General features: G+C 42.7%; 1 protein-coding gene and 3 long non-coding RNA genes across 10 annotated transcripts; 3 read left to right on the top strand and 1 right to left on the bottom strand.

Moving 5' to 3' along the window:
* Positions 1–10,762: 10,762 nt before the first annotated feature.
* Positions 10,763–12,843, top strand: LOC308581719. The gene is made up of 3 exons (XR_014005211.1): positions 10,763–11,070; positions 11,796–12,037; positions 12,527–12,843. It is a non-coding gene; the product is annotated as an uncharacterized lncRNA (long non-coding RNA).
* Positions 12,844–26,127: 13,284 nt separating this feature from the next.
* On the top strand, positions 26,128–31,912 carry LOC308581764. Its single transcript, XR_014005262.1, has 3 exons — positions 26,128–26,617; positions 28,115–28,240; positions 31,546–31,912. It is a non-coding gene; the product is annotated as an uncharacterized lncRNA (long non-coding RNA).
* A 19,999-nt stretch (positions 31,913–51,911) lies between these two features.
* Positions 51,912–205,113, top strand: CFAP20DC (CFAP20 domain containing). 6 transcript variants are annotated; one of them, XM_081184097.1, is made up of 16 exons: positions 51,920–52,373; positions 66,250–66,342; positions 67,883–67,972; positions 68,868–68,961; positions 78,300–78,372; positions 106,220–106,334; positions 112,114–112,270; positions 120,824–120,964; positions 130,031–130,167; positions 131,838–132,015; positions 139,073–139,392; positions 143,367–143,756; positions 152,955–153,158; positions 158,186–158,247; positions 198,623–198,714; positions 204,541–205,113. In XM_081184097.1, the coding sequence occupies exons 2-16, from the start codon at positions 66,322–66,324 to the stop codon at positions 204,651–204,653; spliced, it is 2,187 nt and encodes a 728-aa protein (XP_081040223.1). In that variant the 5' UTR covers positions 51,920–52,373; positions 66,250–66,321; the 3' UTR covers positions 204,654–205,113. The 6 variants fall into 6 exon arrangements, with proteins under 6 accessions (XP_081040227.1, XP_081040226.1, XP_081040223.1 ...); XM_081184098.1 differs by having other exon boundaries at positions 130,028–130,167; positions 204,547–205,113; XM_081184096.1 differs by having other exon boundaries at positions 51,921–52,373; positions 130,028–130,167.
* Positions 205,114–205,146: 33 nt separating this feature from the next.
* LOC308581753 lies at positions 205,147–243,570 on the bottom strand. Of its 2 annotated transcripts, XR_014005249.1 has the most exons (3): positions 243,328–243,570; positions 206,802–206,985; positions 205,147–205,834 (listed from the first exon to the last, which is right to left on the bottom strand). It is a non-coding gene; the product is annotated as an uncharacterized lncRNA (long non-coding RNA). The 2 variants fall into 2 exon arrangements; XR_014005250.1 differs by lacking the exon at positions 243,328–243,570 and having other exon boundaries at positions 206,802–209,212.
* Positions 243,571–261,688: the final 18,118 nt, after the last annotated feature.

Genomic DNA, 261,688 nt, shown 5'->3' with positions numbered 1-261,688 from the left:
GTCCTATTTATAAAAAGAGATGGGGAAGCAAAGAAAGCAATAAAATACCCTAGCTTTCCACTCTCATATCCAAGGGTTTTGTGCAGTCACCTATTGCAGCAATATCTGAACACCTTAAAGGCAAAACAGATTGGAAGTAATGAGGTCTCTATTAGAGCTCCTTGTGTTGGGATATAGAAAATCCTGCTCAGAGCAAAATCCTCACCTGAAACCGAGGTGGCTGCTTTATAAATCAGCCGTTCAAAACGTCGGCAGTGGCGATACAATTAACTAACAGTTAACATTTTAGTGCCGTCACCCTGGAAAATTGTAATTACTTTAAGCTTTAAAGAGAGCCACACGTGCCCTCCACATTCAGAAGAAGAAGAAGAAGAAGAAGAAAAGAAGAAGAAGAAAATGAGGTTAGGGAGACAGGGATGAAGCAAGAAGAGGCAGGTCTGTAGGCAGGCAAATATTCTCCATTCCACGCCGAGTGGAGGAAGCCAGGAAAAATCCTTCCGCACGTTTCACAGCGAGTGGCCAGAGTTAGTCAAAGGATTTGTAAAGAGGAGGTCACACTCCGAGAAATCTTTTGTGAGGCCAACAATAGAGAACTCTCTCAGGAGTGAAGCCTGGAAATTCAATGCAGTTGAACTTCAAGAAGGCTTTTTGTTGAGACGGGGATAGAAGGTGAACTGGGATGGTATTGATAGTACAATCCCTAATTGGACTCAGCGCTGCATCCAAGGGCAGCAGTTAGAGGGAGATGGATGCAATTTAGGAGACTGGAGAGCAGAGATAAGCGGAACAAAGCACGGAGCCCAGCGCTGGGCCTGCTGCTCATGCTAGGTATGCCTTAGGCCATGTTCCCACCACACACTTAAAGCACTATGATGCTACTTTAAACCACCATGGCTTCACTGAAAAGGATTGTGGGAGCTGTAGTTTGTTAAGCTGCAGTTCGGGGTGTATGGAGCGCTAGGGGAGAGCAAGTACCTTTGGTGGTGAATGTGTTGTGCTTCTTCTAGGGTAGTTTGTCCACTTTTGGTCCCCACCCTGCACTCAGCTCTCACCTGTTGGCTCCTAGAAGCTGTCAGCGTGTGCAGTGGCCACACACCCTGAGGAATAGCTTCAACTGGCCAGCTAAACCAGGTGAGGGTAGCCAGTGGGTCTCAAAAACCCTCAGTGAGTTGGGGACTTCCCCCTGCATGTGAAGACAGCCTCCAGTGGATTGAGCGGATGAGACCAGGAGTGGGTCCAATGGTCAAGAAGGTGGTTTCTTCATGTGCAGTAAGAAGTGAGGGCAGATGTTGCTCATCAGCCTTGGAAGGTAGCGCCTCTAAAAGAAGGAAAACTCTGGTCCTAAACCTCTGCTGCCTTGTGGGATGTCTTTGAGAGAATAAATGGCTAAGGAGTAAACACAATCTGGAGGGGAGTCCCTAAGACAGTTTGATGGCGCCTTGTACACCTCCTTCCAGCAATTCCTGCAGCCAAGCTGGTGCCAAACGTATTGCTCTGCAGCCCAGGACCTCCATACATACTTCCCAGACTTGCGCCCTGGAGAGATCACTCCAGTGTTGCTAACACAGCGGTTTGACTTCACCCCCATAGGCGCAATCCATTGTCTCTTGAGAAAGATGGATGCCAAGAACCATCACAAGAAGTTTGTTAGGAGAGCCAAGAGTTGTAAGGAGGGCCCCATTCCCCTCACAGGGAGTCAATTCCCAACGTTCCCTGGGAGGAGAGAGAGATTGTTAAACCAATAGCAGCAACATCTGAAGGACACTATTTTGGCTAACACTGTTTTACACCAGTGGCCAGTGCAATAGGTTTTATCCAGATTGGGGCCCTAGCTTGAGGGGTTGGGGCCTTTAACCCTTAATGCACTCTGAATCAGGCCCTCCACACACACACACACACACACACACACACACACACACACACACACACAGGCAATTTGCGCTGGAGCTGGGGAGGGGAGGAAGAATGTCCCAACCTATTTGCTTTTCCCTCAACAGGTTAAAAATGCATGGTTCTAGTTCTAATAGCACAAGGATGGAAGACTGAAGAAACCCCAACTAAAGAATCTGTGTGACGGACTGGAAGAGAGGCCGAGAGGCAAGAATAATTGATGGACTATGCAGAACTGGCAAAATTGACATATAAGCTACGGGCCAAGGATAACCGTGACTTTAAAGATGAATGGGAACCCTTTACAAAGTATTTGAAGACGCAACAAAGCGAACTGGACTCCTTGGCTGGCTTTGAATAAGCATTCGCAAACTTTTTTGTTGATGATGTGATAGGAATTTTATGGTTTTAGATATATAGTAATGTTCATAACTGCACATACATAGATCAGTACAGGAAGGCCAACGTGGAACCATTTTGATTCCTAAACTGACCAAATCCTTTCTCTGCAAGGTTAAAAATGGAAAAGCCTCCCCCATTGTCTCTTTCTTTAATCTGTGTTTGAATAAGGTGTGAGCCTGTGACCTGGCCCAGGAAATAAGTATTTTAGCATTACAAAAGAATGGCCAGGCTCCCCAGAAAATCCAATCGAGGAACCTGCTAGACAGGAGATAAACAAGGAGAAGAGAAAAACAACATTTAAATTTCTGTGATGTAGGTGGGATGTATCTGAGGGGTGGTCTTAGGTTACACCCCTTCTGTGATGTATGCATAATGTTTCTGGGGGTGGTCCTGATCTAGAGAAGGGGAATTTCAAAAGTCTTTATAAGGCCTTGCAGGCCATTGTTCTGGGTCCTCTTCCTCTCCTGCGTGTGAGGGGGGTACCCTGTTGCAACAGATCAATAAAGATCAAGCTTACTAGCTGCTTTGCTTCTCAATATTCTCTGGTTGGCCTCTGTTATTTTCTCCTACCAATAGGGAACCTATGTAAGGACTCTATATGGGCTCTTGGATACCCCATAAGGGAAAAGGGCATATTTTTATTTACAACAGATGGCGACCACGAAGGGACTTTTGGTTACCCGGATTCTGGAAGCGAGGAAGGACTGGTTATCCAGCGCGCACCAGGCAGTTTGCCAGGAGGAATAACCAGTCTTCCATCGGTCCCAGGGTCTGGCAATAACTGGAGTTTCAGCGAGGCTAACCAGGGGAAGCAAAGCTTGATCAGGCCGGCCTTAAACAACCAGTCAAGAGATCCCAGAATCACCAGGACAGCGCTTGCGAAGTGAGTATGAGTAGGAAAAATGGGTAGTGGGGTGGGATTCTGCAAACCACAGCAAACCTATACTTCTCAAATCCTTACTTCTTTCCTCACTTTAACTCTTGAAAAAATTGCCTTCTACTCCTTTCTGTCCCCTCAATCTCAACACCAGCCCTAGCCCTTCGGAGTATGCCCAGGCAAAGGTTGTGTGTGATTTCTTCCACTTAACTCTGTATGCCAACCTATTCCTTCGGAGTTTTGCCCAGAAAGGTTGTGCAATTTCTTCTGCACTGAAAACTATAATTCCCAAAACTATAACTCCCAGGTGTAGCCGCACCTCTGCCATGGCGATCTTTGTTAGAGATGACCTGTGAGCGGAGAAAGCAAGGGCACCTGATTCCTTTCCTTCTTTGTCATTTCTGAGTCTCAATCTGGCATTGCAAGTGTGCAAGCGTTCAGTAGGGACTCTGAGTTAGATTGTAAAAGGCAGGGAGGTTGCTGTGAGTTGTAGAATAGAGATTAAGTGAGGTATCCCCAGGTTTTTCCCCTCGGAGATTTGTCCAGGTATCCCCAAGTTTTTTCCCTTGGATCCCCAAGTTTTCCCCTCGGAGATTTGTCCAGGTATCCCCAAGTTTTCCCCTTGGATCCCCAGGTTTTTCCCCTCGGAGATTTGTCCAGGTATCCCCAGGTTTTTTTCCCTTGGATCCCCAAGTTTTCCCCTCGGAGATTTGTCCAGGTTTCCCCAAGTTTTCCCCTCTGATCCCCAGGTTTTTCCCATCGGAGATTTGTCCAGGTATCCCCAAGTTTTTTTGTCCAGGTTTCCCCTTTTCCGGACCCTTCGGAGTTTTGCCCAGGTCCAAAACCCTTTTAATTGAAAATGGGTGCACCTCAATCAAAAGAAATGAACCCACAGACTCCTGATGGGAAAGAAGCCCAGTTGGTGCTTACTTCCTGCCTGGACTCTGACAGTCCCCTTCAATTTGTGTTTAAGAAACGTTTTTCCTGTGTTTAAATTGTACTTAGGTAACATCCAGCAGCTGCTTATCTTAAATGTGCCATCTAAAATAAAAATGCAAGCTTGCTCCAAATTCTAAATCTAAGGAAGCCATGTTGAGCCTTATCAATCTTAAAGCAAGACAAAATGGAGAATGGAGTGTGCAAATGTTTGTTATTTGAGAGAGGCTCTAAAAGAGTTTTCCTCCCAAGTGGTAAAATCCTGTATACGTGCTACTTGTGTTCTGAAAGGGGAATTACCCCACCTCCTTCCTCTAGTTTAAGTGAGGAGGGCGATTTAAGTCTAATGGTAAATGTTTTGTTGTAACTTTTGAGTTTGCAAGTACACCTGTGTTCCAGTCTAAGTTAACCAAATGTTTCTGCTGCAAAAGCCTAGTTGAGCCAACTGCTCTCTCAAGCTAAAATGCAGTGTATGTATTTCATTAAGCATATGCCTATGAAAGTATGGTGTTCCTTCTAAGAAAAATATCTGAGTCCAGTTTTAACTTTGATCTGGTTGGACAGAAGAGTTATTGTAAGGCTCCTGGTATCAGTCTCTATAAGACGTCCTGGCCTCTTTTCTTAGAAAATGCCCCCCTTGTTTCATTCTGTCTCTTTCAGGGTTTTTTCCCCTTCTCCTTCTTATTCTGTGCCAGGTAAATTTACTCCCGAGTAAGCTTCCTTTAAAGGAAACTGCAAAGGGGGGGGGCATAGATTAGGCTTACTATTCCTCTGCAAGTTCAGGAAAAATTGTTCACTCTTGTATTCCTTTTAAATCAAATCTATGGCTGTTTAAACTTTGCTTTATAAAAGATCCTCTCCCTATCTTAGGAAAAATGTTAACTTCAATCTTCTTTTAAAGATAATTTCTATAGGAATTTGCACTCTTTAGTCTAAGGAAGTAAACTCTCACTCAAACTAGCTTCAAGATCTGCTAAAAGGGTTGGGTACTTTTATTTTCTTTTTCCTTAGTACATGATAGGCGCATGGTTTGTGATAGGCGCATGGCTTGTGATCTCTTCCCCAGTTGTGTCTGTGTACATAAGTATGTGTGTGTTTCTGGTAGTACAAATCTTGCTATGAACCCTGTATTTTAGGGTTGGACTAGATGACCCCAGGTCCCTTTCAACTTTCCCAATTTGTGGCTGATGAGTTGAAATCCAGCCCAGATTGCTCTTTGTTTTTAAAGGTGAGAGGTGAATGTGTGTGTTTCTGGTAGTACAAATCTTGCTGCGAAATCTTGCTGTGAACCCTATATTTTGGAGGGTTGGACTAGATGACCCCAGGGTCCCTTTCAACTCTCCCAATTTGTGGCTGTGTGGAAGACCATGTGTCTGCAAGCATTGGAGGGTAATTCTTAAATTCTGGTGTGGTAATGGAGTTGAAATTCAGCCTAGCTTTGCTTTTTAGTTTTAAAAGGTGAGAGGTAAAAGCCATGATGTTTTGAAGCACAACTGGTAATATCAAGCATTTGAGTGATTACAGTATTTATCATTTTGTCTACTATTTTTTTTTTTTTAATCAAACTTAAAAGTCAATTCAAAGTTTAAGCACATACAAATGAATAATCAAGTACAATTAGCCTTGGCCATTCCTGTAAATTAAGGCGCAGAAAATAATAATATTAATAATAATAATAATAATTTTTTGTCTGCAAATGGTAAGGCTGAAATGACTGAGAATGTTAAAAAATCCTATGAATTCTAACGCTCTGGCCATTTTTACTCATAAATAAGAGAGCGGTTGATTGTTCCGCGAATGGCCAGAGGGATATTAGCCCTTTCCTGTACATAAAGGAAGCTTGGGCTGAATGGTGAATACTTGAATTGCTGAGTTTCTCTTTTTGTTTTAAAATCTAACCCTATTTTAAAAAAAACCACTCCTTACCTGGCCATTTTTACTCATAAATAAGAGAGCGGTTGATTGTTCCGCGAATGACCAGATAAAATGACCAATAATGATAGCCCTTTCCTGTACATAAAGGAAGCTTGGGCTGAAATTGCTAGCTTTGGTGAATACTTAAATTGCTGAGTTTCTCTTTTTTGTTGTTTTAAAATCTAACCCTATTTTTAAAATCTACTCCTTACCTTTCCCTTCCTTATTCTAATTGAGCCAAAAGATGCAACATTTTCAATGGTATAAAAGGTTTGCTGAGACATGAACTCTGCACATGCACAGAGGCTAGATCAGCTTACAAAAGAGAGAGAGAGAGAGAGAAAGGAGGGGGGGAGAGAGAAGGTTTGGAGAGCCTGAAACCTATACAAATTTCTTTATGTAAAACTTTGAACCATTGAGGGAAATCACCCTTAATGTCTTGCCCCAGGGGCTAACAAAAGGTTCGCCTCCCAATGGAATTTAAATTTTATAAGTTTTTGTTTTTGTTTTTGTTTTTTTTTGGTGTGTGTGTGTGTATATGCCTATGCATTTTAGGAACAGCACTTCCTGACAGACCTCTCACATGAAATAATTTTCCCTTTTAACAGAGTGTCCTTTCTTTTCTCCCACAGCACAAATGATAATGAGGGGATGCAAACAGTGATTTAAATACTCTATAAAAAGTAATTGCATTTGTTTCTCTTTTGTCTTTCTTCCCTAAAAGCCAAACAGCAACTTTCTTTCTGTTCTGTGAAACAAGTCTGAATCCCTGCTGTATTAGTGACCTCTATCTCTTTGTGCCTTTGACATTTTTCTGTTCTGTGAAACAAGTCTGAATCCCTGCTGTATTAGTGACCTCTATCTTTTTGTGCCTTTGACATTTTTTTTTAAGTTACAAACAATCTGTTTTCATTTATTTAATCAGTTTCTCCATGATGTCTATGAAGTTAATCGAAGCACAACCAAACATTGTTTGTGGAATGGTACTTGTTTACCTTTGGCCTGAGCATTTCTTATTAATTCTGTCATTTTGGCTAGTGCAAGTTACTTGCACAACTTTAAAATTACCATTCATTTTTTATTGGTATTAACTCATTTCCCAGTATTAACATTACAGCTGATGTTGTCACATCAAGAAACACTCTTTTATTTTCATTTGGGATGTTAGAATGCCAAAACAGATTACTTCAGGTTACTTATTAATTGTGTGTCTTAGCATTTATTTATTTTTGGTTCCTCATAGGTCATTTGTGTGTGTGTGTTTTACTTTGGGGACATGTTCATCACATGTTGAAAGTCAGTTTCATGAAGTTCTTTTATTGGATAGCACATGGTGAATTTTAAGTTTTCCCCATTGTTTTCCTTTTTTTTTCAGTCTAGTAGTAATCTGCGTGGTTTTGATAATATATTTAATAATAGTTCTTTTCTGAATCTGATGTTTTTGTGTCAAGTTTGTTTTCATCTAACTGGTAATCTAATTTTTTGCTTTCCTTTTATTTTTTAACCTTTCTTGTATTTTTAACAGTTCTCTTTCTCTACATGTGGAGTAATTTTTTATTAAGTGAAAGAAAGCAAACAAACTTAGCAGATAATAACAGTAATTATATGGAAATGTGATAATAAATAATAATAAATAATAAATTTTATTTATATCCTGCCCTCCCCAGCCGAAGCTGGGTTCAAGGCGGCTAACAACAATCAAAATAGTCCAATAATGATAATAAATAAAATGTTTAATCCACTACGATTGTTATTATCTGCAGCTTCCCACGGAAAACTCAAGGACATCCCTTTTGCCTTTTCCCCCTTCCTTGTCTAACTGTGTTTAGGTCTCCCCAAAACCCTGCCCCCTTACAGGATATCACTTCTACAGATGTGCAATGATGAAAAGCAGCAACAACCCCTCAACTCACAAGACCTGCAACACCAGAGTTTTCAAAGTGCCCACAGTTATCTCTTTCAAAGGCTATAGACTGACGGGGGGGGGGGACCTGACAAAGGGGGGAGGAGTTGAATTACAAGGACATTTTTTCACTTGAACCTCAAGCCTCTGCTCCAGGATTCAAAAGATACATACGTAAAAGATCACAATTGTGTCAAGATATGCAACAGATATTTAATTATTTTGTTTTCTATTATGTGTTATTATGTAAGAATGTTGAAATGTGTCTGACAGTGTGATTTCCACAAAGGGGGGCAATTTATTGTGTGTAACTGTTTTTATATTTAATGTCTTATTGCTTACACACCAATGGAGAATTCTCATGCATTTTATACTTTCTAATAGCTCACACTATTGTGTAGTCCAATGTTTAGATCAATTTATAACCACATTGTTCCACCTGGCACTCTGCCAACTTTCCCTATCCATTTTAAAATGTGCTAAAACTTGCTGTACCAAGGAGAAGCTTCTAAGAAACATGAAGGTGGATATGCTTTGGTTTAGCAGGAATGATTCCTTATAGACTTAAATTGACTTATTTGGACAACTGCCCTTGTTAAGAATGGTTTTCTTTTAACAGATTGGTTTGAAGAGTTGAGAACCATGGGGCAAGATAAATTCAAATTGAACTCAGTTCGAATTGGGCAAGTGTATCCAGGCTGCAATTAGCTTTTGGTCCTTTAAGTGCAAGTGAGCAACTTCCCATTGTGCGAGTGCAAGACCACAGCCTATAATAAAATCCCATAGCTAAAGGCCAAGGCGAAGACCTCTCCCTCACGAGATGCCCAAAACCTGTGCCAGCTATGGTGAATGCCAGGCGACATGGTTAAATGAAAGCCCTGAGGGGATTCAACAGACAAGATGTGTTGCTGTAGCACTATGTCAGTGTGAGACCACAGAAGAGCTACCTTGACACCTGAGAACACTAAAATGGCGGGGGGGAAGCAAACTGCACTTTTCAGTCATTAGTGGACCTTACCTTCCTGCTAGGTGTAAAGCATAGAACACTATTGAGTAAATGGTCTCTCCCAAAGTGTTAGAATGCCACAAGCAATTTAGTAGCAAAACGCAACATGTGTTATTTTTATATGATATATTCATACAAAGACATCCATTTACAACATACGATGTTATTATTTGTGGGGCAAAAATTTTTAAGAAAAATTCTAGCCCCAGAGGGGGGAAATTGTGATAGGAATTTTATGGTTTTAGATATATAGTAATGTTCATAACTGCACATACATAGATCAGTACAGGAAGGCCAACGTGGAACCATTTTGATTCCTAAACTGACCAAATCCTTTCTCTGCAAGGTTAAAAATGGAAAAGCCTCCCCCATTGTCTCTTTCTTTAATCTGTGTTTGAATAAGGTGTGAGCCTGTGACCTGGCCCAGGAAATAAGTATTTTAGCATTACAAAAGAATGGCCAGGCTCCCCAGAAAATCCAATCGAGGAACCTGCTAGACAGGAGATAAACAAGGAGAAGAGAAAAACAACATTTAAATTTCTGTGATGTAGGTGGGATGTATCTGAGGGGTGGTCTTAGGTTACACCCCTTCTGTGATGTATGCATAATGTTTCTGGGGGTGGTCCTGATCTAGAGAAGGGGAATTTCAAAAGTCTTTATAAGGCCTTGCAGGCCATTGTTCTGGGTCCTCTTCCTCTCCTGCGTGTGAGGGGGGTACCCTGTTGCAACAGATCAATAAAGATCAAGCTTACTAGCTGCTTTGCTTCTCAATATTCTCTGGTTGGCCTCTGTTATTTTCTCCTACCAATAGGGAACCTATGTAAGGACTCTATATGGGCTCTTGGATACCCCATAAGGGAAAAGGGCATATTTTTATTTACAACAATGATAATCAGCTAAATAGTTTGAGGATCTATACAACTGTGTAACATGCAGAAAACAGCATTCTTAGAGAAATCAAAGACTGGAACTGAGGGAAGCGGGGGGGGGTTGTGTGGGAGGGTGTAGGGAGGGAGGGAGGAAAAATGGGGGGATAAGGATTATATGTTTCTGGATAATGGGTTTTGTTTTAATTTTGAATAAAAAAAGTTTTTTTAAAAAAAGTGCAGGGTTCTGTTTCTTTCCAGGTAAAGAACTCATTTCCACCACAAACAAACCTGCCTCTCTGCTGTGAAAATGCAGTGTGCCCTCTCCACCCCACCCCCCACCCCAGGGCAAAGTCATGCAAACAGCTGGCCTATTGCCCCGAGGGTGGAATTTGCCGCTCTAAATTATAAAGAGCCAGGTTGGTTGGCAGAAATGGGGAATATTTCTCCCTCAGCCACTTTGTGAGTAGTTTCAAGGTACTGCTTGGCAGAGGCGAATCCTTGTAAAGTGGAAATCAGCAAGCTGTGTGCTTAACACAGGCGTGGGAGGCCCAAGCCAGCAAGAAAGAGATTTCATTAAGGCAGCAAAGTCCTTTAATCAACTGGCCCAGGTTTTTTTTGAAAAGCCTAAGAACAAACAGTGAAAAGTTACTGGGGATGTTGATGCCAAGTGTTGGGATCAGATGACCATGTGGATGATGCTTTCAGGTCAAGGCCAGAAGAATAACATGAGCACTTAGGCATATTGTCTGTTTATGACAAGCCACTCACAAGGTTTGGTTTCTTTACAAGCACATTCTGTGCTTGGACCAAAAACAGGCCCTCATTGCTAAAACTCCACAGCTCTTGCAAATTTCACCTGAATCTAGTTGGATTCGGCTTCTTACAGCAGTGCCCACAAAGTTATTGTACTACCAACCTTACTGTACACCTGTGAAACATGGACCACTTATGAACACCATCTACCCCATTGGTCTACAGCTGGCAGGATGGGACCCGATCTAAGATGTGTCACAAAAGCAGCACTACCACCATACAAATATAAGGCATAGCGCAAATTTGGCCACAGTCTGCCTTAAGTTCTGAACCTTGAGTAGTACTGCAGTGCTTCCTGGGAAAATCCCTGGTTCAATTCACACATTGCTATGACCTGATTATTCTGAAGCAGCTTTCCACATTCCTTACTGAGATATGAGAAGTGGTTTGAGTGCTCTCATGTGAACAACCACAGCACTGCTTTAATTTCTGAAGCTTCTTATCGCCTCAGTGACCTGAGGTTTGTTTTGTCTTAAAGCGAACAGAGAGGGGTGTTTGTGATTTTGATGATGACAATGATTTGGAGACGGGAGGCCTTGTGTTATTTCCTGTCCCGCTACGGTGCTTTATTGGCACCGATGGGTGCTAACGCAACCCTACCGAGTTTCCAATGCTGAAAGGCGAAGATTTATATACACTAATGAAAAGTCAAAGTCGCTTTTATGACAAGTCACCGGCATGATGCGTTGCCAGGGGATGGCGTTTGCTGATTAGCGGCGGCGGCAGTGGCGGCACCGTACTGCATTGCTGGCAAAGGGCTGAGCACTAGTAATTTCATCCTTTAATAGGAGATCAGGGCTGCATTTCTGTGTATCAGCCAGGGTGAGATTAATGCTTTCTGATGCCAGGCTAGCGCACACAGGAGGGGGCCTTCCATTGATGGAAGCATTAACTAATGTTTGCAACATGATGGGCTCACAATCAGAAATTCTCCCGTCTCTTTCACTAAAGGGGCCTTGGAATACAGTAGATAATAAAATGACATTCTGTTTAATCCATTCACCAACAATTTGAAGCCACGACCTTGTTGTTTACAGCTGTGGGTGGGTGTGCGAGATAGGCTGCGGAGATCTGCAAGTATAAGTAGCTGTGTGTGGGAGGTTGCATGGACCGAAATAGGTTCCATTTGGGTTTGCTTGTTTTTAGCAAGGCGGTTTTAAAACCATAAGCTTTGTCTTCTCACAGGTGCCAAAATTCCAGCAGCAGCTGGTGCTCATTCAGATTGGTAGAGCAGAAGGCAAAGGGGCCAGTGGCAGTTGGAGGCAGAGCCAATGATGGGAACATGTATTAAGGAAAACCAAAGAGACTCCATTTTGTCTCAGACACCAGGCATTAGCATCAAACAGCAGACTTTAGCAAGGCCCTCTCAATGCCCCAGCTCCAGAAAACTAGGGATTCTCTTGCAAGATCTCATGGGAACTCAGGTGGTCCCGTGAAATCTCTCTCTCTTTTTTAATTTCTTTTTATTAAATTTCGCTTAAATGACAAAAACAAAAAACAAAACGACAATTACAGAAAAAGGAAAAGAAAAAAAAGAAAAAAATATTCATATACAGCATATAAATAACATCCATTTCTGTTACGGTTTCTTGTCTTATTCCTTGAGTCTCTATATCCTTACCCATTTAGATCTTTTCTCTACACATCAATTGACCTCCTTCCCACCTGATTTCGGGCTTCTTGATCAAAAATTCTTTCTTTTTTCTGCAGCCAAAAGTTATTATAGTTTACGCATCATAAGATTTATGTCAGACCGGCAGTATTTCTAAGTTTCTATAGTTTCCTTTAATATATGCCATAAATTTATTCCAATCACAAATAAACTTTGTATTTTTTTGGTTTCTAATTTTTTGGGTCATTTTGGCCAATTCAACATATTAAAATAGTTTTGTTTGCCAATCTCTGACCATTGGAAGGTCCTGTGAAATCTCATGAACCATCCCAGAACCTGCACACTGAGAGGCCCTTGTCCCCCAAACAAGACAGAGGGCTTAAAAGTTCTTTGGGTGCTGGTTCCACTGGGACAAGCCAGCCTGTCTATTGCAGGCATTAGAAGGGACTTGGCATACAGCCTACACCTCCCCAAACTCATAACAATTTGTATGTATGTAGTCCTACATGCTGCAAGTACTGTAGTCCAAAATCCTTCCACTCTCTCGTACATTTTCCAAGAAACTTTTTTCCCCTAGAACAAAACCACTTGCTCAGTAGTTTTACTGTAAAAAATAAATAAAAAGAGGGGAAATTCTGGCTAAACAGCAGCAAGCAGATTGTTCAGATTATTGTCATGCAGCCATTTTTAGCTGTGTTATATATCAAAGTTATAGCAATTTATTTGGCAGCGGCTATGGGTAGGGATGGAGGAAATATTCCTTTGGTATGCTGCCTGAAGCAGTCTGATCCAATTTAATGGTCCTGAACATGCTTGCAGATCAGAATTCAACTCCTGACTGGGTTGTGCACTTTTCAGGATTTTGCAGCACAGTTTTGGTGTGCAGAATGTGCATGCAAAAACACGTGTTTTATACTTAAAATGCATATGATATACATTTGTTTCATGGGAAAGTGCAGGCGTACCTCGGAAGTCGAACAGAATCTGTTCCCGAAGTCCATTCAACTTCCAAAATGTTCCAAAACCAAAGCGTGGCTTCCGATTGGCTGCAGGAAGCTCCTGCAGCCAATCAGAAGCCACGGAGCCCCGCCAGATGTTCGAGTTCCAAAAATAGTTCTCAAACCAGAGGTTTGCGGCATTCGGGAGCCAAAACGTTCAGGAACTAAGCTGTTCGGAAACCAAGGTATGACTGTACATTGAAAATCTTTTAAATTTGCAGAAATATGAACAGAAATTTGCAGAAATATGTGCAAAAAAGGCATGAAATTATGCATATCAGGATGTATGTATTCCATGCATTCTCTCAAAAAGATCCACACGATACAGAACAGACAAGTGCCAATGAAAATGCAATTGGACAGACTTACTGTAGGCCAGTCTATCTATTCCCTTGTTACAGAACGCTAGAAGAGTGTGTTTGTGAGACAGAGACAGGCAGCACACAGGTGTGTATTTGATTTGGGTTCCTTCTGATCTATTTCTGATCTGCCTGTTCCTCCTTTTCTGCTACTTTCATGTTTCACTGCAAGGCAGTGGCAAAAGTCAAACAAGTTTCTGTCGGATTTCTCCCTTAACCACAGTTCACAAGGGGCATCGCAGAGAATAATGCATTTGGCCTGGGGGTAGGGTCTTGGGTGGGAAGATGGGCAGCTGCTCCTTTGCTCTCTCTCTCCCGGGAGCTTCTGAGGTGGTGGCCTCAGGACTAACTCAAAGGCACACATGAAAAGCGGCCTTTCAAGCAGCCCTTGAAATCGGCTGATCTGGCTCTGCCTTCTGAATCCTTTCTGCTCTACCTTTTCACACCCAGAGCTCCTGCCACAGAAGCAAATATCCACCGGGAGAATTGAGGCGGGAGGCGGGGGGAGGCAGCAAGAGGAGGGAAAGGCTAAAGAAAAAAGTCTCTAAAAAGAGACTTAGTGTGCACACCAGAAGAAATTCTCTCCCGTCGCTTTCACCGTGCTTGGTTTCCTGGATTCCGTTTTGTAGATCTGTCCCTTTGGGACTTGTGCTAGCAGAAAGGAAAGAAGATGGGTTAAGCCATCACTTGCAGCAGGGCAGTGGGGAGCCTGTGGTGGTGCAGATGTTGTTCAACTCCAGTTCCCACCAGAGATGATGGAGGCCATCAGATCTGGAGAGCCAGAGGCTCCCCATTCTTGATTGACAGTGGGGTTTCCCAAGCTTGGGTCCCCAGCTGGTTTTGGACTACAGTTCCCAGCATCCCTGACCACTGGTCCTGCTAGCCAGGCATGATGGGAGTTGTAGTCCAACAACAGCTGCAGGCCAAAGGACTTAGTGGTCCAGCATTTGCTTTGCATGCAAAAGGTCTAAGGTTCAGTCTCCAGTTAAGGCTGAGAAAGACTCCTGTCTGAAACCCTGGAGAGCCAGTGTTAAGAAGGGTGCAGGACTGAAAACAACGTGGCACCAGCAATTTAGTTGAAAGAAAAATGAGAATAAGTGAGATTTGAGAAATAAGATAAACTTTGGAATAACGTTATGTCTAAATTAAGTATTTGAGTATTTGATAAAAATGTTTAAAGTCGGGGACATAATATTTGAACACTACAAAATAAGAGATGAAATAAGGCGATAAATTGCTGTTTAGAATTCTATAACTGGGAACGCAGGATTGGGAGATGTGAGGAAGTCCAAAAGCTTAAGGAAAGATGGGTGTTGGATATCTGATTTTGTTGTATGTTCTTTATTATATGTTAATCTTTTTGCTTTTTTCTGTTTTTCTTTGTTTGTTGTATATGTGTTTGGTGAATTTAATGTTTAAAATTCTTAATAAATATCTTTTTAAAAAAAATGAAACCCTGGAGAGCCACCTAAGAGGAGCTTTGCTGGATCAGCTTGGTGCTCCATCTATCTCGGCATGCTGTTCTCACAGTGGCCACCCAGATGCCTGCAGGAAAACTGCAAGCAGGACCCAAGTGCAAGAGAATGCTCCCCTCCTCTGATTCCCAGGAACCGGCATATTCTGGTTATTCCCATCAAGAGTGTATCCAACAGTGGAGATAGAACTTAGCCTTAACCTCCGTGAATTTGTCTACTCTTTTAAAGCCATTCAAGGTGTTGGCCATCGCTAGCTCTTGTGGGAGTGAACTCCACAATTTAATTATGCCCGGTGTGAAGAACTACTTTCCTTTCTCAGTCCTGAATCTTTCAACATTCATCTTTATTGGATGTCCACAAGTTTTATGAGAGGAGGAGAAAAGCTTTCCTCTCTCTCCATTTCCTTCGCAGCATGCATAATTTTATACACTTCTGTCAAGTCTCCTCTTACTTGCCTATTCTCTAAACTCAAGAAGCCCAGTTGCTACAACTTTTCTTCATCGTCCATTTCCTGGAGCATTTTGCTTGCCCTTTCCTGTACCTTTTCAGAAATGCTTAATGGAATGAATACAATTCAGAGGAAGCTGTGTTATATCACATCAGACCAATCGCCCAATCTAGCACAGTGTGGTCTACACCAGCCTTCCCCAATCTGTGCCTTCTACATAGATCATTAAGACTACAATGCCCATCAGGCCTAGCTAGCATGTTCTGATGGAAGCTGACATGAGACTCTAACTGTATGCACTCAACCAAATCATGGTGGGGCCTAGACTCAGGTACATAACCACAGGACAATAATAGGAACATGGCTGTCTTATGCTACGTCTTACCATCAGTTCATGTAGCTCAGGGTGGTCCAACACATGGCCCAATAGTTGCATTCAGCCTTCAAGGCATTTTTTACGGCCCTCAGCAACATTTGACACCTCCTCCGGCCTTCACGCTGCCTTCCCAAAACCGTTAAGTGAGGCGATGGGCTTTGGGATTGAGGTGGGAGGACTCTAGGACCCTCCTGCTTGGACTACTGCAATGTACTCTACATGGGGCTACCTTTGAAGGTGACCCGGAAACTACAACTAATCCAGAATGCGGCACCTAGACTGGGAGCAGCCTCCGAGACCACATAACACCGGTCTTGAAAGACCTACATTGGCTCCCAGTACGTTTCCGAGCACAATTCAAAGTGTTGGTGCTGACCTTTAAAGCCCTAAATGGCCTCGGTCCAGTATACCTGAAGGAGCGTTTCCACCCCCATGGTTCAGCCCGGACGCTGAGGTCCAGTGCTGAGGGCCTTCTGGTGATTCCCTCACTGCGAGAAACCAAGTTACAGGGAACCAGGCAGAGGGCCTTCTCAGTAGTGGCACCCGCCCTGTGGAATGCCCTCCCACCAGATGTCAAAGAGAACAACAACTACCAGATTTTTAGAAGACATCTGAAGGCAGCCCTGTTTAGGGAAGCTTTTAATGTTTAACAGACTACTGTATTTTAATACTTTTTTGGAAGCCGCCCAGAGTGCCTGGGGAAGCCCAGCCAGATGAGCGGGGTATAAATAATAAATTCTATTCTATTCTTCCGGACCACCATGCCTCTCTTTGCCGGCTTTGGGAAGGCAGCGTGAAGCCTGGTGGGAGTGTCAAATTTTGGCCTTGCTCCCCTCTCTGCATGACAAGGCAACATGCAGCCTGCGGGTTGTGTGTTGAAGTCCTCTTGTGGCCCCCTTGCTACGAAAAGCCGGGCTGCTCTGATCTAGCTCATTGTTATCCAGGGTTTCAGGCAGAATATTTTCACGGCCCTGTTGGAGATGTCAGAGATTAAACCTGGGGCCTTTTGCACACTCAACAGCCTCGCTTCCCCAAACTCAATACCAACTCAATCCCCCATGAATGCATTTGGTAGCCTCACCTCAGTCTCTCAGTCCTGGGCCTAAATGGAGCCTAATTTCCGCCCTCTCTTCCCCGCAGGTGGGCGGGGTTTGCGGCACCAAGCAGAGGCTCACCTGGGCAGGTGCCTCCCACTTGCTTGGACCGGCCTTTGACCCACCCTCAGCCAGGCAGGACAATGGACAGCCGGCTAGGGGTGGGGCTAAGGCCACAGAAAAGAGGCTGACCCCTTTGTCCAAGCCTCTTTTGGTTTTATTCATGGTTTCTGTATTCAGAACCAGGAAGGAATTTTCCCTGCATTGGCAGGTTTCGCCTTCCCCCTAGCATTTCGTCACAACCTTGGCGGTTTTAGGCCTTGGCAAGGTATCCTTTAGTCTAACATCAAGTCGGGGGGGCATTCATGCTCTCTTCCCATGTGGCGGCGCTTGCAGGGCCCGTTAAAGGGCAAAAACCGGGAGTCCCTGGCCCTAGAGCGGTGGCATGCAGGTCAAACTCCCGGGACGAGGTTAGTGGAAGGGCATGCTGTGTAAGTTTGCGCTTTGCAGTCCCCTCTCACTGGACCTCATCTGCCTGCATATCCTCAGCCAGGCAGGCTGAGAGGGTTACCTGCCAAGGCCTGTGCCAAGTTTCCCACTTCTGAAGCTCAATAAAGTTGTGGTCAATAAAGTTGTGGCTCAAATAACTGATAAAAAAGGGGGGAAATTGGAGGCATAATAGTTGAAATATATAATATAAAATAAGATTTGAAAGAAGGTGAAGTATTGCTGAATAAGATTTTCTAAATGGGAACACAGAAAAGGGAGATGTGAGGGAGTCAAGAAAGAGGGTTATGGAAATAGCATCTGAGAAACTGAACTTTTTTGCATGTCTATTTTATGCTTTGTTTTTTCTTTGTTTTTGCTTTTTTGTACGCTTTGTATGTTTTTCTTGTCCTTTCTTGGTTTTTTCTTTTTCATTGATTGTAAGTTGGTTGTATTGTTTAAAACCTTTAATAAATATTTTATAAAAAAAAAAAGTTGTGGCCAATTTGAACCCATACTCTGGTCTCTTGTCTCATTCTCTGGGGAAAAGGGGTAGGCACCACAGACAGGGTTTAGCGCGGCAAGCTCTTTTTAAGCTTGTATGTGAGCGTTGCCTTATCTCTGTAGCTGTTTAGGGCTAATGATTCTTTGAAGGGAAAACAAGCAAAGGCGCTCTGTAGTTGTGTTCTTCATTCTTCTCCCATTCCCTTCCGTTGCTAATTGGAGGTACTCGCCCAGCCTGATTTGCAACTGGTGGCACTGTCCCTTCCTCATGCCAGTCTTGTTTGATTAATTGCCTGCGTTTGGTAGGACCTCTGGCCTTAGGACACGTCGCTTCTCGCTACAATTAATGCCAATCAAAATGCAATGCAGTCATCAAGCGCGGACACTTGGACGGGCCCGCGAAGGGTGTGGTAGCAACATATCTTTGCATCCATGTCATTTGATTAATTGCCTCGTTGCAAAGCCTCTGGGTGGGAGAGCGTGAAGAACTATCACAACCAAGTGACCTAGAGAGTCGTATTTCACAGATCCGCCGAGTCCATTTATTGAATTTACCAGCCTCCCATTTGCTGTCATAAGCTGCTATAATTGCTGCCACTCACGACAGGTTTCCTGAGTCCCTTTGGCGAGGCCTCCTCCCTGCAAACTTACCTGCAAACATTCTCCAAGGTTTGCACAAACCCAGATGCAAGGCGAGGGAACGGTTTTACTCGCTAGTTGCTTGATCCATGCAAATTTAATGCCGTCCTTTAAAGATACCAAGCTTTAATCAGTCAAACTGGAAAATTAAGCAGCTGAAACTTTGTGGATTAATTGGCAGGGGGCACTTTTGATCAATCAGCAAGGATGCAGGTTAAGGGCGTTTTTGTTTATTTTGTGACTAGTTTGATCCTGGCGTGTTCTTGTAATAGAAAAGAAATTAAAGATGGTCTTTCCTTTTAAACAGGACTGTGAAATCATCTCACACTTCCCTCAATACCTCAAAAATGACACCTGCATTGAGGCCTGTGTGGTATGCAAATTTATTTAAATTTGACCAATTAATAATTTAAATGCTGCTTATTAGTCAGCGGAAGATCCTTTAATCAGACAACAGTCCTATTTCCCCCCTGTAAAGCCATGCATGGCAAATATAAATGATGTTGCTTCAATGTCAAAAAGATGAAAAAATGTTAACATTTGGTACTCTTGGCTTTGTCTCGCCTTATTGATGCTACAGAAATGTTGAATTCCAGCACTTGCATCCACAGTTATTTTTCAACATTATTATTACTATCATCATTATATGAAATTTGTATACCACCCATCATCCAAAGATCACAATGCAATTCACACCACGAAAATGCTTTTCGGACAACGGAAATGTTGTTATCAATTGAATATTAGCCAACACATTTTGGGGGCTGGGGAGTCACAGTTCTCTCAGACTTGCTTTAAGCAGGACGCAGGTAAAAGAACTTAAGCATGCAATCACTGCAGGCAGCCTCACCTTGTTTTAAAGTGTTTGCCATGCACACTGGCCTGTTAGCTGGATCACAGATCACTGCTGAGCTTAGCTTAATTACTTAGAAGGCAACTCTGTGGCGAGATCCACCGGGGTGAGTGGCTTCGGCTGCAGAGGATCTCCAACTCAGCCAGTTTTAAGCCCCCAATGCCCAGCTCAGCCATGAGGCCTTCCCGCTGCAGTAGCGGGCTCTGTTGGAGCCCATCGCAGCAGCAGGAGGGCCTGACAGAGCCCATCACAGCCACAGCAGACCCTACCAAGCCTTTTGGAGGGCACACAGGGGCTCCTTCCACCATGCATGCTCAGCACCCACAATGTTGGGGAGAACCCAGTGCGCCTTCAATGGATGACTATTTCAATACTATTTTAAAGGCTTGGTTTCCTTCTGCCAGGCTTAGGCTGAGGAGGAGCAGCCCTGCTGCTGGACAGGGTTTGGGTCTGGTGCGACTTTATGCCAGGTTAATTTATACCACCTTGCTTTGTGCCAACTTCTTAGTTTAGTTGTATGTTGCTTTCCCACAGTTGACTGTTCCCCAAGCAGCTCACAATAAACATCATTTATCAAAATGCAGCATCATATACAGTGGTACCTCGGGTTACAGACACTTAGGGTTACATACGCTTCAGGTTACAGACTCTGCTAACCCAGAAATAGTACCTCGGGTTAAGAACTTTGCTTCAGGATGAGAACAGAAATTGTGCGGTGGTGGCGCAGCAGCAGCAGGAAGCCCCATTAGCTAAAGTGGTGCTTCAGGTTAAGAACAATTTCAGGTTAAGAATGGACCTCAGGAACGAATTAAGTACGTAACCAGAGGTACCATTGTATATATCTTTTTCTTCTTCTTTGGCGATCACTCGTAGCCGAGTAAGATTGTCTTCCATAAACACAGTTTTAACAGTGAGTCCATAAGTGACTGTGGAGGCCAATTCTGGATCCACATGTCCTTCCACAGTGGGGACATTGGTTTCCAGGTGGGAGTTGATCACGGTGTGGATTTGCCAAGCGTGCCTTCCTCTTAGCATGTTTCTCCCTTCTGTCCTGAGTTCAGGTGTCTTCAAAGTCCATGACGCCTTTGTTAAAGGCTGTTCTCCAATTGGAGCACTCGCAGGCAAGTGTTTCCCAGTTGTTGGTGTTTATACTACGTTTGTTTAGATTTGCCTTGAGACAGTCTTTAAACCTCTTTTGTTGACCACCAGCATTATGCTTTCCATATATATATTGTGGGGTGTATGGGATAATTTGCTGCCAAACATGACAAAATTCAAACAAGCCCAAATCAGCAATTCAATGAGCAGAGAATAAATCCTGGACATGTTTAGACTGCAATGAAATGTGTGTTGGCAACATGTTACTGCTTTAACCATGTTTTTAGGGTTGGGCTTTTTTTGTATTTTCTTTATTTTCTTTCTGGGAACTGTGTTACAGGCTCTGGTTATTTTAAAAGAAGCTTTTAAATAGATAAATAATAAATACAACTTGATAAATTGAAGAAAGCTTGCATGCACCGTAGATTTTTGCAGTTATGCTGGCGGCCGGTAAAGCGACATGGACTTGCTCTCCTTTAACGAGCAGAGGCTGTGATTACAGTGGAGCATTTTCCTCACATAGCAGTGTGCATATTTACCAGTTCGATTTGCTAAAGCCTGGCTCCTCAGTGTGTATCTGAGGCTGGTTTCTTCTTCTTTTTTTCAAAAAAGCAATATATTTTTCTGAGTCTTCTGTTTTCACAGAAGGGAGGCAGAGAATCCAGGCAGCAATCTGGAGGACTCTGTGGCATTCCTGACTTCTGTCCTGACATTGACGGAGGAGGTTCCGCCCACAGTTCATCTCCTCATGGCCGCTGTCTGCTGGGACTTCATCTCCTCACGCTGATCTAGCTAAGCAGGCCGTGAGATGACATGGGATCAAAGGGGCGACCGCCTGACTGGCCGTTGCCTTCGCATGGCCGCTCAAGCTCACCCTTGTTACTGCTGACAGGGAGGGAGACGAAAAGAGACAATAATAATTAGGAAAAAAGTTATCCTGCAAAAAAAGCACAAACAAAAGCCAGAACAGCTTTCAGGCGGCATCAGGCCTCTTCGCTCCTGTTTGTTGCAGTTATGGAAATCCTGCCAAGCAAAATCCAGGCAGGCACCAGTGCTGTTTATTTTCTATTTTTAAAAAGTTTTCATTTATACTTTTCAGGTTTATACATTTCATTAGTTTTACAACCAATCTGACGTTTCGAAGTTTGACTTCCTTCCCCCTCTTTCTGCAGTTCCTTAAATTTATTTTTAAAATAACTTCTGCATATCCAAATTCATTTAATTTGCTCATTTAATTATCTACTTTAAATATATACTCTTATATAGCTACAGGTTATTACAACAATGCTGCCAATGTTTTTATCTGTTTGCAAATTATCTGTAAGTATTCGATAAGCCATTTCCATTTTTTTTTTCATTCTTCCTTTGCTGTGACTTCTGCTTCTTTCCAGTTTGGGGTGAGTAGAATTCTTGCTGCTGTAGTAACATACATAAATAAATTTCTATACAGTTTAGGTAGTTCTGTCCCTATAATTCCCAAAAGAAAAGCTTCTGCTGTAGAGATAGATAGATAGATAGATAGATAGATAGATAGATGATAGATAGATAGATAGATAGATAGATAGATAGATAGATAGATAGATAGATGATAGACAGACAGACAGACAGACAGACAGATAGATAGATAGATAGATAGATAGATAGATAGATAGATAGATAGATGGATGGATAGATATAGATGATAGTTATTTCTGAACATCCTTTTCAATGGCACCAGTGCTGTTTGAACACTTAGAGCCACTTTGCCTATATATAGCAGCTTGGGGCTCTCAGATATGTGTCTGAAATATACTCGGAGTCAAGAGTGGATTTCATGCCCTTTATTCAGCTCATAGTGATGAGGAGGAATGGAAGTTCCCCCACAATATCTGCTTTATATACATTATTTACACAATGGGCTGCACATGATTGGCTAATTCCAGGATTCTCCTGTAGGCCAATCAGGTTGTGGATTCACTTCCACCTGGAGCTGGATTGGGTGGCTCCTGCGGACCAATCATACTGCTGCATTGTTCTAGGACCAATCAGACTTCTGCATTCTGAATCCTGTTGTTCTAGAACCAATCAGACTGCTGCATTTTTGATCTTATTCAACTCAGTACATAACAGTGTCAAACATATTTTGGGAGCACGTGACTAAGCTGTTTTGCAATAAACTGGGCTGCTTTCTCTGGTTCAGTTCTGACACAAAGTGCTGGCTGTTCTCTGGCAAAACTGTGGTGCCCTCAGATGTTCTTGGGCTCCCATCATTCCTACTCTTGACCATGCTGACTGGAGCTGACAGAGTCCAACAACATCTGGTCTCCCAGTGCTTGCTCTGAAGTGCCAAGGGGCTTATCTAAAAGACTGTCTTCAATTCATATCGGCCCATCCAGATCTGCAGGAGAGGCATCCTTTCACAGCCTGCCAAAGCCTGAATTCTCTTTGGCTGGGGCTTGGGAAGGAGCCTTCTCAATAGCCACACCTGCACTGCAGAACTCCCTGTCAAAGGGCACCAGGCTTGCATCCCTCCTGCTGGCATTCTGCTGGCTCAAAATATGTTTCCATTAATGCCCTTTTGTAGGTTTCATTTGCGGCCTGCTAATCTATCTTTTCATTTTGTTTTTTAATGAATGAATGGAACTTTATTTGCGTCAGCCATCGGCCATAGCAGCAAAACAACATTGGGGCGTACACAGAACAAAATAAAAAGTTGATTATATAAAACACAGTTTAGGATCCTGAATCAGCAATCGAATAGTGGAACTTATTCTGATTGCCCCAGCTAGAAACCTTGCAACTTTTGCGGTCATCTGCTCCTCTTGATCTGCCAGGAGAAAAGACACTGTGGCAGTGGTTGGGTGACCTGGAATGGACAGTAATAGAGGGGTGACAATCTCGTTCCTCAGGTCTTTGTAAAGAGTGCACACCAGGAGGTGGTGAAATGGAGGTGGTGGCTTAAAACCTTGCCAACAAAGGTCCCTATAGTTAAAGCTACGGTTTTCCCAATAGTGATGTATGGAAGTGAGAGCTGGACCATAAAGAAGGCTGATTGCCGAAGAATTGATGCTTTTGACTTATGGTGCTGGAGGAGACTCTTGAGAGTCCCATGGACTGCAAGAAGATCAAACCTATCCATTCTTAAGGAAATCAGCCCTGAGTGCTCACTGGAAGGACAGATTGTGAAGCTGAGGCTCCAATACTTTGGTCACGTCATGAGAAGAGAAGACTCCCTGGAAAAGACCCTGATGCTGGGAAAGATGGAGGGCACAAGGAGAAGGGGACGACAGAGGACGAGATGGCTGGACAGTGTTCTCGAAGCTACCAGCATGAGTTTGACCAAACTGCGGGAGGCAGTGGAAGACAGGAGTGCCTGGCGTGCTCTGGTCCATGGGGTCACGAAGAGTCGGACACGACTAAACAATAACAAAAAACCCTGTGGAACTCCAACTCCCATCAACGAATATTGACCATGCTGGAAGGTTAGCTACCCCTGCCTTAAAACTGCACACACCTGTTAAATAAGCAAATGTAGAAGGCCACTGGAAAAGTAGGAAATGGGTGTCATATCCTGATCGCTTGGAGCCCACACACTTCCAGGGTCCTGAGAGTTAGGCCTGAGTGCTGAGGTTGCCATGGACCCTTGGATCCATGGACCCATGGATCAGGATGGGAAACCAACCATTTCCCAAAATGGATTCCATGATGCTGGTCTTTTCCTCCCATGGCCAGACAGATCCAGCGAGGTTCTAGCTCAGATTGACATTGACAAATGCTTCTTTAATAGCAAAATGTGCAAAAAATAAATAAATTGGAAATATCAAATTTTGGCTTAATTAATGTTGAGCAAAAGGGGAGGGGCTGCCTAACATAGAAGAAAATGTTGGGACATTCAGAGCCAAGGCAGGAAACATTGGTGATGTTATCTCTGCTAAACACAGACTGATAAGAGCCCTGACTTCCCCATTCAGAGGCATCACATCCTGACTTACAGTGTGTGAGTCATTTCACAGTGCTGTGGCACTGCTGCCATCCAGAGCCAGACAGAGTGGTTGTTTGAGAAGCCTTCCCCTTTCCAAACGCACAGCTAGACTCTTTTTTAAAAAACGCTATAGCCTTCCCGAGATTCCTTCCTTCCTTTCTTCTCAAAGGTGAGTGCCACATTTGCAATGCCTTTCTTCAGGAACATCTTTGCTGGAAATGGTCCGGTGAGCGATAAGACTTTTTGTGTGCTATGCTCACGGACGAGATATTTGCCGCTGCTCACTGAACAGAGTCAATGGCTTTTTTGCTTTCTTGTCTAATGAGCTGCCCGGCTTGGTTTACATGCCTGTCGACGTTCTGCTCCCCCTGACCCCTCCCCTTAGCGATGCGGAGAAGCCGGGATCAAAGAGTTCAAGCTGAAAATATCAGGGAGGCAAAGATGAATTTCTGGTTGTTGTTTAGCATTCTCTCGCTCTCGGCACTGAAGGAGCACATCTGGGGCTAAAGAGATGGAGCCCATAATAACCTGCCATTGAAGTCCTAGTTAAACCTTTCCATTTCTAAGGGCAGAGAATTCATGCCAATGCGTTTTCAAATGGGGTTGTGTGAAAGTTGTGGGCACCCACACTGTGGTTATGGATCCTGAGAATCCACATGACAACCACCAAGTTATATATCCTGGTTTTAGGTTAATGGAAAGTGGCTCATAATTAAAACTATGAAAATACATCAGAAGCAAAAAGAAAGAAAGAAAGAAAGAAAGAAAGAAAGAAAGAAAGAAAGAAAGAAAGAAAGAAAGAAAGAAAGAAAGAAATCCTGAGCATACCCACATGTGTGGGAGAGGGAGAAGTGGTCAGGGGAGGTAGAGGAAGGGAGGTATGGGTATATGGTCTGTGAGAAAGAGGGAGAGGTCTACTTGAGCAGAGAGAGGCAGATGTATCTGTGAAGTGTGTATGGACTCAGCTATACAGCTGCAAATAAAAAGTTTTAAATGTGTTGCAGAGTGCAATATGCAAATGTGACACTAGATGGCGATGCTGAGCTATGCCAAATGAAAAATATTTTCCAAAACTTTTTTTTAAAAAAGGAAACATTTTCATAGCATTTTTTAATATGTGTGTAGATTCCACCTATGTGTGTGAGAGAGATGCATGTGTGTCTGTGGTCTGTATGTGTGCAGTGAGCATTCACAAGAGAGTGAGGAAGCCACCTTGTATATTTTTCCTGTTATTAGACAACAGCAGCATCGTTTTGTGTGGTGTGGGTGTGAACAGAGGGAGGGAAGGAGAGGGAGAGGGGGAGAGAGGGGGGTGGTCTCTACAATCAGGACCATAGAGACATGGCTGATATCCTGAGGCTGTCTGGAGGGCTTTTTAGGGGGGTTGGGGAAAGCACAGCTGGCTGTGCTCAGATACTTTAAGGCCTTTCTCAGTGGCCACACCCAAATTGTAGAATATCTTGCCCTATGAAATTTAGATGGTTAACGGCCACCTTCCACTTGGTGGCTTGAGAAAGTGGTTTTTTTTTAATTATGTTATTGTAATTTTAATTGTTGCAAGCCACTCTGAGTGATGCGTATCCATTAGAAGGGTGGGGGCAGAAAATCTCATAGAAATCGATATTCCAACCCAGAAGGACTCTTCTTACGTTCTCAACAGTAGTCTGCTATTCTGCGTCCGAAAGCAGCAAATTAGAAACAGGGCCGTGGGCCGTTAGAAGTCAGCTTGCTCTGTGGTCCATCAACCCAGATGGAAACTGCCGCGATGTTGCAATCCCTGGATAGCTTCCTAATAACACAGACGGGCCCCACTATTGCATCACAGCACCGCCTTCTTAACCAGCGTCCCCTTTCAACGGCAAAATTCCTCGGCTCTTAAGACAACTCATAAGTTGCCCTCCAGCAAAATGTCACTAGAGTAGGTGTCTCGGTGATTTCGAAGCCATTCCCTGAGTTTCCAGTGATTGATGTAGGACAGAGATGATTATTTTCCTTTGTGCATTCCTTGCAGAAAGCAATCAATATATGCAATCTGAGAACTGTATGCGAACAAAGGGGAGCAGGCAGGCACCTTTGTGTACAACATGTGCAGCTCAATATCAAGGTGGTTTGCTTTATGTGTTAGAAACATGGGCCATTCCGGAGGCTGTGTTTTCTCAGCTGCTTTTCTTTTCTTTCCAAAATAACCTTTGCTTAATTATTGTGCTGGCTGAATTAATTTTAAATGGTTATAATCTGCACAGATTTCCCACCCCCTTTAAGAAAAAATATAAATGGTTGGCATCTGTCTGTCTTGGGAGACAGCCTTCAGGGCTGATGTCACACCGTTGGAGAGTTGAAGCAGCTGCTGTGGCTGTAGAGACTAAGACAGGAGAGACATGTTTTGTTGCAGCTGGGACAGATGAAGACATCCAGTTGTGCTGATGCAGCAGGTCCTACACACGAGTAGGAATCCAGCAAAGACACATGCCCGACTGGCATGTTCTCTAACCTCCTGGTCGGTCATTCGGGAGCTTCAAAAGCTTTATTCAGCCCGAACATCACAGCGACTGATACCAAGAGGCATGAGCACACTTCAGGATCAGCAGAGTATAGGCAGTCAGTGTTCAGACTCAGTAGCACAGCTTTTTGGCTAAACTACGTTTATTTACATATATACACTCAGAGCATCGCAACTCAGCTCCTTCCTCTTCAACATCAAACAGCAAAGAGAAATACAAATCCTACATCAAAAATCCTACATCATGGAAACACAGTAATATAAACATCCTGTCTCTGTCACTTCCCACAATGTGGAGTGAAAACATACACCATCATGTGATAGAAACAATCCCATGACTGCAACACGGGGAAAGAATCCTAACAGATGCACCATGGTGTTTTCTCTCTCCAAACTTCTACCAGCAGTCATCCCTTCTCTGGTCACTGCTGTGGACACGTGATCTGAATGATTATCTTCAGACTCTGCAATTGTCGGCAAGGGATTCCCACACAGTGGGGTTGATGCTGCCAGCCTTCATGTCATGTTGGCAGACAACTTTGTAACACAGAGTTGGACTGCCAATGGGCCTGGTGTGTGAACATGCTGGGAATGTGGGCTTGGGAGAGCACATCTTTGTTTGGGACGCTGTCCTGCCATGTGCTGCCCAGAATCTTCACGTCGCTCCTGGTGGGTGTAAGTTGTCCATGACTCACTTCCATAAAGCAGCATGCTCAAAACATTAGCCTGGTAGACCCTCATCTTGGTTTTGGGTGTTAGCATCACATTCTTCCATACCCTTTCAGAGAGGCAAGCCATGGCGGCAGCTGCTTCACCAATACGCTTCTCCGGCTCAGTGTTGATGGAGAGGTTGCTGGTTATGGTGGGACCTAGGTAGACAAAATTGTCTACCACCTCAAATGTGCGGTCACCAATGCTGATGCATGGAGTGCTGGTGATGTCCTGACCTGGGGTGTTGGACGTCGTCAGGCTCATGGTAAGGCTTGGGCAAAACAGTTGATGGGGCTCTGTAGAGCTTCCTCAGAGTGCACTGTCAAGGCTGCATCATCTGCAAGGAGAATTTCTCGGATAAGGATCCACCACACTTTTGTCTTGGTGTAGAGACATGCCAGGTTCAACAGACCTCAATCGTTTCATGAATGAATGAATGAATGAAGACACAGTGTCTTCAGTCAAGGAGAGCAACAGAAAGAAGAATATGCCAAATAGAGTTGGGACGAGAAAAATGTAAGGTAACAAAATTTAAATCAATATGCTAGTGTCTGCTTGTGTTTTGGGAAACCTTCTCCCCCGCCCCCGATATTTCTGAACTGCAACTCCCATTAGCCTCAATAAGCATGTCCAATGGCCAGCATTTGTGGGAGTCATAGTTATGGAACACATGGAAGGACATGGTTCCCCACACCTATTAAATTAATAACTTATTTTTTAAAAAAATCCTAAATTCAACATAAGGATGGCTAATAATCACCCTTCTAATAGCTAACTAGTACAGGACATTAGGGGTTAACTGGTTATTTTCAGCCTACCAGATAACAAACTGGAAGGTGTAGATTCATCGCAGGTAGCAGATAGGCTGTCCTAGTTGTGAAGGGAAGGGAAATATTCCTTGAATTTGCTGTTTTTGTTGACTGCTAGTCATGTACCCAGGCACTATCTCTGGGAGTAACTGGCTTTGAGAAGTAGATCAAGGCATGATCTCGGGAGAGAACAAAGGATTGTATGCCAGGTTGGAAGGGGTATTAATTGGGCAAGTTGTACATAAGTCTCTAGACTTAGTAACAGCGACAGCCAGATGGCGTCTAAATCTACATTTATTTTGTTCTAAAAGGTGGGAGGGGGGAGCCGTGCGTGCTTGTAACTGATCCTTGTTAATCCTTTTTCCGAAGAACTGTTTTCTTTTCTTTTAGGAAACTTTTAATCCTGTTGCATTCTCTTTGAATATCCACCACTAGCCTAAGCCAAACCAAGAAGTGTTTTTTGAGGGGGATACAAAGGAAATTATGTTTTGGTGGAAGGCAGCGGGGGAGGGGTGGATAAGGATTTTTCACCTAACAGCAGAAATAAGTTAATGGGAAGGGCTGGGCAAGCAGAGAGCTACAACCTGACTTGGCCAGGCACTGCCTTTGTCACACAGCACAGAATCCAGGGTGCAGCTGGGGTGCTGTAACACCACCAATAGAAGCATTCCCATACCTTCTCCTATCTCCCCCATAATATCCATTATCTGTTGTGGTAAGAAACTGAACTTTTAGTGTGGAATCACCTGCACTCTGAAACTGCCTGCCTATTAACATCAAGCAGGAATCTGCTTAAAACATTTTTGTTTAGGCAAGTCTAACCTGAACCATACGGGAGGCGGGTGGCGCTGTGGGTCAAACCACAGAGCCTAGGGCTTGCCGATCAGAAGATCAGCGGTTTGAATCCCCGTGATGGGGTGAGCTCCCGTTTCTCTGTCCCTGCTCCTGCCAACCTAGCAGTTCAAAAGCATGTCAAAGTGCAAGTAGATAAATAGGTACCGTTTCGATGGGAAGGTAAACACCGTTTCCATGCACTGCTCTGGTTTCACCAAAAGCGGCTTAGTCATGCTGGCCACATGACCTGGAAAAACTGTCTGCGGACAAACGCTGGCTCCCTCGGCCTGTAAAGCGAGAGGAGCACTACAACCCCAGAATCGTTTGTGACTGGACTTAACTGTCAGGAGTCCTTTACTTCTTCTTTTTTAACTTGAGCCATACATGTTGACATCTTTTAATCTTTTTCTTTTCTTTTTACTGTTAATTTTTAAACTATCTTCAAGTGTTTTTCATTTTTTTTAAATCTGGGTTTTATCAACAATTTTACTATTTCTTGTAAACTGCTTTGAGGTTTTACTACAATCAAGTGGTCTACAGTGGTACCTCGGGTTACAGATGCTTCAGGTTACAGACGCTTCAGGTTACAGACTCCGCTAACCCAGAAATAGTACCTTGGGTTAAGAACTTTACCTCAGGATGAGAACAGAAATTGTGTGGCAGTGGTGTGGTGGCAGTGGGAGGCCCCATTAGCTAAAGTGGTACCTCAGGTTAAGAACAGTTTCAGGTTAAGAACGTACCTCCGGAAGGAATTAAGTTCTTAATCTGAGGTACCACTGTATACATTTTGTTATATGAATGGGAAACAAATCTCTTTCTTGGCCACCACTTGCGTAGGGGTGGGGAACTCTGTAGTGTGATGCCGTCATGCCCTGCATTTTGTAGCACCACACTTTATTTGGGACATGAGGTGAAGATGGTGCCCAACATTTGCTGTTGGCAGCAGAGCCATTACACTTTTTCTCCCATCCTAAAGTAGAGGGTATGTGTTGTTATCCATTCATCACTCTCCTTTCTCCTTTCCGTCCAAATGTTTCCATTGCGATGCTGTCAAAATCCTTAAGAAAAGCAAACAAATGCCAGCATCGTGATGGGGGTTGTATTTTTTCCCCCTTCTCAAAAAAGTGCTTAATGAATAAATGGTTGCGGCAAAGAGGTCATAAAAATATCTTTGCTGGAATGAACAAAGCTAACTACGGAGCAGCTGGTGTTCACTTCACAAATGCCGCAACAATTGCATATATAAAAGCCTCCACTTTCCGGCTTTGCTAATGTGACCCTCTAACACATCACTGCTGCTTTTAGAATTGCTGCATGATTCATGCGTGTTGCAGGGTGGCCATTGTGTTTGCGGTTTCAGTGCAGTTCTTGAATGCTTTGATCTGCCTCTTAAAAGCTGAAAGTAACAGGAGCGTGCCAAGGTCTTGACTCAGGCTCTGTAGAATCCTTCATGCTGAATGTCTCCATGGGTTTGGCAGCATGCAGAAAGCCATACTTGATTCAGAGTGGCTCTTTTTGTGCCCCAATACTGCTCATGGAAATCGCTGTTGGGAACTGTCTGCAAGTCAGCCAGTGTGGTTAGATGACCACAGGAATGTTCACCATTCATTCATTCATTCATACCATTTATATCCCACTCGTCTTCCACAGAGCTGATTCTTCTTCTACCAGCCCTCAGTAACCTAGTACACATTCTGAAGTCTTGGTGGACTTATTTGCAAGCTGCCCATTGGCTCCCCCTGACCCTGGAGGACTGGACCAGACTGGGATCTGTGCCTAGGCAACGACAATTTTTGATCAATTCTGCCTCCTTATACCAAGATGAGGAATATATTGAAAGACAGATAAATTGTTTTAGTTATAGGAAATGAATCACTGTGTGGTCGATGGAAGTCAAAAAACCAAAAGTATAATAAAAAGAAATCTACCCCAGAAGGGTCAGCATCTCAGTAAAGAAATGACATTCGGGGATGTCTATTATAGTTACCTTGTATTATACATACGTTCTTACTTTTTGCGTTTGCTCTGTTTTCTTTTTTGTGTATTTTTTTCATTCAGTTGAAATGTTTGTATACTTTGTTTCGTTTGTATCTGCATAACGATTCAATAAAAAATTAATTTTTAAAAAAATTATGAACCTTAACTTTATGGCTACTGACACCTGGCTTGCACCTCCAGTTCTTCACTTAACAGCCCAGTTCTACAGAATTCTTAGTAATCTGGACCAATTGGCCATGGCTTCAGAGCTGGATATTCCACATTTGGAGGATTAAAGCACAAACTCCAAGGAAACAAAACAGGGGAAGGGATTCCAATCAGTACAAAACCTGGAAGAACCTCATTTCCCCAGAAGCTCCACACATGAGGAGCATCGGGTACCTGCACTACCACCACCTCCCAGAGCTAAGTCGGGCTGTCATTACCCTCTGAGTCCTAGAACTTCAGTCCAGAAACAGCAACAGAGCCACAATGGCGCTTCCTGACGCTGTTGGAGCCGGTGCTTGCTAATTCAATCAAGTCCCCTTTAACTATGAAGGCTTCCTAAGCACAGACAAAAATAGCATCCAGACATCTAGGGTGCTCGGCCATTGAAGGAACTTATTATTATTATTATTATTATTATTATTATTATTATTATTATTATTATTATTATTATTCTTAGTTTACAAAAGTATGTGCAGTGTCTCTTTTTTCAAGTTACATTTTCTACAGGTCAGTTTCATTTATTGAGACTTTAGTGTTACATTAGGAAGAAAAAGGGGGGAAGAGGTGGAGGGGGCCGTGGTGAGTGGGGGTGGGGTCTGATGGCAATGTTTCTATTTTACTTAATGAATGTGTGGGGTTTTATGTCAGCTTCGTTTGTGTAGGTTCTCTTTGCTATTCGCTTGTGTTCCTTTGGTGGTGAGAGAGGTTGAATCATAGAATCATAGAATCATAGAATCATAGAATCATAGAATCATAGAGTTGGAAGAGACCACAAGGGCCATCGAGTCCAACCCCCTGCCAAGCAGGAAACACCATCAGAGCACTCCTGACATATGGTTGTCAAGCCTCTGCTTAAAGACCTCCAAAGTAGGAGACTCCACCACACTCCTTGGCAGCAAATTCCACTGTCGAACAGCTCTTACTGTCAGGAAGTTCTTCCTAATGTTTAGGTGGAATCTTCTTTCTTGTAGTTTGGCTCCATTGCTCCGTGTCCGCTTCTCTGGAGCAGCAGAAAACAACCTTTTTCCCTCCTCTATGTGACATCCTTTTATATATTTGAACATGGCTATCATATCACCCCTTAACCTCCTCTTCTGCAGGCTAAACATGCCCAGCTCCCTTAGCCGTTCCTCATAAGGCAACGTTTCCAGGCCTTTGACCATTTTGGTTGCCCTCCTCTGGACACGTTCCAGTTTGTCAGTGTCCTTCTTGAATTGTGGTGCCCAGAACTGGACACAGTACTCCAGGTGAGGTCTGACCAGAGCAGAATACAGTGGCACTATTACTTCCCTTGATCTAGATGCTATACTCCTATTGATGAGGCCCAGAATTGCATTGGCTTTTTTAGCTGCCGCGTCACACTGTTGGCTCATGTCAAGTTTGTGGTCAACCAAGACTCCTAGATCCTTTTCACATGTACTGCTCTCAAGCCAGGTGTCACCCATCTTGTATTTGTGCCTCTCATTTTTTTGCCCAAGTGCAATACTTTACATTTCTCCCTGTTAAAATTCATCTTGTTTGTTTTGGCCCAGTTTTCTAATCTGTCAAGGTTGTTTTGAAGTGTGATCGTTTTGAAGGTTGGGGTTGGCCTAGGGCAAATGGAAGAAGTGTTAGTTAAATTCAGCTCCGGTCCTCCGAGCTGATACAGCTCATCTTGGCTTGAGCTCAGCAAAGTATAATCCCGAGTCCGCAACGAAAGGATGAGGCAGGTATGGCTACATTGCTAAGCTTTATTACTAAGCTATGCTGAGAGCATACAAATACACATCTTGTCTCTGTGAGAAGCAGAGAGCAACTCCACAAAGAAACGACAGTACAAAGGAAACGGGAAACCAGTAAACGTCACATCCCATCTCCCTTTCCCGTGGGAATCCAACAGTATCTGGACTGTGGAATGAAAACATAGTCCTGTGACTACCAGCAGCTGCTCAGTGAGGGAAACAGAAACCAACAAGAAGATGCCTTCACTCCAGTATGGCTCCCCTTTATCACATACACAGCCCAACAAGATAATGACAAGAATCCACCAAAAGCACACAAGTCAATATGGCTAACCTGGTTCAAAACATCCACCCACCCCACTCACTCATGAAAACAAAACTGAAGGAACATTTGAACATGCGAAGTTTGTGTGAGAATACCCAGCCGACTCCACTGGGAGCTGTCCAGGGTCCTGCATGTCGCTGAGCTCTTGCCTGGACCTGGACGTCTGCTGAAACTCTCCACTTGAGTTCCCTTTAGTTATTTTTGCTGCAGAGAGCCTGACGGTGACGACCAGCAGGTGCACTGTAATATTACTAGAACATAATAATTCCACTACAATACCACTATGTGTCATCTTTTTCTTCAAATGTATTGGAGGATTCCTAATAACATAGACTGGAATCAGACATGGCTAAGCTAAGCATGAGCCTCATTGAGGGGAAATAAACCTAGGACTACCAAGCAGATGTGGTGGAAGTCACTGAGGGCTGGTTGCAGGTGCTTTCAGAAAAGCAGAGGCAACAGACCCTTGGTGTGGCTTACTGGAAAAGAATACCCCTGCCATCTGTGAAGAAACAACCCAGCTGTTACCTGCTGCCCCTGAGGCAGCCATGACTTTGGGCTCTCAGGTCATGATGATAACCAAAAGAAACTACTCATCTGTGCTCCCTCTTCCACAAGACAGGGGACTATTGTGCATCAATCTTTTCATTTCTCTCTATTTTCTTTATTTCACTAATCTCACACACCTCTAGCATTCAGGAGAGCGGGGGCTTGTCTATTTCCATGTGTTCCTTTCTCTTTCCTGGTTGATTTAGTCTCAGCACAGATCTGCTAGGTTTATAAACACCAACCCTATACCTTTGTGTTAGGAACAGTGGGTTGGGTAGCCTGACTAATTTGTCACAATGAACCATTTTACTATTTTATATTCCCGTCCAAGGCACAAGAAGCCATTTTATTCTGTTAGCAATCTTGTGTAAACAAAAATGCTAAGCCTACTAAGTTGTATGATTCTGGTTAGTTTCCCTAAGCAACCTGGCATCTATTGATGTTTGCTAACTTTTCCCCAAACTGAGCAAAGCAGTTTTACCATTAACAGAGTAGCTGCAAAGGAATAGTTGTGGAGCAGTTGTATCCACTCCAATAACTTCTGTGGCTTGCAGTCATCTTCAGTAAGGATATTCACATGTTTAGAGACATGTGCAGATCTGGAAACAAACATTGCCATCCACGTTGGGCAGCAAATTGAAGAGGCCATGAATTGTGTGTCAATGACTTTCAATGTGAGGAATGAGCAGAGGGGGGCAAATTAAAGAGGCCATAAATGCTTAAGCCATGGTTAGGCAAACTATGGCCCGGGGGTCGGATCCGGCCCAATTGCCTTCTAAATCTGGCCCACGAACGGTCCGGGAATCAGTGTGTTTTTACATGAGTAGAATGTGTGCTTTTATTTAAAATGCATTTCTGGGTTATTTGTGGGGCCTGCCTGGTGTTTTTTAAATGAGTAGAATATGTGCTTTTATTTAAAATGCATCTCTGGGTTATTTGTGGGGCATAGGAATTCATTCATTATTATTTTTCAAAATATAGTCCAGCCCCCCACAAGGTCTGAGGGACAGTGGACCGGCTCCCTGCTGGAAAGGTTTGCTGACCCCTGGCTTAAGCCTTAGGCCAGATATAGTAAGTCGCATGCAACAGTTCAATCACAGCCTATGAGACTGTTTGGGCAACGTGTACTCCACCTTATGCCATGTGACCTGAATGAGGTCCAGATCAGATACCTCACATCTGAATATGCATTGCGATAACGATGTACATGGGGATGCACATGCACACACAGAATGATGCATACAGAGTTCCAAGCTCAACTGGGGAATCTAGAGAGCCAGTCTTGGTGTAGTGGTTAGAGTGCTGGACTAGGACCTGGGAGACCAGGGTTCAAATCTCCACTCAGCCATGACTGTTCAATGGGTGACCTTGGGAGTCAGTTACTGCCTGTCAGCCCAACCCACCTCATGGGGTTGTTGTGAGGATAAATGGGGAGGAAGAAAGCTATGGATGCCACCTTGAGCTCCTTTGAGGACAGCTGGGATATAAGTGCAACAGATAAAATAATAGTAATCATAAATAGAGATGGCAGCTGCTTCTGAGTTTCCTCCAGCTGGGTTGAGATGTTGGTACCTGGGCACCAACCCATTCCAAAATAAGTCAGGGCAGTCCACTGCAGATGGAATGGGATGTATGGTCCCTTTAATGGGAAGCTGGGGGATTTGAGAGGTTTTTGCCACTTGTTCCCTCTCGATCCCTTGCAAATGGTGTGCAGGATTTCTTGCATCCCAGGGGTGACAGTGCTACCAGAGCAAAATGGGTGATAGGTGGGAGGCTTCGAGATTTAATGCATTTGCAGAATCTTGCTCCACAAACCGCTCATATTCATCTCAATAGGGATGGAATCAGCAGGTCATGCCATGCCAACAGGATAATTACAGGCAAAATGTATGAGATTCTCCCTTCCCCCGCCCTGCTCTCTGCAGCATTGGTTTATATCAAGCATGAATGACAGGGAAGGTACACGAGGTCAGAGCAGATTCATACAGTACAATAAAGAATTTGCAGTCTATTGTTGTGTATTAAGGATTTGAGCCAGCTTGCTTTAAACAACAGCAATAACAACAATCCATCATTTTTTTTCTTCCAGGAGATCTTTTCTTTTTTGAAAAAGAAAACAATCTTTTTCAGGATCAGACCCACCTCTCCACAGTTTGAAGCAAAACTCAAGGAACACAACACACATTTAAGCAATTTATTAAAAGCAATTGCAGCTGCCGTCCCCAATTTCCACACTTCTGCTGGGACTGCATTTCTCCACATTTTGTTATTTATTTGGCAATTTCTTTCTCATCCAAGTATGCCCCGCTCAGACACAGTGTGTGGCTTTTGCAAAGGTCTGGCTTTTTACCCAATTTCGAAGCTTGGGTCGCTGGAGCATGCAAAGGTCAGGGCAGCGTGTCACTCAAGGCCCCTAATATTTTTGTTCTCGTTATTACTTTCCACGGCTGAATCTATTATTCATGGAAGAGAGACTAATAATTAGAGGAATAATGAGAGCCATGCAGAGAGGTCTTCTCAATTTCCTAATCGGAGCAGAATGGGAGGAGAAGACCTCTCCATCAACCTTCACATTTAAGAACGTAAGCAGGAGAGCCTGCTGGAGGGGGACAATCGCCCATCTAGTCCAGCACCTTGTTCTCATAGCGGCCAAAAAGGCAACAAGCAGCAGCCTGCCTGCCTGTGACTCCCAGCATCTTGTATTCAGAGGCATGCTGCCTCTAACAGAAGAAGAAGAAACAGCCATCATGGTTAGCGGCTGTTGATTGCTTTAGCCTTCATGAATTTGCCTGATCCTCTTTTAAGGCTGTTTGAGGCAAGAACCCCTTGCCACAGAACTCCTTTGCTTTTCTAGAGGGGAAATCTAAACTGGTGGGGCTGTCACACCCTGTAGAGGAGGCACCCTCAAACTCAGCCCGCCAGCTGTTTTGGGACTACAACTCCCATCATCCCTAGCTAACAGGACCAGTGGTCAAGGATGATGGGAATTGTAGTCCCAAAACAGCTGGAGAGCCGAGTTTGGGGGTGCCTGCTGTAGAGCAAGGATGGGGTGTCTGGATTCACAGAATGCTGTGTGAGATAGTAAGTCTGCAGGCTTGAGTTTGCTGGCTGATGCAACTGGCTGATGCAGTCAGCCTGCAATACTTTCTATGGAAGGGCTGGGTCAGAAAGACTCAGCAGTAATGTGCTGTCAGTTGATTTGCTGTCATCGGTTTAAAGGGGAAACCTGTCCAGCAGTAAGTGGGTGGTGTAGAAGAGTGTGGTCAGAGAGAGAGAGAGATAGAAAGGTCTTCCTATTTGCCTTAAGGTGCAGCCAGGTACTCTAACTGTATGAACTGCTCATGTATTATAGACTGTAGATTATTGTATATATTGGTGTGTATATAGCTCACAATAAATATACTGTACTGCACTGAAGAACCTGGAACTCTGAGCATTTCTGTTAAAGCACCACGAAGAATTCACGACATGCAGAACCTCAGGCCCAGGAAGCAAATGTAGCCCTCCAGGTCTCTCTGTCTGGGGCTTGGGACTATTCCCCAAGCCAGACTATCACCAGCCCTGTCTTGCAACCTTCTTGGGTGTTTTCACCTGGCTGGGATGTGCCCTTTAAAAATAGGGATAGAACGTGTCCTTGAATTATAATAGTATGGTTCCGAAGTGGGCAACTTTTCGGTTCAAAGAAAGGGGAGTCAGAAGTTCATGGAAAGTATGCATGCTGAGGAGAAAAGCAGACAGAGAACAGCTTTTCTCCCTCATAACACTAGAATTTGTTAAATGCTGAGAGATTCAGGACGGACAAAAGCTGGCTTCCTCAAACTCGGCCCTCCAGATGTTTTGAGACTACAATTCCCATCATCCCCGACCACTGGTCCTGCTAGCTAGGGATCATGGGAGTTGTAGGCCAAAAATATCTGGCGGGCTGAGTTTGAGGAAGCCTGGACAAAAGGAAGAGCTCTGTCACACAGCACATGTTTAAAACTGTGAAATTCGCTCCCAGGACATGTGGTGATGGCCTCCAACCTGGACGGCTGCAAAGGATTGACGTCATCCTTCGGGAATGCATCTGTCATGGGCTGTTGTCCATGATGGCTGCCTTTCTTCCAGCATCATCTCAAGCGGGAGGCTCATGCTCTTGCTTTTTTGTAAACCTGTTTGTGGGCTTCCAACAGGCATCCAGTTGGCCATTGTGAGAACAGAATGCAAGACTAGATGAGCCTTTCGTACGATCCAGCAGGGCAATTCTTGCGTTCATATGACTGGTAGAAAGCAAGAGGAAATGAAACGATATCACTAGAATTGGGGAATCTCAAACTTGTGGACTCTAGCAGCAGGACTCATGCTGAAGCACTTAAACAGCTGATTTGCTTTGTGTCGAGCAATGGAAACTGCAATAAACGATCTTGCTCCCATCTACACGATGTGAATGCAAAAGGTACCCTTAAAAGATTTCTTTCATCTTCGAGGCTTTAGAATGCGCTGAAGAGTCATTTTCCACACATTGAAGGGGGGGGGGTGAAAGCTATCTCCTTACATATATTTCCAGGGTAGGATACCATTTAAGAGAAAAATGCTCCAGAGAAGAAAAATGTTGGCCATTATAAATCTGTGGAAGCTTTGTTCTCTGGTTACCCAAGTTTTTTTTCTTTCCTGGTTGTTGTTATTTGAAGGCCTGTGGTGAAAGGATGCATTTGCTTGAAGGCCTGAGAAAGGATGTGATCTGTGGAACCGGGGGGAGTGAAAGAAAATCAATTCTGCCCTCCTATGTGCCACTCAAAAGGAAGCTGTGCCCATTTCTTGCTGTTTCATCTTCTGAACTCGTGTGGTGAAAGGAGTCCTTGCCTTGGAGAGATTGTAATGGATGCGGGGGAAATAAATGTTTGTGCCTGGAATCACAGTTGTCACAATGCGGCTGAAAAACGAGCTCGTGGCTGGAACATGACGTTATGGCAAACGCAGAGCTGCCGGCTAAAACATCTTAAAACCTAATTCAAGCCTCTGTGTGTCAGGAACGTTGCACATCCAGTTTGATAATGTGCAGGCTGATCCCACCTCCTATTAGAAGAACAAGAGCTCTGTTGGATCAGGCCAATGGTCTATCTAGCCCGACTTCCTGGATCCCACTGATAAGCCTTTACCTGCATGAATGCAAATCCCCCTTTAAAGCCTGTTAAGTATAATTGTTGAATTGACACTGAAATGGAGAGCGCCTGTGTATTGCTAACACTGGGGATTTTCCATGGCAGCACACTGGGAACTCTTTGAGCTCTTCCTGAGTTGATAAATAACTCTTGTTGTTCTCTGGTGGTCCTCACATGAGTGTTTAACCTTAAATCACATGAGAGTATTCAAATGCAAATCTCCATCTTAAGGGAGTTAATAATAATAATAATAATAATAATAATAATAATAATAATAATAATAATAATAATATTTATTTATTTATACATACATACATACATACATACATACATACATACATACATACATACCCCACCCATCTGGCTGGGTTTCCCCAGACACTCTGGCGGCTTCCAGCAAAACATTAAAATTAGCTCTTTAGAAGTCTTTTTCTAGAAGTCACAGTGAGAACACAGTATGTACAAATGAGCCTCAAGCTGGAATGCAAGATGGATGGAGGCTGTAAAAGAGAGAGAGAGAGAGACCTTTGATTCTAGGTCTGTTTGGAAGAAAATTTCTAAGATGGTGCTGAGCGTATGCTTGAATAAGCATACAGTGATACCTTGGGTTACAGACGCTTCAGGTTACATACGCTTCAGGTTACAGACTCCGCTAACCCAGAAATAGTACCTCGGGTTAAGAACTTTGCTTCAGGATGAGAACAGAAGTCTTGCTCCGGCGGCAGTGGGAAGCCCCTTAGCTAAAGTGGTGCTTCAGGTTAAGGACAGTTTCAGGTTAAGAATGGACCTCCGGAACAAATTAAGTACTTAACCCAAGGTACCACTGTATGTCTTACAGAATTATTTGTCTAGATCATTGATGGTTTTGTACCTGTTTTGAATAAGTTCTGGTTAGTAAAGCTTTGAACAATACTTATGGGTCTGGACAATGTTTTGTTCCAAAGGGAATAAGTTTTTAGGCATTCAGTTGCAATATTAATATCTGCAACAAAACTGTTTAAGCCAGTCTGTTGACATCTGTCCATCTTGGGAAACACTGGGGAAGTGAGCCTTTGGGGGTGAGGTCAAACTGTTGGAAGCCTGTAGTCCAATGCGGGAAAAGCAGGTTTTGTTACAGCTGGGGCAGATAAAGGCATCTGGTTGTGCTGCTGCAGGTGTACCATGGCTCAGTTAGATTGATAGCTGACCCCCAAGTAACTAAATATTCAGGAGGATGTCGGTTTTGAAAGATACCTCCAGGCACAAGGGGAACCTCCACACAAGATATCAGAAGCTGTACAAGCTCCGACATATTCCGGTATGGCCAAAATATTTGGTTGGATCCTGCACAACTCTATGCACGCCTAGTCAAAAAGTAAGTTCTATTGAGTTCAGCTGGAACTTAGGTAAATGTGTATAGCAGGGCCAAGGAACCTTTTGTTTTCCATGGGCTAGATCTTTATCAGAATTGGCCTCACAGGCCAAATTTGACAGGTGGGAGGGGCTGCCAACCTGTCAAATCCCTTGGCATCACAAATGACATCAGGTGGGCTTTTTTATTTGTGATCCTTTGATGTCCGGACTTCAGGGCGTGGCCAATGGCCAGGAATGATGGGAAATGTAGTCCAACAACATCCAGAAGGCCAGTGGTTCCCCTTCCCTAAACCCATATGTGTTGGAATGACTTTTAACAGTGCCATTGTGCCTCCTGCAGTTTCCGCTGTGTGCTCCTTTGTGTCTGAGGCCTTTCATCACTCTTAATCCCCGTTTGTGTGGCAAGAGCTTTAATTAGAATTATAACTATCTCCCTTCTCCTGATGTTAACTTCCACTTTGGTTTCGGTGGAACAGGAGCCAGGAGGAATGAATAGCATTGCATGTGGCTTGTTAATTAACGGTAGCATGGTAAAATTAGAGTGGTAATGAGTAAAACATTGTTTAAACCTTTCGCAATGTCAGAGAGCTGCAGAATTTCTGGACTTTTCCTTCCCTTCCCTTTTTTAAATGCGCTGCTAATGACTTGCAACAACCCCCGGAGGGTCCGGCACCTTTTCATCACCGCAGTCGGATTGCTGCTTGTCATTCTTGTTATTACTGATCCACTAATGACACACAGGCTATTTCCAGATGCAATTATTCACTTCCCTAATATCTGGAGCCATGCTTTGAATGCTGCAGTCTTCCTGTCCCTCATTATCCCGCCAGGGTCTCAATGACAGAGAGGGTGCGTGCCTCGTGCGCCTGCCGCCTGAAGTGATGTGAGCTCCAGGCCTACCTGTAAAAGGAGGCCATGATCAGTGCCAGATTTACGTACAGTGGTACCTCAGGTTAAGTACGTAATTCGTTCCAGAGGTCCGTTCTTAACCTGAAACTGTTCTTAACCTGAAGCACCACTTTAGCTAATGCGGCCTCCTGCTGCCTCCGCACCGCCGGAGCACGATTCCTGTTCTCATTCTGAAGCAAAGTTCTTAACCTGAAGCACTATTTCTGGGTTAGCGGAGTGTGTAACCTGAAGCGTATGTAACCTGAAGCGTATGTAACCCGAGGTATCACTGTATAAGCTAAACAAGCTATAGCTTAGGGCCCCACCCTTTCAGGTCCCCCAAAAAATTTAAAGGGAAAGAAACACTGGATGTACATTTCCAAAATATAAGATAAAAAACAAATAAAATAAAACCTACACACAGCAACAGGGTTTTGTGTTGTGTAGGCTCCTATGATGTAACTAATGGGCCCCCAATCCTTTAAAGTTATAGTTTATTAATTGTTTCACTATTAATATACTTCTTCTTAATTGTATTTCTTTCTTTCTTTAAAAAATAATATTTATACTTATACATCATACAAACAAGCATTGAATAAAATGAATGAATAATAGAAAAACAGAAGAAAAAACAAAAGTAAAATTACAAGGATATAAACATAATAACATAAGCTACAATCAAAAATATAAAACATTATATTCTCCTTAAAAAGAACGAAAAATAATACCCCAAAAAGAAGACAAAAGGAAAAAGACTTCTTAATTGTATTTCAGTTCAACAATTATTTTGATAAAATACATATTTTGTTATGTGCAAATGGTGTTAGATACCTATTAGGTCCATAGATTACCATATAGCATATATTCAACACAAAAAACAGCGATAATTTGTTGTTGACAAAGGATAGCTGGACATATAAAGGGCCCCGTTACCTTCAGTAGCTTAGGGCCTCATCAAACCTAAATCCGGCCCTGACCAAGATAAATCTTGGACCTGGAGACTCACAGCTAAGCCTTTAGCCCAGTTATGGCCAAACCCGGCCCTCTAGCTGTTTTGGGGCTACAATTCCCATCATCCCTGACCACTGGTCCTGTTAGCTAGGGATGATGGGAGTTATAGTCCCCAAACAGCTGGAGGGCCAAGTTTGGCCATCACTGCTTTAGCCCAAAGGGATATAACAGAGGGAGAGGGTTTGCAATGGCCAGTGCAGGATTTTCCTGCCCCCTGTGCTGTGCTACAGACATGGCAGTTCAGGGGAAGATGAGTTCATTCCACAACACTTTTGCATGCATGTAATTTATCAGGGTTATGAAATGTAGCAAAAGCATGTTAATGGTGGTATGTGATAAGCAGGATAATCTCAGGTGTCAGGGAATGGTCAGAATAGGAAAACTGGGAAGTGTGCACTCAGTCTGATCAGCTTCTCTCTGATGAGGAGGAGGAGGGTAAAGTTTCGCACCCCACCCCTTGCCTACAGCAGTTTCAGGCGGGGGAGAGAGAGAGAGAGATGGAGATTCCATACTGTTTGAGGAGGAATTACCTAGTTACAAGATAGTGGAGGAGGAAGGGAAGGTGAGAGCGCAGCCGGCAGAGACCTCCCTGGAGAGTATGGGGAATCCTCCATCTCCATGGGCCCGTCAGACCCTCCATGTCCTAGAACAGAGGAGGCAGAGGGGTGGGACTTCCTGTTGGCACTCAGGATGTTGTTGGGGATGGAAGAGGAGGGGCTCTTCCCGTGCAACCAGATGATTGAATAAAAAAGGACTACAGTGGTACCTCGGGTTAAGAACTTAATTCGTTCTGGAGGTCCGTTCATAACCTGAAACCATTCTTAACCTGAGGTACCACTTTAGCTAATGGGGCCTCCTGCTGCTGCCGCACAATTTCTGTTCTCATCCTGAAGCAAAGTTCTTAACCCGAGGTACTATTTCTGGGTTAGCGGAGTCTGTAACCTGAAGCGTCTGTAACCCGAGGTACATTTTAAAAAAAATACATAAGGGCGTGGCTAGGCATACCTGTGCTTCTGAACAAGGAATGGCGGGGGGGGGGAGCATGTTTCTTGGGGACTCTACCTACTTACTGGAGAATGTGCCTATTGCCCGGAGAATGTACAAGATGTAGTCAAAATATGAACATTCCCCAAGACCTGTTGGGATTATGTATTGTTATGAGTTTGCAGTGGGGTGGGTGGGTAGCTTGTATCCTGAGATCCTTCTAATGCCTGGGTCCCCTTTTAATTCCTGCAATAGCCAGGCTAACTTCCAGGTGAGGTGATAGCCTAGTGCCACTAGAGATCAGGGTGGCATGCAACAATATACTGACTAGGAAAGGTGCAAAATTTCCTCTTCGTGAAATGATTGTGTGCACATTCTCTAAAAGGCCTGGTGAACATGCAGAGTGGTCGGTTATTATGCACACTGACCACTCATTCCCTGTAAAATATATGAAGGAGGCAGATATGTAGGTGCCCATCTAGCTTGGCCCTGAGAGGGCTGCAGGTAAATAGGCAAGATGAGCGTGGAGTTTTGAACACCACCAACAGAAAGAACTCCATAATTTACGGAAGATGGTATGTCACTAGCTGATGCTTAGAGAGATCTTCCAATAATAATAATGATAATAATAATAATAATATCAATAGAGTATTCTTTGTCACTCAGCTGTCTCACAATGTGTGCACCCACAACAGAACATGATAAGTGCCAAGTGTCCCCATTGCCAAGTACTGTACAAAAATGTCACTCAGACTGACCTTTCCTTCCCTAACAGAATTCCTTTTTGGAGCAATTGGGACATTCAAAATCCTGGATCATTGAATGTATATAAACAGCACAATGTCATCAGTGATGACCTTGATTCTTTCAGCTTCTGGCCAGACTAACTGACTCCAGTTAGTAAGTTTGTACTGGGCTCTGGTGGGTGAGGCAAAGTAGCCTCCTAATAATCTTTTCCCTATTAACGGAAAAGACCCAGCAGTTTCACACACAATCTTTTCCCTTCCGAGTATTTCATTACTTTATGTGACAGTAATGAGAACATCCCGGAAAACTGACAGTTCATCGTACTTTACTGCTCTGCTGGGGCAACCTATCCTTAGCTGTAGCAGTTAAATTAAAAGCTCAGACGGTTTTCTGTGTATCTGCTAAGCAGCTGCTATAGTAATTATACTCTTATTCAGACACCCTATAACTATGTGTCTGAATCAGTTGTTTTATGTCAATAGCAGGTGATGACACGCCGAACTCTTTCCTTGCATTCTAGTAGGCAAATAATCGCAAGGAAAACAACAACTATGAGAGGGTTGAACTTCATACATCAGCTCACTGCTTGGATTGGTAAATAATGGCTCACACTTCTGAAAGATTCATGCTAGATGCAACATAGCTACTTCTGTCTATTTCCCAAAATTACTATCGTTATGAGCAGTGTGGGAATCCAGGGCTCCCAGAGCTTACCCAGGGTTCAGTTTCCTCAGAATGAAGGCCTGCGGAGACTGTGGAGCCTTTAAGATATATGGTTTTATTTACACTTATGTGGAGCCTGAGCCTAAGATGGAGGGGCACACAGCATTAACATCCACAACAAACCTTGCTTCTCTTTTAGTCACAGCCTTTGGGTTCCAGCACAGATCAAGCATGCACCCATTCTTTCTTCATTCGTCTCCTCTTCTTCACACACATTCATTTCCCTACCTGATGTTATGCAGTTCCCAAGAACTCAGAGATCCAGTACATATTGAGACACTGCCTCATCACCATGTGGAAATATTAGAGGGATGTTTATACCTCAGAGCGTGAGTTCAGCTTGACATCGTGAGAGAATGTTGGGCTTTCACCTGTGGCTCTTCTGGTTTTCCCCTTCAACAGCAGCCTGATAAACAAATACGTCTCAGACGATCTAATCCAGACCTGTTTAGCTTCAGCACAGCTGCATCATGAACGCTCAGACCATACCTTGTCCAAAATCCTATAAATATAGCACATGGAGCTCTTCTTGGCCCTGGAGACAAACCTCTAAATGTCTCTTTATCCGGCTGTTACGTTAAGGACAGCTATGGAGCCCAAAGTCAAGAACAAAACTTTGCTTAGCAATCTTATGCAGCAGTCTTAGTTCTTCCTGGGTCTGAATAAGTAAGCACCTTGTTTTCGCAGGATTATGTTTGCCTGCATGACATGAATTGCATGGCTTTAATTGCTGTGCTCTGTGAGAAATGCTATGAGAGGGATACAGATTTCTAGGAGGCCCACTTTAAGCTAATGAGCTCAGTGTTCCAAGTACTTTACACCTGGTACGCATGAATGATTATCCTGAGAGGAGACGTGTTTGGTGAAGAGCAACATCACAGGCCCGCTGGGCAGGGCTGATAGTAGTGCCAGTACTGCTTTTCAGCATTTACCTGTTGCAAGAAGCAGCCTCCTCTATGCCTGTGCGGAGCAGAAACCATCGCAGGAATACAGAACTCTGCTTCTGTGGACTGCAAACATTCTCCCCCTCTGACTTGAAGGCACTTGAAAGAACACTAGTTGCCTGGTTTCCTTTGGTACCGGCTCACTCTTTCTTCCACATGCGCTACAAGAGCTGGAGTCCTTCTTACCACAAGGTGGAGAGGGTTAGATCAAGATAGAGGTATAAGGACACACAGTGCTATTTTTCTAGAAAAAGAGGTGCCAGAACTCACCATGAACGCCTCCCTCATTCTCTTAGATTTTAGAATGGCAATGGCACACACCTGAGAGGTGCTGGAACTGAGTTCCAGTGAGTTCTGGCTGGAAAAAAAGCCCCAAGGCCACATGTTTCTGTGGGAATGTTCTGGGGTGAAGGAGAGGATATATTGACTAATTATATTCTTATCCAACTTGTGCTAACAAGTTCCCAAAATATCAGCAGAGTTTATAAACATTCCCCTTTAAGTTCGCAATGGTAACGTGTGCACAGGTTCACTAGAACCTCTATAATAATTACTCTGGTAATTTCCCCTTTGTTCCCTCTTAAAATACAAGACACAACACAGTCTTTATAAAAGTATAAAAGAGTTTACTCACGTTTTGTTCACAACATGATCCCAGAAGGCAGACAGGCTTAAAAAGTTTACATATATTTAGAATCTATCTTGTTGCAAGATAGACCTTATCTCCTCTCTTGGCTGAGAGCCAAGAGGGCATCTTTAGATGCTTCCTCATCGAAGGAAAATGGCAGAGAGAGAGAGATGGCTGCCTGCCCTGTGCTTTTGTCATTACCTGCACAGGTGAGGCCACACCCACCTCTGGTCACATGCGGAGGAAGTCCGTCCCCAGGAAGTTTACCTGCTTGCTGGACAGACATCCCTCCCCATGTTCTAACATGTACACTCTAGGAATGTTGTCATTGACTGCTCCTGTGTTTACATCCCACAGTTTCTAGTTATTTTGAGGGACTTTCCAGAATGCTTGGCAAATCCACACCGTGATCATAATAACCAAATTTAATAGAGGCAAAGCAGGCCCTGCGCCGCAACCCCAGAGTCGGTCACGACTGGACATAATGGTCAGGGGTCCCTTTACCTTTTTTAGGCCCTGCTCCCTGCTCCCAAGAGAAAAGCAAACACAAGGATCTTAAGCACTTGTGTGAACAGGATAGTACCGGTGCCTGAGATGCAGCAACCGTGATGCATGCCAGATGTCTGCTGGCATTTTCTTTTCTCAAAGTCTTGATAACACAGGTTGAATTTTAAAAGAAAATTGGTGTGTGGGCTAGGACTTTGTCATGGCTGTTTTTCAGAGAGCAGCTTTGCTCGTTCTAACACCCAGGCAAGTCGACGTGGGAGGAGATATTCCTTCACATAGCTGGGGCGTAAGTAATATATGGCTTTATTATGTGTCAGTGTTAATGCCATAAATTGGGCTTGGTAGCAAATTGATAACCACTGCAGGTGTGCAAAACCAGCACAATGTGTCCAGCCAGAATCACCCACCAGTAGCCCAGAGACTGCAGCCCACTCTGAAGACAGCATCTGAAGAGATAGCAGGGCCCAGGGACATCAGCAGACCACAGTTATCTGGTGTCATATGTCTAGCAGAATCCAGGGCAGGAGCAGAATAGAGGGATCATCATCTCCCCACTGCACCACAGGCCTTTAGACATATAAGATCAGGTCCAGTGCTCCGCATCTCTAAGCATAAATGTCCAATTTTGAAAAACGCTGACAGGCTTATGAAGACAAAACAGGCCCATGACTATAGATATTCTTTAGATCCTTTTCAATACGAGTGTAATAGGAAGCAGCATGCGCAGGGTAATATAGTGGCCCCTTTTTGCACTCATTTGTGAAGCACATTTGATGGCTGTGCATCTTTTCAGGGGTGGGTATCTTGCACCGTCCTAGGCGGAGATAGGGGCACCGAAGCACAAGGGAATCAATGAGCCTAGGCATGCCAAACTCCGCATAGGATCGAGCTGTTAATGTGACCTTTGTAGAAGCAGATGAGGTTGACAGTGCCGTGCATTAATCAGTTAGTTCAGTGCTGCTTTTGCTTCAGAAACTAATTGATCTGTCAGATGAATGCATAGCAATCAGCCAGATATCTTGAGTGCTTCCCCCCTTTGGCCTGGAAGCATCTGTCTCAATTGTAAACACAGATAATGTTCTGGATCGTACAAGGATTTATGTCTGAGGTGGGGGGAGAAGAATCCTTCCCCCTGCCCATCCCTTATCATACAGTTGCTTCCAATGTCTGCATTATCTTCATTCTGTCTTAAATTGCCCATACCATAGACGCTTTTTGCTCACTAGGGCAACTTTATTCATCATTTGTTGTTGTTTAGTCGTGTCCGACTCTTTGTGACCCCATGGACCAGAGCACGCCAGGCACTCCTGTCTTCCACTGCAGTTTGGTCAAGCTCATGCTGGTAGCTTCGTGAACACTGTCCAGCCATCTCGTCCTCTGTCGTCCCCTTCTCCATCTTTTCCAACCTCAGGGTCTTTTCCAGGGAGTCTTCTCTTCTCATGAGGTGGTCAAAGTATTGGAGCCTCAGCTTCACAATCTGTCCTTCCAGTGAGCACTTATTCATCTTATCTATAAATAAATTGTTTCTCGTTGGGAAAGATACCATCTCGACCAGGGTGGATTGGAGGTCCTGCCCCACACGTATCCTGCTAATTCTCCTTAGGTTTATCACAACCTGCCCCCATTCACACTCAGTTCTTTTGGCAGGACAATGGATGCCCATCACCAATGCAGGCCTCCTTCCCAGTGAAGAACTCCTGCGAGGTCAGTTCACATGTAATAATGTTGCTTGGCTGGCTCATACTGGAGCTGTTTGTTCTATGGTACGTTATAACAACAACAACTCATTATTTATACCCCGCCCATCTGGCTGGGTTTCCCCAGCCACTCTGGGTGGCTTGCAGCTGAATATTAAAAACAATACAGCGTCAGACATTAAAAACTTCCCTAGACAGGGCCACCTTCAGTTGTCTTTTAAAAAGTAAAATAGTTGTTTATTGCCTTGACATCTGCTGGGAGGGTGTCCCACAGGGCAGGCGCCACTACCAAGAAGGCCCTCTGCCTGGTTCCCTGTAACTTGGCTTCTTGCAGTGAGGGAAACGCCAGAAGGCCCTCGGCACTGGACCTCAGTGTCCCGGCTGGATGATGGGGGTGGAGATGCTCCTTCAGATATACTTGGCTGAGGCCATTTAGGGCTTTAAAGGTCAGCACCAACACTTTGAATTGTGCTCGGAAACGTACTAGGAAACCCTGCTCTCTGCCTGTGGTCCAACTAGAATCTGGATTGCACATATGATCCGTAGCTATCCCTTGATGTGTCTACCCTGAAGCGGGGTGTTGGAGTACAAGATCTTTTGGTACCTTTCTGATCATTAAAATCAAGACTAAGGCAATGAAGTCTGAACTTGGCTCTGCTCTTCTAACGATAAGAGTGATAATTCTAAATGGGACCTGCAACCTAATATTGCCATGTGAAATGCTTCTGCTCAGCATCTGAGCCAGTCAGCCAACCAGTCATGCCCTTTTCCAGGATATTCCATTTCATTCCACCCCTTTTCCACTTCCCCTCCAACATTCTATGACTAGGGAGTGTGCCCAGTCCTCATTTGGGGGATTTTTTTTGGTCTCATTCCCCCCCCCCCCATAAATGTTTTTGTAGTTCTGTAAACCCTGAGGCTGCTGAAGTCCCTCTCTAGTATATGGATGGTGGCTGCTTTGGCTACATTAGGATTGGTACTCAGAGAGTAGAATTCACTTTTAGTAAACAGGACTGTTCTTGTTGTTATAACATTTTCAAAACAAAACACTCAACAATAAATAAAATTGGGGGCATAGGGTTCAGCAGGTAGAGAAACGCAGGATTTAACTTGTGCAAGTGGATTTTAATTGAATGTCAATGGAACGTTTTATGTTGGCTTTTAAATATATTGACTGTGCAAGCATTAGATTGCAAGAAGCCTCTGTGTTTTCTTCTTTACGTGCAGCCCCCACCCCACCCCCTTTGTGGACATCCCTTGTCTCAGCATTTTTGGGTATGCAGACCTCAGTTCTACAGATGACATCCTGATTTGCTCCAATCTGCATTTCATTATTTCTGTTGCTTCTGCATTAATCTATTGGCTTTGGTCCAGTGCGCTGACCTTTGGTGAAATGTGCGCATGATGTTGTTTATAGCCAGTACTTGCATGATGGATTTGTTCACCCTATTCATTTGCACATGGTTTTGCTTCAGTACATGTTGAGCTTACTACCCAGCAGGTTTTTAAAAAATAAAATAAAAAATATTTCTTGTGGATTCTGTATGGGTAGCAAAAGCCATACAGGCTTTAGCAAACCTGTTCTGTGGACATTCCTCTCCTCTATTTATGCATGTATTTATTGTACTAGGGGCTTCTTGCATGCCACCTTGGGGGATGAAATAGCCATTGTATGGGGGGGGGGGACTTTCTAAGCTCTTGTTTAAAATATTCGGGTCTAATTTCTTCCCTGTGACCTTTTCCTCATTACTTCAAAAAAGTTTAGAAGTGATCACAAAATATTCACATATCATTGAAAGTGATGTTATGCTAAAGAAGCCTTTCAATATTTTTTTTTAAAAAAAGCTTTCCCAAGAGAGAAATGCCAAATCTAAAGCCATTTGTATTTTTATATATATATAAAAGAGTGGGTTTGATGTAGGCTATCTAGCTGATAGATCTTTGATAACAGACATGTTCAGAGACATAATTTTACAGATCAAAACTACTCCTGTAAATGAACCTGATATATTTCAGAACTTTAATATGTGGCACTGTAGTTATTCAGTAATCATGATCTAATTGGATATAATAAAAAATTTCAGAGAATCCTGAAATGGTCCAAAATTTGTGGCTCAATCCTGAAGTGTTATTCTAGAATACCTTCTAGAAAACAACTGTAGACTGTACTGAATAATATGCCCAACATATGGGCATTATAAATTATATTTCTTTTATATATCTTATTTCTGAATAATCCCTAAAAATGCGTGCCTTTTAGACATTATAATTGCATTGACAGTTACAAACCAAAATGTAAAACTCTGTTCAGGACATGTTTAAAGCACAGCTTTGAAGAGGCATATTTAAATACATTTGGACCACAATCCAAGGCAAAACCCCCAAAATTAGCCAGTGGTGCCACTGACATCCCACACCCCACAACATCCATTGCCTGAGGCAGCCACTTCACCTAAGCTTATACCAGAACAAACTTAGTTGGTCTATAAGTTGGACTTTTTTTTCTTTAATTTTTATTTAGAGGTGCTCAGTTTTATGTGCTAGGGGAGCTCAGCACTGCTTAAAACCTTTTCGCTATCCAGCCTCAAGATAGACAAGACAGGTAGTGGGTTTTTTTCTGGGGTGACGCAGGGACACGCATACCCCTAAGTTTGGCCTCATCGAGGGGCAATATTTCAATATGATTGGGAAAAGGAGAGAACCCCTAAACACTTTTTTTAAAAAAGAAAAAAAGCACTGGATACAGTATATATCTTGAGGCCGGATGCGGGAAAGGTTTTCAGCAGTGCTGAGCCCCATATATATACATACAGTACAGTGGTACCTCGGGTTAAGAACTTCTTTCCGGAGGTCCGTTCTTAACCTGAAACTGTTCTTAACCTGAAGCACCACTTTAGCTAATGGGGCCTCCCGCTGCTGCCGCGCCGCCGGAGCACGATTTCTGTTCTCATCCTGAAGCAAAGTTCTTAACCCGAGGTAATATTACTGGGTTAGCAGAGTCTGTAACCTGAAGCGTATGTAACTCGAGGTACCACTATATACGTATTTAAAAAGTGCATAGTTTACAGTGCGGGCTGCCCTGGAACCTTTGCGGAGCGCCCGTCCCTCGCCTCTCGGGTCACCATGGCAACCCAAACGCGAGGCGCCGGCCTGCCAGGGAGCCTGACTGCGGGCACAAATCTCTCGGCACGACGCAGAGAACTAAATACGTTAAACCATTCTCGCCCTCCCCGCTCCATGTTGAGGGCGGCGGCGGGCAGAGCGGCGCCCCAAAGCTCAGGAAAGACCTGGGCACCTTTCGAGCGGAGCGCCTGAGGCGGGAGAGAAGGACGCGGCGGGTCCCTCCTCCTGCGCCCGCCGCCTCAAGGCTCCTCCCGCGCCCGCCGCCATTTTGAGCCGTTGCGGTCGCCTGGCCGGGCGGGAACCGCGCCGCCTTTAGTCCCTTTTCCCTCGCCTTAGTTTGGGGCAGCTGGTTGCTAGGCCCGCATGCCCTCCCCACCGGCACCAGCAGCCCTGTTCCGCCTCCGCCTCGGAGGAAAGCCGGCAGGCGCCCCTGCTTCTTCTCCCCTCCTCCGCTTCCCAGGTAAGCGCCCCCTTCTCACGCCCATCTTCTCCGGCCAGGATGTCATCCTAAACACGCTTTTTTCCTCGGGAGTAAAACCCCACTGGACTCTGTGGGGCTTATTGCTGCATAGACAGGCGTAGGATGACGTTGCCACCCCCCCCCCCGGCTTGAGGGTTTTTTGAGTTTTGGTTAGAAAGGCACAACCACCTCTTCTTTGACTGAGTTGAAATCAAGTTCATTTTTCTTAGGCTGGGCGTCCTTTCGTTGCCCCCTGGCAGAGACGCTGCGCCTTTAGCAGCTGTATGGCAGCTAAATCATTTTTGCAGGTCCCCCTCGCTGGAGATGCAGTGGCAGGAACAAACCCTGTTCTATTACAGCAGCATTTCTGCCTGAAGCACAACGGTTTTTTTAGCACAATGACAGCCCTGTTTAAGATTATGCAAAATCAATTGCAGGTCAGTCTTACACACGTGTTTGCTCCTAAGCAACCCCCCAGTGTGTACAAGTAGGGGGTTGTTCCCAGGTAAGTGTGTGCTGATGATGACAGCACTGCAGCATAAAATCACCCTCTAGGAATTATTGTTATCATTACTATTACTATTGCTATTATTATTATCAGTGCTATTTTACTAGAAAAAGAGGTGCCCAAATTCACCATGAACTTGCTCTCTCGTTTAATGGCAATGGCACCCACCTGAGAGGTGCTGGAACTGAGTTTCAGTGAGTTCTGGCTGGGGGAAAAAGCTGATTATTGTATTTATATTTATTTACGGTATATCCCACCTTTTCCCTGGACTGGGGCTCTAGGCGGCTAACAGATAAAAATAAAACACACACAGGAAAAAAAACAAAAAACCCATACACAGATAAATAGAAAAGACTAAAAAGAATGCAACAGGAAGCCCAGTAAGGTGTTGTAAATAATTGCTTTTCCCTCCTTTCAATATATGCTTGTATGCAAAATAGGGTTTCTACTTAAGGCCACTTTATTGAATGTGGTGGCATCATTTATTTCTGACCCACCTTTTCGGACCAGCCTTTGCAAGGCTGCTTAACACTGGAACAAATAACTGACAAGGTGCCCCATGATATTCTTGTAAAGAAGCTGGTAAAATGCAGTCTTGACTCTGCTACCACTCAGTGGATTTGTAACTGGCTGACTGACCGAACGCAAAGGGTGCTCATCAATGGTTCCTCTTCATCCTGGAGAAGAGTGACTAGTGGGGTGCCACAGGGTTCTGTCTTGGGCCCGGTCTTATTTAACATCTTTATCAACGACTTGGATGATGGACTCAAGGGCATCCTGATCAAATTTGCAGATGACACCAAACTGGGAGGGGTGGCTGACACCCCAGAGGACAGGATCACACTTCAAAACGACCTTGACAGATTAGAGAACTGGGCAAAAACAAACAAAATGAATTTTAACAGGGAGAAATGTAAAGTATTGCACTTGGGCAAAAAAAATGAGAGGCACAAATACAAGATGGGTGACACCTGGCTTGAGAGCAGTACATGTGAAAAGGATCTAGGAGTCTTGGTTGACCACAAACTTGACATGAGCCAACAGTGTGACGCGGCAGCTAAAAAAGCCAATGCAATTCTGGGCTGCATCAATAGGAGTATAGCATCTAGATCAAGGGAAGTAATAGTGCCACTGTATTCTGCTCTGGTCAGACCACACCTGGAGTACTGTGTCCAGTTCTGGGCACCACAATTCAAGAAGGACACTGACAAACTGGAACGTGTCCAGAGGAGGGCAACCAAAATGGTCAAAGGCCTGGAAACGATGCCTTATGAGGAACGGCTAAGGGAGCTGGGCATGTTTAGCCTGGAGAAGAGGAGGTTAAGGGGTGATATGATAGCCATGTTCAAATATATAAAAGGATGTCACATAGAGGAGGGAGAAAGGTTGTTTTCTGCTGCTCCAGAGAAGCGGACACGGAGCAATGGATCCAAACTACAAGAAAGAAGATTCCACCTAAACATTAGGAAGAACTTCCTGACAGTAAGAGCTGTTCGACAGTGGAATTTGCTGCCAAGGAGTGTGGTGGAGTCTCCTACTTTGGAGGTCTTTAAGCAGAGGCTTGACAACCATATGTCAGGAGTGCTCTGATGGTGTTTCCTGCTTGGCAGGGGGTTGGACTCGACGGCCCTTGTGGTCTCTTCCAACTCTATGATTCTATGATTCTATGATTCTATGACCAAAAAAACCCCATACAGTATAAGATAAAGTTATATGGGGGGGGGCAGTACTCATATTAGTAAAAAGGATGGTTGAATAAAAAAAGTTTTAGTGTTCAAGAGAGGGCACTTAAGCGGAGTTGGTGGGGGGAATTGCACATGTGTGGAGCCACTATTGGAAAGGTATAGGGGTGGACGAAGGAATGTGCTGCTTTTCACTGGTCCACACTGACTGCAAGGATATGACCTTGACATGTGGTGTAAATCATGTCTAAAATTAGCTGTTGCTTTAAAAATATGACACTGCGTATCATTGCTCACTTTCCCGTTCTTTTAGTAACATATTCTACAACCTCCATGCAGTTGCATTTGGGGGCATGGGTCCACATAAGAGGAAAAAGGCAAAAAAGACTATGTCAGTGAGATTAAGATATTTGTGTTTTCAGATATTTCACATGTAGTCTTGGAGAAAAGGTAATGTAGATTACTGGCAGAGCAACCCCTGCTGGCGTCTGGGGTGGGGGGGTGCGGTGCACATGCGTGCTGCGCCATGAGGGCGTGGCATCCCAAGTGGGCAGGGTGTGCCGCCCAAGCAAATGCATCCCTCCTGGACCAGTGCTGCCAGAAAAGCAGCAGCCAGGAGGGCGCCTGAGAGTGACACCCGGGAGGGACATGGCTGGCATGTGCTGTGCTGCAGGATGCCCCAGCCATTGCATTCCTTCTGGGTGGGCGGCCTCTGGCGTGTCCCACACTGCTTTTTCGGACAGTGCTGGGCCCGCTGGAGGGTGCCCAGGAGGGATAGCGACTCGGGTGCTCTGCAGCCCCAATATAGCCCCACCCTCTCTTCCTACGCTACTGATGTAGACTATACAGGAGCAGTGACTAATTTAGGCTGCTCAAGAGTCCTAACTGTTTAAACGATTGTAGCCTTGTTCCTTGTTCTAGTACTTGTTTATTTGAAATTAAGTCCCACTGACTTCCAAGCAAGGGTACATGGGGCTATAGCCATGTAGCTTACTTGGAATTGAGTCCCAATTGAATTCAGTAGGGCTTATCCCCAAGCATGATCCCTAACTCATCAGAAAGAAAACCCCAAGCTCCCATCCTCCCTGCTGTTGTGCCTTTTAATAGCACATTGATCTACTAAAATCAGCTGGTGAATCTTCATGTTGTTGTGATAAGCATCATCACCTGCTAATATCTTTATATCAAGCCACTTTTTAAAGAACAGGAGCAATAAAGGAATGGGAGCAAGAGCTATGTAAGCTTGCAGAAGATTACAGCTTTATAGTCCAGTCCAATCCATATACCGTGGAAGTAATCGTATATAGAAAGGGCCAACCAAAATGATTAAGGGGATGGAGCAACTCCCCTATGAGGAAAGGTTAAAACATTTGGAGTGCTTCAGTTTAGAGAAATGATGAGTAAGAGGATACATGCTAGAGGTGTATAAAATTATGCACCATGTGGAGAAAGTGGATAGAGAAATGGTTTTCTCCCTCTTTCAAAATACTAGAACTCGGGGACATTCAATGAAGCTCAATGTTGGAAGATTCAGGACAGACAAAAGATAGTACTTCTTCACACAGTGTATAGTTAAACTATTGAAATCACTCTCACATGAAGTAGTGATGACCACCAATTTAGATTACTTTAAAAGTGGATTGGACAAATAAGGCTATCAGTGGCTGCTAACCTTGATGGCTTGCCTGTTGTAAGCAGTATGCCTCTGAGTACCAGTTGCTCAAAATCTCAGGAGGGAACAGAGCTCTTCTGCTCAGCTCCTGCTTGTTAGCTTCCTCTACTGTGAGAATGGAATGCTGGAGTATATGAGCCATTGGCCTCATCTTATGTGCGTGTAGAATTGTACCTGCAGGCCTTATTTTTATTTCATTGGATTAAGGTGTGCCTAATGGCACAATATCTGGCTTCTATCTAGAAGCCATAAGTAAGTGGCTTCTAACTCACCAGCCTTACACACTGATCATAAATCCATTTACATGGAAGTCAGTCCCAACTGACTTCAGTAAACTTTCTTCCAAGTTAAGTATACTTAAGATGTCAGCCTTAGTTATTACCTAATATGACGGCAGATATGGAGGGACCCCCCCTCTCCCACCCCATTTTCAGCTGGTGTTTTCATGCGGCTACATTACGAGAAAAGGCAATGGGGTACAATATTAAAATGTCACTTCACCACACATTCTTTTGTTCTGCATTGTGGCCTGGTGACGTGTTGTAAAGTTGTCATCATATCTACTGTATTATCGCTATGGCGTAAAGTTGTCATTGCTTTATTGTATATGAAATGTACGATGTTGGCAGGGTTGATAGGATACCCAAAATAAAAATGGGATTGTAACAATTTCATAACTGCAGTTTAAAATATGAGAACTTGTGGATTTAAAGATCCGCAAGAAGTTGCTGGCCGTCTTCTACCTTTGATGTTCTTCACTGTTAACAAGGAACTGAATATACAAGGAAGCAAACTACATATAGTCTTGAAAGCCACCTGCTTCTTATTCTTCTCATTACTATTATTACAGTCAGCTGTGAAGTCAAGTCCTGCCATGATTTGCAAATATATTATTTTATATTATGGTCACTCTGGTGTGTGATCTACATCAGCAACTGGGTGTGAGTGTGGGAGTTTGTTCTTTTGAACCCTTAATCAGCTTTTGATACTAGCAGCTGTGATATCCTTCTGAACTCCCATGTTAAACTTTTCTTGTTTTTTCCTGACACTGATCTATCTAGAGGACTGGCTCTAGAAAGTGACGTTGAGAAGCTACTGTTCCTTCCTTTGAGTACTGGCCCATGAGTTACCACTGAACTCCATCTTGTCACCAATGCTATTTAGCATCTCCATAAAATGCCTGGGGTAGTTAGTCCAGGGTTTTGGAGTGTGGTGTCATAAAATATATGGGTAGTGCCTAGCATTTTTCCATCAGATGCTAGGGAGGCAGTTGAAACTCCAAATTAGTGTTTTGAGGCTATGGTTGTGTTGGATGTGACTGAGACTTAAATCAAAATAAGACAGGTACTTTTGGTTAACAGGAAAGCCAACCCTGGAATATATTCCTATCCTGTGTACCCTGACTGTAGTTCTTGTTCCATGCCTTTAATCAGGCAGTATACTTTTGCTATTGTATACATATTAGTTTACAAATAATGTACATATATTGATACATTATATCTTACGAAACAAGATGTTATGATGGACCCAAGAAACATTAGTTGTTAAGAGAGGCAGCAGTCAATAATGCAAAGAAAACTGTCTATTCATTGTTGTGTGAGGCTTTGCTCACTCTTATCATAGATCTGTGACGTAAATGTGCAAATGAAACAGTACTTTCATTCAAATATAAATGCACAGAGGATTCCATTAAAATTTATTTTGTCCCATATAGAGGCTTGCTTGTAACATTTTTTGTTATTTGCTGTAAGTTATTAGAGAAGACTAACACATGACTTCATTTTCTGTATGAGGATTGGTAGCTAAAGTAGGAATGCAATAATAATTTGTCTTTAGTGTTATGCTTATATTATGTAATACCAAATGGGAATACTTATGCTACTAACACTAAGTGGGGGCATTTATAATGCTCTAAACATAATTATGCAGTATACATATTTCCCAATTTATTTCCATAGTGCAGGGTAAAATACTATATAAACAGAATAATAATTCCACTGTATTTTGTTCTATTAAAATTAGGGATGCCATCTGATGAAAGAATTCTAGTCAATAAAGCACCTAACTTTTAACTACACAATCAATTAAATTTAAGCAAATGTGCATATGACCAGAATCTCAATGTAGATGCCTCTTTTTTTTGAGATAGTGAAACATAAAATTGCTTGCATCTTAAATAAAACTCATCATTCATTGGCATGGCTCTCATATAATGGTAAATCAAACAAACTATAGTTTACAGTACCAGGAATTAGCAAACATTCTGGTGCATGTTGCTGAAGTCATGCCTGCCCCCCCTTCCTTTGCCATGCCAGGAGGAAGCAAACCAGAGCACTGGCATGGTGTTATGTGCAAACTAGTTCTCATGACTCTTTCTCTCTAAACAAACCACAAGAAAAAGCCAAGAACAGATATGGGTTGCAGGCGTGATTAACTCTGGCTCACTGTTGTGTGCAAAGCAGGCCATTGTCTTATTTATTCACTATTGGAGCAGAGGACCACAAAAGAGGTAAACTTGTTTACCTTCAACTCACAGGCCTGCCAGATCAATTAATCAACTAAGTTAATGTTGATTAACAATGTAGTTCTGTGCATGCTTACACTGAAGTAAGTTCCATAGTGTCCATTGGGGCTTACTCCCAAGTAAGTGTATTTCCTCAATTACTTTGACTACTAAAATGAGTAATATTTCTTGAAAAGTCATCTTTTTATAAAAAGGGCCTATGATCCAGAAAGAACACAGGGATTTGCTTTGATGAAGTCTATGTCACCTTGAATTTTAATGCCTCCAGCCTTTAGCATATTTTTCAAATAAATTGGCAGCTTATGACATCTTTATAGGATGCAATAAAGTAGCCATTCTCTCATTTTTCAGCCATGGATCAAAATTCTTATTATTTTACTGCCCTAAAAGCATGTACTTTTAGCACAGCATATCAGCCCAACTGGGGATACAGAACCTGCAGTGCTATAGTTAATGACAGATTAACGGAACAGTGTTTAAAGCTATGTCCCACTGAAAGACATTTTTTATTTTCTGAAATTTAGACCACCAGACATTATTCATAGTCCAACTATCTGTATGTAAACATTTTGATTATTGGCTCCATGATGCTTCTAACACTGAAAACAGAGAATATTCCCAGGAATCTCTTATTACTTTTACCACAGACCCTGCTTTTATCCTTATTGCACATGTTTGGCTCCCCCAAACACATACTATTTACTGCTAATGCCTGTTTTTCTGCCCCTTTATGTAGACAGCGAACAATCTGTTATGCAGTTTGTATTCATATCAATTAATTCCTCATCTTTCTTCAAAATGTAATTGAGTTAAGACCGATAGAACTTTACATCTCCGTTTAAGTTTAGTCACTTTTGTGGGGAGGGCAGATACAGAAAACCAGAGGGGTTGTTTAAAAGATGTGTTTGAAGACCAGATCCTTCAATAACACTCATACGTCTTGCTACTATTATTATGGCCATCAAATTAGGCCTTTTCATTTGATAATAAGACCATCGTTTTTTTATTCCGTCAACAACTAGCGCCTACAACAAAATGTTTCAGTGTACTGTATAGTACTTCTGTTTGATGTTGCATTTAGCCAAGCTGTACTGTCATGAACTGGCAGGATTTCGGGGAGGAGGAAGAGGATCCTGATGAGGGGTGCAGCTGAGAGTGGGTCACACACGAGCAAGCTGGGGATGGGGAAGGAGAGGTTGTTGTAGACAATACTCACAGGGTGACATGAGGGGGCAGGGGCTAGTGCACAGGAAGCCGAGCAGCAGGACCCCTCGCCAGAGCCAGAGAGGTCCCCACAAACAGGGCGGGTCCTAAGACGTTGGGAACAGCAGGTGGGGCACTCAAGGAAGGAGAGACAGGCCAGGGTCTCCAGCCTAGTTCACTAGCTGGCCAGGTGGGGAAGGAGGCATGTGATTCCTTAGCTGGGGCAAGGTCACATGCCTCGTCAAGCCCAGATGCTGCAATCAGCAGACACAGTATAAGAAGGCAGCAGAGCTGAGGTACTGTAGCTGCTCAACTGCCCATGTTGAAGGACCTTGCCTGGAATTCTCCTTGGACCTTCACGGGTTTCTACTTCGACTTCTGAACTAACATCTTGGCTTATTGACCCCAGACTGCACTTCCTGGTCTTTGGACTTGGCTTGCATGGATTGGCTTCTAGACTTGGAACTTTGTCGTATGGATTAGCTTCGGGACTTGGAACTTTGCCTAGGCACACTGTTGGCCAGGGGATCAGGAGACATGCTACTATCTTCATGATACTCTTATTATCCCTCCTACCTGGTTTCCCCTTTTCCCCTCTCTGCCCATAGCAGTCAGCATTCCATCACCACTGAGCATGCTCAGGCCTCATTAGGATGTTCTTGGAGTTTTTACTCCCTTATGATTCGCGCCCACCTACGCTCAACATTTTCTGTACTTCTGTAAACCTTGGGCTTTTCCTAAGCCTGCTAATACCTCCGTCTAGTGTATAGTTTGGTGCTGTTTGGGCTATAGAGAAGATTCACACTCACCTCTGAACTTTGGAAACACAGGGAATGGTGATTCGCAGCTTTGGAAGTTGTCTTATTCTAAGTCAAGCAATTTGTGCATCAAGCCCAGTATTATCCATTTTGACTTGTAAAAGTACTAATGGTGGATTATGAAATGATTACTAGTTTGTTTGTTTGTTTTAAGCTAAGGAATGTATAGTAAATTTCAGGTTACTGAAACCACTCCATCTTGAACTTTAGTTTATGCAACTTATGCTCTACTACTAACATCTCCCTGGAGCATACTTTTCCAAAATCAAGTATAATAATAATAATAATAATAATAATAATAATAATAATAAATTTATTATTTGTACCCCGCCCATCTGGCTGGGTTTCCCCAGCCACTCTGGGCGGCTTCCATAGAAACCAAAAAAACACTAAAATATCATACATTAAAAACTTCCCTTAAGATGTCTTCTGAATGTCAGGTAGTTGTTTATCGTTTTGACATCTGATGGGAGGGCGTTCCACAGGGCGGGCGCCACTACCGAAAAGGCCCTCTGCCTGGTTCCCTGTAGCTTTGCTTCTCGCAATGAGGGAACCGCCAGAAGGCCCTCGGCGCTGGACCTCAGCGTCCGGGCAGAACGATGGGGGTGGAGACGCTCCTTCAGGTATACTGGGCCGAGGCCGTTTAGGGCTTTAAAGGTCAACACCAGCACTTTGAATTGTGCTCGGAAACGTACTGGGAGCCAATGTAGGTCTTTCAAGACCGGTGTTATGTGGTCTCGGCGGCTGCCCCCAGTCACCAGTCTAGCTGCCGCATTCTGGATTAGCTGTAGTTTCCGAGTCACCTTCAAAGGTAGCCCCACGTAGAGCGCATTGCAGTAGTCCAAGCGAGAGATAACTAGAGCATGCACCACTCTGGCGAGACAGTCCACGGGCAGGTAGGGTCTCAGCCTGCGTACCAGGTGGAGTTGGTAGACAGCTGCCCTGGATACAGAATTAACCTGCGCCTCCATGGACAGCTGTGAGTCCAAAATGACTCCCAGGCTACGCACCTGGTCCTTCAGGGGCACAGTTACCCCATTCAGGACCAGGGAGTCCTCCACAGTATTTAACAGAAAAGGTCTCTGTCCCTAAAGTCACTGCACATTTCCAGAGAAGGCTCACCCGGGGATCCTGGCCACAGTTTTATTCATATAGATTGATATTATTTCAGTATCCTAGGCCTTAAAACAGTGTTGATTTATGTGAAGCGGAGACACAACAGAGGCAACAGTTTATCACATATGAAGGGTCATAGCATCTTTCAGACAAATGAATTCTACATATTGAATATTTAAAACTAAGTCTATCAAAATGACATACCATATATTCGTTCAAAATACAAACTAACATAATAGATGGTCTTAGTAGGGGTGTATTAATGTTCTTTATTGGCTATCATTGTTTCAATATCAAAGCAAAGTAAAAGTAATAATCTTTACAGAGAACTTCAGAAAGACAAAATAACACATGACACTGTTCATCAATTTAAATGCATGTCCTATCAGTTTTTAATACATTGCGGGTTTGTGATGCATGCATAATTTTGGAATGGGATCTGGTTGAGGATTTAGATGTTCTGTTTGCCATATTCATGATACAAACTTTGAAGAAGATGAAAATGCTCATCCTTCTGATGCATGGCATTCTGGCTGCCTAGATGAGAAAGGAACTACTATTACTCTTTAGGACTGTTACACATTAGGAAAGGCTAGTAGCTGTTCAATATTTGCTCATCTGCTTGTAATGCTATCCTAATACCTACGCCTATACAACATTGGGTTTCATAATAGAGGCAGTTAGTATGCACTATTGGAGCTATTTGAGTTGCTGTAGCGAGTCTTACATTATTATTGTTAGCTCCACATAAAGTATTTATTTGCAGTTGAAAAATGAATACAAAACTTCTATTACTAGAATGCATATATAAATAATAAGAGCACACACGGATCAAGACAGATGCCCATCCAGTCCAGCATCCTATTCACAGTGGTTAACCATATGTCTATAAGAAGCCAACAAGCAGGACCTGAGCACTACAGTTCCTTCCCCACTAGTGATTCCCAGCACTGGTATTCAAAGGCATTCTGCCTCCAGCAGTGGAGGTACAACATAGGGCTATGAGTAGCTCCAGTCATCATGGCTGTTCTCCATTAGTTTGTCTTATCCTCTTTTAAAGCCCTCCAACTGCATGACTTGTAATTTCCTGAATTCTATGTTTAAAATAGGTGTTACAGTGGGCACTTTCTAGAGCTCAGGCATGGACGCTGATACTAGGGGAAAGTCACATAGTTTTGTAGATTAGCAATTTCACTTGGAAGTTCTTTAGAAACTCGTGGATAGATGTCATTTACCCCTGGTGATTTGTCATTTTTTAATTTGACAATAAGGCCTAGAACGTCTCTTATCACCACTATTTGCCTCGGTTCTTCACACTCCCTTCCAGTGAAAGTGAGTTCAGGAACAGGGATCTGCCCTACAGCTTCCACTGTGAAGATGGATGCAAATAATTCGGCTTCTTTGCAAACTTATTTTCCTCCCTTGTCATCTGTAGATCCAACCACCATCCCAGCTGGTCTCCTGCTACTGGTGTATTTAATTTTTTTGTTGTGGACCTTTATATTTTAGCAATGTGCTCTTTGAATTCTTCACACACACTCCATCTCTTATTGTCTGCTTGCAGGGGATGCGGGTGGCACTGTGATCTAAACCGCTGAGTCTCTTGGGCTTGCTGATCAGAAGGTTGGCGGTTCGAATCCGCATGATGGGGTGAGCTCCTGTTGCTCTGTCCCAGCTTCTGCCAACCTAGCAGTTTGAAAGTATACCAGTGCAAGTACAGTGGTGCCCCACAAGACGAATGCCTCGCAAGATGGAAAACTCGCTAGACGAAAGAGTTTTCCGTTTTGGAGGTGCTTCACAAAACGAATTTCCTATGGGCTTGCTTCGCAAGACGACAATGTCTTGCGAGTTCCTGCTGGTTTTTTTTCCTCCCCCCCTTTTTCTAAGCCGCTTGCCAGCTGATCCGATCAGCAGATAAGCCGCTAAAAGCCGCTAATAGCACTAATCCGCTAATCCGTCAATGGGCTTGCTTCGCAAGACGAAAAAACCGCTAGACGAAGAGAATCACAGAACGGATTCTTTTCGTCTTGCAAGGCACCACTGTAGATAAATAGGTACTGCTGTGGCGGGAAGGTAAACAATGTTTCTGAGCACTCTGGCTTCCATCATGGTGTCCCGTGTACATGGTGGTATATAAATAATAAATAAATAGTAAGTGGTTTAGTCATGCTGGCCACATGACTCTGAAAGCTGTCTGTGGACCAACACTGGCTCCCTTGGCCTGAAAAGCAGGATGAGTGTCACACCCCATAGTTACCTTTGACTGGACCTAACCATCTAGGGGTCCTTTACCTTTTTACTGTCTGCATTTCTTTTACCAAACTTCATATTTTGTTTTGCTTTTTTCATCTGGACAAGGCTTCCATTTTCTAAAGGAGGCCTTCTTGCTTACAATAGCTTCCATGTTGACAGCATTCACAAGCAGTGCATCCCAGACTAAAATTGTTGGCTAGTGGCAGTTGTGAAACCATCTTTATGGCTGGAGTATACGGGATGATTTTTTTCCACCAAGAAGTGTGATCGCCAAAGAAAAATATGTATAAGTAAAAGCTGCAGTGTTGACACTGAGATATGTTTGCTTTCCTTTACTAATAAGAATGCCTTATTTTAAATGTAAGGCACTACCAGACTTTTATTTAAAGACGAAAGAAATTTTGCAGTACTATTTAACCACATGTTACAATTTAATTCATGCTGTCAATTTAGTAAAGCAATTTAAAGTAATTACTAGATAATACATTTGCTTTTTAAATAAATGTCTTAAACTTTTAGAAAACTGATATCTGCCTTGGGTAGCAGATGTGATGAAGTGTACATCAAAGTCCTGGTAATAGACACTGCTGAATCAGTAACATAAAAATATGTACACTAGATTATGATCATAGCACGACTGCTTTGAGATATTTTTCTTTTTAAAGCTCAGTTTTATCTCCCAAATGTAATAGTGAGTATTTTTAATGCACTAGCTAAAGAGGAGGTCATTGTTAATTTCTAAGGTATGGTAGACTTTTATTTCAGAAAGTATCACAAAATAGTTAATGTTAAAAGGAAGAAAATGGTACAGACACCATTTTATGGAAAATTGTTCCATCAAAGTTACTACCAGTGCTGTAGAGAAGCCATGCTAAGTCCTGATTTTCACATTCATGTATATTGCTTGATTTCTCTACACTTGATGACTTGGATACTTAACAACTGATAACTAGATGTTGGAGCCATTGCTATTGAAAGGCCTTGCATTTGAAGTAAATGTCAGGTTATTCTTTCTGCAGTGTTCATTCTGCAGTGTTCAGTGATGATTCATTCATTCGTGCAGGTCATCACTCCAAGTCACACTTATCAAGTGATGGGCAAGGCATTTAATAATCAGGACCAAGCTGTAGCCTTTCATGTGAATAGGCTAAATCCCAGTGCTCCTAAATTCCAAGGTACTTCCTTGACTCAAGTGCAGATGCTCCAGCTGAAGTTGCTCATAGAAAACAGCAAGAGAGAAGTTTTTGATAAATGTGCAAGAAGCATTGCCATCAGTTTGATCTTTTGAGCTCTATATGATATGGGCAGCACAAGCTTGCCCTACTGGACAGCAAAAGGAATTGGGCCTTTTGAAAGTTTCATTCTAATTCATTGGTCTGCAGTTGGTGTACTGGAGCCCAGTAAAGTGTTGTGGTCTGATCCAAGGTGCGCTGCAACAAAAGTTATACTACCATAGAGGTATATGGTTAAAAAATAAGAAATAAATCCCCAAGAGCATTTTTTGGTTAAAGATGGGTTCTGTTTCAGAAACAGTTGAAGACTACCGTTCTAATACCCAGAAGGGTCACGTTCCTTCCTCTGCCGCCTAATAATAATAATAATAATAATTAATTTTATTATTTATACCCTGCCCATCTGGCTGAGTTTCCCCAGCCGCTCCAGGCGGCTTCCAGTACATATAAAAACATAATAAAACACCAAACATTAAAAACTACCCAATACAGGGCTGCCTTCAAATGTCTTCAGTAGCCTGCTACTACCCTATCCCCAAGACAGACCATTGAACTACAGACCCCATGATCCTCAGTGGAAAAAATATGCTGGCATATTTATGTGAGGATGTTGCACTACAATTGCTTGAATATTTGTCAGGATTGATTGACGTCTAAGGTTGGATATTTGTCCTGTAAACAGAGAAAGCTGAACTAGCTAGTAAGCACAGCCAGAACCAAGAAGGTGGTCCAGAGTAAAACACACTTCTTTTGCTTCAGATATTATGGGATACTAACTAGTGCTAGGCAGTATTTCAAACACTGTACCGTTTGCTATTTTAGTAAAGCTTTTGTGGAATTTCATGTAATGTTTTTTCTTTATTTCTAGTGACTTCTATAAGCATCCCATTGCTCACTGGTGTATTGAAATAATTGTTCCAGCTGTGAAATTGCTGTCAGGATGTTCAAAAATGAATATCAGGTAAAACAGAAATGTTTATTTGTTAGCTTTTACACAAACCTATAAAAAAACCTAAAAAAAAGAGCAAAATTTTGAAAACGTTAGTTTGAGCTTTTAGTCTGAGCTTTTTTTTAAGCTCAGTGATGTTCATTTCTGTTTTATAACAGTCTAGATCTTCTTTGAAGACTTGACCAGGAGTCCACAAACCTTTTCTGGCTTTGATAGTTAGTCAGTTTCTAATCATTTCCAGCCCGTAAAGCTATATATACAATTATGCCTTTAAAGTGCATTTGAAGCACATTTTCCCTTAATGAACTCTGCTGCTTCCAGTTAAGATCCTGCTCCAGCCCACAAGCAGAACATGAGAGCAATAGCAGTCTCCCCACTTGTTTTGCTTGACAACGAATGTTCAGAAGCATACCATTAATTTGTCTAATCCCTTTTAAAGCCAATCAAGTTGGGCGGCAATTGCATGCCTGTGAATTCCAAAAGTTTTTTTGAGTGTTTTAAAACATTATTTGTAATGTTTTTAAATACTTGTTTTTAACATTTTAATGCAGAATGTTAATATTTTATTTTATATTTTTGTAAACTGCTAGGAAGCTTTGTTGCAATGAAGTGGCATATCACATACACACTCCTTTTGTCTGTCTTGAAACTTTCTTAATTCAATTTCATTGGATAACCTTAGTTTTTAGTATTATGAAAGGGGGAATAAAACTATTCATACTCCTCACAAAATGCACAATTTTATACGTTCTTGTTCCAGACTAAAATGAGCCAAATGTTTATTTATTACCTGCTATTTACCATAATTATACAACAATAAAATATATAATAAAACAATCAAAGCAGCAAAAGAAAACAAGAAAAGTGCAAAAACAGTTAAAAACAAGACTTCTTACCTGGTCAGTCACCACCAAATCAGACCCCATTTGTTCATATTTGAATTGAGGATTTTTCCTCAATGTGCATCACATTATACTTGTTCAAGCTGAGGAGCATTACCCATTTTACTGCTTATTCACCCAGTTTCGATATACAGTTTACCTCGGGTTACAAACAGCTCGGGTTACAAACACTTCAGGTTACAGACTCCGCTAACCCGGAAATAGTACCTTGGGTTAAGAACTTTACTTCAGGATGAGAACAGAAACCAGGCGGTGGCGGCAGCGGGAGGCCCCATTAGCTAAAGTGGTACCTCAGGTTAAGAATGGTTTCAGGTTAAGAACGGACCTCCGGAATGAATTAAATTCATAACCAGAGGTACCACTGCTCTTTTGGAGCTCTTTGCAATCCCTCGTTGTCACCCTGGATAATTTGGTGTCATCAGCAAAAGTACATCTTCTCCCATAAGGGGGGCAACTGGTGCACCAGCATTAGCAGATAAAAAGCACTTCTAATCACCACTGCCACCTTGGACATCTGGGTGAATCACTCTTATTGCTCTTGGTGTTTATATCAGGAATTGATTAAATTATGATTAAATTGTTGAGCAATGGGGTGAAAGAAAGCACAAGTGATACCACACTGGACAGGTCATTGTTTGCTTTTCTTACAGGGTGGCCCATTTGTTGAAATCTTCAGTGCTCAAGGCAAGAACCCTGGAATGAAATGGAAGGTTTCTGGCAGTCCTTCGGTAATTGGGAAGGTATGTCTCATGCAGGAATGAGAAGACCTTGGTATATAAACTACAGAAAATGTACATGAAACTTAACATTAGAAAGTAATAAGGGCTTTGACCTGACTGTGGAAGAGTTGTCTCTTTCACTTCTTTTACTGTGACAAAAATAAATGACCACGGAAGTTAGCATTTCATACAGCTAAAAAATTCTAATGGCAGCAAGCTTAGAATAGCTTTTTTTATTATTACTGCTGGTCTAGTCCAGTCTTTTCCTGGCATGAAAATAGTGATGAGGAAAGGTTCACCGGCTTAAATTCTGCATGTTGGGTTTCTTTCACAAAGGCAGAGAAGAAGGGAACTAACAAAATAGCAACAACAACAATTTTATTTATACCCTGCCTATCTGACTGGGTTGTCCCAGCCACTCTGGGTGGCTTCCAACACACATAAAAACATAATAAAATGTCAAACATTAATAATAACAATCTGACCCAATACAGAATCCCACCTTTCAGCTCACAAAACAAAATAACTACTGAGTCCTGATAGCAGTCCCTAATCTCAATCAAAGACTGTAATTGTTAATGGCGAAAGCTCTAGAAGAGTGGTGGCAAACCTGTGGCCCATGAGCCATTTATGACTCTCCAGGATTTCCAACCATTTGATGGTGAAAGTGATGTCTTTCTTTTTGCAATCCAGAGAATGGGTGCAACACATCATCCTCAGAGGGTTTGCCAATAGCAGATGTAGCCTTTGAGTTAAAAAGGGGTTACCCAGCCCAGCATTGACAGCCAATTCTGCTGCCTTTTGCTCGTGATAGGCTTCACAACCAATAAAAATCTTTGCATTTGTAGTAAATTGGTGTTTTGGGGCAATTGTTTTGGCCGCCCCAAGTATAATATCTTCTTTGTTGGTTTGATAGGAGTTCGATAAGCAAGTGAAAGGCTTTGTCTTTGTTCTTGAAGGAAGCAGTCAAACAAACAAGATGCAACTTCCTAAGGAAACCAGGCAAGCTCGTAAGTACAAATGTATTAAATATAGATGTAATAAAGGTAAAGGTAAAGGGACCCCTGACCATTAGGTCCAGTCGTGACCGACTCTGGGGTTGCGGCGCTCATCTCGCTTTATTGGCCGAGGGAGCCGGCATACAGCTTTCGGGTCATGTGGTCAGCATGACTAAGCTGCTTCTGGTGAACCAGAGCAGCGCACGGAAACGCCGTTTACCTTCCCACCAGAGCGGTACCTATTTATCTACTTGCACTTTGATGTGCTTTCGAACTGCTAGGTTGGCAGGAGCAGGGACCGAGCAATGGGAGCTCACCCCGTCGCAGGGATTCGAACCGCCAACCTTCTGATCAACAAGCCCTAGGTTCTGTGGTTTAACCCACAGCACCACCGGCATCCCTATACAGTATCATAAAATGTGATTAAGCTTTGATTTTTAACCAGTAGTGTGCTACAAATATAAATTTGGCCAGTTGTGTCTTAAGCTAGGTTCTTCCAAAGTTAGAGCAAAATTTCTTTTTCAGCTAGAGCCACTTAGTCAAAATTACTTTTGCTCTTGATATTTTAACCATTTCCCCCTAGGCCTCCTGCTGCTTTAAGCCAGCATGCTGCAGAGAATAGCGTGTGGTGCATAGATGGGGGAGAAATGAATTCAAGCCCTCACTTGGTTATTAAGCAGACTGGTTCACTTTCAGCATGACATGCTTCACAACGTACCGGTAGTTAAAAGAATCAAATGGCAGTAGTAAGAACATGTACCCCACTCTAAATTCTTTGGAGAAAAGGCAGGATAAAGCTGTAATAAATAAATATATCAGGCATACATGTGTCCAAAACTCAGACGGGCCTTTACACTGGCCAGACTAAATATGTTACCCTCAGCTGTTCTTGAAGGTAGATATCAAAAAATTCCATTCGAGAACCGGCTCTGCCCCTGTGGAGCTGGCTATGTAGGGACGGTGTCACACGTTCTCTTGTCTTGCTCCCTATATAAAGATCTCGGGGACGAGACCATTACGCCGCTCCTATCTGCCATCCTGGGCCGCTCTAGTGAAGCCAAATTGTTCTCACTCCTAGCCGACCAGAACAGCTCGACAACAGAGAAGGTTGCCAAATTTATCGAGAGAGCAATGAGACTGAGAGCTGTTATCTGAATGACATCAGTGTCGTCACCCAGATTCCTCGCCTAGGATCTTATGATGATGATTATTATCATTATGTTTTTTTATTATTATTTTATTACCTCTGCCAAGTTTTAAGTACTGAGATTATTAATTTATCTGCATCTGGTTATTATTACTTTTCTCCCTGTCCTGACCATCCCTCCGAGGTTATATTTACATTTATAATCTTTCAATTTGGCTGGTCTATTTACTTAACCGACCTGGAACAATCTACCAGAGAAAAGGCTGCCGCCCATGGGACAGAGGGTCATTGATGAATGATAATCCAGCTTCTACCTAGGGTATTAATAGGTCATAAGATTTTATGGTAACTATATTTGTAATGTATTTTTGTCAGTGTTTGTCCTTTGATGCTATGGCCTGTCGGCTACGCAAATAAAGTCTAAACCCCATGTGTCACGTGAACTCAGAAAATGGAAAGCCTCTTCCTTGTGAAGTCAAATGCTTCCCTATACAAAGTGCTTCCTTTCTAAGGAGCCAAATGTCTTCCTTCCCTGTTGGTAAGTTTAGCAGAGTTGGCTGGCCAGATATGATCATATAGGCCCTCTAAAGATGATGACTAACTGACAAATACGGGCACACATTGAAGAGGGTCTTTGAATTGTTTCTGTGAATTCTGTAAAAAGAGCTGCAATCCTGTATTTTCCATGTTACTAGGCTTAATTAATTCTTACAAAATTCCCTTAATAGGGGGAAATATTTCATATAATTATAGAGTTGGGAATGACCATGAGGGTCATCTAGTTCAATCCCCTTCAATGCAGGAATCCTTTGCCCAATGTTGGACTCGAACCCATAACCCTGGGATTAAGAGTTTCATGCTCTACCAACTGAGCTATTAGATAAGATTCTTATCACGAGTTCCCAAGGCATTCTGTTAAACTCTATTGACCTTTCCTCACATAATTTCAACTATTATATTGTGGCTTGATTTGTATGAAAGGCATGCCATATATCTATCTTCGCTGATGGCTTTCTCTGCGTCTGTTTATTGTGCAACAAATGCATGGTACAATTATACTAGACCATGTCCCTCAAGGAAAACACCTGTGTTTCTGGGTTATTGCCATATTGCACTGTGAGGAGAGACGCTGCTTTCTTTCACCAACATTTTATGTATAACTTTTTCATATTTCCTCCAAAGTTCCCAGCACCAGATTCTTCTCTTCCACCATTTTGTCCTCACAGCAACCCTGTGTGGTAGGTTAGGGTGAGAGATAGTGAATGTCAGGGCAGTCTGATGATTTTAATTTGGATCTCCATCATTCAGGCTGACACTGTAAGGTCACAGTAGACTGGCTTCAACAAAGTCGGGGCATAGAATTCATTTCAGATACTGATGTCAAACCTTGCTAGTCTTCTGTATCTTGCATTGTGCCTTTAAAAACAAATAAACTCCAGAACATAGTTTCTGAGTAAGAAAAGATGAACTTTCCGTTGCTCTTAAATTCATCACATGTGAGGCAATCAGATACACGTACACACACACACAGAGAGAGAGAGAGAGAGAGAGAGAGAGAGAGAGAGAGAGAGAGAAAGCTCTGGGGTTTGGAGGCAGAGTGAGGGCAGCATGTATTGCAAGTGGATGAGCTCTTAAAAACTATGCACTGACAGCAGCTGTGAAAACATGTGCAAAGATATATCCTAAATAAAAGAAGGTACATTTTGAACATTAATAGTGCATTTTTTTATTTAGTGAGCTGAGAATTCTGGGAACTGAGAAAGTAGTATACATCTATCTGCTAGTCATATCACAGCTTATTATTGTGCAAGTAAATATTTTTGGTGGTAGTCACAATTACAAATGGGGTTGTAGCAATGAGTTACAGCATAACGTCATAAGGAAATAGTATTCAATAAATATGTCATTTGTCTGTATTTAAAATGTTCATTTAAAAATGTTTGGCAGCATGTGTTTACGGTTTCTACTGCTCCTTTTTGCTCTCTCTCTTCCTCTGTGTGTGTTTTCTAAAGATCTAGAAAATGAGCCATCAATGATTTTAAAATGGCTATATTTTGCAAACAAAGGAATGATTATTTTAAGAATGTCCAGAATGCGGCCTAATAGCTCTGCTATTCTCTCAGGCAAGAAGGATCTGCCCCCATTTCTTTCATGATGACATTACAAGTCAGCCTCTAGGCACTGCACGTTGTTTATTGCCTATTCGTTTGTTTTGTTTATGTTTACTGCAGATGAAATATGTTAGAAGCAAATGTTAGAGGTAGCTTTTATTTCTTTTGACTGCAGTTTACATGGGCCTTTATGTCAAAATGGGTTCAAAATTATTTTCAGCACAGGAAAAGAATAAGCAGCTTTTTCAGCACAGATGAGATGTACTCTGAGCTGGTATGGTGAAGCTACCACATGCGTATTTCATTTTCATGGAATTAAGTTGATTAGAATACTTTTTCCTTGAACATGTTTGGTATCTTGCTATTAGGGATCTAACTCATTCATTGAGGCATATGGGAAAGCCCTTTTATGCATGGGATTCATGCACACAATGGCATGCCTAGGGTTTGGAGCAGGTGAGATAACCTGTTGGTTAACCAGTTTCATATGCATGTTAGTAGTCTTCATACAGAGCAGAGTGATCAAGTCCGAGTAAAGTATAAGCTGAACATGACTCAGCCATGGTACATGGCTGCTGAAAAAGCTAATGCAATCTTCGGCTATGTTAACAGAAGTGTAAGGTTGTACACTGGAACCTCGGGTTACATACACTTCAGGTTACATACGCTTCAGGTTACAGACTCCGCTAACCCAGGAATAGTACTTCAGGTTAAGAACTTTGCTTCAGGATGAAAACAGACATCGTGCTCTGGCGGCGCGGCAGCAGCAGGAGGCCCCATTAGCTAAAGTGGTGCTTCAGGTTAAGTACGGACTTCTGGAACGAATTAAGTACTTAACCCGAGGTACCACTGTACAGTGGTGCCTCGCAAGACGAAATTAATTCGTTCCGCGAGTTTTTTCGTCTAGCGAATTTTTCGTCTAGCGAAGCACGGTGTCAGAAAAGTTTTGGAAAAGCTTCAAAAATCACCAAAAACCTCAAAAAAGGCTACCACACCGCGTTCTATGAGTTACTCCTCAAAGTCAAGTCACAACTGTATTAACGGTGTTAAGAAAAAGGAAACAAACTTGCAAGACGTTTTCGTCTTGCGAAGCAAACCCATAGGGAAATTCGTCTTGCGAAGCAGCTCAAAAACCGCAAAACCCTTTCGTCTAGTGAGTTTTTCGTCTTGCGAGGCATTCGTCTTGCGGGGCACCACTGTATACTTAAGTTAGTCATGACTAATGTAAGCCCATTGACCTCGGTGGGTCTGCTTGGAGTATTTAGATAACAGGATATAATAAAACTCTGCTCTATGCTGAACTGGTCAGGCCACATCTGAAGAACTCTGTCCAGTTTGTGTGTGCCACATTTTGACAAAGACATTGGCAAACTAGAGCGTTTGTAGAGGGAGGCAACCTCCCCCCCCCCCAATCGAGGGACAATGGAGTGCACTTTCGGGGCGAAGTCAAAGGGATAGTTTGTCCACCTTTCGTCCCCACCCTGCACTCAGCTCTCATTTGTGGCTCCTAGAAGCTGTCAGCATACAATGGGGGTGGGATGGGGGTGTCTCCATATACACTGTCCAGGCTTACACCCCAGGGAGGTTACTTTGGTGTTGCTAATGCAGCGGTTTGTCTTCACCCCCAGAGGCACACTGTGTTGTCTCTTGAGATAGGCGAATGCCAACAACAATAATCTGGCAAAATCAAGCTAACACCTCTCATTAAGTTTGTATACTTAAGGTTCGTTTGTAATAGGTTTGTTTATAATTATATTTTGGGAATGATTCATGTTCTTATGTAGCTGCATTGTTTTGTACTTTCTGCATGTCCCACAATCATAAAGTAGCTGTGTTCTGTGTCATAAATCAAGCACTGCTAGGATTTGTTCCTCCCCCCCCCCCAATGTATTGCTTATCAATAAAAAAAATCAGTGTGTCACAAATTTTCATTCTGAAAGTGGCTTACAGCAGGGGTTGGCAACGTTTTTTGAGACTGATCCGGTCCACTCCCTGGCAGACCTCTCAGAGGAGCGCCTATACACATGCGTACACGCTATTTCCAGTGCACTTCCGACCCGGACGTCGGTCCCCACAGCGAGAAAAAAAATGGCGCCGCGGAAAAAAGAGCACAAAATCCCCACACCAATCCATGGAATGGCCGTGGGCTGGAAGTGGCCCATGGGCCTTAGGTTGCCGACCTCTGGCCTAGAGAAAAAAGTTGTAGAGCCACTGCTTTAAATGGACTGACTCCCTCACTTTCCAAATATAAATCCAGAAACAATAATTAAAATCTGTTTGTAGAAGAGAGGGAGGGGGAAATAAAAGTTTAACCTCAGGTTTCTGGATTTATCACTTAAGGTATATAGACGGTTGCAAATCAGAATCAAATTCTTAGGATTTTAATGAGAGGTCTCTGAGAGTATTTTAGATGCTGTCCGCTATCTTCCTTTAAGATAATAAGCTGAGTTTAAACCCGTCAAGATGAAGGCCCTGTGGGGAGTGATCCTCAGGTCTAGGTGATAGATCAGCTGCTTATTCTGGAGAGGGTTGCATTCCCTCTAAATTTACAGTTACATAGTTTGAGGGTACTCCAGGTCTAGTCTTTGTCACTTGAGACACAGATTGCCCCTGTAACTAGGAGCTTCATTTGCCAGCTTCCCTTGCTAAGACATCTAAGAGACTGTCTCACAATATCTCACTGCCCAGCAACTGTGCTGCTTAGATGGGGCACTGATAGTGCACCATTTGCCACAGAGGTGCACTTAATTTCTCATGGGAACCAGGCTTTTAGGGTTGCAGCTCCATCTCCCTGGAATCCATTACCAGCTGAAACGAGAGAGACACCTACCATTGTGAAATTTAGGTGCTGACTATAAAGCTTTCTGCCATTTGAACTGTATCTTGGATTGGGATTTGGCATTTTCAGCTATGCGATTTGGTTGTCATGTGATGTTCTGGTTAAAGTGAACATTCCAATATTTATTGGATAGTATTTTGTAATTACAAATTAACTTTCCAAACACTGGCTATATGAGAAATGTGGCACTTTAAAGTGTGCTACTGCATTAATGCTTATGGGTTCAATTAATTTTAAATTTCTGCTGTAAAATTTTCAGATCTCTAAATATTTAATGCATCTTTAATGAGAAATGGAATTTTGAATTGTTTGTTGGCAGGGTTACAACAAAGTGCTCAGGCTTAATTTGAGAATTGTTAATTACTAAGACTGTTGCAATCTTTGTGTTAACAGCTTAAATTTGAATTACCATTTCCCTTGATTTTGCAGTGAACTGTAGAGTCATTCTGACTCTTACCACTTTGTATTTATTTGGAGTTTTATTCTGTAGGCTAATTATCACATATTTAAAATCAAAACATTAAACTAGGCTTTAAAACTGAAAGCAAAAATATATGGGTAAACAGCAGGCAAATGTTGGAGAAATTGCTTGAGGCTATGTTAAACTTAAGACATTGGGCTTGTTCTATTGAGTGCTCTTGAAAGAAGATTTTTGGTGTGAATTAAGGCAATCAAAAACTTTTGGAGACAAAATATAAAAAATTCCTTACAATAGCACCTTAGAGACCAATTAAGTTTGTTATTAGTATGAGCATTTGTGTGCATGCACACTTCTTCAGATACACTGAAACAGAAGTCACCAGACCCTTATATATACAGCGGTACCTCAGGTTACAAATGCTTCAGGTTACAGACTCCGCTAACTGAGAAATAGTACCTCAAGTTAAGAACTTTGCTTCAGGATGAGAACAGAAATCGCACAACGGCGGCGCGGCAGCAGCGGGAGTCCCCATTAGCTAAAGTGGTGCTTCAGGTTAAGAACAGTTTCAGGTTAAGAATGGACCTCCGGAATGAAATAAGTTCTTAACCAGAGGTACCACTGTAGTGAGAAGGTCTGGTGACTTCTGTTTCAGTGTATCTGAAGAAGTGTGCATGCACATGAAAGCTCATACCAATACTGTATAACAAGCTTAGTTGGTCTCTAAGGTGCTGCTGGAAGGAATTTTTTTATTTTGTTTCGACTACGGTAGACCAACACGGCTACCTACCTGTAACAAAAACTTTTGTGATATGAACATAGAAAGCTGCCTTCTGTTGAGTGAGACCATTGGTCCATCCTGTTCAGTGCTGTCTAAACTGAGTGACAGTGGCTCTTCAGCATTTCATTTCAGCAGGCAAACTGTGATATGACAACAGGTGATTTAAAGATCAAGCCATGGTTGCAAAGGAAGTTTTCTTTTCTTTGCATCCCTGACTCATCATTTGCGTCCCAGGATTGACTTCAAGCCATGTCTGAAAGGAAGAATCAGAAGTGCGCGCTATAGACTCCTGCTTCTTCATTTGCAGACAAAAGTCAGCAGTTCTTGAATTCTCCGCCTTTGTGTCTCTGTGTGTGAAAAAGTGTAAAATTCAAGAAGTGTCAACTTTTGGCTGCAAAGTCAGAATCAGGAGCACATTGAGTTCTTCTTCCTTTAGGTATAGCTTGAACTTTCCTGTGTCCAATGTCATATATGATGTCAGGCCCATGTAAGGTGGATGTGGTGAGATCAAAATAATCTGATTGGGCTGCTATACCTCAAAGGTTGTCCAAAATTTGTAAATGGGTTGGCCTGAGGTTTTCCCAGCACTGCTTTGAAGAGGCTTGTCCCCAAGGCCACAGTCCCAATTATGCTTACCAGGAAGTAAATTTATGATATTTATATAGCCCCAGTCCAGCAAAGTTCTCAGAGGAATTTAAACATAAAATAAAAATACAACCAAAGCCCTTAAAGAATTTTTTTAATCATCGGACCCAGTTAAACAGGCTTCTTTAAAACACAAAACCTACAGCTGCATATCTATTAACTCAGGCATAGGCAAACTCGGCCCTCCAGATGTTTTGGGACTACAACTCCCATCATCCCTAGCTAACAGGGCCAGTGGTCAGGGATGATGGGAGTTGTAGTCCCAAAACATCTGGAGGGCCAAGTTTGCCTATGCCTATATTAACTATTAAAGACTCTGAAAGGGAAAAGCAGGAATGGCAGTGCTTCTTTGGACTCAGCTACATTGGCAAAGAAAAAGCGCTTAATATGTGTTTATGTATTCTAACACTAACACTAGATGGCGCTGTGGAGTTCATTTTTGCTAACCTGATTTAACTGAAAAGCTTCTTTGTTTCTAGATCGGGGTAGTCAGTCTTTTTATACCTACTGTCCACTAATGCATCTTTCTTGATGGTAAAATTTCCTTACTGCCCACCAGTGCTCGATGGAAGAAGGATTCAGCTTGTGCCGTAGAACCCCCTACCGCCCACCTAGAATCCTGAAACGCCCACTAGTGGGCAGTAGGGACCAGGTTGACAACCCCTGGTCTAGATCGTGCCTTTCAAAATAGAGATCCAAGCATAGGGTAATGCAATCTTGTTTAGGGCTGGTGAGTCAGTTATATCAAGGATCACAATCAGCTGGTCTTAAGACAGTTGGAAGGGTGTGTTTTTTAGAATGGGGTTGGTCAGGTACTACAGGAACCTCCACCGCCCACCTTTTTTTTTAAAGATTATTCTGTGGCCATTATTAATCAAAATCATTTTGTTTGTCCTGTCCTGAAATGGATTTTGATTTTTGCAGAAAAACTTTTGCTCTTTGCTTTCCCATCTGAGCTTACATTTCTGTTTTAGACATCCAGCTTCGAACAAACCCTCAGTTGCCCCCAGCTGTCCTAATCTGAATTCTGTTGTGTGATGAATTGTTTAAGTGGTTCAAATAAAGTTTAGATTTGTCATCTATGAGAGTAATCACCACATGCTTTTGCTGGAAAATGCCTGTGAATTTTTAGATTTATTTTTATGTGCCCTTGTTTGTGTGCTGTCAACGTAATGAAAACTGTAAATAAAGCAATTAGGTCTCTTTTTTGTAGGAGTTCCACTTGAGCCACCAGTTGCTTGTTTAGAATGGTATCCCCTTTTATTGCGGCTTGATTTGGTTTTCTCCTGTTGTTTCTCCTCTTTTTATATATTGCATAAACCTTGGGAAATAAAGTTCCTATCTCTATCTGGAATGCTAAATTTATATGTGCAGGGTGTACTTTATGTATTTCTTTTCTCTTTTTCTAGTTGGACTGATCCAGCAATTTCTGGTACTTCAGATTTATGTACCATTGGGACAAGACTTCTCTACTGAATTGCTGTAAGATAATGCTAAACTTCCTATCATGTTTCGTGCATTGTAGACACTCAATCAATTGAACCAGCACCAACTGCTATTAATTGCAAGTGGCAGCTTTTGCATTAAAGAACAGTGACTAATCAAGTTGACATGGAGTAATTAAACTAATTTGATCACTTTTTCTCTTTTGTGGTATATTTCCCTGGGGACTAGAAAACAAATTCTCTCTAATATAATACATCTATATATTTTTAATTGTGAATATATATATATATATATATATATATATATATATATATATATGCTTTCGTAGATTTTCACGGGTACAGGAATGTAGGTTTTGGTGTCTTCGGGTGTCTTCCCGTGTAAGAGTTGGGGTGTCTAGGCGACGTTTCGACGAGGTCTCACTCGTCATCTTCAGGCTGGTGCTTTCGGCTTCTTGTTACTAGAACAGAGCAGGATCTCAGTGTTTGAGTTCCTATAAATACTGTTGAGGGGGTGTGGTGTATAGCCTCCAACGTTCTGGGCAGAGAGGAAGTTCCTAGGTTAATGTGCCTTTTCTTCTTTTGTTCATTAATTACTTGAGGGATATCTTGAGTGATTACTTGAGTGATATTCTGAGTACCACTTAGGAGGGTCATTAGGTGTGGATTAGTTGCTAAAGCTTTCGTGTCTTGACCTCTTGACCTTGTAAAGAGTTTTTCTGAGAAGATGGCTGTACTGCACTTAGTTGTGCTCTGGCTTGGCTTCGTGTATAGGGGCGAGCTGTGGTTTTGTGCCCTGTGCCAGCCAGATCTGTGTAGGGATTGCAGGGGGGTGCAGCATCCGGAGGTGCCACTATGGTTTGGCTACTGGATGGTGTCTGTAATTTATCTGTGGAGAGGGTCTGGGTTTGGGTCTGGTGTGGTTGATTGGAGATGGCGTTCTGTGTGCCTCTGGTTCTGGTGTCGGTTTTTGTGGGGAGGGCTAATTTCCAGATGTCTGGCAGGCGGGACGTGTCGTCACGCTTGTTCATGTTGTGAGGGTGTTTCTCTATCTCGATGGCTTCCATGATTATTCTCTTGTGGTGATGTTCCATGTTAAAGAGCAATTTGGAATCTGCAAAATTAATTTCGTGTCCTGTTTCTTTCATGTGTTGGTAAAGAGAGGAAGTTTTTTCTTCTTTTTTGACGGCATTCTTGTGTTCTGCGATACGTGCATTTATTCGTCTGTTTGTTTGTCCAATGTACGTGGCTGGGCAGACTTTGCAGGGTATTTCATAGACCCCTTGGTTTTCTAACTGGAATTTATCTTTTGGGTTTCTGAGGATATTGGCTATTTTTTGGTTGGTGCAAAAGGCAGTTTTGATATTGTGTTTATGGAGGATTTTGCTAATTTTATCTGTAGTGCCCTTGATATAAGGAAGGAGGGCCATGCCATTGTTTTCTTCTGTGTCTTGGTTTTTGGGGGGTGTTTCTTTTTGGATTAGCTTCGTAACCCTGTTTTGCTGGTATCCGTTGGCGATTAACACATTTGAGAGATTCTGTAACTCAGTTGTCAAGTGGTCTTTGTCAGCCAGGCGTTTGGTTCTGGAGATGAGAGTCTTGGCTACGGAGTTTATTTGTGCAGGGTGGTGGTGTGATTGTGCATGTAAGTAGCGGTTGGTGTGTGTTTTTTTCCGGTAGATAGTGTGTCCTAGGGAGCCATCAGGTTTTTTGTAGATTAGGACGTCAAGGAAGGGAAGTTGGTTGTTGGCTTCTATTTCCATAGTGAATTGTATTTTGGGGTGTAGGCTGTTGAGATGTGTGAGGAAGCTATCTAGTTTTTCCTTCCCGTGTGGCCAAATTACAAAGGTGTCGTCAACATATCTGAGCCAAAGTTTGGGTTTGTGTTCTGACTTGTCTAAAGCATTGGTTTCAAAGTGTTCCATGTACAGATTTGCGATGACCGGTGAGAGGGGTGATCCCATAGGTGCTCCTTCTATCTGTTTGTATCTTTGTCCATTGTGGATGAAGTACGTGTTGGTTAGGCAGTGGTTGGTCAGGTCCAGGATGTATTCGGGGGGATTGTATTTGTTTTGAATGGCTGTCAAGGCTTCATTAATGGGCACTTGTGTGAAGAGAGATACAACATCGAAGCTCACAAGTAGGTCATCGGGATGTAGGTTTTGCTTCTTTATTGTTTCTATGAACTGGAAGGAGTTTGTAACGTGTGAAGCGATAGATTCTGCATAGGGCTGAAGTTGCTTAGCGAGAAATTTAGCGAGATTTTGTAGAGGTGAGCCTATGGAGCTGACTATTGGTCTGAGTGGTGTTCCTTCTTTGTGTATCTTGGGGAGACCGTAGAGTTTGGGGCATCTGGATGATTTTTCTCTGGGGATGATTCTTAGCTGGATTTCTTCACTGATAGGAGAGGCTTTTATTTTGGATTTGGTGGTTTTTTCCAGATAGGTGGTGGGATCTGTTTTTATAGGTTGGTAGGTAGGGTCTTGGAGTAGATTTGATAGTTTTGCTTGGTAGTCCGATGTGTTCATCACAACAGTGGCATTACCTTTGTCTGCTGGGAGAATGATTATGTTGTTGTCTTTCCTCAGGTTGGTGAGTGCTTTCTGTTCTTCTTTGTGTAAATTGCTTCTGGGTGGTTTGCTGGAGCAGAGGATGTTGGTGACTTCAAGTCTGATTTTATTGGCTTCATCTGGGTTGATTTTGGTTAGGCTAGCTTCGACTCCGCATATGATGTTTTCCGTGGGGATGCGTCTCGGGGCGACTGCAAAGTTGAAACCTTTGGAGAGTACTTTGGTTTCAGTTGAGGTGAGGATCCTGTCTGATATGTTATGTACTGTTTGTTTCATGGGTTGTTGTGGAGGGTGGCTGGGCTTCTGGCGTTTCTCTAGTTTGTGGAGTTTGTTGGTGTGTATGTCTGTCTTATGTGAGGACTCTGTTTCAGCTCTCCAAACGGCTAGTTGTTTGCATTTGTCCCAGAGTGCAGGGTGGATTTTGTTACAGAGTTTGAGGTGAAGAGTGAGCAGATCTTTGTTGGTTTGGTTTAGTAGGTATCTTTTCTTATGTAGTTCGTTTCTGATTAGGGATAGTTCAGTTCGTTTCAGGATCCTTTCGGTAGCTGGGGTTTTAGAGTGGAATTTAAGTTGGAAGCATGTGGGAATTAAGTTGTTGTCTCGGCAGTTGCGTAGGAACAAGAGATCACATAAGATGGTGGCTCTTCGGATTTCTAGTTTCTCGTAGGTTCTTGTCAGCTGGAAGGTTTCCTCCCCGTAGAGGTGAGATATTTGCTTTCGTAGATTTTCACGGGTACAGGAATGTAGGTTTTGGTGTCTTCGGGTGTCTTCCCGTGTAAGAGTTGGGGTGTCTAGGCGACGTTTCGACGAGGTCTCACTCGTCATCTTCAGGCTGGTGCTTTCGGCTTCTTGTTACTAGAACAGAGCAGGATCTCAGTGTTTGAGTTCCTATAAATACTGTTGAGGGGGTGTGGTGTATAGCCTCCAACGTTCTGGGCAGAGAGGAAGTTCCTAGGTTAATGTGCCTTTTCTTCTTTTGTTCATTAATTACTTGAGGGATATCTTGAGTGATTACTTGAGTGATATTCTGAGTACCACTTAGGAGGGTCATTAGGTGTGGATTAGTTGCTAAAGCTTTCGTGTCTTGACCTCTTGACCTTGTAAAGAGTTTTTCTGAGAAGATGGCTGTACTGCACTTAGTTGTGCTCTGGCTTGGCTTCGTGTATAGGGGCGAGCTGTGGTTTTGTGCCCTGTGCCAGCCAGATCTGTGTAGGGATTGCAGGGGGGTGCAGCATCCGGAGGTGCCACTATGGTTTGGCTACTGGATGGTGTCTGTAATTTTTATATATATATATATATATATATATATATATATATATATATATATATATATATATGAACATGCTATCTAAAACTTTATTATGTTTTGTAATTAGAAAAAAGTAGCATAGGTGATCAGTTCCTGATTATGGAAGTTTTATCACTTTAGAAGACTGAGAGAATTTTGTTTTACTTTTCACTTGTTCTTGTTCTTTAAAGATCACTGATTTTGTTTAGTTCCTTATGTGGCTATGGATACTGCATTGAAAACTCATGCTGCAGTTCTTCACCAACTTATGTGTGCTTAAGTCTTAATTGATATCAGTGCAATTTTGGCTGCAGTACACATTCACATCTTCTCAGCTAAGGAATAGGGCTGAGAGAATGTCATATTTCTATTCTCCCTCATTTTTTCCCTTTGTTCTGGCAGGGACATTCCTTGCCAAGTGGAAAGCACAGAAAATGTTAAAAGGTTGTGCATTTTCAGCCTGTCTTACAATCCTAGTTCTGTGCTTCCCAGTGTCCTCCAGTTTTCATCATGTTGATTACAGCTAGCTACTATAATCTGATTAAATTGTGAATTTAGATAGTGAATTTAGGTGGTGAGCACTGCTAGAACTGGAACCATTAAAAAAACAGGAGAGAAGTGTCAGCATACTAGGAGGAACCACAGTGGTTGGTAGAATACCTTGTTTGTTTGTTTTTTAAGAAAGATCCTTAGTCCTCCTCCTTCCCCATGAAAAACAGTCCAATGAAGATTCTGGTGCAATGTAAAGTGGCGTTGAAAAAGAAAAATAGAATGGTGGGGAGAAGCAGTGTGTGAAATGGAAGGGAACTTGTGAATGGAGCCTTATTGCAGAATTGCAGAGCTGGAAGGGCACCAGGGTCATCTGGTCCACCCCCCTGCAATGCAGGAATCTCAACTAGATCATACATGACAGGTGGCCAGCCAATCTCTCCTTTAAGAAATCTTCAACAGGAGCACTCATTTAAAAGGGAAGATGCACTTCAGCATTTGCTGTAATATCCACTTTCACTGCTAGAATGCCATAAAGAGATAACTCAATTGAAAAACTGTTGTATTGGATGTGACGCTATATATCATAGAACACTGAAGAGGTGAGGCCTGTCTCTTCCTAGTAGTTTAGCTTTTGGGGCATCGTTGGCAGTGCATATTATTTGAATTACCAACTGTATTAACAGCTTTGTGGTATTACAATCTGTTGAATTGCATTAAAGTCCATAGTGGTCTTCATAATTTGTTTCACACTTTGTTGTATCCTAACCTATCCTTTGCTTGAACCTGGGGGAAGAGCTGGGAGTTAAAACTCTGCCTTAAATAAATATCCAAGGACACCTGAATGAGATTCTTATCCTATGTTCCTCTGCACAATTGTAAGTCTTATTTGTAAGATTCTGCTGGATGAAATTAATTTTTCGCTGGAAGTTTGAAATACGAGATCATGGCCACTCAAATGATCTTCTGATAAATAGGGACATAAGTGCTGTGAAATCTTGAAGATAAAAACTTGGAAATCTATAGCATAGTGGATTACAGCTAGTGGCAGTTTCCCTCTGTAATCTATTCTTGTATAATTTAATGTCATATGTTGCACACTCCTATTCTGTACAGGTATTAGTAGCGTGCTTTCACTACATGATTGCTTCTTTCTTAAACTGTTAATTTGAAGGAGACTAGATAATAAGCCTATTTTCCTAAACATATAACACCATGCTTGGTTTTACTTCAGAAGTATCTGCTTTCTGGGCTTCCTTCCAAACTGTTGATCTGACTTTAATTCAAAGTGTCTCCTTAGTGTTGTGCCTACTAGAATCTCTGGAACCAAAGTTGCTTTGATTGCTGTCTTGGGAATGAGTACAATTTCCTCCTAGCTGGCCATTATCTCTTGGGCTCCCTGTACTGAAGAAGGACCAGATGCTAATTCCATCTGCTGTGTCCAGTGGGAAAGGAAGTTGCTAGTAATGTCCTGAAAGACTTAAAATAAGCATTGTAGCCGTTCTTATAAATTCCATATTGGTTTCTTAATCAAGAACTTGGTAAAATACATATTGTGCTATGGGGTCTGAAGTGTTTTGTATTTCCATTAAAAAAAGGTTCATTGTCCTCCTAGCCATAGTGTTCAAGACAAATAAGATCAAGGATCTACAGGTAAAGCTTACTTTTGTAGTGGTTTGTTTTTGTTTTTTGCATAGCTTCAGTACATAGGAATGCAGACTCCAGCCTTTCCCTGAGTTTATGAAAATCCTATTTGTAAGAGCAGACAGCTTAATGTTGAATTATTATGTCCTGAGAAAAGTATGTTAAGTGTAGAACTTGTAAAACTAATATTTGACATCAATTTCCCCATGCTCATCATTTTTGAGATATTCCACAGTATTCCACCAGACTTTACTTAAATTCCTTCTTTATGTTTAAATATAGAGGGTCTGACACTTTTGGGGTTTTCCCTTGATGTGCCATCTCCATTGTTAATGTAGCAATAAATGGGAGCTGGGACGGTATATTTCTCAGAGCGTTTGATGATATGTTATCATCTCCTGTGTTGCTGGACGAGTCTTTTATGTGAATGCCATCTATCATACTGTTGCCTTTCGAAAATATGCATTCACTTTGATAGCAAGTATTTTGATTTGAGTTTTATTTAATTGTATTAATTTCCCATCTCTGCCCTTTTGTTTTCTTACCTTTTCCCTGTCTTTGTATCAAATCCAAAATCTTGTTTCACCTGTTTATGAAATAGGAATGTATGGGAGAGATCATTGGAGGCTTTGTCTTTATTGAAGGATCGTTCTCCTCTCTCATAACCCCATTGTGTCATAGGGATGCTAATTTCAGGAAGGCCTCATTACTCTGTCTTCCTTCATTTAGCTTGAAATGACTCACATAAAGTGATAAAATATAATGAAAACAGCAATTCATAGAAAGAACAAAAACATAATGGAAGTTGCACAACTGTTTTCTTGTTTGGTAGGAAAAGGACAGTCAGATGTTTGTGCTATCCAAGCAACACTTAGCAACAGCATTTATTTTTATTTTCCAAATTTTTATTGACATTAACAACCCAAAAGTGCAGTAGCCAGGGTATTACATCATGCCATATAAGACACAAATAAGCAATACAAAATTTAAAAAGGAAAATGGCGGCACAGCAATATAAATCAAGACAACCATATTTCCCGAGCTGAGGTGAATGGTGAATATTGAGCATCAAGGTCTGAAACATGAGAAATAAAATCCCACCAGATGGCATAGAAATGTTCTGAATCTTCCAACCCTTCCGAAAGCAGCATCAGCTATGATCAATTTTAAGGAATGTGCACTACATGGACCAAATAATGCTCATGGATTGAGATTCACAATTATCTGTTGGATGGCATTTTCTTTCTCCTTCATATTTGAGCCATTGTCTTACCCTTTTCAATAGGTAGTTCCATCTCTTCCATCTGCTGAAATAAAATATCCATGATATCAACACCACGTGTCTCTTCCAGTGGTATGAATACATATATTTATTTTTGTTAACCTGTTGGTTATTGTCAAAAGCTACATCTATGAAGCAAAGAATCATTGTCATTTGCTCACCATGGCTTACATTCCATGTTCAATTTAGAAAGATTGCAGAGTACTTAGCAGTACAAGATGCTGACAGAATTTTTTCTATGACGGCATTGCATAAAACCTGAATTAACTATTTCCCAATACACTGAACATGTGTCTCATTGCTTCTTATTCTACACAAGTGCTGATTCACAACTGGGTCGGGCACAGCTAAATATTTCTCAAATCTGAGAAACCTTCTGTTACCAGTTGTGTGTAGTTTTTCATGTGTTTTCCAAGAAGTCAAATGATGTAAACCAAGAGCTCTCATTAAAAAAAAAAAGTCATTCTAAAATTTGTTGCCAGTATTTTTCTTTTGGCATGTTTTCTTCATCAACAATTTTCTTTTTCTTTTTTTAAAAATGAAGTTCAGGTTCTTTCCATTTGTGAAAATTTTCCAGATGGTCACTACTTTTCTTGTGTCCTTCTGAAACAGCAGATATGTTTTCCAATCTCTTGTTCCTTTATCACGAAGAGATCGTGATGTTCCAGTAATGTTACGAGTAAGCAGCTTCCAACAAAACCAGAACACAGTCATTTGATATGGAATACTGACATCATTGGTGATTAATTATTTCTCATTGGCCAGTGTCCTTGTATAATTATGGAATGAGAATTTTCTTCAGTAGATTATTATCCTTGGGAAACAAAAATGGTTGAATTGGTTCTGGCCCATGCGCCACCAAAATTTGTGGCAAATAGGCCAAGCAGCACGCTCACTAAAGTTAAAAATTGTAGACATTGTAGCTTTTTCAGATTCATTTGCTTTCAGTTCTTTCCCCTTCATATTTGAGCCATTGTCTTACCTTTTTCAATAGTTAGTTCCATCTCTTCCAACTGCTGATATAAAGTATCCATAATATTCATTTGGTTTGTCTTCTGTGTTCAAACTATGTCCCTTAAAGCAGTAACTTTTGAGGCAGTGTGTAAAACTCATTTCAGCTTCAGGCTCAGTTTGGTCCTTGAACTCCTTTCCTCTGGTTGTGGTTGGAGATACAACCTTCTTGTTTGTTTGGATTTCCTTTTCAGCCCTCCATACTGGGAACCAGATAATTTCTTTTTGCCATGCTGAATAAGAAACCAAACTAAGCTGCTTCTTTTTTAAAATCAGAATAGAACTATCAACCCCAGTTTTGAAACCAGCTTTGAGTGTATACAAAATTACACAAACAAGAATTATAAATTCCCAGCTTCGCCAACAATTGAGAAAGAAAACTACAAATACCAAAGAGTTTATACAGCAATTGCAATTTCCCAGTCATAGCGAGAGAAAATTTGTCAGCTGGTAAGAAATGTTTGTTACAACAACTTTTATCAGTAGCTGATTTCAAAATGGTAGTGTGCCAGGGCAGCAGCAGCAACCAAGGTGAGCCGATCAGATGCACGTATGCACCTAACATTTCTTCCCATAAACTATTTTCTTGTAAGCAAGTCAGTAAAAAAAATCACGCTATTATTTGCCTTGCCATGGAGCAATGGTAAGTCTGTCATGTGCCTATGAATTCTGCAACCTTTTGAATTCCACTGCCCTCCTACTTTTGCTGCCCCTAACATTTTGCCACCCTAGGCAGCTGCCTAGTATTTAAACTATCAGGCTCCACAATTGGAATACATATCCCACTGTGTGCCATTTTCCGTTGATACACCTGTCCCCTTTGGTTCAGGAAGTCATCAGCATTGGAGAGACTAATGTTCCTGGCAGCCATTTGGATTCTGTGCGAAGGGTCATTGTTAACTCCATCCTTCCCCAAACTAATGAAACCTGTTTGCACTCCTCGGCTGTGATTGCTGAGGCATGTTTAGAGACTTGACTCAGCACTGCCACTCACAGTGATGGGGTTTGTTTTTAGTGCTAGAAGAAGGGTTCAGAGGTTCTCAATCGAGCTGTTTTAATCGTGTTGATCTGTTGACAAAAACTTCTAAACCTGTCCTGAACTTTAGCAGTTGGGTAGACTTCAAGTTTAAATAAATAAAATATACCTAGTTCTGGTTTGCTCCAGGATAATTACATTATTAAGACACTGGAACAGGAAATAAGGCATTATTAATAGCGGTAAAAGTCTAATCAAAGTTTTCTGTTACTTTTAGGCATTTCATATACTCCTAGTTTAATTTCAGATATATAAAAATCCTAATTAAATCATGACCTCTGCACACCAGATGGATTTGATTCCCTTTAATAATCTTATTTATTACAATATGTCATAGTAAATTAAAAAGTCAGCTCTGATTAATTGGTGTATTCTAGAACTCCTTCAAGACATCCAAAATATTACAGAACAGTTTGTCTTCCAGCCTAGGGGCCTCCTGATGTTCAGATAACTAATGAATGTTATCTCTCTCATGGCTCCTATTGTGTTGGTGAGTTAATGTAGAAGTTTTCCTGATTTGACTCCTGCTTCTCAAATCTCAAAATCCAATCTTGAAAAACATATTGGAAGGAAAGTAGCACAACCACTGAACACCCACATTCATTTTGGAAAGGCTTACACCAGATATCTCATTACGGTTGGAAGAGAACTGGTGAATTACTAAAACAGTAAGAGTGTGTCGAATTAAAATATCATTATTAGATAGTTACCTATTCTTCACCTATGCACAATTTCTACATTCAACACAGTTGATTGAGAAATGGATTTTTTCCAATGGTACTATTGCAAGCTATGTATGTATGAGGGAAGGAGGACCTGCATGCCTGACTCTGCTCCCATGGGAAGAAACACTCGGTACATAGAATACTAATGTCCTAAGGAGACAAGCCTTCTGCCTGGCTTGCTACATTTATTTACTTATTTCTACCCTGCAGGGACGCGGGTGGCGCTGTGGGTTAAACCACAGAGCCTAGGACTTGCCGATCAGAAAGTCGGTGGTTCGAATCCCCGCGACAGGGTGAGCTCCCGTTGGTCAGTCCCTGCTCCTGCCAACCTAGCAGTTTGAAAGCACGTCAAAGTGCAAGTAGATAAATAGGTACCGCTTCAGCGGGAAGGTAAACGGTGTTTCCATGCGCTGCTCTGGTTCGCCACATGACCCGGAAGCTGTACGCCGGCTCCCTCGGCCAATAAAGCGAGATGAGCGCCGCAACCCCAGAGTCGGTCACGACTGGACCTAATGGTCAGGGGTCCCTTTACCTTTACCCTGCAGTTTTGCTTACAGACTAGACTCCCAGTGCAGCTAATTATCAACTTTGTTTGTTTGTTTCCATTTATTAATTTTTTACTATAAAATTTATTGGAAGGTTATTGGTTTGTAGTTTTTTGTTGTTTGTGTTTTTATTGTGTACATTGTGTTTTTATATTGTATTTTTATGTTGTGAATCTCCCTGAGATCTACAAATGAAGGGCAGTACAGTATAACAAACAAACAAACAAACAAATAAATAAATAGAAGCAAGAGCAATAAAACATGAAAAGTGAAATAAAACATAGGGATGTAGAGCAGCAGAAAATTAGCCTGTTATCAGGAATGTTGTACTCTTCCATTATAGGTCCCAAGGATCTTTGGAATCCCAGTTTGTCTCTTACAAGTCTGGGTGCTCCTATCATCGGTGATCTTGCTTGTTGCATGTTTTATTTCCTCAGGCACTCCTGATTACAGGACTACATCTTTACTGCAGCATAGGTTCCTTGCCTCAGAATTCCTTCTCAACTCTTGTAAACTTGTCACTGGAGGTTTTCTGGCCCTCAGACCTTCCTCGCCATCTTTCATTTCTCTCCGTCTTTCTGATTTCCCTCTGTGGCAAAGCCTGCCAACATTTCCTCCTGTGTCTCCTCTTACGTCTCTCTTCTCTTTCCCCCCGTTTACTTTCTCTATATCTTCATGACTCAGGGGCTTTGACTATTGCAGGTGCTGCTGCCAACCTTTTGGTGGATGTAGGGAGGCAGGAAATAGTTTTGTCCTCTTCTCCAGCAAATACCAGCAAGATTCCCTGTACAGTTTCACAGTCCAAGACTCATGTGCCTCAAATATGTCCTCTTCCATTTGAACTTTGCTCTGTTTACATTCAGTGGGGTGGTTACTACTCTTTGTACCCCCATACCATGTGAAGTGAGAGCATCTGTTGCAAGAAGCATCGGCCCTACCACTGTTGGGCCAATGAGACTCAAGCTGTTCCTCTGGTTTATCCGGGCAGTTCCATAACCTAGCTGTTGAGAAAGGCCTAGTGTCTGCCTTGTTCCTCTCTTGTTTGATTCCTATTGCATTTCTTGATTTTGGCTCTTATTTGTTGCTACTTCATTCTGTTGAAAACTCCTTTGGAGAGACGAGGCTTAAATGTTTTACATAAATTAAAAATTGTAAATCTAAAGTGGGCTGGAAGTTCATTGAAAAATGTCCCATCTACATAGATGGGAATCTGAAGCCTAACCCTGTTAAAGTAACTAAACTGCTTCACAGCATGGATTTGATCAGGCATACCATTTGACATTCTCAGGATAACTTCTGGCACTATTCCTGTTACACACAGGAGTTACATTTCAGAATATATTTTGAAAACTGAACTGGATCCTGGAATCCTGTTAAATCCTGCTTACACAGATGGTGCGCTTGAGCTGTTTGAGAAAAGCCTTCTTTCTTGATTGGAAGCTGCACTTGTATAGGGGCTGGTACAGCAGGAGAAGTAAGGTTACTTGAGTGCTTCTAAAGAAACCCTTGAAGAGAGCCGTATTATTAGGCTAAAAGTAGTGGCGAAAGGTAATCATTTCCTGTAGTTTCCATGGCAAGCTATTATACGTGGTGCAGGTAAGTTTTGGGGAAGGGAATAGAAAGAACATATCTTTAAAAGCAAACAAGAGAAAGGGAGATTGAAAACATTAAAAAGAAAGATTTTAAGTGTCTCCACTGCACACAAAAAAACAGTGTTTCCTTTGAGCAAAGGAAGAAAGTGAGAGAATTGTCACTTCAGGCCGGTACAACGGAATCAGCCTACGCACCTTACTACCTCTTTTGAATATATTCCATGCTTCTCTCCTCACCCTGCGCCAAGTCTTCTAATCTTCTAAGTAAAAAACATTTTTAAGTGGAATTTCTTTCCCTAGTGTGTTATCCAAGAAAGTGTTTGAATGGGGAAGGACGTAAAATAAGTGCCTGTTCAGTGGTATTTTCCCACAAGCAGGTTTTTATGGTTTGAAGATTATAATGCATTCATTTTTCCCCATCCTGGTGTTATTAGAGGTTAATCGGCCTTTGCAAAACCAAAGTTTATTGAGTAGTTATTTCAGCTGGATCAAACCTGACAGTTGGTAAGAAATATTTTGGGGTCGAAATGTTCATATCAGAATAATGTTCTAGGCAGTCAGTCAGCATAAGGACTAGATTAAGGTTCAGAGAAGTGGAATGGAGCAGGAAACCCATTAGAAACTGGACACAAAGCAGTGTAGTTGCTATTTGAAGCATATATATCTGCAGTAGCAACCCACGATCCTGGTTTTGCGATCAACAGCCCTTACAGCTGCCTTCCCAAATCTGGTGCTCTCCAGATGTTTTGGTCTACACTTTCTATCAGCCTCAGCCATTATGGTCAATGCTCAGAGGTGATGGCAGTTGTAGGGATGTTAAGAAATGCAATAAAAATATTTTCAGTGCATAAAATACACAGTACAAAACAAATGCTTTATTTATGATATTATATTCTTATCATAGCCACAATAGCCAATAAATATGTCTCCATACATGCAAATATAGTAAATAGATTATGATGTGATGATGTACAATATGCATATTCCAGAGCAAATAGCCAGTCATGTTTTATTATACCATAAGAAATTACACACTTGACCCAATAAGATAATCAAGTGATAGAACACTAGAACACTAACATGAAAAGCAACTTGTTTAAAAGTACATCAGAAAAACCCTGGAAGCAAAGCCTTATGAGGAACACTTGAGGGAGTTGGGTATCTTTAGCTTAGATAAGAGGAGACTGAGAGACAATAGGATAGCAATCAAAATGATAGCAGTCTTCAGATATCTAAAGGGCTGTCAAATGGAAGATAGGGCAAGCTTGTTTTCTTCTCCAGAGGGCAGAACCTGAACCAATGGCTTCAAGTTATAAGAAAGGAGTAACACCAGAAAGAACTTTTTGATGGTAATAGCTGTTTGACAGTGGAATGGGCTTCTTCAGAAGGTGGCAGGCTCTCCTTAATGGGATGTTTTTAAGCGGAGGTTGGATGGCCATCTGTCATGGATGCTTTAATTGAGATTCCTGCATTTCAGGGGATTGGACCAGATGACCCTCTGGGTCCCTTCCAACTCTACAATTATATGGTACTATAACAAGGAAAGTCCCAAGTAGATGGTCTTAAGGAGACAGTAGTTACTATATCAGAAGCAGGTGTAGTGAGATCGGGATACCAAGCTGAAAACAGCAGTCTATTTATTGTATAATATGTGAATGTATAATTTTTGTTATCTATTATTTTAATCCCGGTGCGACCATAAAAGTTCACATAGAATTTAGTTAATACAGGTTCAGGAGACTGGATTTTAAAACATTCATTTATTATCCTGCTTAGTTGACTTGCTACGTCATAATGACTGCTCCCCACATTAAATGGGGGGCGCCCTTTGCGTGGTCACGCACAGCACCCTGGACCCTATGAGGCACCATTAGCACAGGCCTGGCTTCCCCTTCCCCAGGTGGGATACCTGGAGGTCTCCGCCTACCTCAGCCAGTTGCCTAATCTTGCCTGGGGAGGCGTTGCCAAGGTGACCAGGCCAGGTAGGGGGAGGGACCACCCTGCCCACACAATAGGGGAAGGATCTTACCTGGGAATTGTCAGTTGGCTCCAGAGTAAAGCTCCAAATCTTTGTAATTTGAAACTTTTCTTTCAATAAAATATTTTATTGCCTCCCACTGTTATTGTGTCAAAAAAAACTTGATAAAAATCCCTATGCCTATAAATTCTGCATGCTGCCATATTTAGCAGATTGAAATCCTAAAATCCTAAAGAATGATATTAATAATTTACCCCATGTATACTTAGGGGCATAGCTGATAGCTGTTCACATTACTTCAAGTGGGACAGTGTTCTGTGAGCTACAGCAGCTCATGTCATGGGCATCACATGACTGCCGAATCCTCCACTTAAGATGAGCCATGTATTCCTACACAATCTGTGCCAAGTATTTTATTTCTTTTACAGAAGAAACTTTTTTATTTTAACAATTTTAAATGTCAGGCTGTCTAAATCTTCCTTAGTCAGCCATTTGACTGCTGGCTATTTTGATGAGAAGATTATTCCTGGTTCTTTATAAGTTCGCTCAATTTAAGCCTAACTTCTCTTTTAAAGTATCTACTTTCATTCCATCAAAATGCCTTACACAATATAAAAGCATTTTAGCAATGCTGTGTTGCCATTGGGACCGGAGTCAGCTACGGGGTCAAAGGAGGAAAGCACCCACTCCACTTCAGCAGAATCTCGGACAAATTTTGGAGTGTCTTGATATTTATACATGACAATTATATGGTCCAGCTACTGGAAAATTGCCTAAAAAAAGACAAATGATTCATCTGCAGCTGCTTTCATAACTGAAAAGAGGGTAAATGTTCAGTTAGTAGACATACTTAGATTAATCTTCTATCGTGTACATGGAACCAAACATGGGTTCAGCAACAGTTAAAGTTCAGTCATTTCACCTTTCGGCATTTTAAGTTGATTGATCTTACGTCACTTTACAACAGCTTTTGTGGTGGCATTATTATTATTATTATCAGGGCACATTACAGCCATTTAAAAATGCAATGTTGAAATAGTTTAGAACACTCTGGGGAGGTCACTTCGCTCCTGCTAACACAGCAGTTTGACTTCAACTCCAGAGACATACTCCATTGTCTCTCAAGGCAGATGGAAGCCAGTTATATATTTCCTCCTTTCTCTTCTTCCCATGAAAGTCAGGCATTCATGTTAGTTTAGAGGGACAGAACTTTGTGACTGCTCCTCTGCTTGCTCTTTCACTATATTAGCAGCTAAATTATTGCCAGTGGTTGGCTCAGCAGCTGAGCTGTCCTGCCATGTTTGCCTTCTCTGCTTTAACTGTTCACTTTCTCTGCTAGCTGTGCTCAAATACTTGTTCTTTATTGTCATTTATCTGACACGGATGTTGCTCAGAGGGTAAGTCAGGTTTTGGTTTGGTGGTTACCAATATTCACACACTAGAGAAATTGTGAATTTCTTTCTACTAAATACTGAGAACATAAAATAACATCTTTCCATCACAGAGGTAGATGGGTGCTTTATGTGGGGGGGGTGGCTTTTGGGGTTAATTATTATTATCCCTTACTATTAATGAAGTTTGGGAAGGATGATGTCTTAATTAGTCCATGGGGGAATACTTCAGTTGATTATTGCAGTGGCTTCTGTGTACCTCTTTACTAATAAGTAGGGCTGATAACTGGTGCTGTTTAACATGTTATGTAGCATTGTCAGGGTGTAAGAAACTTTCCTTAAGGTGGGAGTAATAGTGTCCCTCCCTCCCAAGAAATCTTAAAATTTAAGTCGGCCAGTTAGACAGAGTGAAAGGAGATGCTAACTTGATGAAGCAGAACAGTCAGGAAAGGGAGAGTTAACTGGTCTTGGAAAGAGGCTAGGGCAGACCACTACTGGGAGTGCATTTGCAATTATTGGCTATATCATCGGTGCCGTTTTATTTCTGCTGTTCGCCACTCTGTCATTTTAGCACCGCAGTGACATCCAGACAAAACTGCAATCAAGACTGTTTGTCAGTGCTCTGGTGCGTAGGGGTGGAACATGAAGATCTGAAAAAAAGGGGGCTTAGAAAAGAAATCACAGTAAATGATATTTGCAAATGTGTGAACTCAGTTTGGACATGTAATTACACAAAGCAATTGCCATTTGGAAAGGGTGAAAATTGTAATTGCATGCTTCGAACAGCAGCCCACGACCCTAAGCCTCCTCAGTTTCTGGAAGTCTTTGTGTGCTGAAACAAATAGTAAATGCAACTTCTGTACCCAATTAAGTGCTTGTTTGTCTTTGTATAATGAAGAAGCTCTTGGATATTGAAGTAGTTACAAAATGTTATCATTAACTTCTCAGTTGTTCACAATATACATCCTGTAGCTGCTTTGTTGTCTGTATTCAATCTTCTTATTCTTTATCCCTGGCCAAAGAGATGCCGTCATAAAACTACATGTTCTGTAAGCATGTTTCAGGATCAGCAGGACTAGGTGCTTGAAATGGGAGAATACTGTAATCAGTAGTAGCCCAATACTGTTGTCTTTTTCTAGAAACTGTTTTATGAGGTGGTGGGGCTGCCGTGGTCAAACTAGGCCTCGGAACCCTTACAGATTTTCATAAATGTAAAAAATACTGTAATTGTCTCATTTCACTTTTATGAAAATAGATGTAAAGACGTTCCATGAGCTATTTTCTCCTTATTTCATATGCGCAGTGTTCTGATGAATAGCTACTAAAAGAATCAATGAGATTGTATTTTCATAAACATTTTACTTCATATCTTCTTGTTTGATAGAGTATGTGTGTTTCATGTTGCTAAGGGTGCTTCCACACACAGAGCTAGGCAGGGGCAGACGTCCCATTTAGCCGCTTGAGGTGACATGGTAATTTCCCACACTGCCACCTTGCTGCCCCACTGCCTGCGAAGCATTTCATATCTACATTGCACAGGAGCGCCTGTGGATTGCTGGCAAAGGTGCTGGCTTCTGGCAAGATCTGTCTTGTGACATCTTAGGCACTCCATGTCCACACCGTTTCTCCACTGGCAGGGGAGGTGATGGGGTGCCACCTCTTGGGGTTCCACCACTTAAGGCTTGCCTCATGAGTGGGTTGGCCCTGGAGCTGGGACTGGAGAATGAGTAGCTGGTAAGAATACAGAATGTGGGTCTCCCTTTACATGGAACCCACCACCACATTTAGTATCCTCAAAGTAAAAAGCATATTGCACAACCGTGATGAGAGAGACCTCTTCCACGAAACTTGGCTGAGCTTGTTTAATATCCACTCTCTAGCTTTTTCTATTTACAGCTTTGTAGTATTTTTTCTGACATTTGTACAAAGCAGCTTCTAAGGGTAGATAACAAGGTTAGAAATCAAAAAGACAGCACTACAAAATGTGTTTAAGTAGTGCTAGCATAAAAACCCTGCTTATCCCCGAGTCCTAAATACTTACCGAAATAGAAGAGCCTCATATTGCTTCAAGCAGATGTTCATGTGTTTTCCAGACCAGTGTAGCATACCATAGCTGGAGAATGAGTAGCTACAAAAAAGGCTTCCTATAGGAATATTTCACTGTGGGGTTTGTTTGTTTAAGATACAAAGGGCAATATTTGAAGGCTATATGCAGCAAATCATATTGCAGCAGAAAACTGGGAGAGCTGATGTAGAAAAGCAACTAACACTCCTGTGAGCAGTATAGCAAGCTACAAGCTCAATTCAATGAGTGGTAGATGATGATAATGATATTTGGATACAGCCTTACAGGAATATTGTGAGCATTAGTGAGATACTGCACGTGAACTTTTTCCAAATGTAACAGGTAGTTTATGTTCCTTAAAGTGGGACAGACCTTTGGTCTAGAATTTTTTTCTCCTGACTATTTTTTTTCTCATGTCAAAAAGAAAACAGTTTTTTTCCGCCTCCCGCATCATCATCACCATCATCATCTCCCAAAACATTTAATGCAAAGTGGATAGTAGCCTTTGAAAATGTAGACTAGCTGATGGGTGTTAAATCTAGCTGCTTTCACTGTGCGAACAGGAATGCAGAGTTGAACCCCGCCCATCAGCTGAAGTCACCAGCAACATCAGCTGAGGGTCAGCTGGGCATAGCTTGAGGGAAATGCCCTCTTGACCCAAATTGGACTCCTTGGAAGGTGAAGATTTGCCCATCTGCTGGAAGTTTCCCACCCTGACTTAAGGTGATGTCTAACAATCAAGTTCTGCTTGAGCAGTGGACTTGGCTTTTGCAAATGTGTTGTGCGGTTATGGGGGAGCACATTGGGCTACAGGGGGGAGTTGGGGAAGTCTTCCTTTGTCTGCTAGAATGATTTGGATCTCACTTAGAAGCTATAGTAAATTGGTAAGTCTCCAAGGTGTCACAAGCCTGTCTAAAAATTAAAATATTTCCATTTCCTGTAGACTTCTAAAATCTCATTATTTTTATTGTGAATAGAAGGCTAGCTTACAATGAGAAAATGATGACAAACTGGGATTAGAATAATATTGCAGCAACACCAAAAGTAAGAGAATGCAATCAACAAACAATTAGGAAGTTTCAGTGGAGCAGTTGACAACTACAATATGCTAATGACTGCTACACGTTGGTATATTAAACATATATAATTGGAGTTACAGAACAGTAATTGGAGGGAGAACAAGTTGAGTTTTGTTCTTTTTTTTATTTGTTTATTTATTAAAGTTCTAAACTTTATCCAAGGATCACAGGGCAGTTTACAATATAAAAACACAAAAATAATAACATTGTAACAAACAAAAGTAGTAACAGAGAGAGAGAGAGAGAGAGAGAGAGAGAGAGAGAGAGAGAGAGAGTGAGTTTTAAAGGCCATAGATAGTTTAATTAGCCAAAGGCCTGGGAAAAGAGGAATATTTTTTGGCTGGCACCTAAAGATACATGAGCCTCCATGGGGAGAGCATTGTACAAACAGGGAGGCACATTGCCACTCTCTGGACCTCTTGTGGAGGGGGCACAGAAAGAAGGGCCTCAGATGGTGATCACAGGGTCCAGGTCAGTTCTTATGGGGAGAGGCAGTCCTTGAGGCATTGTAGTTCTGAGCCATTTTAAGCCCATCCTATCTGCTGGGACAGTAGACAAATTGGAAGCATCCATGCAGGTCTAGCTCTTGACGTTTGCGGACTTCATATCTCAAATCTACACCACCTGTTTTTCCTCCTAGGTTTACTTCATTTCTCTTTACCCTCTGCGTTCCCGCCATCCCTTCCATTCTCTTTTCTGACACCTTCATCTACTTTTGTGCCACTCCATAGCGCAGTTTCTTCCTTCTGTCTTCTGCTTCCATTTGTCTGCGTATGGTTTTTGAACAATGATGTTCACAATAAACTCTTTTGCTTTGTACCAATAAATGTGGGTGCTGCCGTATAACTGCTACCACCTACTGTTTTCTAGAAAATGAATATACAAATTTGATAAAGAAAGTTAAAATGAGGCATGTCTTTTATGTTAAAAATTATCCTGCTGACCTTGGGCAACATCCAGTGATGTCCACCCACTTACACCATGGAAATCTAGTAATTGTCTTTCCCCCCTTCAGCACCCCCTCCTGAAGATCTGCTGTGGAGGTTGCACCATTTTTTTATTTGCCATTAATGTTCACAACTACCTTTTAATGTAACAAGCTGTGGTGACCCAAGTGACCTTCATGGATGCCCCTAAGTCAGAACATTGTGACAAAATTAAATGGCATGAGGACAAATAGGACTGTGGGCAGGGGAGGGGGGCATCAAGAAGAATCGACAGCGCTTACAACAAAAGGCAACTGAACAGCACTGGGAAAAAATATGTTCATAATTGGTTAAAAGTAGTCAAAAGGGGAGGGGGTGTGCTTTTTGAGAGTCGTGAAAATAAACAGAAAGCCATAGGAGTAATTTAGGCTCTTCTCTATTTTACGTGTGACAGGTTAAATTATCTTTGCAAACCAGTTTATAGATATAGCATGTTCTTTGCAAATGTCTTTTAATAGAGGCTTTGTTTTTTAATTTTCAAGGGACAGCATTTTAAAACTATGTTGAAGGAATAAGGGAGTACTGTGTATTATTTCTACAATACCCTTTATAATACAAAGTTATTTATAAAAGTAATGCCAGACATAATATGAAACTTACTGAATATATTCTTAGCAACAGTGATGTGATGTGTGTCTCATTCATATATATATCAACTAAACTTTGCTCAGAGTAGACCCTTTGAAATGAAATGAACCTAAAGTAGCCATGCCTGTTAATTTCAGTGATCTACTATGAATTGAATACAACCCTTTGAATGGGATTGAACTAACAAATCCCACCAGTGGTAGCCGCTGCATAAAGAATGCCACTTGTGCAACAAGGCTTTTCTCTGTACATCTGCCACATGCCCTGATATTGGTGGGGTGGGGGCACAGGGAGTGTGTCAAGAGAACCTTCAGCATGGGAGGAAAAGGAGGGACCGTTCTCTCTGGCAAGCTGAAATGCTTGTGCTGATGGAACATTTGCTTTAGTGTGATGTTGAATTCCTCCCATTATTTCTAAATCAACACTTGTCAAGGTGATCTAAAGAATACTTTTAATATATCTTCTTGAACTTCACAAAAGCAGTGGAGTAGCTTCCGTTTTAAACTAGAGTAGGAGAATATGAGTGCCTACTAAACTTTGTGCCAGTCTCAGTCTTACAGTCTTGTAGAGACAGATCGTCCTTCTGCAGCAAAGTAACCTTATAGAAAGAACAAAATGAAATGGATAGCTGCCAATAAACTAAAGAAGAGAAGCCAGCAGAATTAATTAGAAGCATAAATAGCCACGTTCTTAGTTATAAATAAGCTGGTTCTGGAAGACATTCATTAGCTGAACATTGTGCACATTTATACTCATTATAGGACCTTGTCTCTACTGAACAAATTAAAAGCTATTTTGCAGAATTACATGTTCCTAAATCAGCTGGCACAGATTTCCAAAGCTTGACTAAACAAATCATCATTCCATAAAACTGAATTTAGTAAATAGTTTAAACCCAAAGAAATAGACATTGGAATGACCTAAATTAAAGTTTTGAAATCAAAGTTTTATAAGACTCAGTACTCTGTGCCCCTCCATCCCAAGTGTCTTATGTCTACTGCATCTTAAACAGCATCAGTGTTTTCCAAAATCTCTTGATGCTTCCACCTGATGTACATGACTGTGTGTGCAAGAGTTTGGGGATATGTTTGTTTGTCTCTGTAAGTGCTTTACAGATGTATATGAATCCCATGCTTTAGTGCCTGAAACACATCCTGACTCATGAAATTGAACAGGGCAGCCCTTGAGCATGTGTAGTTCTGTATAAATATTAAAGCCACTACTTGTATTGCAGCCTTAACATTTTGTAACGACACACTTAACTGCAGGTATACTAGTTGTACTGTGTGATTGAATTTTTCGCAGTAGTTTGCCATTTCTGTGTTGTAAAACAGAAGTTTCAAAGGGATGTTATGTGGGCAAACAAGATGAAGATGGTAAACCAGTGAAGCGTTTCTTTCACGTACTAGCAAGTATAGAGATTAAAAACAGTTTGAGGATTCAGTGAGAATTACATTTTGAGGAATACAGTTTGAGAAATTCACGGAGAAAGGAAAATTCAGTGGTGTAAGCAGGCCTTTGTTATGACCCAGAGACCATGTACTGTATACTCTGTTTATTATGGGGATGGTGATTCTACAACTATATCCTTTAGGGGAAAACTGTTAGGACCATTTCAGCTTGCTTCTGACCGGGAGACACAGCCTTGCTTCCATGATACCTTTGTCAGAGGAGGGGTCTTCCGGGGTGCCTGTCTCCTCAGCCCCATAGGAGTTAAAGACTGTAGAATAAAGTGAGGGTTTGAAAGCCAGCCAGCTCCTCTGAGGAGATGAGGTTTATTGCACTGTAGTACAAGGTAAAGGTAAAGGTAAAGGACCCCTGACGGTTAAGTCCAGTCGCAGACAACTCTGGGGTTGCAGTGCTCATCTCGCTTTACTGGCTGAGGGAGCCGATGCTTGTCTGCAGACAGTTTTTCCGGGTCATGTGGCCAGCATGACTAAGCCGCTTCTGGCGAACCAGAGCAGCGCACAGAAACGCCGATTACCTTCCTGCCGGAGTGGTACCTATTTATCTACTTGCACTTTTTGGGGTGCTTTCAAACTGCTAGGTTGGCAGGAGCTGAGACCGAGCAACAGGAGCTCACCCCGTCACGGGGATTCGAACTGCCGACCTTCTGATTGGCAAGCCCTAGGCTCAGTGGTTTAGATCACAGCGCCACCCGCGTCCCTGTAGTACTGACAACATATACAAGACTTCATTTGGAGGCAGAGACAGCAGCTCATTAACTACCATAGGAGGGTCCTGGGAGCTCTGCCCTGGTGCCCTGAACACTGACCCGTGTTATTCCCCCATGAGCCTTGACCTCATACCTATTTTTAAATTTTGCTGGTTTTATTTGTATATTGATAATTGCTTTATGTACAGCTCTTGGAAGATCTTTGAATGAGCAATTTTTAAATTCTTCTAAATGAAATAAATAAAATGGTCTGTGGTTCAACTTCCACCACCTCTGTTTGTATGCAGTCATTTCTTTTTCTGTCTTTTGTTGACTTTTATCCCCTGGCTCTGTTTGCCAGATTTTTTTTTTAAGTGTTTCAACAGGTTTTAGATTTCTTCCATAAGCGTTCAGCAATATTCATGAAAGGTGATCATCTTTCGCTATAAGGCCATGTACACACTGAATAGTTTATAATAAAGAGAAACAGTTTGTAAGAAGCAGGAAGCCCAATGAACTAATAATCCATGCTGCTGCTTGTTTTATTCAGAGTTCATTTTAAGCTTTGAAGTGAACATTAACAAACTGCCATAAATTGTCATATATACAACAGCAAAATGAATAGGTAATCTGAGTCAGTGAGTATATCTGCACTCCTGGGTAGTTGCTACCATTTTAACTCTTGTTTTTGCTGCATTTGCTATCAAGAGGAAAATAGTCAATCAGAGTTGAAGCTATGAGATAGAATTGAAAATTGAATTGAAAATTGAACTGAAAAGTAATTTTGCTTTAAAATGTTTTGCAAATGTAGACGTTAAGTGTGAAATGAATGCAGCTAATGACCATAGCTGGAAGAGTTATGCACCTGCTGATCAGAGGGATATTATTATAAATGAGGTTGATTTTTCCTGTTGACTACCTCATTCTTTCTCAACGTGGTCTCATTATTTTCCTGTCCCATGTCTGACCCCTCAGATAGGAAGACTCAAGCATAAACATAATAAAAACACATTAACTCCTGTAGAGCTTTTCAAATGCTTTCTGATATGATGAGAGCTGTGTAGTTTTGTTTTTGTTTTTCAAAAGTTTTGCATAGGAGCTCCTGCTTTTTTCACAGCAGAATTAAAGGTTGAATTTCCTGGCAAACACCAATCATAGCTCTTGGGTTCATATATTTGCAGGTGACAGTCTTAAGTATTCTGCAGGTTTCAAAATGTGTTCCTTTTGAGGAGGGTTCCTTAAACCTCAATGAAGTGTGCTTCTTAAACAAAACCACGCTGACCAGCTAAGATTGTGGTTTTATCCTGCCAGGGCTATAATACTTGGGTTGTATGTTGTTGCTGTTGCTGTTGATGATGTATTAAGTTGTTGTAGAGATTTGTTTTCACACACTCTCTCTCTTCTTTCTTCATATATTGTTTGTCAGCTGAGCATCTAAGAAGTGCCAATCCCCAGCATGACGTATAATGGGAAGAGAAAGGAAACATATATAGAAGAGTTGGTGTATTTAAAGGATCCAAAATATTAAATGTCTGTGTTGTGAAACCTCCACTGCTTTTGGGGTGGTATAATTAAAACACATCATTCTTTAGGGAAAACAATGTGACTAACTTGATTTGGTAGTCTCTTGTGGCATATTCTAAATTTAAAAGTCTCGTTTAACCAGATGGGTTAATGAACAATCTAGCCAACTACATTGGTTTCTGGCAGTGGCCAGCTAGAAACTATAAGAAAGTTGGTCATTGTGATAATACTCATCCCTTGTATTTAATTCCCACCATCTGACAGAGGTTTGCTGTCCCTGAACACTGCAGTAGCACTCCTGGCTTTCATACTTAGTGGTGGTGGGATTGAGTTTACTAATGCTAAAGAAAATTGTATATTTTTTTAAATATTTTACTTAATTTGCATTCCACTTTTCGGACTGAATGATCCCTCAGTAGACCAATATTAATTTAAGCAATGTATAAAGCTTACTTCTGAAAGTGTATTAGAAAGATCAGCTACCATTACGTTAATAAACCGCTTGGACAGTTGCTTCCATACCTGTAGTGAAACTGGAATCTTGTTTTTTTGCATTATGCAGTTATTCAGCCTGGGTTGTTTTTTTTAAAAAAATGTAAACATATGGGGGGTTTCAGTGCCGACATAGAGTTCTTATTTGTGATGGCTTCCTATTCCCATCACAGGAGAGAATGGATTGCTCCATATGTTAACTTGTTTATAGGGCCTGGTGAGTTGTTAAATATGTTAAAGGGTTACCTAGGTTGACTGCATTTTTTTAAAAAAGCTCTGAATCAACCTTCTTTATTCTGTACAAAGATGGCTGAGTTTCATCACATTTTTCCTTTGCTTTTTCATTGATATACTAGATATTACAAATGCTGCTTTATAAATGTTGATTTAGAGAAAAGATAAGGTTACATAGGATGGAATAGGTTATATTAAGGGATGTTGTCAATAATTTTTTTTCATTCAAATAGCTGATCAATAGAACCCATCTCTCGATAAATTGATTATTTTTCTAATTACTTCATACTTTTCTCTAGTAGGTTGTTTTGATCATTAAGGAAACTTCCCATATTTTCTTTAGCCTTTTAGTCAGAGTTGGAGTTTTCTTTCTTTGCCAAAGCTGAGCAATGCAGATGTCAGTGCTTGTGAGAAGAGTTGTAACCATTTGTAGCTCTATGTTGCTAACATCTGATTTTAATATGCATGAAAGTACAGTTTTATGGTTTCTAGATGTATTGTGGCCTGTAATTCTTGCATTACCTCAAGTACTGAATTTAAAAATTGTTTGTTTTCTTAAGTTCCAAAAGGTAGCTTTTGTACCTAAGATACTGTTAGGAAAAATGGAAGAAAACATCATTGTTTTGAGAACAAGTGTAAAGTTGTTGGTAAAAACATTTTCTCTTTAAGGAGAAGAAAGCAGGTGGTAGGAATTAAAAGTATGGTTGCTTCGATTTCCAATCTAAAAACATTTGTAGTGAGCCATTTTCTATTGGGGTAAATTCTAGGATGAAATTAAGCCAGCTTGAACATTCATGGAAACCACAAGGAAGCAGAAGGTACATAGGAGCCTCTTTATCAATCTGAACCAAGTTGATCGTGATTGCAGTCTAAATCTATTAATGATGTTCAAATCCAGTGTTCTGGCTGTCACTGGAGGAGCAGCCTGAATAGTTAGCAATAAGCTTGTGTGTTGTTAATTCAGGTTTGGAGATATGTGCTTGGGAAGTAAAACCGACATACAATGTTTTGTGTCTATCTTTAAGCATACAAAGAGCGCATATGAAATGGCAGGTGGGTTTTTAGAAAAAGAACCTATAATGATTTCCTATTTAGTGGGGTGACAGCATGTCCCAAGATAACACAAGCTTAAGGGACTGAAAAAGCATGATTATTAAAGGCTATTGGCTTCTCAGTTCATACAAATTGAATTCTTTCATAGGTTGAAGTGCTGTGGAAATTTAGTGAAGAGTGAAGAGCATTGAAATAAAATTAGCATGTAAAGTGATTTTATATATTCAGGCTTGTAGCCACTAACTTTGAATTTGAGAGAGAAATCTCATTACTTATCTTGTAAAAGGGGTAATACCGTATTTTTCGCTCTATAACACGCACCTGACCATAACACGCACGTAGTTTTTAGAGGAGGAAAGCAAGAAAAAAATATTCTAAACGAAACAGTGGATGTATGATTTTTGTGGTTCATGCTGTGGCCACAAACGTGATCTGACGGTGAGTTTGGGGTAGCCCAATGCAAAAATCCTGAGGATCCATGTGGATCCATGCTTTGTAACCACGTTTTTGCGCCATTGCAGCCCCATGAAACAGTGGGTGCGTGATTTTTTTGGTGCAGGCTGTAGCCATGGACATGCTATGTGATCTGATGGTGAACTTGGGGTGACCCAGTGCAAAAATCCTGAGGATCCATGTGGATCCGTGCTTTGTAACCACGTTTTAAGTGGGGAGGGAAGGAAAAGCATTCAAGGGACAAGGAGCATGCGTGGGGGTGTGTAGAGAAGGATGTGGCTAATGATGCAGGCGAGCGGTTAAAGGGGAGAAGGAACACGCGTGGGGTGTGTGGAGAAGGATGTGGCTAATGATGCAGGAGAGGGATTTAAGGGGAGAAGGAACACACGTGGGGAGTGTGGAGAAGGATGTGGCTAATGATGCAGGCGAGCGGTTAAAGGGGAGAAGGAACACGCGTGGGGGGTGTGGAGAAGGATGTGGCTAATGATGCAGGCGAGCGGTTAAAGGGGAGAAGGAACACGCGTGGGGTGTGTGGAGAAGGATGTGGCTAATGATGCAGGAGAGGGATTTAAGGGAGAAGGAACACGCGTGGGGTGTGTGGAGAAGGATGTGGCTCATGATGCAGGCGAGCGGTTAAAGGGGAGAAGGAACACGCGTGGGGTGTGTGGAGAAGGATGTGGCTAATGATGCAGGCGAGCGGTTAAAGGGGAGAAGGAACACGCGTGGGGTGTGTGGAGAAGGATGTGGCTAATGATGCAGGAGAGGGATTTAAGGGAGAAGGAACACGCGTGGGGTGTGTGGAGAAGGATGTGGCTCATGATGCAGGCGAGCGGTTAAAGGGGAGAAGGAGCTCGAGTGGGGTGTGTGGAAAAGGAGCTTTTCGAGCTGAGAGGGGAGGGGGGAGGGAAAGAGCACTGTTGCTTTAAAGGAGCCAACCGGACAGCAGCCACTTACAGCAGTGTAAGCAGCTCCTTTCCTCTCCCACTTTGCTCCTTCTCTCCCTCTTTGCTGCTTTACGCAGCTAATGGCAAATCCCCTGCAACCCAAGTCCTGCTCAGCGGATCAGCTGAGACGCTGGGAGAATCGTAATTTCCCTCTCTCCCTCATCCCGTGCCCTCCTGTCCCCAGCAGCCTTTTAAAAAACTTTTTTACTGGTTTTCACTGCGCTTGTGGCTCAGAGCCCTCCTGTTCCCTGCCGTCCCTCTGCAGCCTCATTGCTCCGTTTAGAGAGGGTTGCTAGCTGAGGCTGCAGCAGCTGTTGCTGGCTACGCAGCACTTTTCCGGCTCCCTATGGCTCCCGTCTGTCCCTCCTCGCGTGTAAGCGGCTGCTGCCCGCTTTGCTGCCATGGCTCTCCTTCCCTCCCTCCCTCCTCGGCTCCTCCCCCTCCTCCTGGCTGTAAAGCAAGCAAAGCTAGAGCAAGTGCAAAGCCCTGCAAGCGGCTCCGCTTTGCTTGACTGACGGCAGCCATGGATCCAGTGAGTGCATTCGCTCCTTAACACGCACAGGCATTTTCCCTTACTTTCTAGGAGCAAAAAAGTGCGTGTTTTGGAGCGAAAATTACGGTACTTAAACTCCCTATTTGCTGTCCTTGATTTAAAGGTTCTGCATATGAATGATGGTTTTCTGTGGTTGCCCAGAGATAGTGGTTATTGTATTGATGGAGATCTCTTTTCCTTCCCCCTCTCACCTTTTCTCTTTTACAGGATAACTGATTTAGGAAATATTAAAAGAAGGTTGTATTTATCAACAATCCACAAGGAGTTGTCCGTAACCCCCCTACATGCAAAAATTCCTCTTTTTATGATCAAGCGCAAAATTGTAGGTATATTTCCTTCCAATTTATAGTTCCCTTTTCCTTTGCATTGCAATACTTCTAAGTATCTGTAAGAACTGTTAAAGTTGATCATCATGGTCCTGGATATCAGTACTTATGTCTGCAGAAGACAAGAAGTTCACTTTCTGGTTCAGTCCAAAGCAGTGATTTAAATTAATTGTATAAGCGGGTACATGTGCATGTGCAGAAAGAACTTCAATTTGGAAAAGTATTAGGAATTTCTGTAACATGAAGGTCAAACAGGTGTGCTAGTGAACTCTACCATAGATCCTACTTACCACATTCAGACTGTTATTTGAGGGTTCCAAGCCCTGTCCAAACATAGGCAGAACTTGGAGTGAGTGAGCAGAGCACAAATTTTTGCCTGGGCTCTTGATACCATTTTCTGCCCTTCATGCAACACCAGGAGTCATTAGAAGTGCAATAGCGATCCCATTTCAATGAATCTATGTGATATGGTCTATAGCATCAGTGCTGCTTGCTCCAAGCTAGTGCTAAGAATAAGTCTTAGATATGAGAATTAAAACATCCTGGAAAATATGCCTTCCATCTGTAGGTTTGTAATCACTTTGTTCACCCAATTGTGTGCAGAATGTATGAATTCTGAAAATTAAATTTGCCAGAGGTTTCAGGTGTGACCATGAATTTTCCTTAACAAGCAGATGTCTGTCTGATATGTATTGCTATCTAATTGCATATTTTGGGTGAGGATATGGCTTCCCATCTGCACTGCACTGCAAAATGCAACTTCCATCCTTCAGGCCGCTAATCATGTGCAATATTTTCTTGCAAACTACAGCTAATTTGAAGGCAATTTTTTTCATATTAAAGCAAGATCCTGCCAAGGATGAAAACAGTCTTAGCATTTTTATTTAAATAGGTATTTGTAGGCATACGTGTACTTTACAAGTAACTGCCAAATACATTGAACTGAGAGAGAGAGAGAATGAGACAGAGACTGTTTGCAAAATACTTACTTACTTGGAAAAGTCATTTTTCTACAACTTTTTGGAAGGCATTTATACTAATAACTTCATTTTAGTTTTCTCCTTTTTTCAAGCATGGCCTTAAAAATCAATATGTACCAGACAGTCATACCACTGAGGCAGTGGTTAATTCAAGATCATAGATCAATTGTACAGTTGGACGGGACCAGGATGGTCATCTAGTCCAACCCCCTGCAGTGCAGGAATCTTTTCCCCAACATGGGGCTTGAACCCATGACTGTGAGATTGAGGAGTGTGGTGGAGTCTCCTTCTTTGGAGGTCTTTAAGCAGAGGCTTGACAACCATATGTCAGGAGTGCTCTGATGGTGTTTCCTGCTTGGCAGGGGGTTTGACTCGATGGCCCTTGTGGTCTCTTCCAACTCTATGATTCTATGATTCTAAGTCTCACGCTGTACTGAGTTTTCCCACATCCTTACAATGAATTATTTTCCTGCATCTTCATTTTTGGGGTGACTATGTCAGATTAACACCAGCGTTTCAAGACTTAAGTATTCCTTAATCTGGAGCAAATAAAATTCACTCAAAATGTGAACTTTAGTTGTAAGATTCCACTCGAAGAACAAATTATTTGATGGGGATCTAGCAATTGGACTTTTATATGGTTGGATGGTTTTTGTTTGTTGAGAAGGTAGATATAACCTTCCTTGTGATGTCTGACTCTAGATTTTGAAACAGAGCAGCTCTGTAGTCATATGAATACATGAATCTGGTAGATACCAAGATCAAACTTGAAATTTTCTGGATACATAGCATGCAACTAAATGTCTAAGTGTTACAAATTAAATTGCAGACACAAGGGGAGGGTAACTCTTCTTGCTGGGGATGCATTATGGGGCAGGGAGACATCTCTCTTCAGCTATCCTTCCCTTGTTGCAATCAGAACTGAGAGCATCCTCCAGTCCCCCGCATGCCCCCCCCCCGATCGCCTCCCCCAATTCTCCTAGTCATGTTGAGTGTGCATTCTGATTGTACAGAAGAGGAAAGAGATAATCCTCCATTCACTCTGCTTTCCCCAAAAGCAGTGGCTGTTAAGTAAGAGCATATGCCAGTTTCTTAGTATAGTACATACGGTATTTTTGAAGGGATTTTGAGGAAAAATTCTCTCTCACAAGCAAAACAAGTAATTTCTTCATTGGTAATCTTAAATGTTGTCCCTGCATCAAATAATGCACACAGATTAGTTAGAACAATGTTATCAATGTTCCTCAGAGGTGGCAAGCCCATTAAGGAATGACATTTTGCACTGAAATTAATGAATGCTTAAGACACCGATTAAAGCTTTCCCGTTACTTTTTAGTTTTCACCCAAATACTTTGTTTTCATCTAAATATTTATTTTATTAGGGCTTAGCAAAGACAATTTCCTACACAGCTAGAGCTGCACATTTCCATTAGTACATACTAAAAATGAATATTGATATTTCTTGTTTCAGTATACAGTGTTTTAGTGTGTTTGTCCTCTGGTTGTGACAGAGTGTTTGTCTTACGTAATTTGTTGCCATTCAGTATACCTCTTTTGTGGAAGTCAAATGGAACGTGCCTAATATTGTCAGGTGCTCCTGGAGAGAGTTTTCTCTATAGTTATTTAAGAAATGAAGAACACACACCATTTCTTAAATAACTCTGTAGGAAAATCTGTACAGGAAGACCTGACAATATTAGCTATGCTCCATTTGACTTCCACAAAAGAAACATACCAAATGGCTTCAAATTACACATAGTAAACACATTACTGCTATAGAGGTGAGCTTCACAATGTTAAAGTATTATTGCCTTCCATTTCCAGATTTATGTATAGTTATAACCCCAGTTAACATCCATGGTGCTAATCCTGCTCTTTACAAACACCATATCCTTGCACAGAAGGCATATTTGTACACAACTGCAGGACTGAAACCACATTAACATATCCATATCAACAAACTGCCCAATGTGAACTAATTGGGGGGGTATTCTGACAGTTGTTGGTCACTACTACTAATACTGTCCTTTGATTGACATTTGGCATATGGCTGCTCTTAAAAACATATTCTCAATTTTGGTGTTATGGATCCAAGTGCAATGCAGAAAAGGAGGCAATCTCTTAAGAATGTTCTGTTTCTTAGGGTAAGACACGCAGAGTAGGTATGGGAAGCGTTGACTTCTGCATTTAGCTCTCCTGCGGCACAAAAGAATAACTGTGGTGTGCAATCCCATGAGTTGCATGGGATAGAGAAGTTTCTTTGCCCAGTGACTTTGAATGGAGCAGGTAAAGTTGTCCTTCATGCAACTGTTTTATCTGCTTACTTGCTTGCTATACCAACCAGTATAATCAAGATGTCACAAAAGATTGACACAGGCAATTCCGAAGGGCAGGACTTCTGTTCCCTGCCCTAGTCAGTCCAATGATTGGCTTCCAGCACTTAAAAAGTGTGGAAGAAGCATGGGTTTTTGTAAGATAAGTGCAGGTTGCCACTGTGCTATATTCAGTGCAACAGGTGTGATGCTGCTGCATCCCCCATCACAGTGAATATGAAAGGTGGTTTCTGTGTTCCTTCATGAATGCTAGGTCAGTCTACATGTGCACATGTTCAGTACAAAATTTCAGCTTTACCAGATAGCATTAGTTAGTGGTGAAGCTCTTGAACTGACCTGGGAGGCGGATTGTAAAGCTGGGGATCAAAAAAAGCTTGACTCTTTTCTCTTTAGGGGATGCAAAACATCAATTGGCTATTTCTGACCCAAAGTAAAAGACTTGAAACAAACTTCTAAAATTTTGCTACATGTTTATAAGTTGCTTTTATCTGGGGCTTGTTCCTTAGTTCCACTAAGATTTCTGTCTCATTTATTGCTCTAGCCCTGATTAGCCTCCTTCAGGGCTGTCTTGATTGTACTCCAGAGACATCATCAACCCTGAAGATTGGATACTGAGGGGTGCCCTGCTGGCTTGTTCTGTACCTGGGATTGTATTTTGAGACTGTGTCTAGGCTGTGAGAACTCTGTACTAAAGAGAAATAAAGCAAGATCTAGCCTGATGTGCTACCTGTATATATTAGGTAAATTTAAGCCACATGCTATTCTGGGTAATTTCTTCTGCTAGTCGTTGAATGAGACAAGAAGTTATGAAAGACCCTGAACAACTGGAAATCCTGTTGCTCAGGAAGCTTCACTAGATGTTTCCCATATACCTTGAAGCCAAAGTTTGTTGCCAGAAGGGTTAGAAATGCTTTTTAAAAAATATAAATGCTGATAGAATGCTGAAATCCCAAATCAAATTCTGTTCTGTTTTTGTGTGTGTTGAACTGCAGAACACATACACATCTCTCATCATGCCACAGGTTACAAACCTGCTTGTTCCCAATAGGAGAAGGCAAGCTTTCCTTTAGGGATAAACATAAGGCACTCAAATATAACAACATTTCACAGACAATAGAACCATCCTTTATAAGAAGCTAGTGTTCATGTGTCTCTTTCATTCCTGACACTGCAGAATGATATACCCACACAAGATTTGGAAGTTGCAATTTGGAAGTTCATTATCTACTGCCATGGATTTCTGAATTTAATGTCACACATCAATGGTGTCCTAAATGCTGAGCTACCTGGGTAAAGGCCACCTGGCTCCTCTGTGACTTAAGATCATCAAACCAGTGGCAGTCACAGGGGATATGATTTCTTTCTTACATGGGCCTATGGTTACATCAGAGAAAATCAGCCAGTGGTATCAATGTGTGTGTGTGTTGAGACAAATATAGAGAAGGAGAAAGCAAGCAGCGGGAGAGAAGTGGATTGCAATTTGGCAGGGATCCTTGATAGTCATAACCATTTATATTGATTGCTCTTTACTAGTTTACCACCAGCCATTAATATGCACAAGCAACTCAGACTGTACACACTTAATTTAAAAGCAAGTATCACTGATTTCAAGTACAAGATGCATGCTAAGAGTTCAGAGTGGAGGCAATTATAGACCACTTGCATGGCTGCAACATTCCTTGATATGGAGAAAACATATATTCCATGGACTCTATTACCTGGGTTATGAAGGCGCCCTAAAGACGTTAAAGCAAAGATTGTGGGATAATATACACAGTGACTTGCGATCCCGATCACACACAGTCTGTAGTCTGTTGGCAGTAGGAGTACAATATGAGCATGTATTTAAGTTAAAAACTTACATTAAAAACCTGACAGTACCAAATTACCGAAGGTTATTTACCAAAGCCAGATTAAACATTTTCCCTTCTGCAGTATTCGATGGCAGGTTGAGAGGAGTTCCCTACCAGGACAGACTTTACTTGTGTGCCCAAGACATTGATTCTGTAAAACATATTTTGCTGCACTGTGTGAAATACGAGCAAGCCAGGGCTGAACTGATATTACCCTTGCTGGTACCTTTTCCCAGGAAAATCAGGGGCTCACTATGTCAGGTTCCTATTGGAAGACCGGACAAACGCTAGAACATTAGCAGTGGCAAATATTTTATCGGTGGTTGCAAGAACCAATGATCCCTATCTTTAAGTCTGAACAAAATGCTTGTTTAACCTGGTGGTAGACTGTCTGAATTGTGTATTGCTTTGTAATGATTTGTTGGGTCTCTGGACCATAATAAAGATTAATGAGGATGATGATGATGATGATATATTCCATGGAGCAGCTACAGGAGAGTTGGGTTGTACAGTAATTATGTTCAGTGGTAAATTTCAGTGCTGATTTCTTTTACAAGACCTGCGTCTTATGTAAAAGTGTCATTAAATCTGTTTTCACTCTTTTCTTAGTGGTGCAACCTGTGCATTGACTTGGTAGCATTCACCAGCGAGATATTCAAAGGAGCCGTTTTCCAGTCCTTGGATGGCATTATTGTTTCAGCTAACTGTAAACTGCGAAAAATCTTCACACTGAAGTCAAAGCCCCTGGATACAGATGATGAAGATGGTGTGTTAACCTGAACCTCCTGGAGCTGCACTGAGTTACTGTCGTATCATACAGTTTCAAGCTTGTCTACCAGGCTTCTATGATTAATCATTTGAGAGTTTAGACGATTTCACTGCAATTAATGCAAGTACAGGTCATGTATCTCTCTGGCTCAGGGGTTGTCAATGACATTAGCTAAGTGTGGTGACAAGGTGGGAAGGCACTTACATTTTTATAAAGCACTGCCTGCATTAAAACTGCATTGTGGAAAAGGTTCCATCTTTAAATTAGCATACAAAACTGCTAATAATCTTCTGGCGAGCTACCTTCAGGTAAGTATTTCATTAAGCAATTTGAAAGAGAGCTTGTTATTTAATTATCAGTGGGCTCTTCTGCTGAGAGATGTCATTTTCTCAAGGTGTCTTCTAAAAAGAAAATTGTCAAGACTACCTACATTGAAATCCAGCCATTATTTTACTTCATTTTGGAAATGGGACCTCTGAAGAAGGAAAAAGATGGTTTTGATAATGAGCTGCTCACTATATTAGTGAGAAGTCCCATTGCTCATCAGCCACATGTTACTCTTTGAATGCGACACTATCACTGTGTCTAAATAAAAGGAGTCAGGTCCCCTCTGCCCCCTTGCATTCAACTCTGCTCTTCTTAATCTGGGCTGAGTTTCTTCCAGTCAAATGAACTCCCCCACACACTGCAATCTGTTTTAGACTAGATTCTTCAGTCTCCCAGTATCTTCTCCAAAAGTAAGCAGTAAGAGACTTTTGGCAGATAATAGTTCTGAGGCTAGTTCTGCATTGTAATTTGAGCTTTTCCTCCAACCTGCTTATTTATTTAAACTTTAAGTCTTTGCATCTTTTTTGTATCTTGCTCTTTTGCTTCAATTATCTGGAACTATTTGCAATTACATTCTGCTCATAGCACACAGTGCTCTGGATTGTATAGGTTCCCTTGGGAGACAGCCATGTGGCTATCTCTTAACTTTTAAGGCAGGTGGTTAGAGTAGATGACTTTTCCTTCCTTCTATCTCCTTGATGCTGAAATAACCTTTCTTTCTTCAACCTAGCCCCATCGCTTTCCCAAATCAGTACAGACTTTCCATAGTCTTTTTCTTCCAATCTACTCTTACTACATGTCCTGTTTGTGGCAATGGAATATAAAGCAGCATGTGATAAGAGTTTTGATGTGGTGTCAGTAAACCAAACTAATCTTTGAAAGTTCAGAAAGCTAGGTAGGTTTTCCAAGCTCAGCATTTTTTTGGAAGCCACAGAACTGTGACAAAACATTGTAAGTTGGTCACGTTTGCATCCCAACCCAGCCCCTCTGACTAACTGCAGTGGCGTTACTATTTCAAATACATGAGTACATGAGATGGGAGAATTCTTCTGCTTTAAAGACCTCTAGGAGGAGGCAACAATGAGTGAGCTCCTGCAGATAGTTTGAATCTTATGTTAGCTTTGCTTCTCAGTTGTGTGCTGGAAGGGAGCTCTGCTTGCCCACAGAGAAGAGCTGTCACTGGCTATTGGAGGCATTCTTGTAGGCTATCAGTGGAAGAGAGGACTGCTTTAGATGATTGCCTGCAGTTACATTCTTCCTTGAACCAGGTGGTCAATTTTGGATGCTCCTGCTATTGAGCAAATGTGTCTTGATTTAAACGGACTCTGTTTTCTCAGTCTGGACTATGCTCTCCCGACCCTGATCCAAGTATATTGTTTTTGTTGTTGAGTTTTTTAAAAAAATAGGAGGGGAATAATACCATGGAGATGGCATTTTAATTTTGTGTTTATTCTCTCCAGGTGATTTGAATTTGCAAGGCTTTGGTTTTTAAGGACCAGCATTTTGTTTTGCAGAACTGTGCCATCTGTGCAGGGAGCCTTTCGCCATCCATTAGCTCGTTGATTTGTTATGTGTCAGTCTGGGAGGAAATCTGTCATGTTGAAATGTTTATTGAATGGTGTTCACTGGGGTGACAGCTGAACAGGGGGTTCTACCAGCTGAAGGCAAAATAAAATTGGCATTGCTTTCCAGTTAGATTGGCATGAAGGTGTATTCTTCCTGTATGTGCTATACTATACAGGGCATAAGATCATAAGGATGAAATTGCCATTATCTCTGCTTGTTAGGTTAGACAGTAAATGCTTAGAAGATTGCTAACGGGCCTTTCACAGCTGTAAATTAGGAGGAGAGTCTCTTCATTCTAAATAAATGCTGTTATATTTTAATATCCTGATACCTATATCCATATTTGCATTGCATTTCAAAGCAGTCAGAATTCAATGAATTCAAAACATTTTATCCTGCATTCAGGTTCAGCATAGGTAAAGGGACCCCTGACCATTAGGTCTAGTCGTGACTGACTCTGGGGTTGCGGCGCTCATCTCGCTTTACTGGCCGAGGGAGCCGGCGTATAGCTTCCGGGTCATGTGGCCAGCATGACTAAGTCACTTCTGGCAAACCAGAGCAGCGCACGGAAATGCCGTTTACCTTCCCGCTAGAGCGGTGCCTATTTATCTACTTGCACTTTGATGTGCTTTGCATACTTGCATACATTTAAAATCAAACATTTTAATGCAATACAATAAAAAAACCAGATTAATAATTCAAAATGCAGACACTTTAATTAGTTTCTAATGAGATAAATGCAGTGCTGCAGTTAGGTCATTTTAGACTTTTGTCTCCTTGGGAAGGGGGCATCTTTTGACGCTAATGTTTATTGACTTATCTTAAGAATGGGGTAAGACAGCTTTGCTGTGTTCAGAACCCTTCCCACGTATTCTGCTGAGTAACTGCTCTGCAGCATGAAATCATGAAAAAAGTTCTTTTGTACTGGGAAATTCACATCAGGTCACCCATCAACTTCAGAATGATAAGGGTATGTGGATAAAGTAGACAGAAGTTTTGCTCCCTCATGATACTAGAGCTTTAGTTAGCTAATACAGCAGTCTGCTTCTGAACAGTGCGCAACAGCAAGGGAGGGCTGTTGCCTACATCTCCTGGTTGTTGGCTTTCCAGAAACCTCTGGTTGGCCACTGTGAAATACAAGATGCTTGACTAGACAGACCTTTTGTGTGATCCAGAAGGGCTCATCTTCCACTTGTATCACATCACAAGTTGCATCTTTTTAGTTCCAAAATTGACATTTCATGCCAACTTAGATGTTGCATACCTCTTGAGCATGATAAGCTTGTTTTTCTTTCCACATCTGGTGCCAATTAACATAGCCCTGCTAGGAGCTGCAGAGTTATTCTGACTTAATCTAATCAAAAACACAACTGGGAACATTTCCTGCTCTTTCTCAAGTTCCATGTATCAGTGAGATTTATGTAAGAGTGTTTCCCATTGAACTCTGCCAATATCACTTGCACGGTGTCAGGGTTTCCCAGGAGTGGGATCCCAGATCCCACCCTGCAGAGTTTGTTCGAACCACTCACCTCATCCTGAAACAATAGCCACATCTTCTTGGAGGCATTCTCTTGATCTAGGGGGTGGGGGAAAGACTTTGTCCCATTGGGCCAGTCCAGAACTGAATTTTGAACTGATAGAAACTTTTACCAGGAAATGGAGAAGCCATCTCAAATTATTTGTGTATAAATTTTCTTCACAGAAATAAACCTGTAAATTAATTTATCTTTAAATAAATAAATGTGTGATCTTCCCATCAGGAAGATATGCCTAAATATACTCAGAGGACCCAATTTTTACACTCCTCAAAAGGAAAGTGTGGGGGGAAAGCACAGTTATGGCTGGATATTTTTACAAAAGGAGGGTACAGAAGATGGTTTTATTTGTGAAACAATGCCGGCTAATTATCTTGCACTGAAGTTGGAAACTTGCTGTTCATTTAATCGGGATTAGAGCAGTGAGCCTTTGGGGCGATCCACGGAATTGGGAATCAGGTGGATAAGTAGATTTCTTTCTGCAAAGCTCTTTGGATATTTCTCTGGAGGTTGAGCTACATCCCCACATTTTATTTTATTTTTTGTTTCAGCTTTTTTCATTTCTCATTAAACTGGGAAGTTGATACGCCTTGTGATACAAAATGATTGGCGTACTCAGCCGGTGCCTCTCCTAGCCTTGCTTCACTTCTCCGTTTGGGAATCTTCTTTCTTTGTTTGTTTGTTTTCCAGCAATGTGGCTGATTATGTAGAACGCTGTGTTCCAAATGTGTTTTGTTCTTCCTTTATAGTTTTGAGTCTCCATTACTGATATCAACACACTGCTGTGGAAGCTGGGCTTGTCAGATAATATGAATGTCTGGGAGGCTTGGACAAAAAAACCAGTACAGGCATTAAAGTAATACAGTCTGTTTAGAAAGCAAATTATGCTGTTTAATTTCTAGATTGCTTGAAATGAGCAACAGACGAATACTTGTATATCCCTGACGGCATGGCAGTTGGCTTGATGCTGGCATGGGGAGCGGCTGCAGTGGGAATTGTTAACGCTGTGGAGCGACATTGCAGCAACTCGGTGATGCATTAACTGGGCCAAAATATCCCGTTCTGCCACTTGTGTGATAGGTTACAGAGCTTTCTCAGATGTAACAACCACATGAGATTAGATAATAACTGAATCTCAGCCATAATCTAAATTGTGAGGCCAGCTAATTGCAGGTGGAGTTTAATTGCAAAGCCCATCCACCCTGAAATCTGATTAATTCTTAACCTCACACATAAATTATTTTAACAGTAAGTTAACCGCAATCAAGCATCTGCAATTATACTTCCTAGAAAAGATATAACAGCTGGTGATTGCAGTTGTAGATTTATGGGACTAGAAGGACTGAGATCATCATGTTGTCCCATCCCCCTCTAAAGAGACGGCTCTTACATTGTCTATTGTTGTTGTTTAGTCGTTTAGTCGTGTCCGACTCTTCGTGACCCCATGGACCAGAGCACGCCAGGCACTTCTGTCCTCCACTGCCTCCCGCAGTTTGATCAAACTCATGCTGGTAGCTTCAAGAACACCATCCAACCATCTCATTCTCTGTCGTCCCCTTCTCCTTGTGCCCTCCATCTTTCCCAACATCAGGGTCTTTTCCAGGGAGTCTTCTCTTCTCATGAGGTGGCCAAAGTATTGGAGCCTCAGCTTCACGATCTGTCCTTCCAGTGAGCGCTATTGGTGTTGATAGTACTTCAAGCAAAGAAATTTTGATAGCACAGTGGTACCTCCGGTTGTGGACGGGATCCGTTCCGGAGCTCCAGTTGGATCCCAAGGTTTCCGCAACCGGGGGTGCCTGTTCTGCGCATGCGCACAGTGTGATAGAGTGCTACTGTGCATGTGCACACAGCGAAACCTGGAAATATACTTCCAGGTTTGCCATGTGCATATCCCAAAGGATATGTAACAAGAGGGGCACGTAAGTAGAGGTACCACTGTACTTCAACATGTTGGTGGCACTTCAAACAAAGCAATACTTCACACTCACGTGTTTTGAGCTCTCTATTGTACTTCTACATTTAATTGTATTGTGAGAAACCTGGACCTTAACTGTGACTGAGGATTCCTTTTCCCAAACACTTTTGCCTACTGTGTAACGTGTCTCCTGGTCAGCTTGTTTTTCTCTCTCTTCAAGATGGAGGCTGAACCGGCTTTGTGACATGTTTCAAAGGCTTGGCATAGTAAAGAAGCCAATTCACAATAGGGACAGGAGGTAGTACTCTCGCTCTGGATCGGTTTTAGATTGTTATATTTCAAAAATAAACTATTGAAAGAAACATAAAAATAAGTCCAATGGCAAAAAAAAAATTGCATCTCCATTAAAAATATGTCCAATCATGTTAAGGGCTCTGGGCACATTACACAATCTAAATTATACACGTCTCCTACTTCTTTCTGCCTCCTTTCTCCCTCTTCCAATATTAGAACTATTGTTGAGATAAATCTTATACAGCTATTTAAAAAAGATTGCTAAGCATATGCTTCCCAAATTTTCATGTCCCTCCATAGCCAGCCCCTTAAGGTCAATTCTTACTTCATTTCACAACCAGCCCTAACCCAGAATATGCCTGGAACATATACTCCCACAAGCCTGTTCCCCCATGATGTGCCATAAAATAATAGGATTGTTGAGTTGGAAGGGACCATGAGAGTTATCTAGTCCAACTCCCTGCAACGCAGGAATCTTTTGCCCAACATGCGGCTTGAACCCACGGTGCTAAGATAAAGGGTCTCATTCTCTACCAAATGTGCTATCCCAGCCATCACCCTGATAAAAATGTTGAGTACTGACACAAAATGGTTGCTATGGGCAACAACAAAAAGGAGATGGTACCCTGTACCAGTACCATTACAAAAAAAAAGAAAGAAAGCACTGCTTCCTGATATTATGACTTGACACATACTGTTTCCTTTGGCTAGCATATCATCTCCACCAACAGCTATTATATATCTTAGAATTGTTTCCTTATTAACGGCACCAGTTTTGTTGTTAATGTACAGATTACTAAAACCCAGGGACTTCCAATAAAGCTCACTGTTTAAAGAAACAGGCTTCCTATATAGGCAAATGATTGGCCATTAGGAGAGCAGGATGCTGGACTATATGATGCTTTGGCCTATTTCAGCAGGCTCTTCTTAAGTTTGCTTTCCTACCTCCCCAGATGCCCTTGAGCTGAACCTTCAGCCTGAAGGTGGAGGCGGCCCAAGAACCTTAGATCCAAATGCAATGTGGGATACGTCTTGATTTTTACTGCTTCGTGTCGTGGCCAATCCCCGGTTTAATAGATGGTCTGCTAAAAAAAAAAAAGGGAGACAATTAATACTGGCATTGTGATCATACTGATTTATAAAGAGCGGTGCATATAATTTAACAAGGAGAAATCATATGTATCGTCATAAGCATCTACTCTGGTTAAACCACACCAAAGAAAATCTCAAATGAAGTTGTTGCAGCACATGTCAGGTGATATGACAAAAACGTGCTGTGAGTAAGGACTGGGCACAGCAACTGGCAATGGGCAATAATTTAGAACTCAGTATCTTTGTGTTTTGAATTGAACATGTTTGGCTATTCATTTATGTCACTAGTGGGAAATCAGTTTAAACAGAAAAAGAGAAACATTTAGATATACTATTGGATAGCTTGCTGAAGATGTATCAAATGCTAAGTATCCTGTCAAACACTGGCCATCAATAGAAGTATTAAACTATGAAGCTTAAATAAATTCAATTTTCCTTCTAAAATATGTTTATTGTGTATGAAACTGTAAGACAGAAGGTGCTATTCAACCAGGATCCCTACCAACCAAAAGAAAGAATATGTCAGTAGAATGGAGGGAGGCAACTTTTGACTATTCCTTTCTTCCTGTAGCAATCCATGTACCCATCCCATCTTTTCCAGTCCCCCAAATCTCAAAAGCAGAACAAGATGGGGCTTAAAAATGGAGGGGAAATTTCCAAAAGATGCTTCCCTCCTCATTCTGTAGACAGGTGCCTTCATTCAGCAGAGGGATACCAACCAGACACAACTTGGAAAGAAAAACTGCAAAGTGAATAATACTCTTGTTTATCAATGGAAGAAAAATGTTGTTGTGCATTTTTAAACAATTTGTTGTTGTTTAGTCATTTAGTCGTGTCCGACTCTTCGTGACCCAATGGACCAGAACACGCCAGGCACTCCTGTCTTCCACTGCCTCCCGCAGTTTTGTCAAACTCATGCTGGTAGCTTCAAGAACACTGTCCAACCATCTCGTCCTCTGTCGTCCCCTTCTCCTTGTGCCCTCAATCTTTCCCAACATCAGGGTCTTTTCCAGGGAGTCTTCTCTTCTCATGAGGTGGCCAAAGTATTGGAGCCTCAGCTTCACGATCTGTCCTTCCAGTGAGCGCTCAGGGCTGATTTCCTTCAGAATGGAGAGGTTTGATACATTGTCTATACTCTACCTATTGAAAGCTTAACTTCTATTGGGGGCGTCCAAACTACAGCCTTTAAGGAGCCCAGCTGTAGCACATAGTCCAGGAACCATTTTGTTTACCTTACACAGGAATACTTCACTTTTATCCTGGACCTGTCTGCACTCAATCCACATGTCTCTTCATTCATACTTTTTAATGCATGATTGACTGAGGGAACATCTCTTATTTGAGGTGATTCTGTTTTAGACAATATGCTGTTGTTGTTGTGTTTTTTAAAAAACCTATTGGTAAGAAAAGGTTAAGTTTGAGGTCTTGTGGCATTATTAAATGTTTTTCCTGAATGCTGGGGGCTCTGGCTCATTAGTTATCGATTAAGTCCTCCTGTCCAGATGAGGTAATGAAGATCTCTAGTACTGCTAACTCCCAGTTCAGAAATAATGAGTCTTGCCTGGAAAAAATCATGCCATTGAATTAAGAATCAGATGGTTTAGACATCAAATGAATAAGTGAGCTTTTGTTTTCTGGTTCATAACCCTTGAGGCAGCTAGAAGACTCTTCATTTTGTAACTATGGGGGGCTAGAGGGTTTTTAAAATATCAATGAAAATAGGCTATATTGTTTCCCTTGTTTGTTTCAGCTACCGGGTGTGTAGAAAAGTGAAGCCTTCGCTGTATTTTACTCAGACTTGTATTGATATTGCATTCACAGCTGATGGGCCAACAGATACGATTCCTCGAGCCTGTCAGTTAAATTCAGATGTGCCGCAAGTTACCCAGTTGCTGAATATGAACAAGCTACGCCCAGCAGAACAAAAATGTGGAGGTCGGCTCTTAACTTCACCGGAATTAGGTAGGTTGTAAAATTAATTTGTGCTTATTGGATAATAAGCATGTCCCCTGTTTAGATACATTATGTTACATGCAGGTCCTGCTGCTAGAATCAAGTGTTAGCAATCTTACATAGAACGCAACAGCTACCACTGGGCTTATGCCATTATCTCAATGTGTCACTCTTTCTTCTCCTCTGAGTGTTCAATTACACGTGAGAAAATGTGTGTGTGTGTGTGCGCGCGCATGCATGCATGCATGCATGCACTAAACCTGTTTTTCACCTTGGAAACTTCAAAGCCTATGATAGGTTTTGTCCCTCTCCTCCAAACTGGACCTCGGATTACATGCACTTGCTCCGAGCAAAGCAACTTAGTAGGAGCCTTTGAGAACTGATTCCGTCTCTGTCTGCATAACCTCACCCCACGAACTGCATAGCCTGGCCTTAGATTCCATTTCTCAGTTAGGTTATGGTATGATGAATTGTTGTGAAATGGGGTTTTTATAGATGGATTGATGGTACCAGTTCTAAGCACCTGCTAATACTGGGCCAGGAAGAAGAAAAAACCTCATAAAAGAAGATGGACTTTGGCTGATCTATTAGAGTAAAAGGGCATTGCATAAATACATCTTTCTATAAGCCCTTCTTATAGCTTTGCTCAGATACGGCAGTGTGAGATGCTCTTGGAGTGTATTAATAAGGTAGTGTGCTTATCCATGGTTCATAAACTTTGAAAAGAGGGCCCTGCATGGCTGGCCCACCCATGGGGCAAAATGAAGCCCTTGCCCCAGGGTTGGCAGGCTTGAAACCATTGGGAGGGATGGCCCACCTCCTCCTCCACTCCCTAATGCCAATAATAATAATAATAATAATAATAATAATAATAATAATAATAATAATAATAATAATAATAATAATAATAATTTATTTTTACCCTCCTATCTGTTTGGGTTTCCCCTGCCAGTCTGGGTGGCTTCCAACAGGATATTAAAAACACAGTAAAAGATGAAACAATAAAACTTCCCTAAACAGGGCAGCCTTCAGATGTCTTCTTAAAGTCAGATAATTGTTTATTTCCTTGACATTTGGGGGGGAGGGAGTTCCACAGGGTGGGTGCCACTACTGAGAAGACCTTCTGCCTGGTTCCCTGTAACTTCTCTTCTCGCAGTGAGGGAACCGCCAGAAGGCCCTCAGAGCTGGACCTCAGTGTCCGGGCTGAACACTGGGGATGGAGACGCTCCTTCAGGTATACTGGTACACTCCTCCCCCCTTGCCAAACCTCCTTGGTCACTACGCCTCACTGTCTGCTGACTCCTCCCCCTTTGCCACCTCCTCCACCCCTCTCACTGCTACTGTCTTCGGCTCCCTGGGTAGCCTCCTTTTTCTCCCCCTTTTCTAAGGTGCAGGGGGGTGGAGAGCAGCAGAGGAGTCATGGGGGGGCAGGGGAGGAGGTGTCAGTGGCAGCAGGGGGTGGGGAAGGGCACTTTCTGTTTTGCCTTAGTGGCAAAATGTGCTAGGCCAGCCTTGGGGCTCAGTACAGTGGTACCTTGGGTTACAGTCGCTTCAGGTTACGGACTCTGCTAACCCAGAAATAGTACCTCGGGTTAAGAACTTTGCTTCAGGATGAGAACAGAAATCGTGCTCTGGCGGTGCAGCGGCAGCGGGAGGCCCCATTAGCTAAAGTGGTGCTTCAGGTTAAGACAGTTTCAGGTTAAGAATGGACCTCCGGAACAAATTAAGTTCTTAAACCGAAGTAACATTGTATAGCAAATTGCTGATGGGCTGTTTTGGAAAAGCAGGAAACAAGCATAGTACGAAGTTATTGGAGTCACCTGTTCTTTAAAATTGTCCTTTGAATGTGCCCTTTAAGAGGAAATGGTCACTTATGTAGTCTCTAAGTCACGTACCAAATTTTGCTCACAGATTCCATTTAAGGGGGAGGGGAATACTTACAAAGCGGTTGTCTCCTTTCAAGACCAAAAGAAGAAACCCTGCCATTAAATTCTGTAATGAGAAAAGATCTTTATTAATACGAACTACAACAAAATAAGAAAGGTGAATAATTTAATTTAAAATACTGTGGCACTACTCCAGTGCCTAATATAATGAAAACAAAAAAGGTAATAGAGTTCATTTAATTTTGGATAACCACTTAGGGGTATAATTATTATTTTTTTTATTTCATACTCTGTATGACAGCCTGTTCTACTTTAATTTTACAAGACATTTAATTATATGTTTGAATAAAAATTCAAGACTACACCCAAGAATCCCAATGTCTTTTATCTTAAAGTTCAAGGACACTATGATGCATAACATAAAATGTAGGGGGGCAAGGGGAGTTGAGTTCATTGGGGTAGATTCTTAAGAACTTCTAATGACTCTATTAATTTTTTATGCATGAGATAAAAGCTACCTTGCTGGTTATTCAACTTAAACATGTCCTTTATTAAGTGAATGTGCATTACTATGAACCCATGCAAGCCAGGGAGCATAGGATAATTTCTATTTCATAAGCTTGTATACAATAATGCAGTAAGCATCAGCAACCTTAGTTACCTTGGTAGTGGGTAACTTATATATACACAACATATATACAAAGGGATGCGGGTGGCTCTGTGGGTAAAACCTCAGCGCCTAGGACTTGCCGATCGCATGGTCGGCGGTTCGAATCCCCGCGGCGGGGTGAGCTCCCGTCGTTCGGTCCCAGCTCCTGCCCACCTAGCAGTTCGAAAGCACCCTTAAGTGCAAGTAGATAAATAGGTACCGCTGTATAGCGGGAAGGTAAACGGTGTTTCCGTGTGCTGCTCTGGTGCCGGTTCGCCAGAGCAGCTTCGTCACGCTGGCCACGGGACCCGGAAGTGTCTCCGGACAGCACTGGCCCCCGGCCTCTTAAGTGAGATGGGCGCACAACCCTAGAGTCGGACACGACTGGCCCGTACGGGCAGGGGTACCTTTACCTTTACCTTTTAGGACTTGTGGGGTACTGAGTCAGTGCTTTCTGAATTCATGAAACACCATCCAGTCAGGCCTTGCACTTTTCTGGGGGGGTTTTCCCCCTGGTCCTAGTCTTCTCCATCGGTCATTTATTTTGAATGGGAGCAAAAGCAAGAGTTGGTGTCTGATAATGATTCTGCTGATTACAAATAGAAGGTAATGGGATAACAGACTTGAAAAACCAATTGTTTTGGATTGGCTTTCATCAATCTAAGTAATTTCAGTGCCATACAGATGCAGAGAATGTACATTCTGCTTGCCAAGAACTTTACATCTTAGGAAAATAAGATGGATTACGTCAATATAATCTGGAAGTATATATAATTGAGAGTTATTTGGGAAGGGAAAGAGTATATAACAGTTGTTTACTCTTTCATATAATGCCTGCAGTATTAGAGATAGATATGTTGTTCTTTACATATATGCAAGATTTTAAATCACTCTGTTGTGTCTATGTATGGTTTCTCATTTGGTTGTGGACATAGGCAGGAATCAAGGTGTTACAGTCCCAAGTTGTTTGCCAAGCAACAGTTCAATATGCCAGCAATAAACAAAGTCTTAGAAGTAATGGTGCCACGCTTCCCTGGAACAGAACATCAGAGCCAGACTCAAGGCTCTCTTCCTTGATACTGAGGACCTCTTCAGTATGCAAATAGACAATGCCCTAAAGAAGCTTAAGGACCATGGACAGCGATTTTGGATGCTGCTTCACACATACATGTACTCATCTTCTTGGCTAGCAGCTGAGCATGTGAATTGGCACCAGTGGATTACATTTTACATGATACAAAGGTTTGATGTGTAGTGGTAGGTCTGTTACGGTCTGTTCGCATGTGGAAGTCTTCACATAATTCTCCGTTAATCAAGTAATCAGCATGAATGTATGAACAAGGGAAGCTTTCCTGGTGCCATCATTACATATATTTAGGCACCTGGCAAAAACATTCCACCAGCAGTAGAGTGGCTGGTTGAGACAGATGGGGAAGGGGAACAGAAGGAAGACCTAAGGGAGGGCTGAGGCCAGGGAACAGAGGCAGGAGGGGGCAGACACCACCCCATCCCAGGATACAGCTGCTTCTGATGGAAAAGCTGGGCTCCCAACTCTCCTCTCCTGGGATGCAGCATTGGAATCTGAGGAGGACATCAGCCAAGCATTGTGGGCAGTGCTGCATTTCTATGAAAAATTGTGCCAGTATGCATCATGCCCCCCATCCTACCACCACCATCATCACACCGCCATTTGCCTGCCCACCTGCTCACTTGCTCCCCTTGCACCTTTGCCTACCACTTCCCGCAGCAGCAGTCACAGCCTCCTGGAGGTGCTTGTGCACAACGCTTTTATGATCGCCAGAAAAGTGATCTGGCTCATGCCAGAAAGGTGCCTATTGATCATAAAAAGGTCACGCCAAAGCAAAGTCAGTCAAAGGAGAAAACAGATTTGCTTACTTATTGTTATTTAAGCATCCAAGTTTAGTCATACATTTGCCTACTTTCACTGTGTAAATAACTAATAATAGGGACATAAGTCTCGTTTCTGCCCTTCTTACATCCACAAAAACAAAGGGAAAATGTGTGGAAATTGTGTTGCTCCTACACACACACACACACACACACAAAACACAACTTCTTTACAAAAAGGTTTTCTACTCTTTCCCTCCCCTCTAACATTTGCTAGACCGAAGTTTGTAATTCATTGTGTACAACTAATTTCCCTGAATTACAAATATAATGATATACTGTTGAAGAGCAATTCTGTGTTTTGAATGCTTTCAACAAAATTAATAAAACCAGCATGTATCCAGTTAATCATTGCGTGTGTAATTTGACTAAAAATTTTACGCTCTTAATTCCTTCAATTCCCAGCCCAGATTAAGTACTGACTGTTAGTCAATGTAGGACTGTAGGAAGTAATTCTGCACCCCCCTCCCCATTAATGGGACCGTGGTTTAATTGAACACAAAATCAAGTCTGGTTGCTTAAATTGAGCAGTTCAACTTGCTAATGACAAGATGTAGTGGTCCACTAAGCACAAATCAAAACTGGTAATTTACTTAAAAATTAGCACTCTCTTTGCCTGAGTGCTTTTATTTTCACAGAAGCAATGCTCTGAGGCTCACCCCCCCCTTGCTTTTAACTCTACATAGCTGCACAATACTGTCCACTTCTAATTGTGAATCATTCTTTGATAGCATACCTTTTTGCCATCCTGCATATCTTTGTGCTGCATATTATATCCATGTTTGCTCATCCGCACATCATATCATTATGCTTGTTTTCCATGGATTTAAAAACTGGGATTTCAGGGACCATTCAGATGTTCAAGATGATGCACAGGAGTCAGTCCAGAATCACCATGGCTGACACGTGTCTTGCACAATAAAACCCAGTAATACTAATAAGGGCACTTGCCAGTTAGGCTCCTGTTTGTCATAGACAAGGAACAGAGAATGTTTGACTCCAGTTGTTGTTGGACTACAGCTCACATCATTGTTGGCCATGCTGACTGGGACTGATGGGAGTTAAAATCCAGCATCTGAAGGGTCAATGGTTCTCTATCCCTGCTCTAGACAAAGCCTTCTGCTGTTGTGACACCCAACATTTCTAGACCTCATTATAGTTTAAACTCTACCTCTGAAATAAAGGGTGGCATGCACAAGCAAGAAAAACTTAACTGAGACGTTCAAAGCATTATCTTCAGGGCTTTTGGAAGACCAAGGTTGGTTAGCAGATCCAGAAAAGATATCATGCTCTCTGTCAATGGCTAGATGGTTAGACCTATCTGATGTTTTTCTTGCATCAGTTCTTGCCACTGGGAGTGGGCTTACTATCTCTGACCCTACAGTGTTTTGGGGCTACATGGTACTTAGTGCTACATGTGCAAAGGCATGTCCAAAGTGTATTCATTTGCGTCCTGTAATATGCCAAAAGATAATGTGCTATTAAAAGAGGGTCCATTTTTTGTGTCGTTGGTTCTTACTGTTTCATCGGACCAAAGGAATCCTGGTCTATTGATTTTTTTTAGCATTTGCACATTCTCACCACATCCTTTCTGATGAACAGCAAACCAATGCCTTAAAAACTGAAATGGAAAGCTTACTTAAGTTGGTTTAAAACGTTGCTAGCTAGTAATAGGTATGCTTCCTTCGTGGAGAGCATTTCTAGGAATACATGCATTGCTCTAGCTTCGATGAGCTGCTAAGCTATAAAAATATCCCACTTTTGTGATTTCTGTGATTGTCAGGCCTTCATAATTTTATATAGGAATAACTCCTAATAGTTTAATATTAATCAAAGTATCCATAGCTTGATAATTATAGTTCCAATTTTGATTTTGAAATTTGTTTAAAATTGTAAATCGGCTATAGATGTTATCAGCCATAGCCAATTTTACCAGTCAGATCTGCCTGCATTTAACTGTGCAAGCAATGAAAGGTGCTTGTCTGCATGGAATTCCATTAGTTAGTTGCCTGCATGCAGTTCCTTCTCGCCTATAGCTACTAGGTGCGTGCTTAAGTACAAGATGGCACAAATACTCAAGTTTACAGATACACAACCTCCCAAAGTGTTGGCATGTAGTAAAGAGAAGCCATGAGTGCAACCATAGCTCAAAAAGATTACAGTTTTGGGAAAGAAATACAAAACAAAAACATATTTAGCTAATCTAATTTTTATTCAGCCTTTCCCCAAACTCAAATTATCATAATCCGTAAATATAATGACAGTATAATTGCAGATCCAAAAATACCTATACTTATTTCCTGAAACATTACGGTAAAAGAAGATATTATAATTCAATAGTTAAATTAATGAGAATGGTGAATCTAAAGATTAAAAAATGACTATGTTTAAAAAGGCAATTAGGCTGTGAACCCCCAGGTTTCACCATCTAAACTATAGCCCTTGGTAAAGTGGTAAAGTAATTAGTGGGTATATTCCTGACCTATGCCAAGTTCTTTTTTTCTTTTCTTTTTTGTTAACCACAGAAAATAAAATGCCTGGAGCTTCAGAGTTTAATCCAATCTTTAGTTTTAACCTTGCACTATGAATAGGAGATGAGTTCTGCTCCTGTCATTCCCTCTCTTTTCAAAGACCCCAAATCAGGCCTTTCTGGAAGTGAGCACTTTGATAAGTTTAAGCTTCGATTTATTTATTTTTAAAAATCTTTTAAACTTTCTTTTTTATGTTGTTCCGGTCCTAATCAAAAGCCCAAATTACTTTTTACTTTGCTTTTAACTATACCTTGTTGCTCAATATAGCAGATGACTTATACGTGTTGATGTAGCCAATTAATTGCAGTCAGTTAATGTGATCATGAATGGAAACTATACATGTTAATCTGTTTTTATAATTGATAGGGGGGCAGAGAGCATCACAAAGCAGTCAGAAAATTAAAGAAGCCGATGCTTAGCTGAAACAGGTCACCTCTCCTGAGGTTGCTATTCCATCACTCCTTAGAATGTTTGAATCTTCAGTCTTTCTTGTATGGGCAAGAGCCATCAAACAGTGGGAGATTATTCACTTTCATGAGATGAAGAAAAGTTGTGAAACAAATTTGGTGGGTAATATTAGCCAGTCCTGTTTCCATCACCAGGGAGTAAATTGGAATCTCAGGAAGGAAAAGCCTAATGATGGGTTGCCAATGTCCCTTGGGCCTAGCAAAATGCCTCTTATTGTCTCTCTCTCTTTTAGTATGGCATCTTCCTCACTACTAAAGCATGGGAGGAGGGGCTGAGGGCAAGTACAGCTCAGTTCCACTAGTAATGTGTGGGAAAACCTAATGGCCAGCTTGGCGTTCATGTTAGAAAATAGGAGAAGAAAAGAAACTTGTGGCATGTTAGGTAAGGACTATGGGAAACTGGAATCAAATCAAGTGTCAACCCTGAACTGAAAAGGTTAAATAAGTCTGTTCTGTTGTTTAAAACTGGAGGAGACTCTTGAGAGTCCCATGGACTGCAATAAGATCAAACCTATCCATTCTTAATGAAATCAGCCCTGCATTCTCACTGGAAGGACAGATCCTGAAGCTGAGGCTCCAATACTTTGGCCACCTCATGAGAAGAGAAGACTCCCTGGAAAAGACCCTGATGTTGGGAAAGATTGAGGGCACAAGGAGAAGGGGACGACAGAGGACGAGATGGTTGGACAGTGTTCTTGAAGCTACCAGCATGAGTTTGACAAAACTGCGGGAGGCAGTGGAAGACAGGAGTGCCTGGCGTGTTCTGGTCCATGGGGTCACGAAGAGTCGGACACGACTAAATGACTAAACAACAACAAATTGTTTAAAAATGCACAACAACATTTTTCTTTCATTGATAAACAAGAGTATTATTCACTTTGCAGTTTTTCTTTCCAAGTTGTGTCTGGTTGGTATCCCTCTGCTGAATGAAGGCACCTGTCTACAGAATGAGGAGGGAAGCATCTTTTGGAAATTTCCCCTCCATTTTTAAGCCCCATCTTGTTCTGCTTTTGAGATTTGGGGGACTGGAAAAGATGGGATGGGTACATGGATTGCTACAGGAAGAAAGGAATAGTCAAAAATTGCCTCCCTCCATTCTACTGACATATTCTTTCTTTTGGTTGGTAGGGATCCTGGTTGAATAGCACCTTCTGTCTTACAGTTTCATACACAATAAACATATTTTAGAAGGAAAATTGAATTTATTTAAGCTTCATAGTTTAATACTTCTATTGATGGCCAGTGTTTGACAGGATACTTAGCATTTGATACATCTTCAGCAAGCTATCCAATAGTATATCTAAATGTTTCTCTTTTTCTGTTTAAACTGATTTCCCACTAGTGACATAAATGAATAGCCAAACATGTTCAATTCAAAACACAAAGATACTGAGTTCTAAATTATTGCCCATTGCCAGTTGCTGTGCCCAGTCCTTACTCACAGCACATTTTTGTCATATCACCTGACATGTGCTGCAACAACTTCATTTGAGATTTTCTTTGGTGTGGTTTAACCAGAGTAGATGCTTATGACGATACATATGATTTCTCCTTGTTAAATTATATGCACCGCTCTTTATAAATCAGTATGATCACAATGCCAGTATTAATTGTCTCCCTTATTTTTTTAGCAGACCATCTATTAAACCGGGGATTGGCCACGACACGAAGCAGTAAAAATCAAGACGTATCCCACATTGCATTTGGATCTAAGGTTCTTGGGCCGCCTCCACCTTCAGGCCGAAGGTTCAGCTCAAGGGCATCTGGGGAGGTAGGAAAGCAAACTTAAGAAGAGCCTGCTGAAACAGGCCAAAGCATCATATAGTCCAGCATCCTGCTCTCCTAATGGCCAATCATTTGCCTATATAGGAAGCCTGTTTCTTTAAACAGTGAGCTTCATTGGAAGTCCCTGAGTTTTAGTAATCTGTACATTAACAACAAAACTGGTGCCGTTAATAAGGAAACAATTCTAAGATATATAATAGCTGTTGGTGGAGATGATATGCTAGCCAAAGGAAACAGTATGTGTCAAGTCATAATATCAGGAAGCAGTGCTTTCTTTCTTTTTTTTTGTAATGGTACTGGTACAGGGTACCATCTCCTTTTTGTTGTTGCCCATAGCAACCATTTTGTGTCAGTACTCAACATTTTTATCAGGGTGATGGCTGGGATAGCACATTTGGTAGAGAATGAGACCCTTAATCTTAGCACCGTGGGTTAAAGCCCCATGTTGGGCAAAAGATTCCTGCGTTGCAGGGGGTTGGACTAGATAACTCTCATGGTCCCTTCCAACTCAACAATCCTATTATTTTATGGCACATCATGGGGGAACAGGCTTGTGGGAGTATATGTTCCAGGCATATTCTGGGTTAGGGCTGGTTGTGAAATGAAGTAAGAATTGACCTTAAGGGGCTGGCTATGGAGGGACATGAAAATTTGGGAAGCATATGCTTAGCAATCTTTTTTAAATAGCTGTATAAGATTTATCTCAACAATAGTTCTAATATTGGAAGAGGGAGAAAGGAGGCAGGAAGAAGTAGGAGACGTGTATAATTTAGATTGTGTAATGTGTCCAGAGCCCTTAACATGATTGGACATATTTTTAATGGAGATGCAATTTTTTTTTGGCCATTGGACTTATTTTTATGTTTCTTTCAATAATTTATTTTTGAAATATAACAATCTAAAACAGATCCAGAGCGAGAGTACTACCTCCTGTCCCTATTGTGAATTGGCTTCTTTACTATGCCAAGCCTTTGAAACATGTCACAAAGCCGGTTCAGCCTCCATCTTGAAGAGAGAGAAAAACAAGCTGACCAGGAGACACGTTACACAGTAGGCAAAAGTGTTTGGGAAAAGGAATCCTCAGCCACAGTTAAGGTCCAGGTTTCTCACAATACAATTAAATGTAGAAGTACAATAGAGAGCTCAAAACACGTGAGTGTGAAGTATTGCTTTGTTTGAAGTGCCACCAACATGTTGAAGTACAGTGGTACCTCTACTTACGTGCCCCTCTTGTTACATATCCTTTGGGATACACACACGGCAAACCTGGAAGTATATTTCCAGGTTTCGCTGTGTGCACATGCACAGTAGCGCTCTATCACACCGTGCGCATGCGCAGAACAGGCACCCCCGGTTGCGGAAACCTTGGGATCCAACCGGAGCTCCGGAACAGATCCCGTCCACAACCGGAGGTACCACTGTACTATCAAAATTTCTTTGCTTGAAGTACTATCAACACCAATAGCAGTAATAGTATTGCTGAGGATTTTGTGGGTGTTGTGTGCTTAGCAAAAGTATGTGTCCATGCACGAGCACAGACACAAAGTGACTTTGATATATTTTACTATTTTAAAATATTTTCTGGTGCTTTTAAGTTTGAGCTGGTTTAATTGTTGATACTTTGCCTTCTCTTAAGAACTTTTTCCCCCCTGAAAGGTAACAAAATCTGGCAGCATCAGAACTAACAGATCATGTCAAATACCAGTTTTGGAAAAGGGAAGAGAACCAATTCAAGACATCAGCTCTGAACGATCTCCCTCGCCACTTGATATGGCTTTAGATCAAGGAAACAAAGAAAATGTTGACAACACAAGTCCAATGTCACTGGACAAGGGTAAGGCACTAATGTGATAACTGTAAAGGGTGACATGCGGCTGCAAGAAGGTTTTTTGTATATGTGATGTTTAAAATGTTTGTTGATTCGTTGTGATAGCTTCAATAATTAACAATCATATTGATAGCTCTAATTGTTGTAAACAGTGCTTGTTCCTTCCCAGCTCATCATGCTTTTCTCCTTGACCTAATGTGCTTCTAGGATAATTGTGCTAACTTAGTTCCATAATCATTTTCTAATAACACTTTTATCTGCTTTGCTCATGTTGTTTTATGCTACATTAGAATATGAGACATATTCTAGATGTGAACATTATCAATTGTGCATTCCCATCTATGTAAGACTATTGGTCACATCTTCCCGTGATAAGCCTATGAAGTATTCAGTTGGTAAAATCCGTAGTAGTGGTTCCACAAAACTGCAACTTGTAATTTGCAAAGCTCGGCTTTCAAGACATTTTTTTGAAGTGACAATGTGAACCAGTCCTTAGATTTCTGCATCTAAGATCAATCAAGAAAGTGGAAGTGCTGTAATATTACTATTATTACCATGCCATCCTTGTACATGATACAGTACAGAATTACATAAGCAATATGGGATTGGTCCCTGTTCCCAGTGAACTTACAATTTAAAATAGACTGTGGAGGAACAGCAGAAGAAGAGACATGGGTAGTGGGAGAGAAATGTGGGAAATGCATATAGATATAGATAGATTTCAGCTGGGAATAAGCAAAGGGCCCCATAGAATTTGGGTGAAGTTGTTTAAGGAAGCATGAGACCCTTGGTTGGTGAAGGATGAGAAGAGTTGGAAGAGTATGGAGAAGAAAACGAAAGCAAGGATGACTATACATCCCAGATAGCTTTAAAAGTTAAGACATGGAGTGTGCTTGATACGGAAGGGAAAGGGATGCCAGTGAAGGGATCTGAAGAGGACCATCACATGGTCTGGCAGAAGGAACAGATTCATTCTTTTGGCAGCTGAGTTTTGTGTAGAGATGAGAGTACTGAGGTATGAGACAGGAAGGCCAGAGTAGAGGAGGTTTCAGTAGTCCAGGTGGGAGACCGTTGCAACAGGAAGCAGACCGTTTGCTGGGGGACAGAGAAGAACAAACCCATTGTTTAAAACATTGTACAACCCATCTTGACAACTGAATGAATGTGAGAAGTGATGAGGGAATAGAATCAAAGGTGATGGGCAGGCTGAGAATGGTAACGTTCTCAATGGTAACATTCTCAGTGGATATGAAAAGACTGAGCAAAGGAAAATCATGATTGAGCATGTTGAATCTGAGATAGCAATGAGACATCCGAGTGGAAATATTAGGCAGGGAAACTGAACACTGGAGGAGATGTGCTGTTGGGAGATGTTTTCTTGCAAGTATCCAGAGAAGGGAGAGATGCTTAGAAGCCTGAAGATGAAGTCCAATGAGGAAAGGTTGAAGGAGTTGGACATGTTTAGATGGAGAATAGACAAATGAAGATGATATGACAACCATCTTCAAATGGCTATCACATAGTGATGGAGCAAACTTGTTTTCTGTTGTTTCAGATGGTAGGACCTGAACCAGTGGGTTCAAATTACAAGAAAAAGGATTTAGACAAAACTTTAGGAGGAACTTCCTGATGGCATGGCCTGTTCAGCAGTGGAAGAGATTGCCTTAGAAGGTGGGGAATGCTCCTTCATTAGAGGTTTTCAAGCAAAGGCTTATATCAAACATGCTCTACTAATGGATTTTCCTGCATCGACAGGGGGGTTGGACTTTCAGCTCTATAGTTCTACTGTTCTGTTCTGTTACGCTGAGAGATCACCAGTGAGCTTCATGACTTGAACCCAGATCTCATAGCACTCTTATTCATTACACCAAACTAGCTCTTAAAGATCCCTTGAGAACTATATGCTTCTGCTCTGGATAGGTATCCAACGTTTTCTTCATACATGCATGTGCATCACATTATGCTCTGCCTTGGATGGTTTGCACATGCATATACAACTCTTAATTTATGAAAAGCACATTAATCAGCATAAAAAATAGGCAGCTGATTGGGTGAACTGATCCCTCAGTTGATGAGAAAGATGAAATGAGCAAAGTGAAAAGGAAGTCTGTGATGATGTAATTACAGATGCAAATCATCACCGGATAAGCATGCAGTTATGAACGAACCCTGTTTTTTAGGCTCAGGCTTTTATGTATATTCCTTCCAAATTTGCTTAAGGTTGCAACCCAAAACATGTGTGTGTGTGTGTGTGTGTCTGTCTGTCTGTCTCTCTCTCTCTCTCTGTGTGTGTGTGTGTGTGTGTGTGAGAGAGAGAGAGAGAGAGAGAGAGAGAGAGAGAGAGAGAGAGAGAGTTTGTGTGTTTATCTCTACATACTATGCAGCCACACCCTCCTGCCCTAGTAGCAGAGAGTGGTTGTGGAAGAATATGTTCAAAAAGTGATGGCCGAAAAGGCCCTGAGATAGTCAGTGCTCTAGCACAATTTTTATGTTCTTTAGCATCTCTGCTGTCCCAGAATAAAAGAATAAATCTCTTTGTTTCAAAGGATTCTAAAGCAATTCACATAAATGTCTGCACTGCAGGGATTATGGAAATCAAACACCCTGCAACAGAATTTGCTTCAGAGCATTGATAAAGATTTGCAGGATTAAACGAAGACTACCAGAGCAGTGCATATAAATAAAGAACTCCCATGCTTTCATGATTAAAGAGAAAGAACTAAAAATAAATTATTCTTGTAAGCCCTTATTAAATTTAAGCACCAAAAGAACCCAATCATCAAGAATAGTGGAACTTTTTACTTGTCCTAGTTAGTTACTAATGTCTGCCTTTCATACTATTACATTCGATATCTCTATGGAGCAGGTTTCATTTTTAAAAATAAAAAGCAAAAGTGGTTAGCTTGCCATGCAGTTTGTCTTCTGGGCAGTGAGACAGCTACTTAATGAACAATTGGTCTCCTGTACATACCAATCAAACCTGTGCCACCACATTGTTAGCTCCTAGTCACTCTGGTCAGCTTTATAATGACCTAAATCAACTAAGGTGTGCAAAGGTGTACAATAGGAAACACTCCAGATTCATCACATGGTAGGCAGGAAGAGGCAAAATGGAGACACAAAGAAATTAGGACATTGCTGGCAGCACAGAATTTTCCCCTCAGCTTTTCCTGACCCACTTCACCTCTGCTCCAAGCAAAGCATCATCTTCTGTTATTCACTTAAATTTATAACCTGGCTCTTGTCAAAGTCTCAGAACAACTAACAGAAATATTTGATAATTCAAATTAGAGTCTGTTGAAAAATCTTAATTGCTGAAAGCCTAATGTTAACTTTTTCAACCTCTACCAGGTTAACGTTTTCAGTGCCTCTGAAATAGGTATGCACAAATTCATGATAGTTCTCTAGCCAACGTTTGTAGAATTCATCGTGGTGGTCTCATCTCAAGATTATGTAAGCCTCAGTAGTAGGGACTGGTTCCAATCTGATTAGAAAGTCTGCAGCCTTTTGAGTTGATAGAATTGTTGAAAGGAGCTTCTGGTTATCAGTGCAACTGGAGTCCAAGACTCAGAAAATTATGAAGCAGGCACCATACTGCCAAAAACCTTGTGATCTGTGATCCATCCCATCCTTAGCCCCACAGCTTTCCTAATGTGATTCCTTCCTCTCCAACACCTCCTTGCCCTCACAAAGCAGAAAGACAAGTCACGTGCATGCCCAAATCTCCAAACTACAGCCTAAAAGTTCACACACACACACACAGAGTTGCAGGACTTTTAGAAACATGGAAGAACCTTGATTTATCTAATCTCTTACTGCTTCTCCCACTTACCGCTCTTGGTATTGCCTTCCGTCGCTTACAAAGGTGTGGGGAACTTCTGGGCCTCCAGACATTGTTGGATTGAAGTTCCAGTTGGCCCCAGCAAGCATGTCTAAGGGCCAAGGATTATGGGGGTTGTAATTCAGCAAAGGTTACCCACAATTGATGTAAAGTGTATAAGTCCCATTCTGTTAGTAACATGGTCAGCCCCGAAAGGAAAACCCCTAAGGAACTAGCTTTTTGTTCCTTGATATTCTTCCCTTGATACTGCAGTCAATATGTCTATAGTGAATAATATATGGACAACAGAAAATGCCTGAATTAATTTGCAGTCTCATGTTAGAATCCTAAGAATCCTGTGTGTGTTGTTGTTTCAGAGATAAATAACAGGACAGCATATTGGGCAATAAAAAAACATTCCTAAGGAACACACTGAAGTTTGGAGAAATCAGGGGGATGTAAAAGTCATGTATTGAAGAATATATATTTGTCTCAGTCCTGGTTTTCATCTTGGTTTGACCCATAATCCAGAGATTATCCATATTGCTTTGTATTAGATCCTTTCAAATTTAGAATTGAAATTCTTTAGATAGGTAGCAGAGAATACATAAACGTATCTTCCAAAGCAGGTGTGCAATTCCATTACAAAAAGGGAATTGTTTTGGGGCAAAGGAAGAAATAAAATGAATGAATATTGTGTATCATTCGTCAGTCTTATTTATGCCATGTTGAAACCTTCATTAAAATGTTAGGCTGCAATTAGAAGCTCCAGCATAAATCTGACTCTGCAGAGAAACTAATTAGACATTTAGGTGATCATTCTTGTATTTATCTTGTTTGCTGCAATACTGTGATTACACTGTAATTTACATATTTTTCCTAAGAAGATACACGAAATTATTCATTACAATTGATATGGAAACATTTTATTTATTTTTTTCCAGTGGAAGAATTCCAGTAAATTCATGGCTGAGAGATAATAGGATTTAGTTTGTTCTAGAACACTCATCTTGTTCACTTGTAAACAAGTATATACTGACTACAGGTCACATTAGTTGCTGAGCTGTGTAACAGGTGTGAGATCGCATTCTACAATCCTACATGCTATCTTCTTTTTTCACTTCGTAAAACCCCTGGGTTAAGTGTATCTTCCTGCTCAAAATATTTGCCTTAAAAGGGAGAGAAAAGACTACCATCACCCATTTTCCAAACCATTTGCTTCTTTAACTACTGAATGAAAGAGAATCTGCATTGCCAAGTGTACATAGGGCATGGTGCAAAACCACAGCTTCCTCTTAGTTTTGCAAAGAGGGTGCCGTTGAAATGAATATAAATGTCAGAAATCAGATGTGTTTCTCAGATGGTGTGTCCTCACCATCTGGCTAATGTTGGCTTGGGGCAGTGCCAGGGATGCCAACTTGAATAACATATTGGGGGGGAGCAGGTAAGCCCCACTCTACATAATTGTTCACATGTTACGGCGCGCACATGCCATTTGAATGCCCGTGTTCATCAACTTGGGAAGGATAGCCCCTTCAAGTATTTTATTTGGGGGGCAAATGGACCCCAGCCCCTAGGAGTTGGCTCCTATTAGCAGTGCTGAACATCATGATGTCACAAACTGAGATAACTATTCCCTTGCAGGGAGAGACCTCTGTATTAGAATGCGATTTTCAGTGGAAATCTCTGTTTTACCTGTGCTGTGTCACTCAGGCTCAGTGACAGTGTTATCTCTTTTCTCCCTTACTGTTAGCAGCAGGCCATGGTGCTTTTGCAATGCAACTTCCAGTTTAGTATTTTATGTGATCCCCCCCCCTCCAAAAAAAACACCTATTGCTGGTGGGTAATATTGGTTTATGGAGCTAGGGAGTTCCAAGCTGTAGTGACCAAGCCGCACAGTGCTTCATCTAATGAAGATAAGGGAGTGATGAATGCTTGAGCAGTTCTTCTTTTCCCTAGATGTTGTTTGAGATCCCCCTTAATCAATCCCATTGACATTTCCCCCTAACATAATTTCAAACAGTAAAGTATAATTTAACAACGAGATGGTAAAACAGCTCCATCCCATGTTTATCTGGCACAGTCAATCTTTAAATCCATTTCATTGGCTTTATGTTTGTTTTAAAACAAGAAGATTAGCACTGCCTGCTTGCAGGGGGAATCTGGTGAAATGGATATATGTGTGCATTTTTTCATGCCAGCTCAAAGCTGCACTTTTGAGATTCAAATATAAATTGGACATGGGTGTGTGGGCTTGAATGTAGAGGTTGGGACATTCGACTCCTTTGAAGAGGAAGCACATCATAGAATTTTTAAGGAATCGGGCACTATTTATATAGATAAGCCCGTAACAAAGCTTTTGTCTTAGTCCAGCATGACAGAGAAACAAAACAGTGGATGGGGCCAGGTGTGCAGAGGAAGGGGTTTGTTTATGGAGACAGGGTGGTGGAACAAGAGGTAACACGTCAAAGCTGGGACAGATGTGGAGGGATATAACTTACTAGCTGACCATATACTTCATGCACAGAAGATATTAATTTATTAATTTATTTACCAGATTTATAGATCTGGATTTCACCACACACACTGATCTCAGGGCCTTTTCTAACTTGTCAACAACATTTGGCATGAAGCCATGATAAAATACAATAAGGAATCAAATATCTAACAAAACACAGAACGACCTGGAATGTTAGGCAGCACTGATTAATTTTCTCCAAAACTTCAGGAAAACGAATGTGTCGTGTCTTAACTTGGCAATGGAAGCCCAGTAAAGTTGTCCCCATCTGTCCCTCCAAGAGTTGAAGATTTCCATAGTCAGGGTGTAACAGAGGCTATCATGTACAGTAGATGCTGCCTGCTACCCATGGGGCAATGGGAAGAGCCCTGCACATCACTGACTGCCGGGTCTAGATCAATTGATAAGTGAGGAAATGCTTCAACAAATAACTGTGTCCTGCATTATGCAGTACTAACACCAGGTTCAATCTGGCTAGAAATGATGTTCAGTTGTGAGTCAAGAACACCCAGAGAGCCATAGGTTCTGCACCCTTCATTTAAGACATCCACTTATATTCTGTAGTAATGTTATAGCTTTGTTTTATGACTTTTGACAATCTCCATTTTATTTCTCAAGCAGCACTCAACGTTTGCTTGATAATTTTCCTGAAAGATACATTTTTATATAGAAACAGTTACCATCTGTGTTGCTTCTCTCTCCCCCCCCTCCCCCTTTATTTACAGATGAGTGGATATTCCCTGATAAAGAAACTTCTCAACTGGATTCCAGCAATCTGTCGCTGAAGGATAGTGAAACATCTTACAGTTTTTTAAACTTGGCATTGAGTGATGTTGAAGCATGTGAAAACAAGCAAGCAGCCGAAGACCGGCGAGAGGATGTTTTCACCTATTCCTCAAAACCTAGATCAGCACCTCACGGGAAGCCCTTGAACCTGTCATCAGAAAGCTGCAGCTTTTCTGTGGATTTAAAAGAAGAGATCAGTGGGGTTTGGCGAGGAGCTCAGATGGAAGATGACTTTTATGGAAATGAGAGCAATGAACAGGTGAGTTACTTCGGTGGTCGTTGGTTTGACGTAGCTGTACTCAACTGGCATTGGCACTATCATCTGTCATTCTTCCTCGTGAATAAATTGCTGTGTGGGAGTGGAGCTCGTTTCAGAGAAAAATCGGTGTGTGTGTGTGTGTGTGTGTGTGTGTGTGTGTTAGAGAGAGAGAGAGAGAGAGAGAGATCACTTGGCAGCTCTAGGCATTGAACTGACACTTAACAGTGACATCAGCAAAAACAGATCTCTTGAAGAGCTTAAAATCTAAATTTCATCAGGGGTGAAGATGATGAGGCGATATGGGGATGGAAGAGAAAAGCTTTGCAAGTAATCAAGTTCACTCACATGCGCATGCCATTTGTGAATGAGAAATCACAGATCTGAGGTGCAGGTGTGATACCCTCTTCAGTAGAGAAACTCAACACGAGGGAGTCATTGGCCAAGGCCTGGATCGAGGCATTCCTGTAGAAATATATATATAACAGTGAACCCTTTATTTAGCCGAACACTTTTAATGAAACATCTACGCATTTTCAGTATATGGAAATCATATCAAGACAAGATAACTGATTTGAAAGCAACTTCATCTACTCCTGCTCCCAACTGTGTGCCGGTACAACGTTGTGTGACGTTGATGTTTTGGCCTGTTCAACCAGCACATTGCATCTAATATACGTAACATAGCTACCAAACTGTCTCGATACTAATGCTGTGAGCGAATGCATATTGGAAATGTATTCTAGGCTATCAAGGCCTATTGCCCCTCATAAACACCTATCTTGAATGGTCAATCAATTTCAGTTTTTTTCTAGTCTTTGTTAAAAACGTTGTGCAACACTTCTGCAACACTTGTGAACTAAATTCATGCATAGTGCAGACTTCTTGCACTCTTTCTTTTGCCTTGTTTTCTTGTTAGTTGATGTACCCCCCCTTTTTTCAAAAACCTTTAAAGAGAGAGATAGTTTCTCTTTTTTAGATTTGCATTATACATTGCAGATGAGAGTTCACAGTGCAGTGGCATGTGAAGAACATGATTTCCCCACCCCCAAAAAATAATAATCTGATTTTTAAAACAAAAAAATGCTGGTTGTTTAGACTTTCAGCCCTTAACATGGGTGGCACCTGCAGGAGTGTAATGAAGGATTTTGCAGCTTTGGCAATATGAAAAATATTGAGCTCTAAGATGACTGAAAAAGAACCAATAACGTAACTGGAAACATCAGCTGCTGCTATAATTACAAAAATTCAGCAGATTGTCATGTCAATCAGCCATTACATCAGGTTGTTATGGCAACCGCGATGTTTCTCTGCCTTTATTAACATTCCAGACTCTTGCCTATTTAATTATGGAAATCATTTCTTATCATTTGAATCTCTTTCCACTAACTTAGAAGTACAAGAGAGTTCTATTGCAGCTAGGAAGATAAAACTTTTTTTTCTTTTTCTTTTTTCTTTTGCAAAATTATGTCTCCCTGAGAAAATTGCAGTTTGCATGCTAAATATAATCAAAGATATAACCCTACCTTCCTGTATCTCTTGGTTATTTTTTCACCTTAGATTTGACAAGTATCATTAGTTATATTACAATGCTATGATTTTAGGGTTAAGCCAGTTAAAGTTGTCATACTGAATCTTAAATCATGGCCATCATCTGGTCTCTGTTTTTGGAGTTCTTTACAAGTACCAATATATTCTCTTTGACGGTTATAATCCAGAAAGATAAGACAAGTAACTAATTAGGAAAAGGACTGAATTATAATAATGTTTCTTCTTATAGATATTTGTCACTTTGTGCTCTTTCCCATTTAAGTTTTACTTTGGTTTACTTTATTTCCTACATAAAAATAAACTGGAATGGGTATGCGTTGTGGATTTTCCCTTGGACACAAACCATCCATTTTCTATGCTTAAATCAATGGCAAAATTCACATTCTTGTACACATGAACAAAACTCTGTCCTGTGTCAAACAAAGGTAACGAGAATAATGTGCAATCTATGCTCAGGAGCCAATACAGAAAGTTTTCTGAACTCTGCTTTGAAATTCAGCTTCATTATTTGCTTCTCCTTCTTTTAGGTAAGCAGTTGGATCTGTAAAGGTAAAGGGACCCATGACCATTAGGTCTAGTCGTGGCCAACTCTGGGGTTGCGGCGCTCATCTTGCTTTATTGGCCGAGGGAGCCGGCGTACAGCTTCTGGGTCATGTGGCCAGCATGACTAAGCCGCTTCTGGCGAACCAGAGCAGCACACGGAAATGCCGTTTACCTTCCCGCCGAGCGGTACCTATTTATCTACTTGCACTTTGACGTGCTTTCGAACTGCTAGATTGTCTGGAGCAGGGACCAAGCAATGGGAGCTCACCCTGTTGTGGGGATTCGAGCCGCCGACCTTCTGATCGGCAAGTCCTAGGCTCCGTGGTTTAACCCACAGCGCCACCTGTGTCCTGTTGGATCTGTAGACTTACCTAAAAGAAGGAGAAGGTTTTCCATTCATTGAAAATGAACGGGGCAACCCAAGTAAACAAACGTATCATCTGTGCAATGACATACACAAGAAAAATGCTAGATCAGGGGAAAGGCTATTTGAAGATGCAGAAAATGAATTTGCTTTGGACGTAAGGGAATTTGCCCTGTTTTTACCACCACCTGCCTTCGACCAAAGGAGAGAATTACAGGGAAACCAACAGCAATTTTTCTGTAGGCCAGAGCAATTCAGATGGTACCTTGACCCATCTAAAAGCTTCTGTATGTGGCTTGCTCGCTGCCATGGGCAACTTGGAAATCTTACTGGACTCAGAGTGCCTTTGCTTTCCTCCACCTCCCACCACCACCATCTTTGCTTCCCTCTGTCCTACTCTTCAGGGGATCCAGATCTGCCCATTTTGCTGGGTGGGGGAGCAGGGTCAGTGTTAAGATTTGGCCCACGTTCTCATTGTACTCCTCAGGTTACAATTTCTAAATACTGTTGATCCCTTTAAAAACCTGTGGGATTTACATTACCATGACAGTGTGCAGCATTGCAGCCCTCATCCTATGAAGCTCTTCCCACTCTTCTCATTCACATTTAAATGAATAAGACTGTCTTCTCTTCACAAAGCATGTTAACTCTGGCTTCTCAACATTAAAGATCTGGATACAAAGGACTAGGTCCCATCTGCTCCAAAGTGGCCTCTCAAGAATGATCTTTTAGAAATTACAACCGAGCAAGAGCAATCAGTTTTCTGTATCCAGAAATTGTTGTCCAGATACCCATCTGCATCTTCTTTCAAGGAATGTGGCACTGCAATAGAAGAGCCATATCCTTGGGGAAATCAGTCTCTTCAGTGTACATATGCCGTGCTACAGTTAATCAGACATACTTTATTGAAGCTTTGGCACTGGTGCATGATTGAATAGGGTTTTTTAAAAAAAAATCTACAAGGGAGACTTGCAGAAATAGAAATGTGTATTGGTGGGTAGTGTGAAGAGACAGGGCAAATGTCAGCTAAAATGTGATATTGCAGAATATGATGTTGATGTATATACAATCTGCCAAATTATATTAGTGTATGTTATAGTATTTCCCCATATGGTAAATAAAATTGTGTGTAGCTGTGGAAAAGAGAGGCCTTGTTGATATCCCTACTAAGGGGGATGATGCAACTCTCCATGAGGAATGTATCTAAGCATTGTGTGTAGGTTGATGGGGAAAGGGAGAATGCAGAAAAAAAGCAAAGGTTTACAAAGCCTGAGGTACAAAAATGGAGATTTAAAACAGGGTTGTTGTTGTTTAAAAAAATAATTACTTTGCCTCCCTAAAAGCCACCTGAAACAGAAAAGTTAGGAATATGACAGACTTTCAGATGTCAGCAGTGGGGGGGGGGACTCTCTCTCTTGTGTATACTCTGCATCTATGTTGAATGAGAAAAATAGTAAGAAATTGTAAAACAGGCAGTATTTGGGTATCATTCATATTTTGTTGTCTTTCTTTATTCTAGGATGATAACGACAGTGAATTTATACAAGAGGCTCCGACCAGCCCCTCATTATTAGGGTCATCTGAACTTTCAGTTTTCAAAGAGATCCCACTCCAGAGGACATGCAGAAGTCCAGAAAACAGCACAAACAAAGAATATGCAAAACACACCAGTGAGGAACTGTCGCCAATGACAGAAGATTCAGTTGTGATGGCAGGAAAGGCAGATAACATCCAAAGAAACCTGTTGCCGACTTCCTGCTTGTCCCCAACAGGAAGCATGCCTGAGCCCAGGAAGGAAGCATCTTTTGTATCAAAGGGCACATCAACCAGTCCATTAAGAACTTCCATTAGCAGAAAATCCCTCAAAGAAATCCCACAGGAGAATTCAAATCTGATAGTCCAAATTCCTGTAAGTGTTTTGGAGCATGGAGAAAGTATTAAGGTTTTCTATCTATATTGTTTGAATAAGAGGGCATTGCAGGCTCTGTGCATCCCTGCATGTCCACTTTGCACCTAGTGATGCGAACTTGGTTTCATATATTTGAACTCATTGGCCCAGTACGGGGCAGTGACCAATAACAGCATGATAAATCTGTAAAGCAAAGATAATAACAAATCAAGGTCACAAAGGAGCAGTCAAAATTCATGGCAGGTAGGGCTATCAATAGCAACTGGATAACAGTACAGTCCTAAAAATGTCTTCTTATTGGACTTACTCCCATGTAAGTGGGCTTAGGATTCTCACCTAAGATCAAGAATGAACAGCATAAGCCATAGACAGCATGTGGCCTGTGAAGCATTTTACTGTATATCCAGATGCGGGTTTAAGTCCATAGGCTGCTGAATCAAATTCAAAAAATGTTACGCAAATATATTGAAGATAGAAAATACAGAGACAAAGTTTCTCTGAAACTATTGTGCTTTTAAAAATCTCTCATGATTTGTCAATCCACATGTCAAGATTTGTCAAGGACTGATTTAAGTTTAGAACATTTGGAGGTAATTTTTAAAAAAATCTTTTGAATGAGTGCAATCTGTCCAATTGTAGTTTGACATTTGTTACAAAGATGACAGTGAGAGAAGAATGTGGGTAGAAGAAACTAATGAATACCAATTGGCCAATAATAAATATAGCTTGTAAATCAAGACTGGGGGTATAAACGCCTAGGAAAAGCTCACTGGAACAGCTGAAGAAACAAACAAAATTGTTTAGTTTCAAGAAAGTTATGAAAGTATCTCAGGTTTTTGCTTTATCTCTTAGCTGGAGTCTTCCAGAGTCAGAATCAATCCAAATAAATATCCCTAAGATCTTGGGGACTCTTCTGTGCCATTGCAGCTTTTGGAACTGTGATGATTGAAAAGGGGATGTTGAGTGGGTAGTTATATGCCCTGCTGTCCTTGGTGAGCATGAAGGAAAAGCCATTCACCATCTGATTGAATGCCATCTGATTCTTGGCTGGGAATAAATTCCTCTTCAGCTCATGGATTAGTGGCAGGCCCAGAAAGGATTTTTTGGCACTTGACTTGTATGAGCCACTTGGGACTGTCTGCTCTGAAAGGACCATTGTGTAACACATTTTGCAGTTGTGCTAAGGGGAATGTATTTTTGGTGAGCCTGTGAAGGTTGGACCCGATAGACTACCTGGTCCATTGCACGTGCAGTGAAAATATGCAGATTAAGTCGGTGGCTCGCTCATGTAGGTTCCCCCTATCCTCCGTTGCCTTCATTAATGAAAATCATGACTGAACAGGTTTGTTACTTTATAGTCTGGGCAGCAGACTCACTAGCATGGTTCTTTTTTCCTTAATGTGAACTAGGGGCCAGTTTATGTCCCTGTCAATTCTGCAAGTCCCAGTCGCAATAAGAAAGGAGAAGAGAGAAGAGTGGACTGAATGCACCTCCATATGTTGTTGTTCTGCAACTCCCACCATCCCTGACCATTGACCACTCTAGCCGGGGTAGATGGAAGTTGTGGTCCAATGTCATTTGGAGGAGGCACCATGTTGGCTGCCTCTGACCTAGTGAGCTTGCCATGGGCTGCTGCTCATATGTATGGAGGGCACTGCACTGGCCTGGGTAGCCTGATGATCCAAATCAGTGCCAGCACTTTTGTTCTTATTTTTCAGTTGTACTCTTCTGATTAATTAGCCTTCCAGTTGCTACCATAGTGGGTGTGCCAGGAGGGGGGGATAATATGACTCGAAATTTTCATTACAAACGGTGGTAGCTCAGACTTCCAAGCAGGGCAAGTTTATTGTAATCACTGGCAAACTTTTGAAGTCTGTGAATTACCAATGCAGGTTCAGTTTAGACGACTGAAGTCCTGGAGAGGAAAATTGACAGATTTTCAATAGCAATCTGCAGGCGAACTCGTGAGATCATTAGTCTCTACACTTCATAGTGTCGCTGCAGCCATCCAGAAAAATAATAAATGACATGATTGAAGGCTAACAGTAAGGTAGTGTCATATACCAAATCCCTAGGCTATTTGGGGGACTATACTCATGCCCATCAAATTGATTCTTCTCCCTCATGTGGTTTTACTCCCTTCCCCACTGTGTACTCTCGTTACAGCAACAGTTATGCAAGAACAAATTAGTCCACTGCAAATAAGGTGAAAATACTTTGTACCTTTTTTAACAGTTAAGATTTCCTCACTCAATTTATGTGCTAAATAGTCTGCTATGAATAGAGACTTTTAAAATGGAATGTGTGTTGTGTTAGAGGTGGCCGCTCTTAAATTGTCAGATTCTTCTGACATTTTTTGGACAGTTAAATGTCTTGCTGTGCAGCATATACAATTTTATTGTAATGTCTCTTGACTCTTCAGATTCATTTCTAGTGGACTGTATTTGTTTAATGCATGCAAGCCCAGTCACTAACTGTACTAATTGTAGACACAGACTCTGTTCTGTGACTTCTGCCACTGCTTCCCTCTTGACCAGGGATGTGGCCCTCCAGAGGTTATTGGACTCCCATCAGTCAACATAAATTTTATGAAATAAATTCATGAAAATAAAAAGACAGGATTCAAAATTGAAAATGCTACTTGGCACGCTAACCAATTTGCAGAACATACCAATAATCATAATATTTCCTAAAGTGGTTGTGTTGCCTGAACCGTGGCTCTGGGCTGGAATTGATGTAGACAAACTGAATAGCGGAGACACGAACAATACTAAGTCTGCATAGTGCAACAGTAGGCTTGGCACCGAGATGGGGCTTATCATACCATCCCTGCTTTACAAAGTGCTTCATAACTCAGGGCTCAGGATCACACTGCCAGGGGTCTGTGGTCTGCCTTGTTTGGTCAGAAGAGGAAACTGGGGTGGGCTGGAACTGTTACCTGAGTGAGACAACAATGGATCTATGTACACCTAACCCTAACTCTTGTAGCCCGGAGTGTAGAAAGCAATGAGAAGCAGCACACCTGAGAGGTCCACCCAATAGATCCGTCCCCTGGTGGCCTGTGAAAAAAAGGAAGCCTTTACCCAAAAGCATGTTCATTTCAGACAGTCCTAGGAGATGATAGTGGACTGGATCGAAGCAGGCAGAAAGAAGCCAGTTTTAAAGGAACAGCAGCTTCTTTTGTCAGGGATGGAGTGTAGCTGACTTCAAGAGCCAACAGTGATACAAGTTCTTAATTTATAAAAGTTTCTCTCCTTTCTCACCTTGAGGAGATACTTCATTTGCTACAGGTGACCACCAGGCAAGCTGCAGTTTACAAGCTTGTGATAACTCCTCTTCCATTCCCTCCTTTCTCAGAACAAGGCAAAAGGATGGCGCAGATACGGCCTAATGTGTAGGGGTTTCATGTCAAAGGAATTTTTGCAGTGGAAACTTGGTGTGAAGAAGTCTGCTAATCCCCACATGTATATGACTAGTGAAAAAATGCTCAAACAACTCTTAATGAAATTGATTTGCTAACTACTCAGTAAACTTTAAGGACCTGCATGCTTGCAATGTTTTATTCATGTTTTAATAGAGTTCTCTATTATTAAGTTCAAATATTTTTTAATTAAGAAAGAAGTGCAGCCCTCTGGGTAATATTGCAACCAAGTAGATAGCTGGTAATTAAACTTTTCCGCACGTATAACTAAATTTAAACAATTGTGGATAAATCATTTGAACCTAAGAGAATGCAAATGTCATTATGTGCATCTCTAAACTGGAAAAAATGGCTTTTTTATAACAGGTTTTGTCAATCCGTTGAATGTTTTAAAAGCTTAATAAAAATGCTTCTTATCGTATGGAGAGGATATACAGAAAGACAAGATAAGCTTTTAATTGCCAGCCGAAGTGTTGCATTTAGAAGAATCTTGGGAGCCGTGTGAAATTACTTTTTGCATGAAAAACCCCTTTGAGAATAAAAAGGAACTTCAGTTTGAAATCCGTTTTAGGAAATCCCCATTTAAATATCACGAAACACAAAGGGGCTGTAGAGCACCAGGGCTGTATTTCAGACCAAGGAGAACATTTTCAGGGATCAAGTTGGTAGGTCACATTCTCAGGATTGTGACCTAACAAAGCATTTCTACTTTCCTTTAAACCTGCAGTATTACAAAGTATTCCAAGGAGGTAGCCTTTAAGAGGTAATCTCAGATGTCAGATTACAACCCTGTTCCTGAGAGGAATCTAAATAAAGGTCAACATTACTCATCTTCCTCTTGTGCAGCTGGTCTTTTGATTACAGCATGCTTTCTAGCTGTCCTGTTCACCGTTGCCAATGCAGATACTGTACATTTTACCAAGAAAAAAAGGGGGGGCATTTATTTATTTTGCCAAGAAGAATAATGTTCACAGCAGATATTTTGAGAAAATGTATGGTGAGATCTTGTCCAATGCAAAGCACAAAATCTTGGAAGTTTGGTTTTCTCGCTTTCCAGTAGTTTTTATTGTTTAAAGGAGCCACTGCTCAGACTGGGTCTTGCACTGCCTCCCGTCATTTGCAGCTGGTGACTGCGCAGCTTCCAAGTCTCTGTGATTCCTGGCTGCAGGTGACAGCCAGGTGACCTCCGGCCAGATCCAGTTCCCTACCCAAATTTATAATTACATAGTTGCACCACTGGCAGTCGTGGGGAGCTATTGCATTAGATTCTGTGTGCACCTGGTCTTTGCTTGTAGCATACTGAGCTCCAGGTTGTATATGTTGATTTGGCGGTGGAGAGGGAGATAAAGAGGAAGGTTGTCTTATCTTGTTTTGAAGCATGGAATTAGACTAGTTGGGGTGTCTTTCGACTCCATAGCTTCTATTAAACATGATAGATCTCCTCTCCTCTCTGTATAGGGTTGGCTTTTCTTGATGACTCAGAAGCCGCTGAGGTGGGGTAGCCTCCCACTCCCCAATGGGAAGGAACCCTGTACACTGTTTTTAGCCTAGCTAGCATCACTACCCTAACAAATTTACACAGAAAGGAGCACTGAGCCCATGATAAGAGCAGTCAGCTGTCAGACACTCCCCTCCCCAACACACCTTTGCAGAGGAGGAGGTTACAACAACTGGAGGGTCTCCAGCTCCTTTATGGTATGGCTACCAAGAGTCTGGCCTCAAATGCAGAAAGGTTGATGCAAGGCTACTTGCTTGCTGTGTTGATCAAAACTACACTTTCAGTAAATCTGGTTTATTCCCAGGTGTCAAGGAAAGGGCAGTAGCTTGCTTCATTAAATTCTAGACCTTACAGAACATAAATATTCCATGGGGAAAACTGCTAATCCTTGTACAAAATTCAGAAAGGGCCTTAAGACATGCAATTAACCAAAAAGCAAAAGGACCTGCAAAATAATACGCCACTGTCTTAAAACTTTTTTGTGTACAAATCAATGCTGCAATCATTTCTTGGCCACTTCAGATCATAGAAGAATGAACCCTGGCCAGCGTGCAACAAGCATATATTTTCCCCTCTCTCAGGCATATATTTTCCCCTCTCTCAAAGTACAATGTTCACACCATTCTTTAAATTTCAATATTGTGATTAAAAGTCTTGAGTGCACATTGCTATTTGTGATCAAAAAGGCTCACAGTGTGTGCTAACGTTTGGACTGTTAAAGAACAGAGAACAACATGAGGAATTTCTAAGTTCCTCCCTGTCCCTCAGTTCTTTCAGCCTACTCTTTTTTGCAATATAAAGGAACGCTAATTATTGGTTCTAAGTGAATATAGAGAGAGAGAGAAAGAGAGGAAAGTTGTGGTCCAAGCTGGGGGTTCATTTTGAAAGAATGTTCATGATTGACTCTCAGGTTGGGTAAATGGACCAGGCTTATTTGAATTGTCAAATGCAAAAGGCTTAAGTACACACCCACTTAAAAAAAAGGTTTCAAAATGGATTGTGTGTTTTTTCAAGCATGCCCAAGGGAGGCTTGGAGACTTTGTCTTTCTGAATGTGTAGAAGGTAGCTAGAATGTAATAGGTATTACTGAAATCCAAGTAATAAATTAACATTATGAAAGAACGGGCACATGTTGTGGACAGTTGATTGAGTTGTTGTTATTGTTGTTGTTCAAGCAACTGAGGGGGCAGTAAGTTTATTTTAAAAGCCTTTTTCAAGATTGAGCTGCCAGTGAATAACAACTAGTTATCAACACTAATAAGCCATGATGTTCAGGGTAGATGTAATTTGGCCTAGAAGCATTCAACACTTTGGCATGATTTTCTATGTACCCTGGTGGGGGCTGAAGCTGCTGAAAAGGGAATGGATTTCTGTTGCCATCAAGTGCAGTCTAGGGTGTTAAAAGGCGAATTGCGGACCACTTTATTTGAAAGAGTTTTTGCACCAATTTAAAAGCCATATTCCATTTGTTATTGTGAGTGCAGTAGGGCAAAGAGAGCACTCAGATGTTCAGTGAAACCCCTGGGCTGATGATGATGATGATATATACCCTATCTTTTCCCGTGATGGGAATCAAGGCGGCTTACAGTTAAAATAAGAACTGCTGAAAAACATTTTTAAACCATCATTAAAAATCAATGAAACATTAATAGAATTAAAACTACATACATGCATAAAATAGATTAAAACCATACCAAAAATTACAATAAAAACAGCGTGGCACCAGCCCTTTCATTAAAAGCAATCAGTTCCCAAAAGCCTGTTGGAACAAGAAAATCTTCACCTGCCAGCGGAAGGACAAGGAGGGAGCCAGTCTAGCTTTTCTAGGGAGGGAGTTCCAAAGATTGGGAGCAGCCACCAAGAAGGTCCTCTCCAGCATCCCTACCAAGCATGCCTGTGAGGATGGAGGGACTGAGAGAAGGGCCTCCCCTGAAGATCTCAAAACTCAGACAGGTTTTTATGACTATCTTTCAGATGGCTTGGACCTAAGCCATGTAGGGCTTTATAGGTGCTAACAAGCACTTTGAATTGTGTCCGGAAACAGATGGGTAGCCAGTAGAGCTGTTGTACCAAGGGAGTAGTATTCTCCCTATTGCCATACCATCTGTATAAAATGCAGGTAGAAAGTCTTCCTTATCATTTGAAGCAAACAGGATAGCGCCTGCTTGCATAATTTCTGCGTGAACACCAGACCCCTTCAGAGCTTGGGAATAGAACTGTAGGTACCTGCAGTTCCCAGAAAGCTTTTATGCAGAGTGGCTGCAGCTATATATACAGCTGTGCTTGTTGTTGTTGTTGTTGTTGTTGTTGTTGTTTAGTCGTTTAGTCGTGTCCGACTCTTCATGACCCCATGGACCAGAGCACGCCAGGCACTCCTGTCTTCCACTGCCTCCCACAGTTTGGTCAAACTACCTGACACTTAATGAAATTGAGATTCTGCATTTCTGTGAATTTATCAGACTTAATTCTGTTTTGAGAACTTACTGTTTCACTGGCTCTCATCAGGAAAAAGGGTGCTAGAGAGGGCTTGTGTGAGGAAAAGACTATTGTGAAAGCTAGCAGCTTGCTTTCTCTGGTTGTCTAGGCAACACAGAAGGAAGTTGCCCTCTGTTGACAAGTGCATGCAACTTCACTGATTCTAAACCATGACATTTGCTTGGGAGTAAATCGCATTGGATTCAGTGGGATTTACTTCTGAGTAATTGCAGGGGGTTTGACTACATGACCTATGGGGTATCTTCCAACTCTATGATTCTGTGAATAACAGCTCTTGGTTCAGATCTTGGCCATCACCACAGTGTTCCCCTTTTTCCTTTTTTTTAAAAACAAATGAAAGAATTCCTCAGACCCTTAGCTGAGATTACACATGGGCTGAAGCAGATATTTTAATAAGTAAATGCTAATGTGTAGAACATTTACAGTTTCACTCAGCATGTGCATATTACTTTTCATTTCTTCAGCTCGGGATTTAGTTCTAAATAAACCTACTTGGGGAGGAGTGTTGTGGGAGCTCACAGTAGAATCTTAGTCATGTAATAAACAACGCGCCCACTACTGACTTGTGTTGGTGACAAACTTTGTTTTAACTTTGCCTCCATGCCAGGAGTTAATAGTGCAATCCTTCAGAATTTACTTAGAAATAAGTCCTATTGAGTTTGGTGGTTATTTCAGGTAAACAAGTGTAGAGCTTTAGCCCAAACTTGGAAGTCTTACATCAAAACATGTTCTGTCTTGAAGCCATAGTCCTCTCAATTCTCCCCCCCCCATAGAAATAAATATGAGAATAAATAAATAAATAAACGGATGATCTGGTTTATTTTAATTCATTGGATTATAGTAATTAACGAACCTTGCAGTGTTTGCAATCTATCCTAGTTCAATTAGTTTTCTCATCTCTTATACTCATTTATACAGTATTAATCAAACATTCCTGGCAGCTTTATACACCATGCAAGTCTCAAAACTACTAGAATACAAGCTGTCCCACATAGCTGTATTTTTATTCAATGTCCTTTCTGTTAAGTTGTCGATGCAGTTATTATCCATAGCAGAAGCTGGTGTGTATATTAATGAACGCTTTTCCCTGCTTCCCTTGCAAGAAATATTGGATCTTTTCAACTGCTGTAGGAAAGTGTGCATGTCTTCTCCATAGTGACAGAGGCGTAGGAAAGTCAGGTGGTACCTGGTGCGGAAAATTTCTTGTCACCCCCCACACACATTGATTTATTTTTATTTTTTTGCCTGCAGAAATGGTTTTACGTTATTTCATATTTTCTTACAAAATAATAATAATAATAAACTTTTATTTTTATCCCACCCTCCCCGGCCAAAGTCGGGCTCAGGGTGGCTGACATCAGATACATAACATTGGTATAAAATCAAACAATAATTAAATCACCTCCTAAAAACATGTCAAAATCAAATTAAAATCTAATTAGATGGCTTTCCGCAAGGTTAGGGTTGGGAACAGTAAATGTTCCAGTGAATTGAAATTTCAGCCTTCACGACATAGGAAAACGGCCAAGTAAACAGCTGTTTTCGTGGAGGAGGGTCAAGATATTAACTGATATGCATGAAATTTCATATATAGCTATATAATCCCTAGTGTAGTAAGATAAGACCTTTGGAGCAGACATTTTCCAAAAGAAAAGTTTTTTATGAACTGCCCTAGTAAGGCAGTAATTGTTTCTTGATAATTTGTCACACACCCCTTCCTACGCCCCTGCATAGTGATTCCTTCCAGTCCCACCCTCACGTTTCATTTCAATACAATTCATAGGAGTATGACTGGAGGAACTACCAGCCGAGCAACATGAGTGCTTCTGAACTGCAGATGTTGGCTAGTATGAAAAGGCAACAGAATGAAGAGCTAGAAGATAATGGACCTTCACATGGGTTGAGTGCATCTCAGATAGACAACTGTAATATCAGCATCAGTGCAAGCAGTGATGACACAACCACCTGGAACTCATGTCTCCCAGCGGTAAGCTTGAGCATGCCTTCTGTATGTTCTCCTGGTGGAGGCCCTAGTTCTTCTGGGTTCATTTAAAGGTTTGTGTTGGCTTGAGAAGGTTCCTAAATTCTATAGATCCTGGAAGTATATATGTCCACATAGATGCTCATGGCTCATGAGTGAACTCTGCAGCAATGCATTACTGAGAAAACTTTCCAGTAGTGGCAGTTAAGGTTCTTAGGAGAGTTTCAAACATACTCAAGAGGCCTTCCATGGAGTAATAATGGGCAGGGTGCAGCTACAGCATCTGTGGCAGATGGCTCTGTTTAAATGCCTCCAGCAACAACAACAAAAACCCATCAACTCCTAAGGCAGTCAGTCACACTGCCGAACAGCTCTAACCATTAGGCTGTTTTCTCCTAAAGTTTGGCCAAAATCTGTCTTCCTGCAGTTGCCACCCAGAGCTTCTGTTTCTGCACTCTGGATAACTCTATTCCATTGGCTGTTGTCACTGAAGATAGATGCTTCTGAAACAACTCAAAGCTACTGCTAGAATGACGTGGGACCTGTCTTTCTGAATATGAATGTATATTGAGATACATGCTGTCTATTCCTGAGCATGTTTTCTCAGCACCCCTCTATGTTCAATGGGCCTTACTCCTAAGTGTGTCTAAAGAACAGGTTGAACTATTAGACCATCAAGCCCAAATATAGCTTACCGTGACTGGCAGAGGTTCTTAAGAGAGTGAGTCAAAAGGTCTTTCCCATCACCTGCTAGCTTGATCCTCTTAACTGGAGGTTTAAAGTATTGAACCTGAGATCTTCTGCATACAATGCATGTGCTGTTATTGCTGAGCTTTGTTTTCGCTCCAAAAGGATTTCAGTATTACTCTATATCATTCCTCAAAAGCAAGCGATCGGAGTAGAAATCCTTTATTTTTGCAAAGTGGGCGGAGAACCATAAGCTACCTTTTAAGCTGAAATATTTTTTTCAGGCTAGAAAGATAAGGTTTGAATATTTGTCTTTTCCTTGGGGGAGGGGACGATTACAACATTTATGTTGACTTGAAAGTGTCCTAATGTTCAGTATAATACATACTTTAAAAATACTATATTGCAGAGGGAAGAATGGCACTCATTTTTTATATCCCAAAATCCATGGTATTTCAAAAATGCTCTGCTGCCCATTGTAGTTATCATCCCTTTCCTTTATGGAAGTTATAGCCAGAATGCAGAATCTACTCAGCTCTCCAGAGGCAATTAAGAATATGTCCGCTCCAGCACCTCAGCAATTTTTTTGTATTATTTGTTCTGTATGAAGCTTGAACAATCACAATCTATTGTAATAAGATGCTCTACTTCCTTTGGAAGGAAGTAAGCAGTTTTGTTACGAAATAGCCATTTACTGCTTTGCTCTTAAGCACCACCCATGCCACTCACCAGACATCACATCCTTCTCCACCAGCTTTTTTAGTTCCATGATGTGATCCTGAACATGCTGCATATAAGTTTAGTCTCACAGCAACTACAGAAACTTAGGTCTGTGTTAGATGGATAAAACAGCCTAGTCCAGGCATAGGCAAACTCGGATTATACATGCCCATTTTAGTTTTACATAATTTTAGAACAAAAATACTCAGAATAAAATGTGTCCTGGCACTTAGCAAAACTCATGTTTGGGTTCAAAGTGAGCACTTTGGACTAATGTGTCTCTCTTGTTTTTTTAAGCTTTAAGCTATAATGAACTGCTCATTTAAAAGTATAATTAGATGTAGCTGCAGCTAGTGATGAATGTTTTGTGGGTGCCTCTCTCTACAGAAAACCAGACCTCTTTATGGATTTTTCCCCTTTCTGCATTTTTACCTTGAGACCAAAATTCTGTTAAGACACTTTTCAAACAAATGAACCATTCAGAACCCAAGTAATCATTCAGTGGATTCTGATGTTGCCTATCTTTACGCATTGCAACCTGTGAACTTGACTTTTGAAACTGTTTTGGTTCAGTTTAGCGGAGAGTATAAAGTTTTATGCGATGTCAAGTTGACAACGCTGGCAATTGAAATTCGTTGCTTGTCCAAAAAGCCACTGAGGAAAGTACAGCTGAAAGGCAAGTTTCCTTAAGCTGTCCTTCCAACATGCTTCAGCTTTTTGCCTAGTAAAAAACCTTTCCGTATGAAAAGTTGACTCTATTATTCTTTTCCGAAGCCTGCTTGATTCCATTCTTCTTTCCAAAGTGGGCAAGTATAAATGACCATTGCTACCAATTTTTGCCATTCTGTAGATCTGCTGACTCAAGAGTTCTCCCAACCGCGTTTATTTTGGTGACTTCCGTAGCAATGTAAGGCAGGTAGCAAGGTAACACATCCAGACTATATCCACAATTGTACATGCATCCAGTTTGCACCTACAATTCCAGATCCATCAAGTGAAACGCTGGCAGGAGTCTGCTTCCTTGTGCAAATCTCATTAACTGGATTGGGGCAGATGTTTGGCAAAGTCTGGAAGCCAAATGACAACTCTGTGCCTCAGTGTTCAGAAAATTATGCATAGAATAATAGAATTGTCAAGTTGGAAGGGACTGTGAGGATCATCTAGTTTAACCCCCTGCAACGCAGGAATCTTTTCCCCAACCTGGGGCCTGAACCCATGACCTTGAGATGAAGAGTCTCGTGCTTTACTGGCTGAGCTATCCCAGTAGGACATCTCTCACCCCCACCCACAAACTCAGTCATGTTCATTCATGTGAGAGGACAGAAGGCCTATTTCTGCTAATTCCTGATGTTCAAAATCAATGAGTAATTATGAGACTGGAAATGAAATTGTGAGACCTGACAGCATAATACATATTTCTGATTACTGTCACTTTCCACTTGTGTTCTGCAACTATGAAGGCTATAGATTCTGAGGTTTGTAATATGTGACCTTCCAGACGGCCCTCTCTGGAATGAATTAAGAGTTATCTGTCTTTTAAGAGAATTAAGAGTTACCATATGTCAGGAGTGCTCTGATGGTGTTTCCTGCTTGGCAGGGGGTTGGACTCGATGGCCCTTGTGGTCTCTTCCAACTCTATGATTCTATGATTCTATGATCTTCTGCATCAAACAAAAGGCATCTCACTGGCATCTCACCTCAGGTTAAGATTTAAGGTACATGCCCATTTTGGATGAAAACACCATGGAACTATTCACTCATTACTCATGTGAGGGCAGCGGCATGTTTTCTCTGGAATGGGGGGGAGCTTTTATCCCCACCCCTGACTTTGCATCTGTTTCCTTCAGCAGCAACACTGTGTGTGGTTGTGTGTAAGGAAAACTTGATACACAAGCTCCTGCTTACTTGTAGACCACCGTGCAATTGGGACACCTACACAGCCAAAATGTGCACAGTTGCTCTAAAGGGCAGATGTGATGTTGGCAGCAGGTCTAGAAGTCATCACATGCAAATTAATCATCATTGCATGCAAATAATGCATGAATAGGGCTTATGAGTTTTTTCCATTCTGTCTGCGATCTTGAATTTTTGCTGTTAGGCAAGGCAAATTTTGACTCACTATTTGTTCTCTTTTACCACTCACAGCTCTAGGGCTGATGAAAAGTAAACACCACATAAGAATTAAGTTTTATACAAGTGAAGCAAAACAGCTGTGCCCCAATGTCATTTTGTATTCTGCAGTGTGCAACTGCTCTAATACGTGTGTTTAACAATGAAGGGAACTTATCAATAAGGGGACTTATTTGTAAAGTTTTCCTTGCATTGATGATCCTGGAGAAAATTGTATTTTGTGCATTCTTCTCTTGTGTGAAACAATAAAATCTTGTCTTTTCCAATTAATCATATTTTCCCCACTGTTACTGGCTCATCAAATCTTTGCTAATTTTTTCCATATAGATTATAGGCAGCTTCTCACCAGAAAACAAGGCTTTCTGTTCTGAATATTGGCTAATTTTACATAACCTCTTTGTCCCTTGGCCTAATCTATGGCAACAGCACCACCAGAAGGCTGTTTTTTGTCTCTCATTTATCTTTGCTGCAAGTTTCAGTTCATATGCTTTGTACATTCCTGAATAATAAATACTCAGCTTTATGTATTCAATTACTTTTCCCATGTTCTTTGACCTTAGTCCTATACCAGGTTTAGCATTTTCATCTGTTATGCAGCTTGATTCTTTATTGCCTTTCTATTCGTATCTTTAGTCATATTTGGGGGTTGGGAGTAGAATTGTCTCTTGGCCTGTGAAGATACCAGGATGCAAGGCAAATGCATGAACAGATGCTCTCAGGCAACTTACAAAAGTGATATAATAAAAACTATACTTTCTAGCCAGTGATAGTTTACCAAGAAATGGAATGTAATAACTAGGCTGTCAGGGGAAAAAATGTTGGAAGTATAAATTGTTTAGCAGCTGCTCCAAACTGTCAGTCCAAAATGAACATAATAGCTTTGAGAACTACGTATTACTCTGCTTAGCTGTCAGGTGTAATAATTTCTTTAAAGTGACTTTTAAATCTTCTTAAAATAGAAAAAATTGCCTTGTTTCTAAATCAGGCTCTGAGCATTTTTCTGAAATTATGAATATTTAAAATGAGAATTTAAATGTTAAAATTGAAATCGATTATACCTAGTGTTTTGGTGCATGTGGCCATCTGATGAAAATACAGAAATTTGCAAAAGTGAGAGAGGAAATGCAAATGATTGCTATGGATTAATATTAGCAAATCATAAATATACTCGGACTTTTCTCCCATCCTTCAGACCAGCGTGACGTTACTTTCCTTTCATAAATACAAAATGTTGTATTACTTTCCTGACTTGGGGAGAGCACCTATATTAAGGCATGGTCATTCTACATGGACTCTCCCATGGTTGCCCTTCCCTCCTCATTCCTCCCCTCCCTTTGGTGACCCCCGCCATTAGGAAGTAGGGCATCATCTATTTACTTTTCTAACTCTGTAAGCACTGCATATATATTGATTGTGTGAAATGGTTAATAATAGCTTTGAGACTGAAAGAACATTGGCAAAATACATTTCTCACTCCTGCTTCTTGTCTTCCACAGCCTGTCAATCAAGGGTGTCACTATCAGAAAGAAATGAACCCTCTTTCCCATTCCAACCCACGGTAAGCTGCTGTTTATAGCCCAGGCAACAAGGATGTGTTCGGAATGTTCTAAAGAACCGATCAATATGACTTTTCTTTGGTAGACTCTTAAATCTTGTTTTCAGCTATTGTGCCTGAGAAAGAGATGTCCACCCTCTCCGCCTTCTCCACGCACACATGAAACTTGGTAGCTGCTAACATTTATGTGTGCATGTCTGAATGTGAGAGGAAGACAGGCAAGGAGGGGTGCAGATGTGGGGTAGGACAGTGTTTGTGGTAGGGTCCTTATTCCTAGAAGCCGCAATGCAACGTTAATGTTGACATTGGAAAAGATCCGTATTGGAAAGCACTGAAAGAATTGTCTTTGGTGCTGGTCATGTAATGAAACGCTAGAGGGGACTGGCAATTTTGGCATAGGGCAGTTGTTTTCAAACTTCCTACTTTCAAGGGTCCCTTTCTTGAATAACTTCACTGGACTTGGGATCCGAAACAGCTTTGAGGGGTTCAGTACTGCTTGGAGTGGCAAACACAAGAAGTCCTAGAATTCCTATCCCCACACTCGTGCTTGTTCCGCTGCTTTTCCCTGGGGAAATCCGCAGTCCGCCGCTGAATTGGAACTATCAGTTTCTCTGCAGATTCAGCGGCATACAGTGGGTTTTCCTGGGAAAAGTGGCGGGCCAAGCAAAAACCACTCGGATATGTGCCTAGAAAGGATGGGACAGGCGGAAAACCTTTTGGACCTGTGCTTTCTTGGCATGGGACAAGCAGAAGTGTGAGCAAGCCCTAAATTGTAGGTGACTTCTCAGCGAAAGAACTGGCACCAGGAAAGGGGGGGGGGCTAGGAGAGAAAACCCACCCCCACAGGGAACCTTTTATGCTTGTGTCTTTTACCGGGGGGGGCAGGGTTCCCTATCCCTTACGTTTTAGGCGGCAGCTCTGCATAAGATTCTTATTATAAGACTCTTATTATAAGAGCCATCTAGAAAAGCCATTAAGAAATGTCCTCGTGGCTTTGCTGGGAGACTCTTTCGAAGAGCTGCCCCTGGGGGAAATGGAGGGGGGCGCAATCCCCGGTGGGGACACACAACCCGAGGTAAAAGAGAAGGCTGGGATTTTGTGTCCCGCTCCCAGTATCTCTGGGAGCTACTCTTTGAAACAGCCTGCTTTTAAGCCACAGAGAAATGTCTCTGTCGCTTTGCTAGGCACCGCATTGAAGAGCTGCCTGGATTGGTTCAGTAAGGAGTGAAGTCATTTTCCAGTTCCAAGGGAAATAGTATAACTCACTTCTAAGCCAATCTGATGGGAGCCAAGGGAAGTTCACCTGTCTCCCTTATTTCTGCATCAATCTCTGCCGCAGCAATGGCTTGCGGAGCATACTGTAGAATATTCAAGGGGCACAGACATTCACATGGACCTCTGGTCTAGGCTCTTTGGGTTTCTGTGTGAACTGAGAATGCACACCCAAGCCTCTTCTACAGCCACATATTGCAGCTGAAAAAGCTGTAATGGAGGAGAAGCTAGCTTTTAGGGGTTGTCCTCAATTACCGATATTCTCATTACAGAAACCTAATAAGCTTCCAAGAAACCCCAGGATTCCTTCAAACAGTTTGAAAACCTCTAGCCGAGAGAAAAATACAATTTGAGGAGTCATGCTGACAATTCACAAACATATCAGAAGAGGAAAGAAGAATAGTATATATCCATTCAAGTCAGAACAAAATGCAGTGGGCTTAATTCTGCAGATTGAGGTTTAGTTTAGTTCCATTTAGGGATTCAAAAGCATACAGTATATCGAATGTCCTGATCCACAGCTCTCGCCTTCCCCTGCATGTCCCACTCAACCACTTCAGTTGATGGAATTAGCACTACTACAGGGGCTACATAATACTCCTGGGTTTGTAAGAATTCGATGGTTTAGTCAGTGTGACAGCACCAAAACTTCCAAACTCCCTGCCTGTTGAGTTCAAGCAGGTGCCTTCACTGTACTCTTAAATTTAGACAAATCTAGTTTAGACACGCACTTCAAAAGTTGAGGTCTGTTTTAGTATTTTAATTTTGTCTGGCTGTATATTTTTCTTGATTTTCTTTTATTTTTTGCAAAGTGCTTTGAGGGTTTCTTTTCTTTCAATCAAACTGCATACATTTTATGAAATAAATAAATGTATAGATCGGAACTCATCTATCCAATAGATCTTGCACTTAATCAGAATCATGAAACACAGTTCTTGGTATTTCAAACCTGTCAAAATAAGAATTTTAATGTGTGTATTGAGAGAAAACAGGCCTTGAAATAGGTATTTGGAGAAGTTTTTAAAGGTACAGATTCATGGGGAAAGGGAACAGAGCAGAATAATAGGTTAAAACATGCAAAGGTGCCATGGATGAGAAATAGGAAGATTCATCCACTCCTGGTTTTTGTTTCGAGGTTAAAGCTAACTGTCTCCAAAGGCATATCTGTGCAGCTCCATCGGAGGAGTGGGATGTGCGTGTTTCAGCACACCCAACGTACTTCAGGACACACAAGAAGGGGTACTTCAGCCCATATTGGTCCCCTGCCAATCGACAGCTGATGGTAACCATATGGTCGCCTTTCCACAGTGAGCGGAGGGATGCCCAAAGGGACAAAGTGACAAATTGCCATATAAACTGCCTACAACAGCAGAAATACATTGTAGAGGGTAAAACAGGCCAGACTGAGAAAGGTGAGAGTTTAGCTTTAGAGCTGAGAGCTGCAGAACACATGAAGCAAGAGCAAGGCTCCCAGATGGAGGCAGGACCGTGTCCAACCCGGAATGTTTTCACATCTGACACTCAGTGCACCTTGAAGCCTCTCTCACGCTGTTGCATGCACATGTTCACATCGTTAATGTGAGGCACAGAGAACGTTCATTCTTGACTATGTAGATATTAGTATTTCAAATGTAGATTTGAGAAATTAAACCAATTTAAAGCTCATTGGTGAAAACGCCACAAGTCTGTCTGGAGTTGTAGATAGCTGTGTTTAGTCGTTATGTAATATTTTTGCTGAATTTTTTGTTTGTATGTGATTAATGTTATAGGCTCTGTGGGGCAGAGTGTACACCAGGCATAGGCAAACTCGGCCCTCCAGATGTTTTGGGACTACAACTCGCATCATCCCTAGCTAACAGGACCAGCGGTGAGGGATGATGGGAGTTGTAGTCCCAAAACATCTGGAGGGCCGAGTTTGCCTATGCCTGGTGCACACCATAAGGCTGCAACTGAAAATACCTGTTCTTATTTTCAGCTTGTGCTACATTGGGGCTGGCTCCTATCTAGCTTTGAATGGAAGTCGTTTTCTACCTCTTGATGTAGGGGTTTCCTCAGTGTTAATCATATTCTAAAATAAGTTTTGTTTATTTGGCTTCTGGCCAGAGGTGTGCCTAGGATCCCTTGCGTTCTTGGCAAGGAGCTGTATCAGCGCTGGCGCCCCCAGAAAAAATTGACTTTACCTCAGTAGCTGCATTACAGATCAGTACATTTCACACAACCCAAGTGTCTGGAATAAGGGCAAGGTTGGAAGGGCAAAATAAATTCACACACCTTTGTGCCACGGTGTGAGAAGGATGGGAAGCTTCTCCCATATTTGATCTTGTCACGGCATATATGCATCATGCAGATTTTTGCGCCTGCACCCCCAGTGGGGGCCAGTTTCACTAACCCCTCTGCTTCTGGCAGCTTTCCAATATACATCGCTTTTCCCTTTTAGGCAAAATCATTAATTTCCCAACATTTGCTCACAATATACCATCTAAAACTAACGTTTATCTCACTGATAAGGCCTGGAATTGATTCCACCCCTTATCAAACACTTTTGAAATCAGTTCCTTTTTATAATCTCAGATATTGTGGCATAAAGTCTCTTTGAGCGTGAATTCCACGTGACATACAGCTGCATGGAGGGGGGAGCAGGGTTGCACCCACTAGTACCACTCAGTTGTCTTGCCCCTCAACCCCTACCATCCATCTGCCCATTTATTTGGGCACTTTCATCTTCAAACCCATTTGATTCCGTATGTGAGCCTATAGAGACAGAACTATTAACATTTAGGAAAATGGCTGTCGGCCAAACTGAGCCATGGGATGCAGCGGGGCATAAATCAAATGCATAACAAGATGGCTCCTCTCTGCAATGTGGCCTAAATTGGGTTCACGGTTTCTGGCAGACAGGTTGACAATGGGAAACTAGCTCCATCCTCTCCCACAGGCATCTCTGATAGAATTGTTCTTGTAAGGAAAAGGAAGGGAGCTCTCAACATTGGTTCATCCTTTGGCGAGCAAATGTTATGTACTCCTTCCACTCTTGACTTTTCGTGGGCTGCTTCAAGGCAACTGATTAGTCACTATATGAAACGAGATGTTTCCAACACTACAATTCTATGATTCTATAAATACTGAGGCCTTTTGGTTGTCTTAGATTTCCACCCTCTGTTTTCATTGGACAGATAGCAGGCTGTTGTTTTTCATTCTGAAAATAAGAATCGAAGCTTAGACAGTGACCTTCCCAAAGTTACTAGTATGCAGTGTTATTGTTTTAAAAGGGGGGGGGGAATCTAAACCTATCTCTCCCAGTCTTTTTATCCACTGTGTCCAGGTGAAATTTTATTCATTTTAGTACTTTGAAACACATGCTGCAGCCCAGTGAAATTTGGAGCACATGGATTGAAGGTCTTCTGTTCCCACTGTAGCCTGTGGAATTAATCACATATATTCCAAAACACTCCATTGTGGCTTCAGTCCTGGGTGGACCTGCTAGGGAGTAGGTTTCATTGACCTCAGTTCAACCTACTTCCCAGTGAAATGATTTGCTTATTTATTTGATATCTTAAAATACTGCCTTTCTCTCAAGGCGCCTTACAACATTTAAAAACAATGTTATAAAATAGGAAATAAAAACAAACAAGCTTAAAAACAATAATTGAAATACATCAGAACACATTTTTAAAAAAACTGCATTTACAAACAGAATTGCACAGCTTAACTGTGTTGGAGATTTCCTTTTTTTTTAGTTATCTCCCAAAAAAAAAAAACCATGGTGAGGGGAAGCATAGTAAAGATACAAACATTGTGTTCCAACCACCTCACTTTATAGTCCTGAATTTATTTATTTATTTTATTTCTGAGATGCACAGGCAATCCGTAAAACACCTGACTTGTTATTGCCTCCATAAATTCAGTGGCCCTTGTGAACTGCCAGAAAGGTGTTACTGGGCTGTAAATATAGAGGATGACACAATTATGAGGTCAGCTTACATCATGGTATAAAAACTGGAGGAGATGAATATAGTAAATCTGTTATATATAGCCTGAAAAGGCAGGGTCCACGTTGCTACTCTCTTTAAAACAGAAAAAAACTGAGCTGTTCTTCCTGGAAAGGAGTGATAGTGTTCCAAAAAGGAAAGAAGGAAGAAAAATTATTGCTTCTCCAAGTCTGTGATCTAGAGGTATTCTTTTAAAACCTGTTCATAGAATTTCCTCCTATAAAGGAGAAATCAGAATCCGACGTTCTTGGGAAGCACATCTTGGAATCAAAAGAAGATACACAGAAAACCAAATGTGATTTGGAAAATGAACATAATGTGTATTTGCACGTTATACCAAGACAACTCAATCAAAAGTCTAAGAGACTTAATGAGCAAGCATTATATAGGATGTTACCAAGGGGTCAAATGGAGAGGGGCAAAGAGCCTGGGAGACACATTTTCAGCAAGACTAAATCCCTTTAAAAGGAAGTATATTTTAAGAGTAGTCAGTGTTATTTTTATTTTTAAAGCTATAATAATAATAATAATAATTTTTTATTTATACCCCGCCCTCCCCAGCCAAGGCCGGGCTCAGAGCGGCTTACAAGCAATAATAAAAACAAGATGAGTGATTACAACTTAAAAACAAAAATAAAATACAACATTAAAATAATGGAACATTAAAATATTAAAATGGAGCCTCATTGCAGGAGAAGGAAAATCCATATCCATATCCATTTGATCAACACAGGTGAAACTACAGGTTTTTTTATATGAGCAGAGGGATTTCTCCATTTGACATATATGCCTAGCGGATGGTCCGTTTAAGTGTTTGTATCTATCAGTCAGCCAGTGTGTAGAACTTGATGTACCAGGTTACAATCGATTTCCTGTCTCTTAATGGGCTTAGGGAGACCATGAAAAGGAATGGGGTAAGATGATGGTTGCTCCAAGAAGTTCTGTCCAGCAAACTCTGTAACTGCCATAGATTCCTTCTTATGAACCACTGATCCAGCCTTCCATGTATTTTTGGACTAGAACTCCCTTCAGCATGCATGGCCCAGTGGTCAGGGATGATGGGAGTTGTAGCGCAAAACACACTAAGGGCACCAGGTTGGGGACAGGTTACTGGTGCCATGCTGATTTTATTGTAATTATTTATGTGGTTTTAATAGATTTACACACACAGAGAGAGAGAGAGAGAGCGATACCAATGTTTCATTACTTTTTAATCAGTGTTTTTCTATGTTTTAATGGTTTTTATTTTTATCTGTAAGCCTTCTTGAGTCCCACTGGGGGGGAGGGGAGTGCGGTATAAATAAATACATAATAATAATCTCTCTCTCTGCTGTTTGGAACTTCTCAGTGTAGATGCCTCAGATCCAGTACTGTTCTGTCAAGTCTTCCGCGAACAACTCACACAGTAAACCTTTCTCTTTCATCATCCTCTTCCCAGAACAGTAGCTACACCAAGTCTGTTGTAGTAAAAAACACAAAATGGTTTATGGTGATGTGGGTGCCAATGTTCCTCTTGGCAGCCAAAACAATGGTGGTCACCATCTTCTCCTGGAAAGCCCTCTCTGTGTGTGACCTAAGTCAAGATGCAGTGTCATACGAAGGAGACTTTGTGAGGGAACTGTGACCACCAACCATTGGTGGCCAAGAAGGGAGCAGGTGCCACCTACCGCAAAAAAAAAAGGTGAATCGGGTGGCCATCGTCAATAAAGCAAGTTTGCCGAGTTTGCCAAAACGAGTCTTTCATCAGTAGCCACTGGTATGCAAGAACTAAAAATGGCTGTTGCTCCCAGCTTCTTGCAGATGTTAAGAAGCAGGTTCCTCCTATCTGTCTCTTAGGAAATCCAGCACTCTTTCCCACCACTGCTCAGCATCCTTCTTCAATTTGCTGCCTTTCCCTCTTGCTAGGGTTGAGCTGTGCCCTGAGAGGAGGGTATTGGGTGAGCCCAGGATCAGCTCCAGGTCACACATGTTGGTTCGCAAATAGACACCAAGGCTTGTGGCAGCCATTTTCTATCCTTGCAACAGCATGGCGTAGTTAGCATTTGGGGTTAATGATGAAAAAAGCTGAGGTAAAGTTAATGGGGGTTTTTTGGAAAATGTTTCCAAAAACAAAGTAATGTTCTGTCACTTTCTATTTAGGGAAGCATTTTTATAAACCTTGGCTCTGCCTGCATCTCGCCAGCTGTCCTAGAATTGAATCAGTGTCATTCCAGGCTCTTCCCAAGTCACCAACTGAAATTCATGCATCTAAAGATCAAACAGCTGTTTTGGGTTGTTCTTGTTTTTTAAGTAACTGCAGAAGCAAGCAAAGATGGAGCATCAATATTTCAGGGCGTTTTGGTCTCTCAGTCAAAGGAAACTTACCGTGTGACCTCCAATGCAAGGCAAATTTCTACAAGTTTTGAGTCTGGCCTATAGAAGAGGACTTATAGAAGAGTCAGAAGGGTCATTTGAGGCTGCCTAGTCCAGCTTGAGCATAGGATCTGCCTTTCAGGATGCAGTTACAGCATCCCTGAGAGATGGTTTTCTTTCTTCTGCTAAAATACCTCCAGCAAAGGGCAGCCCACCAGCTCCCAGACTGACCCATTGTCAAAGAGTTCTTCTTAGTAGGGGAAATGGCTCCCTTGAAATATCCACCCATGTGCCTAATGGCCACATTTTTTGAAAGAAATTTCACTAATACATCACATTTTTTGTTTGTCGCTTTCACTAATATACGCATTTTATGCACCCCTTGACCCAGTATGTGCTTTTTGTACACGTTACTCGGCTACAGAAAAGCATTGCAAAATTTGGAGAAATGTGGATTTCAGCTGTGTTTAGCTTCACAGGTAGTTTTGTAAAGTGTAAATTAGGTAGGTTCACTTTTAAATGTGAGCTGAAATAAATACCTTCCCCGTCCCTACTATGCACATGCTTTTACAGAGTAATCCAAATGCATCTTGTATCATCGTTTGTCCAGGTTTGCCACCTGAGCAGACGAGAAATAGCACACATTCTCTTGCTAGCATACGGTGGTCTTGAGCAACAGTTCCTTTGCCCAAAACACAGCCGTTCTTCATCCTTACTCTATCGTTTTTGTCTTGTGATGCTTTCAGATAGCCACCCTACCTCCTTCTGCAAAGAAGCTAATGGCAAGGCAACAACGCAGCTAGGACTATAGTCAGATTCAAGTTGTTGGAGCACATATAATTAGGAAGGAAGAGGGGTCCTGAAAAATAGCCACACCTTTCTTTCATGTTGAAGGCTAATTCACTACAGAATCTTAAGTGGACAGGAAGCATCAATAATTACACAAACCAGTGTTTTAATTGTTCCCCTTGTAGCAGAATGTTCACATGCCAGTTGAGCCTGGGTGACCTGGTTACAGCTAATGGGGATGCACAGCTTTCCTTGGAGCTTGTTAGGGCAAGAATGTCTGCAGCTGTTTTCTTCTTTGACTGTAGTTAACAGTAGCACATGAGACCCTAGATTGTAACACGCCTGGCTCTCGTTCCAGTTTGCCCTTGCATTAACTTAGCCACGGTGCAGACAGTATTCAGATCTTCACTGTTTTGTCCCTCTTGTTTACGGTGCTGTATCGGAACACAACAGTTTGCTACCTAAATTATTTAATGTACTCTTGAGTGCCAGGCTCTGAATCAACTTCTTTTCTGTTTTTGCATGAACCAGTGATTCCTCCATTGAAAGCATGGCCACTGGGACTGCTGTCTTGAATCATAGTGCACATTAGCAACATATCCATCAGACACCCTAGATGGCAAAAAGAGAGAGGCTGGTGCTCTGATTACCAGTTGCTGGAAGATGCAAGGGAGTGGGGAATGCTCTTGTGTTCAGACCATGCTTGTGTGGATTCCCACAAGCATCTGGTTGGCCACTGTGAGAACAAGATGCTGGACTAGATGAGTCACTGGCCTGAGCAAGCAAGCTCTTCTTGTGTTCTTCCGTTGCCTCAACTGTCTGTTGCGGTCACAGCAGTCAGGGTGACGTGCCACAATTTCAAAAGGGAATATTAAAAATACTGCAAAACATTTCAGAACGGGTACAGCAGATGAGGTTTTGAAAACTACTCGGCCCAACAAGTCAGGTGATGGAAGAGGGGGCCAACTGAATTCCCCAAGGAAAGAAGTAATCTAGGTATGGCCCTCTCCAGTGTCTCAACCAGCCAGGTTTCCCCCACTGTTGTAATGTAGAAAGGAGCTTCTTCTGCATGGGAGGAGATGGTTCATTAGGTATGTTGGACCCAAATCATAATGGTAATAATCAGCACTTTCATAATATACACATGCAGTAGATGTACTCCAAGAATGTGGTCTCTGTTGATGTGTCAAGGCTAGTTGATGTTCAACTTTCCAGGATCGATTGTAATTCCCCCAGTTGCTTATATAGACAGTAATAGCACTAATCAGACTGTTTGAAGTGCATTGCAGTTGTCTGAAATTTCCCTACAAACCCTGTGTCTTGTCTTAAATATTACACCTAGCAACTCTCTTTAGAGCACTTTTTTCCTATGGTGTACAAAGGACCAAATAAAACATTCCCTAATGTTTACTATCTTCTTAAGAGTTCTTGCCAAAATGAGGTCCCTTAAAAACATTGTACAGCAAATATATAAGTAAGCATTTATTTATATTTCACGAGAGCCTCAACTACAATCCGAGCTGAGAAATCAACACTACTGAGGGGTGGGGAGTGATGAAGATTTAATAGCAGAACAGCTCAAGGTTGAATGTGTACATTAAAAAAAATGAATTCAGCTATACCAAAAAGGCATATTCATTTTTATGATTCATTAGATGAGTGAGGTCATATAACTTCATTAATCATATGCAACAGCCTACACGATGTTATGAAGTATCAGAGAACTATCTTGCAAATGCCAAAATAAGCGAGCAGCAATAATGTATCACAAAATGTACTTTCCTTTTATATTGGGCTTGTTCACTAATTCACAAAATTCAATAATTTGCAACAGGGCTGTACAACCATTAATCTGAATTAGTACTGTTCCACTGTATTCATCAGCCCTGCTCATGCATCAAAAGAAATAGGATAATAAAGAAGATAGGGGATCAGAATTGTCTCTAATAGTTTGGAGACTTTGTCATCTGAGTAATTTATATGGCATGGGGGAGAAGGATATAATACCCTTTGGCATATTCACACTAAAGTCTTGTATTGGTTTATTTCTTCTTCTTGGGAAACTTTGAGAATTTTAGGGAGATCCTTAATCCCCTTTCCTAACAGATTTACTAAATTAAAACTAAACTATTATTCTTATCATGTTATGATGGACACCATCATAGCTAAAGAAGTATAAAACCAATGTAGGCATGTAATTTATTTACACCAGTCTTTATTTAAATAAGCCCACAAAAGCTGCTAGCCTGACTTCTTTTTCTATATATAACTAACTTGCTAATAGGGTAGTACTTGCCGTAGTAGCCTTCAGTGACCAGCATGGATACACAACCCTTTCCATTCCAATAGAAATGGCTGCTTCCTGTGTTGAGTTGGCACATTAACTTTGTTCACAAATGGGGGGTGGGGGGGCAGGCATAGTGTTAGACAAAAGTATGTCCATTTGTGAAAGCAACATCAGTTTGTGCTATGTGTGGGTTCATACCCAAATCCGTCTGGTGCAGAAAAAACAAAAAAGGAGGGATTTAATGTTTAAAAAACTACATTTGAGCAGCATCCTGGCTACACTGAAGTTATCAGACGCTGGACACTTGAGGAATAGGTGGTTTGTGTTGCTTCCTCTCTAGCCAGCTATAAGAAGCTACTCTTTGATATGAACATGATGCATTCAAAACATTTATTTAACATAAGTTGTTGCATAAATCAAGTTATGAAATGCAAGAGAATACCATGGAAAGCCATTTAAAGATATTTTGAAAGAGAAGGGGGAGAGGGAATGGTAAACTGAGAACAATGGATCCCTGTTTTCAAGTGAGTTTTGAATGTGAGACCTACGAAAACAGATTTCCCATGGAAGCAGGCCCTAATGATTGGGCTCTCTACTCCAAAGTTACTTCAAAATTTGTAAAGAGTCCAGAGGAACTCTTAACTTTTCCGGAAATATGGTTAATCTACTGGTGTCAACCTTCCCTAGCGGATTATAGCCACAGAAAAAGTGTTGTGCTAGAGGTGCTAGAGAGCTCACTTCCAGTGCCCACCTAAAGGAACATATTCGCTGGAACACTTTGTAGAGCCTTTGACACACACACAAACACAAGTTCCTTAACAGATAGAGATACGGTAATGGTTGTCTATAAGTTTGAAAACAACTGCTTTTCCAATAGTTTAGGCTAGCTGTAAGTGTTTCCAGTGACTTCATTTCCAAAGGTCATTGCAATAGGGTTTTTTACTTACAGAATATCCCCCCCGAAAGGGTGAATCCAGATTAAATGGGGGGGGGATCCAGTTGCTATTTTGATGCCAATGACATATTTGGGATGCTGCAAAGAACTTGGCATGTATGAGGAACACCTTTTCTATCCTGTTAACGAATGCATGAAACTGACTCTGATCATACTTGAGAGTAGTCCTGAAACTTCAGTCTGTTGGTTCACTACGATCAAGGGAGCCGTCATGCTTTATTTTATTTATTAAATTTGTGTACTGTCCTCCACAGCATAAAAATACAAAATAAAAACACAAAACTCATTTAACTCATGTGGAAATCAGGCCTATGCTGCAGGGCAGTAGTTCTTAAACCTTTTTCAGATTCCCCCACCAGGGAACCCTCAATATATGCATTGCATAAGATTGTGTGGCCTTTCCCATCAAGTACTTGTCTGGCTTGTTGGGTCTCACTCCTGCCGTGAATGAACTGAGAGTACAGTCTCTAGCGCATTCTGCTTTAGGTTTTGACAGTAAAATCAGCACTGATAAATAAATAAAGGCAATGAGCACGTGTGAGTTACTAGAATGACTATTGCTGTACAGAAGGCAGAAGTTCTGCAAGCTGCATATAGCTGATCTGATTATGCTAACATAAGATATTGTTCTATTGACTCTGTTGTCCATTGATTTTGCTTGTTTTCCTAGCCCTTGTACTCTAGTCATCCATTAAGAATAAATGGGTGGCAATCTATAGTACAAGGCAGCAGAAGGCTCTCAGGCTCAGGCCCGCAAGAGAGAAAGCAAGCTTTGTTAAACGTGAGGCAGCTGGTTATTAGAAGACAGCTTCAGGTGTTTTATGAATTGCTGAAGCATTCAAACATAATTCCTAAAATGAATGGTTTGCTTGTGCTCAGCTTTTCACACAAAAAAGAGAGAGTGAAAGAGAAAAGAAACAGCTAATTGACACTTTGTTAAATGCGTGGGCATATGAAGCAGCAGACAAGCAAATCTAGGGCCTTGACAGCTCATAACTGATACGCTTCATTATCGCCTGTTTGACTGAGATGAAATGAGAATATGGAGGAATCTTGCCGAGTATCTCCTTTCCCCTGTGCAAGTTCTTTAATGCAATTTTTATATAGCTAATAAGCTGATAAACACATGAATCAAAGTTTGCAAAAGGGACAGGACAGGGGTTTTGTTGTTGTTACTGCTGCTGCTTTTGTTAAATTAGGTAATAAAACATGGGGCTGCTTTTTCTTCATTGGCACCATTTATATTGTCACCAAGCTAATGCTGCAATATAGTTATAAAATATCCGTATACATAAAATCGCACTTTAAATCCTCAGTCCAAAGCCTCCACAATGAACATGGGATGGGAACCCCAGTAGCAAGCATCAACAAAAGAATTCACATGAGTCTACAGTTAGCTCAGTTGGTTAGCGCGTGGTGGTGATAATGCCGAGGTCGTGGGCTCGATCCCCTTACGGGTCACCTGCACATTCCTGCATTGCAGGGGTTGGACTAGATGATCCTTAGGGTCCCTTCCAACTCTACAATTTTGTGGTTCTTCAACTTTCATAATTGTAAGTGGGGGAAATGTACTTCTGCCTGCAAGTCTTACTGAACTGCAGCCATAGGGCAATTCTGTGCCACAAGCTTCTTTTGGTTGAAGCCAGTTTAGGACTGGATCCTGACTAAGTTAGCTACAGATAATTCCCATTGGTTTCATATTAGGAAATTAGATCTAAGTCATGATTGTACTGTGCATTTCAGTGGAGCTTAAGTAACTTGGCCTAGAAACAACTCATCATTTTCTTCAAAGGACCCTGAAAACTGTGGTGCAACGAGGATGCTAAGAGATCTTTGACAGTGGTTCCCAGCCTCATCACATAAACCTTCCAAGTAACATGTTACATCTGTAGTGCAGCTATTGTTATACCTCACCCCAATCTCTGCCGATCTGCTGCATGAGATCCCAGGGATCCCAGGCACTTACCCAGGGTTGTGTTGGAAAGATCGAAGCACACTGAAGGCTGATGTCTTTAAGAAATATGGTCCATTAACACATTTTTACACCTGGAAGTCTGCAGTGGAGGGGGTACAGAACATTATACCCCTAGAGTGTCTCTCATCACCCCTTTCATAGCTTCAGCAAGCTTGGGACCAAAGCAGTAGTCAGCCACGGCTCTCAAACCCAAGTCTCCTGCAAAATGACACTGCCCCCTCCCCTGTTTTCCTACTTATAGAAGCTGAGATTGTATACTTTTCACCAACAGTAGCCTTGGCAACCCCAGTTTTGCACAGACCCAAGGACCTGCTTTTCATGTGCTAGTGACCAGCAATCCAAGAAAAAAGCACACCAAGAACTCTGGCCTGAGTTCTTGTTGTGCTTTTTTCTTGGTATATTTAATAACAAGAACTCCAACTTATTTAACGTTAGTGACCAACAATCAGCACATTTGTCTGTTAATGGCTTATCCTCAGCTAGCTATGTGAGCTGGCTGTGCTAATAATCCTAAACTATAATGCAACAGCACTTGGCATAGTTTTAACCAAACTTTGCTTGACTCACGAATGTATGAGTTTACTGAAATTCTAACCCTTTATCTAGGGGGCTACAGGGAATCTTCCCCCTCCCAAATTTATAACAATATATTTCCAGTAACAAATGTACAGAAGACACAACAAGAATTGTATAGACATAGTTGAGGAATGTGTATACTCCCCCTCTCTCTAAAATAACACTGACCTACAAATTTTGCCTTACCATGCCAAAATGGGGGGGCACACAATGTAAGGGGAGACACACTTCTGTTTCTAATAAGCTTGTAAAATGAGTCTTTAGACTGAAAAATATGCCACCCTCCTTCCCCTGCCAAATAGGGCCAACCAGCTCACAGAAGGGCAAAACAAAAAGTTGTTGAGATGGCCATCTAACAAAGTGTCACAAGTTCTCCCACCCCACACTGACACCACTTAGGCTTTTTCCCAAGTAGACCTAGTGCCTCATGATGTAGTTCATCCATGCTGGCATGCAATAGTGTGCACTCAAGCTGCATGATGCAGAAGCATCAGAGCAACCCATGAGCCAGCCTACAATTAACCTACCCCTCTGCAGCCTTCATATATGGGCCCCAGTATATGCTCTTAGAGCATATGGTGCAGATGTCTTGCTGAAGGTCAGGGCTTTCTGCTGGTAACCCCATGCCTTCAGTGATGGGGAAAGGTGGTGTATACATTTATTAAATACTATAAGAAGTCTGCAGCTCCCATTTCGCTTTGCTATTTGCAAGTAGCAATGTATATTTAGAGGGCTGATTATCAACGCATAAGGACCAGCTCTCACATTATTAAATCCTGCTGAACAGTACTGGAAGTATTTCCAGAAGACTGTGGTGAACCACATGGGGAGTGTCTATAACACAGAGAATTGTTTTCTTTCTGTTCCGTAACACCACCAGCGCCCCCCAAAAGAAAAGCGTCCCCCTAACTTCCAGCCCTACCAATTAAAATTTCCCTCCTACTGGTTAATCAGCTAAAGCTTTAGTTGATGAATCTACCAATTAAACTGATGAACATGATTGTGTCCCCGACCGAGTCGGAGCTGATGTCAGGTGCTGTGCAAGTTCTCTTATGTGGCGTTTGATTTGTGATGGCCGTTTCACACATGCGAGTGATCATTTGGTGCCTCAATTACCAGGAGGTGTTCATTCACTGCTTGATGTCCCTGTGGAATATTCCTATGGGGCCTCTTCAGTTATCTGGGCTGTATGCATCCAATTCCTTCAAAGTACAAAAACAGCCCCTCGCAAATTCAAAGGGATTTTAGGTCTAAACGGTCTGAGGGTTGTGGTTTCAAGCTATTAAAAATGCTGGACATGAGGAAATCTTTGCTTAGATTAACAGCACTTGAAATTTAGTTGGCTGGACTTTCTGAAGTGCTGCAGAAAGAGGCAGGAGCAAGGATTGTGACACTGTGTATTTGCTTGCGATTTTCTAAATCTCAGTGCTAGCAAAAAAAGAGAGAGAGAGAGTTTCCTGTAAGGCACATACAGTAAATGAAGATATTATGTATTAGGGATGGAATGAATCTGTCACTTTGACGGATTGTGAGGCAAAGAACAGATTAACAGATTACTCATAGTCAGAATGCAGCTTACTGTGAAAAATGTGCAGGAAATGATAAGTGTTGGTTTGTGCTGATTTAATGATATTTTAACACTACAATAACACTCTAGAAGAGTAATATAATGTCATTCTCGCCTCGCATTTTTAAATCATCAACACGTTGCAAGTTTTGACCTTAAAATAATTTTAAACAATATATGTCCCCCTACAAAAAATGCAAACTTTTAATGCAATTTAAAGCCCTGGGAAAGGTGTTTACATATTACAATTGTGTAGTCCCCTCCACACACTTTCGTTTGGTTTCTGTGAATTTACTGTTCCCCATGCAGATAGGTAACAACATTTTTTAATATAATTTTCCTTTTTTCCGTATACGTCTTGTCATTCATTATAGGATTCTGTTTGTTTAGACTTGGGCATAGGTGCAGTTAAGCAGCTCTCTGAATTAGGAACTTATTGTGAAGCATTATTCAGTTTTATTTCACCTTTTGATGTAAGCAATTGTGGGAGCAATCTTATACACAATAAGATGGCATAAAGTAAGCCGGAATAAAGTGTGCCAGATCCAGACTCCTTTCAGGAGCAGAGCTACTGCTGGATGAACCAGCCTAAGCCTTGCAGAGGGGAAACAAGCCTTTAAAGAGAGTTTGAGTTACACCACCCTTTTGGCTGGCTTAATCTACACTGGGTTGCCAGGCTGCATGGCAAAGCTGGATGGGTTTAGGACCTCCCATGGCAGGTCCTGACCTTACCACACCCCTTTATCGGGGCTCATGCTCTGCGGTTATTTGAGGTGGTTAAGCCAGTGTAGCCCAGCTGTGTCAGGAACCTCCCAGCTCAGCTGGGGGTCTGCTGTAGCCTAAGCTGCTCATCCCAGCATATCTTGCTATAGGGTTTGTTTTCCCCCTGTAAGGCTATTTTAAAAACAAAAGCACTGCTTTCAGTGTTAGATGCTTTCAGACACAGGGCGCATGCAATCCAAGAGAACTGCATGTACTCCAAAATGCAAGTTGAATCCTGAGATAAAAGGTAAGTTTCTGTCCTTCATGCCTATGGAAAGTAGCTTTAAAAGATGGCTGCAACAGGTACCTACAAAGAGTGCAAATATAAAAGAAGTTGAGTGTGATCCTTTCTTTCAGCTAAGGGACAAATAACTTTATCTTTCAAGAGATTGCATCAAATGGGAGTTGGATATGCTTCTGCATACAGGCCATCTTTCGCCCGGCATGCTAACAGTTTATAAATTTGTGGATTCCATTTGTGCATGGAAAATATTGTTGATAAAGTTATCTGTCCTTGGTGTAAGCTATAGGTACCATTAGCAGATAGTGGCAACCTGAAATGCCATTTCCTATTTCTCTGTCCAGATGCATTTGATGAAATGGCCCTTGAACGCTTGTGCCTTGTTAGATTTCAGCACATCAGAAGAGCCCAGCTGCAAAAAGGCTCACTAGTCCAGCACGCTGTTCCTACAGTGGCCAACCAGATACCTATGAGAATCCTACAAGCAGGACATGAGCTTATTAGCACTCTCCCACTCATGTTCCCCAGCAACTGATATTCAGGGGCATGCATCTCTCTAGTCCTTAAGTTGACACAAGACTCCTTCTTGGTCTTACACAGGTACAGCATGTCATCCTGAAACTCTGTATTCTAAGGAAGCATTTCTGGAAGCTGGTAGGGACTATTCCAGAATACAAGGGTTTTATCAAGACTAATGAGCTAGACGTTGCCCAGAAACTCTCTTTATTCCTTCCTGTTAATAAATTTTATACTCAAAGGTTGTGCATGTGTAGCTGTGCCCGCTCTTGAACTGAAGAAAGGTTTTGTGAACTGGGTACATGCTAGAGGCGCAATACCTGCAACAAAGTTTCGTTCCTGTCAATGGGAAATAGGTTTTCTCCTTATTGCCTGCGTACACAGAAAGGAAGATGACAGTTCTGCAAATTATGAAGACTATTAGCAAGACAGGGAAGGTTGTTTGTTTTACAAAAAGAAACCCAAGAGCAAACTTTAAATGTTCATTTATCATATGCTCCAAGGCTCCTTTAAAACTATGTAGTAGATAGGTAGCCGTGTTGGTCTGCCATAGTCAAAATAAAAAAATTCCTTCCAGTAGCACCTTAAAGACCAACTAAGTTAGTTCTTGGTATGAGCTTTCGTGTGCATGCACACTTCTTCAGATACACTGAAACAGAAGTTGCCAGATCCTTCTATATAGTGAGAAGGTGGGGAGGGGTGTTACTCAGAAGGGTGGTGGGAATGGGAGATAGGCAGATAGCTGAGAGAGCCTCTTGACGACTCTTAACGACTGTAATAGGTCTTACAGGAAAAGGCAAGGGGTGGGAAGGTGAGAAATGGTTTAGTTATGTATAGTGAGATAAGAATCCAATGTCTTTGTTCAGCCCAGGTCTTTTCATGGTTTTAAGTTTGGTAATGAGTTGTAATTCAGCAGCTTCTCTTTCCAGTCTATTTCTGAAATTCCTTTGTAGTAAAACAGCTACTTTGAGATCTTGTATAGAATGTCCTGGGAGATTGAAGTGTTCTCCTACTGGTTTCTCTGTTCTGTGATTCTTGATGTCAGATTTATGTCCGTTTATTCTTTGGCGTAAGGTTTGGCCTGTTTGTCCAATATAGAGAGCTGAAGGACACTGTTGGCATTTGATGGCATACACAATGTTAGACGATGAGCAATTAAATAGTCCCGAGATGGTATGTGTGATGTTGTTGGGGCCAGTAATGGTGTTGTCCGGGTGTATGTGGCAGCAAAGTTGGCATCTGGGTTTATTGCAGGCTCTGGTGCCAGTGTCTGTGTTAAGTCTGGTTGTAGTATTATTGTGGGTTAGGAGTTGTTTAAGATTGGGTGGCTGTCTGTAGGCAATGAAAGGTCTTCCTCCCAGAGCTTGAGAAAGAGAACTGTCATTGTCCAGGAGAGGTTGTAGATCTCTGATGATGCGTTGTACTGTTTTAACTTGGGAGCTGTATGTGATGACTAGAGGTGTTCTGTTATTTTCTTTTTTGGGTCTGTCTTGCAGCAAGTTCTCTCTGGGTATCAGTCTGGCTCTGTTGATCTGTTGTCTAACTTCATCTGCTGGGTATTTTAGTTCTGAGAAGGTTTGCTGTAGATCCCTTAGGTGAGAGTCTCTGTCTGTAGAATTGGAACAGATGCGGCTGTAACGTAGTGCCTGGCTATATACAATGGACTGTTTGGTATGTTTGGGATGGTAGCTAGAGGCATGTAGATATGTTTGTCGGTCAGTTGGTTTGCGGTATAAGGTGGTGTCTATGCGCCCATCCTGTATTTTTATAGTAGTGTCCAAAAAATGTATTTCTTGCATAGATTGATTCATTGTAAGGTTGATTGTGGGGTGAAAATCATTAAATTTCTGGTGAAAGGTGTCCAGGGTCTGTTGACCATGTGTCCAGATGATAAAAATATCGTCAATGTATCGCAGGTACAAGAGAGGTTTGAGTGGGTAGGAGTTCAGAAAACGTTGTTCTAAATCTGCCATGAAGATGTTGGCATACTGTGGGGCCATGCGGGTGCCCATTGCTGTGCCGCTGATCTGAAGAAACAGGTCATCACCGAATTTGAAGTTGTTGTGGGTAAGGACAAATTGGCAGAGTTTAGTGGCAAGGTCCGCTGTGGTTTTATCTGATATGGTGTTCCTTATAGCTTGTAAACCATCAACTCAGAACTAAAATACCCAGCAGATGAAGTTAGACAACAGATCAACAGAGCCAGACTGATACCCAGAGAGAACTTGCTGCAAGACAGACCCAAAAAAGAAAATAACAGAACACCTCTAGTCATCACATACAGCTCCCAAGTTAAAACAGTACAACGCATCATCAGAGATCTACAACCTCTCCTGGACAATGACAGTTCTCTTTCTCAAGCTCTGGGAGGAAGACCTTTCATTGCCTACAGACAGCCACCCAATCTTAAACAACTCCTAACCCACAATAATACTACAACCAGACTTAACACAGACACTGGCACCAGAGCCTGCAATAAACCCAGATGCCAACTTTGCTGCCACATACACCCGGACAACACCATTACTGGCCCCAACAACATCACACATACCATCTCGGGACTATTTAATTGCTCATCGTCTAACATTGTGTATGCCATCAAATGCCAACAGTGTCCTTCAGCTCTCTATATTGGACAAACAGGCCAAACCTTACGCCAAAGAATAAACGGACATAAATCTGACATCAAGAATCACAGAACAGAGAAACCAGTAGGAGAACACTTCAATCTCCCAGGACATTCTATACAAGATCTCAAAGTAGCTGTTTTACTACAAAGGAATTTCAGAAATAGACTGGAAAGAGAAGCTGCTGAATTACAACTCATTACCAAACTTAAAACCATGAAAAGACCTGGGCTGAACAAAGACATTGGATTCTTATCTCACTATACATAACTAAACCATTTCTCACCTTCCCACCCCTTGCCTTTTCCTGTAAGACCTATTACAGTCGTTAAGAGTCGTCAAGAGGCTCTCTCAGCTATCTGCCTATCTCCCATTCCCACCACCCTTCTGAGTAACACCCCTCCCCACCTTCTCACTATATAGAAGGATCTGGCAACTTCTGTTTCAGTGTATCTGAAGAAGTGTGCATGCACACGAAAGCTCATACCAAGAACTAACTTAGTTGGTCTTTAAGGTGCTACTGGAAGGAATTTTTTTATTTTAAAACTATGTGTTTTTAATACCTAGGTCACCTTGTATTGATTTATATATGGTACCTAGTTGATCAATGCTAATATACCTTAATTAGAATATACAAACAGATGTGCAGCTTTAGAGTCCTTTATCATGTCTGAACAGTTGCATATAAATGTTGAACTTGACACCACAGATTCTATTATGCATATTAACCTCGTATGATGGGTTGCTTCAGAATCAATTAATGTTCTGGTGAATAAAGACTGCTATCACTATCTATCTAATTTCCCACACTCATAACTCTCTGTCTGTCTGTTAGTCCAACTCCTCCTAACATTACCAGCTGTAAAAGTGAAGTCTGGGAAGGAAAAGTGTGTCATATGCTGTTTTGGGGAGGGGGGTTTCTGTCCTGTCACCTGGGGAACAGCACCCAATATGTTCCTTCTGTTGGAAGAAATCACATCAAGGCTGTTTATGCAGACATCTCTCTCTGTTATCAGCAGTCATTTATCCAAACCTTTCCCTCGGTCTGGACCAATTTGCACAACTGGAAATCTCTTTAAGGATGGCCTATAGCGGGAAAGAAGAACCTGTGGCCCCCCAGATGAGGTTGAACTCCCATCATACCCAATCTGTATGACCAAGAGTCATGAATTATGGGATTTGTAATCCGGCAGCATCTAGAGGGCCACAGGTTTCCTGTCACTGGCCTTTAGCTTAGTAAGGGAATAGAGACACGAGCCAATGCAGATAATTGGCAGAAGCAAAGAGCAGGAGGGAAGAGGTGATGGAGGTGTTAGGTTTCTGTTATGCCACTTGTGCAGTTCTTGGAGTCACAAGATTCTGTTGACATTCCACACTGTTGGAAGTCTCACGGGAGACGGATGTTGAAGTTACTGGTTTCCTGTTTCTCTGTTCTGTTGTTTTCTGTCTCTCACAGAGAGCAGACGCATATTCTTTTCTGTCTTGCGTAGTTAGAAATAAAGTAGCAATGTAGCACATATTTCTGGCTCCTTCTGCTGCTGTCTGAGTACTCTGCGCAATGGAGAGCGTGCCTGAAGTCTCATTCAAAGGCTTAGGTCGTTAATCACCGTCGGAGGAGAGCCTGGATGGGGTTCAGAAGGTACAGCATAAGGAGTAATCATTACAGCTCGGTCGTATGGAGGCTCCAACAGGAGGAAGCCGGTGTAGAGGAAAGAAAACCCAGCAGAAAGGAAGCTGGAGCAGGATGGTCTGGGATCTAGGAAAGGAAGAGGAACCAAGAGAAAGCAAATGGGGGCACTGAGTGCCTGAGGTATTAGGAACCAACAGGCATTAGAAAGAAGCAAGAGATCTAAAGTTGGACTGGAAGAAGCAAGAAGACTAAGAGAGCAGAGTGGGAGAAAAACAGGTCTAAGGAATGGAAAGTTGGGCAAAAGCCAATTAGATACAAGAAAGTGATGGGAACTTCCTAATCCACACAAACCATAGCTCATCGTTATTATCACATTTCCAGCAGGTATGCTTCCATCCAGCCCAAATCTGCTTTAAAATGCATTTGATGATCGCCCCAAGTGAACTGCCATCTGTTGATTTCACTGGGGAAGCCATCAGTCACAAGGATGTCCCAGCACCATGCTGGGACTATGTTCATGCAAAGTGGGCCCCAACATCACACCACATCAAGTCATCACCCTGTAGAATGTGTTGGTGGTCTCTGCACGCTCAACAAAATCTGCAAGGCATTCCAAGCTCCATTTTGGAACGCTCCACCAGAATGCGTATGTACAAGTAGGTCTAGTGTGGAAGGAGGTCCAGCCTGACAAATGTAGCTCTTCCCCACAGACTGCATCCATTTTTCTATGTAGCCAGCTCATAACTTTATGTCCTAATCTCTTCAGTGGAGATTCTTTGGCGATCACTCGTAGGCGAGTAAGACTGTCTTCCATGAACACGGTTTTAACAGTGAGTCCGTAAGTGACTGTGGAGGCCAATTCTGGATCCACACGTCCTTCCACAGTGGGGACATTGGTTTCCGGGCGGGAGTTGATCACGGTGTGGATTTGCCAAGCGTGCCTTCCTCTTAGCACATTTCTCCCTTGCATCCTGAGTTTGAATGTCCTCAAAGCCCATGACACCTTTGGTAAAGGCTGTTCTCCAATTGGAGCGCTCGCAGGCCAGTGTGTCCCAATTGTCAGTGTTTATACTACATTTTTTTTAAAAAAAATGCCTTGAGACAGTCTTTGTTGACCACCAGCATTACACTTTCCATTTTTAAGTTTGGAATAGAGTAGTTGCTTTGGAAGACGATCATCAGGCATCCGTACAACATGACCAGTCCAACGAAGTTGATGTTACCTAAACAGTGAATCCAGCCTCAAGTGAACTTAACTTTGACTCCTTATAAAACAACCCTCTCTGTTCTTTAGGCAATGTCAATCCCAATGTCACACAGGCTCCTGCATTTAACTTCTGTTATCAGGAAACCCATGGATAGCTCCTTTTGCATGTTGATTATATTGATTTTGCTTGAGGCTCTGATAACATAATGAGAGTATGTCTCTAATTAAACAAAATCCTTGATTAGGATTGGGAGGTTTTTTTTTTTGCTGTTTTGAGAAGATAAAACTGGCTCCCTTTTTTTAAAGAAGCAAAGTATTTTCTTCGGTCAGTGTAGGAAACATGCTAGATTGTCACATGTTGATTGCCACGGGTTGCAAGTGCACACGCAGGCAAGTGTGCTGTTTGTCATACAGAAATGCTTTCCATGTAAGAAGTCTGCCTTGGTTGAAACAGGCCCAGGAATAAATGAGAGAGACTGGTGGCAATGCCCACGGGGCTACAAGCCTGACACCTGAGATCTTACACAATGCGATCTCTTATTTTCCTTCAGGAATCAGATTAGGGCAAGCTGGCAGGGGGGGTGCAAGGCATGGAGATATCTCAGTGGTAGAACACATGCACTAGATACCAGTTTCAGTCCCTGGAATTTCCAGGTATTGTTGACAAAGCCCCCACCCTGTCTGAAACCCTGCAGAGTCGCTGACACTCGCCCAAGGCACATAATGCTAAGACAGAGTGACTAAGCAGTGGTGTCCAAACTTTTTTCAAAGAGGGCCAGATTTGATGAAGTGAAGGGTGTGACGGATGACCAAGGGGCCAACCTTTTTTAGGATGGAAGTTCATAGAATCATAGAATCATAGAGTTGGAAGAGACCACAAGGGCCATCGAGTCCAACCCCCTGCCAAGCAGGAAACACCATCAGAGCACTCCTGACATATGGTTGTCAAGCCTCTGCTTAAAGACCTCCAAAGAAGGAGACTCCACCACACTCCTTGGCAGCAAATTCCACTGTCGAACAGCTCTTACTGTCAGGAAGTTCTTCCTAATGTTTAGGTGGAATCTTCTTTCTTGTAGTTTGGATCCATTGCTCCGTGTCCGCTTCTCTGGAGCAGCAGAAAACAACCTTTCTCCCTCCTCTATGTGACATCCTTTTATATATTTGAACATGGCTATCATATCACCCCTTAACCTCCTCTTCTCCAGGCTAAACATGCCCAGCTCCCTTAGCCGTTCCTCATAAGGCATCGTTTCCAGGCCTTTGACCATTTTGGTTGCCCTCCTCTGGACACGTTCCAGTTTGTCAGTGTCCTTCTTGAATTGTCGTGCCCAGAACTGGACACAGTACTCCAGGTGTGGTCTGACCAGAGCAGAATACAGTGGCACTATTACTTCCCTTGATCTAGATGCTATACTCCTATTGATGCAGCCCAGTATTGCATTGGCTTTTTTAGCTGCCGCGTCACACTGTTGGCTCATGTCAAGTTTGTGGTCAACCAAGACTCCTAGATCCTTTTCACATGTACTGCTCTCAAGCCAGGTGTCACCCATCTTGTATTTGTGCCTCTCATTTTTTTTGCCCAAGTGCAATACTTTACATTTCTCCCTGTTAAAATTCATTTTGTTTGTTTTTGCCCAGTTCTCTAATCTGTCAAGGTCGTTTTGAAGTGTGATCCTGTCCTCTCGTTGAGTTGTTGAGCGGTTTTTCAGGATTTTACCACAGGAAATAAACTGCCAGGATTAGGCCCCCAGAACAGACTTTGGGCATGCCTGGACTAATGGGTTGACTTGGTAGAAACCAGCTTCCTATGGCCCTATCTATCCTGGCAAGGAACTGTATATTTTTTTTTAAGTTGTGTGCCCCCACCTTTCACTTTTTCTCCCTTGCACACATGCACGTTCTGAAGCACTTGCTAGAAAGCTGTTGCAACTTAAGAGGCAGTGTGCCTAACACTTGTCTTGGCTGCCAGAACAGAGCATCTGTCAATGTTGCCATGATAAACCGGCTTTTTTCGTGGTTTATCCATCAACTGCAGATCTTTGCTGAAACTCGGCAGATAAGATCTCAGCGCAGATGTGTGGGCACGTGTGTTTTGTTTTGTTGTTTTGGGGGTTTTTTTTGTTAACCAATTTTAAAGAGAGTTTTGCCATTTCTTTTTTTAAAAACACATTGGGAGGAAGAATGGTAAAAGGGTGCATTTTTCTGTGCAATTGGCTGATGGCATCATTATCCAGGAGAACCTGTCTTGTGCAAGCCCCACTGAAAGGGATGTACCCTACACAGTATCACCACGTGTGTTCTTGTGCACATCACATCCATTCTGATTAGATTTGTGCAAGAGAAATTCCTGGTGGATTCTACCCTTAGACTTTAAAGCAAGATGGGCAGCAAATGTACCACTAAGAACTGTATGAGAAATCCATCTCAAGCTAGGTGGCCTTACCTTACTACAGATTTTATGTGCTTGTAGTTGACATAATTAGTATTTGCTTTCCATGACCGTAGTTCACACCAAACAATGCTTGATGACACATTTTTTAAGGGACCCCTGACCATTAGGTCCAGTCATGACCGACTCTGGGATTGCGGTGCTCATCTCGCTTTATTGGCCAAGGGAGCTGGCGTTTGTCCGCAGACAGCTTCCGGGTCATGTGGCCAGCATGACTAAGCCGCTTCTGGCGAACCAGAGCAGCGCACGGAAACACCGTTTACCTTCCCGCCGGAGCGGTACATATTTTTCTACTTGCACTTTGAGGTGCTTTCAAACTGCTAGGTTGGCAGGAGCAGGGACCGAGCAATGGGAGCTCACCCCATCGCGGGGATTCGAACCGCCGACCTTCTGATTGGCAAGCCCTAGGCTCTGTGGTTTAACCCACACTCCTATTTAGAATTATAACCCCCAGATACGATGCAGGTGAGCCAACCCTTTGAAATGTTGAGATCATTAGAGTTGAAATGCATAATAAAGCCAGGTTTCTTGTGATATTTCCAATCTTGCACGACTTCATAGCTACCATAATGTCAAATCTATCTCTATAGTCATATGGTCTGGTAGCATTCATTTTTATTTTTTTCAAAGCTGAGGTTTTCAAAGTTTAAATAAAGGCTCAGAGCTCCTTGGAGAGTTGTGTATGGCATGCACATTGTGCCCTGTCTAGATGGCAGCTTTTGATTAATGTATTTTATCTTCAAAGATAAATATGTTGTTCATTATTTTTATTTTTAAAAAGTTGGTAGTGATTCACAGTTACGATAACTTTTGGTAAAACTTGCAAGCGCAAATTGAACGGCTCCAAAAATATCTCTCTATTTTGTGACCCTGCAGGTGTATATAGAGGAAGTGACGTATAATTGCTTGCCTGTTGTGGGTTTTCAAGAATGTGATTTGGTAGATGGGGGGAAAGTCTTGTTTCCCCCCTGTTTTTGTTCTGTATTGGTGGATATGGGCAAATAATGGCCCAAATGCAGGGTTTCTGGGGTGGTGGGGTGAGCAGTTTGGGATTTTAAAAAGCAACCTTATCAGGGAGGTAGTTCTACAAACCAGGGATGGATTGTTAAGCAGAATTGAGGTAGAGGAGGCGTAGTAGACCGGGTTTGAGGTGGGCAGAAAGAAGCATTACCTGTCATGCAGATAATTAGAATCATTTTTAAATGTTCAAAGCACCTTCTTCACCTGTACACATACTGTAAGCTCCTCAAATCCTTCCAGCATCCACCTCTCTGTTCTAAGAACCCCCTAGGCATACCTGTGCCTGTCTGTGCCGATTCCCACTGACAGGGAAGCATTTATTTTATTGCCCACGTTAAACGAACAATTAATTGCTGGAATTTATTGCCACAAGATGGGATGATGGCCGCTCGCTTAGATGCCTGTAAAAAGGCCAATTAGAGAAATCCATGGGAAAAGTATCTTGTCAGTGGCTATTAGTTATGAGAGTTAGGCAGAATCTCCAGATTCGGAGGCAACAGCCGCAAAGGGCTGTTGTCTTCATGCCCTCCGTGTGGACTTCCCTGAGGCAACTGGTTGGCCAGTTTGGGGAACAGGATGCTGGGTTAGAGGGGCCTTTGGTCTGATCCAGCAGGGCTCCTCTGATGGCAATATGCTGGGTTAAAGAAGAAGCGGAATAATCATATTAAGTTTAAAGTTTGCCTGGACAAAGTAGACCCATGAAGTGTGTAGTGTAGCCGTTATATGCAGTAGATGTTTGCAGCTATTCATATTTAGTGTCTTCTGTTAATATAGTCACTAATTGTACCCAGCACTAATCATCCTCAAACACCTCTGTCAGGTACTGTTGCTTACTTAGAAGTACCTACATACTGATTGACATTTCCTTACTACTACTACTACTACTACTACTACTACTATTATTATTATTATTATCATTATACCCTGCCCATCTGGCTGGGTTTCTCCAGCCACTCTGGGCAGCTTACAGCACATAAAAAAATTGTAAAATATTAGACATTAAAAATTTCCTGATACATTGACACAATGTGTCAATGAGTACTTTTACTATGTAAATAACTGTCCTTTTTTATTATTTCTTTGTTTCTTATCTGTTACTTCTTTATTTTTTATATTTTTCTTTCTTTATAAATTTTCTTTTTTATATAATTTTCTTTTTTTCTACCTGTTAAGAGATGTTTGTATAGACATGTAAATTTTTTAATCAATAAAGAATTATTTTTTAAAAAAATAAATTTCCGATACAGGGTTGCCTTCAGATGTCTTCTAAAAGTCTGGTAGTTGTTTATTTCCTTGTATTTGAAGGGAGGGCTTTCCACAGGGTGAGCGCCACTACCAAAAAGGCCCTCTGCAAACTCATAACTGCTACGGGCATCGTGTGGGAAAGCTTGTGTGCACATAGCTACTTCTTATTCTCACAACTGATTGACAGTTTAGCACTGTGGTTTGAGTAAAGTACAGTACTGAGTAATAAGGAGAGGGAAGCTGTTCACGTTTATTGTGACACATACTGAAATTATGAAAAATTCAATAAACACCCTTCCCAAAATCCACAATGGAAGTTTGTAGGATTTCCACATCAGCAGTTTTGTTTGCTGAGGCAGAATATTAGAGTGGGCTCCCTCCCGCCCCCCTCTATCTTGGCTGAGAAGGAGCAGGTATTTGTCCTTAGATTCACCCCAGATTGTGTGTATACACCAGCAGCAGATGATGTGGAAGCAACATCCTGTTGCACTAGCGGCAGAGGAGCCAACAGAGAGATGGCAAGCCAATGGCAGGTTTTATCTGCCACAGCGTTTTCGATGGCTGCCAAGATTTTCTGCAGAGAGCAAATCTTACCAAGAATCAGCATAGCTTGCCGGAAAGCAGAATAAGACCATATCTTTCTTTTAAAAAACAACAAAACTGTAAGATACCATTATGTAAATACGAGATTTCTCCATATTGAGTCAGAGCATGCAGAAGGGCCACAGCAAAAATTCTGCCTCACATGCATTGCATGCATGATTCTCTAGTTAGGGCTAAGAAAGATTCCCTGTCTGAAAGCATGAGAAGGCACAGTAGGGTCGGAGTCATCAGGACCCCGTTAGATGTGTGATGGCAACCTAGGGTATCGCTATCAATAAACCTCAGATGTAACACTGCACAATCATGTAACCACCCGGGAGGTGAAAACAGATGTTCATCATCTCCTGTAGACATTTGTGTAAAATGGTAAATGGGCCCCTGACCATTAGGTCCAGTCATGACCGACTCTGGGGTTGCGGCGCTCATCTTGCTTTACTGGCCGAGGGAGCAGGCATACAGCTTCCGGGTCATGTGGCCAGCATGACTAAGCCGCTTCTGGCGAACCAGAGCAGCGCACGGAAACGCCGTTTACCTTCCCGCCGGAGCAGTACCTATTTTTCTACTTGCACTTTGAGGTGCTTTCGAACTGCTAGGTTGGCAGGAGCAGGGACCGAGGAACGGGAGCTCACCCCGACGTGGGGATTCGAACTGCCAACCTTCTGATCGGCAAGTCCTAGGCTCTGTGGTTTAACCCACAGCGCCACCCACACAAAAGTCATTTGTGTAGGCCAAGACTAAAGAATGGCAAGTCCACAGTTTGCTGTTTGGCAGGTAGGGAGTCACAAACTCTGTGAGTCATCTCCTGCTGGTGGAAAAATGATAGTATTGGGGCAGGGGGTTGTCACTTTTTAACCTGGCACATATAACACTGGTCCTGAGAGACCCACGTCTCCATCCCCAGTGTTCAGCTCAGACACTGAGGTGCAGCTCCAAAAGCCTTCTGCCGGTTCCCTCACTGCAAGAAGTGAAGTTACAGGGAACCAGGCAGAGGGCCTTCTCAGTAGTGGTGCCTGCCCTGTGGAATGCCCTCCCATCAGATGTCAAGGAAATAAGCAAATATCCTACTTTTAAAAGACATCTGAAGGCAGCCCTGTTTAGGGAAGTTTTTAATGTTTAATGCTATATTGTGTTTTTAATATTTGATTGGGAGCCTCCCAGAGTGGTATAAATAATAAATTATTATTATTATTATTATTATTACTATTACTATTACTATTTATTATTACATACAGCCCCATTTTTAGGGCAAAGAATATCAAGGTCTTTGTTGCACCCTCCATCACTCTTTAAGAAAAGTACAAGAGCTCCTAGTAAAGACCGATTTAAAGTTTCACACAGCCCCTATCCCCACATTGTGTCAAACTTTATCCTGCAAGAAGAGAAATAACCCTGACATGGAAGGACTGCAAAGTTGGTGGTTGTAATGTAAATTTCACCATATCAGAAAGTGTAGCATTTACTTCATTATATTAAAATAACATCATATGAACATGCAAAGTTGCCTTAAACAGAGACAGACCATTTCACCAACCAACCCAGTGCTGTCTACTCTGACTGACAATGTCTTTCCAAGGCCTCAGGGACATCTCTCTCTGTCTTTCTCATATCCCTGCTGCCTCAGTACTTTTTAACTAGACTAGGCATTGGACTATGGACCTTCTATGTACAAAGTGTGATATATGTCCCTGAGCTATGGCCCTTCCACAAATGTAGCAAATTTGTGATTCATGTGAAATAATTGGATTGGGGGATTTTTGCTTGTTATAAGAAATTATGGGCAAACAACACTCACAGTGTTGTTTACTGCTTGTAGACAATTCATTTGCAAAAGGAAATGAATGACAAGCCTGTGTATAGGTTTGGTGGGCGGGGGTGAGGAGCTGGGATGAGGGAAAGGAAGTACTGTTGAGGTTACAGGAGCTAGGCAAGTAATACTCAAAGAGCTTTAAGTCCAAGGAAGGCAAGGCAAATCCATGGGGCCAGCCCTACCATTAGGCAGAATGGGGCAGGCAGCAAATGCTAAAGGTGAGGAAAGCATTACTGAGGGCGTGGAGGACACATCTGTGCATACCAGATAGCCTTCTGCACCTTTTAACTTAGCCCGCACATGTAGGGGACAAGTAGAAGACTATGCATCATTGCCAGTGTTGAAGTAGCATTCCACTCCCTTCTGTACATGGGATGGGGAAGATGTCCTCCGCCTCAGGCAGGAAAATGCCTTGGTCTGGCCCTGAAATTCTGTTAACTTTCAGGAGTGTCGACAATTTCAAAAAAGCCTGAGAAGCAGTGACTTAATATGGAACTTTTTGCAGAACAAGTTTCCCAAAGTAGATCAGGTCTAATAAGGTAATAAGCAAACAGTATGCGGAATTGTGGATTAACCAACCCAAACTCCCTTCTTAATTATAGGTCTCCCCAACAAATCTTGTGATTTACTGGAGCAAAACGCTGCCTCTGCAGCCATTTCCTAGAGGAGCCATTATCTGTGGTTTTCTCTGTGCAGCCAGGAGAATGGCGGTGGATTACTTAACTGTTGTGGTGATTACAAGAAGTTTGAGTTAAACTCCCCTGGCATTTTCTTTCCTTTTTTAAAAAAAGAAAAACCATCCTATAATCTCCAAAAGGGAGCCAGAGTGGGGAGGAGGGGGCATCAACCTCTTGTATCAACCTCTTGTATTTCTTCCCTCAATGTTTTATTCCCCGCCACCCCCCATACCTTTTCACTCATGAGGCCAAAACAGCTTGAAGGGGCCTGTTTTGACTGAGGAAACCACCACAATAGAAACAATAAGATGGCCCTTGTTGGTCTCTCTTCAAAGTCCTATCACCTGGGTATCTGCTTTTGTGTTTTGTTCTGGCTTTTTATAAGGAAAGAAAGAAAGCATATGGGGTGGTGTAACTACCCTTTGATTTCCATCACATGTGATTTGATCCTCACCCTGGACTTTACTATACGAATCCTGAACCATATTTCTGCCCCCATCCTTGCCCACTTCAACATCCAGCTTTGGAAGGCTGCCTGAAATACAGGGAGACCTGAAGCAGCAGCTCTTAGCCTGGGAGCTGGGTGGGCTATGGGGTGGCAAGCTAAGAAAGCAGGCTGACGGAGGTGAGTTGCTCAGTGAGGGCTGGATTCATCCTGCTGATTTGAAATTGGGCACATGGTTTAAGGCAGGCCTAAAGGTGGGGGTGGATGGGTTTGTGAAATGAAAGTGTATGCCAGCCTCACAGTCTTTTTTTGGATGGTTCTGGGATAATAAATCAATACAGTATGGTATCATTTATCCAGATGCTTTGGCAGATGGGAAGGACTCCACAGTGAACAGATGCCCATAACATTATACATAATGGGAGGAAGGGACAGAAATACATAGCTGTCACATGAACTGATGGGCAAGATATTGGAGGAACAGATAAAGAAACCTTGGCACTATAGTGTGGCTTTAGTTTGCCACTGTGCTTGATTTCCAGCGATATTTATATCTTGAAGGGGTGTCTATAGCTGTTAGTCCTGGCCATCTCTGAAAATCACGCTAAAACGTGCCTGTCTGCCTATTCATCTTCATTCAGCTTCTCCCCAGAAAACGTTCCCACTGCCTTGCAAGTGTCGTCAGGCTCCTGCAGACTCTGCAGGCTCCTAATAACTGGTTCAGTAACTCAGCTGATTATTATCATTAGTTCTCATTGTCTACGATTGGAGCTTTAAGATCGTTAGAGGAGCCTGTGTCTTTTACAAATAAAATAGTAAAGGGGGATAGCTTTTGTGGGACAATGTCTGTTCCAAAGGAACATAGAAAGAGGCCTGAAATTGAGTCAGCCCATTTGTCCACCTAGCCAGGGGCATAGCATTGGGGGGTTGTGTGTGCCAGGAGGCCCATGGCCCCAGGCACAATTTTTGAGGGTGTATAACCCAGGTGCCGCCCCCCATTCATGCAACCCCAGCACGGCACAGCCTGGTACACTGCTCTGCCCACTAAGGGCCGCATTGGTCAGCTGGGCTCCCCCCTGCATGGGTGGACAGGCAGTTCAGTGTGGCTCCGGCAGGGGTGGGGTTTCTTCAGCAGCAAGAGCTGGGCAGGTGCACCCCACCTGGACTGCACCCACCCGCCCCGAGCTCAAGCAACCAACACTACGCCGCTGCAGATAGCTCAGTGTTATCTACACTGCCTGGCAGCGACTCTCCAAAGTTTCAGACGGAGAGCCTTTCTCAGCCTTATCTGGAGATGCCAGGGACTGAACCCGAGACCAGCTGCATGCAATGCAGGTGCTCTGATGCTGAGCATATAGCAAGCATCAAGCTGCAGTCTGATACAGTTTCATCTAATAATGCCATAGTGAGATTGTTTTTGATATGGGGACCATATTGCCAGTTTAAATAGCTCCTCAGCTGTGCGACAGATCATACTTTTTCACAGCCACATTACCATCCTTTGAATGTCTACTCAACAGTAAATGTAAGAAATCAATAAATGAAAACAACTTGATTCCCGTTGGGCTCAATGAGACTAGTTTACAGGCCAATGTGTATAGTGGTCTTCCATAACCTAGTACCTTCCAGATGTTTTGGTCTGCAGTCCCCCCCTGACCACTCTCGCCTGGCCATTGACCATACTGGCTAGGGCTGATGGGGAAATGTATTTTAAAGTATACGCAAAAAGTATTGGGTGTAATGACAATGATTGTACAACAAGCCAACAACACCAAAGCTGGCTTATGAATATAAAGGACACTTTTACTAGAATAGGTATATAAACTCATAAACCTACTAAACAATGAGCAAACTAAAGTGCAATGTGCATAACCAAGCCTGGAGACTCATAAACATAGAATGAACTAATATCTCTCTCTTTACTATACCGGTTGTGTATGCGGTAAGTATTACATTTCATGGCTGGAGCAAACAAATCGTTCTCCAAATAGTCGTTCACTGGAAGCACAAATCCATATACGTAGGAGCGGTTGCGAGAAAGCGTTCTTCAAATAGTCATTTGCTGGAGGCGCAAAGCCTTATGTGTAAACTTTGCTGCAGGCGCAAAGCCATATGTGTGTGCACGGTTGCGGGAAAACAACTCCTCACTGCTCCCATAGTGAAAGTGGTACAAATAGTCAAATGGAGCCAAATTGATGAGACCTGTTCTCCGGATATTATCCAGGTTTCGCAGCAAGCTTCATCAGTCAATAGTGCTAAATAATACAAAATGCATTCCAGTTACAATAAATGAAAGACCATAAAATATGTGCAATACCATCTCATGTTGTGTCTTACCTAATCACTCAACACGGTTCACTCAAGACAGAAGATCGTACGAACTACTCACAGTCACAGTAAATATTGAAACTGGTAATAACAAACAATTAAACACATTACAGATGCATGGAATCAATCATCACATTGGTACATTGTTAAGGGTACAGTAACACTTCTCTATTGTTGCTAAACAAACAATGGCACAAAAATTGATTTATATGTAACATCCAAGGTCAAATTCGGTATTCAAACCTTTTGGAAACAAGGTTCCTAATTGAAATATTAGTTTGTACTGTTTCTGTAACAAGGCTCTTCGCACATCAACAGATCTAAAGGGTAGTTTTTTTAAAGTCAACAGAATGAAGAAACTCAGGTCATTTTCAGTGTGAGCCTCTTGCTGGAAATGCTGGACTAATGGGGTGTCTAGACAAGCACTGCGTATTTTGGACCTACGCTCAGACATTCTAGTCCTGATTGCACGAGTAGTACTACCAACATACAGAAGCCCACAAGCACATCGGATACAGTACACACAGTTTTTTGTAGAACAATTTGTAAACTGCTGCAAGACAACCTTTTGCCCATTTATTGTGTTGGTAAATGATTTCACGGGCAAAGCAAATCTGCAACATGTGCAATGACCGCATCTATAATGCCTTTTCAACGTTGTGCGTGGGTCATCATTATGATATTCATAGAATCATAGAATCCTAGAGTTGGAAGAGACCACAAGGGCCATCGAGTCCAACCCCCTGCCAAGCAGGAAACACCATCAGAGCACTCCTGACATATGGTTGTCAAGCCTCTGCTTAAAGACCTCCAAAGTAGGAGACTCCACCACACTCCTTGGCAGCAAATTCCACTGTCAAACAGCTCTTACTGTCAGGAAGTTCTTCCTAATGTTTAGGTGGAATCTTCTTTCTTGTAGTTTGGATCCATTGCTCCGTGTCCGCTTCTCTGGAGCAGCAGAAAACAACCTTTCTCCCTCCTCTATGTGACATCCTTTTATATATTTGAACATGGCTATCATATCACCCCTTAACCTCCTCTTCTCCAGGCTAAACATGCCCAGCTCCCTTAGCCGTTCCTCATAAGGCATCGTTACCAGGCCTTTGACCATTATGGTTGCCCTCCTCTGGACACGTTCCAGTTTGTCAGTGTCCTTCTTGAACTGTGGTGCCCAGAACTGGACACAGTACTCCAGGTGAGGTCTGACCAGAGCAGAATACAGTGGCACTATTACTTCCCTTGATCTAGATGCTATACTCCTATTGATGCAGCCCAGAATTGCATTGGCTTTTTTAGCTGCCGTGTCACACTGTTGGCTCATGTCAAGTTTGTGGTCAACCAAGACTCCTAGATCCTTTTCACATGTACTGCTCTCAAGCCAGGTGTCCCCCATCTTGTATTTGTGCCTCTCATTTTTTTTGCCCAAGTGCAATACTTTACATTTCTCCCTGTTAAAATTCATCTTGTTTGTTTTTGCCCAGTTCTCTAATCTGTCAAGGTCGTTTTGAAGTGTGATCCTGTCCTCTGGGGTGTTAGCCACCCCTCCCAGTTTGGTGTCATCTGCAAATTTGATCAGGATGCCCTTGAGTCCATCATCCAAGTCGTTGATAAAGATGTTGAATAAGACCGGGCCCAAGACAGAACCCTGTGGCACCCCACTAGTCACTCTTCTCCAGGTTGAAGAGGAACCATTGATGAGCACTCTTTGGGTTCGGTCAGTCATCCAGTTACAAATCCACTGAGTGGTAGCATAGTCAAGACCACACTTTACCAGTTTCTTTACAAGAATATCATGGGGCACCTTGTCAAATGCCTTGCTGAAATCAAGGTAGGCTACATCCACTGCGTTCCCTTCATCTACCAGGCTTGTAATTCTGTCAAAAAATGAGATCAGGTTAGTCTGACATGACTTATTTTTCAGAAATCCATGCTGACTATTGGTGATCACAGCATTCCTTTCTAGGTGCGCACAGACTGTTTGCTTAATGATCTGCTCCAGAATCTTCCCTGGTATTGATGTCAGACTGACTGGGCAGTAATTATTTGGGTCCTCTCTTTTCCCCTTTTTGAAAATAGGGACAACATTTGCCCTCCTCCAGTCTGCTGGGACTTCGCCTGTTCTCCAGGAATTCTCAAAGATGACTGCCAGTGGTTCTGAGATCACATCTGCCAGTTCTTTTAATACTCTTGGATGCATTTCATCTGGCCCTGGAGACTTGAATACATCTAAACTGGCCAAGTATTCTTGTACTATCTCCTTAGTTATTCTGGGCTGTGTTTCCTTTGCTGAATCATTTGCTCCAAATTCTTCAGGTCGGGCATTGTTTTCCTTATCGGAGAAGACTGAGGCAAAGAAGGCATTGAGGAGTTCAGCCCTTTCTGTGTCCCCTGTTTGCATTTCACCATCTTCTCCTCTGAGTGACCCCACTGTTTCTTTGCTCTTCCTTTTGCTACGAACATACCCATAGAAGCCTTTTTTGTTGCTTTTAACCTCTCTAGCAAGCCTGAGTTCATTCTGTGCTTTAGCTTTTCTGACTTTGTGTCTACACGTGCTGGCTATTTGTTTGAATTCCTCTTTGGTGGTTTCCCCCCTTTTCCATTTTTTGTACACATCCTTTTTTAATCTTAACTCAGTTAAAAGTTCTTTAGATAGCCACCCTGGCTTCTTTAGGCACCTTCCATGTTTCCCTCTCATTGGTATTGCCTGACGTTGTGCTTTTACTATCTCCCTCTTAACAAACTCCCAGCCATCATGAACTCCCTTTCCTTTTAGTATTACTGTCCATGGGATCTCACCCAGCACTTCCCTAAGTTTTATGAAGTCGGCTTTCTTAAAGTCAAGAAATTGAGTCCTAGTATGCTTGGCTGCTCCTTTCCGCTGTATAGTAAACTTCAGAAGAGCATGATCACTCGCGCCTAATGATCCTTCCACTTCTACCCCACTAACCAGGTCATCAACATTGGTTAGGACCAGATCTAAAATGGCTGTTCCTCTTGTTGCTTCTCCCACTTTCTGGACAATGAAGTTGTCTGCAAGGCCAGTGAGGAATCTGTTTGACCTTATGCTCTTGGCTGAGTTTGACATCCAACAAATATCCGGGTAATTGAAGTCCCCCATTACTACTATCTCCCTTCCTTTTGCATGCTTGGCCATCTGTTCCAGGAAGGCATCATCTATGTCCTCCGTTTGGCTTGGGGATCTATAGTAAACTCCCACAATGAGGTCCCTGTTATTCTTCTCTCCCTTAATTTTGACCCAAATGCTCTCACTTTGGCTTTGATGTTCTAAATCTTGGATCTCTTCACAGGTATACACATCCCTGACATATAACGCCACTCCTCCTCCTTTCTTGTCTGGTCTGTTTCTCTGAAATAGATTGTATCCCCCCATTATTACATTCCAATCGTGGGACTTATCCCACCAGGTTTCAGTGATGCCTATTATGTCATATTTAGTTTGCTGTACCAAGAGCTCAAGCTCATCTTGTTTATTTCCCATGCTTTGCGCATTAGTGTACAGACATTGAAGTCCATTAATCATTCCCCCGTGTCTCTTATTTAAGGATTTTTTCCTCCCACCACTAGGTCTGCGTGCTGTTTGCTCCATTTGGTCTATGACATTTGGATGATCATCTTCATCAATTGATAGGCTCCTACCTTCAGGAGCACTGTCTCCCTCCCCCACATTAGTCAGTTTAAAGCCCTCCTGATGAGGTTTCTGAGATTTTTGGCAAAAACATTTCTCCCAACTGTTGTGAGGTGCAGCCCATCGCTTGCTAGAAGTCCATCTTCAAGAAACTGCAGTCCGTGATCTAAGAATCCAAACCGTTCCTGTTTACACCATCTGCGAAGCCAGCTGTTCACTTCCACTATTTTCCCCTCTCTCCCTGGGCCACGTCGTTCAACTGGGAGGAGAGATGAGATGACAATTTGTGCATTTAGTTGCTTCAATTTCCTGCCGAGAGCCTCGTAGTCTCTTTTGATCTTCTGGAGGCTATTGCTTGCAGTGTCATTGGTTCCCACATGAACCAAGAGGAAGGGGTATTTGTCAGTGGGTTTTATGATTCCTTGCAGTCGTTCAGTTACATCTTGGATCTTAGCCCCGGGGAGACAGCACACTTCCCGAGACATCTTGTCAGGCCCACAAATCACTGCTTCTGTTCCCCTCAGTAGGGAATCCCCTATCACCACTACACGCCTCCTCTTAGGTTTGGTCGGGGTTCTTCCATGAGCTGTCCGTTCCAAGGTCGCCTGCACATTCCCTGAGGACTGACTTTGCTGCTCGTCTTCATTTACCTGATCGACAGAAATGAGGGAGAGATCCTCAAATGGAGTCTGCTCTTCGTCTTCCATGCTAGGGGAGAGGACCTCAAAGCGATTGTGTAATTCTAAACAATCAGAACGAACCCTGGGCCTCCTACTTCTTTGAGTCACGTTTCTCCATATATCCGGCTCCTGTGTTGGTGAACTAGCCTCCTTCTCTGGGGAGTCCCCTGTCTCCTCCTTGATGGAGGCGGTGTGGTCTGTTGCTTCCAAGAAGAGCTCCAGCTCTCTAATTCTTTGGAGCGTAGCTACCCTTTCCTCCAGTTTCTGGACTTTGTCTTTTAAGAGGGCAATCAACATGCAATTGCTGCAGGTAAAGCTGCCTGCAACCTTTGGCAAGATGGCAAACATTGCGCAGGAACCGCAGGCGACAGCAGCTGTTCCCTCCCCCTCCATCTTGAGAATGTGTCGTTGGGGGTGGCTACAGCGGTCCTCCATCATAAAAATGTGCAGACAGGACAAATAACTCCCCCCACAAAAAACCTAGGTCTCCCGCAACAAACGTTTCAGACTAGCTCCCCTAAATCTAAAAGATGGATCAAACTGCGCGCGCCGCTAGGCGCGTGCCGCTGCCCTGCTAGCTCTGATAAGCTCCTCCCACAGCTAATCACCTTCCTCAACAGAAACCCTGCCCCCTCTGACCTTTGCACAGGGAAAACAGCTAATCAGCCACAAAGAAACACAAGCACACAAGAGAAAACGATATTGAAGTAGATTAGTGTGGGGAAGAAGATTCCTAAACGATCTAGTGCGCCTTTTGCTTAAAATAGGCACATTTTCACAGCCTGGAATATGGGAAATGATGTGCCAATGTCACTTAATCAGTTTCAATGGAAGAAGATAAACAAGTGTACTCTATAGAACCAAAAACCCTGTCCTGTTTGTTTTTAGGTTTTGGTGCCATCAATTCCTGCCTAGAAGTTCTTTTAGCCCTTTCAAAGGCTGTTTGAATTATTTCCTGCAGATAACCTCTATCTCTTAATGAAGAGGAAAGGGATGCAACATTTTTTTGAAAATCAGTTTCAAGGGAAGAATTTCTTTTGAGTCTAATAAATTGGCTAAACGGGAGACTATTTTTTAATTGGACCGGGTGATTAGAATGATAGTGAAGTAAGGAATTCCTATCAGTAGGTTTGCAAAATGGACGTAAATTAATGATACGTTCATTACGTTCAGTGACAAAAAATAATTCAACATCTAGGAAATAATTCAATTCAACATCTAGAAAATAGACGCTTACCTCGCTCTTTTTACCAATAAATGGGTTCAAATCACTCAAAATGTATTCTAAATCAAAAGAACACATGTAGATACAGGCGAGGGATGGAGCACAATGGGCTCCCATCGGCACGCCCCTACATTGAAAATAAAACTATTCTTTAAAGCGGAAGAAATTATTTTTCAAGTACCACAAAGACCTGGAAAGCTGATTGACCAGAGATTATAGTGCCTCTTTCATTCCATATCTTCAGCTCTTTGAACTACCTGTTGTCAAACTCCAGCCTTTCTTATACCACATCCCCAATCTCTCTGAAAGTTAAAGGGGCCCAAGAAACCTCGTGAATCAAATACAATGCCTTTCTAGAGCTTGGGTGGAGGTGAGGTACCTGTGATTGTTCTCTGCTTCTTTGCAGCGATAACAAAAGTATACATTTTTATCATGGATCTGATTCTTAACTAATGTTTCGAGATTAAATTCTGGAAGCTCCTGGCTCCTATATTTGCTGAATCAGCTGTAAATAGTGCTGCGCACTATATTGAAACAATGTCAGTATTAAATTATTTTCACAGGAGAGCATTTTGTCAAAGAAGCATTTTTTTCAAGTTGCATTTCTCTGCGGACTGGGTCAAATGCTACCTTAAAGAAGCAGTGCCTTTTAGTACATTGGGTTTTTTCCCTGGGCTACAATTTGCTAGTCTCACCAAATACAGAGCAGTGGTTACAGTGGATTATCCTTGCGTGCCCATGAAGCACAGTAAACAAAAAGTGAGATATACAGCTCAGAGCTTCCCTAAAAAGGAACACATATTGTTTTTCGCACTCCCATTTTTGCTAGCATGTTAGCATTTCCGAGCACAATTCAAAGTGTTGTTGCTGACCTTTGAAGCTCTAAACAGCTTATGGCCTGTATACCTGAAGGAGCGTCTCCACCCCCATCGTTCCAGCCGGACACTGAGATCCAGCGCCGAGGGCCTTCTGGCGGTTCCCTCACTGCGAGAAGCCAAGTTACAGGGAACCAGGCAGAGGGCCTTCTCAGTAGTGGCACCTGCCCTGTGGAACACCCTCCCACCAGATGTCAAAGAGAAAAACAACTACCAGACTTTTAGAAGACATCTGAAGGCAGCCCTGTTTAGGGAAGCTTTTAATGTTGGACAGGCTATTGTATTTTAATACTTTGTTGGAAGCCACCCAGAGTGGCTGGGGAAGCCCAGCCAGATGGGCGGGGTATAAATAAATTATTATTATTATTATTATTATTATTATTATTATTATTATTATTATTATTATTATTATTATTATTATCATCATCATCATCATCATCATCATCATCATCATATCATTTTACTGCCCTGCCAAATTGGAACCAGTCAAGGAAAGGAGTGGAGGTAGCAAGGTGGAAGGGGGAGAGTTGGCTAGGCCTCATGTTACACAAAGCCATATCGGCTGCTACATAAGCTACACTTCCATTCCTCCCCCCCATCCTGAACTTTAATTATTTAAATTGTGTTTTTCAGGGATTGGTTAAATGCGTTCAGCCCTCCTATCATTCCTCCAAGCCAGCAGCTGGCAGAACATCCTGAAGTGACAGCACACCTGAGCACTCAAGGTAAGACCAGTGTGTGTGGAAGAGGTGTGGGAGAACTTGAGGGCAGCTGGGACGGACATGGCGGCTCAGGCACCCTAAGAGCCCAGTGCCGCTCACAGGGGGCCAATGTGTGCCTGTTGCATCCTTCTTGGCCACCAGAGGGCAGTTAGGGGAGACACAGCAGCATGGGTGCACTGCAAGCCCATCCACGTGCAGCTTTTGCGAGTGGTGCGTTGGGCTCTTGGGGCGCCTGGGCTTGCGCACCACCTTGGGCTCCGTACCCGTTGTGCCGCCCCCAAAGGTAAGTGCCACCTGGGGCGATCTGCCTCCTCTGCACTACGCCACTGCTCTCTCCCCACGTTCGCCATGACACTGCTCTCATTATTACAATGGGCTCCTTTGCTTTTCCTCCAAACACGGAAAATTCATGCGATAGCTCAGTATACCTCCGCTGCTTCTTTTGGCTACCCTCAAGAATGAAGCCATCTCAGTGATTTATTCTCAAATATAGACGATGCTCCTCAAATTGGGAATCTTTTCATGGGCATGTAAAATTGCCGTTGCTTTTGACAGCAGACTAGCTGTCAAGGCAGGACCTTGCTGTGAGGGATCTGGCAATACTTTATGCTAAGGGCCCTAAACATGCCAAAGGGAAAGGATGGTAATCCTTGAGTTAAAGACACATTAGATATATATTTTTGATAGGGGCCTGAGAAGATTCTGAATAGCAACCTCATGACATTCAGTTCTTCCTGTAGTCATGCGGCAATTCCTGATTCCAAAGCTGCTAGCCTAGGAGCTGGACCTTAGAAACTACTTCAAATGCAACCAGAACAATTCTGTTCATCTAACCTGCCTTCCAAATCTTATTTTTATTATTACTTCCATTACTATTAATTGAACTTTAGTTGGGGGGGGGGTAAAAAACAAAAAGTGACCCAAAGTGACTTACAACATAGTCCAAACACTAAAATCAAACATTGAAATTGAAATTGAAATACTTTATTGTCCATTATACAATTTGTATACAGTGAGATTACATGATTAATATTATAATATAATATAATATAATATAATATAATATAATATAATATAATATAATATAATATAATATAATATAATATAATATAATATAATATAAAATTGTCAGAACAGAATAAAAGCCTAAGAATATCTCCAAATATACATAAAAGGTATATTGCACCCCACCCCACTAAAAGGTAGGCAAGGAAGGGGCCACAAATATACCTAAAACCAGTGCTTTTTTCTGGGAGTACTCCAGGGCATGGAGTATCGGCACCTTTTTTTCTAGAAGAAAATCACTGCCTAAAACCCTCCAAATCAAAAGCCTGGGGGAAAGAAACATTGTTGCCTGGCATACTGGTCATGTTGTGCGGATGCCTGATGATCGTCTTCCAAAGCAACTACTCTATTCCAAACTTAAAAACGGAAAGTGGTCAACAAAAGAGGTTTAAAGACTGTCTCAAGGCAAATCTAAAAAAATGTAGTATAAACACTGACAACTGGGAAACACTGGCCTGCGAGCGCTCCAGTTGGAGAACAGCCTTTACCAAAGGTGTCATGGACTTTGAAGACACTCGAACTCAGGATGCAAGGGAGAAACGTGCTAAGAGGAAGGCACGCTTGGCAAATCCACACCGTGATCAACTCCCGTCCGGAAACCAATGTCCCCACTGTGGAAGGGCGTGTGGATCCAGAATTGGCTTCCACAGTCACTTACAGACTCATTGTTAAAGCCGTGTTTATGGAAGACAATCTTATTCGGCTACGAGTGATCGCCAAAGAAGAAGAACTTATGCCCTGGCGATCAACTTCCTGTTGACCATCGTAGGAAGCAGGATGTTGGACGTAGATGGCCTGAACTAGCTGGGCTCATTTGATGTTCTTTTCACAATCAGACAGGTAGAATCGGTACAAATGTGTAGGATCAAAATGTGTTTTCTTTCTCTGCCTTCCCATTTTTCTCCTCTCTCTTTCTTGTTGTTTTGGTGCCACTATGTTAGGGTTAAGGTCACTGATTATTCAAGAACTAGAAAGGGGTTTCATCTCACAAACAATCAGCAGCTCCTCAAATACGTAGTTGGGAGTTTCAGCAGAAACATCAGCTGCACCACAACCCACAAGCAACGTATAGATAGCTATTGTAGTTTGGGGCACTTCAACAAGAAAGTGGGCAAACACCATGCTTACACAGCAAGAGCTTAAGCACAAAATTAAGGCAAAGTAGAAGAAGACACCTTTGAAGGTGGGACCTCTCACCAGGAGTCTGAATAGAAGACATCACCCTAAACTTCAGACATAGAATCATAGAATTGCTTCATCAGCTTATAAACCTGCAGATATATTTACAGTTCAAACCCCTCAGATGAGTTGCCTCAAAACAGAGCGGAGACATGTTTAAATCAAGCAAAGAAGTTATTTTACACCACATTTTAAAAAAGTTCTTGTTGCTTACATCCAACCTAATCCATGAGACAAGTTTAAATGCCGGGGCCGAAAAGATAGAGGCAGCTCCTTTGGACGTACCCAGTGAGGTTGTTGACATTTTCCTTTAGAACAGGAGACATGCACACACACCCCAAGGCCATATCACAAACTTCTTATAATTCCCCTCAGTTTCTAAAGAGGCTTGCCCTCTTGGGCATATAGGACTAGTTGTGCAATCCCTGCGATCCCAGCCCCACTTTCAGGCCACATTATAAACTCCCTCCGTGTCAAGAAAAGCTTTGCAACTGGGATTCTCTCGCTGCTAAATGTGGCTGACAGCTCCCCTTGCAGGGACTGGGGTCAGGGTCACGTCCCAGGATGAGCGGTCCCCTTGTCTTAGCATAAGTACATCTCCCCTGAGTTGCATGGACTATTTCTGCAGTGCAGTGGCCCTTGTCGCTAAGTCGCGAATTACAGACATAGTGGAAGCTGCAGTACAAAAAGCAGCTGCCATCCGAAGGAGGTTGATGCCTCCTAAATCACAGAGACACAGAGGCTTGAAGATAACAAAATCAAGTTATCAGGCAAGAAAACCTGTGGTTATTTACTACTCGGTACAGAATATCCTTGTCAACTTTTATATGCATCTCTAATGAGATCCTAAAACAAAAACTCAATTTTGTTGTTCATGCTAATAAAAGATCTCTGTGATATCCTTTATTTGGAGGCATAACTCACGGCTAACACATGAAAGGCCCGTTTTTCCATTTTATAGCTCCCTGTTTGTTTGGTGAGCATCTGCTTCTTCAGAAATGTATCTTTACTTAACCAAGGGGTGTATAGATTTGAAGGGATAGTGTGGACTGGGAGGGGGGGATGTGAGTAATGCTTCTTTTTGTAAAAGCCCCCATTATTATAACGACGACCATGTGGATTCTCTTTTCTTCCCAGCCTAAGAATTACCATCTCAGGTCAGACCCTGGAAGGGTCCATCTGGTTCAGCACTCTGGTTCTGAGAGTGGCTAGACAGACAGACAACTCTAGGTGCTCACGAGCAGAGTATGAGGACAATGTCCTCCTCCTGTTCCTTGTTCCAGTATGGGATGACCAGGTCCATATCTCCTTCTCTGTCTGCAGTGGCTTTATTTGGCTGCTTAGACAGTTTTGTGGTGCTGCCCAACCAACTGGGCGTACTGGCCCCACAGGTAGAATATAGGGCTCCTCCAGATGAACTATTTATTTTGCATTTGGTTACATGGAGTTTAGCATTCATTCCGGCTTGCTTACAGTGAGCATCCCTCTCACATCCATTTTGCTTTGCTTATAGGGTGTTTTCAGGTCTGCCCATTAGTCTTTCATCCATCCATCCCACATTTTCAAATGCATCCCCTCATCACCCTTCAGACTCCAGAAGGGCCATGTGTTCAAGTGGATTTGTTGCACTAGGCCAACAGAGCACTTTAATCCGTTTTAATTGCACAAAGCTAAAGTTCTGCTGTGCGCTTGAATCCCTCTCGCAGCTGACAGCCTGGAAGTGCCCATAGTGTTATGAGCTGTGAACGAGCAGTATGCAGTAGGTACCAGTCACCTGCTGCTCATAAATCTCATGTGGTGCCATGCAACAAAAGCTCGCACTCAAGCCAGTTTAGCTACCAAGCTTTTAAAATAAAACGCACCATTCAGTTCATCTGTCGCCACTCCGAAATGGTTTAATCCAGCCCCCTAGGGACGGGAAATTGTGTGTTCTTAAGGATGTAAAAAGCTGGTTAAGGAACAAAGCATGACGGAAAAAGCACAATGGAACGGGAGTGGGGTATCTGCACACAATATGTACCCTCCCATTTCCCATAACCTGTAACTTGTCTGGTCTCAGCTGTAAATACATTCTAAACATTGTGAAGCCGCTGCTGTTGGCATAACAGGCCATTACTCTGAGTCAGCAGAGCATACAATGCAGTTACTTCGCACTGTCATTCTGAGAAAGAGGTAAGCACTTTAGATGAAATGTAGAATACAGCCTGCATTCAACTGTGAATTATTATTTGCCATCAGGTTATTATCCATCATCTACCTTACTTTTTAGCTCTTATAAAAAGACTTTTCGTGAAATGGGCTCATAGCTCTCTGCTGGCATTCTTTTTTTAAAAAAAAATAATGTGTTTGATGGAATAAAGAAACACTGGGAATTTCTAGCCACAGTTGTGAGTTTCTCTAGGACTTCTACTCAGCCTGGCATCTTTGTGTGCCCGGCTCGAGGTCATACCAGAGTCCCATCTAGTCGAGTGACCTGTTTCTCGCTGTGGCCCACAAGATGCCTCTGGGAAGCCCACAAACAAGACCTGAGGCATGTCCCACTGTTGTTCCCCAGCGAGTGGTGTTCAGAGGCAAGCAGCCTCTCAACACTTGGTTAGTTGCTGCTGATCACCCTAATCTCCATGAATTTGTCTAATCACAATTTTAAGCCTAATTCTAAGTTGGTGCCCATCCCCGTATCTTGTGGTAGTGAATTCCATAGCATAACTGCTATGTGGGAAAGGACGGTACTTGCTTTTGTCTGTCGGTCACCCATCATCAAACTTCATTGAATAATTGAGTTCTAGTATTGAATCAGGGAGGAAAACCTCTCTCTGTCCCCTTTCTCCATGCCACAAGTAATTTTACACACTTCTACAATGTCCTCCTTTGCTTCTGTTTTTAATAAACTATGAAGCCCCAAACTTTCTAATCTTCCCTCATAGCGGTCAATTGATTGACCTTTCCAGTTTGACAATATCCTTTTTGAGACGTACTGATCAGAATTCCACACATTCTTCCAAGTAAATTCCTACCGTGGATTTGTATAAAGCAGGGGTTGTCAACCTGGTCCCTACCGCCCACTAGTGGGCATTTCAGGATTCTAGGTGGGCGGTAGGGGGTTCTGCGGCATAAGCTGAATCTTCCTTCCATCGAGCACTGGCGGGTGGTAAGGAAATTTTACCATCAAGAAAGATGCATTAGTGGGCGGTAGGTATAAAAAGGTTGGCTACGCCTGGTATAAAGGCTTTACAGTGTTGACTGTTTATTTGTGATCCATGAACTCTTACATGGAATTCACCTTCTTTGCAATGGCTGGAGAGACGCATAGGCAGCCCCACAGTAAAGTAACTTAATTTTCAATAAAAGCTAAGAGTGGTTCCTGTATCTATCATTGCAGTACACCTCTATCAACAGGGGAAGAAGGCCTGTTGTCTTATGCCCTGCTTGTGACCTTCCCAAAGGCCACTGCTGGAAAACAAATACTGGACTAGATAGACTTTTGGTGTAATACTGTGAGACAGTTTAGAATATTGTATCTCCTCCACCTGTGGTGGTTGTTTTCCTGGTCAAACCAGAATTAATTGACTCTTCCTTTCATTTTAGGTGAAGGGGGTGACTTTGAGGCTGAAGAAGACGAAGTTCTCACTCTCTTGTATGACCCATGCTTAAACTGTTACTTTGATCCTGAAACTGGGAAATATTATGAGTTGGCATAGCCGGTTGCAAGAGCAGGAAGTGTGGCGCTTGTTTGGCGCTGTCCCAGGACTTGGGTCATTTGCAAAGAACTGATGCAGAGCTAACTCTTTTTCTACTCTGCGGTCCAAAACTTTACACCAGTCCATAGTGTGTGTAGACAAACCAAGTCACTTGCGAATATGATACAATCTTATTTTTATAGATTTGTTCTATATTTTAATAGAATGCTTAAGCAAGTTTTGGGGGTTTTGACATACATTTGTTCAGCTAGCTGATGTTACATAAAATATGGAAAGGTTTGTCTGCATGAACAAATTACGCTGAATCAAATATATTTACCAGGTTCATCTATGAATGATGGTGTGGTACAAAAAAAAAAAAAAGACTTGTTCTTTCATCTCTGTTAATTTAAGAGAATGTAATGCATCTTTGTACTTCCAGAAATATAGTGTGATGTTCAAGGGGAATTGTACCATAAAATGTCTTTTCACTTTTTTATTGTTGGATAAAACCATTTTTATTCTCAAGTGGCATTCCGGGAGGGGGGGGAGGAATATCAAATCACCTTACAGCTTTTTTAACACATTACATAAACCTTGAAAGGATGAATACACAGCCCTTTTATTCCAGAGTAATTAACAACCCCGTGCTAATACCTATGAGAATTAAAACAACACATATAAAACGGGGGTGAAGTCCACACTCTCACTATACTTAAACCAGAGAGAGCACAAAGAGCAGGATTCCATTGTCCAGAGGTCAGGCATGCATACAATTGCCTGACATCGCAGCACGCTAGCAGAGATGTGACATTGCACACCCAAATTTCTTGCTTGCCCAACAGTGTCGTGAGAAAGACATGAAGGTGCTTTGCGTAGTTCTGTCTCTGCAGCTAAGCTGGTCAAGCCCAGTATGTGCAACATACACAGTTCATATGTATGGTATATAACCAATGAATTCAAATATTAATGCATTTTGTCATCTTTTCTTATTGTTTCTTCTTGTAAGATGCTGTATAACACAATCCTTAGGTAAAAATAGAAAAGTCCTTAAGTCCTTAAGGTAACAAGAACAACACAGCTGATGTAGACTGCTGGCACAAGGTGGCTGGTGCAGGTGCAAACTGCTAACTTGGGCAGAACAAGGTTTCCGGATATCTCCCTTGTTTCACTCCGAAGGGCTTCCTCAGCTGATATTAGATCTATACAATATAAATAAACGTATGGTAAAACAATACTTGGTATCCAAGGTACAACAATAGTGAATCAGATATCTGCTTTATCGTTACTGGAAAATATTATTAAGTATTAAAAAATCCAGAAGCTGTACATACTGTCAGTGTGTATAACAGGCACATAAATAATTGTACAAGAATGATTCTCAGTTGTAATGCCAAATACATTGCAAAATACTATAAATAGGCAACACCATCTGATGGAACACCGCCTAGTAACACCACCTATGCCACTTCTTGGATGAAGGACAGCTTCCAGACATAACAAATAATGGGAGAAGGCGGTAAAACTGAATTTGAGAGTAGGTGGGCTTGTGTGGAGCAGCAGAAGTGGAGGAAAAGTATAAGAAAAATTCTAGTTGGTGGCAAATTGCTGTAAAAGTGAGGAGAAGCTTAGAAGTTTATGCAGAGCGTGGTGTTTATCATTTGGTTGCTGAAGAAGAGAAATGCAGGAAGGAGAGATGTCATCAAAGGTAAGACACAACCAGAACATAGCCAAACATTTTGGTAGTTGATAGAAAGAGGAAAGTTTGGGTTTTAGGGATGCAGGCGAGGCAGGAGCTGGCAAATCATTTGATGCTGGGGAGGGACACTGATACCGTGCCTCTGAGACACAGGAGATGATGAAAGGTTATCTTGAAACAGTGACAGAAAAAGGAAGGAAAGTAGCATAGAGGCAGGAATTTATTCATTGCCAAATTCTGAGGGCCTGCAGTTAGTTCGGCTATTTCCAGTGGTCTTAGTTTCACAAACCGGGTCTCCTACGCTAGCTCAGTTCCTTTAGGCTACAGGATTTGGACAGGCCGTGCCTGTCACAGTGCACCCACAGAGCCCTGCATGCTGCCAATTTTCAAAACAAGGGAAGTGCAGGCACTGCTGCTGCACGGGAGATCTCATTTGACAAAGCATCAAACTTTCTGACAGTGTCACTTACAGGATGTCACACCAGCTGTGCGTCTGGTTACTGTGCTCCATGGCTCACTTGGCGTGTGGCATATGAAAAATGACAAGGGAGATTGTGACGCGGCCTTTGTGTGCAGGAACATCCTGGAACTGGTGGTTTGTGACAATATACTTGAGGCTTTGAGCTGCCTGCTTCCTCCGCTGCGAGGAGGCTCCTTGAAAGAAGAAATGCAAATGTGTCACCTGACAGCTTTTCCCCCTGAGAAATAACAAGGTTGCAGACAATAGAAAGGGGAGGAGAGGGAAGGGAATTAAGAAAAACCATGTGCATGACTTGTTGGAGGAGTGAATTGAGTGTTTTGGAGGTGGGAAATTGGAAGGGGAGAAAGGGCAAAAAGATTAATAAAATCCCCATGCATGGCTACCTTGGAGGGATGGGATTACACTGAAGGGTGGGCTTTTCGCATCTTGTTGGAAGTTTTAACAAACGGATAGCAACATGGCTCCTCCAAATCTTGCTGTTTGTAAATATGTGACAATTGGCTGCTGTCTTTGTTTTCAAAATGAAGGAAGGGGTTGTTTTTTTCTGAATATTCATGAAAATATTTTCCCCGCAAGAAAACAGCTAGCTATAGATGTAGGCTGGAAGGCAAGTGGAGGGAAATGGCCAAGGCAAGCAAAAAGGAAGAATGGGTCATTTCAGATGTAAGCTTTTCTAGGTCTGTCCATTTTTGTTGCTGCTGCTGGAGCAACCGCCTTACTTTGAAACGAGATGATCAGGCTGTACCATCACCTTTTGAGGCTTTTTAATGAAAATCAAGGCATCACAAAAATAACAAACATTTGGAATACAATTACATACACGTCGCCTGGGACAAGGGAAGAGCAGGTATACACCCTGGTTGTGAGAATGATAGGTGTGTACATCTGCTTCCAGAAGCCTGATACAGCATAAGGCTATCAACATGGTGCCCTTTCCTAATCAAAAGAGCCTTGCCAGTTTAGGCCAGGAGTCCTGTTAAGCACCCTGGGAGGTCTTGTACCAGGGCTCACGGCAGTCAAGTCCAGCACCTTATTTCTTGTGCCGCAGTGCAGTGTTTTTTGCCGCAAGCCTATTTCAAAGATGTGAAATAGGCCATACCGCATGACTGGGCACTGTCAGCTGACCCCGTCGCAAATGGTCTCCACCAAAGCTTATAAAATCCCATTCACGGAGTCTTCCCTTCAGACTGAGAAGTTTTCTCACAGCTAGAGTACCCAGGCAATCTTAAGTTTTTCCTTCCTTCCACCACACGGCAGCTTATGGAACCCTCTTGCCAACTTTACATCAAGCATCTTGATTTTGGCACTTCTGATCTCCAATAGCTTGCCCTGGACTCTACTATTGACACCAACCCCACAGTATTGCAGGCTTAAGGAAACAATGGCACAAGCAAACGCCCCAATTTTGAAATACAAATCCTTGGGCTCAAGTCAAAAGCAGTAATTGGCAGTTTGGCTCTTACGCCAACGTGATGCCTGTCATCCAAACCAGGCTTCCTCCTAGCAGTTGCTTTTAAGTCTTAAAAGGGAGGGTTGATCTCTCTCTGTTACATGAGTTTTAGCCCCCAGGAACTCATAACAGTTAGGAACATGAGCTACATGTTTGTGGTTCCAATATCAGCCACAATTTCACTTAGAAGACTTAGGCAAGCAATAGTCTCTTGGCTTCAGCTTCCTGTCTGCAAAAATAAAATAGTGGTCTACCCTGTAGTAGTGTGTTAAAGGTTACCAGCATGGTGTGTGTAAGAGCACTTAAGGCAGGGCTTAGCAACAGGAGCTCTTTGGGTCAAATGGAACCCCCTTAGGAGTAGGGTATACCCCACAGTTGTCAACCCAGCAGCAACACAGGAGTATTGTAAAGCCTGAGGTCTCCGTTCCTGACCGCATTCTTAAAAGTGATCCTCTGGGAAATCTAGCTATTAACCAGGGACTCAGGGTATAGTGCTATATAAATATTAAGTACTATTAGTACCCTATTCAGCCTAATGAAACTATCAAAAGGAGCTGGCTAGGTTTTCAGGAAGCGAGCCCATAATCACACTGGCGTTTTGAAACACAATCCATTTTCATAAGGCCTCATTAATGTGCCGCGGATGTGCTCTGGAGCAGCAGGAATTAGAACAAGCTTGGGAGAGCGCTGCCTGGAGTCAGCATATCTTGACAGAAGGTCATCAATCACGGCCTTTGGTTCCATTCTGCATATTCCTTGTATGTGTCAGGAGTGATAGACTCCTCTGCACATTCCAAGCTGCACAAGTTGGCAAATCTCCCTTAAACTAACAGGCTTCGAGAGACAGCTTCATTCCTTTCTCCCACCACCTCACACCTTTTGTAAGAAGGATCTTACAAATGCTTGCCTCCCAAATGCTTGCCATTTGCCTAATTGAAACAGTTTCTGAATTCACCCAGGATGGGCCACTTCCGCTCTTCCTGGCACAACACCTACAAGCAATTTCTCTGCAGTGCAGCCATTTTGCTGAAGTTCCATCAGCCCAGGGGCATCTGAAACGTTACCATCTGTCAGCCTCCTCCAGCACTGCAGGAGTAAGGGGGCGATCTCATACGGCTGTGAGGTCAGGTGCCCCCCTCCCAAGTTTTCCTTCCATGAAAGATTGTTTGGCTGGGTGTCAATGGCCATATTATTCATGAGGGACTAAGGCAGGAGTGAGACGCGGGTGGCGCTGTGGGTTAAACCACAGGGCCTAGGACTTGCCGATCAGAAGGTTGGCGGTTCGAATCCCCACAACGGGGTGAGCTCCCGTTGCTCGGTGCCTGCTCCTGCCAACCTAGCAGTTCGAAAGCACGTCAAAGTGCAAGTAGATAAATAGGTACCGCTCCGGCGGGAAGGTAAACGGCATTTCCGTGTGCTGCTCTGGTTTGCCAGAAGTGGCTTAGTCATGCTGGCCACATGACCCGGAAGCTGTATGCTGGCTCCCTCGGCCAATAAAGTGAGATGAGCGCTGCAACCCCAGAGTCAGCCACGACTGGACTTAATGGTCAGGGGTCCCTTTACCTTTACCTTAAAGCAGGAGTAGGCAACCTAAGGCCAAATTGCCTTCTCAATCCGGCCCGCGGACGTTCCGGGAATCCATGTTTTTACATGAGCAGAGTGTGTGCTTTTATTTAAAATTCATCTCTGGGTTATTTGTGTGGGCTGCCTGGTGTTTTTACATCAGTAGAATGTGTGCTTTTATTTAAAATGCATCTCTGGGTTATTTGTGGGGCATAGGAATTCGTTCTTCTTTTTTCAAAATATAGTCCGGCCCACCACATGGTCTCAGAGACGGTGGACCGGCCCATGACTGAAAAAGATTGCTGACCTCTGCACTGAGGGTTACAGGCAGGGGTGACATGTCTCATTTTGTAATGTGGACCAAAATGGGAATGCGCTGCTCCCCACAATTCTGCTGCCCTGCTGCTGCCACCCTCATGCCACACTTCTCTTACCTGCATCGTGCAGAGGTACTGCCAACAAAGCTGCGGCACTGGTTTTCCGGCGAGATCTTGGCCAAGTCTCACAAGATTTCTCATGTTCCATGAGAGATCTCATGAGCTTTCGGTGATATCTCACCAGAAACCACTGCTGGCAGAGACGGCTGGACAGACTCAAGGTGGGCATCGCCTCCTGGGCTTCCACCACTCAAAGCATCAGTGGGCCTGGCCTGGTTATAGGATAGTCCCTGTCATGGGCAAGTGACTCATCTGGAAGTTACCTCATAGATATACATGCATGCCATTTCTAGAACCAGTCATAGTAGCTATAAAATGCCATATGGGTACAGCGCAGCTCCTTGTCACCCACAATTAGAAATTTGCTGATGTTGGTCAATACATTTTTCTTCCCCTGCATCTAAGAAAGGATTTTTATTTTGAGGGCAGAGTTCTGAGCAATGCCAGAGGGTTGTTTTAAAAGCTGTGGCATCAGTGTGAAGGTATATGGATAGAGTTATTTGATTGGGGGCACAAGCAGAGGCTTTCCTTCAAAATGAGGGGTGAGGCAGGGAATGAACACATCTCTGATACATTTCCACAGGACTAGAAACTTGCATTTTAAAAAAAAAATCTAGGAGTCTCAGGAGTCTGTGCCTTCTAACGTATTTTGTCCAAACTTCCACATGTGGAATTATGACAGAAAATAAAAAAACTCAGCTGTTTGCCAAATTACTTTTTGCAACTTGGGGGAATCCCCTGTTGCCCTCCTGTTGCCCATATTTGCACAGATGACCTCGAAAGAGTTGTAGACGTGACTAGTTTTCATTGGTACGTGCATGGTCTGACAAAACAAGGCCAGAGTTTTTGCCATCTCATGTCTTTTGGGGAGCTAGTTGTTTATGGGATTATTCACAGAAGATGCTTTAAAGTGGAAGCCATTCATCAATGAAAATACAGACTAGGTTGTGTGAGTTGCCGGTTCACATTCTGACAAATACTGCTTGAACAACTTGGCACACGCTGCAGTATTATCTAAGTTAGAGAGAGTAGTTTGTTGGATGGGGCCCTTAAGGAAATGCAGTAGCCCCAGCTGATGGAACAATACTAAGTGCAAACTGATGTCCAGAACTCTCTAATATGACAATAGCCACATGGAGCTCAACTTTTACTGGATCCAAGAACCTGAATTGGCCCAACGGAGTGTCTTTTTTATCTACAGAACCAGTTGTCATCATTCTTGAACATACATTGCAATAAAGCACTAGTCACCTCTGTCTTAGCATACACTTCCTGTTCTCCAACCAAACTAGTTTGTGGTGTGTTGGCCTAATCTGTCTTAGTTCTTTTTTGTATCTCTCTGCTCAACAATATCATGTGGAGTTTAGAAAATTCTGTGACACTCTGTTATAACACATTAAAATTCCTCAGCACCTCATGCTGGAGTGGCATGTAGCACATACACTACTGAGGTTTTCACCCATGGTGATGGAAATGTGCAAACCAGGCTGCCATAGTCCATTGACTAGAGATAAGAAAATCATACCATTCTTTATTTCTCAATAATTAGTGAGACTCTTTAAATGCATTTTTTTCTTCCTGTGTGTGAATGCTTCTTCAGTGAAGTGTCCAGCAAAGAACGTTTGGTGGTTTGTTTGATTTTCTTCTCCAAAGGACACTCAACCATTTCCAAAGCTTACAACTGGGAAATAGCCAATTCCCGAAAATCAAAGCGTTCAAACTCAAGGGCTGGAACGGAAGACAAAGCTTGGTTACTTTAAAGCACCATGGAAGCCAACTTCAATGCAGCGTCTTGTCATAATAATAGCAAATCCAGCACAAATTTGCTACAGTTCAAAAATCTATAACAAAAAGTGGATATTTGAGCAATTCCAAAGCACAGATGATAAAACAAGATGTAGACAAAGCAGCAGCATTTCAGAGCTTTCATGAGTGGATAGGACTGTCATAAATAAAATGAACAAAGCAAATCCATAAATTGATGGACCCTGCAAAGTTAACCTAAGGAAGTCCATGGAAGAAAAGTTTTGACCACCCTTTTGCCCTGCAGCCATCTGTAGGCCCTGAGAAGCCTTTCCAGAAGCTCAAAAAGTTTTAACCATAACTTCATAACCACTCCCAGCCATATGTGGACTCTGGGTAACTTGCCACTTCTAATCATACTCACAGTTGATAACATGGACTAGTGGTGTTTGATGCCAACTCACAATTCCAACTCACATTTATTCAAGTGGGCTTCCTGGAGGCATCTAGCTATGCACTGCGAAAAACAAACAAAATGCTGGACCATATAGGCTAGAAGAACAGAAGAAGAGCTCTGGTGGATCATCAGACCAAAGGTCCATGTAGTCCAATCATCTGGCCAACCAGATGCTCATGGAAAGCCTCCAGGCAGGACCCCAGTACAGCGGCATCTCCCAGTTCATGTTCCCCAGAAACTGGTATTCAAAGGCAGACTGTCTCTGGCAGCGGACATGGTAGACAGCTATTATTGATTTGTTGCTATCAATAGCTCAATCCACTATGAATTTGACTAGTCCCATTTAATATTATCCAAGTTGGTGGACATCACCACATGGTCTATAGTTTAACTGTGCACTGTACAGTGGTATTTAATTGTGTCTGTCCTGAGTCTTCCAAAACTGAGCTACATCACATGGCCCCAAATTTCTAGTATTATGAGAGGAATAAAACCTCTCCGTATCACTGAGAGCCAGTGTGGTGTAGTGGTCAAGAGCGGTAGACTTGTAATCTGGTGAACTGGGTTTGCATCTCCGCTCCTCCACATACAGTTGCTGGGTGACCTTGGGCTAGTCACACTTCTCTGAAGCCTCTCAGCCTCACTCACCTCGCAGAGTGTTTGTTGTGGGGGAGGAAGGGAAAGGAGAATGTTAGCCACTTTGAGACTCCGTAAAGGTAAAGGGACCCCTGACCATTAGGTCCAGTCATGACCAACTCTGGGGTTGCGGCGCTCATCTCGCTTTATTGGCCGAGGGAGCCGGCATACAGCTTCCAGGTCATGTGGCCAGCATGACTAAGCCGCTTCTGGCAGACCAGAGCAGCGCACGGAAACGCCGTTTACCTTCCTGCCAGAGCGGTACCCATTTATCTACTTGCACTTTGACGTGCTTTCGAACTGCTAGGTTGGCAGGAGCAGGGACTGAGGAATGGGAGCTCACCCTGTCACGAGGATTCGAACAGCCAACCTTCGGATCGGCAAGTCCTAGGCTCTAGTTTAACCCACAGCAAGCAGGATATCAAATCCAAACTCTTCTACTTTCCTCACACTATGCATAATTGTATACATCACTCTAATCTCCACCATTTACTCCTTTACTAAACTAAAACTCTACAAATGCGGCAACCTTTTCTGAGGGGAGATTTGGCCAAACCCCTTGATCGTCTGGGTTGCCCTCTATGTTCTCCCTATCTTTACAATATCCTTTTTGAGATGGAGCAACGATGGATACAAAATTATGGTAGTTCTGTTTTCATTCTTAGCATTCACCATTTTTGTCACAGCTGCCGCACACTGTCCTGACTGCCTCACCCGGAGACCTCCAGGTTCAGCCAATGGGGCTCTCTTTATGGACTTTCCGTTTTTCCCTTTCATTATGCTTTGTCTCCCTGCTCACACCAGTTACAGATGCTACCTACCCCCAATGTTAAAACAGCAGAATTCAAGACCGCCAACTCATTCGATTTAAGGTGGCAAGATTCTTAAGACCTAACACACCGAGTTCTTTGTTATCATTCCCTATTGTTTTCTGAGCCTTTTATACATATACTGCCATGATGTTTACAAGCTTTTCTTGACCTGCGATTTTCACAGTTCAAGCAAAGCGCCAGGGGAAGGAAAAATCTTTTCCTCTGCTGATTTGTTTTATAACAGGCTTTAAAGCAAAACAATCCAAACAGGACATTGTACTTTAAAAAAGATAAAAGGTCTCTCTCCCCCCAAATTGCTAATTTCCACTTCCCCCCGGTATTTCACAGAAACAGCATCTTCCAACAGCCAACTTTTCGTTAGTGCTAAAAAAAGCTATTTCAAATCGGGACCCCTCACAAAGTGGGAGCTTTTGCATCCAGACTCCCCTGCTAGTGAAAGTGCTAAAATGCCTGTGGTTTCTCGTCGCCAGTTTAACCTGCTTGTTAGCGGCGTGAATTGCAGGAGCTGAGATGTTTCTGGCACCCTCCTCCTAGCTTTCTAGCAGGTCTAAACATATCAAGCATAGCAAAGAAACCAGAAAGTGGCATGAACTCTTCTGAGCACCCAGAGTTTTCGCAGGCTCAAGTTTCTGCAAAACAAACCAAAATTCATAAGTATCATAGAATTGTAGACCTGGAAGGGACCACAAGGCTCATCTAGTCCAATCCTATGCAATGCAGGAATCTTTTGCCCAAGGTGGGGCTTGAACCCACAACCCTGAGATTAAGAATCTCATGCTCTACTATGGTGCGTGGAGGCCAGAGGCAAAAGTTGGCAGAGCAACCAAAAGTTGGCAGAGCAACCAATGCAATTTTTGCCCTTTGTACAGTGGTCAAAAGGACAAAAGTGGTAAAGACCTAACTGAAGCAGAAGACATCAAGAAGAGGTGGCAAGAATACACAGAGGAATTATACCAGAAAGATATGGATGTCTCGTACACCCCAGGTAGTGTGGTTGCTGACCTTGAGCCAGACATCCTGGAGAGTGAAGTCAAATGGGCCTTAGAAAGCACTGCAAATAACAAGGCCAGTGGAAGTGATGGTATTCCAGCTGAACTGTTTAAAATTTTAAAAGATGATGCTGTTAAGGTGCTACACTCAATATGCCAGCAAGTTTGGAAAACTCAGCAGTGGCCAGAGGATTGGAGAAGATCAGTCTACATCCCAATCCCAAAGAAAGGCAGTGCCAAAGAATGCTCCAACTACCGTACAATTGCACTCATTTCACACGCTAGCAAGGTTATGCTTAAAATTCTACAAGGAAGGCTCAAGCAGTATGTGGACCGAGAACTCCCAGAAGTGCAAGCTGGATTTAGAAGAGGCAGAGGAACCAGAGACCAAATTGCAAACATGCGCTGGATTATGGAGAAAGCTAGAGAGTTCCAGAAAGATATCTACTTCTGCTTCATTGACTATGCAAAAGCCTTTGACTGTGTCGACCACAGCAAACTATGGCAAGTTCTTAAAGAAATGGGAGTGCCTGATCACCTCATCTGTCTCCTGAGAAATCTCTATGTGGGACAAGAAGCTACAGTTAGAACTGGATATGGAACAACTGATTGGTTCAAAATTGGAAAAGGAGTACGGCAAGGCTGTATATTGTCTCCCTGCTTATTTAACTTATATGCAGAATTCATCATGCGAAAGGCTGGGCTGGATGAATCCCAAGCCGGAATTAAGATTGCCGGAAGAAATATCAACAACCTCAGATATGCATATGACACAACCTTGATGGCAGAAAGTGAAGAGGAATTAAAGAACCTTTTAATGACGGTGAAAGAGGAGAGTGCAAAATATGGTCTGAAGCTCAACATCAAAAAAACAAAGATCATGGCCACTGGGCCCATCACCTCCTGGCAAATAGAAGGGGAAGAAATGGAGGCAGTGAGAGATTTTACCTTCTTGGGCTCCATGATCACTGCAGATGGTGACAGCAGTCACGAAATTAAAAGACGCCTGCTCCTTGGGAGAAAGGCGATGGCAAACCTAGACAACATCTTAAAAAGCAGAGACATCACCTTGCCAACAAAGGTCCGTATAGTAAAAGCCATGGTTTTCCCAGTAGTGATGTATGGAAGTGAGAGCTGGACCATAAAGAAGGTTGATCGCCGAAGAATTGATGCTTTTGAATTATGGTGCTGGAGGAGACTCTTGAGAGTCCCATGGACTGCAAGAAGATCAAACCTCTCCATTCTGAAGGAAATCAGCCCTGAGCGCTCACTGGAAGGACAGATCGTGAAGCTGAGGCTCCAATACTTTGGCCACCTCATGAGAAGAGAAGACTCCCTGGAAAAGACCCTGATGTTGGGAAAGATGGAGGGCACAAGGAGAAGGGGACGACAGAGAATGAGATGGTTGGATGGTGTTCTTGAAGCTACCAGCATGAGTTTGATCAAACTGCGGGAGGCAGTGGAGGACAGAAGTGCCTGGCGTGCTCTGGTCCATGGGGTCACGAAGAGTCGGACACGACTAAACGACTAAACAACAGTGGTCTGGTTTCTACACACAGGCTCACACACCCTTCTTTACCCAGGGGAGCAACAGGCATTATTGGAGTTCAAAGACACATTGCAGCCAGGCAAAAGCAATCATACCTAGGCAAGCACAACACTTCTGGAACATCACCCTGTTTGGACATGTGGGGCACAGGTAACAAAGCTGAGGCTGGCTCATAGCTTCTGTAGAGACCGGTAGACACGAGAGCAAACTACTGAGAACATGGGGCTTCAGATAGCATCGCTCCTGGTACACTCTTAAGCCTCACCACCAGAAGAGAGATGTACAAATTGCACAGAATCCATTGCAGTCCTCTCTTCTCCTCTCTGGTTTGTTGGGGTTAAAGGGTCCACGTCTGGACTCTACAGATCAGAAGTGCACACCCAGCCTTGCAATCTGATGCATACCAATTTTCCCAGGCTGTGGAAAGATACCACAACACTACAATAGTTCTATGAATTTCTAACATGAGGCCTCATTCAAATGAAACATCCCCAACTTGGAAATTAGACTTTAGTTAGATATGCAACTACAGTGGTACCTCGGGTTAAATGTGCTTCAGGTTACAGACTCCGCTAACCCAGAAATAGTACCTTGGGTTAAGAACTTTGCTTCAGGATGAGAACAGAAATTGTGCTCCAGCGGCGCGGCGGCAGCAGGAGGCCCCATTAGCTTAAGTGGTGCTTCAGGTTAAGAACGGACCTCCAGAATGAATTAAGAACTTAACCCGAGGTACCACTGTATTACTTTTTCGCACACAAAACAAGGACAGTCACATTTTGCATGAATGACAGAGAGAAAGACGAGAGCGTGGAAGAAGCGTGGGCCTCCTTCTGATCTTGCATATGTAGTTTGTTTTTAATAACCCTGCATATTTATTAGGCCATCTGCTTCCATGGCACTAGAATTATTTTTTAAAAAACAAAAAAACCTTACTACAGACAACTTATTCATGGCTGCAGTTTTACCACTCGATTTGCAAAGCAAAAACAATATATGAACCCAACACACTTGGTTGTGTTTATTCTGGCACTGAGTAATCAAGCATTGTGAGGTTTTGGTGTGTTTTTTTCCAGGGAGCTGAAAGTGATCTGACGGAGCTGCTGCAGCCCATTGTGCTGTTCTTTTCTCAGGGTGGGGAGAATTGTGTTTTCCTAGCAACAGCACATTATGTTTGGTTGTAGCTCAGTGGTAGAGCATGTGCTTTGAACGCAGGAGGTCCCAGGTTCAGTCCCCAGCACTTCCATATTGGACTGAGAGCCCCCCCCCCATCCGCCAATCTAGAACCCTGGAGAGCCACAACCAGCCATCGTAGTTGTTGTTGTTTAGTCATTTAGTCGTGTCCGACTCTTTGTGACCCCATGGCCCAGAGCACGCCAGGCACTCCTGTCTTCCACTGCCTCCCACGGTTTGGTCAAACTCATGCTGGTAGCTTCGAGAACACTGTCCAACCATCTCGTCCTCTGTCGTCCCCTTCTCCTTGTTCCCTCAATCTTTCCCAACATCAGGGTCTTTTCCAGGGAGTCTTCTCTTCTCATGAGGTGGCCAAAGTATTGGAGCCTCAGCTTCAGGATCTGTCCTTCCAGTGAGCACTCAGGGCTGATTTCCTTCAGAATGGATAGGTTTGATCTTCTTGCAGTCCATGGGACTCTCAAGAGTCTCCTCCAACACCATAATTCAAAAGCATCAATTCCTCGGTGATCAGCCTTCTTTATGGTCCAGCTCTCACTTCCATACATCACTACTGGGAAAACCATAGCTTTAACTATACAGACCTTTGTTGGCAAGGTGATGTCTCTACTTTTTAAGATGCTACCAGCCATCGTAGACAATACTGTAATTGGACGAACCAATGATATGATTCAGAATAAAGCAGCTTCTTATGTTCCTTAAGGTTTAGGAACACAGGAAGCTGCCTTATACAGAGTCAGACCATTGGTCCATCTAGATCACTTGTGCTGACTGGCAGCAGATCTCCAGGGTTTCAGACATGGAGTTTCTCCAAGTCCTCTCTGGAGATATTTGGGGTTGAACCTGGGATATTTTGTATGAAAAGCATACGCTCCCACTGAGCCATGGCCCTTTCCTTGGGGAGGGCCCTGTCCACCTCTCAAATGTGGCCTGCAGGTTGTAGGTCAGATCTGGACCCCTCCTACTTCCCAAATCCAGTTCCCCTCCCCTGCCCTAGGATGTGGACTGTGGTCACATCAAGCAGCCATCTTGCTTAGAAAGCTTACGGCCTGAATGAGAGAACACCTGAGATCACCAAGTAGGCAATTTTGATTTCCATGATTCAAGGACAGCATGAAACAGGGCTGCAGACTAGGGCTGGGTGATATATCAGCATGTTGTCCAAAACGGGTTTGAAATCCATATCGTGATATCGGTCTCATAATTTCTAACCTGGCAATATATTGTGAATCATGGGGTGTGTGTGCTATGCAAAAATCACAATGTGAGGAAAACTGTGAAGTCAGCCAATGCTCCATCCTTATTTCAGACATTGTGATATATTGGTATATCATGATGTCTAGCTGGTGATATACCACAGTGTTGAAAACCATATACAGTTGTACCTTGGATCCCGAACGCCTTGCGAGTCAAACGTTTTGGCTCCCAAATGCAGCAAACCCGGAAGTGAGTGTTCTGGTTTGCGAACGTTCTTTGGAACCCGAACGTCTGATGCAGCTTCCACGGCTTCCAATTGGCTGCAGGAGCTTCCTGCAGCCAATCAGAAGCCATGCCTTGGTTTCCGAATGTTTTGGAAGTCCAACGGACTTCCAGAACGGATTCCGTTCAACTTCCAAGGTACGACTGTATTGCCCAGTGCTAATGCATGAACACTATATACTGCTGGATGCGCATTTTCCCTCTCAGAGAATTCTGGGCACTATAGTTTGTTAACGTTTGCTGGGAATTGTAACTCTGTGAGGAGCAAACTACAGTTCCCAGAATTCTCTGAGGGAGAGAATGTTCTTCGAATGTGCTCTAAAGGTGTGTGTGTGGCCTACGTCAACCTGATAGGTTTGAGAACCTCTGTTTTTAACACCAGCACAGAGCTGTGAAAAGCGCTTCGGTTGGACTTGCCTCTTTCCCCCCCCCCCGCCTTTCCCACCAGTAAACCAGAAATAACAGACGTATGAAATGTTTATTAGAAAGAGTTTGCAGCAGATGGCTCAGTGCCCACACAAGATGCAGAGGGACAAAATATTTATATAGAACCATTATGGTCAATAAAGCGTGAATTCGGAAGGATTTACATGATAGCCTGTGAAAGTGTTTTAAAGTGCTCTTCCCATCCAGGAGAGCTTCCAATACACGCCCTTGAATGGAGCTCTTAAAAGGCTGTTATGGACCGTTGCGCGAGGAGAGATGAAGCACCTGAAATATTCAGAGCTACTAAAGGCACTTAGCCTTTCCCACACATTTACTTTGGTTTACACAGTGCATAAAAAAACAATTGTCAGAATGTCTGGAGAAAACGCAAATCAGGATGAGCAAAGGTTTGCCCACCTCGGTGTGCCTGCGCCCGTGTTTAATGGTTTGGAATACTAATGTGAGTCGCTCAAGGAGGAGACAGAGAGGCGGGAGCCAGGAGGAGCAGCAACAGGAAAGAAGGGCTCCTGAAAACTGCAGCCCCTGGTGCTTTTTAATATCCCAGAGTTGGGAATCGGAGAGAAATTGGGTGCAGTTCACATTTACCTCATACACGCTTTCCAAAAGAATACATTAGCTGAAATGTAGCCAGCCGCTCTTCAAAATTTGTACTTTTCTGAATTTTGCAACGCACTTCTCCAGCAAATAAATGTGGACTGATGTGAAACGTGTATAAGAATGCATTTATTAGTGCAAATAACATACAGAACTGCAGAGGGTGCCATCTTGGTTGTCCCATTGCACAGGAGAGGGCGTTCTTTGTGGTGGCCCCCTAAGCTGTGGAACACCCTCCCCACAGAGGTGTGTCCAGCACCTTCATTATATAGCTTCCAGAGAACATCGGAAGCACACCTGGATTTTGGAACTTGAGGTGTATACTTAATCAATAATAATAATAAATTTATTATGTATAGGCCACCCATCTGGCTGGGTGGCACCAGTCACCCTGGGCAGCTCCCAGCACAATAAAACACATTGTACCTCTGTATGGATTTTAACTGTAAGGTGCTTTTGGAGCCAGCAACAGCTGACAAGGTGGCTGCTGATATAATAATAATAATAATAATAATAATAATAATAATAATAATAATAATTTTATTTATACCCCGCCCATCTGGCTGGGCTTCCCCAGCCACTCGGGGCAGCTTCCAACAAAATATTAAAATACAGTAATGCATCAAACATTAAAAGCTTCCCTAAACAGGGCTGCCTTCCGATGTCTTCTAAAAGTCTGGTAGTTGTTCTTCTCTTTGACATCTGGTGGGAGGGCGTTCCACAGGGAGGGCGCCACTACCGAGAAGGCCCTCTGCCTGGTTCCCTGTAACTTGGCCTCTCGCAGTGAGGGAACTGCCAGAAGGCCCTGTGCGCTGGACCTCAGTGTCCGGGCAGAACGATGGGGGTGGAGACGCTTCTTCAGGTATACAGGACCGAGGCCGTTTAAGGCTTTGAAGGTCAGCACCAACACTTTGAATTGTGCTCGGAAACGTACTGGGAGCCAAGGTAGGTGTATGAGTGAAGAAATAACTAAGTGGTGGGGGTACAGAAGAAGAGACACCCTGTGTGTGTTTTTCCCCTTTGTTCTCCCCAGCATGTGCTTGAGTATCTCCCATGGAGTGGATCACACAGTCCATTGGGGCAAATGGCGCACTGCCCCACCAATCACAGTCTGCTCTCACCAGCCCCCACCTGCCTGCCTCCTTCCTCACACCCAGTCGAGAGGGTGACCCTGGCTGTCAGCTTCCTTAGTCTCTGTTGTTGCCCTTGTAGAACTCAGCAAGAATAAGGATGGAGGCAAAACTAGAACAAGTTGGCTCTGCCTGCCATTTTCTCTGGCTCCCCCTGCTGTTGGCCACCCTGCATTACACCCTTTCAGTCCTGATAAGACACCAGTCACGGCTGTTTAAAAAGAGTGTGAAATGTTTTGCAGGTGCAGTTTCCCAATCCGAGTTACAAAAATTCTTGATTGACCCGAAGTAATGATGTCCCTTCATTCCCCCGCCCCTTACTCGGATCTCTCATTTGGATTCCCTCATCTCTGCTTTCCTCCTCCCCTTCTGAGGCTTTTGCTCTCCTCCCTTTGATTAATCCAAATCATCTATGCGGTTTCAAACACTTCATTATTAATGCCACAAGACAGTTATCGATACCGGCAATTTTGTCACGGCCACAAATGAACAAGCAAAGTCCTTCGGTGCAGGAGGTCAGCATCCTGTTACTTAACTCCAAGAGAAGAAATGAGTCAATTAACTGGAACTTGTTCCCTTTTGTAGATGGCATGGATCAGGGGTCACTGGCACCTCCATTAGGAGGCTGGAAGGCTGGTGTCAGCGGTGGCCTTTGGGTGACCGCTCTCACCTCCATGAATCCTTTATCACTTTGGCTACCGAAGTCCTACGCACATTGCTTTGGAAGCCTGTAAATATTGTATTCTTTCCTTGCTAATAAATATAGCAGACTTTGCTTAGAGCATTATAACGTTTCACTTGGAGTTTGCAAGTTTGGAAGTGACCAGGAGGCCATCAACATTGAGTCCAGGAGTGAATAAAGTGATGCATGTGTACAGTTCCGAGGTCATTTCATGGCATTTCAGACTGTAGGACTCTTGCTTTGGGGCAGGGGTGGGGAACCTCAGGCCCAGGAGCTGAATGCAGCCCTCCAGGCCTCTGTAGATGGCTATCCCTATGCCACGCCCCCTCTCCAGGCCACACCCCCTCTCTCCAGGCCACGCCCCTCACTGGTCCTGCTTTGAACCCCAAGTGTTTTTGCCCGGCTGGAATGGGTCTTGGAACTCTAATACAGTGGTACCTCGGGTTAAGTACTTAATTCGTTCTGGAGGTCCGTTCTTAACCTGAAACTGTTCTTAACCTGAAGCACCACTTTAGCTAATGGGGCCTCCTGCTGCCGCCATGCCGCTGGAGCACAATTTCTGTTCTTATCCTGAAGCAAAGTTCTTTACCCGAAGTAATATTTCTGGATTAGCAGAGTCTGTAACCTGAAGCGTATGTAACCTGAGCTACCACTGTAATGGTACCACTGAGAGCTGGACCATAAAGAAGGCTGATCGCCAAAGAATTGATGCTTTTGAATTGTGGTGCTGGAGGAGACTCTTGAGAGTCCCGTGGACTGCAAGAAGATCAAGCCTATCCATTCTGAAGGAAATCAGCCCTGAGTGCTCACTGGAAGGACAGATCCTGAAGCTGAGGCTCCAATACTTTGGCCACCTCATGAGAAGAGAAGACTCCCTGGAAAAGACCCTGATGTTGGGAAAGATGGAGGGCACAAGGAGAAGGGGACGACAGAGGACGAGATGGTTGGACAGTGTTGTCGAAGCTACCAGCATGAGTTTGACCAAACTACGGGAGGCAGTGGAAGACAGGAGTGCCTGGCGTGCTCTGGTCCATGGGGTCACAAAGAGTTGGACACGACTAAATGACTAAACAACAACAAGCAATGTAATTACTATTGCTAGTCCAGACAAAGGATAGAGCGGGGTTGTGTGTGTAGAAACTAACCTTCTGCACAAAGGGAAAACTAACATTAATTGTTCCACCCATGTGTAAAAAGGCTGTTTTCTCTTTTGCACTTCTCGCAGCAGCAGCAGCAGGGAGGACCAAGGGGAGAAAGACTTTCTCCACTTCGCTCCCCTCCTGCCGGTGGTGAGTGCAGGAAGGCTCACAAAGCCCATCACATGCTAATCCCTTCGACCCTGGACACCAGAGGAGGCTTGGTGGCACACATGTGGTCCACGAGCTGGAGGCTCCACATCCCTGTTGTGGTTGGTGGGTAAGTAGTTCTGTGTGCAGCAGGGTGTCAGTACCTTGGAGAGCTCACAGCAGCCAGTGCTAGCTAGGACTCATTTGGGGAGAGCTGTTGCTTCAGCAGCACGCTGAAGCCTGCTGGGGCCTTGTTAACACTGGATAATAATAATAATAATAACTGGAGGAACGTGTAGCTACGCTCCAAAGAATTAGAGAGCTGGAGCTCTTCTTGGAAGCAACAGAGCACACCGTCCCCACCAAGGAGGAGACAGGGGACTCCCCTGAGAAGGAGGATAGTTCACCAACACAGGAGCCAGATATATGGAGAAACGTGACTCAAAGAAGTAGGAGGCCCAGGGTTCACTCTGATTGTTTAGAAATACACAATCGCTTTGAGGTCCTCTCCCCTAGCATGGAAGATGAAGAGCAGACTCCATTTGAGGATCTCTCCCTCATTACAGTCGATCAGGTATATGAAGACGAGCAGCAAAGTCAGTCCTCAGGGAATGTGCAGGCGACCTTGGAACGGACAGCTCACGGAAGAACCCCGACCAAACCCAAGAGGAGGCGTGTAGTGGTGATAGGGGATTCCCTACTGAGGGGAACAGAAGCAGTGATCTGTGGGCCTGACAAGATGTCTCGGGAAGTGTGCTGTCTCCCCGGGGCTAAGATCCAAGATGTAACTGAACGACTGCAAAGAATCATAAAACCCACTGACAAATACCCCTTCCTCTTGGTTCATGTGGGAACCAATGACACTGCAAGCAATAGCCTCCAGAAGATCAAAAGAGACTACGAGGCTCTCGGCAGGAAATTGAAGCAACTAAATGCACAAATTGTCATCTCGTCTGTCCTCCCAGTTGAACGACGTGGCCCAGGGAGAGAGGGGAAAATAGTGGAAGTGAACAGCTGGCTTCGCAAATGGTGTAAACAGGAACGGTTTGGATTCTTAGATCACGGACTGCAGTTTCTTGAAGATGGACTTCTGGCAAGTGATGGGCTGCACCTCACAACGGTTGGGAGAAATGTTTTTGCCAAAAATCTCAGAAACCTCATCAGGAGGGCTTTAAACTGACTAATGTGGGGGAGGGAGACAGTGCTCCTGAAGGTAGGAGTCTATCAATTAATGAAGATGATCATCCAAATGTCATAGACCAAATGGAGCAAACAGCACGCGGACCTAGTGGTGGGAGGAAAAAATCCTTAAATAAGAGGCACGGGGGAATGATTAATGGACTTCAATGTCTGTACACTAATGCACAAAGCATGGGAAATAAACAAGATGAGCTTGAGCTCTTGGTACAGCAAACTAAATATGACATAATAGGCATCACTGAAACCTGGTGGGATAAGTCCCACGATTGGAATGTAATAATGGGGGGATACAATCTATTTCAGAGAAACAGACCAGACAAGAAAGGAGGAGGAGTGGCGCTATATGTCAGGGATGTGTATACCTGTGAAGAGATCCAAGATTTAGAACCTCAAAGCCAAAGTGAGAGCATTTGGGTCAAAATTAAGGGAGAGAAGAATAACAGAGACCTCATTGTGGGAGTTTACTATAGATCCCCAAGCCAAACGGAGGACATAGATGATGCCTTCCTGGAACAGATGGCCAAGCATGCAAAAGGAAGGGAGATAGTAGTAATGGGGGACTTCAATTACCCGGATATTTGTTGGATGTCAAACTCAGCCAAGAGCATAAGGTCAAACAGATTCCTCACTGGCCTTGCAGACAACTTCATTGTCCAGAAAGTGGGAGAAGCAACAAGAGGAACAGCCATTTTAGATCTGGTCCTAACCAATGTTGATGACCTGGTTAGTGGGGTAGAAGTGGAAGGATCATTAGGCGCGAGTGATCATGCTCTTCTGAAGTTTACTATACAGCGGAAAGGAGCAGCCAAGCATACTAGGACTCAATTTCTTGACTTTAAGAAAGCCTACTTCATAAAACTTAGGGAAGTGCTGGGTGAGATCCCATGGACAGCAATACTAAAAGGAAAGGGAGTTCATGATGGCTGGGAGTTTGTTAAGAGGGAGATAGTAAAAGCACAACGTCAGGCAATACCATTGAGACGGAAACATGGAAGGTGCCTAAAGAAGCCAGGGTGGCTATCTAAAGAACTTTTAACTGAATTAAGATTAAAAAAGGATGTGTACAAAAAATGGAAAAGGGGGGAAACCACCAAAGAGGAATTCAAACAAATAGCCAGCACGTGTAGACACAAAGTCAGAAAAGCTAAAGCACAGAATGAACTCAGGCTTGCTAGAGAGGTTAAAAGCAACAAAAAAGGCTTTTATGGGTATGTTCGTAGCAAAAGGAAGAACAAAGAAACAGTGGGGTCACTCCGAGGAGAAGATGGTGAAATGCAAACAGGGGACACAGAAAGGGCTGAACTCCTCAATGCCTTCTTTGCCTCAGTCTTCTCCGATAAAGAAAACAATGCCCGACCTGAAGAATTTGGAGCAAATGATTCAGCAAAGGAAACACAGCCCAGAATAACTAAGGAGATAGTACAAGAATATTTGGCTAGTTTAGATGTATTCAAGTCTCCAGGGCCAGATGAACTGCATCCAAGAGTATTAAAAGAACTGGCAGATGTGATCTCAGAACCACTGGCAGTCATCTTTGAGAATTCCTGGAGAACAGGCGAAGTCCCGGCAGACTGGAGGAGGGCAAATGTTGTCCCTATTTTCAAAAAGGGGAAAAGAGAGGACCCAAATAATTACCGCCCAGTCAGTCTGACATCAATAGCAGGGAAGATTCTGGAGCAGATCATTAAGCAAACAGTCTGTGAGCACCTAGAAAGGAATGCTGTGATCACCAATAGTCAGCATGGATTTCTGAAAAATAAGTCATGTCAGACTAACCTGATCTCGTTTTTTGACAGAATTACAAGCCTGGTAGATGAAGGGAACGCAGTGGATGTAGCCTACCTTGATTTCAGCAAGGCATTTGACAAGGTGCCCCATGATATTCTTGTAAAGAAGCTGGTAAAATGCGGTCTTGACTATGCTACCACTCAGTGGATTTGTAACTGGCTGACTGACCGAACCCAAAGGGTGCTCATCAATGGTTCCTCTTCATCCTGGAGAAGAGTGACTAGTGGGGTGCCACAGGGTTCTGTCTTGGGCCCGGTCTTATTCAACATCTTTATCAACGACTTGGATGATGGACTCAAGGGCATCCTGATCAAATTTGCAGATGACACCAAACTGGGAGGGGTGGCTAACACCCCAGAGGACAGGATCACTGTCAGAGCTGCTTCCAGATCCTAGCTCACAGAGGATCACGCTAGCCAGCGTTCACTTTATAAAAGTCTTTATTGAGTTACAGTTTCCATTCTCAAGCTGCTGCGTGCAGCTCTACGTCTTATGGGTTAGACCGGCGAAGCTCCGTCTGAGTCTCCGCCTCCTGTACACCAGCTTAATACCCTAGCCTTACTCCACCTTTTCCGCCTGACCGTTCTTCTCTGGGTCCCTCTGCCCCCCGCTGTCTCTTCCTTCCTGGACTCTTCTGACGCGGACCCCCCGGACCCTTCTGTCTCCTTGCGTCGGGCTTTAGGACCTGGCTCCCTTTCCGGGCTGCTTACTGCGCCACCTTCCTGTGCATTTGAACTTGGCGCGCGCGCCCAACCTTCCACTTTCCGCTTAACCATTTCTTCGCTCCCCGATGGAGGTGTGGCCACTCCTGACTCATGCCCTCCTCCCTGCTGCGAGCTGCCAGAGCTCGGTACCTGGCGCCCTTCCTCTCCACTGTGCTCTGTTGGTGACGCTGGCCCCGATTTCCAACTGCTGCCCTCTGAGCCCCCTCTGGACCCTTCTCCCTGGGGTGTCCCCCTAGGCTCCCCCCTTGCTCTGGCCACTGGCGCTCCTTTCTGTGAATCTTCTGATTCACTGGAAAGACTCGGAGATCTCGGGTCGTCGTCATCACTCATCTTTTCTTCGGCCTCCTCCCCCTCGCTCTCTGTTTCCTCCCTTGCCCTCGCCTCTGCTCCTGAACCCCTGACAATCACACTTCAAAACGACCTTGACAGATTAGAGAACTGGGCAAAAACAAACAAGATGAATTTTAACAGGGAGAAATGTAAAGTATTACACTTGGGCAAAAAAAATGAGAGGCACAAATACAAGATAGGTGACACCTGGCTTGAGAGCAGTACATGTGAAAAGGATCTAGGAGTCTTGGTTGACCACAAACTTGACATGAGCCAACAGTGTGACGCGGCAGCTAAAAAAGCCAATGCAATTCTGGGCCTCATCAATAGGAGTATAGTATCTAGATCAAGGGAAGTAACAGTGCCACTGTATTCTGCTCTGGTCAGACCACACCTGGAGTACTGTGTCCAGTTCTGGGCACCACAATTCAAGAAGGACACTGACAAACTGGAACGTGTCTAGAGGAGGGCAACCAAAATGGTCAAAGGCCTGGAAACGATGCCTTATGAGGAACGGCTAAGGGAGCTGGGCATGTTTAGCCTGGAGAAGAGGAGGTTAAGGGGTGATATGATAGCCATGTTCAAATATATAAAAGGATGTCACATAGAGGAGGGAGAAAGGTTGTTTTCTGCTGCTCCAGAGAAGCGGACACGGAGCAATGGATCCAAACTACAAGAAAGAAGATTCCACCTAAACATTAGGAAGAACTTCCTGACAGTAAGAGCTGTTCGACAGTGGAATTTGCTGCCAAGGAGTGTGGTGGAGTCTCCTACTTTGGAGGTCTTCAAGCAGAGGCTTGACAACCATATGTCAGGAGTGCTCTGATGGTGTTTCCTGCTTGGCAGGGGGTTGGACTCGATGGCCCTTGTGGTCTCTTCCAACTCTATGATTCTATGATTCTATTCTATGAATAATAATAATAACAATAATAATAATAATAATAATAATAATAATTTAATTAATTATTGGATGGCCCAAAACTCCTTTTACCCCACCTTCTCCGAGAAGCTGCCTGTTCTTTTAAATCAAATTTGTGGAAGCTGTGGCCCTACAAATTTTCCTGAACTGCCTGGGCCACTGGCCATGCTGGCTAAGGCTGATGAGTGGTGAGTGGTGGAATGGGTTGACCATTTCTACCATTTCCTGAAATGATTTTGATCAGAACTGGACAGGAAGAGCTGGCAATTAAAAACTATAATGGCATTTTAAAAATTCTTATATGCAGGGAATAGTATAAAATCACAGAACTGAAAGCAGACTTGAATATGATATAGTCCAAAAATGGGCAGCGGGGGACCCACCGGCTGGGTAAAAACCTGGCCCTCAAGACAAACTGATTTAACCCTATAGTGTTTTAGTCTAGGTTTGGTAAGGTTTTCGCTGCTTCTCCTTACACCCATCCCAGCTTTACACACTGTTGTAAGAAAATGATACAGCACTGCTTTGTGTAGTCAGTTTCCCCCCAAACTGCTCTCTTTTCCTTCCCTGATAGCTCACAGCATTTCTCTTTCCTTTTGCTATTGTTGACATGTGCATTGCTCTGAATGGATGTTTGCAGCCAAACACCCACGACAGCCTCCAGCTAACTTTGAGCCCAACGTTCTGTATCTCTAATTAGCATCATTTGCTTCTGATGTACTTTTCACTTATTCACACCAAATTCCAGTTGCTTTTCTGCCGCTCGTCCTCCTGCGCCTTCTGCTGCAACTCCTCTCAGTCAGTTTTGTATATGATCTATTTGCATGAAAAACTCTCTCGAAAACATTCCTAAGCCACCTCAAAAGTCAAATAAGCACACACACAAACCTGCACACCACCCATGACATTTTCTGAAAACAATTTCATTTCTCATCAATTTCATTTATTCATTTGTACAATTTGCTTACAGTGGTACCTTGGGTTAAGAAGTTAATTCGTTCTGGAGGTCTGTTCTGAACCTGAAACTGTTCTTAACCTGAAGCACCACTTTAGCTCATGGGGCCTCCTGCTGCTGCTGCGCCGCCGCTACACGATTTCTGTTCTTATCCTGAAGCAAAGTTCTTAACCCGAGGTAATATTTCTGGGTTAGCAGAGTCTGTAACCTGAAGCGTATGCAACCTGTAGCGTATGTAACCCGAGGTACCACTGTACTTATTTTTGCAGTTTCTTATGCATCCTTCACCCATTGCAAGGCGGATTACAACAATATTGTATACCATGACAAAACCATAGCATGACAACAACAACAACAACAACACCAACAACAACAACAACAACATAATAATAATAATAATAATAATAATAATAATAATAATAATAATAATAATAATGTTTAAAAATCAAAACAGTTCCAAATGGAACAAAACAGCATGAATTCAGCAAAGGAGGCAGTTCCCATAACATCCCTTAGCTGTCAAAGGATTTCTCCTGGGCTACCCTCTCCTAGGCTTTCCACTGGTGGAGAATATGGGATGGGGGGAAACCATGGGGGGGAATGTCACCACACTAGCTGCAAGATAGCCTCCATGTGGTGTGGAAACCCCCTCTCTCATGAGTTGATTTGGTGTTCTTCAGCTTTCCTGATGCACGCAGCGTTCTGCTCTAATACCACACTGTGCCCTAATTAAGCCGAAAGTAACAGAAGAAACATTTTCACCCTGTTAGAGTTAATGGACCATTGCTAAAAGCACATTTCTAGTTGATCTTATCATTTAATTTCCAGAGCTACAGCAACTGGCCTCAAAAACTCGTGTGTCAAAGCAGTGCCTTTGAAAAAGCAAAAGCTATAGCAGGTTATTGAGGGTGGGTGGAGAAACCCACCTGCGGCACCAGAGGTAGTTGGTGCTCAAAGATCCCTGCACTAGGTGAAGCCAATGAGAGGCAGAGCAGCTAAGTCTTGTTCTCTCCCCGTGTTTACTCTGTGCTGAATTCTACAAGGAGCAACGCAGAACCTGATGAGACGATGCCACAGAAACTAACTACAGCTGGTCTTGTGTAAGTTGCTGCACAACCGAAGTGAAGCCCTCTGAACCCATCAGTGCTGCCCCAAAGCATTCTGCCATGAAGCACCACTGCTGCTGAAAAAGACTGTGAAAACCAAAAAAAAACCCCAGCCAAATTCTGCATTAAGGGCCCTTCCTTGGCAAATGCACTTACTGACCAGGTTCCTTGCTCTTTCTCAGACAGGGTTGGGGGGACGTGTGGCCTTCTAGATGTTGTTGCACTCCAGTTCCCATCAACCCCAACCAGCCTGGCCAATGGTTATGGATGATGGAAGTTGTAGTCCAGCAAAATCTGGGAAGGCCACGGATTCCCTACCCATGAGCCAGGTGTTCATCTCTTCCCCCTTCATATGTGAAGACATGAATGTATCTTAAGGCTGCAATCCAGAGAGGTGAGGGAGCCGGGTGTCAGTAGACACCTGTTCCTATACCCTGTGGGCCTCGTGGTAACAGGGCAGATGTGAGGGTGGAGCAGTAGTCTTACGCTCATTTCCAGGTTTCCCCCAACCCCATTCTTGTACCATCTCCCTTCCTTTTGAAACGATAGGAGGAGATAACACCAGCTCCAGGGCTGAGGCAGTTTGTACCACTGTCCAGGGGTATATGGGGGGGGGTTGCAGTGGGGGACTGTGGCTCTGTAACTGACCACATAAGAACTGTTCTGATGGGATGGATCAGACCAAAAGCCTACCTAGTCCTCCCCTGTGCCCTCTCCACTGTTGATGAGGAACCAGCTGCAGATCTTTCTACAGCCTCACAAAAGAGGACTGGCGTGTTGGACTTTTCTCATTCGCTCCACCCTTGGAGACGATGATCAATGGTTACTAGTCATGATGGCTATGTTCTTCCTCGACTGCTGGGGGCATTGTGCCTCTGAATACCAGATGCTGAGAATTGCAAGCGAGCAGAGTGTTGCAATCAGGTCCTGTTTTTAGGGCTTCCCAGGGACTATTTATTTATTTATTTATTTATACATACCCCACCCATCTGGCTGGGTTTCCCCAGCCACTCTGGGTGGCTTCCAACAAAATATTAAAATACAATGGTCTGTTAAACATTAAAAGCTTCCCTAAACAGGGCTGCCTTCAGATTTCTTCTAAAAGTCTGGTAGTTGTCTTCTCTTTGACATCTGATGGGAGGGCGTTCCACAGGGCAGGCACCACTACCAAAAAGGCCCTCTGCCTGGTTCCTTGTAACTTGGCTTCTCACAGTGAGGGAACCGCCAGAAGGCCCTCGGCGCTGCACCTCAGTGTCCGGGCAGAACGATGGGGGTGGAGACGCTCCTTCAGGTATACAGGACCGAGGCCATTTAAGGCTTTAAAGGTCAGCACCAACACTTTGAATTGTGCTTGGAAACGTACTGGGAGCCGATGTAGATCTTTCAAGACCGGTGTTATGTGGTCTCTCTGTGTGGGCAATCGACTGACATTTTATCTCTCTCACACAAAAGCTGCGCTACGTGGAGAGGTAAAAAGAAATCCGAGCAAATGGTCTAGAGGCTGATCAAAAAAGATGAAGCTCATCTCCATAAATCAACTGGAATAATAGAGTAGAAGATGTCCTATAGCCCAAAGATGCTGACAAGCTGGGTGAGATATTGGAGGAAACTGAAGAAGAAAATTATATTACTAATGATTTTCATTACCCACATTATTATCGACGGTAAGCCACCAAAGATCCTAAGCGTCAAGTTAATAATCCACAGTGTTCATTAATTCATATCAAGGAAGCGGATATGGTGCCTGCTTTGGACAACGGTTTTCCCATTACATGAAGGCAACTTGGCTCAACTTTATAAAATATAGCTGGTTGGGTGCAGAAGATCAGCATCGAGTGGCATCACTCATCGCCAGTAGTTAACTCAATGAACGCTGTCAGGATACATATAATGATTGATGGCCAAGGAATAAGGCTGGCCACTATCTCCCTGGCCTTGGACACAATGATGGCTGCATTTATTATTCCTCATAGTTTTCAGCTTCTTAAGTTATATCCACTTGCAATTGTTGCTCTCATCAGAATAGGCAACTTGAGGCAGATGCTTTGCTTAAGCCAAGGGTGGTGCAGCTGTGGGGCACTGGATTTTGCTGTGTTATGAAGGCTACCAGCACAGCCAATGGTTGGGGGAGATTGGATTTGCAGTTCAGCAACACTGGGAGGGCCATTCAAATTCCTTGGCTGAAGTTCTTACAAATGGCACCTCATAAGACTTTTATTAAGAGACAGGTGCGTTCACACTCCAGAGTCAGAAGGGCATGCCTCTTGTACAGGAATGGGGGCTGTTTTTGGAACAAGAGGCACGGTCCCATTAGGGCAGACTTCAAGGGGCTGCATTCTGAGTTGGGCAGCGCCAGAGGCAAAGCAAAAATGGATAGAGCAATAAATGTGAATGTTACCTTTGCACAGGAGGTTAATTTTGAAGAAGAAGAAGAAGAGTTTGGATTTGATATCCCGCTTTATCACTACCCGAAGGAGTCTCAAAGCAGCTAACATTCTCCTTTCCCTTCCTCCCCCACAACAAACACGCTGTGAGGTGAGTGGGGCTGAGAGACTTCAGAGAAATGTGACTAGCCCAAGGTCACCCAGCAGCTGCATGTGGAGGAGTAGGGAAGCGAACCCAGTTCACCAGTTTATGAGTCCACCGCTCTTAACCACTACACACACTGGCGCTCTCTCTCTCTCTCTCTCTCTCTCTCTCTCTCTCTCACACACACACACACACACACACACACACACACACAAGCTCCCCAGCACCTACTTGCCTGAAATTGTGCAGATTTTTATCCACTCAGAAGGAGATGCTATGCTTACAAATTTCATCCAGCCCCAGCAAAAAGTTTATTAGGCAAAAGCGCATGCTGCGGCAACCAGCATGGTACAGCTGCTTATTGGGACTGCAACTGCTGTCACCCCTGACCATTGACCAGGCTGGCTATGGCTGATGGGAACTGAAGTTCAAGAACATCTGGGAGGTACCACATTGGCGACCCCTGGCTTAAATGTACAGCTGCCTTTCACAGACCTGAAAGGAAATGTTTGAAGACATTCTGCTTTGCTCAGGACACTGCAAACAGGTGGCTCTTGCTCTCCCCAAAATGAACATCATGAATCTTTGCCTGCGAAGAGTGCCTACCCTGGGGTTCTTACTGTCAGGAGTGCGTGCAGGAGCCAGGCCCTGTGACCTGTAGGGCTTCGCAAGACTGGGGCTTTCCTGAGTTGGTTCTCAAGAGGCAAGGTGTGGCCACAGAGGTGAGGCCAATCACAGCACCTGGTGGCAAGAGCCGGGAAGGGATATAAGCTCAGCATTTCCCTTTGGCTCTTTGCCACAGCAACACACTTCCTGATCCTCGGACCCTTGGCTTCTTGACTCCCGGTTCACTGACCCTTGACTTCCAGACTCCTGGCTTCCAGACTCTCGTTCCTGCTCCCACCCCGCCGTCTTGCCCCCGGTCCTGACGTCCTCCGCCAGGACTTCAACCGCCCGTAAACCGGACCGTAACACTTACGGTGTGTGGTGTACACCAGTGTGGTGTAGTGGTTAAGAGTGGTGGACTCGTAATCTGGTGAACCGGGTTCGCGTCCCCACTCCTCCACATGCAGCTGCTGGGTGACCTTGGGCCAGTCACACTTCTCTGAAGTCTCTCAGCCCCACTCACCTCACAGAGTGTTTGTTGTGGGGGAGGAAAGGAAAGGAGATTGTGAGCCGCTTTGAGACTCCTTCGGGTAGTGATAAAGCGGGATATCAAATCCAAACTCTTCTTCTTCCTCTACATATCAGCTCAGGATGTGAATGAAGTTTCTAATGGGTAGGATGGGCCTAGGATAAAGCATTTTGTGGGAGACGTTAACTGACTTCTGTCTTGAGGAGCACACACAGCTTACATGGCAGCTGGCTGGCTTTCTAGGAGGAGGCAAGATCTGTCTAAGGATCCATGTACTAAAATGACAAAGGTCCCCTCTGACCTTAAGCACATCTCTGAATCACTGGAGGCCGAAAGCTGCCATAACTCTCCATAACAGGGAGACACCTTCAGTCGCATAAATAACGTTTCCTCAGACCCCCGAAGTGAAGTTGTAAAGGCTCAGATGCCTTAGTATGAATTATACACTACAACAGAACAATGACACCTTGCCGCAGATTTTCTATTTATCCTGGTAAGTGAGCACAGTGCTATGTTTCATCAAACTATATTGATTTCTTTCCCCCAGGTCTTTTCTTTTTCTTCATCAATATAAATTTTCATATCACTAATTCATGTTTTGCTTCCAGTGTGCACAGATTAAAAGCGTCTAGAGTTCAAAATGCTTTTCGGTCCCAGGCGTTCCTCTTTTTGACAGAGCAGAACGTCAAAGGGAGAACTATCTTCAGAACCTCCACACAAAGAATGTTTTATTCATGGCATATGAATGGCCCCTAAGGGCCTTCGTTGGGAGGTAATCTTATATGTGGGTCTGCATCCAGTTCATAACCTTTTAGGGCTGCTTGCTCTGGGCGGGTGGGCAGGATTACATTTACAAGAGATCAAGCTCTGGAATTCCTTTCTACTCTATTCACAGCTTCTCAGCCTTTTTCAAAATGGCGGATGCTGAGAGAAAGAGGCAGGTACTTTGGCCTGAAAACTCAATGACATACACAGGGGGGAGAAGCTGGCCATTCCATCCCTTCTCCCACATAGGCCAGGCTTCACGGGCAGGTTGCACACCTGTCAATCACTTGATTTGTTCTATTTATATAAATGACCGAAATTTATATGCCACTTCCTAGAACAAAAAACCTCTAAGCGGTTATAATGGTCTAAAATATTAATTTACATGGTTGTTTTTCACTGGTATTCTAATCTGTACAATTGTACAAATAATTCCATATTAGCAGACGTTGAGTGATATTTGTAAAGAAAGCGATTAGAGGAATATATACAAAGTAGAAAGTATATACAATACAAATCTGTGTTTAAAAAGAATGTTTATATTACAGCATAATGAGAAGGATGGGAAGGATTGTGTCAAACACTTTTATTGTGTAAATAATGTTGTCTTTTCTTTTCCTCTTTTGATTTATTTTTTACTTTGTATCTTTGTTGTTTCTTTATTTTTTTATTTTCCTCTTTTTTGTTCCTTAAAAAAAATTCTATTCTCTACATCATTTTCTTTTTCTTCATATGTAAAGAGATAGCATATAATGTTTGTATAGATATGTAAATTTTTAATCAATAATTTAAAAAATAGAAAAAACAACCATGTAATCAATGTTACATGTTTGTGTGTGTACATGTAACCTCAGCAAGATTCATTTGGAGCCCTTTCAACACCCCTGGGAGCTCACTGTCTCCCTAGAGATCTGATTTCCTTGCACTTATACTACAGTAACTAAGGCTGCATTCACAGCTTACCCTTAAAGCACATGACTTCCCCCAAAGAATCTTGGGAACCAGGTGCTGCTGAGAACTGTAGCTCTGCAAGGGGGTAAACTACAGTTCCCATTATGCTTTGGTGGGAATCCTGTACAGTGGTACCTCGGGTTAAGAACTTAATTCATTTTGGAGGTCTGTTCTTAACCTGAAACTGTTCTTAACCTGAAGCACCACTTTAGCTAATGGGGCCTCCCACTGCTGCTGCGCCGCCGGAGCATGATTTCTGTTCTCATCCTGAAGCAAAGTTCTTAACCTGAGGTAATATTTCTGGGTTAGCAGAGTGTGTAACCTGAAGCGTATGTAACCCAAGGTACCACTGTACTTTAAATGTATGGCTTGTACACAGTCTGAGATCGCTCAAGTTGCATTCTCTTTCTTGAATGTCCCAAAACAGATTAGGCAAGGATTTTTGCCTTGTTAAGAAATCGTTCTCAAAGTACAAGTCTGTTTTCCCTTTTCTTAAAAAAGGCATTATTTAAAACACTTATCTGTAAACCTGTGCATTGGTTCTAATGAACTTGTCTAAACAACTGGAGGAGATGTCAAAAATCAGCCTCAGACCCACTGAAGTATAAAATCCCACCTCTTGTTCCACAGATCTCCAACTAATGTCTCTGTTATATAACCTCGCATAGCACTGTAATACTACCGGAGTTTAATGCTTGCCAAGCAAACTCCAGAAAGTAATTGGCTCTGCATCACAACTGAGCATCAAAATCCTCCATCTTAATAAGGATTACTTGCAACTCTGCGCCGAGAAGATTTCCTCTGGTGATAAATCGCAAGCAGACCAATGCATACCAATGAAATAGTGATGTGGGATCACAGGGCAGCAGGTAGAAAAGTTAAAGTCACAAGGTTTTCAACCTAACCCTTAAAACAGTTTGGTTTCTGAGATTGGATCAGGCATAGCGCATGTATTTTGTTCCAAGCTTATTTCTGCATCTAGAAGGATTGGGAAATTGATTTTCAAAAGAACTGAAAACTGAGTTTTAGATTGTTCCAGGAGCCACATTCTCACAATTGCACCATTCAAGATGGGTGCATGCTAAATACAAACAGTCCTCACCATAGATTTTCAGTCTCTATGGGCATTGAAACCAAATTGCTACTGTTTATTGGGGGGGGGGCGATTTTTTAATTGAGGCTCTTTTTGTTTCAATTAAGTATGTGCATTCTCACTGAGCATTCTTCTGTCAAGCTGAATTTACATTTTGATCTGATAAAAGCCCCTCAGTTTATCTATTGAAAGTAGTAAATTATGCTGGAGCCACCTCCCCAACCTTAATGAGACTGTTGTGACTCCACAGTGTTACAAAACCATGCCCTAAAAAGCAAGGCAGATGGGAAAAATCTTTGCTTCTTTTTTCACTGCTGAACCACAGATGCTTCAGGAGGGCAACTGAGAATGAGCTACCGGAAAGACCTTTCTCCTCTTTTGACCCTCATTGCAAAACGTGGGTCTAGTACACAGGAGTCCAGCTCCTAAGCGCACATCTGGGTGCCTCAATAAGAGTGTCCAGATGTGTTCCTGCAACACATACATTCTACTTTTAGACCAGCTGGTTCGCTCCCCAACTGTACAACTGGAAGTGCCTAAAACAATATAACCAAATGTCAGGAAATTCACACTTCTCCAAATTTTGCAATAGTTTTCCAAACCCCTCAAAATTTGGTTTTTAAAAAGGCATCTATTGGGGGGGGGGGAATGGACATTAAAATTCAGATACTGGTGAAAGTAACACAGAAAATGCATTCTATTTGGGAAAATTGCTTGCAAAAAAACAACAACCATACACTTGTTTGGTAAAATAAATGGGTATAAGAAATTTATTTATTTCATAACCACTTGATTGTAAAAACAAACAAAAAAAACTCAAAGAGAATAAAACAATTAAGTGACCAATTAAAAAGAGTTAAATGTCATGGAATTCTACTCAATATTGATCCAGAGCAGAACTCGGATGTACAGTTAGCAAAGTAAAAACTTAAAACACATTGCAGTATTCCCAAAAAATAGACCTGAGGCAATTATATTTCATCCAGCAGAGCTTTACTGCAATTGAAGGCAAATGAGCATAATGGTCACAAATCCAATACATTCAGGATTGGCACTTTTATAGTCCGCGTGACCTTGACAGAAGAGGTAAGAGAACCGGTTTAAACCAGCTGTCCTCAGCTTCTCTGAAGGTATAACCCAAACACCAGGAACCTTCTGCTTGTTTCTTTCACACAGAGAAGCTTCCAGAACCCTCTTGAATTAATTAGAATCGGAAAGATCTCTACACATCAGATCAATACTTTCTGCACTAAGAGATGCAAACTGACATTAAAAACTATTTAAAACTTTCAAAAAATTAAAAGCAGCAAATAAGCTAAACAAATCAAAACACACATTCACATTCTACATATCTGGGAACTGTACATTAAAATGCTGGTGGGTGTTTCTTTTTCCTTACTTAAAAAATGATGAGCTGGTGCAGAAATGGAGCAAACTGAACTGAAGAATGAGAAAACGAGAAAACTCAGAGAAACCAACTTTGGCAGTTTCCCCCCAGTCCCTACCTGTGGCTGACAGGGATGACTGCAGGCTGCCAAGCCGAGGGAGGTAGTGGCGCTCATGCTGAATCATGAATGTGGGCAGCTGCCACGAAGATGACTCCCAAGACAGCCCGCCAGCAGCACATGCAAATAAAAAGGCAGCATAAAAGGCTGACACTCTAAATCTTTGAACTGGTAGAACTTTAAAGACAAAGCCTTCCTCGCACAACAAAGAGCACCACAAGTTCAGATGGGAACGCTTCGTATGCATCGAACCATCCCAAGTGGCACCTGGATGTAAAATTCAAGTCACTCTTCCAAAGTCTTTCACGGGTTGACAAGAGTTCGTTTTTTGCTTTGGTGACCTATAACAGCTGTACAAGGGATGAGGAACCTGTAGCCCTCCAGATGCTGCTGAACTCCATCACTCCCATCACCCCCAGACAGCATGGCCAATAGTAATAGGAGTCTAGCAATATCTCAAGGGTCAAAGGTCAATATCTCCCATGCCAATCGATATTCCATTAGTGGTCTTCACTAGAGTCTTGGCTTCCTCCAAAAGACTCAAATTTGCATTTCCCCACTTATACCTCACCTGGATGTGCTGCCACTGCAAAATTTTCCAGTTTTCCCAAGGATCCCAGTCCAAATTATGTCAGAGAAGGCAACGTACAGTAGATGGCTCTGGGTTGCAGAGTAACTGCTTCCAACTTCTCAAATGGAAACTACAGTGGTACCTCGGGTTACATACGTTTCATGTTACATACGCTTCAGGTTACAGACTCCGCTAACCCAGAAATAGTGCTTCAGGTTAAGAACTTTGCTTCAGGATGAGAACAGAAATCATGCTCCGGCGGCGCGGCAGCAACAGGAGGCCCCATTAGCTAAAGTGGTGCTTCAGGTTAAGAACAGTTTCAGGTTAAGTACGGACCTCCTTAACGAATTAAGTACTTAACCTGAGGTACCACTGTATAGGCTAGCCTAAGGCTGACTTTGGTGTCCTGGTTCACTGACAGACCAAGAGCCAATTTCTGATGTTGTGTCTGCCAGTTCCTGGGAATTTAGCGATGAATGCTGGCTTAGACAGGCCTTGATCTGTTCTAATAAGGCTTTTCTCGCATTCATATGCAAAAGTGTATATGCAAACCTCATTGGTGGTTTTCAAGCAGAGGTTGGATGGCCGTCTGTCTTGGATGCTTCAGCTGTGGTGCCTGCATTGCAGGGAATTGGACTAGATGACCCATGGGGTCCTTTCCAACTCTACAATTCTATGATCACTGAGCAGATATTAGTTTGCCTTCCTTGTTAAGACATTCTGAGTATGCATTCTTGCCACGGGGATTCTAATAATAAAAAAGCAGAATCTGCAGGACTGCAGCCAGACCGTTACTTTGGTCAGATTCTGTGTCCTTATCAAGCACAAGGTCATTCATATCCCCTTACTGTCTGAGAAGGAAAACAAGAGCCAGTGCTGGAAGAGAAAGAAAAGGAGTGCAACCATAGAAGAGTTGTCCCAGCATGAAACCACAGCTTTCCATTAGGGCAGGGTTGGGGGAACCTCGGCCCAGTATACCTGAAGGAGCGTCTCCACCCCTATAATTCCACCCGGACCCTGAGGTCCAGCACCGAGGGCCTTCTGGCGGTTCCCTCTCTGCGAGAAGCCAAGTTACAGGGAACAAGGCAGAGGGCCTTCTCGGTAGTGGCACCCGCCCTGTGGAATGCCCTTCCACCAGATGTCAAAGAGAAAAACAACTACCAGACTTTTAGAAGACATCTGAAGGCAGCCCAGTTTAGGGAAGCTTTTAATGTTGGACAGACTATTGTATTTTAATATTTTGTTGGAAGCCGCCCAGAGTTTCTGGGGAAACCCAGCCAGATGGGCGGTGTATAAAAAATAAAATTATTATTATTATTATTATTATTATTATTATTATTATTATTATTATTATTATTGGCATCTGGATATTGTTGGACTCCAACCTTCATCAGCCCCAGAGAACCTCATAATCTCTGGGGAGGGATGATGGCAACTGTAAGCAGCCAACATCTGGGAGACTACACTGTCTCCTTCCTTGAGTGAGGGTGACAGGTTTCTTTCCGCCTTTTGCCACCCTTAAGCAGAAGCATGAGAATCAAGAACAGTGGAGCTTCCATACAGGGAGTTGTTCTTGTTATTTGCAGAATGGAAGCTTTTAGCATTGACTTTGGGGGAAGTGTGTAGCAGAACGAATGTGTGACGAGTGTTCTAACCCCCCAATGGAATATTGAATGTGGGAGCTGAAAAAATAGCTTAACAGCAGCAGACGCAAGAGGAGCCCATTTGCTCAGCTCAGAGAGTCACAGGAGAAGTCCCCATCACTGCCTGTGGGTCCCTTAGGAAGGAACTGAGCTACCCCAGCAAATTACCTAGCCTCTTTCTTTCCCGGATCTCAGTTATAAATCTGCCGGTTGATTCAGCCCAGGCGATGTAGAATGTTACATTTAGGCACAAATGAGGGGGTGGGAAAAGAAGAGTAGGTGGGGAAGAGGACAAAATTTCATTATCTTGACATGATCTTCAAAGGACTGGGAGGCAGGGGGTTCAATTAAGTGCCAGCAGCCGCTCACGGGTGGTCTTCACTGGGCAAAACAAGCCATGTTTGTAATAAGGCCCCATGGTGCTCGACATGAATAACTCAGAGCTCATCTAAATATCTTTTAATGGCTTAAAAGAAGCTGCTCTTGGTGGGGATGTTTTTGTGTTCTTAGCCATTCAGAAATTCTTTCATCTCCAGAATCATTTTTAACAAAACTTGTCTCTTAAAAGAAAAAGGAAAGTTCCAACAATTAATTAGATTTGTGATGCTCTACTTCACTTATATGGCAGTAGAGGGAAAGATGGCCATCAGCATCTCGGAGAAATGTGAAAAGAGTGTGGTTTCCTGATTCATTCGCCAGAAAGTGATTTGTCTGAGGTAAAACATCTGTTTGGGTTTGGGCTAAAGAAATATAGGGCCTGCTTTGTGGAAGTATTTGGCTGCTAACTAGGGGTGGGTGGGTATGAATGAGAATGAAATTTATTTAATTAATTTATATATATCACCTTTCATCCGAGAATCCCAGAGTGGTTTCCAGTATAAAGGTAAAGGGACCGCTGACCATTAGGTCCAGTCGTGACCGACTCTGGGGTTGTGGTGCTTGTCTCGCTTTATTGGCCGAGGGAGCAGGCATACAGCTTCCGGGTCATGTGGCCAGCATGACTAAGCCGCTTCTGGCGAACCAGAGCAGCGCACGGAAATGCCGTTTACCTTCCCGTCGGAGTGGTACCTATTTATCTACTTGCACTTCGTGCTTTTGAACTGCTAGGTAGGCAGGAGCAAGGACCGAGCAACGGGAGCTCACCCCGTCACGGGGATTCGAACCACTGACCTTCTGATCGGCAAGTCCTAGGCTCTGTGGTTTAACTCACAGCGCCACCCGCGTCCCTTTTGGTTTCCAGTATAAAAACACAAAAATACATAACATAATAACAAACAAACAAACCAATGCTCTCCCTTCAATGCATTGTTAGCAGTTCAAAATCAGCCTTGCTAGCATGTGAAATGGCAAGCTGTATGGTTCCTTAATGTTTTAAGTGCATTCATTTATTTAATCATAAAAATGCAGAGTTACAAAGGGTCCCTATGGTCATTTAGCCCAGCACCCAGCAATGCAGGAACTTGTTTATGTATCTAATAAAGTTTACACACCGCTTGATTGTAGCAAAAAACACAAAGCACTTTACAGAATTTATCCATCTTCCCATTGAGAGATTTAACTTCTTAAATTCTTGAGAGGGACCTAAATCCTGAAGATGTATCCTGGCAAGTAATATATAGATATGGTATATAGTGGTATATAGATATTTTATAAATAAATAAAGGTGTAGAAAGCATCACCAATGAGGCGAGAGTAACCCCACTGATCCTATCTCAACCTTCACCCAGGATACCAAAGGTTTGCGAAGTCTGATGTTCATATCTACAGGCGTGGAATATTTCTCTCAGAGCATATTAAATATGGCCACTTTAAACTTTCCTTCTTATCACACATGTGTCTGAAAATGACTGTTATTAATGTGGCTATCTGCTTCAGTCAGCAGGATGCAAAGAATAGTGCTACTGAGCCCAATGACTCAACATCCAAGAATCATGGAAAACAAACATTAAAACAAACCAAGGAAACACTCTTCTCTTTGTTAAAAAAATATCTCTTATGAAAAACCCAACCATATGATTTCCAGATCCGGAGTAGCCAAGATGGCGCTTTGCTGATATTGTGGCCTACAACTCCCATCATCCCTGCCCATTGTTCACAGCAATTGGGGCTGATGGGAGTTGTAGTCCAAAACTTCAGGAACGCACTCCCTGCCTGAATCCCTGGAGTCAGTCAGTGTAGACAAAACTAAACCAGATGGACCAATGCTCCTATGTGGCGCCTGCAGCACTTGCTCAAAAGTCGAAATGCTCCCATGGGCCTCACAGGGTTGATGACTTCCATTCTGCATTGACACCAACACACCCTGCACCTCATAAGCCTTTAGAGAGGAAGAGGTGTTAGATGGCTGCCGCCACAATCTCAGCGCTACATTCAGTGACCTTTCGAACACACACGGGAGTAGAAGTGTAACACCAAGGGGGTCTCAAGCAAGTTCTTGCTTTCAGGCATCAGGTTGAGGCCTGGGCCTGCCTCCCCCAGCCATTTCACTAACGCTGCTTTGGGCAGTAATTCCTTTTGCATCGATCCCATTCGTGGGCCAAGTAACCTGACTCTTCTTTTGCAATCTTATCAGACACACCAAGCAAAGCAAAAGGGCTACAGGCCTTCAGCAACGCTTTTCAAAACGTAGCCTTCAGAAATCGGCTGGCGGTTTTCCTTTCCCTTGTCATTCTCGCCTCCCCACCCCCACCCCGGCCATTAATTAGGCCGATCTGGCGTTGCTCTGTTATCTTTTCCACCTTGTAATAAAATCACGGCTAGTGCTTAAAGTAACAAATTGACTAATGTGATGCTAATAGGTTTAGAAACATCCTGGGTGAGCATTAATAATAACTTACATCGGCACTGGTTTCGTAACGATGCCTCCGCTCCTTCGCCAAGGAAGCGCCTGAGCGGTGCTGAGTCCTTTCTGTCCTCTCATTTGCGCATTACTCGCCCAGCTGTAAGAGTGGTGGCTGCCGTGAGGGAGCTTTAGTTAGTGTGCTGACTCCATCTTCACCCCAAATTCGCTATTGCTGAGGAAGGGCCCCTCGTGGCTTGCAATGGTGGTGTGGGGAGATTGCAGAGGGCCGGGTTGTAAGGAGCAGCCAGGAACCCCCAGACCCCCCAAAGTGTCCCTATTCTCTAGGGCAGTGTTTCCCAAACGTTTTTGGGCAACGGCACACCTGCTTACCGGAAAAAAATCTCGCGGCACACCACCATTAAAGCCCCGCGCCGTGACGTCAGCGCGCAGCGTCACGCCGGGAGGGACGCACAAAAGTGAACGTTTTTTCCCTCCCCCTTGCCGGGGTGGGAGGAGGCAGCAGAGCGAGGGCAGCTGAGGCGGCGGCGGCAGCTGAGGCGGCGGCGGCTGCGATAGCGGGCGAAGGAGGAGCCGTCGCCGGGAGTTGCTGCTGCTGCTGTTGCTGCTGCTGCCTGGACATGCCGGCCTCCTCCTCCTCCGCTGTCTCGCGCTCCTCCCTTTTGCGCGCGCTGCCCCGCCGCTCGGCACCACCACCGCGGAGCCGCCCCGGCTCGACGCGGATCCTCCCTGCCGCCTCTCGCCGCCGCCTCTCGCCCGCCTCCCTCCCACGGCACACCAGCCGGTGTCTCACGGCACACTGGTGTGCCGCGGAACACCGGTTGGGAAACACTGCTCTAGGGATAATCCCTGGAGGGTATGGTGGGATCAGTGCCACATTGACATATAAGCTAAACAAGCTATAGCTTAGGGGCCCACTCTCTTGGGGGCCACCAAAAAAGGGGAAAAACTGGATGTACATTTCCAAAATATAAGATAAAAAGCAAATAAAATAAAACCTACATACAGCAGCAGTGGCAAAAGGGTTTAGATACCTATTAGGTCCATAAATTACCATATAGCATATATTCAACACAAAAAACAGTGACAATTTGTTGTTGAGAAAGGACAGCTGGACATATAAAGGGCCCCATTCCCTTCAGTAGCTTAGGGCCTCATCAAACCTAAATCCGGCCCTGGGTAGGATTGTCCCTATTTTCATCTGAGAAATGTTGGAGGTTTAAAGGTATGCAACCCCTCCCCCGAGCCAAGGAGCTAAGTAACTATACAACTTTTAGAAGACATCTGAAGGCAGCTCTGTGTGGGGTTTTGTTTTTTAAAAAAACATTTAATGTTTTATAATGTTTTTATATATGTTAGTGTCTGGGGCAATCCAGTCAGATAGGAGGGGTGTAAATAATAAAAGTATAAAAGCATTATTATTATTATTATTATTATTATTATTATTATTATTATTATTATTATTATTATGGCTGTCCATATTTTCATTGGAGGTGATGGCCCTCATGGCTGCAAGCAAGAGGAGGGAATCAGGCTAATAATAATAATAATAATGGTGTTAGCTCAGGGTGGCTAACACCAATAAAATCATAGTAAATCACAGTAAAAACATAATAGGGGAGAAAAGAGAGGGGGGGAAAGCCAATTTAAAATACATGTTAAAATGCAATTTAAAATGCAGCCTCATTTTAAAATAGCCGATAAATGCCTGCTCCCCACTCAAGCAGTGCTTAGGGCAATATGGGTAAGTAGGCCGCATACATGGAAGAGTGTTGGTCTTTCCGAGGACAGGGCAGGATTAAAAGGAAACGGATAAATAAAGCAAGATGCCATATAGATGGTGCCTACTGCCCACCGCACACTAAAGATGGTGAGATGTTATCCTAGGCACCTTCTAAGTCAAAGGTGGAGGAGATCTCTTAAGTCCTAGTGCCACATTCCCTCTGGAAACCCTTCTGAGGGACATGTATAAGTGTTGGGTAGAGAATGCACATTTTCTCCTTTGTATAGTAGTCCTGTTTCCACACATCCACCTGTTTCCGCACATCCGCCACACATCCACCTCCCTCCTGACAAGCAAGAAGCCTTATCCAAGTTGAAGGGCACATTATTGCCAGGCAGAAACACTTCTGAATCATAGAATCATAGAGTTGGAAGAGACCACAAGGGCCATCGAGTCCAACCCCCTGTAAGGAGCGTGGTCTGGCGAAGAGTTCTGAGGGCCACATGGGGAAGCCTGGAGGGCCGCAACTGGCCCTCAGCTCTGGGGATCTAGGTAGCATGGCCACGTGTCCCATTTTACAGGGAATAGACCTCTAGTTGAACATGTCCTGTATTTGAGGAGCTGTCCAATACCAGTCTGGTTTTAAATATAAAGAACTCTTAAGAAGGGAGAGTGTGGGAGCCTTGAAGTTCCACGTCAACAGTTAGCACCTGGGCAGCAGATGAGGAGAAGGAAAATTGGTCACAGTCACCCACAGACCCCATGTGAGGAATAATAAACGTTGCTTTTTCAAAAAGAAAAGCCATAAGGTTGCAAACAGCTAGGTAATCACAGACTTGCTTATAAGGCGTATCTTTAGTACAGTTTGTGGTTAGGATACTCATAGGTAGGGCTGTTTATTGTATGCTTCCATTGTATGCTTTGGCTGATACGGAACTCATTTTCACCCACTGGTGGTTAGGCTTTGTCGCTTGAGTCAATGTGTAAAAACATAAGAAAATGGACTGCAAAAGAAATGAAATGTTCTTTCATATAAAAGCCACAAGGACCACAATTATTAGACAATTCTAAGGCATAATGTTGCCTTGCTCAAGGCCATAGATACTAGCCTCCTTCAGGCAAAATATAGCTTTTCTTCTTCCGTGGGCTACAAGGCTGGCTATAGTGCTAGATAATTTTGGAAAGTTTCGATTAGCAGGCGTCAGCAATCATAGAACTTGCTGGCACCTGCTGGTGGTCAAGATGAAGCACCAGGAAGTATAGAAATTAATTCACATTTATTTCCAGGTATTTTTGTTTGGCTTAGCAAATAATTGCATAGGGTAATTAGGCGGTCGTGATAGGCTGTAAACCTTGCTGTGCCCCAGCCAATAGGGAGACAAGGGAGGGAACTTGTGTGCAGTATAGAGAATAAAAGCTTATGATTTGTTAATTCTTGGGTGTGCTTACTTTCTGGACACCCACTCTTGCAAAAATGTATTGTATTCAATAAACTCTTTGCTGCTTCACCAATTTTGTTCAGATTTTATTTTGAGGGTCTCAGACCCACTTCTAACACCCCACTGCAGTGACATGTAATATATTTCCATTCACAGGATAGTAATTATTTCTAAGCTGGTGTCTGCGCATTTGAATTACCACATGCATATGCCCTCCTTTTTGGCGCTGCACCTTAGTACAGTGTGAGTAACAATCCTCTCAGAGATGTCTCTGTGAGGGTGACTTGCTTTAGGCCGTGTATAAACGTGGATTTTTGATATTCCATAAAATGAACAGTATAAATGAACAGAAGTAGAAGGAAAGCACTTCTTATCCCTTGCAAGTAACTGCCAATTAAAAAAATACGGCTGAGCGCATTTCAACATTTAGTCTTCTTCAGTGGCCCAATAATTATTATCTAAAACAAAATAATATTCCTTGGGAGAAAAATTGAAAACGCATAGGGTTGTATGGTGCTGGAGGAGACTCTTGAGAGTCCCATGGACTGCAAGAAGATCAAACCTATCAATTCTTAAGGAAATCAGCCCTGAGTGCTCACTGGAAGGACAGATTGTGAAGCTGAGGCTCCAAGACTTTGGCCACCTCATGAGAAGAGAAGACTCCCTGGGAAAGACCCTGATGGTGGGAAAGATGGAGGGCACAAGGAGAAGGGGATGACAGAGGATGAGATGGCTGGACAGTGTTCTCGAAGCTACCAGCATGAGTTTGACCAAAATGCGGGAGGCAGTGGAAGACAGGAGTGCCTGGCATGCTCTGGTCCATGGGGTCACGAAGAGTCGGACACGACTAAACGACTAAACAACAACAAGGGTTGTATTTATTTCCGTCTTAAACAATAATTGTTGGGCCACTGAAGGAGACAAAATGTCAAAACGGGCCTGGCCACTACATTTTCAGGACTGTCACCAAGGTTGCGTACGCACCATAAATTTAAAGCATGCGCATGCACACCCAAGAATCTCAGCACCCATGACAAACTACGATTCCCAGGACTTTTGAGTGAGTGTGTTGTTTTAATGTGCTTCAAATGTATGCTGTGAAGGCAGCATCTCTCTCTCTTTCTCTCCCTCTCTCTCTCTCTGTGTGTGTGTGTGTGTGTGTGTGTGTGTGTGTGCGTGTGTGTGTGTTTATGGGTAGGGGCTCACCCTACGTGACCTCAAACTGTTGAACGAAGTGCAGAGTTTGGTCTCAGGATGTTCCTCAAAGATCTTCTTGCCAATATAAGGCCCTTTGTGAGGCTGTTCTTCCTTGGAGCCTGCACTCTATTTTTAGCTCTTATGTAAGACTTCTAAAATATGAACAGTGTCTTACAATATTTATCCTGCCTGTGTGCAGAATAATTCTCTGAGGGACATCACTATATCTCCCGTGAGGCGAGGGGCAAGGAAATAAGATGCAAATGCACCCTTCTTGTGCGCTTGAGAGAAAGCTGGTCATCCCTAAGGCGACACCTCACCACAACGACTTCCCTCAGTGGTTTTGGAAGCACAGTAAGATTTGTCCATTTATTTTCTAGTTATTTTAGACCCACGGGGAGGAGCCGATTTACGTTTTAAGGTGTACACATGAACCGCTTTCATTAGACACCGCAGATTCCACATACAGAAGCTTACTGGAGCTGAATCTTACTTCAACATCCTTATTTTGTTTGTTTGTTTGTTTGTTTTGTTATATTTATTAGTCACTTTTTTTATTCGCTCAAAGTGACTTACAAAAACGAATATTAAATACAAGGGTAAACCAACCTAAAATGCAGTGTGTGTGTGTGTGTGTAGACAACAGAAGTGAGCAATATCTGCCCAGATAGGGATGTTGTTGGGCCACCAGCCAAAGCTGATGGAATGGACTTCATATCGCCAAAGCCACTTGAGCCTCAAGTGACAGTCACAGTTCCAGAAGTTACCCTGTTATCCTTCACACACCTTAAGGCTATCAGTGGCTGCTAGCCATGATGGCTGAGTTTTTCCTCCACTGTTGGAGGCAGTATACTTCTGAATACCATTGCTGGGCCTGGACTGACTCCAGCTGCAAAAGCTGAGGTTGCCGAAGAGGCCAGAAACCACCTTGGCTGTGAATCCTAGAAGACCTGCTCTCTGCCTTGCAGGCCTTTTCTCATCTGGCCTGGACGGGCGAGGCCTTGACTGACTCCAGCTACAAAATCTGAGGCTCCTGACTGGACTTTTCAGCTGGGGTGTGATTTAGTGGTTTTTGTTTTGGGATATTGTTTCTGTTGATTTTTGTATTTTGATTTGTTGCGATTTATGCAGAAATTGTTTGGTTTGGTTGTGTATTTTGTAATGTTCTATATGACTTTTGTTATGTTATAGTTGCGTATGTTTTTCATGTTGTAAGCCACCTTGAGCATGGTTTGAACTGTAGAAAGGCGGCCTACAAATAAAATTATGTATGTATGTATGTATTTATGTATGTATGTATGTATGTATGTACAGGGTTCACAAGTAGAGAGAGGGCTAGGCATCTAGTAGTCCACTGTGAGGCCAGGATGCTAGACTAGATAGGCCTTTGGATAAATCTAGGAAGGCTCTTCTTACTCAAGAGATGCAACAGGCTAGCTTAGGGGGAGGGAAAGTAAAAAATACAGGGTAAAAAAAAGAGAGTCACACTTAAGGGTCATGGGACAGACTGCAGAGCACCCAGTCCTGACCTCCAGGGCCTATCCACTGCCCCTTGCCCTCCATCTCCTGCTGCCTTAGGCAGCTGTCTCACTTTGCCTAATGGTAGGGCCAGTCCTGCTTAACTGCAGCATCATTCTGCTTTCAAATACCAGCTGGAGTGGGGAGCAGGAAGATGGCAAGAAGGTTATTTTTCCTCTCACATTTGGGACTCTCCTTTTGTGTGGGGGGCCTACTACGATTGGCCTACCTTCCCAAGCCAGAGTCTGTGAACACACACTAAGGGTCTGGGGACATCTGGATGCAGACCAGCACTTGAGGGCTTCTTTCTTTCTTTCTTTCTTTCTTTCTTTCTTTCTTTCTTTCTTTCTTTCTTTCTTTCTTTCTTTTTTGCCATCAAGAGCCCAGGACTGGGGATGATGGCTGACAATGGGAAATAGATAGCAAGCGTTATAGCGTTATTATAAGCTACTGCGGACTGTACACAGCGATGCCAAGCTACTCCGCTGTTAGCTCGCCTCAGCCCGATCCTGCTTCCTCTTCAGAGCGAAAAACTAAAACTGTTGCTTAGACAAACGGCTGTGGTCTCAGCCTGCGTCCCTTGCTGTTTTCTTGATTTGTGTCCTTAGGGAGTTATTCTAGAAAGTGGCATGGAGATAATCTTATCCCCTTATAATTTGCAAAGGACCGTACATGTGTCAGTTTAATTCCCAGGCATGTGTTCAGAAAATGTTCCAAAGATGGCGGACCATCTTGTAGGCTGAGGAGTTCAGCAAGCATGCATGGGAATGCAGTATTTTTTTAAAGGGGCCGGGGATGCAGTTGGAATATGGGAATGCAGGGTTGCAGCTAGTTACCTAGCAGCTCATCTAGCTTAACTGCAGCCCTGAAGCATTTCATCCTCTTGGTGTCTCTTGCCAAATGCTTCTCCAAACCTTTCCTGAAAATATTTATTGGGGAAAGGGATGCAATGCCCTTGGCAGAGGCGCCAGCTTCTCAAGAAGATGGAGAGATCGTGAAAGACGGAGCAAGCTTGTTTTCTGCTGCTCCGGAGGGTAGGAACCGCAAACCAAAGGATTCAAATTAAAAGAAAGGAAATGTCAAGTATACATTAGGAAAAATGTTTTGATGGTAATTGGTGTTTGACAGTGAAATGGACTCCCTTGGAAGGTGTTGGACTCTCCTTCGTTGGAGGTTCTTAAGTGGAGGTTGGGTGGTCATCTGTCAGGAATTCTGATTCCTACGTTGCTCGGGGTTGGGCTGGATGACCTTTGGGATTCCTTCCGACCCTAAAATTCTATTATGCCATCCTGTTATGAAAAGCATCCTCTCTGTTGCCCTCCGAGGCACAAATGTTCCACGTGCATATTTTGAACATCCAGTCTGTAGCACGGAATATAACCTTTTGGGCAATAGCGTGGTATATAATAAGTAGTGGATGATGAATGAGGCTTTGACAGAGTGCAACCAAAACTAATTTTCTAGAATAGGTCTAATTACTGCATTTGAAAAATGTTACGAATGCCACATTCGGGATAATCAGTGGGTGCTTATTTTCTGTGTCTATACTCTGTGAATCTGGCTAATGTGAAATAATTACCCTCCTCTTAAACACTTAGTGTGTGCATCATCCTTTGGTTCCAGGGACCTGCGAGGAAATAATAAAAGTAAATTGCTAGTGAGTTTGATGAGGACCCTGTATTGTGAGCTTTAAAAACGTGTGTGGACTGAGTCCACCCCCCTCCCTTCCTCTCTCATGGCAAAAGCAGTGGCAGTTTTTCCTCCTCCCATAGCACATTATGGCCAGGGGAACTGCTAGCAAGGCCATGCGCTGCACAACAGCACCACCTACAGGCAATGCCCCAATACTGTTATCTTGGCTGTTTAAGAACATAAGCCTCATCTTTCCTCTTCTTCTCCATTGCTTGCATCTTCATTTGCAACCCTGGCTCGTCTCCTATGATCTATACATACAGGGAGTTTGCAGCCCCATCTCTCCCCGGCTCTGTTTTGCCCACAAGGCAGTCTCGGGAACGCATTTCCACTCTCACCGTCCCCCTGAAACATTGCGGGGTGTCGTTGGTGTGGGCTTTGTTTTGTTTTGTTTTGTTTGGGGCGATAAACCTTAATGCGAAAAGCCATTTGCGCCACGTTGTGGCAAAGCCTGTTGAATGTGTAATCAGCTCGCTAATGCACCTCGTCCTTTAGCTCAATTAATACTTCTGTTTTGCCAATTGTGAAAGTGTGCAGAGGAGGGGGCTAAATGCTGTTCCTTTCCATAATGGAGCATCTTCACACTCAGCCCAGGAAGTGGCAATCAGGAACATTAATTATCGCAGTTCTGAGGACAGCAGGCGGACCTTTGGTGAACTGTCTGTCAATTAACGTCCCCAGCACAGGCAGCCAAGTGGCAGGAGTTAGTGGGTTGGGGGGCGGGTTTCCCCCACCTTCCTTATAGCACTGCCGCAAAATTCCTTGCAGAATTCTGCATCTTCATTCAAGCCGTCTTCAAAGACGGCTACCAAATAGATTTGTTTATTTTAAACGTTTGCAGCCCCGACTCTTTTTATAAAAAAATCCTGCTCACACTCATTATTACTATTATTGCCGTTATTTTAAAAGCAGCGCTGTCACCCGGCTCAGGGAAATCTTAACAGATTCATCGTGTTGAACCCATTAATCGCTTAATGTTTGCATATATTTGCGTAAGAGCAAAACAGCAGTTTGGGAGGGGAGACATCGGCTGCGCTGAGAAGTTGTGTGCCTGTGTCACTGCAGGCACCATCTTAAATGAGGCGCTCCTTTCTGTCTGCGAGGGGAAAATGGCGCCTACCATCTGCTGTTTTTACAAAGTACTTAATATATTTTGGAAAGCTGTTTTGTTCGCCAGGCATTTGGACATCTCTTTAAGTGATCATGCCCAAATTTTGCATGATGGTTCCTGAGATCGAGGATAAGATTTTCGTCTATGGTTGGATACAATTGGACGCCATTTTGAATCAAGATGGTGGGCAGACTCAGTCAAAGGTGCACTAATTTCAGTCACAGATTTATTTCAAAACTGCACTGATCTTTTTAGTTTCTTAGAATTCCCAAACAACACCTGGTATGAGGCTACTAGCGAAAAATAAATGTTAAAAAGAATTAACTTTACAGTGGTACTTTGGTTCTCGAATGACTTGGCTCCCGAACAAATCGGCTCCTGAATGCCACAAACCCGGAAGTAACTGTTCTGGTTTGTGAATGTTTTTTGGAAGACGAACGTCTGACGTGGCTTCCGCTTGAGTGCAAGAAGTTCCTGCCTCCAATTGGAAGCCGCGCCTTGGTTTTCGAACGGTTTTGGGAGTCAAACAGACTCCTGGACTGGATTAAGTTCGAGAACCAAGGTACCACTGTATATATGTAAAGGTTGGGTATGTTTAGCCTGGAGAAGAGGAGACTGAGACAGGGCTGGTCCAAGACATTTTAGCACCTGAAGTGGACCCCACAATGACACCCCACTCCCTGCCAGGGAAGAAGGGATGAGGGAAGATCTACATCAGGAGCAAGAGGGGAAGAAAGATCAATATTGGGATCTGCTGCCATGATGGATGTGTTGGGATGCGTCCAAGGAAATGGGGGCAATTGGCAGGCCCCCAGCTGGCTCCAGCCCACCGGCCAGCAGCCGAGCGAACGCTGGTCCTTGGATCAGCATGTAACTGCGACCTGAGCTTCTGAAGCCTTCAAAAGCTGAGCATGCAAGCCAGCAGAGATAAGAACTCTTCACAAGAGAAGGGCAGATGAGAGGCTGTGTAAAGCGTATTTACAGGCATTTTATTCATCATCAGGACAAAGGAAAAACATGTCTGCTCCCCTTCGTGTCCAAGCAAACAGCATAAACAAAAGTTATACACAAACAGGAGTTCCCAGCAGGCTGTGCTGGAATGTAAACAACTCCACATATCTGTTAAGGTGGAACGGAATATTGTAACATCATGTTGCTGCCTGAGGCAGACACCTCACCTTGCCTCATGGGTGGGCCAGCTCTGGGCTGAGAGGAGATATAGCCATCTTCAAATATTTGAAGCGCTGTCACGTGGAAGATGGAGCAAGCATGTTTTTTGCTGCTCCAATGACCTGAACCATTAAACCTTAGTTGGAGCATTCTGATGGTAAGAGCTGTTTGACTGTGGAACGGACTCCCTCAGAAAGTGGTGGGCTCTCCTCCACTGGAGGTTTTGAAGCAAAGGCTGGGTGGTCATCTGTCAGGGATTTTTTAGCAGTGATTCTTTCCAACTCGGCAACTCTCTGATTCTATGACTTGAACAGAGCTTCTGTCTCCAAAGGGAACAGGATGGGACCTCTAATGTGAATGCATGGAGAGCAGCTTTTAGCTTTTTTTAATTGCATATTATTCACCTGCCTCGGGCCTTTTCAATATCGAAGGTAATTTTGCACGTGGAGGCGGGGGGGGTGGCTTATCCCAGTGAAGCTCATGGAAATTACACCCTGCAATTGGAGAGATGACGAGTTGTGATGGATGTGATATTATTGCACCACTAATAGTTTATTGCTTACTCCGTTGTGATCGAGTTAATTATCTGTTTCAGAGTTTTGATGCATTAATTTATCGTCGAGCAACGTCTTGTGTCATTTTAATAGCATTCGGCACAACGGTTTGTTGTGATTGAGAGCAGGGCTTGGGCTATGGAAACCAGAGCAGGGGAAATGGAAGACTACACGCCTAAGTGGTTGAGCAGGCAGCTCAGGCTCGCGGATGGTCAGGGCCATAGCTCAGTGGCTAGAGCATCTGCCTTGCATGAAGAAGGTCGCCAGTTCAATCCTCAGCATCTCGAGATTGGGACAGGAGAGACTCCCTGTCTAAAACCCTGTAGAGCAACTTCTAGCCAATGTAGACAGTACTGACCTGGCTGAACCCTTTGTACCATTTGGCAGTGGCAGACTTAGGGCTCTAAAATTTCAGTGGTGCCCTGTGCAACACTAATATTTGGTGGCCTCTTGCATGCTCCATTCTACAACGTTGTGGTACCCCCTGTGGCGTGGCGCCCGGTGCAGATGAACCATCAATGCTACCCTAAAACTTCCTTTGGACTTGGTACAAGGCAACTTCCAGCGTTCCTATGGCACAGTAAGGTAAAAGTAAAGGGACCCCTGACCATTAGGTCCAGTCGCGGATGACTCTGGGGTTGTGGTGCTCATCTCGCTTTATTGGCCGAGGGAGCCAGCATACAGCTTCCAGGTCATGTGGCCAGCATGACTAAGCCACTTCTGGCGAACTAGAGCAGTGCACAGAAATGCCGTTTACCTTCCCACCAGAGCTGTACCTATTTATCTACTTGCACTTTGATGTGCTTTCAAACTGCTAGGTTGGCAGGAGCAGGGACCAAGCAATGGAAGCTCATCCCATTGTGGGGATTTGAACCTCCGACCTTGCGATCAGGTTTAACCCACAGCGCCACCTGTATCCCTATGGCACAGTAGAACCTTTCAAATATAGTGGCTGGCAAACATTTACTCGACAGAAAATTTCAGTAGTATTATACACAGTGCTTTTTTTCGGGGGCGGTGCAGGGGTACGCATACCCCTAAACATTTTGTGAATCCAAGTTTGGCCTCATTGAGGGGCAGTATTTCAATATGAGTAGGAAAATGGGAGTACCCCTAAACATATATTTTTTTAGAAAAAAAGCACTGATTATACATACTTTTGTTTATATTGATTGACTGATTTGTTCTATGTTAGTACATGGTATAGGAGAAAATACACACACACACACACACACACAAATTAAAAATAGCATGTGGATGACCTTGTTTCCCCCACACCCTCACACACAGGCAAACAGATCTATTCCACAATTAGTTCTATTTAAGAGAAAGGCAGGGAGTGAAGGTCTCCCATAACTGATCTACACATCGTGGCACCCATGGGCATAGCCGGGGGGGGCAGGGAGGGGCAGCTGCCCCACTAAATCAAATAAATAAATAAAAATACTTAACTAACAGCTAGGTTCTACCCCCCACACACACAACATAAAGCCTCCCCAGACTATGCCCATGGTGACACTCATTTTGAACCTTCTGCACATGACAATTTCTGTCTACCACAAAAAAGTTGCCTGACTTTATTGGCACAAATGGATTCCTTGGGTTCTATCCAGCTTTACTCCTACTCAGCGTAGACCCACTGAAATGAATGGACATCCATTCATTTCAGTGCATCTACAGGCAGTGCTATTTTTCTCGAAAAAGAGGTGCTGGGTCTCATCTTGAACACCTCCCGTGTTCTCTTATAATGGCGCCCACCTGAGAGGTGCCGGAACTGAGTTCTGGTGAGTTCTGGCTGTGGGAGGAAAGCTTGCATCTGCTTCACATTGGTTTAATGTTGGATACAGCTTGGTGATTTTGCAGGATTTTGGTTTGTAAGCCACTTTGGGGAAATGATTCTTTTTTTTTTAAAGCAGGCTATAAATAATACAAATTGAAATAAAAAAAATGTTTGTCTTCTATACCAAATATAAGCACAGAGACAAATGAAGCAAAATGACTCCGGTGGTGGGCATTGCCTACAAGAGATATCCTGAAGTGATAGTATGGACCTTTCCTGCCTTCTAGACTGCTTTCACTCCAGCTAAACTCTTAGCTCACTCACTTCCACACCCTCAGTCTCTGTCTCAATTCAGACTGCAGCTCTTTCTAGCTGTTTCCCTCTTCTAAACTTTGTTGGGTATCCCATTCTGTTATGTACTGAAGTTCTCACCCTGGACCAGCAGGGAGATACTGTAGATAGTTTTCACTCAGGTCCACATATGCAAATAAGGAATTGAAAGTGACATTCAGTGATTGGATAGTTACAGAAAGTGGTTACTGTTGCTTTGTAGTGGAGCTCTATATAAGCAGGTTGGCTGAACCCTTCAGCCCAGTTCTGTTCTGGGCCCGTGAATAAACAAGAGCTGTTTGAAGAATCGCTGTGTCGTCTGGTATGTTCACCCACAATTTAACACATTCCAATGGAAGTAAAGAGAGTTCCAGCCACCAGGGAACGATATTGTTCTGATTTGCATCAGGCAACATGTAAGGGAAACCAGAGTGAAATGATTCAGGTGGACAGCTAGCAGGAGCCAGCACAATGAGTCCTGCTAGCACAATGGGGCTTTCTCCCCCTCGCTGACCCCCTTGACTCCCTCAAATGGGTTCCAGGGGGTTGGGAGAACCTCCAGAATGGTACATGGGCGAAGGAGAAGATAGCTCATTCCATCTGGCGAGCAGAAATGCTTGAGCTGATGGAACGTTTGCCTTGGTGAAACATGGAATTCCACCCATGGTAATTTATGCTAATTGAGACTGCCAGACTCATAACAATACCACCAGGAGAAGATGCTGGAAGGGATCGGGCTAAAGACACTAGTTTCTTGCATAACTAAAGGCTCCGTAAAGTTATTAAAAAGCTATTAGAATTTGGTACTAAAGTCATTTGGGAAATCATAGCAGGGAATAAATTTATGCCTGTGTAGCAGGTCATCTTGTTAAATAATAAAGGAAAACTTGTAAAAAGAAACCTAGAAAATTCTTGGAAACCTGTCACCAGGTGCTAAAACTATTATAGCAAATAAACTGGCGAAAGGGCAGGAAGCTATTCCCTCAGGGAGCTGTGTGGAAAGTTTGGCACATAACAAATTACAAAAAAAAAAGCAGCGGGAGAAAAAATTATCACAAATATTGCCTGCTGTGAAATGCACGCTAATGATCAACACATAGTCTTGCAAGAATTGTAGCAAACATTTGTAATTATAAAATAAGAAGGAAGCCCTAGGACCTTTGTCCAGACTTTAGGGGGGTACTCACCATGAAGTTGTTATAGTAAGTGCCACACTTTTAACAATAGGGGGGGTACTGCATACCCTTGAACAGCCCCAGGGAAAAAAAGCACTGGATGGGTTTCAACACAGCACTAAGTCTCTCGTTCCACCAGTGCAAGGATTTCTCCTTGTGCAATGGAATAGTCTACCCCTCCCTGCATGGCCCTTAAATCTGTTAGTGAGGTTTCCCCCCAAAAAAACCTCTCTGAAGCAGATTTGCAGAGGGCCCTGCTCACACATGGGTGCTGGAGGAGAGGAAAGTTCCTTTGCACAAGCAGAAATAGTTGCGCCGATGAGACGTGTCAGTAGAATACCACTCATTAAGCAGCGGATAGCAAACCCACAAAAAATCAGCACAGCCGGTCTCTCGTCCCCAGCAGAGGATCCCCAGCTACCCTTCGCTTACCTTAACCAAAAGCAACTTTGAAAAGTTTTCAGGGTTTTTCTCTTAACAGAAATGTTGATGAGCTCTAGTGGACGTCGGCAACAACCTTCCAGGTGTTTTGGATTGCAACTCCCATCAGTCCAGTGGGTTGATGTGGTCCGAAAGAACCAGAGACCTCCAGGTTGTGGGTCCAGCAGTTTGGTTCCCCTATCGTCCCAGTTCCCCCTCCCCCAATTTTGTCATCACACTTGTGGCCACCTTCTCTTCTTTTCGGAGCTAAATGGAAACACTGCCAAAAGGTTCTAATCAAGCCTGGAAGAGCCTGCTTGCTTTCGTAGCAAGAAGCGCGGGGCTCCTATGGCTGAAGAAAGTGCCCCTGAAACCAACGAGGCTCATATCAAAGCCGTGCAATATGTTATTGCTGAGATGGAGAAGAGCTCTAGGCTCAAGTAAAGGCAACCTGGGCTGAGCTGAGCTAGGAAGCGGTAATTACTGTTCCCCAAACCAGCAAGCATCTCTGCCTCCATGGACAGCAGCGCAGCCCTGAAGCACTGAGGCTTTTTGTTATTGAGCTGAGCCCGTTTTTACCAGCAGCTAAGCAAACTAATAGCAAGGATATTTCCCCAGAGACATGCAAGCCTCTGGTCCTTATTCAAACTGAGATCTTTCTCACTGCAGCTAAATTTTCGACCCGGGGTACCCAAAAAAATATCAAAACTTAAAAGTTATTTTGCCTTTTGCTTTCGGAACAACCGGTGTAAAAAAAAAAAACAGAAACAGCCAAGGAGGTTCTTCCAGATGGTACTCAGTTCAAAGTAGTGACATTAAAGAGATATTTCCCATTTCAAGGGTTTGGGGGGAGTGTCGCTGTTTTGTCATGTTGGTGAGTGAGCATCTACTCTTGGGTTTTCATTTCTTTCTGCAGCAGAGTTCCTTTTACAGAAAAGTTTTCCTACTTCTTTATAGCAGCAGCATTCCAGCTACCTCTTAGGGAAATTCCCATTACACTAGTCCCTTGGTTTTCAAACTTAATCCGTTCCAGAAGTCCGTTCCAAAACCAAAGCGTTCCAAAACCAAGGTGCGCTTTCCCATAGAAAGTAATGCAAAATGGATGAATCCGTTCCAGACTTTTAAAAACAACCCCTAAAACAGCAACTTAACATGAATTTTACTATCTAATGAGAACATTGATCCATCAAATGAAAGCAGTAAACAATGTACTGCTGTCACACAATCAATTAATCAGTAGCTGAACTGGGTTGCACAGAGTCAAAAAAACAAACAAAAAAGGAGCCGCAAAAACAAAAACGCAGGTAGATTAGCTGAGAGACATTCACTGCCCCTGAATGGCTGAGTGGTCTCTCAGGTCCTAGTCCAACCCTCTGACCATTAGACCACACTGCCTCTCATTACTCTTCTGAGCTAACATCCACAAGGGATGGCAGAGGGGGGAATTCGGTGGTCCACATTTTTGTGCGAACCTACCCAATTTGCACTTGCTGCAGCAAAGTGAGCAAAAAAATAAATTCTGCCCCAATAGAATTCCTGGAATAATACACAAACTGAAACACGTGGATCCTTTGAAATTTACACCTCTCTGAATTCTGCAGTGCAGTTCTCCAGCCATGTATACAAAATAAAACAAATTAAAAATTGTACATGAGGTTAAAGAGTGCATAAAAATCACATATTGTGTCATTAAAAAGACCACAGTGAAAATGCATTATATTAGGCAGAATTGCATTGAAAATGCATATATTTGGCAAAAGTGCATATAAAATGATGTCTGTCTTGGAGAAACATGCACTAACATGATGAAGAATTTTGGCAAATTCTTTCGATGACTTTTTTCTTTTTTTAAAAAAAAAAGATTGCAAACTGGTGTATAAATGTGGAGTAGTGAACTCAAGATCGGAAAGATGACAAACTCAGAAATCACCTAATCACTGTTGTTAAGCAATGAGAGGAAGGAACTTTAGCATCCCCACCTTGGACTTGGAAGGCAGGCCTCCGAGAGCGGTATTAAAAAAAACAGGAAAAGCTGGATGGAGGAGGATATTGGGGGACGTTTGTTACAGCACTTTCCTTATGTCCACATGATTTCATTCACTCCCCAAATGTGTTGCCTTTACAGAATGAAGCACATGTAGCTGGAAGTAACCAACAAAGGACATCACCTTGCCGACAAAGGTCCATATAGTTAAAGCTATGGTTTTTCCAGTAGTGATGTATGGAAGTGAGAGCTGGACCATAAAGAAGGCTGATCGCCGAAGAATTGATGCTTTCGAATTATGGTGCTGGAGGAGACTCTTGAGAGTCCCATGGACTGCAAGAAGATCAAACCTCTCCATTCTTAAGGAAATCAGCCCTGAGTGCTCACTGGAAGGACAGATCCTGAAGCTGAGGCTCCAATACTTTGGCCACCTCATGAGAAGAGAAGACTCCCTGGAAAAGACCCTGATGGTGGGAAAGATGGAAGACACAAGGAGAAGGGGATGACAGAGGATGAGATGGTTGGACAGTGTTCTTGAAGCTACCAGCATGAGTTTGACCAAACTGTGGGAGGCAGTGGAAGACAGGAGTGCCTGGCATGCTCTGATCCATGGGGTCACGAAGAGTCGGACACGACTAAACGACTAAACAACAACAACAAACTCTCTCGAAACAAATGAGGTTTCCTTTTTACTTCTGCAGAGCGGGGGGGAAGTGATATTGCAGTGACACACACCCATTTTCCATGTCCCACACGCTACAGTTTTGTCATCGCTGGTCTACTACTTATTAATATATTGTTAATCCCAGGAAATCCTGTTGGCACCTGTGCTCGCGGGACTTCAAATGTCACTTTATCTCTAAGAGCTCACAATAGCTCACTTGTCACTGTTTACCATACGCCAGTGTTCTTTACCAAAAGGAAGCTGAATTGGTTTACTTTGCAGTACTTACGCATTGTGTACCTACCTTGTGCTACAGTGTCAAGTCTTTTTTTGAAAGCAAAGAGGGAACAGGTGGTTGAAACGCCAAGAAAATCAACACATGCTCCTGGCCTAAAAAAGAGAAAAAAGCGAGGTAAGGAAGCAAAACAGAGAATAGATCATACATAGAATGGAGAATGGCTGATATGTGAGAAAGAAAATGCTTTAGTCCAGTGGCAGAACATCTGAATTGAATGCAGGAGGTTCTCCCAGCTTTGGTTCCCATCATTTCCAGTTAGGATTCTATACTACTCTGTTCCGCCTTGGTCAGGCCACACCTGGAATACTGGGTCCAGTTCTGGGTACCACAATTTAAGAAGGATGTTGACAAGCTGGACCATGTGCAGAGAAGGGCAACCAAGATGATCAAGGGTCTGGAAACCAAGCCTTATGAGGAATGGTTGAAGGAGCTGGGCATGTTTAGCCTGGAAAAGAGGAGACTGAGAGGAGATATGATAGCCATCTTCAAATATCTTAAGGGCTGTCACATGGAAGATGGAGCAAGCTTGTTTTCTTCTGCTTTGGAGGGTAGTACATTTCTGAGCACAATTCAAAGTGTTGGTGTTGACCTTTAAAGCCCTAAACAGCCTCAGCCCAATATACCTGAAGGAGCGTCTCCACCCCCATCATTCTGCCCAGACGCTGAGGTCCAGCACCAAGGGTCTTCTGGTGGTTCCCTCACTGCGAGAAGCCAATAGTAGATAGGTGTTGGTCTGCCATAGTCAAAATAAAAAAAATTCCTTCCAGTAGCACCTTAAAGACCAACTAAGTTAGTTCTTGGTATAAGCTTTCGTGTGCATGCACACTTCTGGGTGTATCTGAAGAAGTGTGCATGCACACGAAAGCTCATACCAAGAACTAACTTAGTTGGTCTTTAAGGTGCTACTGGAAGGAATTTTTTTTATTGCGAGAAGCCAAGTTACAGTGAATCAGGCAGAGGGCCTTCTTAGTTGTGGCAACCACCCTGTGAGACACCCACCAGATGTCAAAGAGATAAACAACTACCTGACATTTAGAAGACATCTGAAGGCAGCCCTGTTCAGGGAAGTTTTTTATGTGTGACATTTTAATGTATTTTTAATCTTTGTTGGAAGCCGCCCAGAGTGGCTGGGGAAACCCAGCCAGATGGGTGGGGTACAAATAATAAATTATGATTATGATTATTAGACTTGAAACAATGGTTTCAAGTTGCAAGAAAGGAGATTCTGACTAAACATCAGGGACAACTTTCTGGCAGTAAGAGCTGCTAGTGGAACAAACTCCCACAAGAGGTGGTGGACTCTCCTTCATGGGCGGTTTTTTAAGCAGAGGTTGGATGGCCAT

This window comes from Podarcis bocagei (assembly GCF_964188305.1).
Source record: "Podarcis bocagei genome assembly, chromosome: 2".
Classification (NCBI taxonomy): Eukaryota; Metazoa; Chordata; class Lepidosauria; order Squamata; family Lacertidae; genus Podarcis; species Podarcis bocagei.
The sequence above is the reverse complement of the archived record's forward strand: the minus strand, read 5'-3'. Positions and strand labels throughout refer to the sequence as shown.

What these genes read in the sequence shown, in the direction of transcription:
- CFAP20DC (XM_081184096.1), top strand. Translation starts at nt 66,322, where the DNA reads ATGTTCAAAAATGAATATCAG. An exon ending in GAAATGAGAGCAATGAACAG is followed by an intron (nt 139,393 to 143,366) that starts GTGAGTTACTTC and finishes TCTTTATTCTAG; the next exon opens with GATGATAACGACAGTGAATT. An exon ending in GGAACTCATGTCTCCCAGCG is followed by an intron (nt 153,159 to 158,185) that starts GTAAGCTTGAGC and finishes TGTCTTCCACAG; the next exon opens with CCTGTCAATCAAGGGTGTCA.